We start from the raw sequence: 240,315 nt of genomic DNA, 5'->3' as shown, positions 1-240,315 counted from the left end.
CAGGAGTGAAAGCCCTCAGGAAACCACCAGATTTTGCAAGAATTGCCATAAAGTCGCAAGAGTTGGCAATGCTGCTGTTACGGAGACTGGACGCGGCATCGCCCGCTTTTCCATTGACACCCCCCGCCAGGGAGGCTCCAGCCCCAGTGAGTTATTACAGTAATTAATAGCTAGCATTTATACACATCCAGAATGCTTTGCAAACAATACCTAATCTCATTAACTTGCAAATTGACTTATTTTCATCCTGTCATGGAATTAAGATGCTTCCTTCGCATCCTTGGGAGATGGAGTCAGTAATTTGTTCCAGTACTGGGTAACCCTTTGCTGCCGTGCAATATATAGCCACCTGCTACCCATAGTGTGCCTGATGTTTAGCAGAGTTGCAGGCTGGTGGGAATACAAGTACTGGTATCCAAAGCATATTTGAGAGGCCCAGATTAAACGAGTACAGCAGGTTGGAAAGATGGTACCAGTTTTCAAAACTGTCACAAGTAAATAAGGCAGAAAAGTTTTGAGAAACTAGGCACGAGTTCGACAGTAAAGTAGAAAGGCATTATATTCAGGTACAGCGCTGTTTCCCCAATTTTAATAAAGCTTTGTGCCTAGAAAGAGAACATTCTTTCCTTTTTTTTTTTTTTTTACCACAATAATCTGGCATAATGTCAAACTCATTTTGAACCAGAATAAATGAAAGGAAAATCAAATACCAAATGCCATCTTTCTACAAGGTTTTCAGAAGGTGGGTCAGCAAATGGAAAGAATGTTTCATCAAATTTGGAACCACAACAACTTTTAATACAGAAATAAGAAAATATTATAGAAAGGAAAAAAAAAAAACAAAACAAAACAAAACACAAACAACAGAGGAAGTAAAGACACCTCATAAGAGGGAAGCAAAGGTAAATTTTTTGTAAGGTCTTCTCCTTCACTAAAGTGGAAGACAAACTACTTGTTCTCAGAAAACAAGCTTCTCAGCATTAGTTAAGTGGTGGATATGGGGGTTAAGTGACAAATTTCAAAAGAAATTTTACAATTCTCTCATTAAATGCTTCCAGAAAAACTACATAGTCGGTTGTGAGGAAGAAGCAATGCCATGGACCAAAACCTAAGGCAGATGAAACAGGAGAACGCATGGCCATTCGTAATCATGGTGAAAAGCCAAAAAGAGTAAGGTGTTTTTAAGATTTTATTGTAAATACCCTTTAAAATAATCTAGAAAAAAGGGCTGTACTGAAGGAGACAACACTTGCAGAGGACACAAAGTTACTCACAATTGCGGGGCAGATTGTGAACATGCTAGGAGTGACCCAGCTGTGCAGGAAGTGACAAATTCAGTATCGATAAATAGTCATTAATACAACACAGTACATATGGGAGGAAGGAAACCTGGTTATACATTGTAGAGGGCTCTAAACCAAAGGTTTAAGAAATACACAGGCATCCTAGTTAATAGTTCAGTAGAAACCTCTCCTCAGTATACGAACACAGACATGCATGTAACATGTAAAGATATGAAATGGAGAAAACCAGAAAATGTTGGATGTCTTGTTATCATTTCATCTCAAAAAAGAGTTTTAAAGAATAAGTGGGAAGGAGAATGCACACTAGACTGTGGAACCAAAATGCCCAGTCCCACTTAAGTGCTGAAATGCCACAGTTTTACACTAGAGGCCCATGTTTAGTTGCTTTTACCTTACGATTCAGAAATCTTTTCCAGGATACCACCTTCCAATATTCAGTTGCCTGCTCTGTGCATATAGCTGATGTTCCTTATTATTTTATAGGCACAGATCTTCCTCATTATACTAAATATTCCATTTAAAATTCATTATTAGTTAAATATTGCAGCTGTGCTGTTAAATATTCAAATTACAGGAAGCATCAAAAAGAGGGGAAATGACTAGATGAAAACGTGGCAAAACGGTTGGTTGCAATGAAGAAAGCTGCTGTCAAAAGTAACAGGAAACCGCTGCCACTTGTGACTGGCAGAGTGCGAGGGAATGGGCACAGAGGGCCAAACCTGAGCAAACATGGTTGTGCAAATGATTCCAAGTGGTTGTGGCTGGAAATTTCACAGCCCACAGGACATCACACTTGCCATCACCACTTTCAAATGAGAGAAGAAATCTAGAAATGGTTATGTGCCTATCCATCCTGCAGATAAGTACTCTTCTGAATAATTAACTACTGTGGATCTCAGAAGTTGTTTTTCAGACACCCTTGTCCCAGATTTTATTGGCAACGATTATTTATGTAATTCACTGCCCAACAAAGCAGCTACACTTTTCTGCAACAATGTAACTAGCTCCACTGTAAACAGAAACCCCTCAGACTACATAGGATACAATATTTCCTTTTGAAAGCGACAGCTTGCGTTTTCAACATTGTCTGCCAGCTGAGAGGATGGAAATTCATCCATATATTTCTAATTTCTCAGATCAAAAGCCTTTTTCCATTAGGCAACATAAAATACATATTCTTCCATGCACAAACTGTAGCATATTTGCAGGAGCAGCTCTAATGAAACGCTGAACTGCAATCCGAACACTTGCTGTTGTAAAATCTGTCTGTAAAAGTGTCAGCAGAGCACAGTCACTGTTTATTATACTTCCATTAACATAAGATAGCATATTTCAGATTAAAAATTTTATAATGTAAGTTCCTTGAATGTCATCAGCTCTGCTTGTATAGATTACAATACAAATTATTCTAAACATTTCAAGGAAAAAAGAGAAATAGTATTTGATTACGACTGAACGTATTGTGCTGCACGCAAAGCTCTGGGATTAAAAGTGTACATAAAATCAAATTAATTTTGTTGCCTTTCAGCCAAGCTTCCTGAATACTGCAGAAAAGAGACTTCTTAATTTTGTTTTGGTAACTAATGATTTGAAAGAGTATAGCTTACATTTTGGCACCTAGTTAGCACTTCATTAATTACTAATTACTTGGCACTAAGTAAAATTCTTCTAACATTGCCTGAATCTAGAAACAGTTATTATTATAAAAAGTCATTAGTTAAAATCAGTTTGATATGCGATGTCCCAACCAGATATAGTTCCCTGAGGGATGAGAATATAGCAGAAAATATTTTATTTGTACAGCCTGTAAGTGCTATTTGCTATTCTTACTCTTCGACTAAATTATTCCATGAGTCTTGCTGCAATTAATTCACACAGTACTTCATAAAGAAATGTAAAATGCTGCTAAATTTACTTCTCAGTTTATGAGAATAGAATTGTATTTTTTTTTTGAAACTGTGTAATCATATCTGAAGAGTGCATCACCGTGCTGAAGCACAGCTGCAGTAGCTGCCACCCTAACTGTGTTATTTTCTGATTTTGGAGTGTTTACCTATAGCAGTCTGACTTTATAAATGCAGTGCTTTACGTTGTGCAATTAATATCCAGGTTTACACCTATGTATTCCTACTCTTTTGATCCGTGATTTTCTCTGGGGTCCTTGCCTTTGTTACAGGTGAAATAGGAGTAATAACCAGACAAAAGTAGTGTTACTGTGACTATCACCATCTTCCTCTTTCCCTTTGGAGGATGTTTATGCTTAATACGTGACACACAATTATCTTTTATCCTTTAACAGAGACGTTGAGCTTCCTGCTTCAATCATAACAAAACGCAATTTATAGTTGGTTCAGTTAAACTTGAAACTAAGCATAAAAATATTCTAATGGATAAAAACATTTGTACCAGAGAAATCTGGTTCAGATAGACCCTTAGACACCCCACATATTTAGAGTTTACAGTTGGAGGAAGAAAGCATTACCAAGAATGCTGTACTGAAGAGTGGACGTGCTGCACAGCTGCTCCAGTTCAGTATGTTCAGTTGATGTGTTAATATTTGCTCCTAAAGGTCCTACACACACCTACTTGTTTCCCAGTTCGAGCAATAATGAAGGAATGAGTTGGAATTATAACAACATCATAGCAGTCCGAGCTGGTTCTGGGTTTTTCTTAATTAAAGTTTTTAAGATCACAGCTTTTTAAAGAATGTATTCAAGCAGCAGCTTCTGAAGTCAACCAAACATACATATGTATATATATATCTGTATATAAATAAATATACACACACTTCAAGAGGGCTTCCTCTTTACATCTGCAAAGCATTGTTTTCCCAAGGTCAACAAAGGTCTCAGCAGTGAGGAAGCTGCATGCAGATATCATCTTACTTCCTCGCTGTCTCTCACACAACCTACGGATTTTTCCACAGGAAGAGAATACTGCTCTTTACTGTCTTGCCTTCCTACGCTCCAGATGTAGGAAAGGCAGAAACTTGCTGTATGTTGGAGCCCTAAGAGGAGCCGTTTGCGACAGGGACAATGCTGGTAGTACCGGGGAGGGAGCTAGGGGCAAAGAACGGATTGGCAGTCCAGAGGCTGAATACAGATATCCTTCTTTTTCTGCTTTCCCAGTACCCCTGTGCCTCACAGGAGACAGTAGGTCATTAGAGACAGTACTTGTAAACTGCTTAATGGAAAGCAAACACAATTTCTTATGTTGCATAAATATCTATCTACACATTTTCCAGAAAGAATGGGGATGCTGGGATGCCTACGTGATTTATGCACAGAATGGAAGTAGCACAAACACAATGATTTACAACAGGTTTTAATGACCACCTGAAGGGGAAAGATCCCAGATATGGACAACAGCAACTGTTAATTGAAACTAGTAATATTTCATCTATGTAAACAAAGTAATGATCACGTCTGCCACAAGACTTGAGGAGATTTATCTTCCAAGCTCCCTAATATGGTTACATCTGTCCTCTGCTTAAATCCTATGTTCTTGCCATCTGCTCCAACACACTTTTTTCAAACTCAAGCACTGATTAAACAGCTATTTGGAGAAGAAAAAAGGTCTTTTTCAATTTTTGAGCAAAATGTTTAACGACTGGAAGAGTTGAAAAATCAGAACCACACCTCCCTCCCTTGGCTCTCCACTGTTTCTGTGGTAGGAAATGTTATTAGTGAGATGCTCAACTTCAGTTTCCAGGAATCTTTGCATTTGACCATACGACAGGAAACACTGCAGTCACAGATTCAATACAGTTTCATTATAGAGTGCAATAAATTAGGAGCAGATTAAATTAATACCCTTCAGTTAATCAGTCAAATTGTCATTAAAAGGGCAAATTGGAAGCGTTCTGCTTTAAAAAGAAGGAAACTTCCTAGAATTCTTTAGTTGCGCAGTGGGAAGCTTAGCCAGTCATACTCCTTTGAGATGTGCTGTGTACTTACCTCTCCCATGTCCGGACATGGAAGACAGGGAGGGACAGAGCCATAGCTCGCTCTCTTTTCCATATGAGGAGAACCAAAGAAGAGCAATGTGGCAGATCCTGTGCTCCTGCCTTCTGGGAAAGACTACAGTCTGCCTGGTCCTCATGTGGGTCACGTAAATCAGGGAAGCACTTTACTCCGCATCCATCACCCACTGTAGTCACAGAATGGTCAGTCACAATCCGTCCCTTAGTGCTTGTTAGGAGCCTTGAAGTCTTTGGAAGGTGTTACAGATGTACCTAGCATTTTGTTGCTTGTTCTGGTAGAGGTACAATGCAATGATAATACTGTCATAAACATACTGAACCTCATCCCTTCTCTAGGAGCTTCACAAAGTGTTTTTTTTTTTTAGACTGTTTCTTCCTCCTATATAGAAGAAATTATGATTTCACCTCATCATTCCCCTGAGCTTCACAGGAAGTAATTGAACTTGGTACCTGTGCTTTTTAAAAAGCCTTTGCTCTTTTGGCTGGTTTACTGTGCTTCCGCTACCCCCTGCCATTATAACTGCTACTGCTTGCAAAGATAGGAAAACAGAATTTTTGTACTGTTTGTAAAACTCCGTGAAGTATTTTCAGAAATAATGTGGAACAAAGCAAATTTATAATGTCCTTTTTTTATCCATAGTTAATAATCCTTGTCTGAAAATCCAAGAGTATAACGTCTGCTAGTACAAATAGGTGCAGCTCCGTTGAAGACCTTGCCATCTGTTACTGAAGAGCTTTGCTATGAAGGATGCAGATAGTCAGACGGTTCAGCTTTAGATTTAAAAAATACCATTGCTTAAATTGCTAAAATACATAAAATAGATTGGTCTATAGCCAGTATTTTCAGAACCATTTATATAAATGTCTTTGAATACTTTCAAGACAAGTGGGGCAGCAAGCCATCATCTTTTGTAGTCTATGTCTTGCTCTGTAAGTCTTATCTGCTGGTAGAGTCTTTGGTATCACACTACTGCATGTACAGTGGCTTGTTGGGAGCTGGAGTTAGATGGAGTAGGTACTCTGATGTTATTCTCCGTACCTGCTTAAGCAAAAATTAGGAAGTCAAGTTGTCACATAGTTTTAGTGACTCATTCTCAAGTGAACAATAAAGGTAGAGATAATGTCTCAGGTGCTGTGTTTTACAGGTGCTTCCTTTTTCCCTGTGTATATCTCAAGCAGTATGAGGATGATCGAGTTCAGTTACAGAGACAGGACAGCTAGAAAACGCTGAATGTTACGACTTAACAAATGCTATTCAAGATCATTTACACTAAACAGAAAAGGCAAAATATTCAGAAAAAACATTTACATAAGGTTTCAGTATCCTCTACTAAAGCTGAGAGACCCATGTATGAAATCAAGCCAAATTTCTAGATCCAAATTTTCTCTTAAGCTGTGAAACAGTTTTCATACCAACATAAGTACTACAGGGAATGCAGAGACTTTTCAAAATTTCACTTTAAACAGAAAATATAATCATGACATTTTTACAGCCCAATAATATCCATGCTGAAAAATCACTTTAGCTTTCATCAGAATAGCTTCTGCTAAATGAAAAAAAAACCCAAACAAACAAACAATAAATATATTTTTAAAGTAAAAAGAAGTCAGGCTATCAGAGAAATCATCTAACATGCTGGAAGGTCTGCTGTTTATAAATGTGTCTCAGCTGGAGACGGCTGTTGAGCTTCTGAAATTTTGAAGAGATTTTTCCTGTATACTCTGGAAAGGCTTCAAAGTACACTCAAAGCAAATTCCAAAAATACAATGAGTGTATTTCAGCCGGTGTTCTCCTAAACTTTTACTGCAGTCTAATTCATTCCGTGGCCAAATTTGACATCTATAAGCTAATTTCCATTCACATATCATCCTTCCCTACTGATACACTTAGGAAGTTGTCATTTAAATATTGAAATCTGACTCTAAAAATCTAAACCAGATACATGCTAAATATTTGAGAGGAAGAAATCTCTGTTTTCAGAGTTTATTTTTCAAAAGAGTAGCCACACATTAGGAGGACAAGGAACCCAATCCATGATGCTGTTGTATGAAGAGAGCTTCTGAGCGTTAGGATGAAGTTTGTAATTAATACTTTCTATAAATATGTAGTGGTAAATTCTAAAAAGGTAAAAGCATTGGAAGTAAACATTTGACCTTGCTAAAAATCTCAAAGTTTGTTGCTTTACAGTGTCCTCTCCCCTACTGCTATGTACCACATAATATCAGAAAAAACACATACCTTAGACTCCAAGGAGTATTACACCTTGAAAAATTACACATCCAGTATCAAGTATCCTTTGAGACTTGCATGAGAAAACACCTTGCCACCAATTATTCCAACGTAATATAGAATTGGAGTATTTTATTCTGTACTACAGTTTATGACATCGCTTTTGCCAACACACATCTGAACACTTCTCGACACATTACAAAAAGCAACTAAAATTGGACAGATTTATTGTCTTGTTCTCTCCTGAGAGGAGAACTGTAAATAAGCTACATTGGTTTGCTACGCTTTGTGTTTTAGATGTATCTACAGATACTTTTAGTTTCCACTAGAGAAGACAAAATTGAAGAGGTACACACTGAACTTGAGTCAGAAATTAGAGAATTTCCCAATGGTCTTTAATTCTTAGAGGAATCCTTTCTAAGGTCTCATCCTGGCCACTTCTGTCTTCTGCGTAGATGAAATGTACCCATATAGCAGAAAGCTCCTTTGTGGCTAATGAGTGAGCTTACATCACCAGGTAACCTCAGCTAAGGACTGACACTTGGAACATGACGTAATATTCTGCAGAAAGGCAATGCAGAGAAAGTTGGACGTGCTCCTCCTTGCTTACTTTGCCCATGTCACATCCCTTTCATAAAATAGCCAGCATTTAAGAGCCACTATTTATTACAGTGTTGCTTGTCATAAGTAAGAGGCCTCACTCTCTCAGCCTGATAATTTATGGCATAAGGTTCAAATCTCCCTTTCAGGAAGAAGGCTGCCAGAACTGAATGCACCTTATACTTGTGATTCCCAAATAGTTATACACACACAATTATTTGTGAACCTTGGATAGCTTTTGGATACCAATTAGCCAATGGGGCTAGAAACAGCTGGGTAAAGGGATGAGGTTTGGGACTGTCCATGCAGGTCAAGGTATGATGTTGAGGATAAAAAGAGGTACCAGAGAACAGCGCAAGAGCCAAGGCAGGGATACCACTCTAGTGAGTGTGCCTGTATAACGACAGGGGAATAGAGACGAAGGCACAGGAGATGCCTTTGCCTGCATGGAAATCACTACAGTTGTTCCTAGCAGGACAATCATGACTTCTACATACTATTCAAGCAAACTGAATTTGGGAACCTCTGTCCAAATCAACAGCAGGTTGGGTGGGTTTTATGGAAGTAAGAGAAACATGATGAAATGCAGAATTGGGGTGGGGGAGGATTTTTGAAGAATGACTTAAAATTAAGCATGTAGTGGACCTCAATTATGGGCGTATTCCAATAAAAGTGGAATAGGATACTAGCACTATAGAACTAAGCAAAACATATGGAAAACACAGAAAATTTGACAGTATTTTCAGCAATAGATCCTTAGTTTAAATACTGATTTGCGTTTTGGCTTCTGGCTTCAAAGAGAATTAGAGATAAATATCTTATCTGCATTATCATCATTGCCCAGTGATACCAGTAGGCCAATGCACTTGTGGATACACAACCATATAGTCAGGGACTGTGTCTACTCCAAAGATCAAGAAAAGCCCGATGTTTTCAACAGCACACAATACTAAAGATCTCCTGTAACAGCACAGTGGGCTTACTGACGACAGGCGACACCAAGGCCTTGGAGCAGAATTTACTCCCCAGCCTGGTACACCATTACAATTCCCTCAGTCAGGGCTGTTCTCCTGACTCCAGCTTCGCTCTATTCGCTGCGGGTGAGCATGGCAGCGCAGCTCCCAGCACAACCTCTGCTTCTGTGGCACCTTCCCAGCTTGACTCAAGCTGAGACCAGCAGTTGGATGGATATTTCTGTCCCACCTCTTGGGAAGAGAGAGGCCAGGCAGTGCGAGTCCTACAGAAACCTCTCTACATCTTGACACGGCAGGGAGGCTTAGTAGAAGCTGAGAAGCAAATGAAACACATCTTACACCTTGTCACATACCATGAGAAAGAGAGAACACCTTGTCAGATGAAGAGACAATAGAAGTTTGCATTAACTCTCTTTAGATGCATATTAATGTAATGTTTCACTTTGGCTCTGGAGCTCTGTGCTACAGAACAAATTGTTCAGCAAATGAAACAGAAAGCTTAGAAGATTTTTTTTTCTAAGGATTAGACATGTACATGTGTAATAAGAACACACTGACAAGCAGAAGAACTGCAATCATGAATGTTCGTGATGTTTCACAGCATAAACTGATCACCGACTAGAGACATTTCTCTCCCTTATGTATTTTGCATAAAGATTAAGTACATTATGCCTTCTGCTGTAGCATTTAATGTAGGCTTCTGTTGGAGGCAGAGGAGATCCTCAGACCTGGTTCTATTCTTTGGGGTTTTTACCACCAGTTATTTATAATATATTATTAAAAAGTCAGACTGTATCGATTTCATTTTGAAGCAGAGGGAAGCATGTGCATATGCGAGACATGTTACTGTGTATTTGGAAAAAGAACATTACAAAAGGGTCTTAAGAAAGAGGTCTTCTGTTTCTCCCTCGTATCTCCTAATCCCATTTGAGTAAAGTGCTTATGGTTTGGATTCATACAGGTAGGAAACATCTTTCAAGACTTTTCCATTTCAATTCAATCAATTTCTTCTGTTGGTTTCTTTCTGTTAAGTAACTGGATGTAGGTATTTAAACCAATTGCTGCACAATGAGCCGTAAGAGAAGGCAGCAGGTTGGATGGATGCTTACAAGGCAGGAGGCTTGCAGTATACTAACAAGATATTACTGAGTTTACAGCTCTTATCTGTCAAAAAGAGCAGAACAGAATGAGGGCAGTCAGATTTACTAGCTGGTCTACTGACCTGTAAGAATAAAGAGAATAAAAATGCCAGTGTGTGATAAAGCAGGCGACACTTGCAAAACAAGAACAGAATATGCATAATAGCTCAAGAAACATCCTTAGAAAAAAAAAAAAAACAAAAAACCTTTATAGTTCTGTTTTTATCAGGAAAAATATAAAGAGAGAGAATCACCAGCAGCTGTGTGGAACAGAGCTATCTTTTCAGGAAAATACGCTGGGCCAGATCTTGCCTCCTACTTCTTCGCATGTTTTCTGCTCTTCAGGCCCATGGAAATACGCCAGGAAAAAATTAATTGGCAGAAGAGCGTGTTATCTCTGCTGCATAGTTCCCATGTAGTGTCTCAGAGAAAGACCATGCAGCTAGGGAGCTGGCTGCCTGCCTGAGGAAAACTGTCCTTGACTCCCACAGATCCCAGAGGATATGCTGGGTTTCAGTGGGACTTTTCTTTCTTGCCGATCTGAGACGATGTGAAGAATTCTGTCACTGAGATCTCCTTCTCTAGATGAAAAGCAGGGGCTGCTTTGGGTGTCAGAGTTTTTAGGTACTGCGGAAGTTCTGGACAGAAAGACGAACGCTGATTCAACAACAGCTTTCTTAAACTGAGGAGTACTGATGGGCCACCGATTGAATGCTAGGTCATTCAGTCTGCAGCCGCCTGGGGAGCATTGTAGAACAGGATCTGATCTTGGAAAAAGCAAACGGGGACAGTATAAAGTCCTGGCTTGCTCCCACACAACCCACTTCGCCCCCTACCACTTACCCCTCCCCTACCTTTCATTTTAGGAGTTTCCAGGCTCTCGGTACCCAGGCAGGAGGAATGATGTCTTTAAAAGTAGCTGATCTCTTGCTTTAATATATTATGAACACAAAGCTATGATCCAGCCTGGTCATTTAGAGAAGAAATATCAAACAAACAACCTTCATTTCAGTTTCCCATTAAGTAATGTATACCCTTCTCCTTCTTGTCCACTGGAAAATCCCATGAAGTAGGAAAAAAACATCCTGGAGTTTGCATTGATAAATTACTTAAAGTGCCTCTGCAGTTGGGGTCTGCAAGGCATGTGGAAGGGTCATAGCCTGTGTGTCCTCAGCCCCTCAGGGGAATTTTGCATCACTTCCATCATTGGAGTCCTCTCCCCTCCTCCCTCATATCCTGCTCCCTTTGCTGTCTTTACCGCTCCCGCAGCACGGCTCGCCAAGAAACTGCTCTGCCGTTAGCTCCCTCCCATATGGCTGTGCACTAATCCCCCCTCCCACTCACGTTCGTGCAAAGAGGGGAGAAACTACAGATGCGGAAGAAATGCTTCGCTGAAGCATCCAGATTATGTCTGGCAATTAAAAGGTGCAAAAGAATCAGGGTAAACAGCATTACCACTTTCCTCCCCATTCCTTGCAACACCTCAGAGCACACAAGTATCCCGAATTTGCAAAGAAGGATTATTTTGGGGGGAGTCTTAGAATTGGGAGACAGCTTGCAATCACCTTTCCTCTCCACTTACAATCTCTAAGTGTTTTCCACAGGATTTCTAATTATTATTTTTGCTCCCTTGTCTGTCCTGTTTGGTCAAAAGAAAAATCAACCCTGGAATTTATTAAAGAGTGAAGGAAGTTAGAAAAATCAAAATCATCAAAATTGAATCAGATTTGGGGAACTGACTTTTGGAAAAAGCTCTGCCCCCATCTATTTACACTGAAGCTTTTTTGTTTCCATCCTAAGAAAGCACGTCAAGAAAGACACCATTGTCAGGTGCTTGCGCTAGTGGGCTGTCAGCTCACTGCCTAGCAACTCGCTGGCACCGCGCAGGGACATCCTGGTGTTACGGACACTGCCACGTCTCACTGTCTAATACCCGCCTCGATGCCCTCTCACTTGCTAACGGCGTGTTACGTCAGGCTCCTCGCTTGGGAAACACTGAGCTGCCCGTCTGTGTCGTCTGGCCCAGTGATCTCACCTAATGACACCAGTAGGAAAAGCAATATAATGGTTTATCTAGGCAGCAGATTTACTGTGCTACAGAAGTCACAACGTATTTACACAGAATTTTATGTTAAGCGTCGGTGTAGCGTGAACATCAGGCTCCTTGAAATGTCAATAGGGATTTATAGACTTATTTCTCAAAACTAGTTAGTGATTCCCCATGAAAGAAAGCTATAGTCTTTCAACTAGGAAAAACCCTATGCATACAAATAAAAACCTTTTGCTTTACCCACACAACAGCAGCTCGATTGTGTGATTTGGTGACTAAATGAAGTGAGTAACATTTAGACTCAAGAGCTCCTGGGTAGGAAATCTGGGGTGTCAGCCTCATCAGTGACAGCAAGTCACATAGGGCATTTGGGGCCTCAAATGACTGTCAGATGCTATTGATGGTCATCTTGCAGGTCATGGCTTCTCCCTCCCAGGGCATTCGGATCTCCAGAACTTCTGTTGTAATATGGTGGAATAGGAGGAACAAAACTGAGGATCAGAATCCTGTATTATTAAAAAAACCTTAAGAATGCATAAGAAAACCTTGACTTGAGCTCACTGAATATCAGCCAGATCTCAGAGGTCACAAGAATGCCAATTTCGCAGGTGAAGGTCTTCGAAAAACACACTGAGCTGTTTTCAACACAGCTGTGTTAGGGCCTTTTATTCCCAGAACACGAGCATCTCCGTGAGCTTTGTAACTGTGACAAACAGCTCATGCTTTTTCACTTAGGTCAAGAGTTTTGAACCACAGGCTTTAACATAACACTGAAGAGATGACTTCAGTAAAAAGTGTACCAAGTGAAATAGAGGTCTTCTCTCAACTGCCTCTTCCACTGAACATGAAAATCAAGAAATACACTTTAAGCTTGTGGATTTTATGTATTTATACAATTTGGAATTATAGCAAAGCATGTACATTTTTAATTGAGTACACATTCCTATACAACTGTAATGGGAAACAAATAAAAATACAGAGCCTTCTGAAAATGCAAGTCTTAATGCAGACAGTGTACCTAGGGGTGGTACTGCATATAAAAAAAGGGAAACCAAAATCTCCAGTTAAACGAGTGAGATGGAAAAAAGCACCACAGAGAGTTAAAAATGATAAATGATTATGGAGGTAGAGTAGTCCTGACAGGCAGGAGGTGAGTCCGTTCAGAGCAGAGGAGCGTAGCAATCCCTGAAACCTCTCTGCTTTTCACTCCGTCACAAGCACAGCGCTTTCGCTGTTAAGGTGCAACTGGCTCCACACACATACTAGACAAAAGAAGGAAACTGATTGATTTAATGCTCACGAAGTTCTATACAGGGCCCTCAGATGTGATCAACAACTCTTCATCAATAAAAAATTCAAAATCCTCCCAAAGAACACATGAAATTATCCTCAGTGATTTTTCTGCCAGTTTGTGCATCGGGAACAGTATCAGTAGCGATCAGGGCATAAAGTATCTCCGACCAAGAGACAAATCTTGTGCGTCAGAGCAGAAGACTGTCTGAAATACATTACTCCATTGTAGTTAACCTTCTGTATAGTGCTATGGGACGTGGAAAGCTAGATAAATTTTTAGGAAGCCAAAATCTGTAGAATCTCAATTAGAAAGAATCTTTCTCCCCATTAATTCTTTTAGAATTACCCAAATATGTGCATAAATTCTTATTTATTTTCTCAATAATATTTAATTTAATACAACTATTCTGATGAATGCCATGTGCACAAATAGATTTTTCATGGGAAAATTATGTTACTGATAATTATAACTTTGGGATTAATCAGTACAGTAAAGCAAATTAGTGAAGATGATTTAATCTAATCCATTTGATTTAAGTTTGTAACAAAGCAAGTGCATCTACTTGGCTAGTTATCGTGTCTCAGCTGAGGTTATGGTAACAGTTTAAAAAAATGACTATCAGGACGATTCTTGTGAGTATAACTCTGGAAATCAATATCCTAATTCTGTTAGAAAATGTACATAAATACCTTTGATCAGAAAGTAAAGCCAGATAATATAAGAATTTTCATTTTTAAGCAAAGAAGAAACTGTTTTTATCAGCATGACCCTTCATTGGCCTCAGAAAGGCAAATAAGAACGAAAACACTGTCAGAAATGCGTACCTTACAGTGCTTGGTGTACTAGGCACGTTAGCATCTCTAAACTAACTTCTGCCTGCTTATCCCAGATTATTTCCTGCATTTGAAGGGATGCAGGAAATTATTACAGTAAGTTTGATTCTTTGCTGAACTACATACTAAACATAGTAGCGCATGACTGATAGTCTTTGGAGTGTGCGGCATTTAATAATTCAGTTACCTGTTTTTTTTTATTGCAATACCTCTAGCTTTAGACAGAAACTAATGTTAATAATTACGTCTTTCAATGATTTATAAGTACATTCATATAAATGGCAGTGGTATGGGATGTGTTGTGGCACTTCTGGAAGATACACGAGGACATACACATCACTGCTTGCAGTTCACTCTGTAAGCCATCACCTAAGTGTTGGTTTTTTATCAGCTTTATTTTCAACTAAGGGTTCAGTGGTACAAATAAGGGAGGCAGACAGACTTGAAACACTCAGATAAAGGCTGAATAATTAGCCATGGAAATTTATAATCTTTTACCAGAAAATACATGTGGACGGTACTTGGACTCCAAACGACAAAGCTGTCTCACAGTTCATTCATCATTGTGCTGACCTAGTTAATTTTCCAATTCCGTAAAAGTTCATAGTTTTTGAGCTTGTTAGTTAAAGGGGCCATCAGAGTTGGTACATCTCAAATCTGACCCAGCAGCTGCATTTCAGCGGGCAGCCCGTCATGCTGTCCCTTCAGTCTCCCTCTCCTCTCTGCTCAGAGGAGCAGGCTGGCCATTGAGGAAGAATTTTCTGCCTCAGAACCCTTTGGCATCGCCGTGCCTTGCTGCTGAGCAAAATCAGAGCACAGCAAAGTCCCGTGGCAGCTCAGTGTGCTTGTCTAGACACCCCAGGCTCATCACCCAGACCCTGCCATGCCCAGTCTATCCTCACAGAGGGCAGATAGGCCTCTCAGCGATTACTTGATTCCTTGTGTCTCAGACAGCAGATGGGACCCAAGGAGCAAATTAAAGTTTCAGCTGCAGTGGCCCCAGGGGATCTGCAGAATGCAGCAGTGCTCCAGCCATGCCCTTTTCACTGCCTGCCCTTTCCTGTGTCGGAGGAGAAATGAGGGTAATTCCCAGCTGTCTACACAGCTGTACCCTTTCCAGGGCTCTCCTGATACCTGGGAAATCCTTCTACAGCCAACGGCTTTAAAACTCTTGGCTTTGTCCTGTAATACTAGAGGGTCTCAGGGCAGGATTACTCCTGCTGAGCTGCTCTTCCCACATCTCATTTTGGCATGGGGCTAGCTGCTAGCCTGGCTGGAGTGGAAGTTGAAAACATAGAATCATAGAATTGTCTGGTTGAAAGAGACCTTCAAGATCATCAAGTCCAACTGTTCACCTTGCACTGTCAGGGTCTCTAAACCATGTTGCTCAACACCAAATCCACACGGTTTTTAAACACCTCCAGAGATGGGGACTCCACCACCTCCCTGGGCAGCCTGTTCCAATACTTCGCAACCCTCTCTGGAAAGAAATTCTTCCTGATATCCAACCTGAATTTCCCCTGGCATAACTTGAGGCCATTCCCTCTCGTCCTGTCATTCATAACGTGGGAGAAGAGACCGACCCCCATTTCCGTACAACTTCTTTTCAGGTAACTGTAGAGAGCGCTAAGGTCCCCCCTGAGCCTCCTCCAGACTAAACAGTCCCAGCTCCCTCAGCTGCTCCTCATAGGAGAAGTTCTCTAAACCCTTCACTAGTTTCGTTGTTCTTCTCTGCACCCGCTCCAGCACCTCAATGTCCTTCTTGAAGTGAGGGGCCCAAAACTGGACACAGTACTCCAGGTGTGGACTCACCAGTGCTGAGCACAGGGGGACAATCACTTCTCTGCTCCTGCTGGCCACACTGAACATCTACACTTGCTGACAAAGAATCAAGACTGGGCTATCTGCTGCGCCCTGGACAGCAGTGTGACTCTACTCAGGCCTGACACGGGAACAACAGCCTGTGCTAAGATGCTGCACTAGCGTGTAAGAGACCAGACTAAGCTTTAATCCTGAGCACGAGCTAAGGTGTGAACACCAGGCTGTGGAGGCGAGTCTAGGCTTAAATGCAGGCCCAGGCTTGTGCTTGGCAGGGCGCAAACCCAGCGACGTGACTTCAGCAGGGTCAGGATATGGCCGTTAAGACCACAAGAGAAAGCTGTGGAAATACCTGGCAACCTCTGGCTTCTTGTTTTAATGTTACCGAAAAGAAAGAGGCCACGCACATCTTTGGCAGCTTTTGCAGCTTCTGTTTTGTGAAGCTATAAATTTTTCTGAGATTTCCACAAAATGGTATCAAGAAAGCGGAATGTGAATATCCTTAAGTCATGCATCAGTAAGGACTCACACTCCTTACAGTTTTACCAAGTAAGCTCATGTTTGAAGTCTAGTGCCCTTGCCTACTCCAATTGCTGACACAGCTAAGAGTTCAAATTTGGAAGGAACTCCCTATTCATTTTATCTTCCAATCTCTGAGTCCTCATATAGGTTACTATGCTTCATCTAGCACAGGTTTCAGAGATAATTGACTCAAAGATTTCCCAGGATCCATTCAGTTCTTGAAGAATTCACACAATTGGGACTACACCATGTTTAACTTAAAGGGAAGGGTACAGAGCAGATTTTATACTGTGTGGGTCCTCCTGTGAGTTTTCCAGTTTGGATTAACCCAGATTTCAATGATTGCTTGCTTATTATAGAGAAAAGTAAGTGCAATCATGAATGACAGTAACAAAAAGTTCCTTTATCTCATTTATCTTGTGTTTTTAAATCAAGATAAAAGCTTCACAAAGTTCGGATTCAAATAGCCAGAATATATAAAAGCAGAAAAATGTCAAAGCACCTCTAAAGCTGATCCAGAAGTGATCTTCCCTGGAGTTTTGTCCATGACTGCTTGGCTCAAAGTCACGACAAGTGGTGGATCTGATTGGCTTCTGACAGCAGATAATCTCTAACTCTAAGAAGCACAAGGATTTCTTAATGACATAAATCTTTTTTGAAAAGTAAACGATAAATGTTTTAAACAAAAGTTAGATGAAACAAAGCAATGAAGAAGGAAATACAGAACTATAACACAGCAAGATTAGGCCTTCAGATGATCTTAAAGCTGTATAGTAAGATGAGGGCTTAAACACAGCTGTATCTTATGAGCCTCTTTTTAAATTTGCTACACAATTGCAATTAAAAAATAGCTGTAGAAGATGTGCTGATGCTCAAGAAACAAACTGGATTTTTGACTGACAAAAAATGATATTTGTTTGGCTAGTTCTGTATTTGCCAGGCACTCTAATCTGGGCCCATTGCTTACAGGAGATAAAAATAATTTCAGATAAAAGTTGCATAACCCAAAAAAAGTCTGTGTTTGTGCAGAGGAATTACCAGTTCGCTAATGTGAAGTGAAATTAACAATTTGTCATTAATTATTTGCTGGATTTTTTACATTTTATAACACGTGAACAGAGCATACGTGTTTATCCAACCTGAGGTAACACCAGCAGTCACCTCCTCAATCTAAGAGGTCTGAACTGCTGGCTGCATGCCCTGTGTGTCACAGAGAGAAGTCTGACACCAGAAAAATACTGCAGGAGAGATGAACGAGGAATTTGAGAAGATGCCTTATCTAGAAGGAATAAGACTTTAAGATGGATAACACCTCAATACAATTTTCTCGATTATGGAAGCTGTTGTGCAATTTTAAAAGCATACATTTATGTTCCTCATACAGTCCTATCTCATAACTACTCACTTTTCCACCTTTCTTAATAAAAAGGGTTGAAGTCACCAGGGATGTTTAAGGTGCCACGTACAAGGGCACATTTCCTGTTGACTCAGATCCTGCCACATACAGACGTAAGGACAAACTGTCACTGTGACTGCAGGCTGGACACGGCTAAGAAGAAAGCACGTTTGGTGGCTGCAGCAATTTCATACCGAAGTATTTAATGACAACTAAGAGAACTAGAGCATTTCTGGTTGCAAACACACACCAAAGTATGAAGGCAGAATGCTAAGGTAGCTAAACAGAGGGAAAAAGTTTTATTTGCAATGGAAGTAAAAAAAAATCATAATAAATGGAAAGGGATCAGTACAAGGGATCAGTGTCACGCCTGCCAAAAGAAAGCAATTTGCAGTAATGCATTGCACTCAGTGCAAACTGGAAAGGAATTTAAGACCAAAACAAATGCATGAACATACAGTCAGAAAATGCCCTATTTGTGGTAGACAGCATTTTAAATTAGGTATCCTCAAATATTTACAAAGTAGAAGAGTAAAAAACCCCAACTTTATAACCATGTAAAGAAATGAACAGGAATGAACTGAAATACAGCTACTGTAATGGTACACAGAGTAATTATATCAAAAGGGTATAAAAATATTACTGGGGAGCCCACGTGAAAACAAAAGAAGCCCTAATTCTCTTTCAAATGAGCAAGCCACGCTCTTAAGAGCAGATGTACCTCCATGGGATTTGTAACAGCAGAACAAAAGGTCCCATATGTGCTCGGGTTAAAAAGCACTCCCCAGATAAAAATGATCAAACTAGCACACAAACCTGGCCACAGAAGAGGATGCAGAAGATAATCCTAAGGAATTTGATTAAGTGCTTAAGAGCCTCTAATGCATTCAGGAAGTAATATACCACATTATTACAGGTACCAGTGTATTTATGTGTTATGTAAACCCTGTTGGCACAGAAAGTTAGCCTAAGGGCTGAGGTTGACCAAACGCTCAAATGAGACTTTATTGAGAAAATACTGGTATTGAAAGGATGAAGTAACTGCTTGGTTCCTGCGATAAAGTGTATAAAAAATGTTAGTAGTCCCACTACAATAAAACCAGCCAGCACTGAGAGCTCCTTCATGGGGCCAGTTGAGAATACTTTATCTCTCTAGATAAAAAGTCAAAAGATAAAAAGTCATTCTGGTATATCTTTCTTGACAGAGAAGTTATAAAAGTTGCACTCAGAACGCCCTTTCTAGAAACTTAATAAAGGCGTCTTGGAATCACAAAATGCATACAACAGTACTGAAATAATGGTATGGTTTGAAAAATAAAAACAACCCTCAGATCTCTATCAATGGAAACACACACGTGTTGGGAGCCGTCCAGCAGGATTCCTGCCCACCAGTGTCTATGTAAAACTGAGATTTCTATAATGTAGAACACTTCCTACTGTTCGGAAGAACTGAGGGTGTAAAAGCATTTATCAGCTGTGAAATACAGGAGTTTCTAATGCTTTATACTTCCCTCTAGTAAAATCCAAAAGCTGCAGGAAAAGATGTTTTTTTAGAGATATGACTCAATACTATTATATCTTTCCGGAACACAAAGTGATATGACAAACTCAAATATTAAATATAAAATGACTCACGCTTATCAGAGCCTGGGAAAGTAATTCCTGATGCAGTTATGGATTGCACTGGTTTAGGTGACGGGGTAGAGGGAAAACCCTCCACGATGTGCTTTTTTACCCCAAGAAAAACGTCCCCTCCCCTGTCAGGGAAAGATGATAGGTGTTAGCCTACCTTCTTAACTTGGTCTGTCTCCACACTCCATTTGCATTTGAGATCTCCAGTTACAGTCATTGCGCCATCCTCTTTTTATTTAAAGAATAAAAACTTACTACTCTGCTACCACTCCCAACACCAGCCATTGTTTGGCTAAATATTCATTCTGCATGCACTAAAATACGTACCAACATCACATTGCTGGAATGCTTTGGGGTGAAAAAAATGTGACTTGTCAACCCCTGATGTTCATAAAAACTAATGCAGCTCACCAGAGATGAGTCTACTGTGTCCTGTAAGGTCCTCCCAACTACTTCTCCAGAAAGAGACATGCTGCTTTTGTTGTAGAGATGAATGCAGAGCAAGGAAGCCATGTGGCTTCTATTTTGGAAATAAGTGGTTTGGTAATATATGGTTTGACAGCATATTTTTCAGACCACAACAGCCCCTCACGCCACAAAGCCTGAAAGCAGTTGCAAAGGTCCTCAAGCTATCCAGGGAAAAAAAAAAAATCCCATAAGGCAGAGCATTAATTGGCTGCTATATACTGAAAAGTGAGTGAGCAGATTGATTTAAGAACATAAGTGTTTAGTTTTAAAAGTGGTATTTTCTTGGCTAGAATTGTAATAACATATTTTTACAAATAGAAGTTTTGCTTTTAACATTATTCCTGTTGAGAGATGCCAAACATGCACACCCTATGTCACAACCCTGCTTTTCAACTTGGCTTCAAATTTTAAATAGTATTCTTAAATGCAAACAACAATAATACTCTGTTGAAAGCAACTTTAAAGACCCATGATCCATATTGTCAGCCTAAGGGGAGATGGGGGAATTAAAAACTGAAAGAGAGAAATATTCCAGTAATAAAAGCTACAGCAGAATAGACAACACAAAGTGCAGCACTCCAACTCTTTTTAGAGCTGTCTGTCGTAGCCTGTTCAGCTGTAGATCAGCACAAACTTTCCATAGTGCTCATGTGCCCTCGTTGTCTCACAGACTATGAGAGTAGGTGTCTCACATATTTTCTTTTTCTTCAATACAAAAGCACAGAAAAAATCAATTTTGAAAACCACTGTTTTAAGATGCTTGCTCTGGAATATCGCTATCAAATCCTAAACAAATCTATGCCAGAACACAGCCCTGTGGAATTACAATACCTCTCAGCCAAGAGGAGAAAATAAAGACGACCTTTCAAACCACTGCCAGCACAGGTACTCACCAACCGGCTGACACTTCTGCAGAGCGTTTGTGGGGAGCATCAGTGATCCATCAGGCCTGGAGCAATCATGTGTAATAAAGCTCATCTGTTACGGGTACCTACTTGTGTTGCACAGCTAGGCAGAGAAAGCATTTTCTTCTTGCTAAAAATACTTCCTTCCCCTCTCTAACACGACAAAAGTCTAACTTTGCCTGACCTATTTTTCGTCCTTATTCGTTCTGTGGAAATCTTGAAAAATTGACACCTAATTTCCAGGTGCCGTTGCTTAGCTTTCTAAATTATTAACGAGTGTAATAATTATGCTTTTCATCATCACATGGGACAGGGAACAGATGCAAAGATTACAATCACATCACCACCCTCACATCCGAGTATGTTTACAATATTAGAAGATCCTTCTACCAGTTTCAATCACTAAGCTGTATTACAACATGTGTTTTATGCCATGGTCTACTGATACATTATGCCAGTCTACTCTAATTATATCAGTGGAAACCCAGGGTAGAGCAGAAAAAGTACAGGGGAAATATGGACCAAAATCAGGGATGTCTGACTCATTTACTGCATTCAAGAGTGGCGCCAGGCGGAGCCAGAAGCCTTCAGTGGCTGGGGTGCACTGTGTGTGCTGATTCTGACATGGGTTCGCAAAGAAAAGAAGAACTGAGAAGAGCAGAGAAGAGGTGAGACTGGGGATGGGGTGTGTCAGGGAACTTGTGAATAACAAGAAGACTTCAGACGTCTGGAAAATGTTCAGAATTATTTCAATAGTGAAAACAAGGGATATTTCCATGCCGCAGTGTCTTCACAGCTGTACTTGTACCAGCAAAGCTGCATCAGCAGGGCTTCCTATGAGCAACGCGGCCAACAGGAAGAGCTTTTCTGCCAAATTAGCTATCCCATTTCCCAAGGCCAATGACAGACATCCTTCTGGCTGAGTTGACTGAAGATGTTCTGCTTCACAGTTGTCCATCAGTATCTGCCGGCTGGGAGTTACTACCCTGCAGTTGGGCCCACAAAAGAAATCCTGTGAGCCTTATTCTCATGCTTTGGACAAAACTGGATGAGTTGGCACTAATCACTCTCATCAGCACTTTACATCACTCCGTGGACCTTGCCTGAAGTGGCCTAGGGCACAATCTCTTCTGCCTGTGCAGAATGAGGCCGCAGCCTCCAGAAGAGCAATAACAAGCCACAGGAGGAGAGTAGGGTCTTCCATGGTGACAGCTCTTTGCAACACGAATGTCTCTTCATGGCCTGAACAACGTGAATCGAGGTAACAAAAGCTCGTGCTGGTCAACAGCGGTACAACTACACCTGTAACTTTTTCTGGCACAGCTTTGTCAGCAGACCTTCGTAGTACCAGAGCTTGAAGCCACAGACCCCTGCTGAATTCAGCTGTACCTGCTGAAGATGTTTCTGCTCTCAGAGCTGTGAGGCATGGAGACATTCAGCCACCACAGCTAAACCCAAAAGAGATCATTAAATGGAGCCTCCTGAACACCAGGATTCCCGTCTCAGGAAGCTCAGCTCACCAGCCTTATAAGCTGCTTGTCTAGGTGGTGGTCTGTGGCATGCACAGAACAGAGACACAGACCGCATCGGCCACCCTCCAGGAGAGGGGCAGTGAGCACAGGTGGGCACAGAAAGCATGGCACAAACGGCCAGCCTTCAAGAGACTAGGCTGTGGTCTGCCCAGCTGTGGGAAAACACGGCAGTTAGCAAAACACTGAGAAGATAAATCAGAATGAGATAAGGGGCGTCTGGATGCAGGTAGAAAACAGGGAACTGGAGCCCAACTAAGTGGGATGGGACAAACAACAAGTAATGAGCACCAAGTGATCTGGACAACTGCTTTCACCCTCCCGCTGCCCTGCCCATCTGCTTGGAACTTGCTTTCAAAACAAGTCCCATGTTCCTTACGCTTGTCCTGATCCAAGCGCTCATCTTGTCCTTTATGGATCTGGTGCTGTCACTCAAAACCATTTAGAGCAGAAAAGACGGATTGAGAGACAAAGAAAACTTATTGTTCAACACACACATTCTTCACCCCGATAAGTTTCTTTCAGCTGTACTTTCCCTTCACTTATTCAGGTGGGAGTCTTCTGGCTGGTTTATTACAGGCATTTAAAGACAACAAGGATTTTATATGACTGTCTGACTGCCTTACAAATTCATCACAAGTCCCGGCTGCGGCTGACCTCTACATCCAAACAACTGCATGCTGCTGGAGAACCCCCACCCCCCATGAAACACATTCACTGACCTCCCCTTCCAGAAGAATGAGGTCATCAGTATAACGAGCTCTCCGAATCGATCTGTAAACAGCCTGATTCACAGTTTTTCTCTACGAAAGAGAAGTTACGAAAGGAGCAGTTGGAACAGAAAGGGCTTCAGCTCCACCCAGTGGTAATTTCCCAGCCAGTCCTCTGCCTATGCTCTGGGTGCCTACTACCCGGCAGATACACAACGCTATTTTTTGAAGCTGAGGCACTGGAGACCTCCGCTTGGACACGGCTGTGTTACAGCAGGAGCTGTTACAGGCCTGAACAGTGTTGTTTCCTTAGTAGACCGTGCCTTCAAAAGCTGGGGATGAACCGTTACTCTGAGGTTATGTACATCAGCCATCACCACCCTCTTTGATGTTTGCAAATTTCGAACTTTTCTTTTCACTAACTATCTTCCAAATAACCAGCTCGCTGGGCATAGCACTATGACCTCTCTCCGCAGTGATTTTGGGAGCGATTAGGGAGTAGAACTTCTCTTTTCCATCTCCTATGCCTGCCTTTTAACCAATTTTTTTTGTTTCTCTGATGAGGCACCCCTTTCTAACATGACTCTTGAAGCTCCTTTTAGCATTGGGGATGTTTTTAAGGAAGATTTTTCTTGCCTGAGTTGTCAAGAACAGAACAGCTCTCTAAATGAACTTCACAGTTTGAATGACAGGGACCTTAAGAAACTCACTGCCAGCTCCAGCTCTGTTGATTGGCCAACAATTAAATAGTGCACATGTGACCTAATTAACACTCAAATGCACATCAGCAGTTCTCAAGCTCTAAGAGATGAATTTGTGACAAGTGAGAATTAGGCAGATACCACTGCCTCACCCACCCCCAGAACCCCCCAGTATCACCATCAGCGAGATGCATTACACCTCTTGGGTAGCACTGAAACACCACTTTGTGACTCTCTGGGGAGCAGGTTCTGGATTAGATGGACTCGGGTTCTGTGTATAACTGTAAAATGTTAGAAACCTTTATTCTATTCCTCATCACTGTTCCTATCCTTCCTACCTGCCCCAGGTGCTCTTTCTTAACACTTTGGTAGGCAGGTCTCATTTTTACCTCTTAATTACCCCCATGTGAGTACCATTATTGTGGTTATATTTACATTTCAAAGGGTTGAGCCTGTAGCATTTGTCCATGGGTTTTGAGATCATAATTAGACACAGCGCCTAATTTTCACCTAAATAATCTAAAACATATGCAAACTCTGAAAGAGATTTTAAACCAATGTGTGCTGCCTGTAAGCAAAACTGGGTTTTCTTCCTGTTTGAAAAGCTTCCAAACCTATTCACTTCAAGCATTCCCTTGTGCGCCTTCTCTCTCACCTACGTACAGAGGCCCGTATTTATTTTCATTTTAATAACATTTTCCAGCACAAAACTGGTAGGGTTTTTTTAGCTATCAAACTGTATCATATTCATCAATTAAGGTTCGAAAATGATACACAAACAACATGAAAAACATTCAGCCAGCCATTCTTCTCCCACACAATCTCTAACTCGTAAAACCAGTATTTCACAACGTTTCATAGCAGCCATTTAATTTTTCAGCTCATCAGAGACAAAACCAGACAAAGACAGTTTTACACGCAATAACAATTTGTACAATGCACTGAGTAAAGCGCTAGTATGGTTTTACTTGCAGGAGCAGGGGAAGTAGCCAATTCAGGCAGGCTCTAGCAAACGTGTATGAACACCGTCAGTCTCAGAAGTGGCAGGAAGGTGGAGAAAAGGTGGGTTGTGCAGGACAGGTGAAATAGGGCTTCCTGAGGGAACCTAAAGGAGAAGGTTGTGCTCGGGCCGCAGCCACGGCCCCCCCATCTCCACGTTGCTTCTGCTGCCAGGAACGCTACAGGGCAGAGGCAGAACTGCCTTGACTTGAATTCAGCAGGCATCTTAACATCAAAATAACTCAAAATTTGACCCCTTGCTGGCACACACCTGTAATGCCAAGGGAGCCAATGACTCCCTTGGCTCAGTTGTCACAGAAATCTGTTTTCTCTGCCCAAGCAGCCCGACTTCTTCAGCTCTCACGCGTGCGCTCTGAGGCCCTGCTACGTGACACCGTGCTGTCAACAGGGCCTTCCAGCCTTGCGTAGCGAGGACATGTTGCTAGACAAGCTTTTTTCATTTCTAACAGCTATGTTCACACGTGCAATACAGCCAAGAGAACTACCTTACCTTAGGTGTACCTTTCCTGGGCAATTCGGTACATCTTCTGAACCTCTGCCCCGGCCGAATCTGATAACCAGCTCCTTGGGTGCGACTCCCAACACCTGACCAAACTGGGTAGCCGGGCAAGCGGCTGCTGGAATATTGCTTGGGGGAATTGAATGTGTTCCTTCTCACCGATCTCTTCCTTCCTCTGCACAATTTAGAGAGGCAGCATGCCTAACCCAAACCCTAACCTTCCAGTTGCCCATCGATTACGGAAGGTGGAGATAAAGGTGGATAAAGAAAAAATCAGATCTCTTTCTGCATGTTAATCAAATACCTCGAGCATACCGTAAGCAAAGCCAGCAGCACCTGTGGTGAAACGTAACCCTGCTCTCTCTCAGTTTGTGCCCATCTCCCTACCTTTTGAGTAGCGCTAGAGATGGCTTAGGAGATTCTTTGGAGTATTTTTATTAAAAGATTCAGAGTATTTTTATGGAAGGGTTTTTTTTCCCCACATTGTGTAGGGAAAACAAAACCTATAAGAGATACAGCAGGCAAATTTCTAAGAAAAAGGATTCTCTTCACAGCCAGAACAGTTATTATTTCAGTCTTGCCTTTTCTATGTCATATAGCAAAGCCAGAAGATAAATATTTTGGGTTTCACCCTTCTGTCACTAGCACAGGCCTCCTGTTTCTGGCCTTTGATTGAATCTTTAGCTGAATACAGCCTAATGACACAGTTCCAAATATTCTTTTAACAGTTAGGAGAATTTTTCAGGGAGAAAAAGACATTCACAGCCTCTTATCTTCCAAAGATGACCAAAACTTTTCGCTTAAATTCTATCAGATAGATTAAACCCTGGATAGAAACAAGCATCAGGCTGCCAAGCAGATTATTATCAGACCACAACAAACAAACAAGAAAAAAACCCAACCAAGGCTTTTACCAAAGTGAACAGTAAAGCTGAGGGGTAGAAACGCTTTGATATTTTCATGAAACATTAACTTTCAAATGTAATTACTACAAGCACTGAGATTACACCTGAAAGCTGCGCTGCTGGGGAGAATTGCTGTAAAACTGGCCTGCAGGGCGAGAAGGTGGCAGGTAAACAAAAGTAATGTCTGTGCAGAGATAATGGGATGCAGGTCAGCGCATAAAAAGCGTAGCTTTAGGGGAGGGAAGTGCTGGCACTGACAGGAGATTTTTGCCACTTTCCACGTACCAGCAGAGGTGACGGTGTCTTGTTTGACAGTGCCTGAACAGTAGTTTTTGAAAACAGACGCTACTGAAACATAACAAGCTGGACAGGGGAGCATCAAACCAATGTTGTTCTCACTAAAATGTAAACGGTTGAAACCATTTTAACATCTGAAAAAAAAACATAATTAAGCTAGACTTACTGTGAACAGGTAAACATCTACGTTCTACTTTGGGATCTGAGATAAAAGGAGCAGATGTCTCAGTCTTTGCAAGCCCTATTTTGCAGATCCATGAGTTTAGGAAGAGATAAGAGAGAGGCATCCCAAACCTTGTGTGGCTGTAGGCTCCCTATCTCCTGCCTGTATTATCTGGTATCTGTAAAATACAGAGACTGAGATTATGTGCTATTTCTACTGAAAACATGACATAGGGAGAAGATAGGACAATGGAAGCTAAAAATCAGCTTTGGGTGGCTCTGATTTCTGGATTATTATGGTATATTTGTATGTGTATCAGGTCAATATCTAGCCCAAAGCGATTTCTCCTTCTTCATGTGTCTGGGGTAGAGAGATCTATTTAAATTCCCTGCACTTCTCTGCTCAGCCTGACCTTTAAAATGACTCTATCAGCTCGAAAGTGTTCAGAAGGAGCATGCAAATATAAGAGATAAAATTGTTAAAGCTCACATTTCAGGGAATGCAAATACGAGAGAGGTGGAAGGGTGCCAGGTCTGTTTGGGGTGCGATTTGCAGAAGCGACTGATCTGGAAGATCCCAGTGTTGGCAGGCATAGGAGAAACGGTACAGAACAAGTTCTGAACTGCAGCAATTTCCACCAGAGCTCTTCTTGGCCTTCCAGCCTTTCTCAACCTGCGATAAGTTCTGGGGCGTGTGTCAGGGATTAAGGGCCCTGGTTTACACCACTTAACAGCACAACTTATTGAAAATTGGGTTCCTAAATCTTCTTAGTGAAAAATCACAACTTATGGTGCCCCATCTCTCTCCCAGTTTCTCCTATTATTTGAATCAGTTTTTAAACACAGGAAGGGAAGAAGCAGTAATTTAACCAGACCTGATGATTTCCAACCTGCTATGAAGAAAGATGCAGTGTGAGCTGAGCCTTCCCTCCCAACTGGCGGCAGCAGTCTCGCTATCCCATTAGGAATTTGCTGCTCTCCACACAGTCTTTACCCCCCCAAAGTAGAAACACACATCAGGGGTGCCAGGCTGTGAGCTTGCTGCACTCCATGTAGAGCAAGGAGAGCTGGGAGACACCTGAGCACCACCTCTAAAAATAAGCCTTGGGGCCGGGCCACAGGGTCTAACAGAGAGACTTTAGCTTGTCGATGGGATGTCAGAGGACACAGATGCAGCACTGGACAAATGAAAGTGTCTGGAAATACTGCCTTGCTGTGCCATCTTGAGCAGGTCACGTTGCCTCCTTGACTCAGTTTCAGCCACTGTAAACCAGAAGCAAAGTGTCAAGCTAAAGCTCCTTCCCAGATTACCCAGTGAATACATTGCTTTGGAACCAGGAGGACTATATGAGCACACAGAACTGCTTTTAGTGTTTCCAAAAACAGCTTTCTCCAATGCTCCATCGAACGAAACATACAGGATTTCTGCTCACGACAGTCAAAGCTGTGTGCTCAAGGCTGCAAGGATAGTGTCGCATCACTTTGGATTTGCTTCCATCATCTCAGAAATCCGCATGCTCTGATGACTATGACAAATTTGTGCTTTAAATCCACTAATGCTTCAGTCAGAGCTGAGCTCAGGGGATTTCATGGCGCTATTCTTGTCTGCCTTCAACCCTGCAGGGGACTCTTCTGGCTCCAGAGACCTGTGCTCAACACGAGAGGCACCAGCAGGAAGGGCTGCCACTCAGGATGGTGCAGACCTAATTTCGCACCTCTGCCATTTGCAGCGTGCCATCATGATCAAAATTTTGCTTCTGTGTCGATTTTCTGCTCCTGGCAAACTGGCTGCTTCAGGAGGGAGCGAATACACCAAATTCCCAAATGAATATCATGGGTAAAGTCAAGGTAAAGCCCACAAATCCTCTGCTGGAAGCATACTATTGAAATCCTCAGATGCAGACAAACTTCCAGCATTCAGGACTGTGTTTGTCCTGCTTGCCTAGCACACGTTTTGGGCTGAACTATAAAAGCCACTCTTTGCAGAATCCTGCCCTCTTTGAATAATGCACTCGATGTTCCCAGGGAAATTAGCACCCTCCAAAACGTTGCCGGAGGTGGCACAAAAGCCAAGTCTCATTTTAGCCTTGTTTCCAGTGAGCAAATAATCCAGCCCATGTGACTGCATAGTTCATTCTCCTCAGGATTTCTGTTGATGTGGAGCAGACAGGAGAAATTAAAACATCTGATATGGGTAACAGATTTCCGTCCCTGCAAAGGAGATGCAAATCACGTAGTGTTCCCACGGCTCCAGTACGGTTTGCATGGCTGCATGCAGATCAGCCCTGCAGTGCCTACCGTTTGGCTGGCTGATAGGCCAGGTGGGATTCCATCATGCATTTCTTCACAGGGAATCATTAATTAAAACATCCAAACCCCATCACAGTATTCTTACTGTATGCATTTTTAAGTTTCCTTCCTTTCGCTCCACCTGAACCCCTGTTCTTTTCATCCCAGCCCATTCTGTTAATTTTGCAAGATATTCTGCTCCTCCCATGTTTGAGGATGGCTCCCAAATTGGCATCCTAAGCAGTCTTGTTAGCACATTCCTGCTGTTTGTCCTGAGGTCAAAATAAATGCTGAACAAGATCTCGGAACTCCAGTTCATGGCAATTTACTACTCTCCTTTTCAGACAGATCCTTACCTTCCAGTCTGGTAGTAAGCTTTTGATCCCCATTTAAGCAACAGCTTCCCATGTATTTCCCAGTATTTGTCCAAAGCTCAGGTAGCTACTGCATATCCCTTATGGGGAAAGCCCCCAACTTCTGAACAAGAGGTAGCACCGCCCCTTATTCAGGGAAACACATGGCTCTTTACTCATAGTTTGCTCTTCACTTGTTTGTTGGGTTGGAAACTTGTCATAGGAAAGTAGGTTACATGGTGCAGAAGCTTCAGAAATATGGTGTGTGGAGGCTACAGACACAAACGTTATCACCACTTTACCTCTCCATTCTTGAAGATTTTTCCTGAGTTCCGGAGTGATGGCCCTAAGGGCCCAGTAGATGAGGGAGGCTTTCTCAAAGCAAAAGAGGAAGAATTTGGATTTATCGCTACTCTATTAATATGGATCCTTCACATGATTATCTTGGTCGCTGAGATGTGCAGTCTTGGCTTAGTCAGTCAAAGCAAGAAGCCAATGTAGGCCAAGAGTTAATTAAAAAAAAAAAGAAAAAGCAAATATATTTACAGGGCATTCTAGAAATGCAACACTACTGGTGTGCACTGAACAACAAACCCTGATGGTTTTTATTAGAGCCGTGTGAGGGTGGGAGGGGTGAAGGTGAGAGGGTCAGGCAAAGCAGGTGGCTGCATTGCACAACAACAACATGCTTTTGTGTGGAAAGCAGCAGTAGCCAACTTCCCAAACCTGTAGGATTTCAGCGGAATCTAGGCATACACCTTGGGAGGACAGTACGACATCTGCAGTAGCAGCAAGAAAGCAATGCACAAAGCAGCCGGAGTAAATGTGCTGTATCCCTGGGACAAACGCTGCTACACTCGTGGGTCAGCTCTCCAGCCCAGCAAACACACCCAGCAGGCACTGGATCATCCAGGAGATCATTTAAACAGAAATTTTCAAGCCCACTCAAAATTCCTCCCCAGTGACATGAGGCAGAGATTAAGATTGGTGCTATTTTCCCTGTGGCCTGCAGCAGTACGGTGTTCTATTGCACTTGGATTCTGGACTTGGGGATTGGGAAGATCTTCTTTCCCTCATCTCTCAACAGCAAGAAAATCTTTCTAATGTACCCACTCTGCGCAGTTGTTTTAGGGGATCTGGTAAAAAGTTTGTTGTTTGCGCAGAGGCACCACTGGGAAGCTCTGTTTACTTGGATCTTTTTCCCTAACGGTTTTACACAGGTCCTGTTCACGTTTTTCCATTTCTCCTTATTCTTAGGATATCTCCTCAAACATCACTAGAGAGCTGGAGAGTAGAAGTCAAGTGGGAGGAAAGGCATGAGAAAAGGGAGGGAAATTTGAATATCGAATATTCAAGCATATCCTTCTTGTGTTGGAGTCTCCAACACAAGAAGGACATGGAGCTGCTGGAGCGGGTCCAGAGGAGGGCCACAAAGATGATTCGAGGGCTGGAGCACCTCTGCTATGAAGACAGGCTGAGAGAGTTGGGGCTGTTCAGCCTGGAGAAGAGAAGGCTCCAGGGAGACCTTCTAGCAGCCTTCCGGTACTTAAAGGGGGCCTATAGGAAAGCTGGAGAGGGGCTTTTTACAAGGGCATGTAGTGATAGGACAAGGGGCAATGGATTTAAACTGAAAGAGGGGAGATTTAGATTAGAGATAAGGAAGAAATTTTCCACTCAGAGGGTGGTGAAACACTGGAACAGGTTGCCCAGAGAAGTTGTAGATGCCCCATCCCTAGAAGTGTTCAAGGCCAGGTTGGATGAGGCTTTGGGCAACCTGGTGTAGTGGAGGGTGTCCATGCCCATGGCAGGGGGGTTGGAACTAGATGATCTTTGAGGTCCCTTCCAACCTAAACCTTTCTGTGATTCTGTGATTCTATATTGACTCCTGAGCAGCCCAAGCGCAGAGTGACTGGAAATCACAGCGTTACGTGGCCGTTGTTCGACAGCCCAGGAGCAGTCAGTCCTTCACTGCAGGTCCTACTAGATGGGCTTCCCCTACACAAGGCCTACTGCTGCTGTGGGCGGTTTTGCTCTCTGCAAGAGCAAGGACTGAAGTGCCCTTTAATTCTCAGCACGATTTGTCCAACTCATCCACGCTGGCATAAAGCAAAGCCTGTTATTATTGCTGTGCCTGCACTCCTCGTTTGAAGCTGTTTATTTGCAACATCAGTGCATTATTGCATAGCTATTAATCATTAGCTGATATTTCCTAATAAATATCACTTCTGTAAGAGAGAAATATTTCAGACCAATCTGTCGGTGGGAAGGAGAGATTTGTTATTTAGCCGGTCGGCGTCTGCTTTGTCCTCCTTTTCATGATCCTAGTACTTCAGCAGGACATCAATTAGAGGGCAGCGTGTGTGGGAAGTCGCCATGGACTTTGTCACAGCAACAGATCTTGGTGTGGTCTCAGAGAGGACGGAGTGAGTTAGCAGCAGGGACGGTCTAAGGCTTCCAGGAAAGATGAGCGTTTGACTGGCAGCGATTGGAAGCGTATGGAATTGCAAATGTTACCCCTGGACGTTTGCTGATAAGGCTTGTAGCTCTCCCAGCATCTGCACAAGCGTATTTGCCCAAGACACTCAACATACTTGTTTTTCATGTCGATAAGGGAGCGGTGGTTGAAGAAACACTTGTAGCAATGAGTGCGTTCGTGTCACGCATGCACAGGACTCATTTATCACATTCATTCCAGACTTGCTCTAGCAGAGGCCCTTCTGACAGCTGTGGCCCTTGTAGGCCAAAAAGTGCAGAGAGAACCTGGAGAAATGAGGAGAGAAAGGCCACCGAGCCTGGTACCAGGGTAACATGTTCTCAGACAGCCACTTACACATGTATTAAAGACTAAAACGGAATTAAAAACTTACACGCAGACACTCAACAATGAAAATGCCAATCCACACGTGGAGGAACTACAGTTAGGTCAAAATAATAACTGCATGACTCCTGACTCACCCAATTTTCTCCATCCAGCCGCTGGGGTGACCTTTCCCAGGGGGAGGCTGGGAAACAAACTGGGCTGGGGCCAGTTCTAAGTTAAGCAGATTCCACACTACTGGACTCCTCCGTGTTCATAATGAGCTGACAGAAGATCTTTGGGCTGCCATTCTGACGAGTCCACCAGAATGGGCTCTTTATGACAACGCACATCCCATCTTTGACCAAAGTCAACTGCACACGCTGTGCTGGAAGGTGTACAGACTTAATCCTCAAACTAAATTTTCCAACTCTTTAACTGCATCCTGCTTTGTGTTTGCGGGGTCAGCAGCCAAAGCACTGATTGCTGATGCCCCGAAGACTGTGAGACAGTAAAAGCCCTTTTACCTCTGCCAAACAGCACAAAGAACATATCTGGAGCAAAAGCTGCTTTTATCCATTAGGATCAGCAAGAGGCACGGTTAGCATTTATTTCCCCAACCTGGAAGGACGTGTCTTGTTGGGGAGCACCACCATGACATATTTACCACAGGTCTGTCCCAGTTAGAGAACAAACCTGTATCAGCATAGTCTTGCATCTGGGTGAGCTGCAGGGAAAGGTGGGAACACAGGAAAGCCGTGCAGAGCAAAATCACCAAGGGAACATTCAGCCAAACCTTAGTCTACAGAACACTGATGTTTAAAACAGGCGAACACTCAGATCCTCGGGATACTTAAACCCATCTGAAATCAGATGCCTGAGCGGTTTTGAACCAAGGACCATCCAAGCTCCTTGGCAGCACAGATCTCAGCGGTTCTACCGGCACAGTCTCATTTCTGACCTTCTGTCTTTGAAAACAAGAGCTGCTGACTGGGGCAAGTGGACACCCTCAGTGTGAGGGGCCTGCCTGTAGCTGCTGGTGCAGGCAGCCTGAGGGTCCCCAGGTGATGGGCCACCCATGGTCCTGTCAGCTTATTTCTATTCTAGGCAGTCACGAGCTGCTCTTGCTTCTACACCCAGCTCTCCGACTCTCCTCTCAGCATCTCTGTGGCTGACTGCAGCTCCTTGCTGCAGACGTAAGCAGCCGAAGAACATGGCACTTGGGAGGAAGGCACCTGCCTTCCACCCCACTCTGCCCACGCAGCTCAGTCCTGACCCGCAGCACTGCAGCTGCTCCTCTCCCGGGCTGAGCAGGCAGAGATCAGCAGCTGTGGTGACACAACACAAACACCTCCGTAAGACAGGTCTGGCACTGCCACCCAGCTCCTTTTAGGAATGGCTGCAGCCTGCATGCAGGGTCCCAGCAGTCAGTGGCTAAGGAGATAATTTCGGTAGTTCTGCGTGGCACTGGAAAAGCCACTGTCAGCACTACAACCAGAATGGCTCCTTTCACTGAGGGTTTCTAATCCTGAGATAACTGATGCTCCCTTCTCACAGACTCCCCTGGTGCTCACACATCTGAGCGGCTGACACAAGTCCCTCCAGTTAAGACTCAGCCTCTGTCCCTAACCAGAGCAGGAAGTGCTTTGCATGCAGGTGGGCGCATTAACGCCTGCGATATCACACTCACTCTACAGAGGACAGTCATTACGGACAAAAAAGCCCAGTCTGGCCCTTCAGGAACGTTTCCGAGCAGCTGTCAGACGACCAACGCCTTGGCAGACGGCTCCTAAAAACATGTCAGCTGTGACTGAACAGAGCATTCCTGCGCATGCAATCGTGGACTGCGAGAGGGACCGAGCACGCCGCCTCCTCCATCTTTCCATCCTTCCCTTTTCGGCACACAGCTTATCCCAGCATCACAGTTGTCAAGTTAGCAGTTGGGGCAGATGAACTTTCCTTTTTAAGCTCCGTATTTTGCCAAAGCCACAATCTGGAATCTGCCCACAGGGACTGTATTTCTTTGAAGAAATGGGAAAAAAAAAACAACAACAACAAAAAACCCATGACAAAAAACTGTTATTGCAAAAAAAAAAAGGTTACTGAGGACCTAGCAACGTCTGTGTCCTTCGGCCACGCCCAGAGGAGACACTCTGTACTTTATAGGCTTTTTTTAGTGGGTGCTGCAACCATGACTTTCTGAATGCACCCAGCAGAGCACAGATCCTGGCACAGGGAGAAGACACCATTCACAGCTCCACAGTGATGGAGAAAACTGGCAGGCTGTGCTCCTCTTAACCCCCGTTATCAGAGCCTTCATCAGGTCTAGCTCTTCAGCGATTCCTGATCCTAAAAACCACCCAACGATATCAGGTAGAACTTTGCAGTGGCTGCTGGTGCTAACAGGGGCAGGGAAGTCAGTCTCCTCTTTCCTTGCCTTCCTGCCAGGGAAGTGCCGAGTCCTGAAGAGAGTCCTTCGAAAGTGCTGGAGGAACTAGTGCACACGAAGATATTACTGGAGAGCGAAGCTTCCAACAGTGACACACAGACTATGTAACGGGGAAAAGGGACACACGTTCCAGGTACGAGCTGAAGGGCAAAGCCCTGTGTCCAAAGGGGATGTACGCTGCCAAACACTTCAGTTAATTTGGAGGCTGAAGTTAATTCTCCATGACGAGAACTGAAACCCACCCAGCACCTTCTCAAGACCTTCACAAAGTAGGTTTCTACTGGATGTTCCTAGAGTCCCTAGCACGGACAATTCCTCCTTACAGAGACAATGCTGGCTCTGCAAAATGGTGTTCTGCACAGAAGTCAGGTGCTGAATGCGCATGGGGCACCAGCCAGGCGACCTGCCGGAGCCAGGGAGCATCCGTGGCTGTCAGGGGAGGTTTGCCCTCTGAGGAAGAAAGGGGAAAACAGCAGCCAGCACATTTCCCGCCCTCCAAATGCCAGGTTCCGTATGAAGAGAGGCCGACCCAAATGCCCAGCTGTGTCACTTCTCCACAGACCATCTCATGGAGACAAAACCAGCTTCTCTGGATGGAAACGGCTTCTGCAGCTGCTGCTTCCCGGGTAGGGAATCGTCAGTTGTCCTCCCCCATCTCACTCAGGACTCAGAGAAGTGTCTTACCCTTCAATGAGCTCTTGCCACTCCATTATCCACACTGTGCTCTTGTATATGGGGTCTTGTTCAACCTCCTCCTTTCTGTATCTCCCAAAGAGACGAACCTTTCCTTCTACCTCAACCAGCACGAAGAAGGGGTAGAACATCAGAAGGAGCACTGATGCTGAGCGTCCAGCCAGGAGTCTGCACAGCTGGCAGGCTGTTTCATAGAATCATAGAATCGTCTGGTTGGAAGAGACCTTCAAGATCGAGTCCAACCATTCACCCTGCACTGTCAGGGTCCCTAATCATGTTGCTCAACACCAAATCCACACGGTTTTTAAACACCTCCAGGGATGGGGACTCCACCACCTCCCTGGGCAGCCTGTTCCAATACTTCGCAACCCTCTCTGTCAGGAAATTCTTCCTGATATCTAACCTAAATTTCCCCTGGTGCAACTTGAGGCCATTCCCTCTCATCCTGTCATTCATAACATGGGAGAAGAGACCAACCCTCATCTCCCTACAACTTCACGGCAACCATCTCCCAGGCAGGTCTCTCCCACAGCTTGACTGTGGTCAGTTCCTTAGGTGGCGCCTATAAAGCCGAAGCCAACACTTTCACACAGATGGCCACCAGCGTGAGCCATCCAGCGCCGGCACTGCACGTACTCCCAGGTGGGACACAAGACGCCACGTGCCGTGTGTCACTCTGCATTCGCTGGGTTATGTTCGTTACTATTATTTGCTTGTAAACGTGCCCGGCCCGTAATTCTGAAAACAGATTTTCTCTGATGGGACTCTGAAGACCAAGAGACTGTAACACAGCAGTGAACTTTGGGAGTGAGACGGAGCTGCCGTCAAGAGAACGGCCACTCTTGCAGCAGTGATTCACACACGGGTGGTTTCAGGTAGGGTCCCTCACGGCGCCGGCCTGTTGTCTGACTGCACGTGAGCTAAAGGAAGGGAGGGAAGGAGAAAAAACGCAGCCTGCAGCTCAGCTGCAGCTCCTCCTACTTCACTGCACGCAGGGCTTCCTCCTTGCCAAGCAAAGCAGGAGCTGCTCCCAACACCTGTATGCTGCTGCAGGCAGAAGCCTGGACAGTGGAGAAAAGGGAGTGAGGAGCGTCATTCCTATCTGTGCAGACCACGGCTCGCTCCACACTAGTTTCTGTCATCACGGTATCATCCTTCGCTCCTGTTGTCGACACTAAGTATTAGTCCCTCCTGATCCCCCTCTCCCCAGCAGTAACGTGACTGTCCTTAGGGTCGTGACTGTCCTTAGGGTCGTGTTACAGCATGAAAGCTGGAAGAACCTGGAGGGCACGGGAACATCTGCCCTGAGTGCCCTGCTCCTGGCAGCCACCCCGAAGTCTGCAACATCAGTAAGAATTTCTACTTCAGCCTGGGCTGCTCAGCTGCTGCGCTGGGCCAAGCAGGACTACTGACAAGTGGGGTCAGGTTCACAGAGCTCACATTTCCAGTCGCATCAGCAGGATTACGCGTTCCCATGGAGCTGAGTAAGGAGAAGGTACTCACACTCGCTGTGTGAAGCACTGACAGGTAGCCAGCTTTCATGCCTACAACCTGATCTACCTCTCGCAGCAAAAAGCAGAATTCAACACATCTTCTGGAGACATGAGGATATTTAATCTGTGAGACCAGGAGGACGGTGAAGGACAGCAACGTGAGATGGGCACTCATAAGAGCAGGGACTTTTCTCAAAAGACTCGTACCTCAGCATAACCAAATCAGTGTTCCACCTGCTAACGGTTTTAAGCAGCAGCTACTACGCACCTAAAGCAGCAGCACACGTTCTTGCACAAGGGAAATCATTAAAGCTTTTACACTCGCATCCTTTAGGCAGGAGGACTCTTGGAGGGGAGATTCTCCAAAGGAATTTCCCAGCTGGAGTGGGGGAACTGCAAGAGCGACGAGGATGGGCTCCAGAGTCCTGTGTGTTTTGTCCAGAACGGCTAGAAATGGGAGAAGAATCTGCACGCTTGCATAGAGGCGTTTTACACAGAGGAAGTAAGGAGCGCATCCCAGGTAACATGGAATTGGACATCCTCAGCAGAACACTGGAGCATCAGCTGCTTTGGGACAGTCATGGAGAAGCCCAGACTTGTCAGCTTTAATTGTATTATCCCAGTGCTGTGCTAAGTGGCATCTGTGCAGCGCTCCTGCTCTACATCACTTTCCTCCCTCTCCTTCACTCAGCACACCCTTCGGCTGTCTCCTCCTTCCCCAACCCTGCTTTCCCCTGCCCATCCCTCTCCCATTTCGATTCTCGCTTCTCCCCTTCCCAAAACCATGACAGCAATCACAGTACCGAGATCACTTTGCCTGCTGGGTCTGCATCCCATCCCATCCCTCTTCTCCAGCCCCAGGCAGTGCTTAGCATGGCCACAGAGGAGCTGGTGACTGCCGGGCAAGCGCTGGGAACAGACAGGACACAGCACGGGTGTGGGAATTTGCAGATCCACCTCCTTCAGAGACGCTGTTTGTGCTGCCCTGGTGCCCAGCAGCATCAGGTACCTGCTGGTTTGGGTTCTGCAGGAGCACGCAGAGAGACAGCTCTTGGCATGAAAAACTTCCAGCCTAAGCAAGAACAAGGCCGAACACGCAGGGGACTCGAGCAGAACAAAGCGCAGGGCCAGGGCGGAGGCACACAGGAGCAACTAGGACTTTGCTGTGGGTATCTCGCAGGCTTCAAAGCTATGGAAAAAAATAATCAGGTGAAACGAAAATAAAAAGGCTTTTAGCAAAACATCCCCAAGTGCATATTTTACACTCGGTGAGTTGAACAGGAAAGGTTTTCCATCTCGTTCTGCACGAGATCTCATATACATACAAAAAATAAATATAAGTCCAGCATTTTATGTGAACCTGTAAACAAATACTCCTCTGTACATCCATGCCTCAAACATGGCAGCTTCGGGCTGGAGCGTGAGAACCTGTAAAATAAGAATTGACTCAACACGAGAACTGGGCTGATCATGTTCACTGGTCCGGCATGAGAGAGTTAAACCCAGTAACTAATACACGGTAACTCCCTCTTCACCATTTCAGATGTTATCATGATCTGAAAAATCCCAGCCTAGAAGCGGCAGAGAGCAATTCTCCGTGTCTCCACAGCTTGTCGCTCTCTCACTCCACTCCACCGGGTATTTCCCAGCAAGCGGAGAGCTCCAGAGCAGTCCCGGGGAGGCGGCTCCGGGTGCCGGCCCCAGGAACCTGAGACAGGATTAACTCCGCTGCTCTGCTCCGCCACGGACCCCGGTTCACCCGGGCAGCTCCCGCTGTCAAACGGGAGCTGCTCTGTCCCAGACATGAGGTTCCACCGCCGGAGCTCCCCTCCACCCTCCGAAGTTCCACAGAACCCGAGCACAACCTGGGAGCAGAAAGAGCAGAATTTTAAATCAGCACAGGTTTACTGAGTCCGAACTGTTTAAAGTTAAAGTTTATTTGTCTTCTTTGTAGGAATATCAATAAAAGACCTCAAATGTATCTGTATCTGTACATATTACAAGAACCTTCAAAAATTATTCACAGAACAAAAATAAATCTTCTTTAGAACAAACCCAGGCAATGAAATGCAGAAATGGATCTCAGAGACCAAACAGTCCAGTGCTACCAGCATAAAAATACAGCTTGAAAAACAAGTTTATTACTTTTAAGGTGTACTTTGTTGAAATAAAAAATAAATTATTTAGAGCTATTGTTGTAAAACAGTTCTGTGTAGGAACACTCTTATTAAGGCCCTTGAGACAGAAAAATCTATTTTTACAGGTAGGATTCCTGGCAGGCATGACCTGTAATGACACGCTTGCTCTCCAAGGAGTTAACTTTCTGTGGAGAAGGAAATGCCTGAAAGCATCAGCCTAAATTTAACCCCTTTTGCTCTGTCACACTCAGCTGGATACCTGTGGCTGACCACGCTCATCGCCAATGGAGACACATCTAATGGTTCAACCCAGACTGGAGTTATTCTCCAGGAAGGACACAAACGCTTTTTCAGAAGCCAGGCAGGATTCGCACGCACACGGTGACCCTTGCAGACCGGTATTGCTGACGCATTCCGCGGGTGCTGCTGCAGAAGTGACGGATTTCAACCACCGAGTTTTCAGATGGAGTTAGAAGCCGGTGAGTTCAAGCAAGCATTAAAACATGAACTTAATATATCGTGTTTAAAAAAAAAAAAGCCTAAGCCAACCCAAAGCAATCGCAAGAACATAAAATAAACCCCATTTTTCAGATGACTCATTAGATGGATACAGATTTATTACTGGATACACCTCATATTCTCTAACTAGAAAATACACACACTCCTCTCCACGCTCCTCTGGATGCCCTGCCTGCGCTACGCCCCTGGAGAGGGATGTTGCAAAATGTGTAGCTGTTACGGATCTGTGCTTTTATGCATAGCTGCCCATTTCTAAACCACCAGGGAAATAACAGTTGGTAATTCCTGGATGTGAACTCTGTCTGTTTCCCTTAAAATAAAAAGGTCTGACTTCCTAGAGCTGCAAAGAACGGGCACTTACAGGATGCCACTCCTAGGCTGTGCTCCCTCTCTTCTCCGTTAGTGCCTATCCCACGGGATTCTGGTCACCTCTGTTCTCCGCACGCTCTGCAGACACCACACGCAACATGGCAAGAGGCCACAGCACTACAAAGGGCTGCTCCGCGTCCCTGCGCCGCCACGCCGGCTCTGGGCTTCTACCGAGAACCTGGAAGCCTGGGTAGATTTGAGGTTTGGGAAGAATCATCCCAGAACAGCACCGAGTAACGTGACCAGCAAAGACTGAGACAGGATGGGGAAACGTCTCCGTTTCAGTCTTAGGAATACACAAGTACCACTCCTACAGGCTATGAAGTTTTTCCTGCACTACTCCAGCTGTTTCCAAACGACAGCAGCAGTTCTCGCAGCAGCGTTCAGCCCAGCCCCATGCCCTTGCTGGAAGTACGAACCAAACCTGAACGCCTCGAATGCTCATCATTTCCTGCTTCTCTCACTGCTGCAGAAACCCACTGGCTACGAGTCTTAAAACAAATGTGATCAAGGGCTGCTGCTCTGAAACAGACAGACCTTTTGGCTGCCACGTGGTTTAGTGCCACTGGAATTTTATCACGCTGGACAAAACAGAAGCTGGCATTTTCACATGCTGTCAGCTTGAAGCAGCTTAAAATTTCTCTAGAAAGCTGTCTGGTAACAAACTGGGAGAGACAGCTGCTTGCACAACTCCGGAGCGTAACGTTTTGTTCTGCAGCTCATCAATTTTAGTCTTGCAGCACTGAGTCTGCAATCTTCACCCCATTTTGGGTCAAGAGGCAGCTTCTCCGCTACAGCAGGAGTTACAGAAGGAGTAGACTTTGCTCCTCAGAGTAGAAACCGAAACAGCAGAGAACCAACCAGCCTAGCAACAAGCTGTGGGGACGATACTGATGGGTCAGACTCTCTTAGAACAGCAACTTTTTCCTACAAGCATTCTACAAGCTTTAAGAAACACACAGGAGAAGGGACGTTGTTAGAATGACACGTTACTGAAGACCTCACCAGAACACCTCAATCTTGGGGCAGGTATTACTGCCCCTCTGAAAATCAGGGCTGAAACGTTGCCCTTATTGCATGTCTCTGCAGAAACCAAAGTGGACACCTCGGAGTCTCCAGCGTGGAACCGTACAGCTCAGCCAGTGATCTTTGATAGGTTACCAAAAATCCGGAGAGCTCCGGTGAAACGCGTCTCCAAAACTAACGTTAGACTAACGCTACCAGAATGACCCAGCTGCTTCTGCCTCACTCTAGTCAACATATTGCTACCACCACTTGCTCTCACGTCGCAGTCACAGAACACCCATGCTACTTGCACCATGTAGTAAGCGGGAGATGCACGTGCCCATCCGAAAAGGCTACTTTTGGGAACAAGTTTCCCACAATGCATCTGTGTAATGCTGGTGCACAGCAAAGGGAGATGCAGACCACACAGAACAGCTCAACAACAAGGGGTCTGCAAAGCTTTCTGGCAAGAGAGAGCTGCGCACAGACAGACTAACACAAACTTGGCAGACTGCCGACGGCTGTGATGTACGGAGGAAGAGAGCAAGAAGGAGGAACTTAAAGGCACAGTTTGAGGAAGAAAATATCAGAGGTCAGCAGTGACCCAGAGCTGGAAGACGGTCTGGAAGTATCAAAAAGAAATCACTACTGAGCAGGTGCAGAGCACAACGCCAGGTGCACCAGACAGTGCTGACTGGGCTACGGACACACCAAGGACACGACACGGTGCTCTTTGGTCTCCAGTACCATGTCACATTCGAGCAGTCAGAGAAGCTTCGATCTGAAAGAACTAAGCATTCCATGTAAACCCCAGCTCGCTGCAGAGGAGTCTCCTCCAGATGGAAATGAACAGCCAAGGCCTTTCTAGGAGAGATTCATACATGTTTTTCTTATGCATCCTATGGTGCAGGAGATGTGGTCTCTGTATTTATGCATAGTTAGTCCATGTGACGTGCTTGTGTGATGACATTGAACCACGTGTCGTACCACAACAATCAGGCGGAACAGTTAACACACTGCGCTCAGGCACACGCTGCGCTGGCCCACAGAGGCGAGATCAGGTCATTTCCAAGGAACAAATGCACTTGACAACAGACACTTTGTGTCCTCAGTATTGCCAATCCTTCATGTTCAAGGCAACGTGAGTCACTTCCAGGAGGTCAAGAGGTTGGCTTAGGAACTCCTACATTTTTAACGTAGTGCAATTTTAGAGAGTCAGAAGCTAAGGCCAGACAGGATCATCGGCTTGTCAGCTCTGACCCCGACACCGCAGGCTGCACGACTGCAGCCAGGTACCCCCACAGCCACCTCATTCACTTACTCCTAGTTGCAGCCTGAACTGTTTGCCAAGCGCGTCTCGCACCGAGGCACCTTCTCAAAGTTTCGTCTCACTTTGAAGCCAACTCTTCCAATTTCTAATTCCCGAAACTACTTCGAACGGTTAATCACGCTCACTGTTATTAGTGCACTTCAGTAATTCAAAATTTCAGTCGCTCTTGCAATAGTTTTATTTACTTTGAGAGTCTGGGGCTGGAAATGCATACCGAGAAGTGACTCGATAACCTGAGATTCTAAAAAAACCTCTCAGACTTTAAGCATTGTGGCATTTGATGAAACCATGAGAATTGACAATACTGTGTCATTTATTGTTAATCTTTTACTGTTTGTGAATGTCATTATCTCCCACGAGAAGGTCACTTTATCATTATATACGCGTTCACATACAGCCTGTAAGTATGAAATGCCACTGAAAGCAATTGGAGATGAAACCTTACTCCAAACTCCTTAAGAAAAAACACGTGTACAGAACTTTGAAAAAATCCAACCCTTTAAAGTATCCAGAGAGGCAGATTTCAGTGGAAACGGAAGATCTTTAAACACAAACGTGCGGAAAGAATCTTTCATTGGAACTAGACTGGCTAAGCCAGCAGCTGAAATGGTGTGATTGAATGAGAGTTAAAAATCCTCCAGGAAAAAGGAGATTTTGCCTACGGAAGTCTCTGTTGCGGGGCGCGGGCACCCTTCGGTCAGCCCTTTCCTCAGAGCGTCAACCTGACTGTTCGTGATGGAGCGCGGAGAACGGATTCAGGGTGCTGCCGCGTGGCGCGTAAAGCAGGGATTGGATAGAAATTTAAACAAAAAAAGTATTTACAGGTCTGTAAATTCTCAAAACAGAAAATATAAAACTGCATCAGAACTGGGGTAAAAAAGAAAGAATCCTACCTTGAAAAACTGCAGATTCCCTCTCTCTGTTTGACAGGAAGCCTGGCTGTGTGCAAACGCAAGGGAACAAGCTTACTGCTCCAAGTTTTCAACCTTGTTCAAAAAGACTGACAATTTTTTGCCGGAGTCCTACCAAAAGTAGGATCCAGCAGGAGACAATTTTCTTGCTAAAACCTTTGCTAGAGCGCTTGCATTCAGTTAAAGAACAGCTGGAGAAGAGGGGAATAAAACCAGCAGGTGAGTTTTCTTACGGAATTCATTTCACTACTACCTCACTCCACTCGTGTCCCTGTATCAGTCAGCCTGGTACGTGCAGCCGCTGTCTAACGTAGCCCACTGCTCACCTCGCTCTCTCATCCACAACACACATGCACTCACACCCCCCTCTTCCGCCTCCAAGGACTGCAGTGCTTTCAACAGGAGAAAAAAAATAATAATAATAATAATAAAAATAGCAATAATTAAAAAAATCTACAGTATTCACTTCCTTTTGGTATATTACATCGGCATTTTCTGTACATGACCCGAGAGCTCCCTCTATTTACACAGTGATATGGAAGGACTTGTCCTCGGGAGCGCGGTTCTCCTGGCCTTGAGTGGGGAATGGATGCCCACCTTTCAGAGTTCGAGAAAGAACTTTTACATTTTATTAGCAGCATTATGTAAACCTATCACGGGAAGGAGGGGCTATTTTGAAGGTTTCTTGAGTCTGCTCCCTCTTGCCCTTCTCCTGGGGAGATGGCCGGCAGCATCTGCCCCGTTAGCAGCTGCTGTTTTTGAATTCACCATTCTCCGTGATGGAAAGCTTGGTGGGGTTGGTGGGCGAGATGCCATTGCGGACTTGCATGCTGTAGCGCTCCTTCACCTGCGTCAGGGCACTCATCAGCCGCGTGTTGGCCGAGTCCAGGGACACGATCCGCTTCTCCTGCAACAGACACCCCACAAAGTCAGAGCTTCTTCACAAACAAACCGCCTTTGCCCCACAAGTCTGCTCCACGAGGAACTTCCAGGATGTGGGCTGTGACAGCGCCTTCAGGTGGTTTCTAGGCAGAGGCAGCTTGACTAGCATTCTCTGGTAAGATGGGATGTCTGCCTCTTTCTGTTTTCTCGGGCTAACACGGCCCCTGCATGCCACGGGCTTTCCGCAGGTGGTCTGGCCCTCCTGGCATGATGGAAGGTGACAGTGAGTGGCTTTATCCAGACAGCCTCCAACAGAGGCAGATGGAAATGTGGGATTTTGCCACGGGACAGGGGGGGAAGGGTGTTGGTGTTAATAACAACAACAGCCAATTAATTATTCTTTTTTTAAAAAAAAATATGTTAGAAAAACAGAAACAGGCAGCAGAAAACAAAAGTGGTGGAGGTTTCATCTGGCAAAGAGCAAGTGGTATCTAGCGGCCATCGACTCTGTATTTTGGATGGTGTGTGCTCAGAACAAACTCATGGAATGCTCGAAATAAATAACAAAAAAGCGGATAACGGCAGCCTGCAGTCACCAGCAGGAGCGAGGGTGCAACAGCAACACAGAGGAGAAGCAGCCAGAAGCTAAGACTAAGGGTTATTTGAGGTGAAGGGGAGGAGGGCAGTGTGGGTGGAGGGGGAGATGCCATTGACAGAACACAAAGAACAAACACTGAACACACTGCTCCTAGACCCATTCCAGCTCAGAGGGGCTCCCGGGCTCTGCTGAATCCAGGGTTCCCACTTTCCAGTTTTGCTGGCACAGAAAGCGCTGGCCTCCCCTTTCAGCGGAGAGCTAAAGGATGTCTACTAAATCTATAAAAAATAAAAACCCCATCAAGAAAACCCAGCCTACTACCAGCTAGATTGTCTGCAGTGGGGAAAAGCACTGGAGGGTCAAGCCAAAGAGATGTTGGCACAATTAGAAATGACAATTTTTGTCTTCCCTCAAAAAAACCCCACAATGCAGCCACACAAAGCAGCAACAGAGACGGCAAAAGGTAAACGTGCTCTCCATGCCACCAGCTGATAGGCTTTTGCTTTTCTTTTTGAGAAGGAAAAATGTCTGATTTACTCAAATGAAAAAAGCTGCATGCAGGAACTCTTCCCAGTCCAGCCCATTGAGAAACAAAATGGAAGGAAAAATGATGCACAGAAGGCACAAACATTAAGGGATAGTTCAGACGAACTGCTCCGGAGACCCCCTAGGGATTTTGATCCCAGCACATCAACTGTGTGCTACACCAGTAAGCAAGTAACTTGTGCTTTCCTCAGTGGGCTTCCCCACAGGGGTAGGCGTTGGGGTGCAAAAACAAAGCAGGATTTAAGCACTGCTTGTGTTACAGCCCCGAGGAGACCAAGCTCCGCGTAGCAGAGCAAACAGAGGAGGAGGAGGAGGCACGAGAAACCAACAACCAGCGAGGCAGGCTGCAGCCTGCCCCAGCACTCGCCCTGATCCAGCCAACGTAAGCGAGGAGAATGGACCATGGAGGACTTAAAGGCCTTAAATAAACCCTGCAAAACACAGCTGCTTTAGCAGAAACGTGTTCTTCAGCAAGGGAAAGCTCCTCCTCCTCGGACAAAACGTCACCTAGAATACATAATTTAATTTCCATTTAAAATTAAGATTTCTTTCCAAAGAATATAGCTTCCAAAGAGTTAAAAGTGAAAGGCTGGTTATTTTCTGGCGCTGATGAGCGCTCGCTATGCCAGTTTGCAAAACAGCTGGAAATCCACACTTGGAAAATCAATCTTAAAAGCATGAGCTCGGTGAGTAGAGGCATCTTCTCCCTCAAAGGAAAATGCAGTCCAACAGACGTGTCTCCAGCACGCATGAATCGGGCACAGGGAGTGGGAGGAGCTGGAATGGGTAGGAGGTCAGTGCGCTGGGCCAGGACTGGGTACTGCTCAGCTAGAGAACTGATGGGGTTTACTTGCCTGTTGGAATAATCTCATCCCCATTTATGACCTGTAATTTAACACAGCGGAGATGTCACTTGCGGTAGCAACTGGGCCAGTACTCTTTGCAGCTCCGCTGCTCCCAGGAGAGAGTTTAGCCAGACCTACAGCCCCCGCTCTGTCAGGGATGCGTGGAGCCAGCCCCTGGAATGGCAGTGCTGCTCAGAGCCACTGCGAGCAGCGGGAACACAGGGAACACGGCTGTCCCCGTGCACCGGTGCAGTACTGGAGGCTGCACCTGACCACAGGCTGAACAGCAAATCCCCAAAGGCGTCTTGTGCCGATGTAACCGAGCACAGGAAGCCCAGGTCACTGCTGTTTCCTGGCAGCCATTTAACTCTCCGAATAGGTGTGGTAAGCCAGGTTCCAGCTCCACTCCATAAATCTCACATAAAGACCACCTTTTCTCTTCTTGCTACTGCTGTAACCCTTTGCTGAACGAATCACAGACCAAGAAAAATCTTCCAAGCGCAACTTAGAGGGGCTGCTACAGAGCCCAGCAAACAGCTGGGCTGCTCTGGTGTGTCTGTTCCCAATCTTTCATCAGCTTCCTCTTCTGCTCAGGTACCCCAGAAAGGGCAATGACAACTAAGCTTCCCCCAGGAAGCGGCTGACACTGGAGCAGTCGAGGTTTGCTGCTGACCTTGTTTGCCCAAGTAGCTAACAGCACAGGAGAAAAAGTGTCAGGTTAAAAGAAGAATCCATCAGTGCTACTGGTTTTTCAACAACTTCCGCTGCAGGGAACAAGCAATGCATCGCTTGATCCAGTGTGGTCAAGGACCACACCTTTCCAGCCCTGAGGGTCTGAGGCTTTCAGAGTCAGCAGCAGCCCCTTCTGACAGCTGGTGACGCTGACAGAGCAGACTGGTCTGCTCTCCGCCTCGCCAGCTCGTAACCCCATGCCGAGGCTGAGCAGGCGGACAAGTACCGAAGGGAAGGGCAAGACTCTTGTTCAGTCACAATCTCAAATCCTACTCTCCAAAAATCACTTGACACGAGTTTACTCGGTGCCCCTTTCACCTTCTTGAGGCAGATGAAAAAGGCATCACCTCCTTCAAAAACCAGGCTGCTGTTTGGATGAGCTGCCATTCCATCAGCGTGTAACAGCAAGATGCCCTGACCATGTCTGTCTCCAAAAAATGGCCCAGCACATTCCACTTCTACTCCACCTTCCAGTTGATCAGACTGGAGGCTGCTGTACTGTTCCCCCATCACCAAGAAATTAAAAATTCAGTGACTGACCACATTTCCACATTCATTCTCCAGCACTGCACTCTCCCACTTTGCATTTTGAGTGCAAGTCCTCACAGAAAGGATTTCATCTTGAGCTGCATCTAGAAAGGGTGACTACACTGGTGTCTCCACGTAGAGCATCTTGCACAATAGCCAGGAACTATGTCTGGTGTAACTCCAGTTGGATTTTCTTTTTATTCTGCACGGCTAGGTAACAGAAGTGCCATGGTAATGTACACCAGTGACTTATTCGGATTAGATGGATCCAAAAATCCAGCTTTCACGAACAGCCTTTCTGAAGAACTGTGGGAAGACGGGCTGAGGCGGCAGGAAAAACTGAACTTTCCCAATTATCGAAAAGAGATCTGCTATAAATATGCTCCTAGTGTTACCAGGCTTTTAGAAACACAGCTTTTTTCTACTTTATATTTTCCCCTCCAGTTCCACGTGAGCTCAAACATTTCTGTTACTGCTGGCCATCCAACCGGAAGAAAACCGCCAGGGTTTCCCCTTCCGTGCTCCCTGAGCCTGTGTTCTAACACACCAGCACCATCTTTAACAACACTCAGCTGAGGCTTTCCCCTCCCACCCCGCCAATCTCTGTGTGGGGAAACGACTTTCTGAAATAACTTGGGTCATTCCTGAAACAGGTCATCTTAGAATTCTCTCTTCAGGAAAGTTTACAGTCAGAACTACTGAAGAGCCCGGAAGTAGGAAAGATGTCCTCCAAATGCAAATATCACAAACAGAACACAGCAGGCAGGTGTCAAACCGGTCTCGGGTTGTGTTGTAGAAGCTTTGCTCTCTGGGATCAGCGCAGACAACAGGAGGAAAGCTGAAACGATCCCACAGGATACACCCACATGCATCGCCCACGAGGTCCCACTGTCCACAGCTGACGTGCCTGACTGTGGCAAAGCGGGCATTTCTCCAGGACTGACGCAGGCAGACGGGTGAAATGCCACACGTGACATCACACAGGGCAACGCTTCGTTGCGAGCATTCTCTTTTCTCGACCCAAACGTTCAAAGCCATGCTTTAGCTGGCACAGCTGAGACGCATGCACATGGCAAGTAAACTATGCTGGTATGAGGCACAGCTTTTCCAGAATTCCCAGGCCCACACTCGGAAAACCATCTGCACAATGTATCTCTATTCCTCTACCCCCCTGGGATCTCACAAAGTTTCGGTAAGTGATTAGTCCTGTGATTTGTTGTCAGGCTTTCTCAAAGCCCAGTGTTAGACAGTCCGGTCTTTATTAAACACCCAATTCTCCCCTCGAAGGCACTAAGTCACATGGGCAACACCACGGGCCAGTACTGGCTTGGGAGCAAGATAACAATGTTGGGGCAGGAGGACAGGGGAAAAGAATGGGTTCTACACACGGAACACTTGGTTCTCGGAGATCCTGAGCTCCTTACCTGTGCATCAATAATTTTCTGCTTCGCATCGATGACAGCTTGCATCTCGGCATGATCCTTCTTCAGCTCCTCTTCAACTGCCATGAGTCTGATGTGCAAAAAAGAGGTACAAATTAGGACAGTTTAATACTATTCCAGGGTGTTCCAGGTACTCTGACCTGTTGGTTTGACTCCTCCGATTGTCCTGGCTCTGCAAGAGAAAAATTCTGCTGCACTTGGAAAAGCTTATCTATCCATCTGACACTCCCAATTGCCTAACCTTGTTATTTTCAAAATGGACACTGCCAAAAACACAACTGCACCGAAAAACTACTGCCTTGAGTACAGATTCCAAGGAAAGCAAAAAGACCTGTTCTAAGTACAACAGAGACCACGGGTAAAAATTCCTCAATATTTTCCTTCACTCTCCTGGCAATCTGAGGCAAGTTTCCACACCTGCACCCTTGTTTCTTCATGTCTAAAGCAGGAGAGTATCAGCCTAGAGATGTCAAGAAGCCTATGCAACTTCCCTCTTTAGCGTCAAAGAGAACGGACGATACAGGGGAGCTGCTTGTCCTGCACAGTCCCAAACTTTCCCGAGCCTCACCTGCTGATGATACTTTTCATCTGGCTGTCCTTCTCCTCCTGTTGCCTGCGCAGTCTCTCCTCACTGTCTTCCAGCCTAGACTTGTACTCCATCAGCAGCTTCTGCATCTGCTGCTCTTGCACCAGGAGCCGCCGCTCATACTCCTCCAGACGGCGACTCGACACCTTCAGGCGCTCCTTCAGCTTCGCTATCTCCTGTTCATACTGCAGGTGGAAGGAAAGAGTCAGATGCAAAGGAAAAAGGAAGAGATCAGATCATTGTAAACTCTTCCTGCTGTTCAGAGAAGGACAGTGGGTTTTCTTCATGAAAAAGAAATTGTCAGAAGTAAAAGACATGCAAACAATTGTGGGCCACCAAAGACAAGGAGCACATAAGCTCTGACGGAGCGTTAAGCTATTCCCACACTGTAGGATGTCATTCTATAGCACCATTTAAGCACTCGGAGGGCTCTGACATCGCTCCTCAGTCCTGACTGATAATAACATCCCCAGTTACTCCAGGAGTTCCCAGACAGAAGGTGCTAATAGTGCTCAACTGTAAAAATGTGCTGGAGTGACCAAACTTACAAAACGGATCAGTGTGAGACCCAAATAGCTCATTCTTCAGGCATGAATCCCCGTGTGAAGGGAGAGCAAATCATTCCCTACAGAGTAGAGCCTGCAAGCTTACTTGGCCAAGGTTCTGTTCTCCTGCTTACTGTCCCTGTGGACAATCACTTCTGCGATAGTGCTGTGAATTTCAACATATTCCACTGCGGTTTGGGTCGTTTACCTTTCATAATAATCCTACGTTCCTGCTTCTTGTCCACCAAATGTTCTCTTCCTCCTCGCTCCCTGCCCTCTCAAAATACCAAACCTCTTACTAAATCTCATCACTGTAGCAGCATATAGATGTAACTGTATTTGGTAAAATGGTATCTACTCCTGAAAATAAATACTTTAAAAAAAAAAAATCAAAAAAATATCATGGACATTTCTATATAGCCCCGTACCACCTCGATGACAATCATTCGCGTCAGGTGAAACTCAAGAGACAAAATTTGAGTGCAGCTACTGATGAAGGCTGAGTTGCGTTTACAGAGCCTTGTACAATCACTTGGCATATCCTAAGCTATACTCAAGTTAACAATCGTGGTTGTTTTGTTTTTAACGGAGTTTAATGGTCACTAAAAAACTTGGCAAGTATAGAAAAATGGCGGTGTGCCGCAGCTATAGTGTTGTCATAAAAAATAAGGACTTGAGCAGGATCTTATACACTTAGGCAGCGTGACTCACCATGCAAGTAAGTGCCAAGTACCAGCCTACGGTGCACAAACCCTCAGCTATGCCAGTTTGCACTGGTTTGACATGCTGCAGCCTGCACGTGGGTTAATCCACAGCATGGGATACTGCGCTACAGGAATGTGTGACAGCACGTACAGCAGGAACACAGCCAACACAACCTGCGTTCGCAAGCGTGACTCCATCACAGCAGCACCTGAAAGCTGTTCTGAGCTTGGCTGTGGGGTGAACAGGACCATCCTGGCAGCCCTTGAATTGGCTGCACTCAGAGTAACATCTACCTTCTCGGCGTGCTTGACTTCATCCGGATTCTGCTCTGCGTCCTCCTCTACTTCTTCATACTGCCCGTTATTGAGAACCCAGGCAGCTGTCCTTTCCACCGGTGACATTGTGGCAGAGTCCACAGGTGACTGAACCTGGAGCAGAGATACCTGTAAGCATTTTTCAGAGAAACTACGCACACATCAGCTCTAAAGTCCAGTTTATTTGGAGGAGAAAAACGACCATGAATCTGTCAGCCTCAAAGGATCCCCAAAACCTCTCTTGCAGAGGTACTTGATCGTCCCTTGACTTTGCATCCACAGCACTTACTTAAGTCTCTCTAAAACCAACGCACTTGAGAAATTTTTCTTCCTCTCCAAGTGAGCTTCTCTCTAGAAAAGTTCTTGTTTCCAAATCCTGTTTGCACCCACCCTTCCTTTTGGCTAGATTTTCAGTGAGGCTTCCTCAACCTGGGATTTCTCTCACAAAATAAACAGAGGAACGAAGCTTCGCTTGCAGCCTGTTCAGGTGAGACAGATTGGTTTTTCTGGAGTGCTGAGGAGCTTAACTTGGGAGCAGGTTTCTGAGCCAGGCTGCAGACAGGCTTTGCAACGGAGCAATCTAGATGGTCTACTGTAGCATAAACACCCAGAGGAGGACATGAAAGGCAGTCAGGGCTAGCTGTGCTTAGGAGGAGAACTGTAAAACACTATCAGGGGCTATCCTCTTTAATGGAATCTGAAAAGGAAGCCAAGAAAAGAAACAAGAAACTCTCCGCCTGGCTGAGGAAAATACAGCTTGCTACAAATTCCAAGCAATTTTCATGGACAAAGACAAGTTTATAAGCACAGAAATTAACATAATTACCCCTGAAAGAGCAACACTGTCTTAGCTTTTTGAGAAATGCAAAAGATCAACTTCCCCTCCTCCAACCGTAGCTTCTTTTCATGCTCAAGCAGCTCTTCAGCTCACTGCCCTGTTTCAGCGTTCTACCAAAGTGAAACGTGCTCCATGGCAGGGGGACTTTGAAGCCTCAAGTTCCAGCAAGGAGCTCTTTATGGGGGAGTGAGTAACAGCTTCTTTACACGAGTCACAGGAGGCATCATGTCAACCTCCATTTCTGTTTCTCTTGCTCATGAGAAGAGGGCTGGCGAGCGCTGCATCTGGCTGCAACAGCTCAGCTGTCCTGAGCAGCGATGAAGACTCCAGCACCAGAAGAAGCCTCACCAAGGATGGGTATGAAGGTAAAGGAAAGGAGTAGGAATCGGGCAAAAATCCCTGGATTCAGGAAGAGGCTTTTTCACCAGAAGTAAGTCTTCACAGCAGAAAGGCTAACAGCCCCTTTCAAGTGCAGTGTGACAACCTGGCAAAGCTCCTTGGTTAGATGTTTTTGATGGCGTTTGCTGTGAGGCAGCCATGGCGAGGGAGACTATGAATGTGTGTGGCTCTGCCACCAACAGGCTCTTCTCGGAGGTAAATACCTTGGCTCTAGGAATTGCTGGAGGAAATCAGGATTAGCTATGGATGAACAGTGCCACCGTTCATTGGAGCTATGGAGGACTTAGATAGCAGAAGAGTGATCATAGACTTCATGACCAGCCTTGTAACGGACTGCTGATCACCAGCAAACCTTGCCAAACAACCTCGCAAGCTGTAGGACACAATATTTCCAGCAGCCAAACTCTGAAAGCCTACACAGTCCAAGTGGATGGCAAGCACGTCATATGCTCATGGGTTATGAGTTATACTCTAATAAAGGGGAAAAAAGAAAAAGCCTGCTAGGATTGTGTATTAATTCCTCTCTTTGCCTCTCTTCCAGAGAAACACACTGACATTTCTGTTCCCACCTACCTACTAAATGGAAATGGAAGGCAAAAACTGACCTCTCCCAGCAAACAAAGGGCCTAGCTCTATATTCAGAAACAAATGGGACTTGTGGAGAACAGAGTCTAATAATTATAACGCCCACAAAGCATGTCTAGAAAGAACATGCCCAGAAAGAACATGCCCAACTTCTCTTTTCTCTTTTAAATACAAACAGAATTCCACAACACAATTTGCAATTAAAAGGATGCAATGGAATTTGCCTGAAAAAAATTTTGGCCCCTCCATTTGGCACACTTCAAGACGTTTCTCAAGGGTGTGGGGAAGGAAGGAACAAATTGATTTCTCTGAATAAAGTAGCAGCAAGTGCTCTAATGAATCGAGTGAAAACAATTAGTATGGAAAGTAGAGTGGAAAACTTAGATGCACGCCACCTACAAGAGGGGGGAAAGAGACAGCCCTGAAGCCAGTCACAGCCACAGGCATCTACAAAGCCGCAGGTAAAAAGTAACAGGAGAAGAGGGAAGTCCGAGGCAGTCACTCGGATGCGAAACAAGCAAAGGTAACGGATTTACTGGGGGGCAGCGGGGTAACCAGCCATTTAAGGTGAGAAGAGCCGGGGGTGTGCAAACACCTAACTGAACCTTTCCTGTAGAGACGCAGAGGGCAGAAGCCACCGTGTAAGGTGCACGCACGGAGAGGAGACGCAACACCTGTGCTTTCTGCTCCTTGCCCTAACGCCTTCCGAGTAAAGCCTTCTTTGCGTGTCTGCGCAGGCACTTCCCGTGACAAGCCCTGAGGAAAGGCACCAGCTCCCTGGGATCCTGGCTAGGACACTGCACAGAGCCACGCAGTAAAGCTCAGCAGATCATACAACACAGCTTCACACTGGATGCCTGAGAACTGCAAAAGGAGTCTATCCTTCAAATTTTATCTTTTACTAGCCTAAAAGTTTCCTACCACCTCCACACCAGGCTTGGTTATATTCAATATACTTTACCTCTGCACCCAAGCGTAAAACACACACTCCAAAGGAGGACACAAACATACACACTTCAAATAACAAGCAATTACTTTTTTTAGTACTACTAACTTGGCACAACAGCCTCTGCTTTGTGATTCAGTGTTTCTGATCTCCTCGTACTTTAATGAACTTAAGGTATCAAAGTAGTTTTGAAGCCCTGATTGCTCCTGGGTTCCCAGGCATCATCCAGATTTTTCCTCCTTTCGACTGTAACATTCAGGAGTTTGCCAAGAAAGCTACACCAACAGGGATACCAGCAAAACCTCTGGCAGAGCAGGAGCTCACGCTTGGCAATGAAGTTCTTCTGCCAGCTTTACCTTACAAGCCAAAAGCTCTCCTCCTGCACAACCATGTCTTCATAGGGCTACGTCAGCAAGGAGGGTCGCAACCTCCTGCTCCTTGCGGAGGCAGCTTCACTGGCAGCATGGCACAGGCTCAACCTCAGAAGCTGCAGCTTTCTGGAGTGAAATCCCTCACTCGTGCCTGTGTGCAGAGCAGCATGCTTCCTGGAAGGCCTTGTGGAAAGCAGGAGCTTGACAAAATTTCCTCTATTCCCGGTAAGGTAGATCAAACATGACTGTGTTTACCCTCACGGTGACCACAGAAGAAAACACTTATCCTCAGGGAATAGTGCAGGTGTTGCCTTCAAGAGCCTCCCCCTGCCCAGCTGGGAAGTCTGTAGGCACTAACATGGCATTTTGAAAAACAGCCACCTTCCCTCTGACCCGCAGACTGAGACATGTTCTACCTTCGCTGTAGTGCCAAGCACCTAAATACCTAGTCCCTCTTTAACATTAAACTAATTTAGGAAAAGATTTTCACACAGAGCAAATCATAACAGGATTTTTTTTTTTCTTGAAGTAAAGGAATGTTGGCTTTTTGACAGGAAAATCTTGATTTACGGTCACCTATAAACAACTGATAAAGTGAACTATGAGTCACTACATAGAAGCCCTCCCTCCTTTCCAGAAGGTGTTTGCATTATTCACAGTTTGGGATGATTAATGAAGCAGCACTATTTATTTGGGGACCAGCAATAGATCGTTGCATCACGGGGAAATATAGATTTCTCCACACTTAGGACAACCTTACTTATTTATTATTTTGGTAGCAGTTTATTCTATGATATTTTATCCTTGCTTATTCCTCTGGTTTTTGGTAGCTATCCTTTTAAATTAGCACCACAGGGCAAATGCATTCTTGCGTGGCAATCTTAACTACAATTTGGAACTAAGCTGCTTCTATTTTTTTTTTAGTCATATCCATCTACATTTTTGGATATTATAAATATCCATCTACATTTTCCTGGGTTGGAGAAATCAGCTTATGCAAGTCACTGTGGAGTGGAAAGGAATTTCCATTTTTATTCAGGGAAATTTTCAAGTTTTTTTTTTCCTTTCAGCAGGCTTGCTGCTACCTTAGTAAACAGAAAACTTTTTTTTTTAAATTTAGTAGAAAAGCTTCAAAAAATAATAGGTAATAATAAGGGTAACAAGCACAATTAATTCCTTACACTTGCTACTGGCCACTTGTTTAAGTGCTCCTTCTTGATTCAACTCGACCCAACCAAAAGGTCAAAAAGCTCCGAAGGCCACTGCAGCAATCAGCCGAACGTGGAAGCAGAAAATGCCGGAAAAAGGGCTTTCCTTACCTGCTGCGTTTGTTGCCTCTGAATCGCCCTCACCTTGGGGACAGGGCTCTCTCTGGAGGACGAGGACTGCTGCCGGGACCGGCTCCCGTTCTGCACGGGCTCCGTCACCACGGCCCCCGACACCCCTGACACGCTGCCCGTGCTGCGCAGGGACGCGCTGTGCGGCAGGGACTGCGGCGCTTTGGCCCTGGCGCCCAGCCCGCCTTGGTCCATTTTGCGGATCTGCGCTTGGCTGCTGCTGTTCTGGCGGGGCAGCGCGACGGGCACGTGCTTGTCTGGGACCGTGTGGCGCCGGGAGAAGTCCTCGCTCTGCGTGCTGCGCTTGGTGAAGTCCTCCATGCTGCTGTTGCTGGGCCCGCTAAGTTTGAAGTCTTCACTGTTGCTTCGGCTCCGGGAGCTGGCAGTGCTCAGGTTCTCCAGGCTGGAGTCCACGGAGGCCTTCGGCATCGGTGGGGTTGGGTTGTTGAGATGGTAAACTGGGTTCTGGAAGGACAGAGGCTGGAGGCTGCCCTGTTGGTTCAAAGCTGGGTGCAGAGGCCTTCTCACCTGGGGAGCACTCTGGGGTGTGCTCTGAGTCTCCCACAGCTGTTTAATGTTTGCCACCTGCGTGACAGAGAGCTGGCTGCCGGCCAAGCGCAAAGGCACATCGTGCATAGTAGAAGTGTGGTCACTGTGAGCCGCGTGAGGATCCTGGAGGTCCATGAGAGAGATGCTACGTCCATTGGGCAAGATGCTTTCCCTTTCATCCTTATCGGAGTAAGTCATGCTCTGGGTGGATGCCTGCTGAACCAACAGTAAGGTCTTGCCCCTAAAATATCCATCTACATTTTCCTGGGTTGGAGATTTCAGCTTATGCAAGTCACTGTGGAGTGGAAAGGAATTTGGTTAATTTTTAAGCAGCCAAGACCCTGAGAGAGCTGTCCCAGGGAAGTCTTTCTACCTCATTTAACCTCCCCACCAACGGAAAGCTTCAAGGAACCAGATTTCCTTTTATGAGCTCTTAGTGTTCAAGTCAGAACACCCTCTTCCTTAATTATCACTTATCTTTGAGAATTATGTTTGATTCAAGAAGAGCTTCATGTTTATTTTCTCCACAGGTGAAATGCAAACCATTCCCACCGAATCCTCTCCGCTTAGACGTTTCTGTCAGATCCCACTTAACCCCTCACCAGCATTACGTTTTGCGGAGGTCTGAAAATTCAACGGGAGTTGCGTGAAGGCTCCTGTAGATCTGGATAGAAGCTCAGAGGGCAGACACTTCCACATGACGAAACTGGCCCTCACACCTGACAGCACGCTACTCTGAGACCACAATGTCCACGCTCTGTGGCAGTGCTGCCAGGTTGCAGCTTTTTGCTTCCCTTTAACAGCTATTACAGGTGAGAAACGCTGCGCTAAACAGAGGAGAGACTATTTTTGCTAATCCACTGGGAACAAGTTCCACCTACAGCCCAGCTTTTTCATCAGCAGTAAATAAGCAGCCTGATCACCAGAAGGAAACGTCATGGCTGACTACGCATCCGGACGCTCAGACTGGCAGTGAATTGCAGCACTGGTTTTCAGCAGCCGATGTCATTGACTCCCAAAGACACGTTTGAGTCCTGGTGAGTCAAAAGCTTTGGGTCTCCAGTGCCACCTTGTGCACCTCTTACTGGGACTGTGTATTCCCCTGTGACAGAGGCCCAAGCTCCCCGCTCCTACAGCTGGCCTGGGCAGACCGTTCAGGATCTTATCCCACATCTTCCCTTGAGCTCCAGCTGTTACATACCCGTCAGTGGGGTCCTCAAATATCTTCTGAAGCCCTGAGGAGAGGCTGCCACTGACGTTTGGACTAGAGCTGTGCTCAGTGAAACGCCTCAGCTGCTGTTGTATCGGCGTAGGGTTGGTCATTGATTTGGTGATATCAGCAAGAATTCGAGGAAGAGGTCCCAGTTTTGCCACGGTCGCCTGTAGGAAGGAATTTTCACCCTAATTGGACAACAAGCACCGCGACATCCGCCAGTTTTTTTGATAACGATGCACAGAGGCGGAAGGGTGGAGGTGGAAGGAAGGAGGGTGGGTGGTTGTGTGCGGGTGTGCCAGGACCGTAATGCAGTGTTACGGAGCAGCGTAACCACGGCGACGAGATGGATGGAGGAGACGAAACGGGGTGCAGCAGACATTGAGGAAAGAAAAGGAAATAGAAAAGAAATTAGGATTGACCCCCCAAAATTAAAATCATGCTCAATAAAACAAAACTATTGCCATTCCAATGCAAAACTATCATGCAAAGCAAACTAAGTCCAGGGTGGGTGAGGTCAAAGTGAAAACTACAGTATCTACTCATTAAGGGACATTCAAAGACTACAGATTCAGCTAGTGGCGGGAACTTTCCAGGCAAAGGGTGTCATGTGGTAAAGGAAATGCATGCCAACAGACAAGGGGATGCGGCATTCAGGGGGATCATGACAGAATTGCAAGGGTTGAGGGAGATGGGGAAAGGGAAGGTGTTCATTTCATAAGCCTTTCAGTTTTGGCATCCTACACTTCTGTAGCACCCTGTTATCAAAAATTAAGGCGTTCTTCCCTACCTAAAAGTGAAAAATAACTGCATGAAAACATCAATGATCCTCATCCCAACATTATCACATCAGCCCGGGATTAAACGTGTAGCTTCTTGTTCAATGACACGTTAGCTCAGTGTTGGCCAGGCCTAGGATAAGAGCAGTTGACCTTCCAGCAAGGAAGGCTGCTCCTTCAGGCTCCTTATCTTTCTCCCCACTTTGGGTCACTGCCGGTTATATTGTTTACAGGGCATCTTCAGGCTGTTGGGACTGCAGGAAGAAGGTGGAAGCACTGGAGGTTTATAAGAAAGTAAAACTCCTCTACAAAGACAATGCTCTTTTCAAAGATATCCTTATTTTTCCTGTAAGCAGGTACTCAGTCAGTTTGGCTCCAGAGAAAGCTCTCTGTACAGATGCCTTTGTACAGCACTTCTTCTGTGTCTGTTAAAATCTCCGAGGTGACTCCTCTCATCATTTCCCAGTCATTAGCCACAGTAAAGCAGTATTGCAATGTAACTTTACCCCTTCATTCTCTCTTTAGAAAACCACTAGAGCAGCTCCCAAGGGCCTGTTAGGATAGATCCATGCATCTAACCTACAGAAAGGGCAAAGCAGATCTGCTTTGATGGTTTATCCAGGTCTGTCTCCTCCCTTTCTTCACTGCCCAAGACATTTACGACCGGTGTATTCAGAGAGCAGCTCACAGGAACTAAGACCAAGTCCAAAGACCGGAGCTGCGTTTCTCCTGACCTGATGCCTGACCAGCTTGGAAGGACATGGCAGTGCTCCCTGCTCTGGTGGGTTTACGCCAATTTGTCGAAATGGAGGATCTGGCCTTTTGAGTGCTCCCTTTGCCTGTTTTCCTGAGGCTGATAAACTGTCTTTAGAGCTGACTTTGCTGCCTGCGACACTTTGAACGTGCACTGCGTGCATGTACGAGGGAAACGGAAAACCAGATCATAAATTGTTATCAAACTAAGATTAACTGAGATTAATATATATTGCCTTTTCGAGTCAAGGACATTTCAGCTTACTGTGATGCAACAAGCTCAGTTTTATGTTTTCTATTTTAAATAGTGTACTGTGAGAAAATAGGTATCTAATAAATAACTATTTTGGCAAACCTTAATGCAATAAAAATATTAAGAGTGCATTGCAATTCACCCCACCTCTCCAGTTTCAAAAGAAAGAATACTATAAATGGAATATGGACAAAATAATGCACCTCTAAAAGTTGAAACATGGATCAGTTCCAAGCACTTGCAAAAAAAAAAAAAAATTACTAACTCAGCTTTCCAGGGTCTTATCAACTACCTTTACTATGAAGGTTTTAATGATTTTTGGATCCTGCAAAGCCACACAGCTAAGGAAGAGCAAACTACTGCCTTTTCTCCTTTTCTAGCTAAATGGAAGCAATGCTTATTGATGTCTACTGTGATCAGCAGAACAGAACGTGGACAATGCATATGACTCCAGCACAGCAGAAAGCATCTTGCTTTTGTTACAAGATAAAACTGAGAGTGGATCCAGGTTTTTACATGCCATCCTCTTGTATACTGAAAACTAATCCAAAGACTACGGAAATGAGAACATCTCAGCAGGCTTTGGATCAGGTCTTTAATGAGAACAGTTCTGCCTGGCCAACACATTACCCCATCAGAGCTGGGCAGGACGGGGCCTGGTGTGCAGCAAAGCACCTCCATTAGCATCAAAAGGGGCACTGCAACATTTTCATTTTCTATCCAAACACCTCCAGCTCACTTATGAGAAAGGACTGGCTCCTCAGGGAATTCCAGGCCTACTCTTAAGTGCTGCCCTCTCCACCATTTAGCGCCCGTCCTTACTTAAGGCTCTGCAAAGTGTTTGCACTACTGCTGAAGCCCAACCACTTCGCATGCCCTGCTTTAGGCCCTGACCTGAAATCAGGGAAAGAACAGTTGTGAAATACCACTATCAAACATTCCTCTCAAAAGCTGTAGATTGAGTTCTCCCCAAAGCACGCTTCAGCTGCTCCCTTGATGTTTCCTAGTGTTTACTGTTGCTATGATACAAGATTCACCCTCCCAGGCCTCCAGCCTGCTTTACCTTATCAAGTTGGGACACAACCTCCCATAAGAGCGAGTGCAAAACGGAGAGCTCTCTGCCCAGGTCAATGTAGCCCTCAAATCCAGGCATGTTTGAAATGGTATCCGGATTAGAGATCTCCAGGAGAAAACGTTTCATTCCTCCCCACTCATGTTCCAAAAAGTCATTCATGAAGGCCATGTACTCTTCCTTATTACCAAACCTGCAAGAAAGGGGAGGGGATGGACGACCCAGTCAATAACTGCCACACGAAACGGAGTACAAGTGCTTACAGACAATTACTTAAATAATTAACTTTAGACCTGCCTTTCTGAAGATTTGGTCTGGGAACAAAAAAAAAAAAAATGGACAATTGAAGAGATTCACTGCTTTCCTGCACTTATTTACATACTAGTAATTCACTGTTCATATTATAATCAAGGGCTCAACACATCTCTCCCCACTCCCTCCCAGACACTCTTTCTCTTCTCCCCTTCTCTGCACCCCCTCCCCTGTAAGAGACATGCCATGCCCTTTGTATCACTTAGCTGGGAATTCTGGAGGAAGAAAGGAGGAAAATCATGATCCTTGGTGGGAACAGGCTTTTTTTTTCTTTTGAAATAGCATACACACTGACATGCTAATGCATGGCTCTTCTTGGTTTTATACTGTGTCCCCTCGACTGAATTCAACACAGCCCAAATCTGCATGTGAAAAGAATTTATCTAGCTCAACACTGAGATGTCTCAAGGGGAACAGCCCTCACATCTAAGTGAGAAGTTTCCTCCTTTTCTAAAGCTGACTTCAATTCGACAGAGAATCAGCTGCCTGCAAATACGACTACCAAGCAGGGCTCTCCTTGCTCCACCGTAAGCTGCAGTGACTTGCACCCCTGGAGGCAGAGATTTCGCTTTTATTGTCACCACCTACTTAGCAAAATTGGCGAGATTCTGAATGACTTTAGCAATAAGTGTGAGCGTGCGAGATGTCCGGTCGTCAGGATACTCCTGCATGAGGCTAAAGAGGCTGGGGGACATGATAGCGGGGCACAGGAAGCGCAGGAAGAGGGAGGCACTGATCAGGCGTTCACTGATGTCCTGCTTGCCCCTGCTCAGGCACTGCTGCTTCCAAGATGCAAACACTTCCTTCAGCTCACGAGGGAACACACTGAAAAACAATAAACCAGGAAGTAAAAATCGCATGGGCAACGAGATGCAATGAGTTGAACTGGGGACCAGTCATCTGAAATAATTATCTGTGAGGAAACATCATTGGCTCTCCCCCCAACCCTCTCTTCTCTCTCCAGACTCAGAAATGTCATTAGGTGTCTATTCTTAGATCCCCATTTAATCTGGTGACACTTAAGTAGTCTTTAAAGCATCCCTTGTTCATATATGTTAAGCGAAGCCATTTGCAGACACACTGATCTGCAAGCTAAGAACTACTTATCCATTGCTACCCTGGCGCAAACGGGGGTGTTAAAATATTCAAAACAATCTGAACCAAGCTGGACTCATCTCCACAACTGAAATTTTTATTTTGCTTATTAAGCTCTCTCAATATTTCTCATGTGCTTCGTCCTGAAGTGGAAAGAACCTTCCTTCATTACTACTCAGAAACAGAGATTAATAGACATCTCTCTGCCAACGTTTTCTCCCTGTGATTTCCTGTTCAATTCTACAGATCTAAAGGGTCTGAAAGTTTCCTATACACATCAAAACTTCCGGCTTTTTATTCCAAGTTCAAGCTAAGCTGTTATCTTCTCACTTTATTCCCTCTTTATTCAGCCACAGCTCAGTATGTGTTCCCTTGGCAAAGTATTTCAGCAGAAGCTGCTGTCAGGTACAGTGCGTGGGACTGGAACCCCTCAATCTGGGCACAAGTTCCACCTGCAATATGGTATCACACGGAGGAAAGTAGTGAGGAAAGGAAATGAAGGCAGGCTCAGATGGGTCTAAGATATTTCCCTACACAACTGCTGTTTTCGTATTTTCAGAGGAGAACTGGACACCCTCTAAGCAAATGACCTAATGGGAGGGAAGGGGAAGGGAGATGCCTCACCAGTAAGAATTGATAATCTTGCACAAGGCCAGCTCACAACACATTTTCAGGTTGCTCTGATGATCTGTTAATTCACTGGATGAACATTTGCTGGGATCCACTTCACAGTTTTCATCTGACTCATACAAAGCCTTGATAAACTCCCCTGGACAAAGGGAAGAGGATGACAAACCAGAGTAGTTACACGAAAAGCCTCTTTGACACACCTTTAAATCCCGCTTATGCCTTTCCTTGGCAACTGCCCCTTCTGCTCTCCGTGTCTGCAATGCAGCCTCCAGACACCAGATGTTGGGGACACGACTCCTCCCAGCTCTTTCAGAACAGAGCGCTTGCCGTGCCAGATCAGACGGCTGATGCTCCGACGCTTCAGCCTCCTGTGCCCTTGCTGCCCCCAGATCCTGGTGCAATAACAGGACAGCTTTGCTTATAGCCCCTGCAGACACTGCGCTTAAAGCCTGAAGAACAGGATTTGACTTTGTGTTCCAATTGCATTAGCAACTATAAAATTATCCACAGTCTTAGAAATGGAGCTGTACTATTTGTCTTCATAACTTCCCCAGGAAATACACTTGACAATGCTATTTATTTTGATTGTTTCTAAAGTTACCATTCTTTTTAATTTTAAAAAGTGTCACCTTGCTCTTGAGTAACAGTAACACCCGAGTGCTAGCTAGACACTCCCCATTTTCTCAGCCTCTTTTATCAACAGCTCACATTTTTACAGCCTGCACCTTCCAAAATCCTTTGCGTTTCTGTCATCCTTCTCTTACGTCATCATAACAGAAACTGAGCACATAAAAAAAACAGATGAAGTTTTCTTTGTTTGGCATATTGGAACAAACTACTCACTAGTTTTCCTCATATACATGCTAGCACACCAAGTGATTTTTAAACTGTTGTTCACTAGGAGAAACTCTTTATGACTTCATTTAATGATTCAATGTCTTTTAAGTTCATCTCCTCAGATGATCTTGCTGGCTCCGAGCTAAGGCCACAAGGCTTGTTTGTGCAAAAGCGTTTTTTTTTTGTCTTTGTTTTCATAAAACCCCTTAAACACCTCCCAGCTCCCTTCCTCAAATCTCAAGTCAGCAGTGTTCTTGCAAGCAAAGCAGGCAGCACATTTTCTTAAGTTTTGGGTTTTTTTTTTTTGTGTTGGAGTCCAAAACATTTCTGCTGAGGGCATCTAGATGGCTTATTTGCAAAACTCCCGGCATCGCTTCTGTTGAGCCAATTCTGTTTTAACTGTTGTTTACTGGGTAATACTTTTTTCCTTAAACACATTTGAATCTTACTCTTTGTGGTCCACAAGACCCTGCCTTAATCCTACATTAAGATGCTCTTACGGATGTATTAAATAGCTAACACTAGGAGTAATGCTGTTAATCCTTTCAAAGAACACGGCGTCTGAGCAAAATGACATTTAAAACTTGACAAAGAATTACATGGGTACATTGTTATGAGCAACCTTGCCCTCAGCTACAGATAGGCTGGATGACCTTAGGGGGATTTTCCATCTCTCATGTCTATGATTTACAATCATATCACTCAGCACCAATGCTCTAAATGATGTATTAGGAGTCATTAATTTAAAAATATTTTTTATGCAATTACTACACATTAAGGGGCGTGCAGTCAAATGTAATATGCTGGTTCCACAGCTGATGGTTCAGTCTGCTGGAAAGCACAGCACAAAGTAAAACGCTGCTCATTTCTCCAGCACAGCCGAGAGCCCAGGACTGCGACTTCTGCTCAGTGGTTCCACCCATGAGAATAAGACTACCAGAACAGGCTCATTACACTTAAGAAATGGTCAAAATCCATATAATCACAGACCTGACTCTATTGACCCTTGGAGCACTAATTTAGCCAACTATCTCCTTGATGACTTGCCAGCGCCTGGGATTGCTGAGGACAAGCGAGACTGCTGGGAAAGCAAGCTGCCTTTTTTTTTTCTTTTGTGAAAGGATGTGGTGTGGGACTTGGCTTTGGCCTGATCTTGTTTCTCTTCTATCAATTTTCAAAGCTTTCTTCATCCAAGAAACAACAGGGGGATGGGTGGCTCATTGTGCAATCTTGGGTAAGAAAGATTGCATGGAGTTGGTAAAAGCTAACTGTAGCGAGGCTGTGAGTTTCTTCAGAAGAGAGCACGCACATTTTTGGTCCTCTTTATTGCAATACTAGTTGTTTAGACAGTAATTCCCAAAGCAGTGGTTTATGACTAGAGCAGAACCTTTTGGTGGAGAGGGGATAATAGCACAGCTATCAGAATAGAGCCTGGCATGTAACCGTGGGCATTAAGACCCCGCGGGGGGAATGGAGTTGGACATCACGGGTTCGCCAGGCAGTTTTAACGAGACAGTGAATGAAGAGCACTTTGGATAAACACAGGCAGGAGGCTCCCTAGACAGTCTGCATCTTGATTTCCTGCCCTGTGCTGCTCGGTAGCCCTCCAGCCCCACTCCCGCCAGCCATGTTTGGCTAAGGACTTTTGTTGGAGCAAGGTACCAGTTTAAAAGGTTAACAGGAATGTTTATGAATTAATTGCTCCGTGGCAAAGGAATGCACCTGCATTCAACCCAAGCGCTAAGGTGGGTACTAGTTAATGCCATAGCTAACATTTGCTGTTAACTACAACAGTAAGTGAAAGAGACTGACTGGAGACCCCCCAGGAGAAAGCACTTGGGATGAGAACTTTGGTTGTCAACCAGAACGGTCTGAGTATATCTAACGCCCTGGGTGGTGGCACTTCAGCCTAAAGTGAGTGCAGGAGCTTCTTTAGCATAAAAGGAGATTAGGGAACTACGTGCTTCACATTTATAACCCTTTCTGAAGTCTCCACCTAATTGTACTGCGCATGATACGAGGTTCACTCCTAACACCACAACACATGGTATCAGTCTCAATTTCCGCTGCTAAACTACGTGTCGGAATCCCTTTCTAAAGCCTGTTTGTGTATCAGATAGAACAATCACCGTTGCCCACAAAGCAACTGCAGTGTTATATCTCTGCATCACTACTGGAGACACAAAAGGTTACCCAGAAGAACACAATATGGTGACACAAACTTTAAGAGGGACTCAGCTATATCAAATCAAGTCTGCCTTTCCTTGGGTGCTACTCTTGCAGGCACCAACGAGCATCTTCCTCTGCATGGAGGAAGGCTATCAAGAGTAGAGAGCATGTGTTTTGCTGTTTGGATACTAGACACCTGGGCTCAGTGCTGAGGCAGCTCCTTCCCATCCCACATTCCTAGATCCATGAGGTTTTGGTCACGTTGCAGATAGTGCAAGGCAAACAGCTAACAGGCAGGTGCTTTCTTACCTAGTGCATCGTGAAGGTACTTCTGCCCTACCAACTTTAGGTATTCCTCAATAGCTTTGGTAGCAAGTGTGTTCTCCCTGAAGATCAAGACATCATGTTCCCCACAACGATCTACCTCAGACATCACCAAATCCGTCAAGAAATCCTGAAGAAAAAGGTCAAACAGCAAGAAGTTATTTTAACCAAACTCAGTCATGTCAGGCTAACTGTAGAAGCCATGAGGGAAGGATAAATAGAGGAGCTGGAGGATTACTGAAATAATTGCCTAGTTTGGGACAAGGGGTGCAGGTGCTACGTGTGGTATGGGCCAAGGAAATAGCCAGGGCTCCTCTTGGGTTTGCTACACCTATAAAATGACAGAGATTACAAATTATATAGGGAGAAGCACAAATCTCTAAAGGAAAACCTTTACAGCCAAGTTTGTGTTTCAGTTTAGATCCTGAACAGAAACCCTCACCAGTTTTATCTATCAGTGGCTCTGTCTGCTGAAAGAAACTGTAATATATCGATCTTTTAATACTGAGTATTACATACAGACTTGGATTTAAAAATCCAAGATGGAAGTTAGGCGCAAGTTCTTACAGCTTGGTGAAATTTAAACAAGAAGAATGGCTTACATCAATGAAATTCACAAACCAGAAGTGGTTCACGACTTGGGAAAAAAGTTAACATACTTGCTGTAGATTTATATGGCTTAACTTGAACTGTATTCGAACACCCCGGCAGGAACAATCAGCAAGTCTTGATACAGCAAATAACCTCTTGATATAGGCTCTAATTCCACAGTAATACTTATTTCCTGAAGCGATAACTTTATGTGAGTCAAGGACACTCAGCATTTCACAAGAAATACTCAGTTATTTCACAAGATCCGATGTCAGCCACTGTAAAGTTCTCCAGGAGAAGAAGCATATTTCTCCCTTTTTTTAAAAAAAAAGCTATTCCAAAAAAAAAAAAAAAAAAGAATCTCTCAAAAAACAAAACCAAAACACCACCCTGAATGAGGGCTGAGTGATAACTGACTTGCTGGTCTGCTAGCATACGAATGTAAAATACACAGAACAAATGATGTATGATAAAAACAGAGAAAAAATACATTTAGTATTCAGTTTTCAATCAATTACTGCTGTTTCTTCTCAGCAAAATCTGAGAGAATTATTTTCACCTGGTGTGAACTGGGAACACCCAGCTGCATCACCACCACCACCATGTGACCTGGAAACACACCCTCTTTGCTGCTTTCGGTTATGGCAGCCTAATCTGCTCAATGGTTCCAGCAAACAGAGGTTCAAATGTTCAGGCAGTAGGGAGGCACAGTTATAACACTAATTTATCTACCTGTTGCAGCCAGCACTGCAGGAATCCAGAGCCTGCTTTCCAGCAGGATTTCAACACAACCTTACAGGAGCTATCCCAGCCACCAGCTTCTCTTGATCAAACAGCGTGGTAAGAAATTGATTCCTATCACACACTGTCACAGAGCACCAGCCTTTCTGAGACATATGTCCAGGGGAGAACAGCAGAGAATGGCATACAATTATGCAAACATAAAAGGACCCTTTTGGAGCAGTTAAATTAGGCTGTCCCTTGGATCTTGCTTTCTGCCATCCTTCCACATCTCTAACCCTCTAACTTGTGTCTGGTCGTGCTTAACTCGCTCTAGCTGGCATTACTGGAAGAAGCTGGCTACAGCTTGGCACTACTCACACGCCCACTTGGCGGGCGGCATACACATAAATCAATGGTTGTTAATGCTTCTCAAAATTTCCCCGAGACCTACAGGATATTCTCCCACAATCTCCTCGAAGAAACTGAGGCTCACTCCAATTGCTGCCTCACAGAGAACCATCAGCGTGCACCCAGAAGTCCTAATGGCATCCTTGGGGCTGGTGGGATCACCATTAACCACGTGGAGATGCTCCAAATGGCTGTTCAGACGCTGACTAAATCAATGTTAGCATTGATTAGCTGACTTAGCACTGAGCCAACAACGGCACCCTGCTGCTTATTGTATTGGAGACTTATTTACAGAAGTAGTTCTCCGGTTTACTAATCTCTTGCTTACTTATCTCTTATTCTGCATCATGATTTTCGAAATACAGAAAAGGATCCTCAACACTCTAATGCAGGCCCTCACTGTTCAGAATAACACAAAGTTTTGTGTTTAATGAAACACCTTTAATCTTTGTATCAACTCTTAATCATTGTTATCTATATGCCCTCCTGGTAGATGCAATTGCCCAAGTCTTTTCAAACACTTTTGAGACCCTTTTCCCAGCCTTGCCCCACCAGGCTGATGCTCATGGTCATTGGCTTCCTAGTTTCTAGCTGAAAAGGTGTCACTGAAGAGCAGCGAGGGGGATTCATTTTGACAGGAGCTGCCTGTTCTTACCTTAGCTCTCCCAGTGCTCTGAAGAATGTGCACCAAAGCACAAGCCATCTCCTCCTTGTTCCTTACGCTGATCACAGGTTCCAGCACAGAGCACAGCATAGTGTAGTTGCTGGTAACAAACTCTGCAAATTCTTTGTATTGCTCCATGGGTAAGATGGTGATAGTCTGATAACGGGACTTTATCCGAATGGAAGGTCCCCCTGTTTTCCCTTTGTTGGGTGTAGGTGTGCTGACTGGGTACCATTTTTCCACAAACTGGCGACCGGTTACACTGGTCATGGGAATGTTGACCAGGCCTACATAATTGTTCTTGTCCTTTTTCTTCTTCTTCTCCACATCCTTGTAGATGTGAACTGTGATGCTGTGAAGAGGTGGGAGACCGTAGAACTCAAAGTGCTCTCCCCAGAAAATGTTATCTGCTTTTGTTTTGCTGGTGGTGCGGGCAAAGAGGGTGTCATCAAGGCACAGCTCACAGAAGTATTTCTTCTTAGGGGCCAGGTCCTTTGCCTCAATGATCCAGAGACGGAGCACATTTTCAGCTCGACGGCAGTTATCCTGCACAGAAGAAAGAGCTCAGCTTTGATTCAAAATCCCTAAAAAGTGAGTATTTTGCCTTCTGAAGCAGCAGCAGAGGGCTGCTTTTTGTGTCCACGGTAGAGACAGAGTCAGAATTCAGAACCAGAATCTCTGGAAAACTGGAAATTTTTTAAAATAGAGTCAAAGGGCTGTCTTTTGTACGTCAAAAGTGGGGACTAGAACATTTTTCTTCTCAAAAAGCTATATTTGAAATGCTTTAGAAAACAAACACTCTGCAGAGGAGCGCCTCAAAAGCTGCTAGACTGGTATGGCGCGCTACACTGTTTACTCTTGTGAGTAACTCCAAGAGCTCTGCTAGCCTGTTCCTCCGAGGCAGTATGCCAGCTATGGAGGTGACTTGTCAGATATTTATCAACTGATCAATAACTTGACCCCTCTTCTCCCTCTGGCTCAAATTCCCTTCCCCCCCGAGACTGTGTCCCCCCAGTAAAACACGAAACCTATGAAGCCATGTCCCATCCTCCTGAGGTGCATGGTACCAGAAACCCAGTCTGAAACATCACAAGCAGGCACTGGGCCTGGGATCAGGAAACACGCCGACATGTATTTATTCATTAAAGGTTTGACCTACTGCACTCACTAGAACAGTACACAGCAGCTTTTGATACGCTAATGAGCCAACTTCTCCCCAGACTAAATTAATTGCACATGCATCTGTGGGAAGCCCTGGTACACAGGACTAAAATCCAATCATACCAACACTGGACTAAAATCCAATCATACCACCTCCATTCCCCTGGTAATCTTATTTCCACAGTTTCTGTTACCTTATTTGGCTGCACTGTTCTGCGTAGGTTTTCCATCCACTTGTCCCTCTCTGCTGCAGAGCAACAACTGAAGCATTTACTGCCACTGGAGTAGGTTACCTGGAACATATAAATGACAGGCTGAGTTCAGGCAAGCCTAGGAGACATGTAAGAGGCTGCAAAAAGCAAAGAAGAAGATAAGCAATGCTTGAGCAACAAAGTAAATGTGAAAAAGGCAGGAAAACAACATGGGAACCAAGAAGGCAGAGAGGTTAGAAGGCCCACAAAACGCAGAGACAAAAAAAGAAGTCACTTCAAATTAATATAAAACCAAAGAAACATATAAGGAGCACCAGAGGCTCCTTGTAAAGGCTTTTAAACAAGGCTTTAACCAACCAGTTAATTTATCTTTTTTTTTAAACACTTGTTAATTGATCCGTAGCTATTAAATGCTTGCAGTTTTCCATGTTAAGTCCCAGAGGCAGATGATTTGGTTACTAACAGTGTAAAACCAGACAGAACTAATAAAGTATTACTATAAGGCAAAACACACTGGAAACGGTGTCTTCAGCAAACATAAAACCTTTCCAAGGGTCCATGTATATACAGCAGCAGGGTAAAACAAATGGAAGGTGTTGCGTGCTCTGACTCTCGCTGCCATGCACAGCTGTGCTTTCACGCAGGAGGGAACCACCTTGGTTCCCTTCACTTTGATGCGGCCTGACAAGCTTCATTTACTCTTTCCATTCATTTGTGCACACAATTAAAAAGCAGTTTGAGGCAACAGGCTCAGAGCTCAGTTGTTGCCAGTTTTTCCACTCAAACCTAAGCAAGCTGGAAAGTGCCTCCAACCAGAAGAATGAGACTGAAGGGAACAGGAACAGTTCCTGGATACATCCCGAGGGAGAATGGCCTGATATGCTGGTTTTCTGCCAGAGCAGTTTTCCAGGTTGTAAACAGATCTTTGTTCCCTAAGTTTGGACACATCCGACTAATCCTGCCGAAGACAGACTGCCGCCCGCCCCTGCCGCGACAGATTACGATGGCCTTAGACACGTCCAAACAGCACGTTGGTCTGGCCAGGCAAGGATTGTGCTCGCACAAAGCACCCATTTCCGATGCCAGGCTATGAGCCCAGGGCGTTGTGCTGCAGCCTGTGCTGAAACAGCAAGAGGATCTTTGCATCCTGCACCACAGTGCTACAGACACGTCCGCGATTACTGAAGCTTCTCCTTTAGCAACCAGCAAACGGGCTGAGCTGACGCAAGGGTGCTCTGACTGGAAATCACATTTCTCAGTTATAGCCCACGTTCTAAATTTAATTTTACGTGAATTTGGAGAGGATGAACACACAGCTTACCAACAATAGTACGTCTGAACCATACATTTGCATGCAAACTACAAACGCTTAGATATTTATCAAATGAAAGAGATTTTGCAATTAGAAGACACAGTAATTGAAAAAGATTGCTCTCCGTTGAGTGATTGATGCCATTAGCCTCAAGGACTTCAAAATCGCAGGCTGGTTAGCCAGCCCCCACCCAAACCTTGGGATAGCAGCGGCTGCTGATCTGTTCTCCAATTACAAAGTCACAGAACAGCGTATCGGAAGGGTTCAGGCCGACCGACAGCGTATCATCGGCTGTGTGTTTGGGAAGCGTTCCTTACCTCAAAGCAGAAGTCTTGTCCAAGGATACTGCTGTGAAGTGGTTTGACAAAGACTTTTTCTTCTGACCCAAAGTCCAGGGCCTCCACGGCGCTGCCTGGGCTCAGTAAAGACTCATGGGAACGGGACTCTTTCAGCTTTGGCAATCCACGTGACCTGGAGGAGAACAAGGGGGAAAGGAAACCTTATTTTTCTCACAATTACCAAAAGAGCTGGCAAGATCTCAAAGAAGGCTGCAACTTGTTGGTGTTTATTCAGAACAACTTCTACAATTAGTCTGTAAACCTTATGAAAATAACATGAGGCCAGTAATCCCAGATTCCTGAGGTAACAGCCACATACACGAGCCCAAGAAGTCCATTCCCACTGACCTAGAAATTGCAGCTGCTGAGCCATCACTGAAAGAACAACAGCAAACCAAAAAGTTCAGAACTTAGCTGCTGGAATTTAAAGAAAACTCATAGACAGGTTTGGATATATTACTGGAAATATTAACCATCTAGATTGCTAGATAAAAGATGTGTATTAACAGCAAAAAGCACACCAACCTCTGCCTCTCTAAACCAATGCAGAACAACAGCTACTCTCCTCAGAGCAGACAAACCCCCACAACACACTTGACTTTTCTTAACATAAAAAGCTTTTAAACCACAGTCCAACATGCAAATTATTCCCCACTTTACAATGCTCAAATTAGTTACCTACGTTTAAATTATGCATTTTCTTCTTCAGCTGCTTCTTCCAGTTTTAACGGTTCCCAATTTTTTTGATATCTCCATTTTCTTTTAATTTCCCCTCACTGACACATACCGTTTCTCTTTTTCAGTTGACTGTCCTGTAAATCCCTGAGCTCTACCAGAGCCGGCATCTCCCAAATTCACAGTACCTTTTGATCAAGGCAATCTTCTCTTTGCCCCCATCAGTTCTCCAATACTTCTCAAAGACATATCCCTCCCTCCACTATGCCGTAGCTTTTTGCAACCAACAGCTACAGTATAAAATGTGCTCTAACACCTTCTGTATTCTCCCAATTCGATTTAATGTGACATTCATGCATAGTAGGGAGCTCTGCTGTCAAACAGCACAGTAAAACGTGCTCAGTTCATAGGTGACAGTACCTTCACCTGTGATCCTTCTCACTCCAAACTGACACCTGGACTATAAGCTTTTGCAATAAAGTCATATGATACTTTAGGCATAAATAGCATTTGTACTTCGCAAGATAAACACTATGTGCACACACATTTTTCCTCTAGTTGGAACTCGGTCAAAGCCTTCACGGATGACCAACAAGGAAGAAGAGCACCGAGTCTCAGCTTAGTGGAAAAGGAGCTGTTTACCTGGTAGGTCTAGATTTTGTTAAGATATTGACGCTCATGCTGGTCCCTACGCCTGTTCAGTGATCCATGAAAGCATGTCCGTAAACATGGCTGCACATCCAGCAAGTGTGACTGAGCACAAAGAACAGACGTGAACGCAGAAAGGCATCAGCTGTGTATACATTGCACAGAGAAGAGCAATGCTCTGAAGTGATGCTTCCTCACCTGTATTTGTTCTCTTTTAGTCAATTGCCAGTATCAAGGCTCAGTGTCAAATGGGAAATGTTTAAAAAAACGTTATTTATGGAGGAGTGAAAAGCACAGCTACCTCTAACAGCTTCCTTAATTTTGAAAAATAAGTAGTTTTTATATTCTTCCCTCATTCATCTTATACAAAAAACCCCTCTCACTTTGTAAACTTAGCAAACCCAAATTCCTCCTACCCTTGAGAAATCCTACGGGGAAACATAAAGGAAAAAAAAAGCATTTGGAAAAGGCGTCTTCAGTACTTCTAAGGCTGCTTAACAAAAACTTGGATACCACGAAGGATACATGTAAAGCAACAAGCAGAGTTCACCTGACTGCTCTTTTGCACAGAACGAAACGCTGACAGTATTCTAGCAGATTCACGTACGATAAGATTTATTAAACAGTAAGGGAGAACTTTGTTCCCATTTAATACATCGAATGGCCTAAGTGCAGGCAGCGAAAGCCTCTCATCAGAGGGATATTACAGAGACACCGATTTCAAATGCAAAACAGCAGCGCTGGTACAAACGCGTTGGCTGCACCGTGCACGCTTTGTTACAACAGGTTCCAGCAGCAGCTGTACCAGCACAAACCTAAAACCTCAGCCATGTATAATTGAGCACTTGCTGCAGTAAAGGTAGGGCAAGTCTAAAATAAACACACCACAATACACCACTTTAATATCATCTCTGCAAAATCCTCTCGAATTTCTCCTCTCAAGAAAGCGCTGCTGAGGTCACTTGGCTTCTGTCCCTATCCCAAACTCTCAGCAATTCCAGTCCTAACAAAGTACTTTGGTGTATGAAGCAGGGGAGCTGGCTGAGAGCCTACAGCCAACTCCCGCCTTCGCTCCTTGTCGGAGAAGTAAAGCATGGAGTGGTCACAAAGAGGGGGGAAAAGGAGGGAAAGAATTATAACTACCAAATGAAAGAGAAAGAAGATTTTACAAATCTCAGTTAAGCAGAGGCTGCACTTGGAGTAAGACAAATCAAACGCACCTACATGAAACAACTGTACAGCCACTTAGCAGCGCATCCCCAAATCATAGCGGTGCCACATGTCACAGCCCTTCCTTTCAATCTCCGTTACATCTCGGACAGTAAATCCTGCCAGGAGAGGAAGAAAGGCACAAAAATCCAGGAGGAGCTCTTCCTCAAGCCTTAGGTTACGAATTTCAGACGAGCATCATGTCAGGCAGATATGCTGGGGCAGGAAGAAAAGTCACAGCCGCATCGGTAAAGAAATCTCTCTCCTCATCGCCTGTGCTCCCACCTGGCCCCGCGGGTGACACAAGGAGGCTCCCGGGTGCGTGTTGCCATGGTGCGGCCTCCTGTAAGGAGATTAGGGGGGGCCGGCAGCCGGGAGAGGCAGCAGGCTCTGGAAAGGTGACCTTTCCAGAAAGGAAGAAGTCCCTCCTCTTCCTTTCCTGCAACAAGTTTAACGAGACCCGGACAGTTAAAGACCGTGGGAGAGAGTGAGGCATCTTCCAAGAACGTCTCCGAACAGCCTGTGGGGCCAGGGTGAGGGCAAAGGCAGGTACACACAGCAAATGTGCTCCATGCCTCCACATCCCATCTTGCAAGTGAAATCTTTCGGTAGCATCTATTCCGCTTCATTGCTCTTCTAACTAGTTAGCTTTGAACAGTTTGTTTAGTTGCAGAGCAGCTGGAGCATGGCTAGTTTCCTTGACTCAGGGTCTTGGGGCAGAGGAATGTATCTGTTCAAGCAATCCCTTGAAGCTACCATATTTAAAACATCTCAATAAACTGATTAAGTGGCTTAGAATTAGCACTTCATCTTCCATAAACAACACAGCGATGTCGTAAAGTTGTTGGTTAGATGCAACCACATGCATTTACAAACACAAGTGTACGCATTTGTAAGCACCACGGTATTTATTTCATCTATTGATAGAACTGCAAAGCAAATCATTGACTTGTACCTAAATCAGCAGCATCCCAATCAATATAGGCAATAATTATACAGAAATAATAGTTCTCTGCTGCTTTAAGCCCTCATTTGATATTCTGAAGCTGTAAGTAACAACAAAAGAAAATTGCTTGCTGGCTTCCCTTTTGCATAGATGCCTCTAACTTACTTCCCAATGTCCAGCAAAGGGGCTGGATTAACAAGCTCTATCCTGTATTAGGTAGGAAGCTCCTGGTAAAACGAGTATTGCTTAGAGTCTCTGCTAAGAGAGAAGTAATCCCAGAGAAGCAGATTACTGTAAACAGGAAGATCGCACATGCAAAAGGTGGGGGAAGGGTTGTTTGTACAAATCTGCTTCTGTTAAACAGCTCCATTATAACAACACAAATCCTGTTTGAAATTACAGTTAACATCCGATGATGAACTTTTTTTTCCTGCTGCTTCTTCGTTCCTATCATCTGCAACAAAAGATTGCGATGGAACGACACAGGAGTTCAGAGCAAATAGTTATCAACAGCACCAAATTCTTAACATAGGTATTCTCCGTAATTTCTTTCCAATAGGAAAAGCAGGTGGAGGAGGAGCATGTCGGGGAACATTTTAAACCTCTCACCTCTTTTCATATGCTTTGGAGTACTGGTCTTCAGAGCTGCGCAATTTCTTTCTAAATCAGAGCCCAGCCAATGCCTCAAACCACCGACCCGGCAGCAGCATGCGACTGCTACTGAAAAAGATCTCTTCACCACCACCATCTTGCTGGCCCAGCCCCAAGCTGGCCCTCTCTCCTTGCACGCCATATTTCAGTAATTTTCCACGACAGGAAGATCTCGGAAGCAGAAACCTCTGGCTTTCGGTGGCTGCCTATGGCACACAGCAGCCTATTAGTCCACTTCTATTATAGTCTACTGTCTATATGGCATGTAGGGTAAAGGGTTAAAATCCTAATTGCTCTGGTTATGAAGCTCTCCTGCTGATTTTGACCTATTTAAAAGCCAATCTGCAAAGCACAAAAGACTTTCAATTACTGAGCTTACCAGGGAGAGCCCTGTATCGCTTGGAAAACAAGCCTGTGGACGTCAACAACCCAAAAGATAAAAAATAAATGTATAGAAATGAACTACCAAGGAACAGAATACCATAATCTGTTTCCTTTACCAAACTGGTGTGATGCCAAAGAATTATGAGAAGGGTTTTTTTTGTTCAGCCCCAGCACCCAGCTAAAGCCACCGTCTCCACTGGTCTTACGCGAAGCTGTACGTCTGCATGCTTCAGATAATTCCAGCACAATCCCCGTGTGTTTAGAGACACTCCCCAAGATGAGAAAGTTGAATTCAATACTTAGCCACTCGCAAAGTCACAGGAGGGAGCTTGGACTGTAACGCAGCGACCTTTCTGCTCAGCGCTGCTATTCGAAATCCCAGCCCTGCTGAACTGGACCCTAACGTCGGCAACATCATCTGCGACACTGGTGCGCTCCACCAGCGCTGCAGCATCGCGTTTCCCCGGGCAAACATTCATTTTGTAGGCACCACACCCCGCTTCATTTTCCAACTGCCAATTAACAGAACATCCTAGTACTTGGTCAACGCTTCTACAAGTCTAACCAGTTTCATTACTATTATTTTTTAAATCAGAAACTTAGGGTAACTTATTTATTAACTGCAATTAAACCCTGGCTTTTTCTGAGCATATTCCTTTAGCTTTTCGTTGAGATTCTGGTATTTTCTTGCAAGGCCCTACCCAAAGCCTCATTGTTTGAATCCTGGATTTGCAAAGCCCTTCCCCGCCTGCCTGCTCTCCCTGCAGACCACAGCTTGTTTAACAGACACCTCATACGGAGCAGCCAAACAGGCTGCTGAATTTCGCAGGGGCAGCGTTCTCTTCACTCTACTGTAACTCGTGGTCTCTGCTATTAACGTCTCAAATTCTTTTGTTTTGCCGTACCAGAGGTGCTTAACTGATTCAGTTTCACTTCACTGCTAAGCAATTTGTAGGTGAAGGCTATATGGAGGAGCCTGGGGTTTGCAGAAAAGCATCAGCCATTAAGAAGCATGAGCTTGCAGGTGGGACAGAGCAGTTGAGCACCAAGGTGAAGGTTTGCAACAATAGGCTTAACATTGAGATCTTTTTCGGTTTTCACTGAAAAACAAACAATTGCACGAGGATCAAAAAAAACTGGCTGAAAGAAAGACGTTCAGCAAAACAGGAGCGAGATGCCTCTCTGGAAACAAACCACTCCTCCCCTTTCCCCATACTCCAGCACGCAGAGAGAACCAGATACGCTGAATGAATACAAGCTCTGAGTGAGCCAAGCCTTAATAACGCATTGCGTAACACAGATTTCTATCCTTACGTCTAAATCAGAAGAAAAATCACCCACCTTTTTTTTTTGAAAACTGGCATTAAATTAGAATGAACAAATACGAAAAATGCAGCAAGATTTGCTTCTATTATTTATATGATCCGTGCTATTTTCATACTGCAAAGAAGCCAGGAGGGAGGAGCGCGAACTTACCGAAAGTAGAAGAAGCTGTCGTTGGGGCAGCGATACCGCTTCACCACGAACCCCAGAGCCATGGCTACCCGCTACCCTGCAACCTGCCGGAGCCCATTCCAAACGAGCACGCGACGGATCCCGCGCTCCTCTACGACTATCTGATAATGCCATAAAATGACTTTTAGTAAAGCAGGAGGATTCCCACGTGGCAGTAAATCCCAGCAGGGCAAAACCCTCCCAGCTGTCTGCACAGCTTTATTGCAGTCACTGCGACCATATGCAGCCAGTCTCAACCGTCTTCGCTCCCTCGCCATAAACAAAACTGTGGCAAAAACTGTCGGTTCACTTGGAAATACTCCCTAATTCCTGTCTGCAAATTTAAAATATTAATTTGGTCTCTCCGTTCAAATGTAATTTTCCTCAAGCCTTGTTTCTCATGCTGTTGTACGTGTTCCTATATATTATTGACACTGAGAAAACGTTAGAGACAAAGGTGTGGGTTGAAGAGCTCAAAGAACGCAGTGGGAAAGGGGCTAGGAAAGCTGCGGAAGATGATACAGTAACGTGGTGCCAGACAGCCTCACAGTGAGGGCTGTTGATAACGTGATGAGATGTCGCACTGGCCACATGCCTGAAGAGCTTCACTGACATGTGGTGTGGGTGACGACCAAACAGATAGTCTAAGTGTTCTCACGGTAGTGCCTTGTGAAGACAAAACATAAGCATTCAAGTACAACGGACTGCCCAGCCAACAACCTGAACCTGGGGCAACAGAAGTGATGCAAATCACAGACCGAGAGGTTGTGGATTTCTACAGGACACTTGGATGCTGACCCATGGTGGGCTCATGCCTGGAGAGGCACCGCAGCTCTTGCCTCTCTCCATCCACTAACCCAGTCACACTGAAACGACGCTTAAAAGCCAGAAAAAGTAGGTTGGCCAATTGCTTTCTGCTGAAACAGAAAATCTGATTACGAAAAAAATCTGCAACTTATCTCTGTCACTCCTTCCTACAGCATTCCTGAAGCCTTTCTATTTTAGATCAACTCTGAACAGACAGCATCCATCCTCTGTCACCATCTGGAATGGCATGCAGTGTTACAGCATCCCAAATCTTGATGTGCACCAGGATAACTAATCTTCCTTACTCCAGAATTTTACAGGTATTTATCTATAAACATCTCCTGTTTCTTAGCAGGACCCAAACACCTCAAAAGCATGAGAAAAGCAACATGACAGCAGCCTCTATTTCCTTCTAATCCTTGCAGGGAATTAATTTATAAAGATATATAGTACTTTCTTTGAAGGCAGGGCTCTTGTATTTGTCAGAGCAAGAAAAGGTAGATGCTATCAGTCAACCTGGCCCTGAAAACTTGTATAACACCATGACTTCACCTAGCATCACCTGCTTAAAATGGGAAAGGGCTGACTCACCAGGGTAGGACAGGAAAGTTTTTACTGCAACTGATCGAGACTCATACAGAAAGCAGGGAGAGGAGAAGGTGAGAAAATGGCGATTCCCTCTCATGAATTAAGAGTCAGCTGCTGTGTGCTATGTGTTTTCTTCTTTCAGGCAGAAACAGTTGTCGCTGATTTGTCCCATTGGGAAAAATCCCAAACAGCAGCATAATTCTAAACACACATCAATCTTTTTAGCCTCCTCTTTCCTCCAGCCCATCTCCTCCCAGTATACTAATCTGTTCCTCATCTTCAATGCTCCATTCCCACATAGTTTCTGAGTTGTTTTTCCTGCTGTTCTACCCACCAATTGCATTTTTCAGGCAGCCTTAGATACACAGTGAAACATACAGGAGGGAAGGGAGAAGTTATTGGCAAGTTTCACTTTACAGAAGAACTGAGCTTCCTTTATGGTTTTATTTATAAAATACCATTAGAAAAGTAACATCTCTAACCATGAACTTTCGAAGCTAGCATATTCAATTGGTGCACTGATTAGACCACAACTGCAAGGAGAACTCTATCAAACCTTCAATCTTTTCAACAAAAGGTGACTACAAGGTTAAGTAGTGCTGTTAAATTCTTTTTGGAAAGAAAGCATATCAGTAATTTGTGACCTTCACCTGCAGCATGAGGCTTCAACCAGCTCATGGTGAGGCTCGTGCTTTTGAACAGCAGTACTCATTTGTGCAAAGATTTATCTCCAAATAAACTTCAGCTCAGCTTGCTTTCCACATAGCTTGGCTACTCTCAAACAATCTCCCTAGCCTCCAGACTGTGCCCTCTGTTCACTTCAGTACACATACTTCCGAAAGGAGGAAGATCACACAGACTGGTTATCAAAAATGCTTCGTTCCATTAATAGCAAGCAACCATATCGAGTCACAAAACCCCCAGAACGCTGTTCATCTCCTGCCCTACAAGCACAAGATGTGGTGTAGCAGGCCAAAAGGAGAAGGGTGACCGGATCAAAAGTAAAGAGCAACTGCTGGCTTGTCCCTGTCTAACATCAACATCCTGCACGTCCTTGGCTTGCCAGGGCTCTGTCCCGCAAACCTCTGCATGGACTCTGCCCCTGGAACTTTGCAGTTCATTCACTCCTGCATCCTTCTTTTTAAATCCATGTCAAGGAGACTTGAGAGCACTGACAGAACAGGCCAGCTATGCTTAATGCCATCACCATATGCGTGGGATTTTATGCTTTGCAAGCAATCAGAGAAAATCCACGTTCCATTCAGGCCTAGTTGACAATTCATGGCCACACTGGCAGGGAGCAGAGGGGGATCCGGTTTTAAAGAGAAGGTGGCTTTGCTGTGTATAATATCATACCTTAAACCAAAGTTATGAGGATTAATTATATCTAAATTTATCAGCTTTCCTAGAGTGATAGCATGCCCCCTGCACCGCAGTAAGTCCATATTCACCATAAGTACCAAGTTAAGAAAAGACAAATACATTATTTACGGCAAGGAGATTTCTGCATTACAAAATTTCAAGCAAAGCTGGTTTCAAACAACGGCAAAAATAACAGGTACTTTATCACATGGTGGCATTATTTAACATGCTTATGCTCACTGAGTTGCTTTTTATAGCCATGTTGCAACTCCCTGAAGATAGGGACTTATAACAAACCTCCACTCAAAACAGACTGGGTAGCCATTACTATGACCGTAGGAGAAACACCATCCACATCGTCAGTCATACTTGGTAAAGCAGCAGTCTTTTCTAACTCCTGAAGTTATCAAGACCTTTAACATCCAAAGCCTTGCTATCTCCATGATTTCATGATGCTACTTTTCAGATGGAGAAGGTAGTGCCATTGATGGAAGCAACACAGCATGACAGATACAATTAATGAATTCAACTCAACTTAAGGAGAAGGAAAAACACACTAAACAATGTAAAATCACAGAAGCCTGCCGTGGCCTTAAGTACAGGGCAACCTGTTTTTCACTCAGTCTAGTTCTCCTGCTGGGCTACTGTGGAATGTAACACACAGTAATGTTTAATGAAAACAATCAAGAGACTTTACAAACAGTTAGGAAAAACTGTGTGTATGAGCTTTTGCTTGCCTCACAAACAATCCGTTCCCAGCCTGAATTGCCAGTCAGAAACTAAACTAGCAAGAATACACTAAATGGAGCACTAAGATGGTCAGAAGTTACTGAGTTTTCTAGTTTTCTGAAAAACAGACCGTCTGTTCATTGTAGTAACACTGCAGTAACTGTACAATTGACTGACATTGGCAAGGATTCTTAATGTGCCTGTACTGCACCATACATCTGTGTGCTTTGCCAGTGCTAGATGAACTGATCTGCTTGCACCAGCATAACCCCGTGTATCACCCACAGATCAGTGCAGTGGCTAAGTATTGCATGCATCAAGGCAAGTTCCTCTAAACCTAATCGATGCGATGCTTTTGTATCACAAAATTTAAAGTCTGCAGCTTGCTTGAAACAGATGCAGAAAAAGGTATTTGAGTCTATATGCTTAACACGAACTTTTCATCAGCTGCTAAGAGCAGAAAAAGTTTTCAGTCCTGTGTCAGCAGTACATTGTACCCTAAATAACGTCCAACACACCAGTCAGCCCCAAACCCACCCATCTGCCAGTTTAACAATAAATCCCCTTCCTCGCTCTCATTCTGTGTGCGTGTACACATGCTGCACGTAGATTTTGTGAAGTGCCTCTGGATGAGGAGAGGTTGTTTTGGGAGGTGCGCTGCACCTTACCTGTCATCAGCATTGCGGAGAGATGGGAGACGGAAACTCGTATTCCTGTCCAGCTTTGACTGACTCTTTGTCCTCTTGATGGACCCTTTCAGACGTTTACTGAAGAAGCCCTAAAATGAGAAATTGCAGGAGTGAAACAGGGAAACCAAGGCCAGTAACAAATCAATCAATGCACTGTTACCGAGTCCAAAGTCAGCAGTGATTCCCACTGACAATGATTACAGAACGTGCTGTACTGGGATTCCTCTGAGCAGGAAGAAAGGCAGGGCTAGATTGTCAATGACAGCTCCAGTATGTGACAGCTTCAAACGCTGTAATTAGCACTACTCACTTTACAGGTGCACTTCAATGAATTCCAACTAGTACACAAGAGACCCCGAACCCTACAATTATCATTTAATAAAGAGTAGTCTTAGATATCAGTATTTGTTCCTACCTCCCCTTTAAACGGCATAATTTCAGTTCTTGGTCAGATTAATAGTACAAGATGTCTTCTATTATGAGCTTCTATTGCACCCACGTTGTCCTTTTAAATTTAGATATAGCAGGTAAGTCTTACAATAATTTGTAATTTCAATAGTCTCACTAGCCAGAACCAAAATTTCAAAAGATTTCATACACTAGTGACCTCAGAAACCAGTCCTGGTATTGCTTTGAAGCAAAACTCAATTCAAAAAATCTACCTGTGATCTAAAAATAGTAAATCTTCAAGTAATCTGTCTTCTGAACTACAATTGTTCACCAACAATCGCAGACCCAAGCCATGTTAGTTGGAGGGAGCCTCTGGGGCTCGTCTAGCCCGGCCGCTGCCCACTGCGGGTGTACTGCCAGCACCAGGTCAGCCTAACTCTGACTTTGTCTCACTAATCTCCAAAACCTCTGGTGATGGAGGTTTTACCACCTCTCTGGGCAACTCAGTCCAGTGCTGCATTATCCTTCCAGTGAGAGAAATTTTCCTTCTGTTCAACAAAAACCTCCCAAGCAGCAATCTGCAGCTGCTGTCTAATTATAGCATCTGCCATTACAGGGAAAAGTTTGGCTCCATCGTATTTGTAATTCCCCTCTCCATTGCAGTAGGCTGCCTTATAGCACCCCTTGGCCTTTTGCTTCCCAGATAAAGCAGCCCTCACGGTTCTCTCCTTGCAGATCCCACCAAGAGCTACTGCTGGATTACCAGTAGTGTAACACAAGTACATCTGAGCACGGACATACAAAGGGGTTTGGGCATCTGCACGTGTGGGGAAATCTCAGAAATATTTCGACACCTGCACGTTTGATTTTCTCCTGTAGCTCTTTAAATTACTTTTGAGCATAACGTGTTTTAAATACACCATTTTGTGTCAAAATATTTCCAGGGCTTACAGACATTCACGCACATACATTCTTTGGTATGATCAAAGCAAATTCAGAGGTTCTTAATCCAATGGGATTAAGCAATATTTTACTGGTCGATTCTATTCTGCTCCTTCACAGAACAGCTGCACTGAGCCACCGTTCCCTGTGCACTGCTGTCGGAAGATATACCCAAACACACGTGAGTGAAACCATGTTTGTTAAGAATATTGTAGGCTGGTTATAGGTTGGCAGAATTTGCTCAAAGTGAACGTTCTTTTGGCGTGGATTGAACCAGCAGATCTACAGCCTTACTTTAGTAAAGGTCTAGTGACAGTGACAGTCAGCCAGGGCCAGCCCTCTCTCCCATCATCCGTGTTTTGCTAGGACAGAAGTGGAGTACAGCTAATTTTGAGCACATTCACAAGGCAAGCCTCCACAAGCTGTGTTTGGGACAGGTGACAGATGTTGCCCACAGCTGCCTCCTGTAGTACCGAAATCAGCAAATTGGAAACAAACAAGGTCTTCTGTTCATTCCTATGCAGAACACTGACAAAGCAAGAGTGTCTTGTTGGCTCCAGGTGACTCAGCCAGGCTGAAATATGCAAATTGTTCATCTCTCAGACTCATAAGAATTAGTCCATCACAACAAAAGACTACTTTATCTGTAATCTTTTAGTCTGAAAAAATCTCTTTCACCTCTTCAGGAAGAAAATGAGGTTTACCTACAATTGGACAGGGTGCTACATAATTTCATGTAGGCTCCCTTTCCCACAAAAGGTGGGGCCAGGTGATCTTTCGAGGTCCCGTCCAACCTGCGCTGCTCTATGGTTCGACAGTATTCAAAGGAAAGGGCTGTCACCCTCTTCTCATCAGTGGATGTCAGGTTAATTGTTAGAAAAGAAGTTGCTTCCGAACAGCAAAGCCCACATTTGGTCAGGCTCAAGACACATATTGCAAGCATCTCTAAAACAATTTTCCAGTCTCATATTTGGCTTTATCTTCCCATAATTTCAGTGCTCCTTTTGAAACAACATGTATCCTCGTCTCTTTAAACAAGCACACCCTTCAATTCCCCTCTACCTTTCCTCATTCTGTTCTTCTTGGTCCCTCTTCTTCCACACAATTCACTCCTCCTTGAAACTGCACAACTCCCCTCACCGTACACGCTGGTAGGTGGGTTCTCCCTCTCCTCACACTTGTTCTCACTCTCCTTCTTTTGATGAATGACCACGTTGAGTCCTGCTCAGCTGTCAAGTGTAAAAAAATCCCATCAAATGCGCAGTTCCTCAGGCCCACACCCATGACATCTTCAGCAAACACAGCAAGATGGCCTGTCTCCTCTCTTCCATTGAGATATGGATGGTGATATGTTACTGAAAGCCTATCCATATCCACACCTGATGCTGCCTGTAAGATCTTTCCAGCACGTGCAGATTGTCCTCTCCCAAATACCTGTGTAGGAAACAACCTGCTCATACACACAAGAGTCTGACACGTGTTTGTCCACAGGCAGCACAGAGAAACTGGGATGCCCTGTCAGATGGTGCTGCAGGAGACAAAGAAGGAATCTGGTTTTTGCAATATTCTGAAGGGAATGCTACATTTAAGGCTGCCCTTCAGTTTCTGAGGCTTGCCAGCTGGCAGGCTCCTCAGGGGTGAAAGCTGCTATATTCTCCTGAAGTGGAAAATAAAGTGGAAAAGAAAAGGCTTGATATCTAGATATTGCAAAAAAAGAAAACCCACAAATCTGCATAGCGTGTTGAGGGAAAAGGTAATGTCAAAAAGGAAGAAGTGGTTTTAGCTGTGTGTGCCACTCAAACTCTACTCGTGCTCCTGCACTTTTCTTGGTCCTGGTATTGAAAAAGTGCCTTTGAAAAAACTCTGTAATCAATAGATGCTCTTCAGGCTTCTCTTGGGGCCATTGCTGGAACTCAAGTAGAGGATGTACAGCTCTTTCAAAGGCACTTTCATATATTCTGACCTCTCAGCATAAAAGGTAACAAACCCAACTACAGGGATTCAGATCTGGTGGACCCTGGCTTCATTCCAGTACCTCTCAGGCTACTCAAATTGCAAACACGCAGTAACATGTTTTTCTCCCCTTAAGGGCAAATAAGACAAAGCTGACCCAATTCTGCAGGGTTCTCAAAGTATTTATATTGAATCATTCTAATCTCACTCAGAGAGGGACCGTGAATATTCATTTTTGTGTGCATGCACAATTTTAAATTGGCATTGCTTTAACATTAGTGAAACATGTTCTTGGTTTAATTGAACATAATCTATTTCCTAATGAAATAAATATGCTATCTGAGGTTGAATAAGGCTGTCCAGAGTTGACTACATGCAAAAAAAAAAAAATTAGGTTAAGAACATACTCAAGGATAAAAATTACTTAAACAAAGTATGTACTTATTGGTCATTCTCAAAAGACTTGAAAATATTTGCAATATTTGCTTTCTGCACCTTGCTGGCAGTTCACACAGGGCCGGTGCCTACAGATGGACCACCTGGGAGCAGCATGAAAAATTCACACGTGCCAGAACTGAGCAGAGCTTCTTGACTTCAATTTGCCAAAGGAAGTGCTTTTAAATACTGAATGCAGATATAAAAAAGACATAGTGATGAAATATAAACTTCTATCTGCAACAATATTGCCTAACTGAAAGTTTTATTTCCTTTTCCTTCTATAGAGAGGAAATCCCTGCCAACGCTGATCACTGTACCTTGTACCATTAAAAAGACAAAAACACCCTTATTTCTTTTCTTATTGTCTAACTATTTCTCTTAAATACTTATTTCAACACAAAACACACTCCTGTTTGGTTCTTATACCTAAATGTAATGAAGTGTCTGAGCTTTAAGAATCATCATGGAACATTTTTAAAAACAGTAGGAATTCTACTGCTTAAACAAACACCCTCAGACAAAAAGATGTAAACTTATTACCCAAACTGCCAGAAATTATGGGACTATGTTCTTAAAAAAAAAGAAACTGAAAAAGATTTGGTAGAATAAATTAGCTAGGATGCAATTTGAAAAAATCAGGACCATGTAAATGCAATGTTTTAAGAGGAGTCCAGTGAGAGAATAAACGTAGAAGAATTGTGCCTTAATCCCTCAAGAGACAGGTTTGATGGTACACATCTAATGCGACAAAGCTCACTACAAATTCCCCTCAGAACCACAGGTTTAGGGGAACAGGGATGGAAAAGAGAGACAGGGGGAGAGAGAGAGTGAGAGCACAGAAGTACGCACTCAATCAGGCACGTGGAATAGGTTTGGAGCAGGTTCATCATCTCAGCCAAAAGCATCAAACATTGGGGTAAGAAATCCCAATGATACAACGTCTAAAAATACTTCCATCCCACTGAGAATTCTATTCATCTCATTTGGAACTTAAGCAACTCATCTCTCTCTCACTCTGCCAAGAAGAAATCGCCACAGGAGAAGTGATAAATCCAGCAGGTTTCTGTAACCTCCCCCCACAGCAGCGCAGGGAAGGTACAGAAACTCTGACCCCCAAGTATTTTAAACTCAGGGATGGTTGTCATTCAGGGCAGCTTCGCCATTAGCAAATGCTCACTCCGTGCCAAAGATGACAACTGTCTGTCTGTCCGTAGTCTCAGTAGAGCAGCACATGAACTGCCCAACAAATTCAAAACCAGCCCAAGTATGAACTACTCAACTCTTGACTCAGTTCAACTCTCCGACTATTGCTCACCACAGAGGCACTGATTGAAGAGAACAGCCCATGCATCATAAATAATGATGGTCTTTGTTGTTTGAAAGTGAAAGGTTAATTAATGATCTAATGAAACTATACTGGAGAGGGACTTTTTACAAGGGCATGTAGTGATAGGACAAGGGGCAATGGCTTTAAACTGAAAGAGGGGAGATTTTGATTAGATATAAGGAAGAAATTTTTCACTCAGAGGGTGGTGAGGCACTGGCACAGGTTGCCCAGAGAAGTTATAGATGCCCCATCCCTGGAAGTGTTCAAGGCCAGGCTGGATGAGGCTTTGGGCAACCTGGTGTGGTGGAGGGTGTCCCTGCCCATGGCAGGGGGGTTGGAACTAGATGATCTTTGAGGTCCCTTCCAACTCTAACCATTCTATGATTCTATACATAACAATAACAGAAATTATCCATCCATGAAATGCAATGGTACTAGTGGAAGTTTCCAAGCACAAAAACCAGGGTAAAATGAGTGATGACAAAGGTTCATCTTACATGCAGTGCTGTGGTTTGCAACGCCATTACCGACATTAAGTATTTCTGGAGACAAACACATCACCTTTTGGAGGCTTGCAACACATCTTGAACATTTCTAATTCTCCATGAGGAGCACTAATGCATGATTGATGACAGCAGGTGGGTAACTTCATTTACAGAGCAGTGAGACTTGTTCTCTCCGAGGGGAAGGACTGAACGGGTACAAAGATAACACTCAAGTGACTATGGACAACAGCAGAACTGCCTCCCAACTACTGCACGTTGCTAGTACATGGAGCGTTTTATTTCTTAAGTTGCTCACAAGCAGTTATCAAGGAAAAAAAACCAATAAACAACTGTAGCCAAGTGAAAACGCTCTCCTGTGCCAGTAACATTGTAGAGCTATGGGAAGCAAAGAAGCAGGGGAAGAAAGCCAGATCGTAAAATGGAAGGATAAAACTAGCAGGATATTCCAGGGATTAGGAGCAAACATAGTGAAGTTTACTATGCCTGTAGCGTAACAACATGCCAATATACCTAGCAAGAAGGTGAAGTTTGCTTACGAGCACAGTAACACTCACTATTAAAATATTAGTAATGACTACCTTTGAAAAGGCTCTCAGCTACTCACACAGTAGAAAAGCAGATGAAAAGAACTATACATATGTCTCAGTGGTATTATAAAGAACAAGACGGTGACTTACAACCGTCAAATTCCACCACCAACTCATCCAAAAAGCCTGGCACTATGTCACCGAAGTTTGCACACGGGCAGAGAACAACAAAAACCATGTTTGAATGTATGAACAAAGGATAAAGCACAATAAAAGTAAAGTGGTATTATGTAAATCTGCCTTGGCTTTCCTGCTAATGCACCACTCTCTTCTGATCTTCTCGTCTCAGCAAGAAAACCAGAACAAACCCCAACTCCAAAAGTATAAACTGATTAAAGGCAGACAAGAGGAGGGGATTTAGAAATGATACTTTTTAAAGACCGACTATTTTAGAAACAAAAGCAAGGAGGGATTATAGATGTATAAAACAAATAGAATGGAAAGTAACTAAGCTCCTCATGCACTCTGTTACATAAGAAAACCATAGGCAAATTAACATGAGAGGCAGCACATTTACCTGATTGTCAGGAGACCTTTTCTAGTGCTATCTATAAATCAGTCCCTAGAATCCTCTACCACAAGATATTATACAGACAATTTTTTTTTTTCAGCAAGATTAAAAAGAGATTATGTGTTTATATAAGGAAGAATAACATATGTAGCTGCATTAGTCAGGTTTAAAAATAACAAGAGTGAGCAATTCTCATGCTTCAGGACACAAGCTGATCAACAGCAAGGATCAGGAAGATATTTTTCCCCTGATGGGACAGCACTGCAGATTTGGCCAGAGAACAGTTTCAACTTTCCAATGAAAAATCATCTGTTGCCACAGGAGGGATGCAGAATAGGATGAACGAGTTTAAGAACAGTAAGAAGAAAACCAAGGAAATGGAGAGGATATCACAACAGGAATACATTGATAACACACCTGTTAATAAAACGTATCATAAGATTGCATAAACTCTGCATGATATTCAGTCAGAAGTACCGAAGGAATCAAATTTCCAAGTCACTGGGAATCATACTTAAAAATTCATGAAGAAACAAGAGCTAGCCGAATGCTCGGAGAGCTACATCGGCTTTTCAGATCCCAATTCAGCATGGATGCAACTGGGATCAGAGCCTGGCTGCCTTCACGGGAGCTGTCCCCGTCAGGCACTAGTGTAAGAAAAGAGCATCCTTAAAAGCCCCTATCCAGGAATTAAGGAATAAAGGTCAGAAGTCTGTCTAGAGAACAACAAAACAATGGTGATAAACAATAAATATTATAAGAAACAAGCGACCTGAGTCTATCAGAGTGCTTAATCAAACAACCGTTATCGGCTGTGGCTGACGAAGCGCATGGAGAAGTGATGGCTCCAGCCTACCTCATCACAATTCAAGCGGCTGCATTTTTGTCTTTCCCTCATGTCAGGAAGGAGGCAGCAATTTTCGTGACCCTGGCTCTTTAGTCCCCTGGCACACAGCCAGCAAGCAGCCCAACACTTCAGAATACCTTTAGATAATACAACAGACATACTAATTAGAAAAATTAAATGGAAATGAGCTTTATCAAAGCTCTAGTAACACAAACCTGAGAACCGGCTTCAGGAATATCTAAAAAGAGTAATTACGACAAGTGATAAGGTACCAAGGTAGAAGAAAGGGTCCAATGGGATGTGGTGGGATAGTGGCACGACTGCTCCTGTTTAACATCTTTGTTAATGATCTGGAAGAAAAGCTAAACAGCACATTAATTACACTGAGCTACATTAAATTAGGAGGTGAAGTGAGGGCCAGGGAGGACAGAGAAATGACACAAAGGGTTGTGAGCAATTAGAAACTGATAACACACATTCCTGTGAACTTTAGTACCAGAACTTGGAGAATCAATTGAGAGGAATTAAAAACACAAGAGCAAGAAAAGTGATAAAAGGGCCAGAAGGACTGATTTGCAGAGGATGCACTAATTAAACTCTGAATAACTTGACTAAGCCATGACTCGGAGGTGAAGAACAGAACGAGTCAGTGCACAGTTAAACCAAGGTCGGCTGGCATGTGACCAGTGTTTAAAGCTATATATATTCATAGCTTCCCTACATCAAGTGCAGGGGAACTAGATAAAGTCAAGTTTACACCAAATGTGAGGAATTCCTGCTGTTGAGGTCCACCAGACCGAGCCACAGACTAGACACACCCATCGTCTGACTCAAAGGTAACATCTGATGTAACGAACAGATCCACTTTGGCAGAAAGATATTGTGAAGGTTATAGAGCCTACCAACAGTGTTAGCCCAGAACGAAGATACAGATGAGAACAGGGTGAGCATTCTGGAGATAGTCAAGCACCCATTTATGCTCTACGATGCAAAATCTGCGGAATAATAGCCAGCATACCTAAGCCATCACATCACAGGCAAAAGATAAAAACTTAAAGCAAATTCAAACAAACGTGTTACGGTAAGAAAAGAGTGGAAAGTGGAAGGCAAAATGTTAATCTTACAAAAGCGGGGACAGATCTGAGCACAGACAGTTCTTCATGGAGGATGCCACGACGCCTCCCATTAATGTAAATCAACAATTCCATCTCTGCATTGGCACTGAGGCAGAATTAAAATATGTACTTGTATGCTGTCAGGTCACATGGCCAGAAAAGATCAGACTTGTCCTAACCCGGCAGCATGACGGTAGTGGAGCGGCGCTCTGGAGAAGCAACAATCTTGCTGACTGCATAAAAGATGAGGCTGGGCAGCAGTGAGATCTCATCAAGCTTTGACCTTCACTTAGGTTGGCTGCGTTGTCTTCTGTTCCATTTAGCAGTACTCTTAAAGAGCAAAGAGGCAGACAGGATTTCTATAGATCCAATTATACTCTCGACTAGAAACAAACCAAGGAAGGCAATCTGTAAGTATCAGTCTTCCCATCATATGCACACAAAGTTCCTATAAAAATCATTTTATTTACTTCAAAGATTGTGTTCTGGCTTCCTGTCTCATTTGCGCTTGCTTCTTTGCCTCTTCCTTGTCTTTTTTTTCTAATAGCCAGCAGACATGAATGAATCATATATCATTTGTAATAACAACTCACTAACAACCCTACCCCAAAGAAGGGAAAATTGGAGAGCACAATGTGAGACTTAGCAATTCCTTTCTATCCTGCCACTGCAGGAAGTGTGAAGATTTTGATAATCTCATATTTACCCCAGTCCCTCTTTTCCAATGGCAGAGCCATGAGAGATACAGCAGGCTGCCGCAGCGCTACCGGGGCTCCACAGTGCCACAGCAGGGAACGGGATGCACTGAGACCGAGACGCTCTGCCAGGACACTGTGCGTGGGAAGGGAAAAGCTGGTTTCTCGCCCACCTATGCGTCACGATGCCTACTTCTAGCCAGTTCCGTCTGCCTTCCTATTTGTTCAGTCAAATAATGTTCGTTATTGAAAATATGACTTTTCCTATATAGGCGTATCTATAAACAGCACACATCTGCCTCTATGTGAGAGGACACACTCACACACTCCTCATTCTTAATTTTCCTACCTTTCGTGCCCTTCCGTTCTCTCTCAGTATTCCTCCCAGATACGCTTGGAAATTGTCAAACGGCAATTAACACCACTGAACCCGGACGGAGACTAATGTTTTAACTGCAGACAGCAATATTTGGGGAAATGGGGAAGAAAAAGAAAGGACAAGCACCAAGAGCTCTTATCTCTGTATGTATGCCTTGTGCGGTGTGATGTCAGCATTAGCAGAATCCACTTTATTCCCCTTGGTGGGAGATAACCAGAACAAACACGTTGCACATTCTGGTCCATGCGGTGGTTAGTCCTGAGAAAGAGTATGTTTATAACTACTGAAATTCTACTTTTCACACATCAGTAAATTTAAACATTTCTTTTCCTCCAGTGCACATAGAGGAGGTAGGAAGGCAAATTTCCTGAACTTTACACGTCAGTCCCTTAAAATAAATCCTTCATCGACCACTGCCACTGAAGAGACTACTTAAAAAAATGTCTCGTCAAGGAAATGTTCCCTTAAAGGCCATTATGCCATTATGAATCAAAATTCCAGATGCTAAACAAATGCCAATTAGCAGTATTAAAAAAACAGATGCCTTGTTTTGAGTGAGTACCACTGCCTGGCGTTTGAAAGGAAAAAAAACCTGCACAGAACATGCTGGAAGCCACTGTCCTATTGAGAAGACAGCTTTTAAATAGCTTTTCTGAGAGGTAAACTTAAAAAGCTGTAAAAGCAACTTATTATGAAAGTCTCAGCATAATTTTCCATCAGTATGGAGGAAGGTTAAGCTGTCCCCTGCCTTAAGCTGCTTTCTGTTAGAAATCCAAGCAGCGAGTACAAGAGGCATGGCACAGAGTCAGGTCCGCGGGAAGAATAACTGAGACAGCACCACACTGCAGCTGCCTACCGCGCTCCGACCTATGCTGTAGGCACCGATGTTTGGGAAAACAAAAACGTGAGTTCTCTTATTATTCATCTCCTTTATATGTACAACAAATCCCTGTCAAATAAAGATGATCTCACACACGCACAGAAATTTAAAGCCATTATAGGCACCTCTTACATAGAATCATAGAATGGTTTGGGTTGGAAGGGACCTCAAAGATCATTGAGTTCCAACCCCTCTGCCGTGGGCAGGGAAACCCTCCACTACACCAGGTTGCCCATCCTTCACTTGAAGCTCTTCTCAGACCACTGATTTGAGACTTCCATGAGGCACCCAAGTCATCGTACCTACTTCTGAGAGCTGGGAAATTCTTAATATGAATCAAAGGAAGAAACATGATTCCTCTCCATCTTATCATCCACCCATTAGACGTGTGCCAATCCACAAAGTTAACAGGGCATTTTATTTTAGTAGTTTTGGCTTGAGCTCATCTGTGCTCTTAAGCAATCTGACTTCTGATTGCAGCTTGCACTTTTAAACAGATCACAAGTTGGCATGTTTTAAAACAAGGTGATCTCAGTCCCCACCTGCACCACAACCTGCTACAGAGTAACAGCATATAAATGGGTTATTCAGTGCAAAACCTACAAAGTCAGAAGCCTTGTCCCTACCAGAAAGACAGGAGGGTGCATTCTGCTCCTGGGTATACAGGTGGCCAGGCAGACAAAAAAGCATGATACCAGCTACATGTGGCACAATTAGCTTCTAGTTTTTTTGCTGGTTTATGCCCAAGAAAGGCAGCCACGTACTGCTTCCTGAGCCTATTTGCCAGAGTCCTAAAAGCCCAAATCACTGCCAGGCAAAATGAGAAACATTCTGCAAGGTTCTTGTTTTGAAAGGGAGCAGGAGCTAAGAAGTATTAGAGAACTATTAGAGAATAATTAGAGATACATTAAGACATTACTTAAAAGATAGGACCAACATTAAAATAATCGTACAAAAATGAGGAACAAAGGAAAAAGGAGGCATATAAAATAAACAATACAGATAGTAACCAAACGCTTCTGATATGTAGCTTGCAGTCGTTAGGCAAAGGCTACAACACTGCATATATATTTTCAAAGGCTGGGGCAGTTACTTATAGATGAAAACAAAGACAACAGAGAATTTTTTGTAAATGAAGATGAGAATAGCTAGGACTTTTAAAGGCTCTCAGACTTCAGAAATCCTCCTGGAACTGTGTGGACCATGGGCTCAGTATAAAAATCTCAGAACTTGACGTAACAGAATATTCTTGCGACAACTTCACATGCAACTAGACCAAGACCCATTTTTTCCCCAAGTACCATCCAGAAAACAGGTCACTGAAGTGATAGAAGATAGTTTGTAGAATCACAGAATAGCTGAGGTGAGAAGGCACTTTTGGAGATTGTCTAGTCCAGCCCCCCTGCTCAAAGCAGAGTAAACTAAAGCAAAATGCTTAGGACTGCGTGTCCAGTCTGGTTTTGAATGTATCTCCAAGAATGGAGACTCCACAACCTCCCCAGACAATCTGTTCCAGCGTTTGATCACCCTCCCAGTCAAAAAAGGATTTTTTGCTCACTGTCTCTTGTCCAAAGAGCCTGGCTCCGTCATCTTTCTTCCCTTCCATCAGGTATTTATAGACATTGCTAAGATTTCCCTCTGAGTTTTCTATTCTCAAGGCTAAGCAATATATTCTGCTGTAACTGCTACTTCCGATATTTTTTAAACTAGAGGAAAATGTGATCCATCGTCTCTCAATAGACATAAGACGTTCAAGTTTTGTTCTGACAAGAAAGCCCTTACAAAAGAAATATTCTTCACAATGAGGACGGTCAAACATCAGAAGAGGTTGTCCAGCAAGGCAGTGCAATCTGCATCCTTGGAGGTTTTCAGCACCCGACTGGAGAACGCCCCGAGCAACCTTATATAAGTTGGTCCAGCTTTGAAGAAGGAGATAGACCATCGAGACTTCCAGAGGTCTCTTCCATTCTATACTGTTCTATGGCTCTGAAAAGGCACCAAGTACGAATACTCGGTATGTTCACTGCTTCCTTGGTCCCTTTTTCAATTCCAATAAATCATGAGTTTACAGGTTGCTTTAAACACCATATATTCTATACACTCTGACCAACCTTAATCCTTTTATAATTTAAATAGCTCTCATTAAATCCTTTGTTGTTTTTTTTATTTTATTTTTAAAATGACCCAATGTAGGATTCAATCAAAACTCAAGTTTCACACACATTTGGATCTAAAGTGAGCTAGGAAATGTGCTTAAAAAGGACGAGTGCTATCTAAAGCAAAGCAAGAACGTATACATTAAGGTACAGAAATGACACTCATGTCCAAAGACAATATACATGAAAACCCCAATGTTCACTAGATAATTCTTCTCCTGTTTTTCCTCAGGTTTTAAAGTAGACAGATTACTTGCCAAAAATAAAGAGGGTTATAAAAATATTTGCAATATTCAAGTTTGATGTTTTAACACACAAACAAATATTGTTAAAAAATTACTCAGCACCTCATTTTCACTTGAAGCATTTGCCCTCAGCCTAATAATAGAAAGGCCTTTGTGCTCTTGGATACACTGACCAAAGACTGACACAGGCAAGAAAATCCAGACTCTAGCTGAAAAAGTCTCCTGCAGACTCACAGCCAACTGAACTCACGACAAAAAACGAAGAGCTAAAGAGCAATTAACGCACCTGCAGAAATTTCATCTGCTTCCAAATAAACTATAAAGCCATTCCAATTTTCTATCTACTTCGTTGGCATGAGGAAAAATAACACGCTATCGCCAACCTAAACGAACTTTTTTCTTAGTCAAAATTGAATATGTAATGCAATCCCTGGCAGCCACTTCAAAAGTATTTATATAGGTCGCTGCCCACATTAACACTGATGTTCCACTATCTGCAACTTTAGATCAAGGCAATGAAAATAAGCAAGTTACAGATCTACCAGAAATCTCATTGATAATACATGACAGTTGATAGCTCTTGGTCAAATGGAAATATTAACCAACTACTTCCCCCCCTCACCCAGCTTAGATGTGCACTGTGATATTTTAATCTCCTCCTCCTATTCAATGAGAAAAATTCCTCCTTTGCAGGAAAGGCATACTTACTGGCACTTTGAAAGGTGAAGTATTCGAAGCATCCATGGAGTTGGTTTTCTCAGAGGTGCTGGTCCCGGAGATGCTCCGTCTGCGAGGAGATCTCTCTGCTGGGACCTCTAAGGAAGAGAAGAAAAAGCAGGTGAATGGGTGCTGCGGGGTGGGGAATAGTCAGGTTTTATGCTCTGCAGGACAGACGCCTCAGCAAAGTTTCAAGTGCATTACTAAACTGCTGAATTACATTCACCTCTCTCTATATATCTTATTTACTTATTAAATTACAATGGCACTTCCACTGACAGACTCGAGGCTGTGAATCTGACTTGACTGTAGGCAACAGGCAATTAAAATAAAGAATGCTGGAAAAGATTAATACCCAAACATATTTAGTATTCTGTTACTGTTTGTGAGATAGTATTCAGAGAATTTTAAATTTTATTTTATTTTATTTTACATAAGCAACACAGTAACTAACAGATAAGTAAATCCAAGACACAGGGAAGCTCAATTTTAGGCAGAGCTGAGTACAATTTGACAAAGGTCAAAGTTCGGTCTTATATGATCACACTACTTGCTCAAACCATGCAACCAGCAGAAGACTCATAACTGCCCAGGTAATATGACATATGCGTCTCTGCAGATAAAAAAATAGGTCAACTTCTTCTCATTCTAGCAATATGACCTTACTAAGATACGACTTTGGCATCTTAAATCCATGCAGGCTGATCTGACGAGCACAAATATTCACAAAAGACACACTTATATCTTTTTCTTCTATAGATACTAAAATAATGGCATAATAAATTATACATGCTATTAAAAATATCTACATAACCACACATATATGCATTTTTTTTTTTATATAGCTAGATCCACACACATATACATACAGATACCTTTATCACAACTGCTGCCCATCTCCAGCTCAATTGCCAGGCTTAAAGGAATCCAGCTTCACAAAACATCCCCCAGCACGGGGAGGAAAAAAAACCCACTTCCTAGCAGAAAGTCCATTGTTATCTTCTGAGTCTTAAAGAAAAGGAGTAAGCCGTGACTCCAGGCAGTGACATTTTGACTCCTGCCGTTTTCCTTTCAAGAGACAGATGCAGCTTAAACTTCCATTTCTGGCCGCCTGGCCCTGGGGATCCGTGCTACTTCCACTTAAGAGAAAGCTGGGTCTCTGCGTTCCCCCTCCCTTCCCTCAGCTTGCAGAGAGCGAGCGAGCGAGTGAAGAAGAAACACAGAGGACTGCAGCTATTCAATCAATCGCTCCGACTGCACATCCTCATTAGTTACTTTCAGGCTATTAACAGACGCCCAACTGCCGGCGTCCCCCCGCTACAGAGAATTTCACTGTATCTCCTGATTCACAGCAGCAAAAGAGGTTTACAGAGAGAGACAGCCAGCTGGTGCCACGAGAGCAGTGTTTTCCTCCAAATAACCGAAGAAAAAACGAGACAAGCCTTCTTCAGGGATAACATTACTTGTGATGTCTTTGCATACCGGATTTTGATTTCACCAGAGTTGTAATACGTGTCTCCCACGGATGCTTGAGGAACGACAAAATGGAGCATCCTGAACGAGAGGCTAAGAAATCTGGACCCTGCAGTGTTAGTGTCTCACGCTGTAGATATTTATCTTTTGAAAAATCAAACCCGCTAACATTCAGCCTCTCAATCTGCTTCTAACCACCGACGGGGAAAGAGCTGCTAAGAGGGAGAACAGCCTCCTAAACCGGGCAAACGAAGTCCAGTTTTACACAGCGGGCAGGGCACGGCCGCTCGCTGTCGACCATGAGGATGATGCGTGCACCCCCTGCTCGCACCGACCGAGTAAATCACGGTGCATCAAAGCCCGCAATAGCTGCGACAGAGCGATACCACCTTCGGGGAGATTTCTCCTTCAGCTGATGAGCAGCATCGGGTACTTTCTTGTACAGCTGAGGAGGCACCGCCTGGTCCAGCGCTGGAGGGTAAGTCCCCGTCAGGGGCACCTTTAGAGAACAAAGTGGTTGGAGCAGGGCCAGTGAGAGATCGAGGTTTTCAAATAACGGTCAGTCCCACCATCTCAGGAGCCGTTGCAGAGGTTGCTAGTTTTATCTGAAGATGTGCTCTCTTTATACCGCCAGCCCCCTCCTCCTCCCGCCTCTACAAAGGGAAACTTATTTTTTGCAGCACCTGTAAGTACTGCTCTCCCAAAGAGAGCTGTGTTACGTAGGATTTAAGTGATTACTTCTGCTGTTCTCACTGTAAACGTAATGAAAGCAAGCAGGAGTGGTATATTCACGTGGAAGTGGGGACTAAAGCGAGCACCTTTTATTTTACGTCGAATAGTAATGTGTAACGTAAAAGGTTTGGCTTTCTCCACTTCTCATGCACAGGAAATCACATCAAAGCTGCTTCAGTAATTTAACACAGTCTGTTAACTTTGCTGAGTCAGAAATGAAAACGAGAGCCCCGAATTCCCCGCTATTTTCAACAATAGGTTCTTCAGGAGCAGCAGTTTAGGAAAAAGTTTAAACCAAAGGGAGCTGAAAAGCTACAACAAGGAACATGCCTGGCTCTCCTTGGCTCGCCTCTTCCCCCACATCCACCCAGCAGCAGTTCAAGTTCTCTACAAATAAAACACTGAGATTCCATCGGTAAAATGAGTTTCTTCCGTTCTCAGACCGTCACAGAAGTGTACCAAATGGGAAAGGGAAAATTAAACATTCACAAGGTGCCCGCAATGCAATAAAAACTGCTTTTCCCCCTCTTCTCCTTCCAAAAAAAACCAAGAGCAAATAAACAGTATGCTCAGTCTCCAGGAAAAAGACAACCCAGATATAGCAAAATTGTTGAGATATGTTAAGTGGAAATCAAAAGCTAAAGCAACCTGCTACGATGCCCGTAGAACAGTATTTTTGCTGAGTTGTGTAAAAAAAAAATCTATACTGTCACCACCAGGCAAAAAATTCCACAGCTCCCTCTCTTGCTCCACGAGTAATGCTAGAGGCTACTCTTACATAATCTTCACCTGCTGTAAAAATCAATGTACCTCTCGTCGGCTTCGTATTAAATTACAACTGCTTTCTGCATTGCTCACTCTCCGGGACTAAGACTACAGAAAAATCACACTGTACAATCTGAAACCCTTTTCATCCACTCTCAATTTCTGAAGGGAAAAAAAAAAAAAAAAGGTAGACAGATCTTCCCCTATTCAACCTTAAAAAAGTAATCCATCAAAAAATGAGCTGTAAACATCCCTATGGGACAATTTTAAGTTATCACCTCATATATTGGTGATGTAAATAAAATATTTATTCAAATAAATATTCACACACTACACAAAACAGTTACAAATGAGCTGAGCCAATTACTCAGCAATGGCAGGTGCCTCTGAAGAGGGAACTGCCCAAGGATACAAGGAAGGTAGGTCTCCTCACATCTTCATATTGTGCCACTCTCTACCCTCTGCAACACCAAAGCTTGTTTTGTTGGCCAGAAGGCAGCTTTGTGTAAGACAGATGCCACTTACTACTCTTGAGTAGTGGTGATGATTGCTGTCCTTTGAAGGCAACCTTCTTGGCCACAGCGGAGTAGCCTCCATGACCTCCAGTAAGGATGCAACTCTGTGACTCGATCTGAATTTCCTATTGGTGGGTGCTCTGGTCACTTGAAATATGAAACCTTGGTGTCGTGGGAATTTGTATTCTACTGTGAAGAGCTTTTTCTCAGCAGGAGAGAAGTAGAGATGAAACAAACGCCCCAGCTTTGCAGGACAGTGCTTGCTACTCTATCTCCATTTTTCTGAATTAGAAATGTATCGGAGAAGGGCAGGAAAACAATCAGGAAAGAAATATCCTCAGGGGTTAGAGTGAAAAGAATTAAGTTACTGAACTTGCAAATAAGGTCACAGAAACAAAGATTACAGGGGTGTCCCTGATTTTGCAAAGGGCAATGCAACGAAACGACTGCACGACTCAGTGGGACTTGCGTCAAGACTGCGGCATGTTCCAGACCAGGCTTGCATCCTCCCAGGACTGGCAAGAACATTTGCAGATCCGAGTTCCCACTTATGAAGTCCAGGAAGTGACTCTAAAGCAGTCCCAAAGACCTACCTGGAGATGCACTGGCAAGCATGGCTCTTGTCTGTTGTTACTCATAAGGGGCTCGTACTGGTCTCTGCCACAGTGAACAACTGATCAGACCATCTACTCCAGGTCCTACGTTCCTATACTAAAGTTCTCAGCCTGGTCACGTTCTGCACACCAGTCTTATCAGTTGTGACTTTTAGCAGTTCATAGTAATCAAGTGATCAAAGTCACAATCAATAATCAAAGTCACAATTTTATCAATAACAACACATGGCTTAGCACTGACCAATTACCTGCTACAAGATCCTTCGCTCTGATGTGCAAGAAAGATACGGATTTGTGAAAGGCTACGTTTACCATACCCTGAAAAAAAAAAAAATTGTAATACTGACAAAAAATTGGTATTTTTTTCCCAAAACATAGATTCTGTTGAGCAAAAAAAATAAATTAAAAGAAATCCATCCTCAAATTCATTCTCCGAATATCATTATTTGATATCTTTGTGTTGTCTTTACTTGGAAGGAGGCAGACTGCTCGTGTGTATTATCCACTGGTTCGGAAAATAAAAGAAAGATACAATAAGGTTTCAGGGACTGGGACTTCCTTTTGTTTTGTCTGCACACATCCTGATATGGTGGTACTTTAGCCTGCGACTAGAGGGGACAGAGAATATGATTCATAAAAAGAATCAATTCATTCTGCCTCTCAAGTCTAGCTTAATTGCAGGCATTTGAAAAATACAAAAACAGTTCAATACGACCAATTACCCCTCCAGAAGCAAGTGTTCCCAAAGACTGCCTCTCAGGTACACTGGAATTAAAATGTCCCCAGCTGAAACAAAACAAAACTCACCTAAATATTTTCACCCCCTTTATATAGCTACCTTGGCACTCCCCAGGAGAAAATGGTAATTGCTGCTGGTCGGAGCATTAGCTGAACAATCAAACAAGCCTGTAATTAGCCTCTTGCCTGAAGGAAGGATCAATAAGCTACACATACTGTGCCCCTTTTTTAAGTAAAAATTTGTTGTCGTTTTAAATGTTGTAGCACTCACGCAGCGATAGTTACCACAGTGGACAAACAATCTAAATATTTATTTATGCCACTTTAGAAATTCCTTTGCCTGGACAGGGTATCATACATTTCAAATATGGTAATAATAGCCTAGAGGGCTCTTACCAGGTGCAGGTACTAGACTGAGTACTGAACAGGCACCATTTCTGTCCCAAAGTGTTTATGGTCTTAACTTGAAATAGGGCAGTACTAATATGGGATAAACCCTACGCAGGAGGCAGGAGGGAAGAAGTACGTTAAGGAAATAAGACATGCAAATTAAGTAAGTCACCCTTTATAGGCCTCTAGGCAATTATTTATTTTTGAAATAAACTTATACTAAAATAATTATCCCTAGATAAAGAACTGAATCCTAGAGGGTGAAAACAAAAAGGGATCTTGAGGAAAGATTTGGAAAAAGAAAAAAATCTTTGTTATTGGAGATATGTAAGAATGGGATAGACCAGTGTTTCTCAAAGACACCAGGCAATGACAACAGACTAGAAGGGACTAAAGGATTTCAAGGCCTCCTTCAGCAATATTTTCTACTCTGTCAAAAGGCCAATTAGTCTTAGGGATTAACTACAAAAGAAATACAGGATAAAAACCCGCAGCACTTGACTTTCTGTGACTCAGTATTTCTTGCACAAACACACTTAAAAGAAATAATAGGCTCAATTCTAAGCTTGGAAGAGTTGGAGCACTTCTGGGTTTGCTGTTGGCAGCTAGTTTTTGAAGATGTTATTCGTAGATGTAACCACCAGTTGAGTGGTTTAGTACAGAGACAGACTCAATATTTGTTTCATGAACAACAGGAACTGCAGAGCTTGTTCCTTACTTTACAAAGACAGTACACAAAAACTTCTAGCTTGTAAGGCAGGAAAACAAACCAAAAGAGATACAGCCTTTCTACTCTGCTGCATTTCTATTAACTATTTTCATCGTGAGTTGTGGTAGGTGCTTGTTTGACCTTGATGGTTCGGTCTCCTCCTATATGCACATATTTAAAAAAAATTAAACCCCAACATACATATATATATCATTTAAAAATATATATTGCTTTATATGCATGAATGAATGTTCACCAAGTGGGAATATTCAGCTGGGCTGCTAATTCTAGTACTTTCATTCCAAATAAACTACCATGTTGAGCCTATCGAAAGTATCTAATTCACTTTTAGAGCCTTTTAAACATAAATAAGCATTTCAAGAATAACAAAAATTCAACATGCTCCAAGGCAGTTTATGTATCATTCAGTAACATCATGGCATTCACAACTTTGTTAAGACCAAAGAGACTATTTTTGTCTCATTGTCTCTTTAGGGTTGTTTCAGAGTGCTCATGTGACAGCACTAACAAGAAAAAGATCTCATTGGGTACAGTAAGTATTTATTTATGTTTTTTCTACACTGGTGAAAATACCAGCTGACAAAATTAGACATAGTAATAAAAAACAGAAAGATAGAAAGCATTAGGAGATATACAAGAAGGAACAAGGAGAAGAAATGTCTGAACAGCATCTTTCAGATGAGTATTAACTAATGAAATAGGAAGCCTCATATAAAAATGTTAATGTTTTACCTTGGAGCAAACATTCTCTCTTATTTTGTTCACTTGGGGAGAATTCAGACTTGGCCCAATTCACAGACTGTCATAAAAATTTAATTAAATGACTATTTAAGAAGCTCAGGGTAAAGGCAAACTCAAAAATCCCGATCTGTTTTAAGTCCTGAAGTCCAAGTTCAGGTTCTGACTAAAATACATCATGCAAATTCTACAACATATAACTTCAAGGAGAAAATTGAAATTTGCAGTGATAGCTTTTCCACATTTATCAAGACAACTAGAGAGGGGGGAAACCACAGAAGATACATCAGAGAGAATACAAGCAAGTCACAGTATACTAAATCTCACCAAAGCTACCAAGCCTGGAAAGGGAAATACAAAGGAAACTCTGTAAAGTCACTTGCTATAGAACTCCATCATCAAACAACTGCTAGACACCAATTATCATCAAAAACTCTCCCAGTCCATTAGCAGGGATTTTAAAAGATACTGTGCTTTACCAGGGATTGAGTCGATCAGACAAGTCTTGCAAGACGATCCAGGTAAACATCAAAGATTTTTAATTTACATACAGGTAACTCTGTTGGTGTTAGACACCTGCACTGCGCTGGCACACAAAAAAGAAGTGTATTTGAATTAGCGCCCAGCTCAGAAGGTGCACAGCAATCAACCTAAATAACAGTTTAAGTCACTTAAAAGACATTTAAGTCATTGATTCCTAAAGGAGTTTACAGTCTGAAAGACAAGACCTAACATGCAAACCAGATGAGTACACAGAGGAGGATGGAAGAAAAGGCAAGAATATCACAGGAGATAATTTTTGGCTTCCAAGTACTGACTCTCACAATTTCTTTTTGCAGAATGTTCTGAGGAAACTCTGTGGCATTTAGTGGCTACAACATCAGCTGCTATTAGTCTGATGCATTCACATCGAGTCAGAGGAACGAATCCTCCAGCTCTGCAAACGTGAGCCAGGAATGAAACAGATGCACGTCTCTAAGCTGTTCAACATATCCCCCTGCATGATGTACGTGGAATAGTACAAAATTCGGAATAGTTGCCCCTTTTTAACGTCCTCATGCATCAGACTCCAAAAACCTCCTTTAATGGTTGACTCTACGAACAGGAATATAAGTCTCCTGGACGACTGTGTGTCAACACAAAAGCAGACACAAGGAGCTACTGCACATGACCTGGAGATGCTGATGTCCTCGTTAGTTCCTAATGATCTTGGACTGCCCCTGCTAATTCAAATTACCTTGTGTTTGCTGCAGAGATTGCACACAGCCAATTAATGCAGATCAGCTGATGCATGGTAACTTCTTCCCGCACTGTAATTTGTTTAGAGGCTTAGACACATATTAGTGTGATATCAATATTTATTATCCCCATTATTAAACAACAGCCTTGAGCCATGGCTTGCAAAACCAATCTTTTTACTCTCTGCAAAAGGGCTGTGTATCCAGGTATCCTTGAAAAAGTGACCCTTTGCTGTCTGGTTATCGGGATATTCTCACGAGTGGCTGGATCTTGGACGCACCAAAGACGGACAGCTCTTCCCCGTTCCTCTCACTGGGCCAGAAGGCTGCTCTAAGCTTCAGTACCTCTTGCTCACTATAGCAGGATCATGCCTCTTAGTAATAACAATTATTGTTATGGATACACAAAAAGAAAAAAATCCCAGCTTACTGCAGATGTCCAGGGGATGTCACTGAACCTTAAATATGGCCCCAGAGTTATGACACCCTTTGGGAATGGGTATCTCTTTAAGATAAAAGAAAAAAAAGATAATTTAAGTACTTTGAGGCAAAAGATGCTACCTTAAATAGCTCAGCTTTGCGACACCCTTCAGACTTCAGGCTGAATAAATACTTCCTGGTGTTTCTGGAGTGAGATTTAGGAGACATCTTGAGGATTGCTTGCTTTGGAACAAAACGTGAACGCAGGCATACATGTAAGGCAGGAAAATGGGCAGTGTCTCGAAGAGCAGCCCATACATACTCTTGTTCCCGTCCACATCTGGTGTGATAGTCCCAAAGAAGGCCAGAGCACATAGTGAGGAAGCGTTAAGCAAATCAAAATAGACTCTGTGGGAGTCCCTTATTTTCCTCCCACATCTCCTGTACTGTTCTGGACCTGCTAAGTAAGAGAATTGCTTACCATAGAGAGACTGGTGTAAACTCTACCTGCTGAAAAAGAGCCCAGCCACATCACGTACCTGCCTGTGGTCCAGATGGATGACAGCAAAACTGGGGGAAAAAATAGGTGACAGCTAATTCAGATGCTACTTGACTGATAAGACAAAAATCCACAATGGTGACTACTGTATCTTGGGCGGGGGGGAGATATTAGAGCAGATATTATAATAACCATTATTTCAAATATTCCATGGAAAGGAAAAGGGGCACAGATATCAAGCAGCCCGTCTGAGTAACTCAATAACCTGGAAATTATCAAAATAGAAAGAAAACAGCCTGCATCCTGAGAACAACAGAAACCATTAAGGAGAGAGATGGAATGATCTGTGGAGATGGGATTAAAAGAACAAAACCAAATAACAACAGTTTGACATAGCAACAGCTTGAAGGGAAAGACAAAACAATAATCAGCTTCTATGTGTGAATTTTGTTTAAAACATTTTTAACCTCAAAAACTGGTATATGAACTATAAATAAAAGAACAGTTTCAATTTTCTACCTGAATGCAGTTAAACTACTGTGTAAGTATCCAGAAACAGAGCACAGGATTGTTTGATTGTGCTTCCTAGACTTTACTTCTAGGCTAGAGAAGTATCTGATCTCTTGGCTGATTTTTTTATTCTAAATGCATCTAAAGATTTCTCTTAGGAAGAAAAAGCTTCAGCAGTCTCCTCTGATTTCTCTTACTACCACCACACAGTTGAGGAGTTGTAGGCACGCTGACAGAAGTGAGCGGAAGCAGACCGAATACAGCCAGCAGGTAGTCAAATGGCACAGAGAAGAAAAACAGACCAGTAATATTTAGTCCAGAAATGATTTTCTCCACAGCACATGCCCATTTACAACTTGACCTTTGCCCAATGTGTTTGCAACTATTTCGAATGGATTGTAACCACGTTTAATTAACAATGGCACACCACTTCAAAGCTTTTAAAAAGAAATAACATCAGGTAACTGAAGGACTGAAGCAATCAAGCGCCAGTGAAAGCAGTAAAGGCTTCAGAGTACAGTGTTAAAAAAAAATAAACAATACAGTTAGTACCCTACCGTACCAAGAAACGAGAGAAGGCTTTTCTCATCTTCTGTGCTGCTATCCAGCCATTCGGCCACATCACCAGGAGAAAGAAGACTCATTCTCCAGCCAGAAAACTTTTCCATACAGAAACCAGTAAGTGAACGAAGCAGGGTAGGAAGGGTGGGGAGGAGCTGATGGTCTTGGGATTCCAGTACTCCAGTTTTTGTCTACACGGACAACATGAGAGTGCGATCCTGCCCTGCACTCTCAACCCTACATCTGACAGCCCATACTGACAAAGCAGGCACAAGTGGGAGCAGTAAGTGGCATCTGTACTGGTTGTCCCTTTGTGTCAGGTTTCAGTCCAAGCAGGAACAGCAAGAAAGCAAAAAAGGGGAGCAGGGGAAACCAAGGTTTTAAAATCCAAAAGAGGTAGCAGGTTATGATAGAATCAGTTTAAGTAAAAAGAAGAAATAGGTCTCAGTGCTGAAGAAACTCAAATAAGTCAGCACAACAGCTCATCAGCTAAGTGTAATATATCCCTATCATTCCTTTTAGTGTTGGCTTTGTTTGAAGGCTCAGGTACTATGCTTCATGCTAAAAGAAAAAACAGCAAGCTTAGAGGCAATATAAATACCCTCCCCATTACTGAAGAGCCTGCATTCCCCTGTTTACAAGCCTCTTCCTGCTCCAGCTATTATAACAGCATCCCAGCCTTTCTTACAATGAATTTGTTCATGCAATGGCAGGTTGATCAATCTGTGAATAGGAAGCTCCCACCCCTCTCTCTCCCCTCCTCCTGCATGGCGGCGGCATTGATCGGCAATAATGGAATCTGCTTCTGACTGCCAACAGCAGCATTAGAGAGAGGGGAACGGCTCCTCTTCATCAGCGCGAAGCAGCAGTCACAGCCCCGCTGGGCTTCAGCCTCGGCTGCAACGGGGCAAACGGGAAAGAGGTAAGGAGACAGCAGCGTTCTTGGGGGTTCAAAGAAGTCATCAACGCTAACGGTGGGTTATTTATTTAATAGAAAAAAAAAGAAAAAGATAAATGGGAAATAATTGTGCTCTGTCTAGACAGCCAGCTTGCTCTGCACAGCTTTGCGATGAAGACTTGTCATTGCGACTTCACGAAGGGTCACATTTAATTGTACAGGATTTATAGCATATGATTTATTCTACACAAAAGAGCATTTTACAGGTTTACACATGCACGAGCGGAGACAAATCCCGGTAAGTGAGGGACTCCTGGGCCCCACAAATCAAAATTGCCTTTGTCCTCAGGGGATGGAGCTGATGCTCTGATCAAACTGCACTCTTTAAAGAGACAGCCGCCTTTTGTTCACCATTTCCTGAACCTGTCTCTATTTTAAATAATTTATACCAGTTGCCAATTGCTATTACGAACTAGGACACTGGCTGACCACTGACTAAAAGCCAAGCCAAAACAGCAACAACAAAAAGCCATTAGATCAGCAAAGCGAAGAATTAGATACCAACCAGCAAATGAAGGAAAAAAAAGAGCTATCAAGTCTCAGCAGGGAAGAAAATTCCAATTACTAAGACAAACTGTAGCACGTATTGCTTGTGCAGGACAGATATTTTCATAAAACACCTGCCAAGCAGGGCAGATGCTATACAGAATTCACAATTAATGAGGGAATACTGGACAGACAGGTCAAGAGTGAGGTACCACAGCAGCATGGAAGACTTAGCCGAGCAGTCCTCCTGTTCACACTTACAAAGTATATGCCTTCCCCTCCAGTATAAGCAGAGGGATAAAAACTAGAAATATTTCCTACATAATATAAAATCCGAATATAGAAAGATATCAGATATATTTCCCATCTATGCAAAAAATAGCTGGTTTTGGGGGTTTTTTTTGTTGTTTTTTTACAAAATGAGCTTTTCCAACAAATTTTACTCTGTGTGTGGGAGGATCACGTTTTGTCCAACTTCTACAAGTAGAATCTTCTTTGAGTTAAGGCTTTGCAAACTGATGATGGAAGTCTACTTGCAATAAGAATAGAATTTAAAAAAAAAATAGAGAAAGGATTAGATAGCTATTTTCTTCTGTCTGGTGAATATGAAACAAAAATTTCACCTCCTTCCTTTTAGTTTTCTGTGAAACAAATACTGTGCCGAAAACCACCTGACTGTCCTTCTGTTAAAAACTCGTTTAATTTGCAATATTAACTATCAACTCCATAAATAATAGGTTCTAGAGAAAACAAAGTTAAGAGTATTGATTTCCCATGACTGCTTACCAATTCTGCATCCTCTCTAGGAGCACAGATTTGTGTACAGATCCTGTTTTCCTCCCTAGCTGCCTCATCTTGTATCGTAATTTAGCTTTATTCGTCCCTTCTAATGTTTTACAATGTTCATGATAACAGGGGAAGTATATTAAATATCAAATATGAAAGTGCCTCATTGGAGTATTTTAAAATATGAGAACATTCAAAACTTGGTAAAAAACAGAAGCAGAACTGGCAAAGACTTCAGTCAGGAGGATGTAACTAGGAACTCAAATGGCGTTAAAGTTTTTCATATGCAGACCTCTCCTACGCATTAACATTCCTGGGGCAACACACAGAGGGGAAAAAAACCTGTGTAAATACACATCTCTACTACTTATCTCCTTTTTGTGTGCTTTAACAGGACACAATATCATGCAGGAAACCTGTCTGCAATGGACTGTCAGAAGGTGGAGGTACGCATCAGAACAAAAGCATGAACTGAAAATTCCTTGTAAGAAAGTAAGTCTCAAGCACACTTCCATGAGACATTCAGGAAATATAAAGCAATAGATAGAGGTAGAAGAACCACTGACATATAGAAACACCAAATCCATCAAATTTAGTAGAAATAATGATTACAATCATCTAACCTGACTTGAAACACCTTTAGAACATCACCCAGTGACTCTCATCCATTCATTGCACTATTTCTAGTTGAACAAAGACACATCTTCCAGAAAAACGGGCATCCAATTGTGAACAGACACCACAAGGACATAAAGAGCCGGTCTGTTTCCTTGGTTCCAACAGTGAACTCCATTTGTGCTTAGCAATTTGCTTCTCAGTTCCAAGAATGAATTTATCCAGCCTTATCTGAGAGAGAAGGGCTGGACACTGGTTGACATTTATATGCTTTGATACTCTCCATTATCAAACTCTGCTATCAGAAGTGTCCTGCCAGTTTACATCCTTTGAATACCTAGTTTCAAACAATCACTTCAAAAATATCTTGAAACTCCTCTGTAGCATTGATTTTAATTTTTAAATCTTTTGCTGTGCAAGAAAACCAGAGAATAAACCTGCTGCACAACTGCGGGAGAGATGTAGTACTGTTTCCTGCTAAAGCTTGCTACAGGCAGAAGAAACACTGTGAATAACTTCTGAAATTCATCTTTCTCCATCTTAAAGCAGGTCTTGTGCTCTAGAGCCTACCAAAAGCTTTCAAAAAATCTTGTCCAATCTTTCCAGGACAGCCAGATTTTGAGATAAGCTGCAAATAAGCATGAGAGGAATATTCAAAGCATGACTAACTCATTTTCATGCTATGAGACCTACCTACACTGGAAAAATGTTTGTTGAACCAATGCAAACACAGATACAAATTGCTCTGCTGACCAGAGTGTAAGTGTGCAAAATTTGAAAATGTCCTGTAATGGAAAGATACAGAAAGGTGAGAGAGATCAGCAAAGCAGTAATAAAAAAACCCCCGAAAACCAGGAGTAAGAAGCAGCTAATCTGTGCCTTGAGAGACTGCTGTTTTCCAAAATTAGCACCAGTAATCACACAGAATAGCAAGTGAAAACATGAGAAAACTCCTTCAAAGTGTTGGGGTTCATTTCCCTCACCCCTGAGTTCCAGAAGCAGAGGAGTCCACACGGCTGAAAACTAAACCAAGCCCTTATGTTGTGGAACATCTTCTATAAACTAATTGCTTAAAACTTGTCTACATCCCCAACTGGTAATTCTTTGCATTACCATCAGTGACTGAGCTTCTGCTCCTTTCTGCAGTTGTCAGAAGTGTCACCCACCTACAGTTACGATTTTGAAACCTCTGAAGCAGCTTTGCCATCCCGTGGATTTAAAAATTAGCATTCTGGGTAAGTAAAACTACACAGAAGCATGAGTGCTCAGATTTTCTACAGGAAATTTGGTAGATGATAATTCATAACATATGCAAATAATAGAGCACAGACGCCTTCTGATGCAGATGCTTTGTAAGCACAAAGCCGTGGTAGTATTATAAATCATAATGTATTAATGTTCTCTGCATGAGGCACTTACAAGATCAGGAAAAATGGATCTTACTTGCACTAGGGACAGACTCTGACGGACTGATTGATGGATATTGCTACAGTCAGTAGATGATGTCTTCACAGCAATATACATGAGACATTGTACATCCAAGTCGTTCTTATTAAAATGTTTTACAGTTAATTTAGGAGTGAGTAAAGACAGGATATTTGCACACTTGAAAAATGAAATACTCCCTTCAGAACAAGGGCATAGTAAGTAGGGAGAGGGCAAATTTTTTCCACAAAAAGCAGGCAGGCAGAGACATAAAATAGCTTGCCGAGGTTGCAGCACTAGTTAATCCACAAGAAACGATAAACATCCGCTTCTCCAACTCCTGGATCAATGTTGTATGTACCAGACAACACTACTCACCTCTACACTTGTCCATTAGGAAATAGGAAAAAATATTTGAGTCATTTTGCTCCAGAAAAACGGCAAGCAGTAAAACTTTCCAATCCTATTCAATGCCACAGCACAGAATGAGCAAGCTAGCTTGAAAATAAGTTTTCCAGATATCTAGAAATGTCAATTCTATATGCAAAAGGCTCTGTTTCCTTCATTAAATCATTTTAAATGCCTACCTATAATGAAAGTCATCTTGCTTTGAGAAGTGGTATTAAAACATAACAGCCTTCTAACCACGCTGTAACTAGTTCAAGAGCATCTGGATGGACAAGGCCAAGTAACTCATTGTGTATTCTGGAACCATGGTGAAAGAATTCACAATTGTTTTGTGACATGGACAACTTTTTGGCTTAAGCTACATAAGCAAACCAGTATGTAATACCGTGACACAATCCTACGAACAGGCTATGAGCAGCTGAACAGAATAATTCTATTGCAATGTAAATCAGTAGCAGATTTACGTCAGACAAGAGAAGATGTGGATAGCCCTGTTGGAGCACAGCGAAGTACACAGAAAGCCCTTTTTCTCCAAAAAAAAAAAAAAAAAAAAAAAGATGGGCACTCAGGTGTCTCTTCAAGCCAGTCCATTCTGCTGTGGAAAGGGAAACTGTGCGGATGAAGTACCAGCCCACACATGCACATTATCGTCTAGTATTTTATCCTTTCAGATTGAAGTGATTTTAGTACTCACTCTCAACAGCTCTCATCCAGCTGAAGATGACAACCTCTACAGGCCACAGCACTGATGCAATATTATCTTTTACCAGGGTAATAGTTCCCCTTACTTTCCAGAGTGAGCATCACTATCCTTCCAAACCCAGCTGAGATCAGAGATGTTAACCTAGTGGTTACTCGAGAGGGAGGCAGAGCAAGAATTTCCAAAATAACAATTGCTGGAGCAGCAAGGAACCCAGGGGCAGCGAGAGCTGCGCCTGCTGACAGCCTGTAAAGATAAATAGGGACAGAAAGGCTCAAAATGAAGGTGGGAAAAACAACAAACCTTGAAGTTCTCCAGCATATAATGATACAGGCAAGAGCTGCCTTGTACAAGTGACATTTTAAATAACATCAGGAAGCTATTTCCACACTTAGTTTTGACAGGGCGTTGGAGACAAACAGGTCAGCAACTGAAATGAAAATTTAAACTAAACCCAAAGGGGCTAGAATTTATAAAGCTCTTCCCTGCCCACTGATCCTCCCCAGCAAAACCATCTGGCCCCTTGGCTGGCTATTCATACTTCACCTTTCTGGAAACCGAGTAGCAAGTCCCTACTAAGCTCATAAGTTGAATCATGGGGCTCAGACAAAATTCACTTAAGTCAGTTTTCTTGGACACAAAGAACAATGCTTACCAGCACAGAAGTTTGCTTAGTCTAACTGCCTATATGAATTTAGGCAATGTTTCCAAATCTTTTCCATAATAGCAAGGTACGTCTTAGGAGACCTCCCATTACCTTGTGTCTCCTTGGTACATATGAACTATTTTGAACATACACAATACCTTAGAATTATAGACGTGCTTTTCAGGTTAAAGAAAAAAAGTTGTCAGAAGACTATGAAGTTACTTGCGAAGGAGCTGAATTTTAACTACTTTTAAAACACTTCTTCCATTTTTCCATAATATTTTCCTCCTGAATATTCTAACACATCATAAACAAGGTGGCCTTTTTTAGCAGGATGTCTGCCCCAGTTCCCTCTCTAGATCACAGTATTGCGTTTTCCTGGCAAAACTGATGCAAGACTGTAATGCTGTAGGGGGCTGGAGATGAATCCTTCATGCTGCTGACTGCACCTGCCCATAAAACAAAGTTTTGCCGAGTTTAAGACTATACACTCCTATATTTTTTTCCTCCAGATGTTTTAATAAAGAGATGTTCGAGGAGAGCAGGAAGACTGGGAGTCAAAGCATCAGTTGAAGATCAACAGAGCGAGTGAGACGTCTACGTGTACCCACACCACAGAGAACGTCCAGCATTGCACAGGGAAAGAATCTTGGCTCTATCTGGACGCCAAGGAGATAAGCACAGCAGGAACCACCATACAGCAAGAAAGATGCAGTCTTAAATGATCTTTAAAAACTTACTGTAATTAAAGAAGAGGCAAGTCACTGTGATTTTGATTCTTGGGCATGTTAACCCTAAGTAAGCCAGTTCTAAAAATCAGAACAACTAGCATTAGGAAAGTTTCACTACTATAGGTCGAACTGTCCTGTTACTGTTGTCCACTTTTGCATGGAAAAATACTTTTCCCATGTTACAAAACAGTGACCTAACCAGAAGCACTCAGAGCTCTGACACAAGCATTTCTGCTGGGGAGAACTGCTGCATTTTCAGAACTTCACTGATGAAGCAACCATGTTGGGTTTTTTTCCCACATTTCCACACCAACTTAATTACATTTTTCTGCTCAATCCAACTTCAGGTATTCTCGGCATAGCCGAGGGATTCAGCTAAGTTATGCTGCTAGCAGTATGGTAGTTTGGAAGTGTCTATTAATGACTGCTCAAAAAACACTAAGCTAATTTAATTCCAAATTAGGGCCAAGACATTATTTACAGAGTCATCCATTCTGGAGTGCCTTTCCAAACTGTGAGCCATATGCCTTATGTAAACAGACATCTTGTATGAAAGTATGGATACAACCAGCTATATACTTAACGAGTGGTATGTAAAGACTATTTCATTTCTGATGCTGGTACTTATGCGATGACTTTTTTCCCAAGAATGCTTTCACTAAGAATACCTTCTAGATTCTTTCCCTCTGACCAAAAACATGGGGTGTTCAAAACAAAGAGCAGACTGAAAATGTCCTGAAAACATGGAGCTGCAAAAACAAAACAAACTCCACACTTCCCCAGATTTGCCAAGCACAAAGATTGATATGGAAACCCTTGCTCAGTAATGCTGTGAAAGTGACCGCTTGACATGAATTGAGTCTCAAGCACTTCAATTTAAAAAAGGATTTCTGAGCGAGCATCTTTGCTAGAAACATTATGTTAGTTCTAAAGTTATTTAGCATTAGAAATGTTACTTTAACGCTAAGACTGAAAGAAAAATTAAGAAGTCCCAAGAGGTGCCAAACCTTCAAGAACGGATGAAGAACGTGAAAAAGATCAACATTCAGGGTCTGACCCCCTGCCCACTGAGCCCAGTTATATCATCTGCTTCACACATCTGAAGATCCAGCCCAGAAATCCAAGAGCTCTTCCATCTTTTAAGTAGTACAAAAGAGGAACGAGGAGTGATTTTCTGTGCTTTGATACTGTGAGGACTGAAATCACCAGTATCTCAAGTGGTATCAGCATCACAGTTTTTCTGAACAAGAGTTTCCAAGAAATGCAAACTTCAAATATAAGTACAGCTTAAACATGACCAAGACAAAAGTTAACTAGAATGAACACTATTTTTGCAGAGCTACTGGAAGGAAAATAACAAAAATCAAATACAAATATTTGCTAGCCAAAAAAAAAAAAAAAAAAAAAAAAAAAGGCACAGCTTCCTTTCTTCTATCCCCTAGTCTTGCATCACCTTGTAGTTGTCCTAGAAAAATCAACCTTTCCAAGCAAGGAAGCTTTGCTGGCTGTACTTCCAAGTCTCCCAGGTATTAAGAAGAAGAAAAAAAAAAAAAGAAACTGCCCAGAAACCACACTTATTAGAAAGACAGACAAGGAGAAGCACTTAACATATGATGGATTTATCGGAAATTATATTGGAACACCATGGAAAAAGGATCTTTTAGATAACTCTTCCTAGTGCTTGTAATGTAACAGGTATGGTACAAAGGGTTGGCAATCTGACAGGGTATTACTATCCTCCAGGACTCAACTGCTCACTCCTTTGCACTTGGAGATGCTGACGTGCTGTGAATTGTCGGAAAAGAGAAAAGAAGCAGGCAGGTTTGTGGGGAAAGGGGACACCTTGCACTAAGCAGTCTCCCAAGTTGCTACTGGGACAGCGAAGCACTTCCCCAGCAATGCTGCTGTCAGGAATAGAAAAGCAAACACAATTTTTCTTGCTCACTCTGCAGGCCACATAGTTTGCACAACTCACACCTTCACAAGTGCTGAGTTTTGCCCAAATTCAGAAAAAAAAAAGCAAGTGAAAATAGTTGATTAAGGCAGTTTTGTTGGAATCTGACCATCATTCATGTTGGTCTCTGATATTACTTCCCGACTCTCAACCAGAGCAGGGAAAGAGCCAGGAATTATTTTTCTTATTTAGACTAAGTTACTGGGATGACATCTCCAACAAGCAAACAAATGGAAGAACAACTCAGCAAGGGCTGGGGTTTGGGTGGTGGCTGGTTTGGGATTTTTTTTTTTTTGCATTCTATGACTAGACATGATCACGTAGATAATAGAGAATTACAATTTTGAAAAAAAATCATTTCAGATGAGAGAGAACTAAACGTCTTATCATTCAGTCTGCAACATTCTGGCACCATCAGAATACCCACACAGAAGGCTTCAAAGTATTTTGGGAAGCAATTCAACACAACCAATATATGACATTCTACTGACCATATGAATTCTTAAGGTTCCGGTCAGATCACGTAGGAATCGCTGCCACACCATCCCATCAACTTAAACATTATTTACTCTCTTCCTACAAGGTTTAGTACAGGGTAAAGTTTTATGTAGCACTCCCACAACGAGTTCCACTTGCCTGTTTTCTGCACAAACTAAATACCAGTGATTCTTGCAGAGCAGGGTTGAGGGTGCTGTGCCAATAGGGAGCTTCGCTCCACCCTGAGGTCACTGCCTGCTCCCTTTACATGTCAAGAAACCACAGCTTTGCCAACACCATCAGGTGGGAGTTGAACTCTCCTTGATTGGCATAAAGAAAAAAAAAACACAAACCCAAAGAGACTGATTCACAATAACCTGCACTTCTAACACCAGATAATGAGGCAGAGAAGCACCAACAAAAAACTCTCAGTGTCTAGCAGCCTGAAAGCGTGCGGCTTGCACTTACCAGGTATGCAGCAGAAAAGCAGGAACATTCTGGAGAACGAGTGGTTATGACCTGCAATTTGATTTCTTACCCTTGCCTAGGAATCATGTGGTCTCCCCTCCCTCTTACCACTCAGTTCCACCTGTGTTTATAGGAATACTACGTTAATCTCTATGTAAGCATCAAAATAAGGCAACTGCCAAAGCCCAAGGCCTTTCCAAACACTAGAGATTACATGAAGGGTTTTTTTAATCTGTTTCCAAATTAGGGACCAAATTTAGTGGTGAAACAAGGAAATGCTGCAAGGTAAGAGACTGGAAAGTTTAGAGAATTTTTACAAGGACATAGCAAGTCCTCCATCTTGTGGACATGGACTTAATTTCTGACTGACGCAGTATCTTAAAGATTCTTCTTGGACACTCTGGAAGAGTTCCCCTGGAGAATATAGCTGACATTTTAAAGTGACCTTAGGACATACCAGGACAGGGCTTTAAGAGCATGAATGCTGTGAAAGCTGGCAGTAGAACTATGCTGTATTTTGCACATTTGACATTTTTCCTGCAGCCCTTATCCCTGGAATCAAACAAACGTGGAGACAATTACAGCCTCTATTCTAGAAAAAGGACCTGGCCTTCACAGTTTGAATGTGACTGAGCTTGAAAATCTGATTGAAGTCTACTTCAAAAAGGATCAAAACAAGCAGGAAAATGAATTAAAAATAAAATATTTCCAATCTCTTCTAAGCCAGACTTGCATTTTTGAATGCTTGTGGTTGGCACCACTTTCGAAGGTTGCCCAGAGGCCTACTCTAAGCGAACGTGTCAGCAGAGCTGTTTCACTTCTCTGGCAGGTGTCCACATCGCAACGTTGCCCTCCTAAAGCCCCTGCTGAGCACGCTGCAGGTGCAGAAGAAAAATGCAATGTTGTGTGTCATCACAGCAGATCCACTGTCTGACTAAGGAGCAGCACTGTTCAGCTACGGAAGGAAACCTTCTCCAGACCCACCACAGCTATTCGTAGCTGCCATCGTTTGCTCAGATAACCAGCTACTACACAGCTCCAGAACTCAATTTTTGCAGTTATGTTTACCACGACAATTTCAGCACCGTTTCCCATTAAATCCATAACATACATAGTGGAAGTCTGTTGACCATTTAACATTTGGAGATGATACTCTTGAAACTGTAAGCACTGACTACAGTGGCATCATTTGCTGACTTCTTGTGCAGACTTCCCTCTGCCTTACTAGAAGCAGTCACCCATGTATACAGAAAATTAAATGGAAGAGGATCATTAGGTTTCCCTTCTGCCATTGGCCCTGTTTCAAATCAGACCATTATTAGATCTCCTAAAAAACATTGGTGCTGTCTGATGCCAATTAGCCAAGAAATCTAGATAAAAGGAAGTATTCCCTTTGTGGAGAATTAAAGCTTTGAAAAGGTACGTACCTCTACAGGCTGGAAAATGAATCTGTCTCCTGATGCCAACAAGCCATTTACAAATGCCATCCATACCCTGTATTTTGCTGCATCACATAACTCTCTGGCTTCCAATATTACACAGCTGGTGAAATCCTCACTCCCAGATAGGAGAAAACAGCAAGGAGCAGCTCAAGCCTCAGTACACCAGAATGCTCCTTCCTCCTGCTTATACACAAACGAAGCTGATTTGCTCCCATGAGCTTTAAAGAACCATGACAGATCTTTCTGACAGAAGTCACCTCGAGTATTCGTTACAATTACACCATTTTCCCCTCCCCGCAGATTTTAGAGAAAGAGCGAGGGCACTCACAGAGTAGCAGATAAAGCTCGGCACAACATGAAGAATTTGCAGGAATGTAGTGTAGTTGCTGCTCACGTCTGCCTTCCAGAACTCCCCAGTATTGTATTTTTAATTCACTACCCCATTAACATGTTAATCATATGAAAGAGCCCCCAAAAGAGACAGGAAATTCTAAAGGGTACCTCCTGGTAACAACCTCCAAATCACCTAAATGAAACTTGGAAGGGACAGGGATTGTGTTGCCTCAAGCTTTTCTGAGTAGTTTGCCAAAAGTTTGCTTGTTTTTGAAAGAAACACGTTTGTCCAAGAAAAGCTAAGGCAGAAGGTTTTCATTTTCTGATCATGTAATTCAAAAGCAGCTGCAGAACAACCTCATTGGTTCAGCATAACAAAAACAGCCTCTCCAAGTTGGCAAATTAGTATTCTCCCTGGTCTACAGATGAGGAGGAAAATGACTAAGGAGGACTTCATAATCAGTACCTATTAAAGGCTGTTGCCAAGGTAGAAAAAAATTTAACTCGGGAGTTTCTGTTCCTAGTTTCCTCAGACAACATTTATTGCTTTTGTAGCTACTGAAAAACATCCTACTATATCAGAAGGCATGAAATTTAAATGCCTTCCAGGTTGCTATCACTTAACAATACATTTTAAGACAAAAGCTGCTAGAAAAGCAAGCAGCATTACTAAGGCAATGTTCTTTTTACTGAAAAGAAAACAAATCCTCTTGTTTTTATGAGCAACCTGTAGGATTTCCTGAACTGCTTTGATTTACCATCACTTGCTGGAGGACAGGAAGCAAGGTTGGCAATATCATATGCTGAAAACATCACGCAATGCCAGCTTCAAGTAAACACTGAAAAATATTCCCACAGTGTGCCCTGGAAGAACGATGTCTGGCCTTATTCAGAAATCCAATGTCATATAAAAATGTACTGACTTATGTTAGGTAACAAAAGGCTTTCCGGGATAGGGAGAAAAGTAAATCTAATTATTTAAGTAGCAATAAACTATATTTTCAACTTTGAAAGCTATTACAAGAACTTGTTTCTCATCTTTGCATCTACATGACATTTGAATATTAACACATAATTTCTGTACTAGCGAGCAGAAAGTACCAATAATCCACTTTTCCATTCATCATATTAAATCCATGTAAATATCTCTAAAAACCTGTGTATAAAACTGAAATAATGAAGAAAAGAGTTGATATATACATGCAACACAGGAAAAAAAACCCTTAAAGTTTCTAGTTGCTTTAAGTCTAGTCACTTTACATTTCCAGCAAAATACCTGCATGCCTCCTACCCAGTCCCGCCTCACTGGAAATATTGCAGCAACACAGTCCCCTATTTGCATGGACCATGCCAGGAGGGATCTCTCTCACCTGTGAACTGCATCCTGCGGTAATCCTAATACCTCTACCATGGTCCTGCCACCATGCCAAGCAGAAAGCCTCTGCACGCTTCTCTCCCGCGTTCTGTTTTCTCTGCCTCAGACAGTTTGGAATGCAGAAAAGCCAGAGGCGAAGCCCGTCGAGCGCCAGCCTCTCTGTTCAGCGTCTTGGCTCCAGCTGAACAATAGCTGCCCTTCGGCCGCTCGCCTTCCCTCTCGGCGTGTGGGATGCACGCCGTCCTCCCTGCAAACGGCGACATAGCCTACCCGGGATGGGTAGACACTTCATTTTTCCTGTCCCAAGGGAGGGTGGGCCGGGAGCTGAGAGGCAACGCAAACGCCCGGGGTGGGGTAGACGGGGGTGTGGGCAGGAGGAGACTCCTGTTAAGCAAAAACACATCTGATGCTGAGAAAGTTCAGGGATTTCAAGCAGCTGACTCCAAGTCTAAAATCAGCAACAGGGAAACTTAAGAGGCTGGTATCGCTGCATACGCTGCCTGGACTACAAGAAGCCAGTCAAGATGAAAAGATGGCTTTGTCAGCTGAACAAGGAACTACGTCTGAATATGTCTGACAAAAGTGCACTTTATTTGAAGATGTTTCCCCACTTCAAATGTTTCTACAGCTTAGAAAATACACAGTACCAAAAAAGCCCTGGAGAGTCACTTAAACAAACAATTAACTATTTTCCCCCCTTTGTCTCCTGCACTGCCTTTTTTTGTTGTTTTGTTTTCCCCCTTTAAATTCAATCTAAGATCTATGGCTTTGAAAGTGAAATGGTGAAGTCTGATACGAAAAGTCTTTTCCTGAGCTCTGTTCTTTTTTATTTTACAAGTGCTGAGGGCTGAACTTCCAGGTATAGCACTGCTCTAAATTAAAAAGACAAAAGCTGCTCTTTAAGGCACAGACGCAAAATCCTACACAGTTTGGTTACTGCTGCCGTCATAATGTCCCTTACACGGTATAACGCCCCTGCCGAGAACAGCGTGCCAAGTTGGATCAGTTTAAAAGCCCACGGTTTCACTCCCAGCAGATCCCACCTGCCAGTGGGGGACCAGAGCAGACAAGCACACACACAAGAGGAATGCAAAGTTGTTCAGCCTGTTGCTAAACAGGCTAAAATTGCTCACGAAGAGCTAAGAGGCAGCACACTCTCTCCTACCTTCTTCAGTACTTGGGAGTGTGTGTGTGGGGGGGGGGGGGGGGTCGAACATACCTATTTTACTCTAATTTTGCCACTTGTTTTTAACACAATATTCCTCTCTGATTCAGCCTTTTTTTCCTCAAACGCTGCTCATTTCCTTCTTTCTTTCTGGATCACTTAAGATGATCTTCTGTATGTTCCCTTGGGCAACAACCTCACACACCCTCACAGTGTTTTCCCTGGAAGAAACAGTAGCTTCGGTCACCCTACCCCATGCCAAGGCTCACGTGAGAAACCTGTGTGAAAAGCACAGCATAACCCTTGGGAAAGAAACTTGTTGAATGGGCGCTTAAACAATACTGACTGCAAAATAAGTAATAGAAAATTATAATTGCTCCCTTGCTCTCTAAAGCCAATCACTAAACTACACCCAGGGATCTCACACCAAGATTAGCACTGGAACAGAAGAGCAGCTCAAAAGACAGACATTCCCCCCAAAAAACCCTGTCACTAACAGCAATATTAAAAAATAAACAGTCCCTCTAAAAGACAAATTGGTTTGACCTGCTGCTTAGAAATGCCTAATTACCGGAAAGAGTAGGGCAAAATGGTCTCATGATCTCAGTCGGGCCAGATTCTGCAAAAAAGCAGTAACAGCTTGTAAGCGATTGCAGTCTCCTCTCTCTCACCACCCTTGCTCCACAAAAAAACCAAATACTATGGTAATTACATAGAACACTTCATTCCAGAGCACTGTACCAATTACATTTGCAGCACCACAGAAAAGCATCTCTCTCGAGGGTGGAGCGACATCAGACAATTCATGTATACCACAGGGCATGATAGAAAAGATGGAAAAAATAAGGACTGAAACATTAAAGTTAGTCTGTAGGTCTCTTCAAAGAGTTCTAATGCTTTTATGGGCAAATCCTGGCTTTTTTCTTGCCTTTTTTTTTTTTAAAGTTTGTCTGATTACATTTCTGGGTTTTGTTTCCATGTTTAGCTTTTTCATTTCACATCATTTAGGAATCCCCTGTTTTTAAATCAAGTTCAAACAGAAGGGGTGAAACTTTGGATCCAGCTCTGACATAAGGCCATAACCTGCCTGTTTCTTCCAAAGAAGCCATTTTTAGTGACTTGGGAAGGTTCAAGTCCTGGTATCTATTTTTGTCAACCCTAAAACTTGCTGTACTGACCTCAAAATAAGATTTCTGAAATGCTGAAGGAGCTGTCCGGCTCAAGCAAATACACCTGCTGAAGACTTAGCAAGTGACAGTGAATTAGGAAGATATTACAAAAAGAAAAAAAAATTGAGGGGAGTGGGAAGCCAAACCATACAAGTACTTTGAAGTATTCTAGAAATCCACCCAGTTTCGGGAATGTGAAATGCAATTTGCAAAGTCTAAGAACAAAAGTTGTTTCCAAAACACTGTGACACTGAATAAAAATTGTCAAAAAAAAAAGCCTTGATAATATTATCTGTGCCTCACCACACAACTTCTGTTCAAATAACCAATCTTCCGACAAATTAAGATTCTGCTTCTTGCAGAAAAAGGCCTGTTGAGTTGGAAGGACAGGAGGTGGCCACCCAAGAGCTCAAGGAAAATGTCAGTGCAATGAATTAACTAGTTCCTGGCCAGCTCTGCTGCCTCTCGTCAGACCAGGCTTCTGTCTCTGGGGGCGGCTGCTGGAGAAATGTGTTAGTGGAGCAGAGGCACTAAATCAGGATAGATAAAAAGAAAATAAATGGGAGTTGGACCTTTTTTTTAAATCTAAATTTTAAATATAAATCCATTTCTTTTAGTATAAATCATTTACGACTAAAGGCAAGATGTCGAGCTAAGGTCTATCTTTCTATGATCTATCTGGACTACTTAAAATTAGAGATATGTATGGGAACACTTAGCGAGCAGAAGATTTTTAAAAGCCAAATTATGCAGGGAGAGAAGCTACTAGAGAAATGGTTTCATAAACACTCTCTTTGTATATCCAGCATATTCCACATTAATTTATCTAAAAAAACAGTTGTCTGTATTCAGCAAAGTTTCCATTACTTAGTCTGACACAAAGGACTCAAATTGATTAAAAAAATAAGAAACATCATTAGGTTTTCTAACATCTCAGAGCACTGATAATCTGAATAAACTTTATGATTGTGATATGTGTTGAGTACAGCGTCTTTCTGAGGAAAAACCACCGAATTCAGGCCAAACGCCCACACGGATCACGTTACCACAAACGGCGGGAGGGAGACGCGACGCGGCACGAGGACAGTACCTCCGTGCGGATCCTCTTTTTCCCCACAAACACCCGGACGGAAGGCAGCGCAGAGGAAAGCGGTGCTTTCCCTACGTGCCCACATATCCCGAGCCGCCACAGCGAGCCCAGCCGCCTCTGAGGTGCCTGGCGGGAAAGCGCCGGCAGCCACAGGCTCGCTGTGAGGAGAGGCAGCGCCTCTCGCGCCGGTTCCCGCCGGTTCCCGCCAGTGCCAATGGGCTCCAGTGCGGGGCGGTCAAAGGGTTGGGGAATGAAGGCGCGAAGTGGGAAAAAGCGTGGGGGAAGGTGGTGTTTTAAAATAAGTTTGGAGGAACAAAACTTAATAGGCAATAAATTAAATTAATTTTCATAGAATGGTTTGGGTTGGAAGGGACCTCAAAGACCATCTAGTTCCAACCCCCCTGCCATGGGCAGGGACACCTTCCACTACACCAGGTTGCTCAAAGCCTCATCCAACCTGGCCTTGAACACTTCCAGGGATGGGGCAGCCACAGCTTCTCTGGGCAACCTGTTCCAGTGCCTCACTACCTTCATTGTAAAAAGTTTCTTCCTTAGATCTAATCAAACTCCCCCCTCTTCCAGTTTAAAGCCATTGCCCCTTGTCCTATCACTATATACTCTTGCCAAAATTCCCCAAGTCCAGGCTGGTTTGCCCGTGACTGACTGGTGAGTGATTTCCCAGTCGTTCTCTTGACCCACGGAGCTTATTCAGCTGATTTTCTCGCCGTGTCCTGTTGAGGAGGGAGGTGAGAAGGGCTGGGTGGCACCACCACATGCTGCACCAGGAGCAGGGATAAAACATCTCTTCCAAAATTCAGAGTCTCTGAAATCCATCAAAAAACATTCCTTAAATCCTTTCTGTTTACTCCTGAGTGGAACGGGCAACACCTTTCCCTCACCGTCAATGCAAGACCACAGCCCCAATCCAACAGGGATCAAAAGCAACCAGCCTCTGGAGGCTCTGTTAAGGTTTCTCAGCCTCTTAGACCCTCAATCTCCAACATCATCTACAGCCAAAGGGTAATGGAGTTGACTGCAAAAGCAAAGCATGTGTTATTGGCATGACTGTGGTATCTTTGGGGTCAACGAGATGGGTGCTCCAGACTCTCCTGCTACCATTTTAGCTCAGACATGCCACAACAGTGGGAAAAGACCATTGGTGAGGTACAAGTGAGGTGACTGGAGTTTTTAATGGTCAGATTATCACCTAAAATACGTTCAACTCGCTGAAAAAAACAGGTTGCTAGTCAAGCAAATATTTGCAGTTCCACCCAAGATTAAAAAAAAAAAAAAAAGGAAAAAAGGCAGAAAATCCTTCAATTCTTCACTGAGTAATGCACAAGACAAAGCAGTCTCAAATATGCATTGCATAAAGAATTATTAGCTTGATATTAGCTTGTAACCAAAAGCACTTTACTGGACACCAAGTTGAATCTTAATGGCCAGTAATCACTGCTAGAACATACAGTCCTCTCCATCTCCAAGGCTTCTTTTGGGAATCGGGGATTTGCTTGCGACACAGAGGTGCCTGTTAGAAGAGTTTCTGATGAACTCCAGCAGAGTTCAATAGCCCACTTTTCCTCTGTGGCTTTATTATTTTTCTTTTAAGTAAATTATCTCTCTGCTGCCGAAACATTTTTGTCTGTTTTGCAGACAAAAATCATGGTTATAATACTTCTCTCCCCTTGTGCTATGAAAGAGCGATCACTCTACAAAAGGGGTAGCAGGTTAGGAAAATATCCAGTACATGCTTGAATAGGTCTAATTTAATACCCAAGCCACCTCATATATTATGAGTCTTTTTATTTATGCATCGATAAAAAGTAGTTCACCCACAGGAGGTGTGTCACTGCCTCAGCGAAGTGTAAATATCACAAGATGTCACAGGAAATACCGCAAACTGCACTTCTTCTGTTTATTTTTTAAAAACTCTACTTGTCTGCTTCCCAAAGGTATCGTGGAGATTAATTAGCTCATGTTCATAGACTATTTTGAAGATGTTACTGTTTGTGAAGATATTACTGCCTGACGGAAAACAAATCTCCTGAGGTCTTGCATGGAAAAACCCAATATATAACTGACAATGGATTTCTTGCCCCATTAGAGCTTTCTTAGCAAGTGCTGCCATCCTCAACCAGAACTAGTTATAGGGACGAAAATCCCTCAAAACTTTGGATCCCAGGGCAGCAATGACAAAAAGTTCTTCAACACTTTTTCTGCAGATGTACAGAAGCCTTTCACCAAATACTTTCAGAGACACTTCAGCCCAGGCAGCTCAGATGCGCAGATGGAAACCTGCCAAAGGGCACAACACCAAGCAAAAATACAGGGATTTGCAGGTTTTCAGCACTCTAGAGATAAGATACAGGGCAGCTCACTGATTATTGTAGCACAATACCAGTCAACCCTCCTTGTCCATACTCGCTTGGTATGAGAATGTCCAACATACAACGACATGGAGAAAGTACGCTGAGGAAAGGGGGAGGTATAAGCGAAGAAAAGACTGGTTCAAACTTCCTAGAAATGACACATGACCAAGGGAGGTGTGGGGGGGGAAGCAGAAGTGGCAGTCCCATTTTCCAAGCTTCATTAAAATAAAAAATGTGATGGTTTTAATACTCAGCATAGTGTACTAATTTAAAACAAACTTATTTCTTTAACGTTTCTGGAAACATGACTCGAGTGGTCCTCCAGAAGGACTTCATGCTTTTTTCCACTGTTTGTGCAGGCCTGTCCATCAAATACTGTGTGCGTTTTTTTTTCATTTTGAAGTTTGGACTATAAAAAAGATTACAGAAACACATGAATGCTACAGAAGCGGATGAACTTGTAACACAACGTACGCATAGCTAGCATCAGATAGGGAACTCAAGGCTGTGCCTAGGACAGAAAATCGTGCAACCCCAGTGAAACAGTTTGCAAAAGTGAGGCATGAGCCCTAACTGCAACGCACAAAGACATACCAGAAGTAGTCTGAGTAACAGCAGCCGTAAGAATGTGGGAGCACAGACTTCAGATGTGGCAGAAGTGGGTAGTAACATAATCTCTTCTGAAAAATCTTGCACAGCCCTTGTTCAAATCTCTGCTGCCTTGGCTCCGCTCTTACTGTAAGTGCACTGGCTAGATCAAAGCTAACGCAGAGAGCAGCTTCATATTACACTCCAGCCACTCTTAACTCCAGGAGCGAGCACAGAAGTGGCAATGTTTTGGCTCTCCCACTGTCCTTAAGCAGCACATTCCCATCATCTCCTTTGTGTCAGAGACACCACATGGCTGCAGGGTTATTTGGAACATCTTCCAGATCAGACTCAAAGCTAACCCATCAACACAACACGTATGTGGACACGATTTTGCTGTGTGAAGGCGAATCGATTCACCTGGCAAGCACGTGATAGAACATGCACCAAAGGAGGGTGGTGAAGAAGAGACACAAAAGCATGCACTCCCCTGCCCAGTGGAGAGAACTTTGTATATTAAATTTCATACAAACTAGATGTACTTAATCCAATTCCATAAATATTTGCATTGCCGACTATCAATTTATGTTCAAGCAATAAACTGCTCAGCAACTACTTCTGTAACTAATACCAAAGTCTGAATGAGGTTTAATTACATCAACATTTTAAAATGTAGTTCAACAGTTCAAATTAACTCTAGACAAGACTTAAGATAAGGAAATTCAGGCTGTAGGAAGGCAGGCTAATTTTCCATTAAGTGTTAAGCCAGTTGTTACTGAAGGAAAAAAGGCAAGTATACATGGTTGGGTGAAGTGTAATTACTTTTTGCCACAAGATCAAACAACTATAAAAGAGAACTTAGATAATTTAACAATCTACAGCAAATTCACGCATGATTTAAGGTAGATTTCTCTAAAGAATTTCATAAATAACTTTCTATTGTTGTTGTTGAGAAAACTAAGGATAATGATAGCTTCCTTCATAACAAACTGCGGTTTGGTTAGAAAACAGTCAAGAAATCTGCCCCAGATGGTCCGAGAGCTACCAGTTCTTAGCAAATACTACATTGCACAACATGCTCTACTCATAAAGTGTTCTTCGTGCTCATGTAACAAAGTTTTAAAATCTCTAAAGTGATTTTTTGTGTATGCTGGAAGAGCAAGCAGGGATGTGATAATACATTTCCAAGGGAAAAAAAAAAAGCCCTAATGGATTATGTCCCAATACTAGAAGGTTGAGATTATGTCTTCATGCCTCTGTTAATCTCTGCTCTAAAAGGGTTTAAGATCTAAACAGATAAAATTTGCTTCATGACAAAACTTGGCTTTCAGCACAGATGATCTGTGTGCAAGGGGATAAAGTTTCAGCAGCATTTAGGACAAAACAAAATCCTTTGGCTTCGCTTGCGTTACAGAAGAAGAAAAAGATAGCAGCCTGGCAATTTTCTGTATACAAATAACTCCAATTGCCCAGGGGGAATGTCACTGAGATCCCAGCGTCCTGTTTGTTACATCTAGCCTCCCTGGAGTCAGTTTTAATTTCAAGCAGAGTTGTCTGAATTCTTCATCCTTCCAGGGCAGGCAAATTGCACTGTACGTTGTCCAAATTTCAGATTACTTCAGGGCTTTTCCCAAAGTTTCCTAACTTCTTTTGTGGATGCAGAAGAGAGCAGGACATTTTTCACACTGTAGGTGTTTCCCTATGTAGCCCCTAACAATGCCCAAAAGCAGCTGTGTTTCACAGGAGATTTTTAAAAATGCAACTCACAGTTTGCATGTATTCACATTTTGGAATAGAACATGATGGGTAAACAATGTCATCTAAAGGTAGTTAGAAAGTTTTAGAATTTCAATTGATCTTTCGCGCAGCTACAATCCCTACTACTCATACCCAACCATCACAGCACGAGGAGATCGTGACCCAACGGAGCAGGCAAAAGACAAAGTCTTTAGCAAACCCTCGCTGGTGCTATCACATGAGGCAAAGGCTTCAGGTGTCAGCTCACGGAAGGCTCACGTGCATGGCTTCTGGCACTGCTGCCAGGTCAGGGCTGCAGCGCAGTGAAGAACAGGGCACGGCACCCACCTGCTCTTCGGCCACCGCGCCGCGCAGCGTCAAGCCACGCAACCGCGGAACGGTGCTTTCCGTCCTGATCTCACTGGAGTATCACCTTTTGGCAGCTGGGGAACTTTCAGCTTCGATTTTTTGGTACAAAGGACTTAAAGGTCAAAAAGAAAAAAAATATTCCCAAACCACTCCTGGAGGGTTGCTAATTTAAATGAAAAAGGCAACGGGCAGTAACGTATCTGATCCTTTAGACTCCTGGGTACGCATAAAGGAGGACGTGAATCTCTCTCACGTGTATATTTGTGCATGTATATACAAACACGCTCGTGCAAGCCCAAATCAGGCAAACCCAACGAGCCGCAAACAAGTCAGCACATCTGAATCCATCCTCCTGCCAGAAATTCTGCTACACAACACACCCCTCAATTTGAGGGCTAAACCCAAAGCCGTGTTTTGCATCCCTGCCATGCATAGCAGTTGACAGGAGATGGATATTTTGCACATAGCAACACAGTGAAAAAGTAGACAGTGCTATAGGGAAAATTATTTCAGCAAGAAACATCATAAATCCCTACAGCTGAGATACCAGGAGCTGCAAACTGCATTTTTTTATCCTCCCTTTCTAAAAGATATTCTTTGTAGGCAAAGTTGAGCCGTGGAAGGTGAAGGGACAGCCCTCTTTTCAGCACACAGTTTTGTCAGAAGTTACACCAAGTCCATAATTTTAAATTCCTGCATTTTCCCTAAGTAAATCTTCACTGAATATGTAAATATTGGTGCATTGCAGATTCTTTCATTGACCAGGTCACAAACAATCCCTCTCCTTCCAAAACAGACTGTCTCCCTCTCCCCCCCAACCCCTAAAGCAGTAACCCTTTTCAGGTGTTCCTCCTAAACCTTAGTGCACAAGGATTGCAATTATGTGGTGAGCACAGAGTAAATCTATTTACTCTTTCATCACCAACTGGATGCCAACTGGAACATATAGAAAGCAAGGCTCAGCTTTGATTGTTTTAATTGCAAACAACCTTGTCTTAGAAACAGCAGTTATTGAAATAACCGTAGAAATCTTTTTAGCTAACGTCTGTTCTCTCCAGCCAAGTTTTTACCTGAAGGAAGAGCACGGGCTGTGTGTTTTCCTGGTGCAATCATCCCCACGTAGGAGGGCTGAGCAGCAGCTTGCAGGAACTGTTGTAAGAGGTACATACCAGGCAGCAATGAAACCAGACGTCACTGAACTAATCTTCTGTTGCTCACTCCATTTCCAAGCCTCTGGACACAACCTTTTTTAAAAGAGTAGGGAGGCAGGATTTCTGCACAGCTAACTGGTCACCTGATAGCAGTGCAGTATGGATCTGGCACCAAAAGAGACCGGTGCTTCGTTTTTATCACTTCTTCCCTTGGTTTGCGTGATCAGAGAATTTTCTGAATTCAGTGGAATTTTTACTGAAAAGATGAGCTTGAAGGAACGCAAAGGGGATGATCACTAAGATGAAAATCTTTCCTGTGCAACTAAGCCAGAGGATCAGAAAGTTAAAAGTAAAATTTGCAGCTCAAAATCCCATCTTCACCAAATTTCAAAACTGTACATGCAGTTCACCACAGTACGGAAAGTATATTTTATTTATGAGTTCCAAACTACACTCCTGAAGTTGTTTAGAGATTTAAAATAAATTTTAGCAGCCTCAGTCTTTCTGAAAAAGGTAACAATAGCTGCACTTGCCTTGAAACTCAGTCCTCTCACTTATGCGCTTAGGTTGGATTTTTTTCAAATCTGAATTCCTTCAACTTGGGTGATTTACCACCAAGCTAGAATTCCAGATTAGGCGCCCACATATAAGAGTTGTGTGGTCAGGAAAGTAAGGGTGCCTAGTCTCCTATCTATTTGGATTTTAGTGCTGATCTTCCAACAGGACCACACATTGCAACACTGTTTTCATCAGAAGCTGTCCAATCTCTTTCCCATATGATCACTAGGCCATGTATTTTAATGAAAGTTGTTGGAACTCAGTACCTCTCAGACCTGTATCTCTCAAATTGAGTATTTGTTGGCCAGGAGACACAAAGCACTGGAGAAAGGGGGACACACTGATACAGCATCAGTTTTACTTCATTCAAAAAACAGGCTGAAAACAATCAGAGAAGCCTCTGCACGAGACAAGCTACAGTTGCTTTACGACAACAGGCAGATACACACATGCTAGGAAGTCAAAAAGGGACAGAAAGTAAAACAGAGCCAGTGAAACACTCATTGTAAAGAATCCCTGGAGATTATCTAGTCCTGTTTTTCACCTGGAGCAGGGCCTTGCCAACACCCGATAAGGTCAGCTGTGGCTTTGTCCAGCTGAGCCACGAAAGCCTTGAAGGATGAAGCTTCTACAGCCTTGCTGGGCAACAACCTGTTTTAGTGCTGCACTACCCTCCTGGTGCCAAAGTTTCCCTTAATCTCTCAATCTAAATCTCCCAAAGTGCCATTTGTGGCCATTTCCCCTTGTTTTATCATCTACCACTATAGAAAAGGGTTTGGCTCCATTACCGCTAACTCTCTTTCAAGTAGCCATAGACTATCAGATCAACCTCTTAGTCTCTTTTTTTTGCCAGCCTAAACAAGCCCAGCTCTTTTCATGGGTCACATACTCCTGAACAAAATGACCTTGGTAGATCTCTGCTGGACCATCTCCAGATTCTTAACATCCTTCCTCAAGTGATGGGCCCAGCACTGGACCCAGTATTCCCAGCATGTCAGCAGAGCTGAGTACAGGGCATCGGCATGACTGTTCTTCCACTGCCACATTAGTGGCCACAAAGGCAATCTTCAGAAACACTCAAGAGAACAGTAACTCATCAGGGCACACGAGATTCCCCTCCCAAGGAGGAAGAATAGATGATAAGGTGGACGGAACTGTACCAAAGGATGGAGAGAAGAGCTGCAGAGCTGAGAGGGGAATCAACGGCTGAGTAACAGCTATTAATGCTCTACAGGGGAGGGCTAAGGCACTAAAGGCCTGTTGGTTCCCTGATAAAGTCAAGATGACTCCAGCACAGAAGTTTGGAAGATAAGCTAGAGAGCTGTGCAAGGGTAAACAGACATTGACATGCAGTAGACACTATATATGCAGAGATGACTAAGTAGAAGCTCCTAAAAGGTGTAAGGCTTGCTTGCCCAGATTGTCCTCAGTCTTGGTAGCTACTCTCTTGAGAGGAGGGAGAGGAGGGAGAGGAGGGAGAGGAGGGAGAGGAGGGAGAGGAGGGAGAGGAGGGAGAGGAGGGAGAGGAGGGAGAGGAGGGAGAGGAGGGAGAGGAGGGAGAGGAGGGAGAGGAGGGAGAGGAGGGAGAGGAGGGAGAGGAGGGAGAGGAGGGAGAGGAAGCTACTAGCATTTAGTGTGGATTAAGGGTACAAACTACATTTTCTTATTGACTAGACCAAGTAACTGGATGCAAAACAAAATCTCAGTGCTAGTGACTAGGCGCGGACAAAAAAAATTGTGAAGAGCATCATCACCACTGACCTGCTTTCAGCAATCTTTTCTCAAGAGCCTTAATATGCAGAGGCCATAGATGCAACAGAAAAAGCAGGGTTAATTTGTTTCAACAAGTGAAACAGCCTTAATTTTCTTCTCAGATGACTTCATCTCCAAATAGAAAAAGAAAATCCATTTGCATCAACACAAGCCTTTCTAAGCATCAGAGAATCTCAAAAAGCTCTCTCCCTGATGATGCTCTTTCCTAATAATTTAAAAATAAATTAAAAAACCAAAACCAACGCCATTTCCTCACTTTCAATCCCTCCTGATATTTTCACATATGCAGGAAAAAAAAAATCTCTTATTAATGCCACAAAGATGCACTCAGATGCCAGAATCAAAACTTTCGCTACGTATTCTCCTTAACAGCTCTCATTTAGTGTAAGCAGGTGGTGAGAAGGAAGCAGAGTAAGAGAGAAGAGGAGTATTTTGGGAAAGGAAGCAATAACGGTTACTAGCTTGTCAAACAGTATGAATGGTGAAAATCTGAATCATCCTTTTACTGGATGAATGGTTAATTCCAGTATGCTATTAGAAAAAATGGTCCTTTACAAAGGATGTAATCTCCCTAACAGGAAAAAATACACCTGTTAGAAAAAGAGCAGAATCTGAGGCAAGCACAGGAGATGGACCAGCTTGAGTTTTCTTCTTCTTACCTGTTCCTATAAGATTTAGGTGCTGGTCTCCAGGGCCTATGTCACACTTCATAACAGAATTAGCCCAGTGAAAGTAATGCTTGAAAGAAGGAAAGAGGCTGTCAAGCAGGAGTTAGGGAGAAATTACAGCTACATTTTTAGCTTCCCTGAATGAGTGCTGCCAAGATGAAATCCCAGCAAGTAAATGACACATTTAGAGTGTGCCTATTCACTCACAGAGAGGTATTACTACAACGATACAGATTATGAACCAAGGAAATTTCATAGCATACATTTAATGGATGGCTTGCTGGCACAACTCTGAGTACATTGTACCTTCCAGATAGGAATTGAGAAATCCAACATTAGCAACAACCTTTCCACTGTCTACAAGCAGAGGGCAAGCTCCTAAGCTAGCAGTAGATGGTGAGCGTCCTCTGGAATTACAGATTTTCAATGATCTTATTAGTTTTCACTGTTTAAACAAGTCACTTTCTATCCTGTGTTTTATCTTTGTGTCCACCCCTCCGGCTCTCATTCGAGGGTGACTAGTGGTTTCTGCCTGCACGGAAGGGATGGCTCAGCTGCTCTCCTAGCAGCTGCTGAACCATCACAAATTATAGCTTACTGTACTGAAGTATGTGGAAATTGGTGTCTATCTTAGTACATGGGACCGTAAACCATGGTGGCTCAGCAGCTGCCTCACGAACAGCTGAGCCAACCCTGCCGCAAGGGTAAAAATGAAAAGAGACGGCGAGAACGACTGTAACAACCCTTGGGTAAAGCGCACTTGACTTAATGTTGACCTTTGGGGAGTTACACATCTCTTGCTTCAATTTCTCAGCTGCAGCGTGGGTAGTTTCTCTCCCCCACACTTCCTAGGAATGGTGCTACAAGGATGCGTGCACAATGCTATAAAGAACGCCACAAAAATTTGCAGAATGGGTACTACTGCTGATTATGTAAAGCCCCTGAAGTACACGTACCATTCCAGTTGCTCCAGTAACAAAAAAACTGACTTCACACGATACTCTTGACATTTCATACAAGGTGTAACTGTAGTGCTACAGAAGAAAAAGAGTTCTATCGCCTGGTTTCCCCCCCTTTTTTTTTGTTTTTTTAATACATAAAGAAAACAATAACTCACAAGAGAGGTAAGGCAGCCTTACTTAGCGAAAAAAGCCAATGCCATTGCTATGCCTTAACCTCTGCACTATGGCCAGCACTACGGAGCTCATCTGCACGTAGTAATTTCAGATATCACTGTAAGATGCAACGCCTGCTGTTGCCATGTTATGCACATGCTTCCCTAGGACAAGCCAGATATTCTTATCAGCTCTGCATAGCAATTTCTCTACTAGATATTTTAGCTGCCTCTGCTACACTTTCCAGCTTTTGGTGTCCATTCCAAAGCTATTTTAGTCCAGTTGTTATCTGTACTGCTGGTGATACATTCTGGTTGCCACCACCAGTTTCTTTCTCTTTATAAAGATGATGTTCAATGGTTTCCTTTGCTGGTTTGTCCTCTGGCTCAACATCTTGACACAAAGCTATTCCCGCTATCAACCCAATTTTTTTCCATTAGCAGGAATTCTGCAGTCATGATAAGAGAATTTTCTAACCAGAATGTGAAAACAAGGGAACTACCAAGGGTGCTGCAATCAGAGATTACATATAACCTTCCCTCCCACCTACCCTCAATCCTTCCTTACAGTATGGGCATTGCTCAATTTTTCCCCAACTCATGCCGTTCGTCCTCCCCTCCCACCGCATGCCTACTTCCCTTAGCGACACACTTTGACGTCTACATTCACTACAGTTGCGGCTCTCATATGGAGACGATCATGCAGATAAGACTTTCTCTTGTACTTTTAATATATTCTTGTCAAGCAAACATCAAGTGGCACGCTACAAGATGCCACATGCATCTAAAATCGTAGCAAAATACACAGTAAGGCATAGACCCAAATAGCACAGTCATCTATTCTGCAGGGCAATTCAAGAGAAATGAAGAAGGTTACAAGGTTACGTTTAAAAACATAACACTGGGACTTCCAGCTATTCAGATGCTCAGGGGAGTCTAGAAACTCCTCTAAGCTTTTTTTTTTGGCTCACAGTATAGAAAAATAGGGCATTTAAATCCTAGATTTTAAAGGTCTTTCTAGCTTGCAAAGCTGCACATGATATTCCTTGCATAGTGCAGACTGGCTGCAATATGGTTCTCCATTCATGTCACTAGCCACACACCTGGAGTAAGTACTTTACCTGTTACACTGTGTAAACATGTTTAATACTGGTTTTAGCTTCAAACAAGAATGAGTACTTGTTCATGTGGCAAAACAAAATGATCATTTAGAGCTGCCTTTGAAATGCCACGAACAAAGCCAATAGGGGTTCTGTTTACATCACTCATTCCCAAGTGTTTTGCAGTTTTCCTTCCTAAATGCCCAACCTGTCCCATTTCTTTTCAGACTTTTAATCCAGGAATCAAACAAATCCAAAAAAAAGAACCCTATCTGCCTTCCTCAAATACGGAAGAGTTAAGTAGTGCTATTGGCAAGGACAAATAAATAAGTACTACAGTTGCAGTACGTTAATTAACTATGTAGAGGAGTGGGATTTTAATGACTTGTGTGCAACACACTCACTGAATAAAATTCTTTGTCATAAAAAACAGCTGAGCCTGTGAAATGACAATACCTCACCTTTGACAACATTATCAAAGCTGCATTACTGTTTAGAGATGCATGTTACTTTTTTCCTCACAGTTCAGTCTCTCCCAGGATCAGTATTTGTCACAGCTGAACTAAGGAAGAATTGCTCCTAGATCCCATCAGCCTATGCCAAGGAAAGCTTCTTGCACAGGTTGGGAATAGAAAGAAGAGTCCACTTGTGTGTGTGGTTGCTGTCTCACTTCACTCTTCCTTTCATCTGGAAAGAGTTGCAATGATGTTCTTTATGCAACCACAGGTGGGGTGGAATAAAGAGGGAGAACTGGGCCAAATCTGGACTTGGGAAACTACTGCAACAGAGCTTTTGTCTGTCATTTTTAATACCTGCCTTTTCTTTTGCTTTCCCTAGGTTTCAACACGTATAATTACAGCCAACAGCAGCAGGCAGTTGGCTGGGTCTTTTAGGAACTGCACCCTGAACAGATAATGAAGTTAAGTTATAGAAAAACCTGTTATCCAGTACTTGTTATGAAAATATGAAGCAAAGGAAATTCCAGAGAGACTCAAAGTGAGGTAAAACACAACCACGTAACAGTTCTAAAAACCAGTGGGAACCACTTAGAGCTATCTGCAAAAGCTACATTCCTATTGACCTGCATTCAGCAGCTCTCACTTGTAAATCCCAAGGCTGCCTAGTAATTTTACAAACACAGCTACAAACCTTCTCATCTGCAGCAACAGCCCAGCTCCTCTGGTACCCTGTAATAACCTCACTGACGTTTGGATAAATCCTGGTGTTTGGATGTCATTTTGCTGGCCGGTATTTAAAAACGCCGCCGCGGTCGTGCGACCTCCACCACCACCTCCCTATGAAAGTACCCGCCTCACCAGGCTCCTTTGCAAGGATGCTGCCCGGGAAGCAGTGCCGTCTGACACAGCGTGCAGCTATAAATTAAAACCAATTTGTTGCAGCCAAGGCTTTGCCTTACCCAGTTTGGCGGCCCCCTCTGGTGGGTACTCGGGGAATTGGCCCTCGGAGGGGACGCTCACCGTCCGGCGCAGGCAGCGGCCTTTGGTAGCATCTGCCTGTGGCTCCTGGATCCCATCGATAGGCACCTGTACAAAAAAAAAAAAAAAAAAAATATATATATATATCTCCACAGCTGTTAATTTGCCACTGGGCCACGCTGTTAATAGGCCATCTTGGTAAGAACTTAATTTTCTACTCATCTGATGATAACTTTCAGGTATAGTTTGGTATGCCTGGCCTTACCACAAAATTCCTGAGGCTCTCCGGGAAAGCGTTGCAGCAGCGCGGAGCGTTAGTGCACAGGCAGCCCGGAGAGGGCTGCACGCAAGTGTGCAACAACCTGCGCTCCAGAGGTATCAAGTCACAACAGAACCGTCCCATCTGACTAACGAAGCAGGCCTGCCTTTCGAAACTGGTTCTCCAAAGCCGGACCTGTTGCCACCCAGCTTTGCCCACTTCCACGCTAGGAAAGTCAGGCAGAGGCTGCTGGTCAGATGGCTACACGCAAAACTTTGAGATTACAAAAGCATTTTTGCTGTCTCAGCATGTATTCAGCGGATATCTTCTATGATTAAGTCAAACTCATCCTAAAAGCAGGACCTCAGAAGGCTCTAAGAAAGGTTTGGGGTCCTCACTATTTCATAGTAATAAAATTCTGTACACTAATTCTCTTTAAAAGTACTGAACGCATAAAGATCTTGTTTCTCTTCCGAAGTTTTGGTAGAACTTCACCCCCCAAGGTCTGCTCCCCCCAGCCTTGCCTTTAAACACCTGCCTGGATGCCTACATTTTGCTAGAGAGGTGCTTATACTGGAAAAAAGTGGTAAATTATGCAACCTATGGCTACAGCTGCAGGGCATTTAGACAACAGCCAAGGGCTCTAAAAGAGCCTAAGTGATCCAGTTTGTTTGTCCAACAGCACTACAAGGAAGGAGTCTGATGTACTCCTAATCCAATCCCAAAAGACGTACAAAGGGATTCGGAGAAGGAAAAGGACCCGACTACTTTATGAATTTCTGCAGAGCCTGTTGTGCATCCCGATTTTGTTTACATGATCAGCACGGGATTAATTCAAGCATCAGTTACTTCACATGTAGAAAGGCAGACAGACAAAAACTTCAGACAACTACCTCTTCGCCAGAGGTGCAATCCAGGTCACGCACACCCGCAGAAAATATCCTTCGCAGAGATGGAAGACATCACTTCCAGCCCCAGCAAGACATCCTTCACTCTACCTTTCAGAAGAACATATTGTTTTGAAGAAATTCAGAAGACAAAAGACAGCAAAGATCCTTCAAGCTGGTGAAAGGCTGGTCACCAAAGGTGGAGACTGTATCATAGTTACCTAGGTTCTTGGATCCATGGTAACCACCATTTCCTTGACTGAGTCCACCAATGGGTGGGCTCCTGGGGCCAGTACTGCCTTCTACAGTATTCTTGGGCCCCATGTGCCTCAAAGATCTGGTACAGAGTGGGGCCAAAGGTGGGATGTGATGGTTGATTAACAAGTCCAGATTGTGCTTCCACATCTCAACAAGAAGACAACCTAATGGAGGAACTGGGAATTCCCTGAGCCTGCTGGCTGGTCCGAGTTGCTTGTCTGAGGAAGCCATGCCCTGCTTCCTGCTGGCCTGCATGATAATCATGGCCAGGACCATGGTTTTGCAGGTCTTTGAACGCTCATATATTAAGATTAATTCAGTATTGGTGAATCACTGGATTTGCTGTCATTTCGACCTGGATAATCGTGATACTGAGCTACTGTTTTTCATGTTGTAACAACCCACATAATCGTACCCCTGATCTGTATTTGCTACCGCAACATCATTTAGAGACAAACTGTTTATCCCTAAAGCTGTTGGTCTGGTGTCTTTCACCATATCCGGGAACCTTAAGTCCATATATTCAACAGTTGGAAGAAGCCCCGGGGATGAGGGAGAGATGCAGCACCCAGGGGCTGGAGGCAGGCACAACCCCTCAGTCCCCAGAACATCTCAGTGGGCTTTTGATGAGGACATTGACTTCGACAGTACAACTGCAATACGTGCAATATGGTGATTTATCTTCATATAGCTACATAAAAGACAGCTTGCAGCTAAAGAAATAGAGGCTCCTACCATATTTCCTGTGCTGCTTATCCTTCCATATCTTCAACCATCTCTGAGAATCAAGTATTAATAGCAAACAAAAAGATATTATTCATTTGGACTGAAGGTTGTAAAAGATGTACAAGATACTGTACTATTTTAAAACCAGGCTGCACTACAATGGCTCTCACAAACCAGTTCTGGTATTTCCTGACTTTTAGGCACTTAGCATTCTCTTAAGGTCATTTTTTAATGCTATTTATTACTACGCTCGTCTACTTGTCTCCTTCAAACAGTGCTCATTTTTCAAAACAAGTTTCCCAAATCCCTAGTGGTTATTCTGTTAAGGCTACTTTCTTTGCTGGTAAATTTTTACAGCAGTTCCTTTGCTGAACGACCTCAGTGCGAGACCACATGAGGAAGTTAAACAGAGAGTAATTTTGTTAGTTTATGCCACATTCATTCAATCAAGACCCCATATTAGATTTTCAGCCTTCATCTGGAGGCTCCATTTACTCTTATTCCCTTCTAAACACTCCACCACCTCTTCTGCCTCTCCTAATTTCCTTCAGAGCATTTCTTGATGGGATGCTGCAAGCTCAATTTCCAAAACAGCTATTACCAGTCATACCACACAGCTGCTTCAACACACCTTAAGCGCATCCAGCTACCACCCTGTGATCCTCCTTCCTCAGTGAACTTGTTGCACCTACATCTAACTGCTAGCTCTACACCAATACAGCTCCTGCAGGGTAGATTTCTCCACAATTAGACCTTTTCACCTGAAAAATGAGTATATTCCCTTTTCTTTCAAGTATACCTCTTCGGTATCTGTGTGTGCTTTCGGACATGGGATGACAGAAACATTCTTTTAATCCACTGACATGGAGAAAAGCACTACTACCACCCCGAGAACAGCGTATATAAGAACAGCGATGACAGCCAAGAGGATGCTACGGATTGTACTGACTTGCTGCCGAGGGCAAGGACGAGAATGGTGATTGAGGCCACGCTGTCCTTTGTGTCCTTGGGAAAAGCAAACAGGCTGCAGCACACCGGAGTCGGTGTCAAAAACAAATCTACTTCTGCATACCAGAGATAGGATTTATCTTCAAAGAGGAACTGAGCCATTAACAGGAAGACTGAGAGCTCAGGTCCTAATTCTGGGTCACTTAGCCTTTTGTCCAGACTAGAAAAACATGGTTAGGCTGCACAATAAGAAAAAATTAAAAAAAAAAAGAAAAAGGTTCATCGGTGTAGCTACGTTCATCTAGTGCAGTACAATCCACACCAGCAAGAGACTGCTTTTGTTAGTGTATTTATAGTGGCTTGAGAAAACCCTGATGCTGTTTATTTCACTCAATAATTCTAGAAACTGTATAAGGAACAACATTTTAATGCTACATAGCTTGATCTACACCAGAGAATATACAAACATCCCACAATTTCACAGACAAGATGAAAGTAGCAAAAGATCTAAAAAAGATCCCTCCTTAAGCCTGATTTGAAAGTGCTGTGTTATTTTAAGTAACACTGCTCCTAAACCATAGTCTCAGTCTATATCGACAAAAAAAAAAAAAACTAACTCCAAGGCTGCAGGACCAGTATTTATTGCTTATCACAAGATCAGCCTGCTCTTAAAAATACAGCTTCATGAAGATGCAAAAACCAGCTCGGTCAGCAGCTCCACATCCCTCTGGGCTGGACATGTTACTAAACAGGGATATAAACTGCTCTCTCATAGGTCACACGGATTCCCAGGTCGGGTGGCACCGAAACAAACGCACCCCCAAATACCATGTGAACACCAAGCCAGACACCTGCAACCTCCCCGACCCTCCTCCAGCCCCTGCCGCTCCAGGAAGCAGTTTGGCAAAGGGTGGAAGAGAACGACAAAGTCTTGCAGGATCAGGACTCTAATGGTAATTTAAGCTTTCAGCTCCCCCCCCTCCCCCCTATCCAGCTTTGTTATCCTGTTCTTTGCCCTGCTGAGACTTCACCAACCTGGGAATTGTCCATCCCTGAGCCAACGTGGACTCTGAGCAGTGTAACTCTGGGACAAGGAGGTATGTAGGGACAGTCCAAATGCTGATAATTTTGGCAATCTTGACAATTTTGATCATAGGCCACGATTCACTGGCAAATTCCACAGTTTAACAAGGCCGGGTTCAGAGTTTGGATGCTAAACTAACAGCATCACAGCTCATCTGCCACTGAACATGCTTTTTAAGTATAAAAAGCCTGTATTTGGGATTTCTAGTAGTTTGGTGATGATGAGATTTCAGAAGAAGCAGCAACAAGAGCTTTACAAGTATTTAATGTCTGTTAAAGGCAAACTGAGCTAGCTCTTTAAAAAAAAAAAAAAAGTAGGGAAAAAGTTTCTTCATTGCAGACTGATTTTCAAGATTGGGAAGACTGATTCCAGACAAAAACTTGAGAACATGCAACCTCTTCTGAACTAATAGTCAGGAAGTTTGGAATCATGTCAACAAAACAGTTCAATAATTCATTTTAATGTCTACCTTCCTCAAGAAAGTTAGAAGCTGGCTAAAATTTCGACATAAAAATCCACTTTAAAAATGTTGCCAAACATTTCTTTTGTGTTTGTGGAAAATAAATAATCAAATTCATCTGGGAATTGAAGCAAATCTTTTCTTATGATTTGGTTCAGCTTTGACAAACTCCTATTTACAGTTAAAACATATTTGGTGTAAAATATCAACATGACAAGTCTTTTGAGAATGGCAGTGTGTGTTTCTGAAGAACCTCCCCTGGGGCCCCATGCATCCGTGTTTGCTCTTGCCATTTTCCCTTGGGATCACTGCTGTCGCTCCGCTGCTGGTGTCAGTCACAGGAGATGGAAGAGTAGGAAAATACATCTGAGATGTCCTGCTGCTGGCCTTTGTCACCAGCACCAGTAAGTAGCAGATCTCGTCACAGCGAATGTAGGTCTTTACTACTCTTTGCTCCCGATTAAAAACACCTCTAAGTCCAAGAAGAAAGTTGAGGTTTCGGGTGCAGGGAGGAAAAAGGAAGAGTTTAACACAGTGACGGGTGTTCTTCATCTTGATTTCCAGCTGAACACAAAATTAAAAGATTCTGCAGGACAGCAGCCAAGTTACAGACAACGACTGACTAAAAAGCAGCTCGAAACCAGATGCAGCCGTTTGTCACATCCCTCACGAGAAGTGCTGTGCAATGGATTATCTATCCGAAACCACTCTCCAGAACCACTAACTCATTCCCTTTCCCTGTTTGAATGACGCTGATTTTGCAGATATTCTTACTGTGCCCTCACAGCTCTTGCCCTATGGAACAGGCTCCACAAAGACGAAAATATCTACACCTTCCTGACAGTGGGAAACTGCTTTCCACATAGAAAAAAAGCCCTCTGATTTGTAAGTGAATCAATCTAAACCTGTCCTCCTAGTCTTGGAAGCTGCTGCTGGATATTACCACACCGTGGTATGTCGTAGTAATTGCCCATCTCCTGTCACTCATGACTCCTAAGTTGTCTCTCACGTCCCTACAGGGATTCATTTTCTTTCTTGTTACTTTTTGGGCATCGCTCTCTTCCCTTCGTTAATAACGTTCATTCTTCAGTCTCACCTATTTTCATTTTACAAAGCTGACAAGGTGTCAAGCAATTAATATTTTTCTACACCACAATTAATATTTTTCTACACTGGGTGACACCAGGCTATTTTTGTCTAAGTAATTACAGATATTTCTGGATCAAGTTGTACCTTGAAATTTCTCCGATTTCCAACCTACTCTTGTGCTTTCACAGCGCAAAATCTCTCTTGCACATATTCTATCCAAACTGCCTTGACAATAAATCTGTACTGGTGGGATGTTACAAGAAAAAAAGTTTTCTCACTACTATATTTATTTCCACACTGTTCCCTCAGTCTTAAAAATCTGTGCAATTCATAACACTGTATTTTAACAGCATTAACTGAAAGAGACTAAACTTAGCATTATACCTGAAACCATTAAGACATCTTTCATTTACCCGTTTGCATTTTGTGATGTTTCCCTGCTCTTCGGCTTTGACATACATATTTGCAGAATGATTCTACAAAGCATTATAAACATCAAACATTTCTGTTCCCTTTCAGTTTCACACAGGCTAAGCTTCTTGGACTTTTATTCCACGAAGTAACAAAGCAGATGCACAGAGGATGAAATGAGATGCTTCAGACTTACAGATTTCACATTACACCAGCCTTGAGGTGATGCAAGGGCTGGCTCTCGGCTGCAAGGGCACGCTGCTGCTAACATCTCTTCCTTCTTCCCCCACACCCACCCCCTTACTGATGGGTATCATTCTGTCCCTCACGTTGTTTTTCAGATCCTCTTCAGCAGTCCAAAGAAATTCTGACCTTCCCACTCTATCAGCAGTTTCCATCTTCAGAGCGGGAACCCGTCCTTCTTCAGCAACCTGTTCTCTATCTCACCTCCTTTTGGGTTAACAAAAAAACTCCTCCAGCATCACCTTTCCAGTAATTTGACTCTAAACATAAGCTTCAATTCTCCTCTTTAAGTAACCTCCCTCTTCCTCATTGACGTGGTCTTTTCCTTGGGCTCCCCGTAACTGTGGTCCCACTCATGGGCTTTTTTCAGTTCCCCTCCTACATACTTTTCAATCACTATGCTCTTCCCAAACATCTCTCCCCGTGGCTGCCTAAGGCCTTTCTTTGTTCACTCTTACTTCTAGATCACATTTCATAGAGGCTCTTTCAACTCTGAACGACTTGCCAAGTAAAATTTAACTGAGTCGCCTCCCCTTTCCTTTTTCATGAAAGCTAGTAAGGATACTTCTAGTTCAGAAAGATTAGAAGAAGCTGCAAATCCAGAGTATCAGCTCTGTGCATCTCTCTTAACTCGCAGTTCTACTCTTTGTAAGGGCTCCTATGTACCCTGCCATGTGCACAGACTCAAGCTAGATGAAAACAACCTTTTATTTTCCTACAAGGTACTCATGACTCTGTAAGGAGTTCCCTCTTTCCTTTCACTTACAGTAGTCCCAAATTACTTGCAAATCAGAATGGCAAATCTGACTCCAGCTACCAGCTTCTGAACCAAATCGCGCTGTCAGCATGCGGAGTCACACCTGCACCAAAGGCACGTCTGCTTGGCCCATCTGCATCCAGCATTTCCCAAAACAAGCTACTTCTCATCGTGATAATGCGGGTAAGCTCCTTTAAGAGCACGCTGCAAAGACTTACTCTACTGCTCGATTTTTGTGGGGTAACTGCTATACTTAAAACCCAGGCTTTGTATAGCCTGATAAAGAATTTCTCCAGCTTCTGACAAAAAACAGAGTGTATTTATTTAAACACAGTATATAATGACTTAATACATCAGTGATACATCAGCCTTCCCATATTTACTCCTCAGGATCTAAGCAAAAGACTCATCTTATTCCCAGTAAAATGCTTTTAACTGTACGTGGTAGGAGAAATTAAGAATCTGTAAGTGCATGATTACCACCTTCAGGTAATCATTTGTGATATGAGCCAGTGTTGTTCACAATTACATTTCTTTAATGAGACGCATCCTTTTAGCCCAGCTGTGCTGGTATAGTAAAGTTTTAGGAATAATTCTCACATGTTCTTAAGTTTCTTCACTATATACTTTAACTCCTTAGGTGACAGTCCTGTCAGACTAGAAAAAGAATTACAGAGTAAACAAACACTGTGATACAGGCCTTCCATTTTCCCTGCGTGCGATCACCTCTCCTACACATTAGCATCGAGGTTGTTCCCTTCCAATAACTCAAGTCCTTCTCTAAACCATTTCCTCCTGCTCCCTAGGCAAGGAAATATTTCAGGCCTTGTAAATAAACCTGGTCATAGCTGAAGATGAGTAACACTTAGTGCTATGCCAGAAACAGGTCTCACACTCTTAGCCTGTACACAATCATACACAGAAGCTTCAAAAGAATCCAGAAAAAAAGTAAAAATTCAGGTAATCTCTAAATGTAGTAAACCACAGTATTAGACTCAAATTTACAGGCATTTATATGGAATAAAATCTATTTCAGTAATTTGAAAACATTACTATTTTATAGCTCCTCCCATTTGTTTGTTTTTTTTTTAGACAGGGTAAATTTCTAGCAGAATAATTAATCAAACAAACAAACCAGCACCATTATCCAACACTTCTATAGCTCATGTATTTGTGACAGTCTGTAGACACCAAGTATCACAAGTAAAAACATATCATGGCGTAGTCCAGGATAAGAGACTTATCAGCATTTGTTTGTTCAGTGTTTCAATCAACCAAGCCATGTCTATTCTTTAACTATATTGACATTACCTTCACGGCAAGGCACAATGCCAAGTGCTATATATACACACACACACACAGAGTAATTTTATAATTAAAGCAAAGATGGTTGCAATAGCTTTCAGCATCCATGCCAAGGGTCACCCAATCTTCCTTGCTGCATTTAGCAAGAGAGAGGGCAAACCTTTGCCTCAATTGATTTACCTTGTGACTGCAGGAAGGATGACTGTACAGTGTGAAGGTTGCACACACCTTCTCTGCCCAGCACTCCAATAGAGATACAAACAAACCCATTCTTCCCTACCTTTACTGCACTTTCTCTTCCCTTCATGTCTGCACTGATGTGAAGAGGTAGGTTTACATAGCTGTGGTGGCTTTAACTACCATTAAAAACAGCAATAACATAGGAAGATGTAGTGGCAGACTTAAACGCAGTCTATAAACCTCCAGGAGGGAATTTTAGATGCACACAGTTTGCTGTCACCTCTTCCATGCAATCAGCATCTAGGCCAGCTGGATTACAACTGTGCACACCATGCTGTCCATAGGCAGGATAGGTTAGTTCCCCGTTTCCCCCCTTTCACTGGACTTGTGAACAAAATAAAGGCGAGATGAAAAAAGTTGCCTTCCCATTTTACCAGTAAAGGCCAAGAAGTAAATCTTGAGTGGCCAACGTGAGTCTCTCTCACCTCTTTCTCCCTGTTGAGCAGCACCAGCTGGCTGTCGGTCAGGATGCAGTATTTCCTCTCCCATGTTGTCGTTTCAGTGTAGGGGGACTGGCCACAGGACAGCCGGTGCGTAGGTGGTCCTTTCACATCTGCAAACAGAAAACCACATCACCAGAATCATTAGCACGTGTCACTAACCACCGTCTTCGCTTCTGCTGCTCTGCAGCTAGAAGCAAACCAAAATTGCAATCCGTACTCAGCGGTGCCTGTTTCGGCATATTAAAAGACAAAACGCCAATCCTGGGGGGCACCCATGTGGAACACTACGTAAGGCACACTGTGAATACTTATTTATCCATAGCGTGACTTAGAAAAATGGCAACACCTGAGATGAATATAAACGTCTTTGTCAAAGACTGAAACATAATCAAAAGAAAATACCGAGAGCTCTTATGCAAACTTCATCTTCCCTCCACTCCCTTCTCAAAAATGTGGTTAAATGGGTAGGACTCTGGAAGTACCCTAAATCTTAATAAATGACATTATTTGAGACTAAGGATAGAGAGTCATAGGAAGGAAGATGCAGATCAAGGAAGGCAGGCTTAAAGAAGGGAGGAAAAAATTCAAAGGGATGGGCATTTAATAGAGAAGGGCTTACTAGCATCTTTTCGTAGGGAAGCTATTTGATTAAACTGTGACAGGTAAGAGTCTTCCAGCATTTCCATTTAGCCACAGCCATTATATTAACAAAACCAAAGAAAAACCAGAATCCTCCTCCCCAAAAAACAAACCAAACCAAAATCCAACTTGTCTGGCTCTCAGTGCTGATCTTTTAAAATTTACTTTAAATTCAATTTCCCTTAAGTCTCACAGGCTTGAGCTACATATCACATGGTGCCTCTCCCTACTGAGAAGTTTTCTCCCAGACTGGGAAAGGAAAGCACATGAAGAAATGCAGCAGACAGTCAGATTCCACTGCCAAGCAGCCAAGTTCAAAAGGAGAGGAAGCCAGGGAGCAGCAAGGTACGCCACCAGTGCTACGAGCAGACTGGGTGCAAAGAAGGCTGCCCTAGGAATTCAAGTGTGCAGTCAACTTATTTAAAAAAAAAAAAAAAAATCTTTACAGAGCTTGCTTTTAGCAGGCATGCTAACCCAGTGCTCGCACGGAGCTCAGCTCAGATGCTCCGTCTAGCTCCCACCCAGCTTCACCACTAGAGGCCAGTGGATCCTCAAGCACCCAGCACCTTCCCAGCTGCAACGAAGAGTTCGAGTTCAAACACAAGCAGTAAAGGTTGAGTAAGGAATCCTTCCGACTGACTCCACTCCCTTGCAGACCCTGTGTATGCCAAATCCCACCTAATCCTTAAAAAGCTGCAACATCTTCACGCTCTTTTCCTGCGTATCATAGCAACTTTGCCTCCATACTGAAAGGAACGTGTCAACTTTCTAAAGTTGGAGAATTAACTCGAAAGACGGCTTTCAGTACCTAGTTCAACCTCGTGTTGCATTGGGATTTTTGTGATCATTCAGAAGAATGCTTGAAACAGGCAATCTGATACCTTTAAGCAAGAAAACGAAGAGGATCTCATGGCTCTGACTGCTCTGAATAACCAAGAAATGCACCTTTGCTCCCTTAATTTCAGTTGAGAGAATTCAGGGAAGAAGCCGAGGTTCACAATCAGGCCCCACACCGTCACCTTTCCTACCAAAGCTCAGCTTCCAATAGCGACAAGCAACGCTGTGTCTCTTGATATTGCCCAAAACCCAGGTGTAAGCATAATTAAGGGAAACCACCACAATCTCTGTGAAGCAAAAGTGCATTTGTGCCAACTCCGGGAGCCCAACAGACTTCCTCACAAGTTACGTATTTGTCCATCTTACAGACATTAACCCTCCAGGTAGATATGTGGCACAACTTCAACTCACATTTACCGTGGTGTCCAACCAAAAACCTAATCAGATGCCAAATAAAACCACTGTTTCTCCTGCTTAGACCTTGGTTTCCCAAACAGTGGCACATGAACCCTACCCACATCTAAGCAAGACAAACCTATGAGCAATGGGCTGACAGAAGGAAGATAAGCGTGAAGGATGAAGGCGTGGGCTCCTAGCACAAGTGAGCAACAGAAATGTGAAGACCAGAGTTCTGGGCATCTAGTTTCTCAGGTAATGAAAGCACATGACAAATCACCAAGGGGAAGAAAGGATGAAGGGGTGTTCATGTAGGTGGGCTAGCAGTGAGAGAGTGCCTCCAGCTGCTACGTTGAGCCATCACTAAGTAAACCCTATTTTGAACTGCTGGTAGACTTCCTCATGGTAAAAGAAAACCCTTCTTGGACAACGAGCTCCAACACACAATCTACAGTCACGACTCGCCCAGCCCCAAAAGACTTTTGCATTATAATTTCTACTAACTACAGACCTTGGCAGGATACCATCCAACTGATCTACAGGCTGCACAAAGGAATTAAAAGAACAGAACGACTTCTTCCACTGCAATAACAACTCCAGGACTTAACTGAGTCATCAGGCGCTGCAGGCCAGCCACGGCTCTGCTGCCAAGTGGGTTGGCTACGTCAGAACAGCTTTCCACAAGGCTGCTGGCAAAGTAACATGCCATCTCCATGTCTGGAGCTGTCAATCACCACTAGAGAACATCACAGCATTAATATTTTGCGTTTGTATTGGTATCCTTTTGAACACACGTCGGGACGCAGCCCCACCAGCCCCACAGGCTGACCAAGCACTCTCTTCAAAGAGGGGCAGTTGTGAGCTGGTCTTCTGGTGTATCGTATCCCGTTAATTCCAGCCCTCTCCCCAAGGCTGACGCTCCAAGCCCACCTCGCAAACCAGATGTTACAAGAAAACTCACTGCAACAAACACCGCAGTGTCGCCTTGGTGCGTTTGTCCCACCTATTTGAATTATTTCTCAGCAAGCCCTTCTGCGTGGCCAACCTCTTCAGAGCCTCTCACCAACAGCTGTAACTTCAAAACTTATTCTGAAGTATGTTACCAGTTTAGACTGAAGAATCTCTGGGACTTTACACAGTATCACATATACACTCGGTCGCTTCACAAACCCTGTTCTGCTTTCCAGTATTCTTCATCTTCAGTTTTCATTTTACATTCTTGGCTCCAACTTTTCACGTGAATGTAATAAAACCCACCGACCGCTTCCACTAATGCCCCATAAGACTAATTTACCACCACTGTTTGAATTGCTATGGAAATGAATGGGAAAGAAGTCCATGTGTAACTAGGACCACTTAAACTTTTGGGAAAGACCAAAAGTCAAGATTGTCCTTTCTCGCTTTGGGGCTACTATCTACCAGCTCGTACAGGAAGGCTTGTGCTTGGGACGGTGGCTGATGCATGTAATTTGGGACAGGAGTTGGAGGAGAGATCAGGGAGATGCATCTGAAAGCTCCGAGTTTGCAGATGTGACGTGTGGGATGGGCTCACGCAGCCACACACCTAAACATGCAAGTTCTGGCGACAGAAGATTTCTTTCTCTGGTCTGATGCAATCCTTTCCATTCTGCATCATTACAATGAGGCATTCAAGAAAGCAGATCAGTTAGTCTACACAGAGGATTAAAGGTCATGCCTTATGTGGCTTCAAATGCTAATATCAGTTAAGTAACAGCTTGGAAAAAATCCCTTTCTCAGTACATCCTCCCCTGCTGAACTGAGAAGAGCATCACTGCCCGCCTGCCACATCCGACAGAGCTGAAGATTGGAAACTGCGTTGTTTTTCCTCAGGGCTCTGAAATGCCATTAGGCCTGTTATAAATATCCACGAAGCTCCCTTTCTCTTGGCCAAGTGACAACTTGTACCTTATTATTCTTTAAGTACAGAGCTTGTTTTTAAAAAAAAAAGGAGGGAAAAAAGAAAAGGAACAGTTATGCCATAACCACATAATAAAAAAAGTGTTGACTGGTGCAGGGCGAGGGAACAGGGAAAGAAGCAGGTGGTGCCAAGTTGATCCCCACAGAAAAGGTAAGATGTTTTATGAAAACTGATGGCAGTTTATTAGTATTTAGGGAGCAGTACTAGTGCTATCGAATGGGAACATTTCTGAATCTTCCATTGCAAGTACGTAACAATTTTTTTATTTTTTTTTAAATTCCAAATGTATTCACAAGTGGAGAATACTTTCCAAAAAGCAGGCAATGGGCAGAATCAGAAAATTATTTCTAAGAGATGACAGGCGTTGCAGTGTCATTTAGTCCCCAACAGCTGTTCTACAACCAGAAGAGAAGCATCTTCTCTTCAGAGCTAGTGAAGAGGACAAAAGTAGCAGAAATCAGGCCAACAAAATTACATTAAAGGTAAATTCATGCGTTCAGCCTCTTTGCCAGAAAGTACTCTCTACCTACCATCAATAAAAGCAAAGAAATAAACCTCCGTCCCAGTGATGACAAGAGCACCCCTGGCATGTGTCAAAGCTCCTTTTTTGAACCACACTCTTCCTATGGTGAAATCAAGGGCTTACTGAAGTTCTTGCCAAATTTTCATCAACTTTATTAGGGTTCATATTCTGTTCCTAGTATTTCCAATAAAGGGCTGCCAAGCAGCTGAGTAACTAATGTAGCGGCCAAGTTTGTACGGAGGGGGGATTTTTTTTTCCCCTGAAGAGAGATTAGTAGGAGTCCTAACACCTTTTGACAACAGGTCTGCTTGCCCAGTGTCAATGTTTCCATGGTGTTTTATGTACTTACCATAGAGACAGGACTCAGAGAACTCTAGGTAAGTGCTGTTGTCTGAGAGCTTGTCAGTACCCCAACCTACCCAGCTGTGCACGAGCATGCAGTCCAATTCAAATAACATCAGTTTGAACCTTTATCAAGCCGTTGAACAGAAGGTGAAACAAGCCTTACTATTGACATGGAGCTTCAAAGACAAAGAGCAATTAAAATTCCTTTAGTAGACTTACACGGTCTTCAAAAGCTGATGAAGCTCATGATTCAAGGGAAAGATAAAGCAGGAAGGGAAATACACAGAGTCTCAACATGTTTCGTTCCCTTAAACCTGTGTCTTGTAACAAGGCAGGATTTCCGCTGAAGAGGTCACTAATGGGAGTGAAAATAAACAGCAATAGCACAGTTATGGGACATACAGCTGTGTGTGTATGTATGCAACTATTTCAGACAGCTGTGTGACGCTCAGATGAAGATCTGCTGGATCTGGAATTAAAACAGAAGAGAATTCAAGCGCCGCTGCCCGGAGAGCAGGCACAGGCATTGGAGCAGCCCTGGCTCAGATAGAAGAGGGACAATCTCTCAACAGTGACACAGAGCAGATGACGACAGAGGTCAGTTACTGAGGGTCTGCTAGGAAAAGCACAATCAAGACGACTTCCACTTTCTCTCATGCCGATATATATAGCTTTTGTTTACATTTCTTACTTCTCAAAGCAACTCCCAGCCATACACAATGGTTTCTGACCCAAGCAGGACTGCAGAAAGGCACTACCAGAAACAACCGCTCGAAGAAAACCTATCGCGATGCACAAATTCCCTTGGGAGAAGGAAGGAATGCTCAACATCCAAGGTTGTACAGACAGCCACCACAACGTCCCGGCACAGAACATACAACGCTCATGACTAACCATATAATACGATAACGAAAATCCATCGCATAGTGTGTGTGGCAACTCAGACTCACATGCTATAGAGAAAAGACGACGCTTTTAGGGTTGATTAATTCTTCTCTGAATCACAACACACTTCGAGATATGAACAGTACACATTATATAAAAAAAACCATTAATCTGCCATTTAATTTGAAATCACAACACGGGCAATAGTTGTAGGTTTTCTAGGAAGCTTCGTGCAGCTACTGTGAGATACAGCACTACTCACTTGCCCTTCTAAATCCCAGTATGGCACAGCTCCATTCCAGTTAAGAGGCACCTACATTTTCATGGTCAGCAACAGATCTCTCTGGTGAAGCAGATGTTATTTTAAGTGTAGAAAGCATGAGCAGATCCTTTGAGATGAGAGGCATGCTATTTATGTAGGATGTTATTACAGAGGTAAGTATCTAGTGTGAATTCTTCCTGTTATATTTAATAGCCACACTCAACAACCTTCATTACGCGTGCAACGACTAGCCCTCGATTTGGCCGAATCCAGTTGCTCTCGTCCGGCAGCTGCATGCAATGATAACCGGATTCTTCTATGGAAACCTAATATTGTGGGTAGGAGGTGAAGAAAGCTCAATCAAACCATCAGATTTCAGTGATCTCAAAAGCTCTCACACCAACTGGTTACAGGCAAAACGCTACCTGGAAAATCCATTCTACACAGAATAAAGCCAAAAAAGTTTTAAGTAGGTGAAAATGGTATTTTAGAAGCTGGCAGAAGCCATGACCAGTGCCATGACTTTCTCGGATTCCAACACATTTGGCACTACAACACAAATTCTTCACAAGATCTTTGAATTTTCTAGTATGGACCAATCTTGCCAATTTAACCAATTAACTCTCCACTACTCTTTTACTGAGCAGAAGTGATCACGCACTGTCTAAAAACTAGTTTTCCATTATCCCAGTGGAGAACCTCATACGCCACAGACAGATTCAAGTAAAAACTTCAGTCAGGTGCAGTTTTCGTCCCCTCTACTCTCACAGAAACATCACTTTGGCAATTTTTACACTTACTGAGTCTGCTTCCATTTCCCTAGCATCAGTATGCCAACTCTGGGTGAAGGAATCTCTTAAAATTTAGAGATGAGAAGTCCGAAGGTATCTGCTGCTCATTATTTAAGGATAAGGTTTTGAGGATTTTTTTCCTTCTCTGAACAAGGACTGTGCCTGTCTTCAGCAAACAGATAAAGGCATAACTTTTTTCCACCAGCTGCTGGAAAGCTTTGATGAGATCTGTGACGGGGTGGGTGAAGAGTCACCTTTCCGCTCAGCAGTCTCGTCTCAACACGGAGGAAAGCAAGACTAACCTTTAAAGTTGGAAGAGCAGGCATCAATGTTTTGTCCACTAGGCCAGAGCTACGAGCCAGATTCTTGAATTTCCTACAGATTATCTGCATAAAAAGTGTAAGGAGCGATTTTTATGTGGGAAGGGCTAAGCCATCAGATGAATGAACACCTAATAGCCAGCCACGGGCTGACTCCTTTGCGACCAGCAGGAGACAAAATACAGAACGCTAGTGTTCAACCAACCTGGCATCTCCCAGAAGGATGAGCGCTTGCTGCCTCTCCTCTCCGTCGCTGACATCACTCCCACCCCTTCATTCCTTCCCTAGGAGAGATTTGACTTGTTTGTACAAGAGACGGCCAGCAGCGAGGAAGGTACAGCAGGCTCGCTCCCCCAGCTGGGCTCCCAGACGGCTCTGCCAATTTAACTTGGTCCCGAGTCAGTACATCCGCCCTACGCTTGCGACGTCACTTCGCCTATCGAAAGCGCAGCAGTTTCCACACCAAGGCTGAGACTACGGTAGAGATCGCCAAGACTCCTCCTCTCATTTCCCCGTAACACATGAAATTCAAAAACCAAACCTTTCCCAAGACCTGTGCTAACGCATCTACCCACCTCAGCCCCCAATATTTGCTAAAAGGGTTCACTGTTCCCCGGTACCCAAACCCCCTGCGGAAGCTCGAGAGCACAAATTCAGTTAGGCCACAACCATGCGAGCAGTTTCACCGAGGTTTTCTTTTCAAAAAGGGAAAATCATGGAGTCGGTCCAAAAAAGAAACCGCAAGTCTTAAAATCTTACGAGTAGCTTAGCGAGCAGATGCTGAGCGTGCCAACGGTCTCAAGCTTTCTCGCAAAGTCCTAAAAAACGAGAGCTAAGGAGCTAGCAGCAGAAGCAAAAATTAGGCATATAGCCTAAATCAGCCTGGCAGGGTAATTCTGATTAGAAAGCAGAAAGTTGCACTGGCTCGCTGTCACCGTGCAGCTTCTTTGAGCAAAAGGTGTGGGAGGTCTTAATAGCAGTTTAAAGCTGCCAATTAGCTTCGACACCGCTGAGCTCCTCTAAGCTTCTTACGCCCCGCACAGCCGACTGCTAAACTCACACGGGGTAACCGATCCTCGCTTCCCTCCGCTGCGCCTCTCTCCCCATCCCTGTTCCCATGGTCCGTACCCAGCCAGGTTCACGAGAGACGGCGTGAAAGACGCGTCTCTCAGGAGACATCAGCACCTTCTCGAAGGGATTGGTGCCAGCGACCTCAAATCACGCCATCGCCTGCACGCTCCGTGGCTCCAACGAGTGGAACCAGAAAACACGACCTGATCAAGGTGGGGACCTTCCCAAAAAGGCAGGTGTGCTCCGCGCACAGCCCAGCCTCCCGCCGGTGAACAAGCAGCTCTTTGTGCCGCCTAGTAAATCTCATGACATCACCGCGACAGAAGCTGCTATCTGTGTCAAAACCAATGTGGTTCCCAGGATATCTAGGATTTCAAATAACAAAGCCAGTGCTGTGACCCTTCCTACAACACTAAGCAGGTTTTCCTTCCTTCTTATGCCGTCCTCGTTGCCTGCCCAGGACCACTCGTCTTTGCTCCGGAATATTAAGTACATTTTTTCTCTCTCAGTTAAATTCTCCCACTTGGCCTACGAAACGCTTTGGAATCTCAAAACAGAACTGGTTATTACAAACCTGTAGAGAGGATTATAAAAGATTACATGCCCCTATTACACAGCTGCCAAGTTCTGAGAAGATTCTCAAGTGACACTTCTCCCCAAAGCAAGGAGAGGCTTTCGTGAAAGGTTTAGGAAGTGGAAAATGGAGAACAGCAGAAAAGTTAATTATTTGTGGGAGAAAAAAATCCGCAGGTTTTTCCTCTTAAATTATGCATGGGCCTTTTCTTACCCAGCTCTGTACCCTTCCTCCTGTTCTTTCCTCTGTAATGCTTGCTCTCACCAATCCCTAATCTCCATCTTACAGCCTCTTCAGCACTGAGCATCCAGACTGGGCTGTTCCCTCTTAATTCTTTATTCCTTGCAGCAGTGCAGGAAGAAGCCTAGAGGAAAAGTATCCCGAACTTAAAATGGACCTTGGCCTAGGGCAGCTGTGAAAGAACCCCAAAACAACCAATGATTTAAAAGCAAACTCTGCTCAGTTCCTGCAGATGTTTTGGGTGCACAAAAATGTACTTAGTGTACTTGTGGTCAAGACTAAACCTACGTGTACCACAAGCAGCGCACGGATCTCGGCACAAGCACCGTTACCAAAGGTTCTGTCCCCACAGACAGCCTTACCCCCTGCCCTTGCCAAGGAGGCACCATCCAGTGACATCCGTCACAGACCAGTTTCAAAAGGGCAAGACCTTTTTGCCTTCTTCTGCCAAGGAGGGAAGTATGAGAAGAGCACAGGCAGAGAAGCATTTCTGTGGAGACAAGAACGAGCCACAGGAACAGACAAGGTGATGAGATGGTGACCACAAGTTCAAGATGAACAACTGAAAAACAAAACCACCGTTTTTCAGGCTTTCACGTGCAGTTTGAATGACACTGTGCAGGTTGTTTCTTTTAGGAACTTCCATCTTTGGCTTCCCTTCAAGAAAATGGATATATTCACCGTCACTGATCTGAACAATCTCAGCCCATAAACTCAGTTTCTCAGAGCAATGGCAGGATTGCTGAATTCCCCTTCCCTTAAACCTACACCTCTACAGAAACACAGCCTCTGTGGTCTCAAAAAACAACCCTCCTCGTGTGTGGTGGTTTTCATGATGAGAGAGGAGAATAAAGGGAAAACAAAGAACAAAAAAGAAAAAAGTCACAAAGCTTTACGTGATGCTCTCCCATCCCTCAGAGTTTCAAATGCTCGGTCACCCTGCCGTCACTGCACAGCCTGCTGCTGCTGGACTCTTTCAGCTGTTTCCAACCTGAACGTTTCTTGAAACCTGAAAATACACGTAAGTAATTAGGTGCTTCTTTGGGGTTTAGGGTTTTTTTTGTCTCAGACTTTTGGGAAAAGAGAATATAGAAGTTGTGACCATCACTGATGTCTCAGATGAGTTCATTTCCCTTGTTGAAGGGAGAGTTCACAGGACACTAAAATCTACTACAATGACGTGCTTGTTTTTTACATATTATCCAGGTCATTCAGGCACACAGGCTAAACTTAGCTTTCTTATTTTAACCACTTAAAACAAATGACTTAGTAAGGGACCACCTCAAGGGATTCAAATATAATGTAAAAGAAGCCCTCCAGTATTCCCCATGCTATTTAAAAAGACCCACTCTGCTTCCTTCTGGCATCTTCAAAATGTTTTCAGAAGAACCTGGAACCAGCTATTACACACTGATTCGTTGATTTGACCTACTTAAAAACAAAACTCCACACAAAAGCACCAGAATGCTCTTCATTCCTTTTTTTCTCCCCAACGTCCAAAAAGTCTTTGTGCGTTTCAGGAATGCAATGCTACTATACAAAGGACTGGACTTTTTTCATCCTTTAAAGATGGTTCAAACACAGAACTTTAAAGGAAGGAGACTGGATCTTACATAAATGCAATGGGGATTCTGAGCCATATTCAGATTTATGCAAAAAGATATCTTATTGCAAATAATCTGAATCCCATATCTAATCCAGTACAGTGAGGTAACGACCTGTAATACCTCTTTTATCAGCTCTACCCTTTAACCTTTAGTTAAAGGCTGTATGAGGTCGTTTCCCTTTGTAATTTAACCCAGCTATCGTACCTGTTTATAGGGAGGGAAAGTTGGCTTCAGGAGAAAAATCCACTTTGGTTAAGCATAAAGAGGACATCAGCAATTTGATCAAGGCAGGACACTGAGCTGCTGGCTCAGATGAAGGCTCAGGAGCCTTCTGACTCAGAGCACTTCGGTCTCCTTATTGCCACATGATCTAAATATTTGCAAATGAAAGCTCAATTCTGTTCTTAAATTTCAGAATATAGAAGGTGATTTCTTTCTTCTATATGATGTTCAACGAAAATAAGTGGGAAAGGAAGAGGCAACATGGGAAGAAATAACAGTGCCTGGGCAGAGAAATTGCAAATGCTGAGCAAACATTGTGTCACGGGAAATTCATTCTTGTAGGTCAGCTCCGTTTGGACATCTTAGCCATGCTGAGATCAAGGCTCCCGAGATACCACCAAAACAGGTGGAGCAGGTTTACTGTGCTTTTGGAAAACCTAAATAAGCATGATTAATGTATCCTTTGATGATGGGCTAGCTAATTAAAAGGATCTGTAGCTAGGGTGCAGTATTTCAGGTATTCTTCAACTGGGTTTTCCCTCTACTTAATATGCTTCCTTCTCTCTCCAGTAAGCTCAGCTATGAAAAATAAAGGCAAGCCCACATCCTCACCTCAAACACCCTCCACCCCAGAGCCCACAACTACTTAGTTTTTCCTCCTTACTCCTCCTACGTTCCCCAACACCTGTAAAATCGAAAGCTTGTGAGGAGTAAACCTTTCATTATTTGCTACACTGTTTGTCTTTTTAAAACGTGATTTATCTGATGCTTAGTGGCAATGCCACAAATCCCCTAAGCGCAAACACGCACGTGTTCCCAAATGTTTTCCTTACCATATGTTTTGCAAAACAACACCACAAAGCCCCCACAGCCCCCAAACCCCCCTTCTATTGGAAGGGTAAAGCCACAGGTGCTCCTCTCCAAAATCCTAGAAGGAGAACAAATGAACCCAATAAGGATAAATAGCCGCTGGAGAGAAAATGTCTCTCCTACAGCAACGCTAAACAGAAATTTATAGGTCACAACCTTGCAGAAACAGGCCTGATAACATCTAATTAGTAGTCCCGCTGCACAACTGCATTTTGTAACAGTAAATCCAACCAGACTGAGAGGAAAGGGAGAGGAAAATCTTTACATAAATATAATAATTTTCATCCCGTTTGAAGAGATTTGTTTTAACATTGCTATTTTGTGGGGTTCCTCTCCCAGTAGGAATAATCAAGCCACAGAAGTGATTTTATGAGTTATTACTGAAATTCATTTCACTCCTGTTGGGACACACTTTACAGAGGCAGCCCAGATTTTTATTAATTTATTTCTAAATCAAAATACTAAGAATTCTGTTTGCTGCCAGAAGATGGGTGGAGAAGGCAAGGAAAGTTCACATACCCAAGAGACTACTAACTAGAACCAACTTGGACAATACATTTGAGAAGCATTTCCTTCCAGCTACTGTAGATAGCTGTCCTTAACATGCCTTTACTGAAGCAGCCAATTTTCCACCACCGAGTACAATGAGATTTCAAAGCACACACGAAATCAGAGTATAAACAGTCACAAACATCCACTTAGTGATATAACAAAAGAAAATATGGGGCAAAAAACTTGAGCTTCTCTGTTTTCTGCCCATTATAAAATATCTTGGCATTTTAAACATCCTCCACGCTACCTTCTCCCCCTTCCCCTCTATTTTTAAGTGACAGTATTATCACAAAATATCCTTCTTGGCTGTCTTTGCAATGGTGTTCTTGAACAAAAATTCTTTCTGCGGGTTGAGGGATCAATTCTACCCCAATGTTATCGCACAGGGAATCGAGATCCAGATGAAACAAGCAGCAGCTGATAGATAAAGCGTGAATGATGCGGCAGCGAGCGGTGGATCTGGCAGAGCTACTCCACGCCAGCAGTACAAAGCAAGAACATTTAAAATATGCATGAAGGACTTGTCACAGGCAGCAGAAATGACAAACAGATGAGAGGCAGCACCAAAGAGTGAAAGATTAAGGAACAACTCCCTTTTTTCAAGAGTTTGAGTTTGTTAAAGACAGCCGGTGCTGCTTCCGCATTGTTAGAGCTGGGTGGTACCCTACCCCCAACCAACCCCTCACGGATGTCAAACTTATTTTTGTAAATCTCTGGCGATAAAAACCATGCATGGCATCTTGTTCATTTCCTCCTTACTACTTTGCCAAAAACTTTAAGCTCTGCTTTCCTTGCCACACTACAGACCAGTACTATCTGTTCCGCTCTCGGTGACTAATGATGATCGTGTGCATCCCTTGTCTTCGTAAAAGCCTCTTAACAACAGGATGAGAACTGACAATGATGTCTTGGTACCTGGGACCAGTTTTGCTAGCCCTGAAGCAATCAGACACGATGATGAAAAAAAAAAAAAATATAAAAAATTAATCTATTTTTATTTTCCCAAAGTCTCAAGTGATTAAAACCCATTAAAATGCAAACAGGCTTGAATTTTATTTTATCCATCAGTGACCACACTTCACTGTCCCTGGGCTACGACTGCCTCTTTGTGAATTCTCTGCACGTAAGAGGAGTCAAGCTCTAGGTTTAGGAGCAATCAATCCAGTAAACCTTGCTAAATACATATGTGTGTGTACATTTTATAATGATCTCCATTTTTCACGCTGATTTACACTGATCATTGAAAGGTACATTCAGCTTCGTGTTTGCTCGTCTCTGAACAAACAAAGCGAAGGCTGTTGGGTATCCAAAGACAAATGAGACATTACAGATGTAGACAAAACCTATCATCACCCTGAAAGCATTTCTCTTGGAAATTATATAGCCATGCAGAAGTTAATCAGAGTGCAGATTGCTATATGTGTTTTCAATTCAGCCTGGGCCTGTTGGGAGCAGGGAGGGAGTCTGAGGAGGCTTTTTTCCCCTCCACATACTTGACGATTCAGAAACATAGGACTCAGTAAGGATGTTTTTCTTCCCCTTGCATTCTACAGTTTCCATTTCTCAGGATAGGTCTCCTTAGGTTCATATGTCTCCGTTCACAAACAGCATGCCCTACTGGGAGCTTAGCCATTAAAATAAATGTATCTACATCCATTTGAACGTGTGATTCCCCATCAAGCACAACCATGTAAATCAAATACAGTCAGTGCACCAGCTGGGTTCATACTGCACAGGGCTATTTCTTCCTCATCTGCAAACTTTGTCCCCTTTTGCCTCAGGGAAAAAAAACACAAAAACAAAAACAAAAAAAACACACAACAAAACCTGTTTCGGGGACGTTCGGGTCTGGAGTTAGAAATTATAGTTTCCACAGTAACAGCAGGAAGGTGTCAGAAGTCTGGGCACATACGCTGCACTGCTCAGCCAGGCTGTTGTAGAGCAGCATCCCCCAAATTCAAGACACGACACACGCACACAATAAATCGTTTTGGTTGCTGCACAAACAAATTTCTTAATTAGGACATTTGAGCCATTCATGTCTTTTGTTCCAAGTAACTCAAACCTCCTGCTCTACACATACAATTCCCCTCTGACAAACCCAATGGCATTTTACAATTACATTTAAGGGCCTTCTACTTCTGTTTATAGACATGTAGCATTCACAGAAGGCTCAGAAGAAACTCCACAATGAAGAAGGAAAAGCGTATCTCCTGGAAAGAAGTTTCCCCTTTCTGCAGCCATTAGAGTGTATCTAAGCAGGAGCTAACAACCCATCATTATAAGGAGCTCCTCGGGCAGGTTTTGTAGCAACCCACCCTGAGCTCCCGGCTGCTGCCGATAAGGCAGCTAAAAACTACCTTGTTAGCACAGTTAAAATAGTGGCTGCAGCAGTCACGTATCTGGATGAGGAGCAGAAAAAAAATAAAATCAATCATTAGCAGCATATGGATAGACCAGCCAGCCAGCCCAGCCTGGCAGCAGCACCGGGCAGTGCCCAAGCAGAGATGCCTGGTTATCGGCAGCGCAGGGCTGCCTGTCTCAACTCCCTCCCAGCTGCCCAATCCTGACTTGTGCTTGAGGGCACCCGCCTGATTTTGGACACGTACAGGATTTGCCTCTGCAAGACCAAGATAAAGAAAATTTTGCACAGTCTTTTACTGCCATATGCAGGTTTGCTCTTACCTTATTATCAATGATGTACACTGCTATCCCACTGACTTTTCTGAGGAACCCAGGCAACTAGCTCAGCCATTTCCTTGAGATTATGTATTAACAGTAAAAGATATATAAGCCTCTTCACAATGCTTAACCCCACAAGGGCCTCACCTCCTACCCTGCCACAGCATTCAACACCTTCCTAGGTGTTCCATGCTTTCTACAAGTCTTCTGGATAAAAAGGCTTTTACTGACACCAGTCTTCTCTAACATTGAGACACAGTAAACAAGAGTCAAATCTTCACATGACAGTGACACATGCAAGTGGGGGTGGAAGTCACGGTCAGAAACCATGAAAACCAACATGGAGAGAAACGATTCAGCTCCGTCGCAGCAGACTCTGAACAATTATCCCTTCCTCTCCCATTCCTTTTCAAAACTCCATCCTATTTCAGATAAGAAAAAGTGTCAGTATCATTACATACAACCTCAATAAAGGAAAGGACTGTCATTTCAAGACATCAGTGGCTTGAACCATACCATTTTATCACGCTACAGGAGGGCTGACAGGAAACCTACCGCCAACCACCCTGCAGCCAGAAGCCTGCCCTTGCTAAGCACCACGCACTCAGCAAGCCCAGCCTGAAAACACGAGCGTCTTGGTGTATTTATTAACCGTGCAAGTCTTCATTGCTTAATAAAGCTCACAGAGGAACTGGTGACTAAGACAGGCCATTTACACAGGACACAGCCGATATACTTGATCAGTAATGTAGAAGAAGCGTTGCTTGAGTAGAGATGACTGTAGGCAACTGGGAGCCATTCAGATCTATGTATTTAACCTCCTTCCCCTCACATGCAGCTCATTCAGTGGCTCTACCTGGAGCCATGTCGCTGACAAAGCCTCTTCTCACGTGCCAGTGCAGCCAGAGCTCATAGGAGTGATAAGGTAGACGGAGACACACTGCAAGAATTTCAAGTTTGGCGGAATTTTCTGTAGTAATTTGTCAAAACTGCTTGCCAAAGCACCTGTGTCACATGACTGCTAGAGGAAAATTGCTCTTAAGCATGACTACATTAAAAGGGCTTTTATTTTTTCTATGAACATGCATTGTAAACTCAGACGTAAGCAGAAGAAAACGTACAGCAACTCAGCTTGGGATGAGTGAGATACAACTAGAAGTCTGACCATACCATCATCACAGAAGTATGCAATAATCTCAGAAGATTTTAAGATTTCACTCAGGAGTAGTCAGACTTTGGGGATGCAGGAAAGCACTTCAGTTATTATAAAACACGCAAAAGCAGCTAAAGTCAGACGTAAAATGAATAAGTCGGTCTGCTTACAACTTGCCACTGGACTTGGCAGTGTACTTTCCTGCATTTCACTTTCCAGAAAGAGGGATTTGTCTGTGATGAGGGGAGAGGGAGGACGAGGAGAATTGGAGAACTTTGTAAAATAAATCTCAAGAACTAGAATTCAAACCTCACACAAAGACAAGAAACTATTAAAGCAACAAGTAACTCTGATCCCCCAGGTCTCAAACCCGTAGACAGCAACAACAGTGATGTGCGGTGATAGTTGACAGAAATACGTGCGTTTGAGCTGGAAATCTGTGTTTGCTCACTACCTGTTCTCACACACCACTGTCAATAATCTGGCTCCTCTCTCCACCTTTTCAGACAAGTGGTTTTCGAGACGGATGCTCCTACCCCAAATGCACACATTAAAATGACCAGTATATTCCCCATGAGGAATAACGACCGAGAACGCCTGCTCTCTCCAAAACATGAGCTTCTTTGAGAAACTAGCTATTTCAGTATTTTTTTTTTTCACCCTCTCTGTACAAAGTATTTTTTAACTTCACTTGAACAAGCGGACCCGTAACTTGTAAAAAGCGCTCTCGCCCACAGAAGACCAGATGTCTAGCTTCAGCTTTCCTCACAGTAAGAACAAAACCACTCAGAGGACAGTTGGTTTCAATGCTAACATGTCAAGAGTTTCATGCATTAGCCTGTTGTTTATATAAACAGCTTCCTTTAAACAAGCAATGTTTTACAGGATTATCAAGTATTTATTTCAGAAGAGTTTAAAGAGTCTCTTAAGTAACTACCAGGGAGAAAGCATCACCACAGAAAGCATAAAGCTAAATGATAATACAAGTTAATTAGTTAAAGCAAGCCATCAAGTAACTCCATAGTACAGCAATGGTACAAATAAGGGCACAGGGATAATCTTGTGCCTGTTTGTTTACTTCCAAAATGCCATTGCTTTGAGTTCTAAATCACACACTGTTAGCATTACAAATCTACACCATTCATTATTTGGAAAGAAAACAAAGACCTAAAACCCAAATACTTTCCTTTGGGTTTGTTATTTTAAGGAAAAAAGGGTCAACGTGCCTAGGAAGCACTGGTTGTGTAAGCACGCAGGCAATTTTCATCTCGCGCCAAGTTCCATTACGGGCAGCATTTGTGGAAATGCAAACCAGGGAGCTTTGCCTGAAGAAAATTTTACCACGGCAGAACTTACCCTCTCGCTACAGGCTCTAAACGTACACGTCTACAAGAGTTAAGGTTCCCATTTCCAGTGTCGAATAAGCTTAGCAGGGATTGAGTCTTCCAGGATAGCTGAACCACTGGGTACAGTTCCCCTTTCTGCACACTCCGACAGCTGCGCTTTAGGTCTATCTTTAAGAAGAACACAGAATTTTGAGAAAAGTCTAACACAGTTTCTTTCATATTTCCTAAACCTGGGCTCGCTTGCCCCTCAAGGGAGACGGCAAGAACCAGCTGCCCTCCTGGGCTGCGTGGTAGGTGCCATCGTGCCGCAGACACCCCATGGACCATGAGCATCTCCCACTGCCCTTCCAGGGATCCTGCCCTGTTGGGTCTCGCAGCTGAAATTTCTCCTTCGGGAGACTCAACAGTCGAAACGTGAAGCTTTGCCAAGACTCCAAATCCAACTGCTCCAGACATAGCTCCTCCTCTGGAAAGCAAAGACTATTTTTCTTCCTCCAGCCGCTTCTTTTCGACCCTGTCTGGCCTGTTATCAAAGGAGAAGTTTCTCCCACCAAACTCCCAAATCTTTACTTCACCAGAAGCCCTTTCTCCTAATCCCCACGCTTTCACTTTCTGGCTGCTTCTAAGAAAGCTGCATCTCTTCAAACCCCTATCTCCCTACAAAGAAAATACAGGAGATGAGACGTCTCTAGGACACAATTACCCTTTCCTTAGATAATTCCCATGCAATAATTTCTCATGATCAAGGTAATCACAGATAATATTCTTGCAAGCACCAGCTGTCTGCCTCCTCTGCACAAGCAGCGTAAAGTACAACATCCTAACAGTCCCACAGATACAGACCACAAAACCAAGAAAAAGCAACCTGGAATGCAAGAGACTGCCATTCGCTGGCCGTGATTTCATGAGTCAGAAAATAGCACTTACAAAAATATAAATGTCCTCATTCATCCTGCCGGATGCTAATTTTTTTGATTCAGACAAAATGGTCCAGGGATTAAAGAAATGAGAATCAACAGGCAACACTGAAATGAGCACAACCACCTGCTCAGAGACACCATTCGTTAAGTGTAATTAAAACCAGATAAACATAACTTTATTACCGTCAGATATTATGGCTAATTATTTTGTGTTGTGTTCATAAACATTCAGCTGAATAGCATCAGTCTATCACCCACACTGAACACTAACAATGCTTGGGACAAACCAAGCGTGGCTCACCTGCAAAAGGAAATACTTGGAGGTGCAAGGAGGGGGGTGTGGGACACGTATTTAAGAGATATTCAAAGCTGTCAAATGCCAAAAACGCTCCCCTGAGCATCCCATCCCCTTGGAATATTCAATATACCAAGTAACACAATAGTTACTGCCACAAAGCCACACTACAGCTTAAAAAAGACAGACCGATACTTGACTGCGATGCATTCTTTCCATAGTTATAAATCCACAAAAAACTACGGTCGTTCTGATGCAACGTAGGGCTCAGGTATAAACAGCTATCTTGAATCTGTTCTGACAGTTAGAGGTGAATGAGTTTTAACATTAAGACTACACCTTGCAACGAACCAGGGGATCGTAGCAGAAGGCACACAAACTGCATTTAAGTGCTGTGCAAATGTAACACACAAGTCACAGAATAAGCTCAATTGTGCAGAAGTTCCCTAATAAAAACCCCACCAAAAATAAACTACTTAAGAGCAAAAGAGATTTGGGAGTGGAGGAACATGAGTCAGTAGAAGGACTTCTAAAATGAGAAAGAGGTTTTAAAAACATGAAAATAGAAAAGCTGCTCCAATGAGTAATAAATACTAAATTCCCATCTCAGACAGGAAGAAATAGTTTTGTATTTTGGGAATCGCTGAAAGAAATGGAATGTGAAACTGCCCCAGCTCTGGTTTCAGTTATAAATGTGAAAATACAAATCTCTAAATAAGTTTATATGGAAAGATATAAGAAATAGAATTTATCTAGACTGTAGAGCTATTACAAAGAGCATAGGGTTTGAATAACTTCAGTGAATTATAAAAAAAACCAAAACCAATTCCAGAAAAGCAAGGATATAAAATATTCTCTCTCACTCTAGGCACAAAAAAAAAAACCCTCTATAAAATGAATTAAAGCATGAAATCAAAATTAAAAGACTGAAAAAACATATCTTTTTCCAGGTAAAAAAGAGAAGGAAATGATTCTAAAGAAGTGTCTTCATAAAAATTGTAACAAGAGAGTGACTGTGAAAGCTAAACACACACCAAATAAAAGAAATCAGTGTTTACCCTCTCCCCCCGCCCTCTAAATCAGAACAGAGATACCCAGAGAAGATACAGGTAATTGATTCCACTGAGGAATTATTTTGTCATTCATCTACAATTAAACTCGCACTGCCTTGAGATCTGGATAAGAAGGAACAGTGAAATAAACGTTATCTGAGAACTCTCTCACAAACCCATTCTCAACAGTGACAAAGGGTCACTGGTGACAGGCAGAAATAAAAAAAAAGGGTGCAGCCGCTCACCCACAGCCCTGGGATCCAAGGCTTTGTCTGCAGAGCTCCTTCCTTATCTTGTTTCTACTGAAATCGTGGTGTGTTCGCAATCAACCAGTTTATCGGAATGACACCGCTTCTTCCTCAAGCTGATACATTTACTAGAAATTAAAATGTGATAAATAATACTGAGCATAGATCCTTTTATCGTCAGGCTTTGCATAACCCCACTTAAACACTGGTTCAAAACGCCTGGCTCTAGAATTGGTGAGAAACCAGCACACGTGCACCAAAGGCGCCTCATTCCCACCCAAACCTGGCCCAGGCTTCTCCTGCGAAGACCCCTGCAGCACACTGGGAAAGAACTCTGCTCTTCCCACCGGCCGGCCACTCCGTCTGTCCTCTCCCTCCTCCAACCCGCAGATTCAACAGCCAAGAACCAATGAAGCAGTGTCTGAACACGCTTCCTAGACTGTGAGACCAACTGGAAAATATTTATCCAGATTATTTTATTTTTTTCCCCCTTTTCTTTTTTAAATCCCTCTTCCCTCTTCAACTTGCTGAAAAAAACAACTGATCCTCTTTTGGGAGGTAACCATTTCTTGACAAAGGGAACTGCTCTTCCCTTGGCTTATAAAGATCAGTAGCTACCCAACCCCATACATACACAAACCCACACAGACCACCCAGCCTCTGATTCTGGTGCAGAGGTGAAGCAAAACACAAGAGGTCAAGCAAGTGTTGGAAGGAAGATAATCTTTTGGTATTAGTAGATAATCTGCAAGTATTTCAGAAGAAAGTGGAAATACTTTTAACGAAGTGAGCTGGTGGAAGTGAAGGGCTTGGCTCCTTGGACAGAAGAGAGACAGAATGCATGTCTCCAGGTTCCCTTGGTTGAACTCCAAAGCACGTCTCTCCCACAGTGTATTTAACAACACAGAAAAGGTCCTCTTGGGTTTGGGTCACAGTGATGAGAATTTCTGTCCAGCCGTTTCCTGGGAGACGTTTGATCAAGCTTTTCCAAGTTAAACTGTTTGCATACTTAGGAGAAACTCCAGGCCTCACACCATCTCTTGGCTAGTAAAGTGCCTGAGAGCTTTTACCACAGACTTCAGTTGCCTGAGGATTCCCAACTTCTGCCTCTCTTGGAGAGGAAAACACAATCCATTTTCTTGGATTGTTCCTTGAACAATAGACAGGACTGTAGGCATGGGAAGATACCTTCTGCCCACTCAAGCACCAAAGCTGTCAGCGGACAATTCAGTGACCCACCCACAGAACTAAACTCGTGGTATTTGGAAGGAGAACAAAAGATTTGATCGCTTCTGAGCATCTAGGCTGTTGTTGAAGAACACGACGGACTAGGTATATTTCTCTCGCCCCTTTTGTCTTCAAGTTACCTCCCTCAGACCTGAAATCTAAACCCCAGGAACTCACAAGTTTTGCCAGCGCTCTGTCAGGTCTCAGCCTACAGCGCCGTATGGGGCAGGAGACTGCTCAGCAGCTCCAGCTAACTCTGGCTTCTGGCAAGAGCAGCTCTGATTTAAGGAGAAATAAAACCAGTGGTAAGCAATTAGTTGTCCTATGGCTATATATCCCATAGAGCAGTATGTCTTACAGGATGAACTAGTTCTCTTAAACCTAAGCTGCTGGAGAAGAGAGGCTGTGATACCGTCCTCGTTGTTGGATAACAGTGAACCTTTGAGAAGGCAAAGGCTGAAAAGAAACTCCACGGAGGTGCCCATTCTCCAAAAGCTCTGTGGTTCCACAGCAGCAGCCCAAGCAGGACCTGGCGGTTTCAGGCGACTTTGTGGGTAACTGCATCAACTTTGTTTCCCCAAACACCTTCCCAGCTATGACTTCCTCCCCCTCCCTCGAGAGAGTTTGACTTTTAACTCTGACTCTCAGTTCCTGAACTGTGACTCTCTGCAAAACCAGTTTTGGCAGGTTCAGATGGAGGTTTATCTGACCCCAAAGAGCCAAAAGGCTCTATTGTTGTCTCGTAACCGACACAAAGTATCTACCACGTGGTGGCTTCTCACAAATAATCCTTTTCCTCTGTTTACTTTTCACGCTACTAAAAAGCAAAGCATCCCAATAACCCAGTCGAGTGATAGTACTTATGTGTTATGAGAAAACCGTTTGGTATCAAAGTACACCAGAAAAGAAAGAGGGGAAAAGAAACTAGAGCATGCTCTGCCCTTCACATATTGCAAGATTTTGATTCAAAATGCTTATAACACACAGAATATCTTCCCGATAGAGCTTGCTGACGTATATTGTGGGCAAACAGAAAAAGCGTCCCAAGCAGAAGTCTTCAACGGGAAAAAAAAAATTAAAAATTGGTCTTATCCCTTTGTTTTTTCCACATATTCCATGCAATTTAACAAGCATCATCAGCCAAATTTCAATTGAGAAACGTCTCAGAGGAACACAGATCAGTGACCGTACAGAACTAGGGTTGAACAAAGGATATGGTCCTTCCCAGTTATTTCTTCTTTTTGACCGTTTGTTGTTGCTTTAAAGCAATGTGACTGCTTCCAGTAGCAAACACAAGGCTGTAAGGGACATTCCAGTGTGACTGAGAGACTGGATAACCCCTGTAGAGAGAGTCTATTCTTCTTTCACTACCACTACTCAGCTGACTTTTTTGAACTAAGCTGACTTGTCCAGCAGTCTCAATGGGATCCAGATGTTATCAGGCTTTTAATACGATTATCTAGAAGACTCTGAAAAGTCTTGAGGTTTTGGGGAGAAGGAAGGTTTATTTTTGTTTTTATTTTTAATTTTTTTGTGTGTGTGTTTTTCAGAGGATCAGTTAGTTGGTCCCACCAGAAAGTTATAGGAAAGCCCGAGAGAACAGAAGGCAAATTTCTCCCTTTTTTTCCTTTTTTTTTTTTACCCCCCACTTTGCGAGCGTTGTTCTCAGCAGGGCAGATTTAAATGAAATCTCAGACTGGCATCTTGCCGACCTCAATCCCAGCTGGCTAAACCTTTGCAACGCTGCTGTCCTTGGCATCTACCAGTGAGCAGACATCAATTTAGCTGGTTGATTACAAAACTGTGAAGCTGGTATGAGGAACTAGATCCATCCTACTGTCTTGAACACTGTTTAGAAGACAGCTTTATTTCTCTCTCCCCCTAGTACTTCATTTACAGTAGCAAGCCTGATACCTCAATCAGTGCACTACATGCTGCAGAGGCTACCATGCCTGCAGGACTGCATACACCATGCACACAGGGTGCTATTTGAGAGCAAAATGCTGCTGCTTTCACCAGAAGATGCTTGTTTTAAAGGGATCTCCAAGTTTTTAAGCACACACCAAAACATCTCACACCACTTCCTTATCAGGAAAGGCCCTTTTTCAGTTGCGTTTTTAAAATTAAGATAGAGTATCAGCGAGTTGCCAATGCCATGTTAATAAAACTAAGTTAAAAAACAATTTAAGCAACCATTGTACATCCCAAAGAATGTCTCACTACACTCACCTGAACCTGTTACACAAACAGAAGCAGAACAAAACAAAATTGAGTTTGTTACCTGTACTCAAATCAATTCCATTATCATCTGTCTTCCCTTCATTTCCTGACTCACTGCCAGGCTCTCCTTTTCGACTCATTATCTTTGAAAAGCCACTTGAGAGAGAGGAGAAAATGCCACGGATGAAGTAGCCCTGCTGTTCAGAGTCCACCGAACGCACGGCTTGCAGAAACGGCTTTGCACTCCTGTTTCCAACGTGTGGCCCGGGTTCAGACAGAGAGCGGTTGAAGGGAACCCGAAATGGTCTAGTCCTTGCCTGGAAAAGCGTCTCTGTTGGGTCTTCGTGGAGATCATCAGCACTGATAGTATCCATGCTGGCAGAACTCTTGGCAAGACCTGGCTCACTGCATTCCCCTTTTGGGCTGCACGAGCCCTGTCTTTTGCTTATCCTCCAGGGAAGCCAAGGATGCATCTGCCACCGGTACGCTCCGAGCGGTTTCTCTGGGTCAGAACTCATTTGTTTATTCATCTTCTTGCTTTTCATTTGGTGGTACCAATGGTAGTCCTTCAAGGCAGCAGTGCCAGCATCTTGTTCTGACAACGATCTTCTGAAGGTCCTGGGAGAGAGGCTATAGTGCTTTTTGAAAGCGCTCATTTTCCAGTCTTTGAATTTCAGCTTTTAACTTACATTCCTTGTCGCTTAAGAATCACAGAGCTGCAGTTCCTCACTCACCATTTTAACGCCCCAGTCATTTCATTCACCACTGTGACTGCAAGACAGCAGAGGTTCTTCCTGAAGAGCTTGAGCATCAATCCCAGAACCAGATAGTTCTACATCTCAGGAAGAAGGACGTGTCTTCACCTCTAGCAAGCCGACTTCTAACTGCACACGAAGCCCTGCTAAGCTCGCTGCCGCTTCCTGCGCTGTCACATTTCTGCACCGAGCTCTCAGGAAATGACTAAAAGAGCCCAGCCATGAAAACCCACAGTGGTGTTCTGCGCCAATCACACTTCGCTTTTTTCAGTCTACATTAAAGATTTGGTGAAAAAAAAAAAAAAAAAGGCAAAAGTACTTCACTCTAGAGTCACGGAAAAGTCTCAGCAAAGCGTTAAAAAATTGCGGTATTTTACGCTGCGTTCTTCAGTTAAGTAGTAAAGTACATCAAATAAACAGAGTAAAACACAACATAAAGACGCTTCCTATAGTTTATATTTACCACAGGTCGTATCACTTAGTATCTCAGAGCTGCCTTTTAGAGAGAGGTAAAATAGGCAGATTCATCAGAATTGAGTGCTGGAACTCCCAGGGAGGAAGGCAAAGGGGAGGAATGGAGTAAGGAGAAGAAATACTGCAATTTAATGTAGTGAGAGTGTAAATACACTTCAGGGAAATAAGTAAAGGGGAGGAGAAAAGGGACAGAGAGGGTGGGTGGGACTTCATCAAACACAGACCGAAGCAAAGGGAAGGTTTTGAGGCATGATCCTCTGATAAACAGAATGGGACAGCAGGCAGATTTGCCTTTTTCTTTTGTTTCCCCCCTTCCCCTGTTTTCGGCTGCTTTTTTTTTTTTAAAAACATCAGAATAGGCTTTATAAATCTCATTGGAATAAGTAGGATGGAAAAAATAGTCCTATCTGTTTAACCAAGAGAAAAAAAAAATCGCCTTCTCTACAATTTAAGAAACAGCTGACTATTTTAAAATCTCATAAAGAAAATATCCGCTGGCAAACTCAGATCGTGCTTGCCAAGTTTTAGACCAGAACACTTAAATCTCAAGTCTACTCAAATCCCTGAAAATAGGGGGTTTACAATGGAAACGCTGACAGACCCTTGGCAATCAAGTGACAATGAAAACTACCTCTCTGGTAAAATAAAATGATAATCTGGTCTGGCAGACCAATAAAGCTTAACTGACCCGCTATAGGATCTCGCCTTTAAGCTAGGCTGTATTCATCAGCCAAAGGACATTCCTGACAGTTACAGATGCAAAAACTTCCTTAACTTAAGTGTATAGATGGAAGAGGGTATCACTGCTCCCTAGAACAGAGATGGAGTTACCAAAGACCCCCAATCACGTCGAGAAATAACTTCCTTATTCAGTAGCAAGTTACATTCTTCAATTAGAAGCAATAGAAGCGACTACCTAAAGTTGCTGCGTTCAAGAAGTTACAACAAATAACCTCAGACGCAAGAACAGCTCAGACACTGCAATGCAAACTCTGCATCAAAAATACTGATGCTGACTCTCATGCTTTGTAGGAAGTCATGCTACCCAGAGCATGAGTCTTCAACAACAAAACGTATCTAAACAAGAACTCTGCTACAATTTCCATCCAGAACAATGATCTCAAAGGAGGCATGAGGAGCAATGAATACGTGTGGAGACACAAGTACTCCCATTCTGAAAACTACAGAATTCACTAGGAAAGAGTTAGCTGGCTCTTCTTGCCTTCTGTTTCTCGATCACAGGGGTTGCTGATCACCTCTTGATGCAGCCCATCGTGTCCCAAGGACTTGCATGGGTTGAGTTCTTATAAGCGATTCCTGACCTGACTCTCATCCACTGCTGGCAGATTTTTTTCCTTCTTGATCCCTTTCACTATGCACGGGGGCCTCAGAGTCCTCGTCTCTGAAGGCTGAGGCAAACACAGCATTGAGGACCCCAACTTCAACTGGGCCTGCTGTTACTAGATCACCCACCCCTTTCAGCAATGAGTCCTCGTTTTCCTTGTTGAGCCTTTTACTACTAACGTGGCAGTAGCACTTTCAACAAATGCTTTGAATTAGGCAGTCTGGTAAAGCAGGCGTTATGGAACTTCAGAAATAAGTACAGATAAACACAACAGACGACGATGTGGTTCACTCCAATGGCACAAGCCATAATCAGCAGAGTAAACCGAGAATGTGAGGTAGGTTTCTGGTCAGCTCTGCAAGCCTCGCTTGTACAAGTTTCCGCTAGCACATCTACATCTACTTCTACTTCTGGCTTGGGAGCACAGAAGGGCAGGAGAGGACAGAAAACAGAGACAGACAGCGCAGTAGTTGAAGTCCTCCTGGGATTTGCTTGCTGTAGGTTTCTAGTAAGCTTTCTAACTCCTTTTGTAAAGTAACGACCAAGCTGAGCACTCATACAAAACATCTTTTGAAACAGCATTTTGAAAGCACTTATCTGCCGCATCGGAGGACTCGGTATGACCAACAGGAATGACTCCACTCAGACAATACGACACCAGCTGCGTCAACGTTATTCTGAAGCAGGGATTTGGCACAACAGCACTTTGGACAGAACAAAACTTTAGGCGAGACATTGGTCTTTGCAGGAGGACAGAGATGATCACCAGGATTGCTCTCATCCTAGTTTTCTCTTTTCCTGCAGGCACCTGACTGTATGGAAAGATCATTTCATCCCAACTTGCGTTACATCCATCACCAGCTTACACAGACCACCCATTTCAGCAAGGGAACACACAGAAAGATTAACCATGTATCAAGTTACAGCACAAAGCAACGTGCAAAACCAGTTATGGGTTTACTTCTACTTTAAAATATTTTTATTGGTGTGGCCAGGGGTTGGACCACAGTGCTGTAGAGAACTAACACAACAGAAAAAGACAGGCTTCAATAAGCACTCAACACGAAGCCCAGGAACATCAAAGTCACATTTGTTTAAGTTTGAACAATGTTAAGAAGGGTCTTTACTTTTGACTTTTGATTTCACTTTTGATTTCATGTTACCACTGCTCAGATGAATGCACTTTGTGATCAGAGAAAACAGTTACCCAGCTGCCTTCACTTAGCTGAGATTTCAGTGTACTCTATAGAGGGTAAAATGGTCTTTCTCAAAGTGCTTCCAAAAATGGCCTACAAGGCTTGCATGTTTACTGACAGAAAACCACTGATAAACAAGTTTGCTTAGTCTAAAAATAAGACAATTGTTTTAAATCGCTAGCTCAGAAATTTTAGCCTGGGCTTTGAGTCAAATTGGACTCTCTCTTTCTCATACGCATCATCAATAGCAAAGATGATGTCCAAAAAAAACCCTTCGTCTGCACTAATCCAATGCCACCGAGTTAAAAATTGGTCTCACTTGGCTCCAGCATTTCTTGTGTACATATAACATGCAAGAAAGGGATTTGCGTGGCAGAACCTTCTCTTTGATCTGCAGTCCAGTTACTCTTCAGGTGAAAACTCAGGTCCTCTCAGAGCAGCAGTTTATCTTGGGAAGTGTTTACAAAGTCTCACTATCACAAAAAAATCTTACAGCAGTGACTGCTAACATATTGGTTATGTGAGATCCCCAACCGTGCGGAGCCACCCACTCAGCTGTCAGCAGGTAAAGCAATTTCAGTGGAAGAAAGGAGCTTGTCAATTAACTTGAGAAAAATCTGGAATATTTTCACTTATACCTCCGGTTTTTAATACCTACTGCATAAAAACGTGATCCTCAGCTAGCAAATTTTCCTCAAAGAAGGTTTTTTTGGTAATGTTTGCAGTTCATTGTGCCAAATAATTCATTTAGCTTTTTCAGAAAATTACTATTTTCTTCCTAACAATCCAATCATTTAATCATCCTACTTGACATGTTTAACAGCTTATATTTCATGACTCCTCAATATTTAAGTAATTTATGCACAAAAGGCAGATTTGCTACATTGGAATATGACTGTATTTCAATTTTAGGATTATATTGGGAAAACAATCTTCCTTAACTTAATAACAACATCTCACAGAAAATGTACACAAGCAGTATTACATTTTCACCAAGCATACGAAGATAACTCTCTGGCAACAGCCTCCTGCGTGGGCAGTCTGCTCTCCACCGTTCAGCTTTCCAAAAAAACCATCCAGCTCTGCTGCGCAAAGCTTCAGAAATTCCTCAGAGTATCTGTCGTTTAATAAAAACTACCAGCCAATTAAAACAAAAAAAAAGCAACACCATAAAAAAATTGAAATGCATCATTGCCAAGCAGCTGGAGGGAGAACCTGTCTCTGATGATAAAAATTAATGTTTAATGCTCGCTCGCTCTCTGAAAGCTGTCTAGTGCTTGAGTAAAGGCACTACAACGTGTAAAACTTTAGTTGATCTTTAGCATATGTTGAGAAAAAGAAGAATTGAAACCTCCCATGACTGAACTGCTCAATTTTAAATTAGTTTTGGACCAAGCACAAACTTATCAGCTTCTCATTTTCTAAAACATTTGCCAAGGTATGGGGGGGAGGGTAGAGAGAGTTTAAAAAAAAAAAAGACAACCAACCCCAAACCCCACACAACCACCAAAACCCACGACATACCCTGAACATTTAATCACCACACTTGGATTTTTGACCAATCCTCTCTTCTAAATCAGAAGGTCAGCAGTTAAGAAAACACCACTTCTGAGAAGATCTCAGATTAAGTCCCAAACTACCGGCCATCAATTAAGTTCTTCAACACATAGAAAAGCAAAACAAACTGCACCCTGCATCTTGCTCAGACAAACCAGAAGGGATGCAGTCAGGCAGGAATCCTCAATTTTGTGGTCTAGCTCCTCTTAGCTCTTTTCCCCTTCCAAACTAGTCCAATGCTCACTGCACCAGAATGTTTCATGGAGGAGTAATCAATATATACAGCAGAAATCATCACAGAAGTCTTCCATCGACCCAACTCGACACGTAGCTAAATAGCATAGAAGATGAAAGATTTTTCCTTCCCTTTAAATTAGAGACTTTTCAAAATATTAAGTTTTGTTTATGCAAGGCTAAGTAATTAATGACCTAACATCCCCTTCCCATCTCCTATCACTGAGACGCATCTGTTTCCCCCTGCAACATTTCCTGCAGGTGGATGTCCCTTCTCCTCGGCTCAGCGCAGAGCAGTGCACCTGACTGACTTGACTGCTTAATGTTTAGTGCACGAAGTTATGGAGAGGACAAATGAAACGGCATCTTGAAAATTGTTGCATTTGGGATTAAGAGCAACTGGAAGAGCAAGGCTTGCTGGAGTTTGGAATCGGCGCGGCTGGAACGCAGATAACTTACCGAGCCCACATTAGAGTTCCTGAGAAAGCTGCCACGTGTTTATCTCACAAGCTTTGAGCTGGCAACGTGTATCAGTGACCACAGAGTAAGCTCACCTGTCCCAGATAAATCAACAAGGTATATTGTTTTCACCATCACTATGCTGGGAATGAAACGCATCTATCAACGAGCTAAACGGTGATACCAGCACATTTAAATGCCAGAGAGCACCTCATTTTCCTGATCTGAAATTTCCATGCCGAGGAAAGGCATGCTGTAACTGTTGTCCCATCACTGCCCTGCTCTCCAAGCCCTTCACCCTTTCCTACAGGCAAAGCCACGGCAATGCAGACCGACTCAGCTCTGCATTTGTGGTGGTCTAGTTTCTGAAGGCAGGTACTGCAAGACTCTTCAAGACTTCTGTCCTCTAATACTTCCTGTATTTCTCTGCTGATACAAACTCCCCACTTGAAAGGCTCCCGGCTTCATTTTTCCATGCCGTTCCCGTGATCTGTATGAGAGGCTGCTACAGCCCTGTCAACGGAGCAGAGCAGAGAGAGAGATAATATGAATTTATGAGATGCCGGGTTCTGGACGGACGCCAGGAAAAGTTAGCAAGAAAATCCCATTTCCATACGTCGCGAATAAACCCGTAGAACGGCGATGCCAGGTTTTAATTTCACTAGCAGTCCTCTGCTGTTGTCGCCGACGACAAAACACAGCTCGTGCCAAGTTTCGAGGGCCATAAAACCGCGCGTTTAGAAGCCGGCCGAGCGAGCCCACACGCAGCTGCGAGCAACGCCGCCCCGGGCCCGCCAGCTACTTCAGCAACAGGCACTGGTGCAAGCAAACAAACGTAGGACCTGAAGGCAAACACTCTGGCAACTACTTTGTAGCACGGGAAGTCCTAACGGCAGAAAGACCCGTTTGTAGCGAGCCACGGCACTTGCCTCAGAAATTTGTGGAGATTTTACAGGTTTCTGGCAGGCAGGGAAGCCCTCAGCCCTGCGGCACAGCTGCTCCCGCAGGTCTGGCTCCTCCGTGGGCTCACCACCGTGCCGAGCTGGGAAGCCGCCGACATGTACAGGGGGCTCAAGCTGGGAGGAAACCCTCTGGAGCCACAGATCCTCAACTTCAGTCCCCAAAAGAAGACAAGCACACTGACCCACCTCACCAACAACTTTCACAAGAACGTCCTTCGACTGCGTAAATTACAAAAGTGCTCATCCCCACTCTGACATGAATTTCTTCGTGATTACAGGTTAGGCTTGGTACCATCTGAAATATCGTACACAGGCTACTGATTTAGGTTTTTAATGGTGGTGTTTTTCAGCAGGCAAAATTACCTTCCTGTCTCCCCATTCCTTTTCCAATTGAAGTGTTCTGGATTTTTGCAGAGAGATGGTAAAAAAGAAAAAAAAAAAGCATTACTCCTGCAATCTTAAAGCAGAGCTTTATCAGCAGAACACAGTTTTACTGCCAAATGTGATTCCTGCATGCATCACACCAACTGCAGGTTAAACATTACTAATGGAGGAAAAATAGTCATAGTATATAGGCATGTTAATGGATAAACACCTCAAAAATGGTTTCGGTAGCTATGCCCAAATAGCAGGCCTATATTCTCAAAATTTCCACCCTTTATTTTTATGTAACTGTAAAGGAGCACATCATCCTCAGTGCAGACTGTTGCAAAAATAAGACTTAACAACTCTAGTGTCCACCAAGGACATCAGGGATTTAGTTTATAATTTCATTCTATACTTATTGAAAAAAATTAATTGCTATAACTCCGTTGGTCTTATTTTGTCCTGCTCTTCCCTATGACAGAGTGAATAAACTAAATTATTTCACCAAATCCTTCACGCAACACTAGCTTTATAAATATATTCTAAAACATAGCTTCTCAAACACTGGAAATCCTGCAGTAAAGCCAGCCAGCAGCAAAAGATAACCACCAGCTAACCAGCAATACTGTCCAATATCGTGTATCAGTGCACTATTATGGAGTGAGTAAGAAACAAACTTCAGCAGCATCCATAAGTATAATTCTTCCATTTACCATATAAACACCACAAATCTTTAATAGGAATGCTCTGTCTCAGCTCCCACCCCACGTTGCTGTTAAGTAGCAAGACTTTGGGGTAGCTCAGGTGGTGAGATGGGTAGAGCAAGAGGGCATCATCAGAGATATTTTTCCAGTACCCTGTGCCAAGCACTTACCCGTTCAGGAGCCTGGTTTACTGCTAGAAAAAGCCAACAGGCAGACTTGGGGGTTTCCAAACCAGCAAGACTTTTAAAAGTTCAGTCAGTAACAAGAAAGTGAACAATGAGCTCACGCAAACCGAAACATACTTCTGAAACATCTAACGCCCAAGATGTTCAGCACCTACGGAATCTGCGTGTGATCTGAAGGAATGTGACCTAATTTAATTTCTGAAATCAAAGACACATTTGAGATTCTGGTTAGTTTTACACTCAGTTCGCACAGGGGTTCATGACAGCTTTGTATCCAGGGGTGCTTCTGCCTGCTAGACCAGATGACAAGCAGCAATGGTTTGAGAACCTGCTATGTGAGACAGTTACAGCACCAGCTGCGGAGACAGGCACTGGGACTGGACAGACAACCAACCTGGAGGAAGAATTTATAAATCCAGAATTACTTTAGGCTCTGAATTTAGCCAGTGAAATTCCTTGTGCTGCATGAGAACTAGCCTAACACCCACCTCATAGCCCCTGCAGGATGTTGTATTAATATCAGCAAATTAAAGTGCAACAACTGACAATAAACCAGTGATGTACAGGAGTTTAATATTAAGCCTTAATCTAAATGGAGAAATGGGTTACAGGGAGGATACATGCCAGTATCTCAAAATGCCAAAAGTTTGGAATTAAAACATTTAATACCAGCTTGGGAAGAGGGTCTGTGTAAAATTCCAGATGCTGTAGCACTAATTACTACATACCATATGAAGAAAGGAGTAAAAGAAGCAACCTAAAGGGAAGGAAAAAGAGAAGGAGGGCAGGAAAAGGAGCAGTTATTAAATTTAAATGACCTTCTAACCAGAAGAGTTCTTTCTCCATAGGTTGTCTGTCTGGAACAGTCTTGAATCAGTGCAAAACCCAGAAGACAGGGACAGTGATGAAGTGCTGAAATGAAGATGCACCTTCTGCCAGGCAGCCCGAGCCAGCTGTGAGCCTGGTGCCAGGGCTGGAGGAGATTTCACAACTGGCAAGAGCGTGCAGAGCCAAAAGATGAAGCAAGGTGACCTGCAGGCACCGAAACAGCCCAAGACTGGAGGAAAGAAAGGAGCACACCCTCTTTGACTAAATCTGAGTCTGTGTTTGTAATTTAAAGAATGCTTAAAGACGTCCAGTACAGGACACTGCTTGCGATAACGCCATGTGATCCCTGGGAGCTGAACCTGTACATCCTATCACTGAGTCTGAACCAAGAATTTAAATGAAACACCTTAAAAATGGATATTAAAACATGTCTGATGGTAACATAGACATGTACAAGAGAGGCTCTCCCAAACCCAGAAAAATACAGAATAATTTCAACCTTTGAAGAGAGAGGAAGGAGGGAGGAAGGAAAGGAACAGAATTTCTCTTTCAGAGACTATTTAGGGAACAAGTTTGTGACACATGCATACACCTTCTCACTACAGAACAAAAAAAAAAGAAAAAAATGGACATGGAAAAGGATTTGCGCAAAGCACAAGCCGTCACATCCCAGGCAGGGCCATTAAAACTGTCCTTCTGAGGATGGCTGTCCTGGTCAACAGTGAGCCATGCCCACGACACAAGCACTTCATTTCTTCTGTGTCTTTTCGTCCATTATTACTGTAGGAGAGACTACTTCTCTTTCAAGTTCCAAAATGACTTTGTTTTTGTTCCGTTAGGTGTGAATGTTGCATTACTAGATGACAAAAGCGCCCGTTTCTGAGGTCAATCCTTTCCAAATGGAGCGTGCGAAGTTCCGTCCCTCAGTCTGTGCAAGCAGCGCTTCCAGCTGACAGCCACCGTTCAGCAAGCTCTTTAAAACAATATTCCCAATTACTTCCACTGCAAAACCAGACATTTTAACCAAAAAGTTTAACACGACTTGGGGGGGGCGGGGGGAAGAGAACAACAACAACAAAACCTCTGCACTGCATGCTCTTGCTTAGAGCAAAATCCGCACCAGTTGGTATTTCTTAAATGTTTTTTATTTAAAACCTCAGATAGTGTTGCACAAGCTTCTTTAGGGTGCTGCTATGACAGCCATGACGCCGACAAAGAAACCAGCTTGCAGAAAGAAGTCACTAATTGTCCACAAAACAAATTACTACCAGCACTATGAAACGACCTGCCGATATCCAGCTGCGACCGAGGTCATGGGAGACAGCAGTTTCAGCCAAGATACTTTTGTCCAACCCATTCTTCACGTGCAACTATTGTCGAAAAAGTTACTTGATTAAAACATTCCTCCTTTAACTACTTTGTGAGCTTATTTCAAAGCTTTCGTGTTTATTCACTTCATCAGTAAAGGGAAAACGAGCTGCTGTTTGCTATTTTTACCTTGGCCACCCTGGCACTGTGAGCAAACCGTGCTCCGTCCTCACCAAGCGGGACAGAACTCCTGTGAACAATAAAGTCTGACTTTGAAACTGTATCTTGAAGTTTCAAGCCAACCTGCCAACAAGGCCAGAAGTGTTTGCTCTAAATACAAAACACAAAGCCAGTTGGGTTCTGTAAACACATAAGTAACCACCGAAGCCAGACTAAATTAATGATCATGTGTACTCCAATTCCAATACAGCATTCGTACGGCTTCACTTAGAAACTTATTACAACCTATGCCTTATAAAAAGGTTTTTACACATATGAAACACTCATATACCAGTGAGACATAAAATCAGGATGTAATCAAATCTCCACAGTTTTATGTACAAACCTCTCAGGACTTGGAGCTGCAAAACGGAATGTGAATAATTGCATCTATTTTCTAATAAAGACCATGTGCCCTGGGAGTCGAGTATGCAAGTTTGCAAGAGGCCTGCATAATATTTTTGGAGGTATTTCTACTTCAAATAAGCAACCCAGTTAAGCAGAGATAAACAGGCACACACATCAGTGACCTTGTTTAAACAATGCACCAATTATTGTGATAAGTCTGGCTGCCAAATCTAAATATAGACTTTTAGGAAAAACAATGGAGTTTGAGTAGGAGACAGACTTCTCGTATTTACTGTTTACCTAATTATCCAAATGAATGTGCAATTTGGCCTCTCTCCCCTTTTTCAGGCTGCATGACCACTTTCCCACTCGGAGCCAAGAGAACCCTGGCTGCTAGTGGGAACGCAGCGTGATCCGGCACATTTGATGCTCCGAGTGCACTTGGTGCAATTTCAAAGCTTGCATCACGGCTGGGGTATGCGTGTGCTCTGCTTCCCCCAGACAGCCCCATGCCTGACACAAGGCAGATAGGCACCGCAGGACTGAGTCACAGCTACAGGAACAGGGAGTTTTTTATTAATTTTTTTTTTTTAAATGACGGCATGGGGGAAAGAAAAAAAAAATCCCATTCAAAACCCATTCTAAGTTTCCGACTTCGGATGCCCAAGCAGGAAACGAGGGGAGGAGGGGGAATAAGAAAAAAAAGAGGAGAAAGTTCTTTTATTCAGGGTTATATTTTTAGACTATTACGAGTTTTGTTTTGTCATTGCGCTACAGAAATTAGAACTCTGTAAATTAATGCAGCATTATCCTTTCTAATTTTTGCTAAGTCCATGCCGCAGTATTAACCTAATCTTCTTATACTGGACACGGCAGGGCATTTGCTCCCCCCCGTCCTGCTGTGGCTGATGTTTTTCCACCACAGATACTCCTGGCTGTAGCATACCTCCAGCCATACATTCCCTCTTTCCCCAAGCCACATAGGAACCAGCAGAAATTAGTCCTTTTGTGTGCAGAAACCAAATCTGCATACTGAGGACACTGAACCCGAAATCTTGATTTGTTTTGAAGCGTACCAAGGTAATGCGATTTATAACCGTAACGTATGGGAAGGGACACAGCTGAAATGCTTTTCCTTCTTGCTAAAAATACTCACGACTTAAAAGTGCCTTTGCCCTTCTTGATCCATTGATTATATAAAAGTAAAGCTCGATTTTGCTGGGCAGGCTGAGGCTAGAGGAGAGGAATCTGTGCCTGCCATTCCCCGCTCTGTTTCAGTTCATAACAGTTAGGTAGCACATTTATTCTTATTGTTTCAAAACAGGTTAAAACTAACTTGTATTTTTTTTTAAACAAGTTTCTCTCCCCAGCTGTCATCGCTAGGGTTCTTCTCAGACTATTTTTTTTATTTCCTTTTTCCACGGTTGCACTATTTGCACCTTTCCCTCCCTAGATGCAAGTTGCCATGCACAGATCAATTATGCACAAATATAATGACTTAGAGTAAAGAAATCATTGCGGGGGGGGGGGGAGGGGGGAACATATGGAGTCCAACTTATTTATAAATATCTTCAAAAAGAAACCTGGAAACATTCCACCCGAGGCTGGCAATGCACGAGGCAGAAGTGGTGGCGAGTGGCAAGGGAAGAGGTGGACAGAACAAGGATTATTTTTTTTTTTTTGTCTTAAAAGTTTTGTCATCTTCTTTCTAAAGAAACAAGAAAGGCCAGGAAATCCTCCCAGTTCAGCATTCCCAACACCACCACGTTAGATGAAATACGAGGCCTTTGCTTCCTGCTCCCTCCTCACTTTGCAGCAAGTGAGGATGGAACAGGACAATGCCCACATCAGATCTCACTGGAATGCTACAAACAGAGAAAAAGCCCCGTAGGTCAACTCTGCCCCAGCTTGGGGTTATACTGTTTGTGAGGCAACGTACAACTTCTTATCCCATACTAATGCATCCATTTTTTTAACTATGAAAACCTAGACCAGGTCTTAGGGTCAGTAAAGCTCCTCCTACACTTCTCTTCTGAAAAACAAAGATTAACTGGTCGGGCCTCCTGCAAAAGCCAACCAGACTCTCCTCTTACCATCACCAGCCGGAAGAATTTTGAGGTGGAGATGGTTGAAAGGGAAGGAATGACAGAAGGAGAAGACCCCAAAGCTCAGAACAACTCTCTCCCCATTTGCAGCCCCACTGTAGGAGTGGTGAGTGGGACAGGGACCCAGCTAGCTCTGCTCCTGCTCACACCAAACGTGGAAAAGTAAGGAAGGTGGTGGAGCACACTTAAAAGTCTCCTTTCCAACCCGTAACTTGGGCTCCCGCTTCAGAGTGGCTGTGCCTTTCTGCATCCCAAGGGCAGAGTGAGGCACAAATAGCTCCACACTAAAAGGTGCTGGTGGCACAGGATTAACACATGATTTTGAGACTTGGGGAGAAGTAGGATGGTTTTACCATCATGCAGTTGACATGATTTTCAGCAACAGAGGCCAAAACCCACCTCCCTGTATAACCATACACATAGGGACTTGAGGACAACTCAAACCAAAACAAAACCAAAGTTCTCCTCTCTGAAATGCTGTTGAGTCCTTTTTTATCCTGTTGACTGTCTAAAAAACCGACAGAAGAAAACTGAGTATTACTCTGGAATAAACTGAACAGAGGGGGGGGGGGGGGGAAAGAGGGATAAATCAGAGCTTATCTTCTTAAAATATAAACCCCTCAAGGAATATCATTGCTGCAATTAAATATAAAAAGAGAATCCTCAAGTTAATCCTTAACAAATCACCTTAAGAGTTTAAGAAGTTGTGGTTTGGGGGATTTTTTTAACGCACATATTAGTGTTTTAAACCGACCTGTCAAACCTACTTCTGAACTTCTCACAACTGATGAACACAGGAGCCAGAACAGAAAGCGAGCAAGACAGGTGAATTTCTAAGACCACTGAGATAAAGATTCTCTCCATTGAAAGAGCTCACTCTTAAACTAGCAAGAAGTCTCAGGTCTCACCTTGTATCATTCACAACTCCACTGAACTTCTGCAGAGCGTCACATATTAATCTACCAGACACAGCGACGTCACCATGGAAAGCTGAGTATCCCACCATCTGACTTTTTGACTCAGGCTCTCGCAGATCAACATGAAATTCTTGGTACCAAGGTGCTTGAAAAGAGTCAATAACGCTATAGATAACTACTGTCCCACAGTAAATATACCATTGCTTTTACACTTAAGACGGGTTTAATTGTCGGTATTTAAAATAACCCTTATACACTCTTTAGATATAAAAAGTTATTTTAACAAGCTCTCTTTTGAATTTCCTTGTCTTTCCTTTCTAGGTCACTGAAGTTTAGATACGGGCTCTATTTCCCATGCACAGAAGGCATGAGTTCTTTTTTCTGTATTTTCTTACTTGCTTTGCTCCATACACAGCAAGATGTTCCCCAACCAGCTGAGAAATAGAACGCTCTGTTCTCAGAGAAGATATCATGATTCACTGTCTATTCACAAGACAGAGTATAAGATCTCCCCTACTTTCCCCCTAAATCCCAACCATTTTGCAAACTTTCAGTGTGCCCAAATTAAGCGTTTTTTTGTCAAGTGAACAAAAAAAAAATAAAAATCACACGTCCTGCCAAACCACTAAACCACATTCAGGTCTTAGAACGTGCACCCAATTCAGCACGTCCTTGCGGTTTGCGTGGAAATTCAGGTACGCATGTTTTAAGAGATGGAGCTTGCAGAGCTGCAACGGTCAGCTTGACAGAAGGAGGACTGTTAAGACCGTCAAGTCCAGAGAGAATCAACTCTGTATTTATTTGCGCATCCCGGATGGCAAAAGCACAAGCAAATCCAAAACTCATTGCTCACAGCAGACTGGTGTTGCACCCTGCAGAAGCTCTGGCTATGAAGTCATCTCGTGGGAGCGTTACGTTGTTCTGAGCTGTTTAAAACCTTTCCCTTCAGTGATCGTGGGTTTACAAGCCCACAGTTTAAGGTGGCACATCCAAGTAACCTGTCGCAAAAGAGGTAGAACACAGACAAATACTTCTGAAACTGAATTCGTTACTAAAAAAGTCAGTCTACAGTGGAATTTCAAGTCTACAAAAGGTTTTCCAGAAATAGCGCAAGATTTATTCAGAGATGATTGCACATCAATTCCTTATTCAGAATCTTTTTGTCACATTCACTGGAAAAAAAAGTGGGTTTTATTTCTGTCCTTCATTCTTTTACTGATTCTTCTGTTACTTTTTCCTCTCTCTCCTCTGCTCTCCCCATGTAACAACTATCAAACACAACCAATGGGCGGATTAAATCACACAACCTTTCCTGTTGTATTCACTGTATTTTTCACAGCTGAACAGTCCATATAAATTCCATTCGAATCCATAGGGATTTTAAGAGATCACATATCACTGAAGTCAACAGGAGTTTGCTCACCTGCACCTCTGCTTTCAGTCCATTTGTAAGAGTCCTTCTTATACTCACAACTCCAGACTACCAAATGAATTGCAGTTCAATAGATTTAACAAAGCAAAAAAATATATATTCCAATACTCATTTAAATTTTCTCTTTTAAATACTTTCTAAAGTTGGCAACGAGAGGAATATTAAGATGAGAGTTACAGCTCCTTAACCATTAAGATATCTAAATTTTGCACTAGGTAGTTAAGGGAATTTCTGAGTGAACCAGAAGGTGGCAATTCCTGGATAATCCCACCAAAGCGGAGGGGAAATCACTGCGCTCTCATTCTTTTTCTATTATTAAATGCAAGAACTCCTACTAAAATAACTGCGGCCAATCACCACAAACTACTCCACTGGGAAAATTAAGCTGAATGAAAACCAATGCATCAATACAAAAGAGATTAGTGACACACAATTTCTCAATAAAAAAAAAAAAAAAGGAGGAATAAATGTGTATTTAAAGCTCTAGAAATTAGAGCCATAAATGAAAGGGGAAACACGACATGGAGAGGAAGGGGAAGGGAAGAGAAGGAAGAAACATGTATTATCTCAAGATCTTAACTTCAGGGATGCCAGGAGGAGTACAGAAGCAGCAAAGAAATTCCACTGCAAATTCTTCTGACATAGACAAGTCTAATGCTGCCATTACCCGGCCACACGAATTTGACGACTGATGCAGAGCCCTTGAAATCTGACAGCTAGAAAGCTGTAATTTAGCCAGAGTAGTTATTTTTGAGCACTTACTCAGGAAAAAGCTGAATTTAGCTCAGAGAAGAACTAGCCACTGCCCATGATTGTCCCAGAAAGTAACTGGTGATGTCAAAAGATTCACACAGGGACTTTTAAAGCTTTAAAATTTACAGACACAAGCAGGAAATTAATGCTTGCACTTTTTCTGACGAGCTTAATTACAATTTTCAGCCCCAAAGCAACTTTCAGTATTAACTGAACTCAAAGTTTGAATTCACTCTTCCTTCTACCTAGACTATCATCTAATTTGTTATCTCCTCTTAGGCCCTACTAAGACTGGAAATCGCATTTTCAAAACTAATTCTCTCCCTTCCTGTTATCTGATAACAACCCTCAGGATTGCAAATTTAATCGCGATAATGGCAGAAAATACTGACAAGCAAACTCTCCAACACTTTAAGTGTTTACACTTTCAGCAATAATTGGTGTTTATTTACATAGTGGTAGTAGTAGAGAGCTGGTTAGAGGAAGGCAAAATGGCTTCATATCACAGCTAGTATTATGACCACCCTCTAAGAACTTTAGGTAGATAAACGTAGGGATGTTAAAAAAACTGATTATATTCAGCAATTAAGATAATTTAACATGGATAATAAAAAACATTTAAAAAAAAACCCACACCTTCCCCGTTCAGAATTACAGTGGCTTTCCTCCGGTATGGCTTAATTAAGTTTGGAATTAATTCTTTGGAAAAATTCTATCGATCACCAAAAAAAACCTGTCCCAAAACAGTTGAGATATCTACAACGTGCGATGGAGGGGAACACACAGATCTCCAAAACTCAAAAACACCCTTGACAGAGCACCCTTTCTATTGAACTCTCAAAGCAAAACCACAGAGGATACTAAAGAGTATTACTAGTCCGGTTTTTGAAGCTGGAAAGACTACAACTTAATTATCTTGTGGTGAATCTAAGCCTGAATCTATCGCAGAGCTAAAAGGAAAGCCTGGTCCGTAGAATTATCACAGAACACGGGTTGCACTCTGGGAATAAAGAAATATCCTATTTTGTCATGTCAGAAAGGGACTGCAAATTTACTTCTACAAAAAAAAAAAAACAACTATGGAACAATACAAGTGGCCTTGTTACAGTCCCCTGGTTATTTGTAGTGAAGAGGAGAAAGAGATATAAAGGACAGAAAAAAGTTTACTTTTAATAATAGGTATCTTCAGAGATAATATTAAATGATTTATTACTAAAGATAACTTCACTTTTTAGAGGCTACAATATTTTCATTGTTCCAAGACATTAAAAAGAAAAGATACATTAAGTTCCCAGTAAACAGAAATAGGAACTTAAACACATTATTTAAGATTTTGTATTTTACACTGCTCAACTTCCTCTCCCTACTGCAGTTATCTGTGCAGAGGAAATAACACACAATATTCCGTGCTTAGCTAGAAGGTTTATAAGAACAATGAATACGCAAGGTAATGCCACATTGCACATGATTTTTAAAACTTTTTTTTTAAAAAAAAAAGACCATTGAAAGACTTTCTGAAGACAGGGTTCTGATGGCTACATGACTGAAGAATACAGCACTACTAAATGCAAATATGAGTATTCCCGACACCCTTACTGCAAGATTTTCATGAAGCCAGGCGCTTTCGTTAGTAAATACGTTCTATAGCACACTGACTTGAACCAGCAGCATGAATGTCACTGCACTCAGGTGATTAAATTAACACTGAAGCTCCCTTAGCCTGTGGTGTTCTGATATAACAGCTTAGTGCCTACTACCTTTAAAAATCTACACTATTTTACACACAGCCATTTACTCTTAAGGTGCCCAATGTATCATCCTCAGCAGTCTCAGATATAAGATATTCCTCATGCTTAAAAAAAAAAAAAAAAAAATCCTCAGAGGTACCAGATTCCTGTTAGATTACCATTGCCTACCTGCCAAATGAAAACTAATGTTAAGATGGTGCGACCATTAAGGCTGTTTCTTTTCTTCCACTTGAAAGCTTTGATGTGACACCTTTTAACTTTCATTTAACAGCTTCTTGCCTCCAACATCATCTTGCACAACCTTCAGGTGATACGGCAGCACCATTTGTGGCCATGCAGCTGAAATAATGGGTGTCATTTCAAACATTAACTAAAAGAAAATGCAGCATACAGTTAGAAAACAAAGGATACTGCTTAGCTAAGTCATTCTTCCTAAGTTTTTCCTACTTTGCTGTTCCTTAATGCGATCAGTTTTCCACACTGTTTGTATTTTTATGTTTTATAAAGCAAACAATGATGTTAAAGAACAACCCATTTCAGTTGACTTAAATGTCTCTTCAGCTAGGGCACAGCTCAAGCTAATTTCAGTTTACCTCAAATCCAAAAAACATTTTGCATTTTCTCCTGCAGTTGTAGACCCACAGACAGACAAATTACACAGCATTTTAAAAGTAACAAGGATCTCAGGAGAGAAGGGATAAATACAATACCGTTTATTAAGCTGGCAAAAATGCCACTTGCCTACTTTGACCTTGACTTTTTATAACCTTTTTGTTTTACATAAAAATCAAAACCTTAGGATGTTCAGCTTCATCACCACTTCATGAAGCATTCACAAGTTCTCTACCATAATCAACCTTAAAACCCTGTTTATCCAGAGGGGTCATTAAAAAAACCACCTGTCTCAAAGTAAGTAGAATATAACTCCTGCTGAAATAGCCTCTGCCCATGTCTATTCCTATACAGAAGTCACCACTTAGAATTCCCTTCTAAAGACTGATGTTCTTCCATTTAGCTCATTAATCCTGAAATCTCTGAAAGCTGCCGTGAGTTGTTGGTTGCCAAGCAAACACATAAATTTGGAACACGGAAAAACAAGATCACTTTCAGATATCCTGCAAGTAAATCTCTCACTAGGAACTAAGAATGAAATAAAAGGTTTGTTTTTTTTAATGGCATGAGAAGAGTTAAATAAAGAGGAGTGGTAATCACACACAGACCCTACACAGTAAAGACAAAATGCTCATCAGCCTAATTTACTGCAGACTTTCTTCTGCCAGAATGACATGTGATAATACAGAATAAAGTGTAGATCTATATTCTTGCTGCTCCCCATACTTTAAACACCAGAAAATAAAAACTGTAGGTGTCCTTTATGCTTCTTTGTAACATTTCCTTCCTGTGCCATTTCTTTTTCCATCCAACCACTCACTGCACTGTTCCTTTCATCCACACACTAGTATGAAGATTTGGACAGCAGGCTGGGATTATAGAACTGAGGTCTCAGCATCCAGCCTCCCCAGATGAAGAAACCAAACTGCCTTCAAGAACAGACTTTCCGAGGGGCAAAATGAGTGCTTGTATTTATACACTCTACCCAAATAGTGTTCCAGTGGGTATGAATGACTCCTCTGGGGTCATCCTCCCACCAGCTGCATTTCATACCAGTCTCCTAGCATCCTGGACTTCCTAACATCCTGCAGATATTTAAAAAAAAAAAAAAAAAAGCATTTAACACACATCCCCACAGTGTAAATAATGAGATTTAAGTCTACAAAAAAAACCCCAAGCTCTCCAGAGATTCTGAAATCACATCAAGCCAATGCTTATTACATGTTTCCCTATTGGCTATGTTTCCCTCGAAGAACTGTGTTTTCAAACATTGATGGGCTAAAACTCCTCTGAAGAAATCTATGCAAGGTAAACATATGCTCTAGTCATTTAATATCTGCTAGATTTCTCCACAAAAAAAAACAACCTCTACTTTAATTCTCAGACTGCCTTTTTTCCAAGTGAAATTTCAACTTCAATCACTCCAATCTCCTTATCTCTGAAGCAAGGAAATATATATATATAAATATTTATTTTCACTCAGTCTCTTTTTGTAAAGACTGGTTAATGTACCCAAAGCTCCAAGTTATTTACAGAGAGATCAGGGAGATCTCTTCTTCAGTTTCCTATATTTGTCACGCCATGTCTGTCAAGACGTAATCAAGGAGATTACGCTGTTATCAAGTGATATCTCCTAGAGGCAGAAATTCATGGTTTCTGAGAAGTCTTGAGTGAGCGAAGAGAGACTAGTAAGTTCGGGCTAGAAGGCAACAGCGTTTGCCAACAAGATCTCTTTCCCAGCAAAGGCCAAAGCAATGCTTTGCACATCCAGCCCATAATTTCTGTGCAAGAGACACTGCTTACATCTGTGTGTCAACTGCCCCCTCCACAAACACCGGCTCGGTTGCAGCCTCGGGAGAGATTAGCAGCAGCCAGTAACTCACAACAAGAGTGCCGTTTTCCAAGCACAACCTTTCATTAAAGGTTATGCATCGATAAAATTGGCACTTGCCCAGACCTTACCAACACACGGCCCACGTTGTGCCCTCCTGGCCTTACCAAAGCCCTGAGCAGAGAGAAGCTGCTCTGCTTGGGGAGGGCTGTTTCAGTCTCAGATAACTCACCCAATCAGCCCTAATTAGCTCGAGTTACTGAAGAGCCTGCTGCCCTATTAAAGATTGATTCGCTCAGATACGCCGCTGCAAAAATTGTTTCCTGCTGTGGCAGTTTATGATGTTTGCTTTGCAGAACAGCAGCGTGAAGAAAGGAGGCTCGCACCAGAAAGACACAAGGCTAATAAAATAAATTCCTGAAATTTGAGCCGGCCTCTTAAAAAAAAACCACTCACTAGGTACGCATATAATCACACTCCATAATTATTCTAATTTGCACAATTAAGAGCTGAATAAACACCATAAATTTAAATGAAGAACCCCAGGCACAGGCTGGTGCTGCTACTGGAATATTTTAAAATCCAAAATACACAACACTGCTGATGATAATTTCTGTAACCATTGCAACACGAGAGCACCTTACGGAAACACAGTTAGGTACCGACCACCAAGTCAACAGAATAATAATAAAGCAATAAAATTTTTTCTCCTACAGCTTATTAGCACTGTTTTCTTCTCAATCCCATCTTTTAGTCCAGTCACAACCGACAACAGTTTACATGCTCCCGAGATGCCCATCTCCTGCAAACTTCCCACTCCTCCCAAAACCTCCTAAATTAAAAGCCATCCTACTTATAGGGACTGTTGCTGTTATTTCGCCAAGCTAAGGCAGAAATCTCAGGGCAGGCTAAGGAACAGACTTTAAAAGTGACCATGACCCCTAACTAGCACACTCCTCTGGATAACCGTCTTCTCCATGGACAAAGTTTTGGCATTTCCAGGTAACCATCTCACACTGGAAATAGAAGACAAAAAGAACAACAATACCCAACAGCTCTCTGCCCCCTACTGTGTTTCTCCTCCGAGGCACCTAAACCCACACTTTCTGATCAGTTATCTTTCCCATCGGGCAAGATATTTCTCGTACTCACCACTCAATGGCTTTGTCTGCACTAGCACCTTCCTCACCAGGCTTGCCATACTGGAATTTTCACCCGCGTTGTCTAAACCTGCTCAGGACCAAACCAGGTGGAAGAGTTAAAAAGCAAAACCAACGCCTGCATCTAGTCCCTGTGTCTCCGCCGGCCCCTTGGCTTTTTCTCCCGAGGCTGCGCAGCGTCTGGATGAAGGAGGCTGAAAACACACACACACACACACACACGCGTGCACGCACACGCACAGGAAGCTTGGAACCGAATCAGTATTAAACGTACCGACTTCCTTCTTCATGCTCCAGTATCTCTGCTGTAAACAAGCACTGCATATTAGCTAAACGAAGCCGAAAAGTCCAGCAGAGAAGGACAAAAGAAGGGAGTGGCTCCAGCAAGGAATAACTATTTTAAATACACAAACATCTTCCCATCAGATTAAAACTAGCTTTTAAATTAGGCAAATTCTGAAGCCATTGTTGTGACAGAACAGCTCTAGACAAACAGGAGACGCTGCTTCCTCCTCTGGAGAGGTCTCCTGGATTTCCAGTACGAAGTGTTCCTTAAGCTTTCCGAGTGCCTGGATGAAAGACTTGAGAAGTGTTCGTGTCGCTCCAGGGACGGAAGGCAAAGAAGGCAGATGCAGAAACAAGACCCAGAAGAGGCACCACCAGCTCCAACTGCTGCACCTCGCAGTGTAGGTGCCATGAACAAGCAAGGGAGAGATGCTTAGCCCTTGTCTGGGTCAGACCACATGGCTACCAGCCCTGCCCCACAAGCCAGACACCAGATCTGGAAGGCCAGCCTGACAGGCGTGCATGTGTATGCAGGGATTAGGCAAGAGTCAACTGCATCGTCTCTGATGGTGTTTCATAAACAGCCTGCTTGTGTTTTGAGAGATCTCCACCTCATCTCACACAGCTTCAGGCTCCTTTAGTTTTCAACAGGTTTTCTCCAACGTTTTCAGGCTACTACTCACAGTAGCTCCACCTCTGAGCAAACCGGAGAATGCACCACCGACGTGCATCAGACATGCCACCAAACCCTTCTGCACAGACCCAGAGGGCTCTAACATTTGCCCTGCTGCTGGCAGACAAACTGTCATGATGGGTAAAGAGAGTGGGCAGGTCAAGCTCTCCTGATCCAAAATTCTCCAAAGGAAGATGACAATGATGGCTTTGACCACTCCACTGGATCCCCGCACGCCCACATGCTTGGCAGGCAGGATGAGCAAGGGCAAGCGGAGCCCATGAGAGAGATGGCAGCAGTCACTTCTGCCTACTGCTGCCCTCACACATGTTCTGCTGCACTGTGCCAAGCTGGATGACTCTGGAGAGTGTCCTACCTGGTCTGTGAAGGGAGTGAGCCAGACACAGACCACTGCTCATCCTTTCCTGTTGAACAGGCTGCAGCAGCAGCCCTTCAAACCTGCTGCATCCAGGCATTCTTGGAAGACGCTAAAGGGAGGATGGACAGAGCAGCTTTGGTCCATCACCAAGGAGAAGCCAAACAGTGACCATCCTCACCCTTGGCTGGGACACAGCCGTAGCAGCCTTTCTGCCTGCAGCAGCCCAGCTGCTGGAAAACACAAGTCTGGTGGACTTCTCTCCAACCGCCTACGGCGGGAAAGGCTGAGCTGCACACAGATTCACAGCACTAGAAGCTTTTTCTTGTCTCTGAAAGTACACCAAAGCTATAGCAGTTCGTGATCTGGGATCTTCAGCAGCTGGTATCTTTATTGATAGCACTAATGAAATAGTGTCTGACCACTGTGTGGTTTCTCAAAGAAGGTCACGCAGTGGCCAGCACAACAGGCTGAGTGAAGAGAAGCTGGCAGCTTGGCAATACTTAGCCCCAAGAAGATAAGAAGTGCTTGTCTGAAAAAGATGCCATCTTATGCCTTTGCAGACAGATGCATGTTATTTATCTTTCTATCAAAGACCACTTATCTCATAAAAGAGCTTTATTACATCTAAGCTGAAACACTGAAAGATCTGCAACTATTCAACAAATGTCCTTTGTATTACCACCTTGCAAAGTTGGCTACTAAAAGATCACCCATTTTTTCTTAGTCTCAACAGCAGATTCCACAGTCTACTTCTTTCCCTCCTCTTCCCACTCTGTCTTTTAAGACAAACTAAATTCTCATAAAAGTAAAGTAAAATTAAACTGCTGCTATTCCTTAAAGCATGTAACTGCATGTGATAGTTTGATGTGGGGGGGGGTGTTCTGGTGGCAGGGGAGGGGATTTGCTCCCTGTGCCACCAGACCTGAGTCCCATCCCCCCCGGGGGAGGTTGAGCCAAGGCGGCGCCTCTGCGAATTGCCCTATTTAAGTTGGGACAAAGGGGCGGGAAAGGGCTTTTTGCTCAGGAGCGAGGAGAGAGCAGGAGGGCGCTGCCCTCGCTCCCGGCTCCCGGCCGAGCGGCCGCTCGGGCCCGGGCCCGGGCCGGCGCCATGTGCTCAAGATGGCGCCGGGGAGCCGCATGGGGGACTCGGTAAGCGCCCCGCTCCCGGGGTGCCCGCCGGGCCGAGCTCCCCCAGAGAGGATTAATATCTAAGAGAAGACAACCACAACGACCGGGTCAGCAAAGATGGAGCAGGAGGAGGTGTACTGGAGCTGAGGCTTCCCTTGCAATCGGTGTGAGATGGCAGGCGGCCCCCCTGCAGCCAGGGTGTACTCGGCGGAGCAGCGGCCCACTCGTGGCCTGTGGAGAAACCCACGTCGGGAAGGAGATGCCTGAGCCCAGGAGAGGTCGTGGAGCAGGGGATGCGCGACCAGGTACTGTTGATAATGGGGCATGGAATGCACGACGAGGTCGTGGAGGCATCTGGAGACCGTGGGACGACCCACGCCGACGCGAGTGGCAGCAGCTCCCTAAGAGGCCGAGACTGGTAAAGCCCGAACTGGTGCGATCCATGGGGAGGATTGCAATCCTGCGGGCAGGACTTACTTTGGAAAAGTTTGGGGACTTTTTCTTTGTGAGTAGGGGATCCACTGAAGCAAGGGAAAAATGGTGTAAAGACTCCTCCTCCTTTAAGAAAGAGGCGGCAGTGAACAACATGGATGAACTGACCTGTACTCCCCCATTCCCTGTCTCCCTGCGCCGCTGGGGGGAAGACAGAGCCAGGAACGAAAGGAAAATAGGGGGTGGGGAGGTGTTGTTTTAAGATCGGGCCTTGTTTTCTCTTTTCTCCTCTCAAGTAACCGGTTTCGTTCCCTTTTGTCTTTTGTTAAGTAACTGTTAATAAATTGTTTTGTTTTTATGAAGAAAGCCTGAGTCATGTTTTGCCCGAGACCATGGTTAGTGGGTGCTCCCTTTTTCGGTTCTTGTCTCGACCCTCAGTCCAAAAAAAAAAAAAACCACGACACTGCAAGATCAAGGGGTTGGGGACAAACAAGAGATAGGGCTGCTCTTAAAATCAGAGACTTCGCATGAATCTTCCTAGGGTACATGGGATGAGTTTCACAACAACCCTCCACATAAGAGAGAGAAGTTCAATTACAGAGAAGCAGGGGTGCACAGGGCAAGCAGGGTGCAAGCCCATGTCTTGAGCCAAAGGCCTGCTGCTTCTTGTTCTACTGTCCAAGCTTGAAAAGTAACACTTCATTATGGAAGAACTCAACACAGTTTCAAACCTTCATCACCATTTAACCAGAAATAACATGCTAGCACCTAATTTGACTGAGAAAGCACTCCTCTTGTGCTTGCACCCCTTCCCTTGACCAACAGCAGCCGGCCCATGCCCTGCCAAAAATCTTCATCCAGACGTTGGATAACCTCTCAGTCTTCTCTCCTGACAGCTCCTGAAATACTAGGCAGGGAATTGGTCATGCAAATTCTTCCCTGCTAGTCTTTCAAGAGGGCCCTGTGATCAACCTCTAACATAATGATTCAAAAAAAAACCAAAACCAAAACCACCACCAAACAAACAAACAGACACGAAAACAACCTCCATTAACCATCTCCAACAACAAAATATGAGTCTCTATCAATTGGAATTAAGACCGCCTGGCTACATAGACATATGCCACACCGCAGGACTGTACCTGGATGCACATGTCCATATACATGAGCACATCCAGGGACAGTGCAGGACCATTCTCAATCTCTTGGGTAGTCCTTAGTAGGTCAGGAAGCTCACCTCGTGACTAGCACCACCACCATGCAAGTACCTTTTGGGAAACTGATCCGTAGACAAGATAACGTGAGGTTCATGTAGTCCCACATGCCAGCTCACTGCCTTAGTACAAGTGTTTATGTGCACATCTACTGAAAGACATCCAGAATTTCATTGTTCAAGTGTAATGAAATCACTGCTACAGTACAAAACACAAATCACTTCTTTACTACGCGTCAGCCAAAGAAGGCTTCACATTAACGCCCTCGTCCCTGCCAAGTACTGAAACAATTACTGCATGAATATTAACAGGGGTTCCTCGGCAGGATGATGTGATTATCATGGGGAATCTCAGGAGACACTGCAAGACTCTGCACGATGCCTCAAATTTCTATCAACTCAAAGAGCGATTACTTCAAGCAGCAAAGGCTCCTCAGCCTGATTATGGAGGGGGTTCCACCTAACAAAAATAACAAGCCCCGGGATGAGACCGCTTGGGAGCGAGGGAAAACATTGCTGCTTCCACCAACTGCACTCTGTGGAGTCACAGCCCTTCATATTTTCAGAAAGGCAAAAACACAACAGCAGGTCTGCTGCTTCTCTCACCCCATAAGGAGAAGAAAAATTGTCTTGACAATCCTATTTAAGGTCACATAAAAAGAGGAGCCTGGCCAGTTAACCCCATGAAGAGGTTCTCGGTGATGAACCAACACTGGAACATACAGAGACAGCAATGCAGAGAATGAAGAGCAGCATGCAGGCTTCAGACCAGCAAAACTGTGCTCAAACTCTTCCACTTGCTTTGATTTTAAACCTCGCTTCCCTGAGCTGAGCCTGCTCAGGTTTATTACTCTTTTGGCATTTGGGACTTTCAAAACATCTTGAAAGGTTTAAATCTTTAGTCTAAAGCTTCAAAAGCAGCACTTTGAACCTGGGCATCTCCTCTGTGTTTGCCGTATGATTATGGAAAGATATAGTAAAAGCTTGCTGCTAACAAAAATCTTAAGATCATTCATATTTTTTATATATATACGCACACACAAGACCAGCACTTAGAATTTTTACTTCAATTACAAATACACTCAAAACCAGAGAAATTATAACTTTGGGTAGCTAGGATCCCAGGATATACTTTAACTTTGGGATTTCATGTATTTACGTGATTTTGGATCAAGACATAAAGAGAGTGTTGTGATTTCAGGTCACATTTGTACTAAGGATCCACTAGCACCTCCAACTTCACAGGCTTTACAAAAAAGGAAGGACATCCTCTCCCCACCCTCGAATACCTCTCCTTCTACAGACTCTCAAAAAAAAAAAAAGTTGACACCCAGCACATTGACCTGATGTTTTCCATGCGTTTGCCCTCTGATAAGCACACAAATGCCTTCTGCTGGGCGTTTTCCCTGTTAACCTTCCTGACCAAAAACATTAATGCTCAGAAGAAAACGGAACCTAGTGCAGTAGGTAATGATGCTAAATATAAGCAATGAGTCAAATCACTTTGTTTCTCAGGCACTCAACTCAACAAGTAGTTTCAGAAGTTCAAAAACACCGTCCCTGTGCAGACGCTAGAACAGATGATCATTTCTCATTTTTATGTTTTGTTAGGCTTTTTTGTTTGGTGGTTTTTTTTTTTTTAAAGTGAAATGTATTCTTAAAATCAGAATTATTACAGAACTCTGTGAAACAGATGTGGTACAGGCAATTTTTTATAGCAGCTGTTGTTATTAAAAAAAACCTCATCACCAGTGACCATCTAACAAAACATTATTACAACTGGTGTAAGCAGAGAGAAAGGCGGTAGAGAAAAAAAAAAACACATAGGACAGGGAGTATCCAGGAGACCGCTGCGATTCCTTTCAGACAGCTCCTGCAATGGGTTTGGCAACGAAGCCACGGGATCACAGATTGCACTGTTCAGGCAAGACAGATTAAATTGGCTCAGGTGGCCACAGCCAGAGGCACAAAGCTGAGCGTGCAATGGGGGACTCTGCTCCCCAACTCCACCAACTCCAGCAGAAGGAAAGGAGAAGTCCAAAGCTTTCAACCGTCCTTGAAAGCAAAGTCTCAAGGCTGGCGAAGCAACAGAGAGCCAGCGGGAGATGCTTCCCACTATGCAAAGGACAGTGGGAGGCTGCTTTTGAAACAGAAAAATACACACTTTTTAAAAGAAAAGATTAAATATCTAATGACAAGTCAATGGAGGAAATCAATGATGCATTAATAGTTTTGATCATTCTCAAAGTATTTACACAGTCTGCATTCAAAGACTTTCTTTTTCGAAAAAAAGAAAAACCAACAGATGAAAGACTGCTATATTATTTTTAAAAAAAAGATTCACATCTTCATTTTTTAAAAAGTTTATCTCTACAGATAGTCATCAATTCCCCTCCTCCCATCCCTGCAAATTGCATTCAATCAGAAAAAAGTCATCTAATCAAAAAATTCAACTTTTTAAGCCTCTTCAGTACCACATCTCTGCTCATTAACTAAGAATTCAAGATAGGGAAAAGAGCACTGAGACTCCATGGGAGATCGCTATAAATTTGTCTCCAGAGATGGTCTTTATTTGGGAGCAGAAATATATTTCTTTTCTGCTTCTAAATGGCAATAGCAGCTCTGTGTCTCTGGTTTGCTTTAGCAAAATTTGAAACACAGGGAAATTACCAGTAACTGCAGGCATTATTAATGCTGCTGTGACTGATAAAACAATAGCGCTTTACAAGACATCTACAGCAAGAGGGGGTGTGTGGGGGGGAGAAGCTTATACGCTTCCAGAAATGTGCTGATAAAATGACATATTGTCTTCTTGAATCCAAGATGTCAAAACCAAGTGTCTCTAATAACTCTCGACAGGACAAAAAAACACTGTAAAAAAAAGTTGTAAGTCACTCTTTCCTGCATGCAGCACGAATTCTCTAAAACAGAGCCTGTTATTTTATCTACGTTTTACTGCCTGTGAAATCAAACTTTCCACCAGCAGCTCAGCAAGTTCTCAGAACGGGGCTGAGGCTCATCCTCCCTTCAATAATCATGTTCACCATGGCTGTGGAGGTCTGAACATGTGTGGTACAGTCCTCATTAAGGTTTCTAAGAGCTGTCTTTTCTCCATTTTTTCAAACCCCAGGGTTCCTCCCCCAAATAGGTCTCCCTTTCTTCCCCAGCAACCTACCTCCTCTGGAAGAAGTGCCCTTCTCCCTGCAGCTTCTCTTACCCATGTTTGCATGCTTCACAGTAGAAAAGAGAAGGAAAAAAAAAAAAAAAGAAGAGGGCAGGAAGACAAGGTCAGGTCCTCTGATAGAGAGATGTGAAGGTCAACTACGGGGAGTCTAGAAGAGGAGATCTCATGTCTGTCCTTAGAGAAGCAGTTGTTGGGATCTGCTGGGCAATCTCAGCAGCTACAGGTGATTACAAAACAAAATCAGCAGTCTGCTACCACATGTAATTGCCTGTTCTGCCCACACACAAAACCTGCAAGGATAAGGTAAAAAATTCCCCACAAAATACAAGCTTCACTGTGACAAGTGCTTCTCACCTCTAGCACAGCATCCTTGATGAATAAATTAGCTTTGCTGAAGTTTGTCCAGCATTTTAAGGCACACTAAACAAAAAATCTATAAAGAGGAGTGAGGTTTTAAATTCTGTCAATGAAAGGTTTTGATAAGGGAGAATTTGCAGATTGTCCTCTCCTATCCCACTGCCCTCCCTCCCCCAGAAGACAGACAAATTTCTGCATAAAAGTGCAAGGAAAGACACGCTCAAGATCGCTTTTGAGCTGCTGTTTGAGCCAGACAAAGGAAAAAAAAAAAAGAAAAAGACAAGAAACTAAATTCAGAAGATGGGAAATCTGAAATGAAAGATGAAAAAGAACTGCACAAATTATGCCACTGCCAGTAAAGGGGGAAAGCCTTTGTGGCTGACACACAGCCGTGTATGCCAGCCTGGCAGATCTCAGCAGCAAGGAGTTTTCAGCGGCTTAATTGCCTCTGTTAACTGTTGAGTGAAAAACGCAGAATCCAGACAAACAGGAAACTTATTGGAAACTGAACAAGAAACAGCCAGTGGTTCATTCTGCAGGTTAAGGTGCTTTTAAATTAAACTAACAACAAAGAGATCACAGTTTCCCAATCAAACCACACATTTGAAAGATGCAAGGGAGGAAAGAAGGGAAGGGGGAAGTCAGGGAGACTGAGGATGGGAAGCTAAAAGAAAAGATCAGATATCTACAACAGATTAAATTGGGAGAAAATAGAAGAAATATGCACTTAGGTTTTGTCTTTACATACTCTCCTGGTCCTCACACAGGACTTCACTCAGTGTAAACAGAGGTACATAAGCTGGAAATAGACATGGCATCTTTCTAGAAAAATAATTTCAGGGTGCATATAGGAGACAGAAGCGTATTTCTTTAACCCTGTGTTCAGCACAGGGAGGAAATGCTGTTTGCACCTGCAGAACATCCATCCCCCTTCTCATCGCTGTTACCACAGGACTGTTCCCAGTTCTTGCCACTGGCTCCGCTGGGAGGTGAGATTAACAATTTTGTTGTCAGCACCAGTGCAAAATAAAATGTGTCAGACCTCATCTCGCCTTACCCTGCACCCCTTGTTTCAGAGGAGGGTCTCCAACCAAAGGATGCTGAAAAGACAAAAGAACAAGGGCCTCCTCACATACCTTACTTATGGGTGCTCCACATAAAGAGTACGTAATTCACTAGTATGGTAATAAATTACCTATTTTACTGTAGGATATTGTCAAGTTAAAATAACAAAATAGTGCTATTACTGTGTTAGTAAACTACCTTACCTTTATAAATAACAAAACATGCAGGTATGAAAGTAACTGACAGTAATTGGAGCTTTGTTTCCTCTGCAAGGTAGAGGAGGCTCAAAGGTATCCATCTCCTTCACTGTCAGTCACTCCCCAGTGATCAAACTTCTTCATTCACAGCTTTATCACTAACTCTTGAAGTCTGGAATATAGGTTTATTGCAGGTGTCCATATCTGAAGAGAGGGATGCAGATATTAATCTTTAACATAAAGATTTTCTTTACCAAGAAAGTCAGCCAACCGAAACAACCATTTTTTAAAAAAAACCTTTCTCCACAGATGACAATTTGTCTCCCTCTCACTTGTTTAAAATAATTCTCCTGGCTCTTAAAATACTCCCCTGAGTCTTAATGTTAAGTTCTAAAAACGCAAGAAGTATAAGCCCTTTGCCTCCCCCAGCTCCCATGCATGTCACCTTTCCAGGCAACTGCTTCTTTGAGGCAGCTTGCTCCCACCAAACAGCTTGCCTTCTCCAAAAGGAAAGAGTCCTACATTCCGTGTATCCCACCAGCTGACTCAAATCGCTCCTCCGTACCGGAGCATCCATCCCTAAACCTTCAATAAAAGGGACTACTGAGTACCAGAGAGAGTATGAGAGGGAGAAAAATCCTGGCTGCAGTGAGCTGTGATACTGGTTTAGGTATACTATGAACAACAACCAGAACCGTGCTCAGGATGTGGTCCCCAAAAGGGACTGTGCAGGAGAGGACAGTGCGGAGCCATCCTCCACCAGGAGCGATCATCCCGGCAGGGATTCGGCAGCGTTGAGACAGGCCAGGCTGGGGTCCTCCTCCAGGACAGCAGAAGAAACTGGCTGGTCTCTGCCATTCTTCCCCTAGTATCTCCCTCTTCCTCCACTGCAGACCAGACGTTTTTAATTGCTGTGACTACATACGAAAGCTTTTGCAGTTGGCAGACAGCTGCCAGAAACCCACTCTTAATCCCTAAATTTGAGCACATTTGTAAGGAAAACAGAAAAGTTCAGAACTGCATGAGAATCTTGTAATTTGCTCTCTGAAACAACCCTAAAAGCCCATGGCGATCCACGTGCAAAGGAATGTATTTTTCCTCACAAAACCCCAAACGAGCGTTTCAGTCTCATATCATCATGGGAATCAAAACTGCCACTTTTGAAAAAAACATGGATTAATACATTGGCTGTGTGACAGTCCAAACGTATAGTTTAATGAAGCAATTGTTTTTCCTTTACTGGAACAGAAAGGCAGTTGGTTTCAATTGTTTTTTTGCACAACTCCTCCTCATCTGCTTTCCCAAAGAGATCTTCACATGAGCCTCTGCCACAGGACAGGCACTTGCATTTTAGAATAGGTGAGAGAAAAAAAGATAAAAGATATTGTAGCCCCAAAAAAGGAAATCACATCTTCACACCAGATTCCAGCTGTGATACTAAATGAAAATTAGTGAGTTTTCTCCTCCTATGTGCTTGTAGTCTTGGGCTTTTGTTTGAACTACCTACCAAAAAGAGAACCCACTGACCTTCCTCTCTTTCCTCTTCAAAAGTTTGTCTGGAGAGGGTGAAAGCATGAAGCCAGTATAGTATTTATGAAAAAGATGCTCACTTCACTGAAGGAATTAGGAATATCTTTACACATGAGCAACAGTTGCCTTGTTAACTGAAGCAGAGTTGACTCGACCACTTATTGCTTTTTTCTGAGTGTAACTGAGAGTCAACAGTCGGCTGAAAAACTCTGGGGTGTTGCTGAGTGTGATGCCGAAGTTGCCCAAGTTTTTCTAAGAGGGGGTAAGTCAGATGTTTGACAGGCTCTTGGACCGCAATCAGTGGAAGCAATACGCAGCCAAAAATTTACTTGCTGAGCGAGAAGCCTTCCCCACAAGTGTAAAACAGCTCTGAGATGCCATTTTTGTGAAAGGTAAAAGGAGCTTTGGACCCCCAAATGCTTGGACTTCAAATGCTAATTCACCACCGACGTCAATAACCAGCTAGAATCATTTGTGCAAAATGGTTTTATGTAAATTGATTGTTTTAAGGGAACAGGGACAGAGTAAATGAAAACCACAAATGCTCTTGTGTAGTTATTTTCCTGAATAAAATACAAACTTGGAGACTGAGTGGGGGGACAGTTGAGATTGTCCCTTGGCACAAAGAGAAGAGAAGCCTTGGCCTCTAAGTGGCAGCTGCTGGAAACCTTTCTAATTCTCCCATGGACTGAAAAAGAGCACAGGTAAAAGACATCCCACAGACGATCATCATCAAAAGGATATCAGTTCTGGTAGAAAGTCAGCAAGATGGCACACTGTTCCTCGCGGGGCAGCGGTAAGGAAGGGAAGCACACAGAAAAAAGAGACAGGATGAGATATACACCACGAACTATACAAGGAGGAAATGAGAGAGGAGGAAGAAGAGAAAGAACAAGTTGAATGGTTGAAGAATAGGGATGGCTGTTTTGGGGGCTGGGAGAAGAGACAAAATACAGGAAGTGTAATAAGTGAAGTGTATATAACTGTTTCTGCCCAATAAAACCATATGGGACAAGATCATACAGGAATTTTTCACCTCAGCTAAAATCATATATCCTCAGGCTAGTAAGTGCCAGGTATGTTTTTCCAAGGACTTGAGGAAATACTTATATTAAAATTAAAAATAAAAGGGAATGCTCACTTAATCTGCTATGCAATCTGAATCCCCACTTCCAAATGTCAGGGACTGGAGACGATGCGAAATTGCTAGATTACACAGTCCTCTGCAATGCAGTTAGCAACAGCTGAGGGGTAAAGTTGGAAAAACACCAACAGACTTAAGAATGCCAAATTAAGTTTGCTGGCACAGTTGCTGCTAATAAAGACCACAAAGCCTTTCTCTCGGTCCCCGCACTGCCGCATCCATACTGCTCCATAATACCAAAAGAGAACTAAAATAATAGAAAAAGCCTCAGAAAAAATCCTGTCTCCAACATCACTGCTCCTCCCTGCAGTCGAGTGATCAGAGCGGCTGCAAAGCCGGGTACAGCTTCGCGTATGATCCTTCTCCGAAGGTTTTTGGTGAAGCCCGTTCCCGACACAGGCGGGAGTTAACTTGTTACTCCCAGTGCCAAAGACAGCAACTCACGCGTCCCAGCAGGAGAAGTGCTTCGGCTTACAGCAAAGCATGTCATTTCAAGCCAATGAAGTCATGACATAGAATCAGACAGGAAAATATTTTCCCACTATCTCATGGATAAACGGAACTTGCTAAATCTTATTAAAACGTCTATTGGGAGCTACAAAACGGTTTCTTCGTTTTCTAGAGCCGTAAACTCCTTGCCGAGCATGAAAGGTCGTCCTGTGATTCAAAGAGAGCAAATGTAAAGTGATAATGTGCACTGAGCTACAGAAGCTGCTCTGTCAGAGCTCGGTAATTACATGAACGAACTGATCTATTAACAGCAAGTCTAAATACAGCCCCCCAAGGGGCTACAACTCAATCAAGGGTATATCGAGAGGAAACGTTGCTGTTGCAAGGGAACTGCGATGGCAGAAGGGAAGACCAGACATGTGGTTATCAGCAACCAGAAATTACCTACTTAAGGAATAATAAATCGTGCTATTTAAAAACAAAAATTACACGACAAAGAACTTCATTTCACACAGTCTGCATTTAGAAGTACATCAGTTAATTCTAATTTGCCTTCTTACAGCAGATTAGAGACAGAAATTCTCAGCTTGCATCTAAATCAAAGGGTTTCCCAACTGCATTAGCAAAGTAAAAATCACAGTGCTGCACTTCTCAACAGTTTTATTGTTGTGAAAACGATTCTGACTTCAGAAGGCAGCTTCTCCCTAGTAAGGAAGATGTGTCAGTGAATTACTCAGACCAACAGCCCTTCAACAGTTAACCCTACCAGCCAATCCTCCTGCGCAGGGAGAATTACTACTGGAGCGCAAGGCATTTTGTAGAGCAAACTAATCCCAAGAGTCCCCTAATAAAATTCTGTTGTAGCCTAAAGAGTCATCCTTCAAACAAATGGATGATCCTGACTGTTTTCTTGTGTAACCGACACTGTAAAACAGATATTTGCCTTCTCAGGACACGCTTACCAAAATTAGTCACATAAACTATTTCCATGTGTCCTACAACTTCAGATTAATTCAATTTTATCTTGGCCCTACACTTAAAGACCATAATTCTGGAGAACAGAAAATATTGGGAGAAATATTTAACTCTTTTAAAAGAGTATAATAATTTCTTCTTTTTTGTGACTACTCTTCTTTATGAGTAGCCAGTACATAGACATCACCAAATCCATGCACAGCTTTCATCCCTGTTTAAACACTATGGCACAACATACTGATGTTTCACAAGTAACAGTCCTACTTGCATCCTGGACATGTTATGGATTGCCCTGTTTTTCTAAGAGTGGTTAGAAAAAAGGAAACACTTCTCCATTACTCACCTCTCCCCATTACAATAGGGAGAAAGAAAAAAAAGCACCTATCGGGAGCTGCTGTATCTGTATTACATGCAATTGGACACACAGGAAAAGCCCTTTAAAAAGGAGGAGGATTATTTGCATGTAGCAGAGGCCAAGAAGTCAAAGAGCAAACATGAGGGAGGCTGCACAGTCAGAGATGTGACGCTGCATTCCTTGGAAATACCACCACTTTATTACCCCACTCTTCGAGGAACCAGGCAAAGCTGCAGCGCTCGCAAAGAAGACGAACAAAAGGAAAAAAAGGGGTAAAGAAATGAAGGTGTGGCAAACAATAGTCAAAACCAAGATTATTCACAAAGAAACTCTCATAAATAAACACGCTTTGCTGCCTGCTTCTTATTTTGCATGTCACATACCTCTTTGCTTATATTTGTGCATATGTTTGTTTTTTCTTTATAAAAAAAAGAAAACTGCACACAGCTTGGACTGCGTCTGTGAGAGCGTAATACTGTATGAGCAGCGAACAGTCACAGGCCAACAGTCAGCAACTTCCAACCCAGCTGGCATTAGGGATTCCACAGACTATGGCCCTTTTGTTACCAGAGCTGAAGGACATGAAATATTTCTCTCATTTGACTAGCACATGTTGCTCTAGCGTACTTACATTTTATGCAGTCTAAGCTTTCAGTCTGAAACAGAGAGGAAGTTTGTAAAATTTGTATTTTTATATTTCCAAAGGAGATTGAGGATCAAATGTTAGTCCACCGTGGTAAACGACCTGCAACGATTGCTCGGATAAGATGTTAAACTCTCTAAAACTTTTATCAGCAGATTTGTGGTGGAGCAGGATACTTGAATTCTCAATCGTTTCTGGTTGTGGGTTTTGTTTGGGTTTGTTTGTTTTTTTTTTTTCAATGAACCATTTTTATCAGATTTGCTTCAAAAGAAAAACACAGAGAAGACAGAAAAGCCGCATAAGAACATGTCTGAAAGATCAGATGTGAAAGGAGTAACAACAGGTCTTAAAGGGAAACCTTTTTGTTTCCCACATTGAGCAATGCTGATTGTAAATAAAACCAAAAGTTTAAAGAGGAAAAATGTTGCTATTCAGTGTTGAGCGTTACTTTATGCCAACTGCCATGAGTAAGAGATCTGCTGAAGTGCCAAACACTGTGCTCATACATCCCAACGCACCATGGAAGTAGGTGCTTGCAAAGGAAGAAGCCAGTGCTCCTCTCCTTCATGTTTTCAGGGGAAAACACACCTGAAAATAACTTCCTTTCAAACACTCAGTCTCAACTAGTGTTTTGAGTAAACAAAACTACAAACACAAAGACCACTCCTTAAGTTATTGAGGATGACCATCTCCACACGTAGTTATTTGGCACAAGGAAGCCTCAATCATAAATTAACACTTCTATTACGCGTGATTTTCCTTTTATCTCTAGTTACACTGCACCACCACCCAGGGTTCTTTGGAAGACTCACGCTCCGAGATCCAAAGGACTATTTTACAGCCCATAAGGCTTTTCTCCTGCATGACACAAATCCTCAAGCTTTCAGCTAGTTATCCTTGTGCCAAGTCCAGCTACTTTGTGCAGTACACAGCATCTGCTCCAAGAAGAACATACGTAATATGCTTACACCAGATACACTTTAGATCCCATACATGGGTAAAAGTGTTAAAACAGGACATGGGCATGCATGAGCATCTAGTCATAAGAATAGTTTTATTCAGCAGGGAAAATTAAATCAGGTATCCAGGAGACCTTGTCTTGTTTGCTGTTTAGGCACTAAGTCTAGACTGTGCTTAATGTACAAGACTGAATCCTGCAGAACATTGCGTTCACAAAGTGCATAAGGAAAATCCTGGCTTGAAAATTAAAAGTTAAATTCAAGATAGTTGTAAGCGTGAGTGCAAAACAATGAGGATGAGGAAGAGAAAGGGATGCGAACGTTCCTCTGAGGCTAAATATCGAGGCAACTGTCGAGGGAGTTTCTGCTTCGGTGAAATCCCTCCTCAGTGCAGAGGAACACTTCAAAGCTAAGCTACCACTGGCTGAAATTCTTCAATTAAATCGGAGCAGATACTTCCAAAGGAGCTTCAAATTATAGAAATTGGCCCTGAAGGCTCCTTGTAGAATTACTTTATTTAGATAATCAACAAAATAATAAGACTGGAGAAAAAGCAGCAAGAGCAGCACAAATACCCTACTTTAAAAAAACCCACCCAAGCCCACACTTTAGCCTTCAGAAGTCATCTTTCTGCCTGCCGTGAAACAATAGGACTCTGTTCTCTTTGTATTCCTGACATGTTTTATTTCAGCCACCACACCCAGTTCTGGGAAGGGCACTATGATAGCCGCTGATTTGTTTGCAAGATGGTGCAAGGTGAAGTCAAAGTTAATGATTCCATATCCTGCTTCATTTATTAATTTTATTATTTTTTTATTTCACACTAGTAAGCATAGAGACAAAATTCACTCGTATGTGTGCTAAAAGAGTGAAAGGGGTGAAAAGTTATCCTATACTAGCCACTGATTAAAAACCAAAATAACACCAAAAAAGAGTGTGACAGAGCTGCTGAATAGCGACGAGCAGCTGCAGGCAAAGGAGACAGAGCAGAGTCCCTTGGGATCCGTGTGCTCTCCGAGTCAACAGGGCTCAGGCTACGGCAGCCCATGGAAACACCGCAGCAGAGCTTTCACCACGCTGTCTCACCACCGCATTCTCAGCCTTAATTGGCACGAGCTTCAAAGCAAGGCAAAATTCTTTCCTCCACACATTCGAGCCCCAACCTTTGCAAAATCTACAATTGACATGTTCCCTACTGAAGAAAAGTTGTAAGTCAAGGAACAGATTTTCCTTACATAAGCTCTGAGGGTTGTTTGGTGTAATACCCTGAGCTTATTTCCATCAATGACCTAGATATGATAGACAAATTATACTGATGCAAATCCAGACTAAATCAAAATAAAACAGTGTATGCATTGCGGAGGGGAGTCTATAATACATCCTTTAAGTTGCACATCACAAAGTACATCAGGTCCTTTACCTAGACTGAGGGTCTGAAGAGGACAAGCAGGTAACTTTTTTAAAAAGTCCATTGTGTGTTATGATCACCAAGCTGGCCACTCAGCTAGAACAATAAAAGGATTTCAGCCAAATGAGCATTACTTCCTCCTGACTGTCTTTTAAAAATTAAACTCCATAAAGATAACAACAGTCATGCTCAGAGCTAATTATAGCAGAAACATTACAGTGGCTAAAAATGCTAAAAAGAGGTGGTGGGAAAGGAAGGAAGATAACTTAGAGGAAAAAAAGATAAAAAAAAAACCAAACAGGGAATGGCAAACCTGTCATGTGTCTGTGACGCTTAGCCTTCATACAACACTCGCAGTGAGATGGAAGGTGGGAAGCGCATAAGAGCTGTGGACAACAAAAGTCCCAAATCCTGAGAAAGAGTCAAAGTCAGACTGAAGCCCCACAAACACTGCGACATGCTGGAAATCAAGAAGTCTGAGTAATGTGCAAATTAAGTGGCAAAATTGCAGAAAGCTTCTCCCCTTGCTTTTTATCCCAGCCAAGAGTGCAAGGGAAGAACTATCCTGCTCCCACACTTGCACCTGACTCCTCAAAGCCCAGCCTGGACAGAGGACAGGTACTAGGCCATTTTATTTCAGGCTAAAGGAGAAAGCTGCCTTCGACAGCGGTTTTAGCAACAGAAGCAAGTAAATTCTAAACCTGAAGAAACCCCAGAGCCAGCGAGCCCCATGAGGAGCAGAAGACCGTGCTGCCAGGCTCCCAAAGTCACTGGCATATGAAGCAGCTGAGGAAGAACCTCATTTTCACATGTAATCTGCACTTGTGTTTTACTTGTCTTATGATTTTCCTTCTAACCCTGTAATCAAGCATTTAGCTGCTACTTTGACAGTACACATACTACTTTTTCCTTCTATTCCTAAACTTTGGCTGGTAAACAGATGATCCAACAAGGACAGACTACTCATTTCCCTCAGAGCGGCAAATCAACGAACAGAGTATAATCCACAACACCCTTTGCCCAGCACTAAACCCGGGGTTAGTACCTTTCCTCCTAGCATGACTGGCTGTGACTCAGGAGGTATCTCTGGGGATCCACCTCCTAGGACCGGCAAGTGACGGAAGGGATGGATGCGGGAGCAGTCCCGGACTCGGGAAGCACCCCTTCGCAGCAGCTGCCTACAGCATGAACGTCTGCGTGCCTGCGTACGGCTCCATCTCACTGTCCAGAGAAAAATACGAGAAGGCTCTAATTAATTAAGCTTTCCAATGCAGCAGAGCACGTGCATAAACGCTGATGTACAACAGTGACCTGCAATCTTCTCAAACCGACCAGAGCATCCCAACACTGTGCTGTTCAGGATGACAGTGCTGGCCCATACCTGGAGGATGCGGAGGAATCCGAAGCGTGAAACAACCGTGGAAATGACTGATGACTCGGAGGGAGGATAAGCTATTTTTTCCTGCACATGCAAGTGGCTGTACTTTAATAACTTCTCAAACCCCCGCACACTAAGAACTGTCCTTATTTAAAAGATTCTTCACAGTTGCTACAAGCCAGCAATAAAGTAGATATAAAAGTATTACAAAAAAATCACTGTAACAAGAAAAACTGTCAGCAGAAAAGATACTGGTAAGCTGCAGAAAAGGTTTCATGCTTATTCGTGCTCGTTACATTGTAGAATGATTTTTCCCCTAATATTTGTAAGACCAGCTTGTAAAATTGGAAAATAAAGTTCACCATCTGTGAAATCAGCACAAATATCAAGGACTCTTTAACGTTTCCCAAGCTGAAATGAAGCTCAGGTCCATGCTAGCTAGGTTAAAAAAGCAGGTTTGGTTCATCAAGGATGCCTAATCAAATGGTACAGCATTCAAACAAATACATGTCCCCAAGCTGAATCACGTTATCATTTCTTATTGCTCATGAGGGGGAAAAAAAAATGCTCAAGAAAAGTGGGGAAAAGGAGTCAGGATAAGCATTTGATCACAAAAATAAAACTAAAAATTGAAACAGACAACTCGCATTAAGAAAAAAATCATTTATAAACATGTCCTTTGAGAGAGAGCAGTGCTGGCCCTCCTCTGAGCCCGTAAGTCAACTCGCTCGTTGGTTCCCTGCGCTTTATCTCAAACAGCAGGTGCAGCCAGGTGGACTATTGGTACGAGTCCGTGATAAAATGCCATTTATCTTTGCAAATACTAATATTCATCAATTCCTCCTGCAGATAAAACAATAAATGTTTGCTTCCACAGATGGAGAGAGCGTTATTTAAACCATGATACTATTCTAGTAAATCCGAGACAGATGGGCCCGGATTCAGGGACAACTGAAGTTGCTGTGTTTATGATAAGGGTATTAGAGTGACAGAAAGCCTCTTGCTGGGAAATGTGGGATCTGGTAGATTTGCATTTGCTTCGTAAAGAAGGTGAATGCTCTACAAATACACTATTCAAGGTCAGTGAGCCAGAACAGTTTGGAGGTAGCGGGTCAATCCTAAAAGAGGGCACCCAGATTTCCAGGTAATTGTTCTGCAAAGCACCATCCACAGAGTCCAGCAGGTCAATGCAAGCAAACCTGAAATAAGTTTTTTACGTATCTTGTTTATCTCTCAGTGCCTAGAAACAATGAGAGTCTGGGGAAAAGGAGGGAAGGGAGAGAAAAAAAAAAAAAACCAAAAAACTTTCAGCTCACAAGAGAGGAAAAAAGTATCCCAAGTTAAATTTGAAGACGATTTGTCTTTAGCATATCTTAATAGCGATACAGTGTGTTTGTGACTCACCTATACCAAGCAGACACAGAGCAATTAAAACTTTTCCATCTCCTATAATCAAAAGTGTTCACATGCAGACAGGATTAAACCATATATCTCTGTCTCTTAACTTAGCTACAGGTTACTATAGACTATTTTTTTTTTTTTTTTTTTTTTTTTAGCCAGCAAAGAAAGAATCAAAGGTGTTAACAGAAAAGTGGACCTGGCCCCCTATGACCAAGGAAGCAAAATTTATCCACTTCAGCAAATGTTGACAGGGCCATTACTCAGGCAAGGCTTCAGTTAAGTCACTACTAAAGTCTTGAGCCCCAGGAGTGAACTGCAGGGATCCCTGCTCTTGGTTCAGCTACACAGCTGATAATACACTGGGAGGGGAAGAAAATCAAAAAAAGGGCACGCTCGCATACACTGTTACTACAGAAAGTAGATGCACACAGGCTATATTAAGAAGACATTAATAAAACTGGCATTATTCTAATGAGCCTGCGTAGTTTAATGATGCTATCTGAAAGAATGGACAGATTAACGAGGCTGCAGGGCAAAAACGAAGACATGAAGAAACCAATCATATGTATATTAAGGCGGCTGCCAAAACTTACTTAAAATGTGTGACTGGACAAGTAAAACTATGGTAAAATTTAACCTAAGTAACCAAGTTTATTGAACAGAATCTGTATTATTTCAGGCATGGCAGCAGGTGCTCTGCATCTTATCTCCATCAGTCTGCTCTCTAATTATGTTTCTTTAAAAGGAGACCTGGGGAATCATATGCTTACTGAACTTCCAACAGGGCATTTTCTTTTCCAACTTGAGAAAAAGCTTCAAGCAAGATAAAGTAATTCCTTTACACTGATTATTTCTTGCTTCTCACTTAAGCATCACTCTTTGAACTTCAGCCTGGTGATAATAATAGCATCAGCGTTACTAAACGCTTACGCCTTGCAGGAGGAAAGAGAAATCATTTTTCATATGTAGATGTACTTGGAGTAAATGGGGAGGAAGCTGAGATATTACAAGTTGAAACTGCGAGGACAGAAAAAGCATGGAATGAATATGTGTTGCACAGCTTAAAAAAAGCAAAAAATGTTGCTTTTGGGTGGTCATTTTCAAATCCAAGCAGCTTTTTTGGCCACTGGTGCTTCTCCACATCAGATGAAAAAAGGATATCTCATTCCAACAGGAAATGAAAGTCGAAAACACTGAAAGCAACGACTTAATATTTGAGGTTGGGGAAAAAAAACAATTATTATTGGTATTGCAAAAAGCAACTTAAAGCACATTCTTTGACTCCACATGACAGCCACCAAGGCACATACCACCACCCAGATTCCTGCACCAATCGTTAGGAAACAGGGAAAGTATTTATGCCCTCATTGATTGTATATGACAAAATTACAACTGAAATAAAATGGAAAAACAACGACAGCTCAAGTTTAGCAAAACAATCTTCTGAACCCACTTTCATCACATCTCCTGACTCTTCCTGGTTGGTGTGACATGCCAGAAGTAAACAAGCTTCTTCATGTAATTGTTGTGTCTCCTACTGCTTTATCTTTGTCTTCCTCATAAACACTTTCAAAAAAAAAACCATAACACTGCTCAAAATGCAAGTGCAAGAAGCATTTAATCTCTACAGCAAAACCTGTTTCTTCTGGTCTTATCAGCATTTTCATTAGAGGTGTATTTAGCTCCTCTCTTCCATCTTTACTGCTTGTATCCACATTGATGTTGAAACGCTTTTCAAGTGCGTATCAGGTCACGGGCTTCAGCGTTGCTATTTTTCTTCCTATTTTTCAAAAGTTTCTTAGAAACAATTTCTTCCTGCAGCAATGAACCTGTTCCTCTTTGCATCAAACTGGAATTCCAAAGCCTTTTTGTTTACTTCCTCATTTGCACACAATCCTCCACCCCACCCACCCCCCCTTTTTAAAATAGCGCCAGTTCTGGGAATACATAATTTCTTAACAAGCTGCCACTGAAAAGCCTGAAGATAGCAGTACTACTGTCACTTACCAGCAGCCAAGTAGAAGCTTCAAAATGGAAAAAGAAAAAAGAAAATAAATCAAAAGCGTATCTAGATTTTGCTGTCTATCCTCAGTACTAAGGGATGTAATCACTGTAAAAATGTCATCCATTTTATCAATGCTTTTTTTCTATTACAGAGGTTTTGATAGGAGATTTTGACAATTGCTAAATTCTTCTTCTGCAGTTTTCTTAGATCCATAAATTCAGATACTGAACTTAACGTGTCTCATTTTAAGAAAAGTGTGCCCCTTGCAGCAGGCAACAAAGGCCAAACAAAGGATGGGAGGTGAGAAAAATCAGTTTACATACTAGAATTCATGATTAAGCCAATATTTTGCTGGGAGATTTTAATTTGATGTCGAATGTTCACGTAGCCTTCCCACACACGGCTTTCTAGATCTCTGACTGGAGTGCCGCATCTCTTCTCCTTGCTGACAACCAGCTTGGCAGAGCACGAGACACAAAAGAGATACTCGAGGCAAGATGACAAATATCCGAAGCTACTGATAGGAAAGAAATTCCAGAAGGATGTGTGCTGAAAAAGATGGGTCATCATGGCCTACATACCAAACATGAGGTGGTTGTGGAAAATGGAGTCAGTAACTCAGACAGGTTTTGGATGCAAATGAAGGATCCCAATGGAATCCGTACATTGTGACCATGCCTAGATCAGTACGATATTTTTTGGGACATTTCTAGAGAGTTGCTCATGAACTGGGAGCGAAGAAAAGCAACAGCAGAACACTGAGCTGCAAGACTAAACCTAAGCGGCGTAACAATCTGAAACTTCACTGGCTTCTAAAAAGCTGGAAGTCGTTTTGGGTTCTCAGCAGATCCCTAATCCCTATCAGTTTCTGCTCTTTAACAGTGTCCTACTCCTCCTTTCTAGATTCCCCCAACCTTTCAGTTACAGCAGTCAGCAAAACGTGAGGCTTTACTTATTGTTGTAGGCAAATAATGAACATACCAAACAAAACCCTACACAGTGCAAGCCTTGTTTTCCGAGGTGTTGGATGCTACAGCAAGTTATTTTTCAGACACTTGAAAGATTTAAACAGAATGAGAAGTGGATTTTTTTTGTTTTTTGCATTTACTATCAAATAAAATTCGAAATTAAACGAAAAAAGTCTCAGTATTCCCCAAGTATTTTGTGGAAACATCCCAAATGCCAGCATAAATACACTGAGAGAAACTGCTGAAGCAGCATAACCTAGAACATTAAATTAAACTGGAAATACCTACAAGCATTCTTGTAAACAGTTCACGCATGGATGACAGGGATAAAGGCTGCTACAAAAGACCAGATAATTTACTGAAATATTCAGCTGCTGAGGATATGAGGGAAGGAAAGGATATTATTAAAATATTTATTATGGTAATACATAGAAATTAATTTGAAAAAAATCAGCTCCCACTACACAAGTCTTATAATGAGCTTATAGCCTAAACACTGATGCTTTGTCAGATTAAGTATACTTTTGCTTCCTTTGTATTTTATGATGTGATGTAGCTACATGCTGGGGTTTTTTTTTTTCTCTAAAAGACATCTCCTTCAATATTCTAATACCAGAGAAACAGGGCTAAGAGACAGAAGTGTCAGCCTTTGAAAGGCAACAGGATTTAAAAATGAACTGAGGGGGAAAAACGTCCAGTTATCTGTTAATACTAGACTTTTTTTTTTTTTCCAAGAAAGTTAATGTCATTTTACAGTTCAGAACTTGCTAGCATTGAGTTACAGAGATAACAGGATTTACATGATCATGACAATTTTTAAAATACCCCATCACTATTACTAAATTTTACTTGTCCTGCAGACAAGTCAAAGCAATTTTCTACTTGTCAAAGATGGTAAATCAGTTGTCTGGTGACACTGACAGGTGGATTTGTCAAATCCCCCCTTGAAGTACTTCGGTATCTGCTTTCAGGCTGCCTGTGAACTCCTCACAGTGTAGTAACACAACAGAATAAGGGGGGGGATTAGGAAAAGTTTAGATTTTTAAAGCTGCTGCCCATTTCCCCAGCTTGCTTGGTATTTTTCTTTCTGCTTTACCATTAAAGTGGGTGTACAGCATCCAGCTGCTGGGTTTTATTCCAGCACTTCACCCACAGAATTCCAGTTAAAAAACAAAACAAAACAAAACCAACCCCCACATACTGCATTTGAAAATACATTATTGTCCTTATAAATACCAACTTCTCTTTTCTTCAAGACAAGCACACCTTAGGAAAGATGAAATTAAATCCCATTTCTTCTACCCACTCTGTTTGCCACTACAAAAGAAACGACTGGTATTTGAAGTGAGGGGAAAAAGAACAATGGCGGAGCTATGTGAATGGAAGTACATGCCAGCCAGAAAAATGTCCATTTACTTACAATAAAGGTGGAAACATTCCAGTGAAATACTTTAAGTACTGATGTTAAATAAGGTCGACAAGACATCTAACACAAATTGCTCCCTTTTTAGCCCTTCCTTCACAAAATAAAATTAGAATGCTGTTAATATGCTGTTTGACCTGTACTTCTAAAACAGATGAAAATTGTGCTTAAGAGCCCATGCAGGTGTACTTCAGACAAAGACTAATTTGGAAAAATAAGTAGCTACAGATAAAATATTCGAGAAATTAGAAAATACAGAATAGAAAATGGTTTTCCCTACCACCCTCAGAACTAACACCACTTTGGGCACAGTGCTTCTCCAGCGGCGGTTCTCCAGCACTCTGCAGTGAGCTTGCAATGCTCTGGATCCAAAGACCAGACAAACGCCAACAGCAGCTCACATTTAACCAGCAGATATGAAAAGATGAGAAGCCTCAAAATGAAGCCCAGAAACACTGTTTCAAATTGAATCCTCCTGAGCAAGCAAGCCTGTTGGTGAGGCCTCTCCAAGCACTAGGCAGTGAAGAAATTCTTCACTCTGAGGGTGATGAGGCACTGGAAGAGGTTGCCCAGAGAAGCTGTGGCTGCCCCATCCCTGGAAGTGTTCAAGGCCAGGCTGGACGAGGCTTTGGGCAACCTGGTGTAGTGGGAGGTGTCCCTGCCCATGGCAGGGGGTTGGAACTAGATGGTCTTGAAGGTCCCTTCCAACCCAAACTGTTCTACGATTCCATAAGCACCATCTCCTCCAGACCTTTCATACAGACTTTGGAGTAGCAATGTGGATCCTGTAGTTGAGTTTGGCCTCCAAGGCTTGCTCTGCTCCATCTCCAGGACACTGAAGGTATGGTTTCCCTGGGTCTGGCAGGTACCTCGATTTCTATAAAACTCAAAGAATTAGGAGAAGTAGCAACAAACTGTTTTGCATCTTGCCATACAAAACATGAGCTACTTCACAACAAATAAAAGGCAACTGCCTACTCACAAGTCTGTTTTTCACTGGAAAATTCGTATTTTATTTTCTCTCTTCTCAAGGAACACCGAAGAGCTTGCAGGTTAGAGATGGAGGATTAGCATTGGTTTTGCTGTGTCTTAAGATAACATTTGTACCATTCCTCTAAATTTCCACATTAAATTCTCAAGCTAGAAACACAGCATGAGGACATTTTTACATCATTTGGCCAGCAAGGTATTTTATACTTATTTCTGAGCAGTTTGAGAGCATGTCCTTACTCCTGCCTATTACGCTCAACACACAAGAAATAGAGAAAAAGATATTTCTGGCCGCTGACAAAGCCTGAAGAAATCACCTGGCAGCAGCAGGCAATTCACTGTATCCCCATTTATCCAGAGGGCTGAGTCAGAGCTGTCTTTCCCCACTGTAAGCAGGCAGGGTGGAAAAAATGACAATCCGTTTTAGAGGCTACAAGATGAACTAAGACATTTGGTATTAGTGTATCGCAGACACAATTCTAATTCTAATAAAGTCATTTATTGGAGCTGCTAAGTGCAGCTGTTCTTCCCCTGTCTTGCCACCCACACCGTACTGCGAGCAGCAAGACCGAAACTGAGGGGTGAGGCAAAGAAACCAAGTGGGAAAATGAAATAAATCATTTGGAAAACAGCTGGATGGTAAAAATGGTCTGCCCTTAGGCTGGAGAGCTACTCTAAATCCTGCTGTTTTACATTACCATTAACTTGATTCTAATTGCTGTCTGGGTAATCAAGCTACATTTAAAAAACACATGTAAATTAATCTGCAGTTACTTTGAAAGATAAGCTGGCACTGGAATAATACTCTTGCCAGAGAATCCAGAGAAGAGTTGCTCCAAGTCTTTAGAAGGAAAAAGTTATTTTCCCTGGAAGTGCTGCGATTTCTTAAGAAAAGTTTATTGGCTATTTCTTCCTGGCACAAATAATTTATGTGCCTTTATACTCTTAATATTAGAGAGACACAATTAGGAACAGAACAGGAGATAACTCTTCAGTTTTCAAGTTGCTTTTAATTCAGGCTGCATTTGAAGTATCAAAGGGTTTGGGGGAACGGGGCAGGGAGGGAGAAGAATCATACTATCTACTCTCTCCCCCTCTGTTGTCAAAGGAAAATCGAGCAAAGCACAGAGCCAGCCAGTATCTCTTTCAATCCTAAGCCAACAGCATTCATATTGCAACAAGGGTTTGAAGAATACAAAAGGGGAAAAAAGGCAGAGGAATAATACCCACGATGGCTTGTCGGAATATTAAGGAGACTGCAGATTGTCAGAGCTCTGGAATCAGATGCTGATAATTCATGAGAGCTCCTGCTCAGCTTCCAAGCAACAAAATGCATCCGCACGTGTTGGGGAATAGATTTGCATTCGTTGTTTCCTATCTGCTGTAAAGGGTAAGATAAAAAAAAACACCTAAATGTATAAAACTTAGTAGTTTTCCCCTCATGGGTGCCAATGTTTCACCTGCCTTGATGGATATTTCAACCAGAGAAAAAGAAACACCCTAAAAAAAACAAACTGTAAACCACTAAAATCTTTCACCTGCCATGCCAGCCTCCATACCCAGCCTGCTTCTAACAAAACCAGCACCACTCCCCTTTCCCCCAATACCCTGCTGGCAAGAAATGAGGAGAACTAGCTGGTCTATCCAGCAATCTACTGGGGAACGCAGCTTGCCACCAGGCTGCAGCTGGCATTCACGTTTGCTGAATTCTTCATTTTCTCACCAATCACGTGCAGTTCATTTAACCCCAGCATTCTGGCAATGCTCAGATGCCCTGGGCTTGCCTTTTGAGACAAGAGACTCAAACACAGCCATTTCTAACTGTATTTTTAGCCCCTCAGACTCTTTCAGCACTTCCTTTTACAAGCATACCTCCACCTCGTGTTTATACCAGCACACATGCCCATGTCCTGTTAAACATGATACAAGGCAACAAGGAAAGGAGTGAGGATTATTATTTATAACAGTGGGCTATAAGAAGAACTTTCTCCTCCAACGCCTTGCTACCTGCACCACCAGTAAACATCTCTTGATAGTTTTACGTTCTTCATCTTCTGCTAAAGGTTTTCCTAAGAGGGTTAGAGGCACTGCACACCCAACACCAGTGGAGTGAAGACAAGTTCATCTCCAGATCCTAATGGGAGCTGGATGTCACCTTTGTTGATATTCCTTTGACATTTACGCACACACAAAAAGTATTTCCCTCGTGGTTTTCTCTGCTGTTCCAAGCAAAAACTAGGCAGTTATAAAATGAGCATGCTATTAATTGTAATGGAAACACACACACAAAAAGATCTGGCTACTTCGCTGGCAACCAGAAAGCCATCAAGGTTCCAGGAAAAGAACTGGTGTGGATTTATTCTTTAGGGTAACCAGTGTTTATACCAATGCAACATCCAAGTAAAATGACGTGGGAGGAGAAAGGAACAAGTCTTATGAGATGATGATTACAAATGCTAAGCTACATCCACTTTGTGAAATTACAGAAGTGAATTATTCTTTTCCAATGATATGTAATACCTTGAGGTATTAATCCCCCCATAAGAGGTAGCTAAATGCTACATATCTGCTGAAAATTGCATATCTGCATCACATTAACTGGTTTTTAAGTATCCCCACAAAGAAGTAAGCATATACCTCATGCCCCAGAAATAAAAGCAAAGGCACCACTAATTGAAGAGATACAGCTAAGCCTTGAACTGAATCACTGCTAGTGGAAATTACAGAAAAAACCCACAAGGAGCAATGCAAAGGAAGAATACCTCAGAAGGAGTAAATAGAGTAAGAACTGGGATGTTCCTTCCTCCAGCTGTGCAAGTGCTTAAGTAATAAGCACATGACACACTGCTGGCCTCTTGCAAGGACAAGAGGCAAATGCAGTGCCCTTGGAGTCACAGGGCTAACCAGTTCAGTCATGAGTAATGAGAGCTCCAAGAAAACACAGGCATTTCCTTCCCTGATTCTCCAAACACCCACCTCCAGGGTCTCATAATGATTAGCAACAGAGCTTAGTAAGGAAAGTACCTAAGAGTCAGTCACAGCATCTATCCTGGCTGTAAGCAGAAGGCCACTCAAACAGTCAGGTTCAAGTTTCCATCTACCAGTATTAAAAACTGGCTAGTGAGCTTCCAACATTTCTCATGGAAGGCACTTGCTTTTGGAAGGGAATGAAAAAAAGCAACCTTAAAGTGGTGAACACAAAGTAGGTCACCAAGAAGCCACATCAATAAAGTTTGGAAACAAAACAGGGAGGGATACTGTGTCAGCTACAGAATCAAGTGGTTAATATAAACGGACATCAAAAGTACAGCTAGAACATTTCAACTGGTAAATCATTTCATGGATGAAATATAAGCACACAGGAAGTGATACACTATAGCTTTTCCTTTGTAAATCTCCTGCAAAGCTACTGTAGTTTTAAATATAATTGCATGCTTTTTAGACCTAACCCACAATAACCCTTCTGAACTCCACCACCAACAACAGCAATCTTGACAGCAAAGATTTATGCTATTGGATATCAACCCCCCAGCACTCCTCTCTCACCACAGTTTTAATCTGAGATTCATCCCAAAGTTATCTTAGACCCATCCAGGTACAGATTGATCTCTAAACAGATGTGGTGCTCACATTATACAACTGGATGGATGTGTCAGCCAAGAGATCTCATGGCCTGGACAGCAGGCTGGTGGATACCTCAGCTAATCCTGCAGAGCTGACAAGCCTGCTATTCAAGGTTGTTAGCCTGAACGTACGGAAAACTAGGGTCCACTCTCACCTTTTTTTTTTTCCTAAAAGGTTAGTGAAACTTCATAGCAAGTAGTTTCTCAGCAAGGAAGAAGTAGGTCAATTTAATTCTTGGCACCTGTTTATAAGAACACCTACCTACTCCTATGGGAAACTACCTTAACTCTCGTTATAGCACCTGCTGTGTCCTGGGCTGATCTGGTTTCAAACCCATTCTGAGAAGAGAGTCAGATCAGTGCAAGGAAAACAGTTACTATCTCCTGATAGTAACAGCTATTGCACTTCAGATTCTTCATGTACACAGGTCTTAAAATATATTTTTTTTAAAAAAAGTTTAAGTCAGAATATAGGACTAAAAAGATGACCTCCTAGTTACTTATGGATAATTCACAGTTGCTTAATGGCTCATATATGAAAAATTATATATGACTGGCTGCCTCCTCCTTCCGAGTGCCAGGGTAAAGGTGCTGAGAGCACTATTAAACTCAAATCACCTGAAATGTACAACCTGAGATCAATGAAGCCAGGATCCAGACAACTTTGAGACACCAGGCTTCAGGTAAATGCTGCGCTTACACTAAATGTATGTTTACCATACATAGCCGCACTGCATTTTCAGAGAGTTTTCCATTTTCTCCATTTTCTACTTCTTAACATAGAAAAAGCAGTGTGTTCTGACAAAGAAACAGCAGAAAGCAAGTTCTGCCAGTATAGGGAAGATTAATGCCTTTTCATACCATTAGCTGTTTAGCTATTATTACTACATTCCTCTCAAGTTTTTTTTCCACTAAAGTTGCAGACACATTTTCATTTTTTACAGCATGCAAACTCCCCCTTTCCAGCACTGGGCTGGAACAAAAAGTATTTGCTTCCTTCTTATCATCCTTCCTTTCTCCTACATGCTCATCATTTCGGCAAACAGACGCTATTGACTTCACATTCCTGACTTCCCTATTAGTAAGTCCACAAAAAAAAAAAAAAAATTAGAGCAGAAAATGCTTCACTTCCGTCTATAAAGCTTGTCTAGGCTGACAAAAAAAGAGGCTTTCTTCCTTAATTTGATTTAATGGTTATAATGATTTAATGGTTATAAATTGAGAAATTAGCAACCACTGGAATCAAAATGAGGATAGTTGAGTTTGCAATGGCCTCGGTTCACAGTACTCTGCCACTACTTACAGATCTTGATGTGAAGAACGACTGGTGCTTCTTTGAGCAGAGGAATCACCAGCTGAGGGCACGTGAAAGAAAGCCAACATGAATATTTATAGCAAGACCATAAAACTTTTTTTGCTACCCTACTATATGGGATATAAACTCATTACCTTCGAAGAGCTTAGGCTATTTGAAAACTTCATTGAGCAAGGCCTAAGCTAACGGAAGGAGTTAAGGAGGAACCCCATGAAATCCATTCAACGGCTTAATCAATCACCCCATACCTCACTGACATCCTACACAAGTACTGCCAGAGAGTAAGAGAGAAAGAGATCCCATAAGCCTATGCCATCTAGAAGATAAATCTTCTCGAATTAGGTTTAAAAGAATGTTGATTTTTTTTATTATTATTATTATTTTTTAAACACCATAACCTTTTGCCATAGCGCTGTTTTGGTGATACCACTCTATTTTTCCTGATTTCTTATTTTCCAAGAGACCTATCAACTACTCACCATGCTGAACAAAAAAGATGAAAAGTAATTACAGAAACGTGCCTCAAAAGAGCGAACACTCAGTATTATTTGATGAGGAAGTCTAATGATTTCCTAGTAAGCACGAGCACATTGTGCTTTTGATGCGTGATATATGTGTTCCAGTATACTCCAGCAAGCTAGGAAACCCAGCAAAGGCAGCAGCTTGGCTGTACAGCCTAAGGTATAACCTCATCACGTAAATAAACATCTTTTCAGGAAGCTTTTGTCTCCTCTTCTTTCATAGTGCCTGTTCTGCACCGTACTCCTGCACATCAAGATAAAACACCTAACTAATACGGAAAACTACTACAGATCAGTCAGCAGTTGGCAAAGCCAACAAAATATAAAGGTGTTAACCAGTGGCACAGGGTCTCAAAAGCCATGGAAAGGATGCTAGTTTCAGGTGGTTTAATCATTGCTCTATGGTTTTCCAATCTCAATCTGTGATATATTTTCCTCTCACAGTCTACAATGAAGAGTTACCTACTCAGAAATAATGATTTAGTCAAATATCTGGCCCTGTCCACAAATTAAGAGAAGTTAATCAGTGCCAACTATCCAAACTCCTTCATACCAGCAGTCCAGCCTGCTGTCACTGCAAGGAGATAAGTTTCGTACAATTTGAAGGTCAACAAAACTTTAGTTTTCTTTGTTGGGGGGGGGGGGGGGGGGGGGGGCGGGTCAAGAAAAGAGAGCAAGCAGACAAAACCACCTGAATGAAAGAGTTTCCCCTCTGAGAGCATCTTGCCCCACTGACCTACAGATCTGACAGCTAATAAGGTATTTGAGAAGATTATTAATAGCCACAAGAGGATCCAAGTAAAGTAGCATGCTTAAAGGTATCCCAAACAGGGAGCAGTGCAACGTGAAGTATGCAAGCAAAGCACTGTAGAGGTCTCAGGAGATCTGACTTCTGTTGCCAAGTTTCTTGTATGTCCTTGGGCAAGTTATCTGACCTACTTGTGCCTCCCATTTCTTCACCTTCCCAGCTCACAGCAGGGCTCTCAAAACCGTTAACACTTTGGATGCGCTCACATAGCAAGGCAATGAATGGTCCGAGTAAGCGACACTGATCCTTCTTTTACCCCAACAGGCAGTGCAGGAATTGTTAATAAAGCGGTCACCATTTGCCATGACAAAATGCTACACAAAACTGAAGCAAAGTGATCATTTAATTCCTTAGAGAGATTCAAAGACTGGATTGGGTCCTCCCAGCCACTGCTACTTTCCATACGTTTCCTCAGACCTGAAATCCCTCCTATTACACAGGGCGCTGACTAGTGCAGCATCTGCACCCTGTTTTGTTGAGACGGGTATCAGTACTCTAAGAGTCAGCTAAATGAGGGTGTGAATTACCTCTGCTTATCTCAAGCCAATCCACTGACTCAGGTAATGAGAAACTGAAGACAGCAAGCAGGTTTTTAACTCTATCTGCTATTCCAGTATGGAAAAGAAGTCTCTCCAGAAGCGCCAATCTCATCCGTATTTTCTCCGAACCCTCACTGGCAAAAGGAGGTGTGTTTGCTAAGAGGAAAAATGCAGTTATATTACACTGTTACACTCCATGTAGTCAGTTTAAGTTCCTCTGTGAAGGACATCCCCAGAAGTGGATAGGAAGCAAATTTCTAGGCTTTCCAACTTATTCAGCCTAAACATAAACACTACTAATCTAGAGCTGGGGAACATCAGTCTTCTCGCAAGAGAGCTTGAAGCAGTTAAGGGCTCAAGTTGGCTCGCTGCCACCCAGCAACAGCTCACAGCCCCGCAGAACCCCGCTGCCTACTAAGAGGGTTTCCTCCCTCTCCTCCTCACTTCCAGCCACTAAGTACCTTGCGACTGACAATACAACAAAGCCAGAGGTGCTGCATGCAGGCAACGCTGACCACGTCTCATCTGGTGAGATAATGCTCCTGCCGGTGCTGGCCAACCTAAAAGTGCTCTGCTGGCTACCAGGCCTCTGCAAAACTGTCGCCAGCAGAAGACAGGGCAGCACAGCTCCAGACCTGCATTCCTCAAGCATTAAGCTTTGTCTAGAATACTGCTAAACTGTCTTTTGTTCCTTCATGCCAAAAAAAACCCAACAAAACCAACCCTAAAAACAGTCCTGACACAAAACCTCTTCTCCTGAAGCCCTGGATAGTGGTGGTGGGCATCCAACGTTTGTCATACATGGATGAAATCTACACAAAATGTTGTTTCCTAATTAGTTTCTCTCCTTGTCTGAAACTTCACATTGAAATCCAAGTTCTCAACATCTTTTCCAATATTTTGCCTCCCAGTACCTTGCTTAAATTCCCTGCTACCCAGGGCATGGAAAGCTCTCTCAGAATTAATGTTACAGTATCTATGGTCTACTCCAAAAAACTTAAGTCGAAGAGATGGGTGATTGTTTTTAGTCACAGGTTCCTAAAGACTTCTTTTTGCAACAGTACTCTTTTCCATTCCCACACCTCCTTGGAAGCAAGGACTGAATACATACAATCCCCTCCCATCTCATGATACTCTACCATGTAATCCTCCATCCACTTCCAAACGCATTTGCCATTTTTCATCTTTGCTATTTCCTTTCTTCTCTGGTCCAGGCTACAAATTCCAAAAGGCAAGCAAAGCAGCCTCTGTCTGTAAAACACCAAGTGCATCTACAGTGCAGTACTGTGTAAATGAAATGAATTATCTTAACACGGAAGAAAACGGGGCATTTTCAATTAAACCACTAATGTCCAGGAACACAGACACTGTGCTACAGGAAGAGAAAAAGTGCCTGCAAGTTTTAATCAAGCCAGAAACTAACAGAGAAGCATATGCATTCTTATGCAAATCTACACCAGAAGCATTGCACATCTGCTGAAATGGGTGTCGTTTTCCCACAGTTTGCAGAATTAATGTGTTTAACTAAGTGTCTGCCAGTGCTTGCAGTATAAGAGCTAATTTTTAATGGGGTATTTCCAGTAGTAAAAAAAAAAAAAAATCCCTTTAGATAATAAGGGATCTAAATCCAGGACTTGGTTTTACATTTACTTAAGTGCAAAAACCCCCTTCACCTCCAAGAGCTCATTACTTGCATTACTCCAACTTGCTTTGTAATTAAAAATAATCCCGATTCTTGGAGAAGAGCCCTTCTACAGTTTTGTGACCTTTTGAAACTCCATTAAAGAGAATTAACAAATGTTATTCCCTCCTGATCACTTTACAAAGGCTTTCTGAGATAGAGGGGTGTCAAAACACACAAAGGACTTCCTGAGAAGTTTACAAACCAAAATGCAGTAATTTTTCTTTTCACTTGGTTGCTCTCCTTACAGACACAAATTGTATTTCCATGATTACTATGCGCCTTTACAGAGGATTTTGAAAGAATTCATATGAGAACTTAACTTCACGACCTTGGGGCTAAGAAGGCGTGTATATGCCAGAAAATGCTGAAATCTCAGCTATTTTTTACAAAAATCTATAAATATGAGTTGAAAGGAGCCCATGATCTCATAATAAGTCAATGGGTCACAGCTAGGCTACTCTTAACTTCTCTTTTTTTCCTATTGTTTAAAAATAGGAAACAGCACCACATGAAAATGTTCGGCCAGAGATAAATCGTGTGACTGAAATACGGGAGCCAGGAAACTGGTGTTTTAAAATAATGTCATCCTCATTTTCCCCAACACGCTCTGGTATTGTTGATGCCTCCAAATATTTAAGTGAGTTAATAAATCAGTAACCTAGGCAACGTTTGCAACAACACAGTCAGCTTAAAGAGCCCAGATAAAGACTCCTAAAAAAAAAAAAAAATACATAAAGGCCATTTATGTATAAATTAACGTCAGTGTTCCTTAAAAAGAGGAAGGGCAATCAGTTTTAACGTCAAAGGGCCAATTCTGCAATAAAGTTTGGGAGTAAAGCAACAGAGAAGAAAATAAGCTAAATCCAGCCCTCAGCGGCACTCCAAACCCCCACTGCAAATACTCAAGAAAGTCAGCAGAGATTCAATAGCTGCGGTGGCACAGAGGACCCATAATTCACCCCCTACGCACTTGTAAGAATTCCCTGCAGTCCAAAAGAGCTATCAGAGGAGCTGCCATACAGCAGGAATGAGCAGATCACCTGTAAGAGCACTTCACTCGCATCTTTTGATATTCCCCACTGCCACCTGACAAGGGAAAGCGGTACCTGTGCCCACAGAACACTTGCCCATTTTTCCATCTGTAGCAGACGCAGTCCCTTACAACCTTCGTTTTGATTAAACTCTATCTTTTACAACGAGGCACCAACTGGAAATCATTGTCGTTTATCATTTGAACAAAATGAAAAAAAAAAAAAGCTTTATGCCTTCATAATTTAATGCTTGTAACTAATACGCCGCAGCGGTACCTGAAGACCATGATAAGGTCAGGTATCACTACAGTAGGCATTGTCCAAATACGCAGGAAATTACATTTCCTGGCCCAACAAGGTTTATCTTCTTTTGCACCAACTTTCTAAAGGAGTTAAAAATAAGCCTATTGATCAGACGGGAAAGAAACGCTCACCAACGCTGACCTTCTCTACTTTCCGGCAGAAGACTGCTTGCACAGACGTGCCGTGCAGCTCTCCAGCTCCCTTCCAGCTTTCCAAGAGTCTCATCTGCACCTTCAGCTTATCGCACGGTAAGTCCTTCATAATGCCAAATGATCTCCCGCAAGGAATCACAGCTCCTTCCACGCTCATAAACACAGTAGTATGGAAAACCTCACCCAACTGCACTATCCACAGACATCTCAAGGAGAAGAAAACACTCTATAGCTGTAACAGTCGTCCCTCAACTATCAGATTGCCTCACCGCTTCAATTTGTTATGAGGGTTTTTTGGGGGTTTTGCATTAAAATACGCCCTTCCTAACTATCCCTTTTTATACAGTCTCCAGATTACTTTTTAATTGAGCCTCCGGAGATGAGGGATAACATTTAGAAGTGGAGAGGATACTATCCCCCAGCCTGTTTCAGGCAGCTTCGGGCGTCCATCAGAGCAGCTCCTGCACCACCGCAATGAAGATGCCGCCACCTGGTGGGATCTCCACTGGCTTGGGTGGAGGTCTGGAGGACAGGCTGGACCCCGGGGAGGGGAGACTGTCCCCCTGGGGAGGGTCGTGGCTCACACTCACCATCCTCGCATGGACATCTCGGAAAAAGTTGGCTGGCAGCACGAGCAGGGCTGAAAGGAGAAGATCTGCTGACAATGACAAGATGCTATTCATTACCAAAGCCTGTTGGTGCTCATCCAAAGAGAGATGGTTTGGAAATGGATAATGGATAATCTTTGCATTTTTAGGTACCACTGCAAGCAATGGAAGAAGAGAAGGAGTGAAAAAAAAAAGGAAGAGAAAAGGAAAAGAGAAAAAAGGCAAGTATCAAGCTACCTAAAAAGCCATAGTGAGGCAGGCTGTAAAGAACCAGAAAACCCTGAGAACAGAGTTGGAGTCATTGACATCAGAGTTAAGCAAGGTAGACAATGGATTGCTGAAATGGGTAACTCACACAAATTGGGCTTTTTGGACTGAATTTCCAGCAGATGCTTCTGCTCCGTACTTGAGCCACAGCTGTTTTTTAATCTCCACATGACACTATATGCACTACCGTGGCTTCAGCCCCGAGCATGAGCCCAGTATTTTCTGAAGGCCAAGACTTGAAAGTCCGGAACTCAAGTTTGAGGCAGCCAAGAGACATTTCTGTCTGGCTGCATGGGGTCGAGGGCTTTTTCTGGATTTGGAGCCAGAGAAGCTCTGTCTGTAGATCAATATCCATGAAAAAGCACAGAGCCCTTCAAGCCTGTGTTTGAAGAGCCTTCTCTTTCTGCCAGGAGAAGGGGGGTGAGGAGGCTTATTCTGGCAGTGAGGAATGTCTCCCGGCTGCTCGCAGGATTAGAGGACAAGGTGATGAAAACGTCCACGTCCGATCTGTGCTAGAGTTTGTACAACTACTATCGTCTTTTAGCACCACTGCTAAAAGAGGAATATGTTTCCTAGTCCAGATAAGGCCCCACAGCAGCAATGTCCATTCACAGGATGAACATTCAAGAAAGAACAGCTTCCTCCCGTGCTATTTTCTACATATTTCAGCAGCTCCTGTTTTGAAATTAATTATTTTATTGCAGGAGCATTTGCAGTGAGCTTAGAGCAGGCACATTAGAAATGAATTTGACAACCGCCATCACAGAAGTTTACAACCTGTTTAGACATAGACTGTAAGTCAGACAAAAATCCGATTCTGCCCCCATCACATGCAACATTTAACACCAATGCAGCGATGCTGGCTTTGTAATTCATTGCTACAAAATCCATGGATGTTCAGTCAGCCACACCAGGCAATATAATTGCTCTGTTTCCACAGTTAGCACTAAGGACGCTGTAAATTCAGTTATTTCTCTGCCCTCTCCCCCCAAAATCTGTTTCAAAGAGCGGAGAAAAAGACCTTGAAACACTGGTGGATGCTTTCAAAGGCCAGTTATCCTTTTTACAGAGGGGGAAAAAAAAAAAGTCATAGTACTAATCCAAGCAAGACAACCTCTTCCCTCCTACCCATTACACACATGCCACGAGCCTGAAAGGAAGCCATCATCCAGAACACATGTTGATACATATTTTACAGAAATATTAGTTGTATGTCAAAACTAGTTCTTGGAAACATCATCTAACAACACTCACATGATTCGTGTTTCATGAGCAATTAAACCTATCACTCCAACAAGCAGATTTGCTGTTCCCAGTCATTATTCAAACATCAGGTCAGAAGAAACCGCTTACGTTACAAACTCTGTCCTACAGTAACAAAATTGCATTTCCATGGTTTGATAACGCCCTTGCTAATTCACTTAACCAGAAGCTGCCGAACTTCCAGAACGCAGAATGAAAAAGCTACACTTTTGGACTACTGCAGCTAACGCAGGAAATGCAAAAATAGTCAGACTATGATTTAGATCTCATAGTGAAGTCAGACGAGACCTCAGTGTCACACTGAAATCACATCCAAGACGTTGTGAAGTCCTACTGTATTCCCATCACTGTCATACTGCTGGCAAGCCACAGAGACCAGTAATGATGGTACTTCACTACTGAATTCTTTTCTCTGTGCTTACAGACAAAGTTTTACAGGCTCTGCAACCAGACCGGCTCCTGTCATGCCAGTAATTACCTCCTTGGATAGAGACGAAGTGGATGGCACACTACTGCAGATCAGAGATGTACAGAAATAAACAGTTGGCTTTAAGCAGCTACCAAACTGCTTTGCTTTAAAATAAGTGTTTCCACTACTTGAGCCACTTGTCAGACAGCCACCTTTCATTTGGCACAACTCCCCAGCGCAGCAGTCCACGTTTGTAAAGACACTTGGAAAAGAAACACTGTGACATAAAAAAAAGCTGCATTTCTTGCCATGCTAAAAAACACTTCTCCACTTCTCATACTCTAGATATTCCTTCCCTCCCCCAGCCATTCATGGTGAAATAATTAGTGTTAGTGTTCTCATTGTTTATCAGACAATACAGACAATAAGGCTAAGCTTTCTGCTCCCGTTTTCTTTTGCTGTGCTGCTGTGGTTCCTCAAACAACTGTGCAAGGCTTTACTCTTAATCCTATAAATAACACTTGTCACTCATAGGTTTGTAACCCATATTTAGTTGTGCACAAACACGGCACAGCTTCAGCTTGATTCATTGTCTGCAAACTTCTCCAGATGTGTTCATGCAAGAAAAAAAAGGCTAATAAGCAGCGGGGAACAAACAAATACTAGCTAATCCGATCACAATTTCATAGAGAAGGAGAGAAGACACTACCACATCAGACTCCTTATGAGGGAGAGAGATAATGAGGTGTTTTTAAACACAGACTAGGAATAATTAGTTATTGTCCTTGGGCTACAAGATGTATTTTTACATGCTTGAAGTATATGCTGATTTTTATAGCCTGTGAGCTAGCTGCTCTGTCACAGAGAATTTTTTTCCCATTTATCTGCACGTTAGTGTCAGACTACAAACACATCTCAACATATGATGTGACTTTATCAACAAGCAATGTTTTTCGCTGTGGCTAATTTTGAAACCACATTCCTGCTTCCACTCATACAAGATATAACCTTGGGTAAGGATCAGATAGGCTGGTGCCAGACATGCTCTTCTTAAGTACATTCTCATTTTACCTTTGGAAAGTATTTTAAACAAACAAACAATTTGAAGGCAATCTGCTTTCTTTGGAGCTCCCCCTGACAACAGCAGAGAGATTTTTTTAGAAGGCTGCATTTTATGGTCTCAGCATTAGGCTGAGAGTAACAAAAGCAAGCCACACAACAAGCAGTAAGCTAGGCACAGTGGAAACTACTAAAAATACCAATCTTCTATTAGAATTAATTGTGCTAAGTATAACTCTGCTCATTGATGCACCAGACAGAAAGCAGACAGACAACCTCGTCCCACTACACCAGCTTTTCAAGCTTCCAAAATAAACACAAAGGTCTTTGAACAGACCGTGCTCTCCAGAAAACCTGCAGCCTAATCTTCCTCATTTGATATGTGCAAAGGCTGACGCTGGTGGTACTCACAATAATTAGCTGCCACCAGCCAAGAAATCCAGCAGAGTTCTGGTAGATAACTTATTTATGTCATCTTTGTGTTTCAGGAATAACGCAACCAGTAACAGACCAACGATACGGGTAACAGAGAGCACTTGCTTCTAGTTTTACAGGCCAGGGAAGACCTGGAGAATCTCTTTGGGATTCAGGGCAGGGGGGGGAAGACAACAGGGAACAACTAGCAGCGTGACATGAACTAATGTGAAAAAGTACCAATAAAAGAAAGTGTTTTTACAGGTTCTCCATAACACTAGGCAATGGTAACATAGTAACTGCACGTGCAAACACCACAACCACCGCCTTTTCAAGGATGGACCATCAAATTTGTTACAGGAGGGAAAACACGGTACTGCCTGCAGTGATCTTCACTCTGAAACATGGGAGTAATTATCGTTAGATTACCAAGACAAACAAGAGGGCAAGACAAGGACCAGATAAAACAGAATTTCCACTATTTAGGTGCTGATCGAGAGATTAAGCCTGACTGCATTTCAGTTGGGAGCCTGAACAAACCAGAGCCCGGTCACATAAATCAAGCTAATTTTAAAAGGTTACATACCAGGGAGAGTCGGAGAAAGAAGGGGAAACAAACACCAGGTCCTGTACGCTGGCCAGACCGCTAAAGACTTTAACGTCCTTTCCATAAATAATGAAGATGCCAATTTAACACACACCAGTAAGTCTGGGGCGACGGGACCCACCGTATCAGCACCTCCCAGGCCTTCAGTACCTCATTAACACTAATCAGAGCCGGCGCTGGCGGGCGGCGAGAGCTCAGCCCTGCGCGCACTCGCATCCTGTGCTTGACTCCCGGCGACACAAAAGGTTCAGGAGCGGATCCCCGCCCGACAACACCGCGACATCCCCCCGCGGCTGCCGGCTCCGGCACCGCTCCACGCGGGGCATCCTGCATCCCGGCCGGGGGGCACCGGCGGGGAAGCAGCTGCCAAGACGCGGGGGGCGGTCGAACCTGGGGCTTCAGTGGCCGGGAATGGGCGGGGAGCGTTCAGGAGATCTGGGGAATTGGGAGCTTCAGCAGCAGGGCGGGGGGAAGGAAAAAGAAAAAGTTAGGAAGTTTTCCGGCGCTCCCCGCTTCCAACCTGCCGCCGCAGCCGGCAACGGGGCCCGGCGCAGCCCGGCCCGCCCTGCCCCGGCGCTGCGCGGGGCCCGGGCCCGCCCCCCCGGCGCCCCCTTACCGTAGACGCGGACCCAGCCCTGCTGCTGGCACACCGACTCCAGCAGGACGCGGTCCAGCGCGCCGCCCGCCGCCTCCAGCTCCTCCGAGCCCAGCTCCGGCTCCGCGAACGCCTCCGCCGCCCAGGCCGCCGGCTCGCCTGCCACCGCGGGGGGCGCGTCCATGCTGAGGCGGATGGCGCGGGGGGGGGGGGGAGCACGGGACGGGACGAGGCACTGCCGCCCGCCCGCGCTGCGCCCCGGCCGCGCCGCGCCTCGCTTCGCCTCAGTACGCGCCGCGGCGCGGCTCCATCCTTCCCTCCCCTCCCTTCCCCGCCCCTCGGTCCCGCCGCCCCCTGCGTCAGCGCGGGAGGAGGCGGCGGCCGCTGCCTGCCCGCTCCAGCGCCCGGCGGCGGCGGCGGCGGCCCCGCCGCGCCCTCAGAGCCGGCGGCATCGCGGGCGAACAGGCGGGAGCAGTGGCGGGCCGAGCGCCGCGCGCACGGGGCAGGCAGTGGACGGCGGGGCTCGGCCAGGCCAGAGTAATCGCCCGCCGAGGCAACGAGCCGGGACCCCTCCCCACCTCCCCACGGCTGCCCTGAGGGAGAGGGGCGCGGCGGGAGATGGCGGGCCGGCCGCAGCCGTTCCTCCCCCTCGGTGGCGCGGGTAGGGCCCTTCCCCGGCCCCCGCATCCCCGCCCGGCACCCGCCTTCTGGTCAGAATCGCTTCACTGCGCGATGCTGCTCGTCGCGGCCCCGAGGGGGTTCATCACGGCCCCTCGAGGGGCTTCAAAATGGCCCCCGAGAGGTTTCCCCGCCGGCCCCGCGAAGAAAGCCCGCGGCAGGGGCGGGAAAGGGGCTGGAAGGGGAGTTTGTGGCTTGGTGGAAGCATCCCAAAGCAGTAAAAATCAGGGGATAAGCCCGCGGTGGGGGTTTGCTGGGGGGTGTATGCCACATGCATCTCACAGCGTCCCTTTCCCTGACCTGCCGGTAACATCACAGGAATCTGGAAATGATGGGTTTAGGCTGAAAAAGCAGTATGAGGTGGGGTTCCCCGGGTTTCTGGGGCACAGACCTTTTGTCAACATTCGCATTATGCTTCAGGAACTTGCCTAGCCGAGACCCTTAAATCTTTCATGCGCTGCACAGTCCCTTTCTTTCAGGTGCGTGGGAAGGAGATGTGCTGGAGAGGAAGGAAGACGACTGGCTTGATTAAGTTTATTCATTTAGGGGATTTGTGGGTTTGTTTTCTGAATGCCTATTTACTGATCTCCCTGATTACACCAAGTTTTAATTTTCCCATTGAAGTCCCATTGCTTAAGATGCATGTCCTTAAATATCCAGAATAAAATACCTGTGAATACAGCACGTGTCCCACAGTGTCTTTTAAAATACAGTATTGTAACTTGAATTTCCAGGGAGGGTGGGCAAAGGGGTTCAGCTTGCTTTGGGTCCCTTCCCTGTAATCTCTGACAGTCTGAGTTCATGCCTATCCGTGATCAATACAGACTGGGTAAATTCATCCAGACGCGTAGATTCAGTGATTATCTCCATGGTGCATAGAGGATTTAGCAAATCAGCCATCTCCTCAACATTTCGCACTGGAGTTGGAAGCTTAGCACGGGCTGTATCTGTACACAACTTCTGCATTAATATAAAGGTGCTAACAATTTTTTTCTTTATTGAAATAGCTGTTGAGTTAGCATGGACCTACAGCAGTTATACTGCCATAAAGCTGCTTTTGAAGTAGGTACAGCTCCCCCACTTTCTAATCATGCTCCGTGTCACCTTGTTTTACTTTGTGCTACAACAGAGCAAGAGGGTTCACGCAGCGAGTTACTGCAGCTCTGTGGAAGGGCAGTAACTCCCCTCTGAAAGGGCCGTAACTCTCTAAACTCTGCAGCTTGGCAGGTTGTGATCAGCTGCCCAAACCTGAAGGTTTGTCTTAGGAGTTCCCAAAAGTTCCTCTTGGGAGATGAGGATTTGCAAAGTGGCAGTGAACGAACAATGTCCTCCTGATCCAACTGCGTTGGAGTACCCTTACACAGGTATAGTTGCATCCACGATGGCAGATGTATTAACTATTCCAGTACAGAAAAAAAGAAGTCCTGCCAGCCCTATGATTAATTGATGAAACCTCATTTCCTGTGGGTTTCTGTCTCATGCTTGACTGAGTTCTTGACCTGAATCTTGCCCTACAACTGAGTCATTCTCTACCGGGTCGGGAGCCCTGTTTTCTGAAACGGGATGAGTTCCCGTTGCAGTTTTTCCATTGTACGGTGGGAATATATGCGCTGCTGGGATTTCCAAGCTGAGTTTGAAAACAAGGAAACCTCGTTCTTCAAAACGTTTGGTTACTTCGTTATTAGCAGAACTGGCATAGCCCAGTTTCCTACACATCCATGCCTCGGCGTAGATCGCCTGGTATCTAGCAGAGAGTGGACACCCTCAGTGGAGAGGCTTGCGGGATCACCCTGCTTTACCTTGCTGCCAGTTTTCATTATTCCTGCAGGGATTGAATTAGCTCTTGGACCTTTATCCCTCTGTTTGTTTTGTTTGAAACAGACCAGTGAGTTCAACACTTCTTGAGGTTGGAGGAGGTGACATGCAGGATCAGGGGAAAAGAGAGACCCTGTGAGCTTGATGGTGTCAGCCTCAGTTCTCTGAGAAATAAGGATTTTTAAATTACCCTTATAACCAAGAGGAGTTAAACCAGGCTGAAATCTGGTGAAGATTCGTCCCTCCATCACCGGGATAGGCATGGGGCAATTCTGCAGAGTTCTGCATAGAAGCAGCACAGCCAGTACACCCACTAACCTCTCCTGGCTCCTTCCCACCCCAAAACATGCTCTGTATCGTGGTTTCCAAAGGACTGGGAGCTGAGGGCATGCGGGCTACTCCTTCCAGAGCAGCCATCTGCATAAATCGCCATAATAATACCGTAAAGCAGTAGGAAAACCAATTTTTCCCTCCTACATTCTCTCTACCCCTGCTCATTCCCACTGCTGCTGATAACATAACAACGTACATATTCTCCAAGCTTATAATTTAGTGGCTGCAATCCAATAAACTCTTCAAGGTTTTCCCCTCCTACTCTCCCCGCAGCCCCCTTCTTGCCGTCACCCTCCCAGGGACTTCTCTGGCCCCTTCACACGAGTCTGGGGTCTTTACCTGCTGCGGCTGCAGGGGAAGAAGGGGCTGAAGCTGCGCTGAGAAAGAGAAGAGGAGCTGGCGTGTGGGAAGGAAGTGGCTGCTGAGCTACTGCCAAAAGGGGAATAGTGGAGTTTTAAAAAGCTGCCACTCAGTCCTGGGACGCCAATTATGCAGGAGCGGCGCAAGACACCGGCAACAGGTTTCCATCAAGTGAGGACCGGTTCTATCTGCAAGTATGATCAAGCGAGGTCTGGAACGACTGGATAGTGAGGTTTCTGAAATTCACACGGTAGCAGAAAACAAAATCCATTCTCCTGCCTTCGTTTGCGGGGTTTGGTGCAACATAAACAATAGTAAAGGGCAGGGATGACTAAAATAGGAAGGCTGGTTTTGCAGGCATGACAGTAGCAAAAATAGACATATTTTATAAATAAAGATGTTCTGGAAATTAGAGACTCCCCAGCTTCGTGCTCATCAGCTCAGCTGTTCTGGCTGGGGGTCTTCTCCTCCAGCAGCGCACAGGGGATTCGTGCAGGCATAGATAAGCAGTAATATAAACACATGCACAAAATTCCCCGCGTGTAAAAGAGCCCCATTAGTTGATCTACTCATGGCCATCACGTTAACCCTCAAGCTCTCCTTAAATTAGGGCTGGAGGTTTACTCAGAATGGGTTAAATCAAAGTGTTTGAAGAGAGCTGCATATGTATTTCCATTAAGCCAGCCTGCATATGTTGTAGAAGAAATTGAACTACATCAGTCTGACTCAAGAAAATAAAGTTTTTGAGCTGACCTTCTTCCAGGAGAACAAATTTGCATCTTCAGGAGTGAGCAAGTCTCACTTCAGTGATCTTATCTCAAAAAAAGGTGATAATATAATGAGAAGAGACACAGAGGAGGGTGGTAAGGGACAGTGGAAGTGATGGGATAGATACCATATGAGGAAAGACTAGAAAAATGAAAAGACTCCAGTTTGGAAGAACAAAACCTGGGGACAAGTGAAGACAGAAAAGTCTGAAGAGCTCAGAGAGGTCTGGTATAGACCTGGAATTATTTTTCCCTGTTCTAAGCAACACGAGAGCGAAGGAACACGGAGAAAAATGTTCAGGAGCCAGGTCTAAAGCAGACAAAAGGAAGTACTTTTTCACACAACACATAATTACATTGTGGAACTTATTGCCACAGGATGTCATGGAGGCCAAAAGTATAAATGAATTCAAAAAAAAAGGATTAGACAGATGCATGCAACCTCCGGCTCAGGAAGTCTCTCAACTGGTGATTACCGGGAGCTGGGAGGGTATGCCGGAGGAAGGATCACTTTATACTCTCCCTCTTCCGATATCCCTTCCCAAGCATCTGCAGCTGGCCACGGCCAGGCGCTGGTTGTTGCCCAAGGTGAACATTTATTCTGAGCCAGCCTGGGAATACTTATATCCGCCTGGTAACTCCCTATGGATGGAGCCTTAGGGACCAAAGGCATCTCTTGGCCAGACACAGGACCGACCCTTAATTTTGTTACCTCCAGCCTGATGTTGTCCCAGCAAAGTCCGTCGTGGCTACTCTTTGCTGATTTAGACTGGTGTAATTGAGGCCAGATTGAGCCCTGAAACCTTCAGAGAGACTCTTCCGCTTTCCCTGCCCCTGGGATTAAGCGCTGAAATCTCCGTGCTAAAACCCTCTTTGAACGGGGATGGCAGATAATGCGCAAACTGATTAAAAAAACCCCAGCGCTGGGGAAAGTTAAATATTAAAGAGCCAAGGCCCGGTTTTAACTGCTGCTGCTGCCCTCCCTCCTTCATCTCATGCCAGCTGCCTCCAGGATACGTATGCTGACACTGAATTTCTACCTCACAAAAGCGGCCGCAGCATCGGCTTTAAACTCAGGCCGTTAATGCCGAGATAGGAAGCAGAAAAACAGAACAAAGGCAGCGAGGGGCTCCTCCGGCTCGCACCCGCTCCGACTGTACCCCATCCATCCCTGCAGCATCGCAGGGTGGCAACCCCCTGGCATCCCCCTGCCCCAGCGAGGCATTTTGCTCCTCCTTTGACTTCCCAACATTAGTAGGTCTAAAATATTTCGCTGCCTGCTTAGCCCCATTGTAACGAAACCGTGATTTATAAGAGGGATTTCGGAGGAACATCTGGTCTCGTTTCGTCAGGGTAACAGCTCCGTCTCTATTTATACACACGCCGGGATCGTCGTAGCTCTCAGCTGTTCTTCACTCCGCAGCCCCTCTCGAGCCACCGTGTCCCGCTCCGTCGGGGCGGGCAGCAGGTCGAGGCCAGCCTGCTGCCACAGGAAACAGAAAACCAGCTCTAAAAACGGGGACTTGTGAGAACTTGTCCTCTCAACACTTGGCGCTCGCTGTCTGCCAAGTTGGTGACAATATGTGCCTCCATGGACGTGGTTGCTCCTGTCCTTCCATCCTGGTGGAAAGAAAATGAGGAAGGCCCATCCGACAGGGAAAATAATAGCAATTTGCTCAGTAATCCCAGAGATTTTGCTGGTCGGGGATCAGCCCTGCAATGGACCTGACCTCATCGGTCTGAACAAGCCGACCTCAATAGTCTGAATTTTCCTCTGAAATCACAATGTGGATTTTGGAGGAAAATTCAGACCTTCAAGAAGAGATTGGCTGGCCCCAGCATTTCTCTGCAAGGTGTTAACAAATAAGCTGTGACCCTGCAGAGACACAGGAGGGTCGGAGACTCCGCTTGGGAAGGCGGCATGTCCTACTTAATTCACCATGGTGGGAAAAATCCACTCTGCTGCCTCCACTCCAGCGCTCACAAGACATCACATCTCATTCGGCACATTTAAAAACCCTCAAGTCAAACGGCCAAGTACCTGGAAAATTACCCGAACGCAGGTTCAGCAGCACGAGTTGCTGTAGAAAACGAACATTCATCTCCTGAGTGATGGTGGTGTGTAGGTCGGCATTAATCATCTCGAGAAAGCCTACCCCCCTGCCTTGCTCTTGCATCGAACGGGCTGTTCCTCTCCTCCCATCCCAATCCCCTTCCAGCCCTGCGTGCCTCCGAAACAGCTATTTTAACATCGCTCCTTCTCGTTTCAGGCAATCTGCACTGTTTATTAATTATTTTCTGATACACAGCTACAAAAAGAGGAGCTGCTCAGAGAAGCAGATTTTTGTAACCCAAACGAGACCGGTGTTTTCAGATGCGACTATCGATCGTACTGAGGTTGCAAACTCCCTGGAACGGGATTGAATTTCACCCGGTGTTTGTACCATCTGATGGGATCCTGCCCCTTCGACATACTCCTGCAAAATACTATTCTCAGCAGTGACCCGAGGTTGGGTGGATCAATATTTGTTTACTCAGCTCGGGTCTAATTTTCATATGCGCTCCATAATCCGAGTCCACCTGGATGCAACAGAAAGGGCAAATCCTGCAGAGTGCTTGAAGGGAGCAGAAACGTGCACCCTTCCCAAGCAACTCTTGAGGAAGAGTTGACTCATTCTTGGGAGAACGTAGTCCAAATATAAACCCTGGTGACTCTGTGGATGCTTTGAGGTGGAGAGGTGACCGTCTGAGCCCTTGTGAGCTCTTCACTTCCAGGTGTAGGCACCCCATAGGCTTGTCCAGGACTCTTCTGTTTGGGAAACATTTATTTTTTTTTCTCCTCATTTAAGTCAGCCTCTTTGCAGCACGTTGAGTACCTTTGCAAAACGTGGCAGAAGTGCACCAAAGCGGCCAATTTCTGCCTAATTGCTGAGAAACGTTCTCTTGCCCCAAACAGAACTACCCAAAAGAGACTAAAAGAGCAGCCTGAGAAAACAGCACCTTATCCTGCCAAGGGGATGCTCTTACGGGAAAATCCGTCTTCATCCCGTCCCCTTATCAAAAGCCAACATGAAGGCAAGCACAGCACCGATCTTTTCCTCCTCCTGTGGCATGTAGGGAGGAGCAGGATGGATAACTGAAGTTCTGATTTTGGCTATCTTTTCTTTGGGCCCCAGAGCGTGAGGTTTGGATGCAAAGCTCTCGGAATAGGCCGGAGGAGTAGCTGGATGTGGCCTTGCTGGGGGACCTGAAGTCTGATCAAAGACACTCACGAGTTGATGCAGGGCCCGTGTTAAAGAAGGTGGAGAGTCTCCTCAAGTCCTCTGCTCCTTGCAAGTCAGGAATATCCAGATAGAACAAATCCTTCGGTTTGTCAAAAGCAATTAGCTGGCTTTAAAGCCCAAACAACTCACTTTTTTATTTTGCTTCTTTTTTAATTTCTCTTTTTATTTTATTTATATTTTTAAAATATAAATTAAAAAAAAAATTAAAAAAATATTTTTTTTTATATTCTCTTTTTAATAGTGGCTGCCTGTCTGGAAGAACACTGCTGCCTCTACTTTGAAAACAAAATTCCCAGCCTCCAGCAACCTTCAGAACAGATCTGTAAAACTCTCCAGCTGACTCTAACAAGCAAAGGCAAGGCTGCGACAGACCCGCCGGCTTTCCCTTCCTGCACTGGAGCATCTTCAAGGAACAAAGGACTGGCATTTAAAAACGTAGCCTTTGAACTGGTTGGGTTTTTTTTTGTGATGAAGCTGGTCGCTGGGCCATTGGGGAGGTGACGCCAGCAGAAACTGTGATGAGTCAGTACAGAGGAGGCTGTGGGACAGGCCGGGGGGGTCAGCAAAAGGGTACATTTTCTGGGCTGTGCTCTGCCAAAAAGGTTTGGGTATTATCTTTGGGCAAAAAACAAGGCCAGCAAGGAAGGAACAATTTATTTGTCCCCATTTTTCTTATCAAGCTCCAAGTCAGATGACTTGGCTGGAACTTTGAGAAAAGAATAATCACTGTATTGATCTGCATCTCTAGGAGCACAGGCTTCTTTTTCTGGGCTGCCTATACTATTAATTTATCCAGCTTCTCTCTGGTGTATTTTTGCTCAGTGATGCCCCAACAGATGAGTTCCTTTCCTTTGCTATGGTGAGCAGAGACAGATACAAATAAAAATAGGCACTTGTGCTCTGTTGTGTGGTTACCTAGAGAGGCCATTTTTTGCAAACAAAGGCTGTACCAGGACACAAATTGCCTCCTTTCATGTAGCCTGGAGATGCACTTGATTAAAAATACCGCCATGGGGTCCCCCACACTGCTCTTCAATGTTCGCTGTTGGAGCGAGCGCGACAGCAGCATCCACCAAAGCAGAACCAATAGAGATGTTGACATTTCAAAAGAAAGGAGGAGCTCTCCTCCTCTCCCCCCCCAATTCTCCAGCTTCTTGTTCCATTAGATGCTTGATTTAAGGAAAAAACACTGCTCTGAAGCCCAAGGCAGCCATTTCATAAGAACTCATGTACATGCAAAGACAAGGTCCAGCTTTCTCCTGTCCTGTGAGCAGACCCAGACAGTCAATACCACCTGACCCTACTCCACAAACAGTAGCTTCTTGTGGTTTTACAGGGGCTGGATGCCAGTTTGGGGAGCTTCCTCATGGACCACATGGAGGTGGTGACTGTAGCTGCCAGCTCTCCCAGCCCTGCCTCCCCCAGGGAAGGCACCCAGGAAGATGCTGGGATGGAGACGCATGCCCAGCTGGCACCTCCAAACATCCTGGGAGCAGAACCTGCCCCGTAGGGTTGATGGCCAAGGTGGGTCCTGGTCCAGGACTAGGCATCATGGTGACACAAATAAGATAGCAGCTGTTGTGGACACAGTCCCTGTTAAAAACACAGATCATTAAAGCTACATACCCATGTTTGTACCGGTTCAAGCCCTGTTTAAAATGAAACATAGGAATCACAGAGTTGGGTGGGACAGAAGAAAACCAAGTCTCAGAGCACGAATTGTCTTGCAGTGGGAAATGGCTGTATGGTTCTGGTCCCAGCAGCCCTTCACCCAAAGAGCGTGACCAGGATTTAGGGTTGCAAGAAGGAGATTCAGGACACTGGAGCAGTACAGAGGCAGTTTGAAAACCACAAAAACATCTCAGCCACTTCAGAAGAAACACCCAAACAGAAATACATCCACTGAACAACAAGATTATAAACAAATTACAGTATTAATAATTTTTTGCAAGAATGTGTAATGACAGGACAAGGGGCAACAGATTTAAATTGAAAGAGGATTTTGATTAGATCCAAGGAAGAAATTTTTTACAATGAGGGTGGTGAGGCCCTGGAACAGGTTGCCCAGAGAAGCTGTGGCTGGCCCATCCCTGGAAGTGTTCAAAGCCAGGTTGGATGAGGTTTTGAGCAACCTTGTGTAGTGGAAGGTGTCCCTGCCCATGGCAGGGGGGTTGGAGTTCGATGATGGAATGTCTCTTCCAACCCAAACCATTCTGCGATTCTAGGATAATAACAGCCACAACCAGAGCACTGATGTAGCTTTGCATTTTTGAGCAGCATTCTCTCTAGGGTAGAACATCTGGGCTTCCTCAGTTACCATGTGAGCCTCAGGTCTCAATGTCTGTTTGTTTTGCCTGCCAGAATCTCTGCAAGGATTTCTGTGCTCTCTTCCACCAGGTGTTAGTACTTGGGTATTTATTTTAAGAGATGGGCAGCAGCATCCCTCCAGGAGCCATACCTGCTGCCTGTGCTGTGTCTGCATGGCATTTAGGGCATCAGATCTTCTACCTCAGTCAATTAAAAGTGCTCCAGGATAAAAATACTGCCATTTCCTTTCTGCTTCACCAGGAATTAAGAGTGTTTGAAGTGCAGATGGCAGCGGTACTGTCCGTACAGGAGGGGAGAGACTCCTGAAGGGGTTGAGCAGACAGGAGCAACACTCAGCGGCTGCAACACAAGGAGCAGGCGAGCAGCGTGGGACAGTACCATTTTTACAGTCCCTCTTCTACCCTTAATTACGAGCTTAAGTGACAGCTAATAAAGATGATCCAAAACAAATAAATTGAGCCGCTGCTCTAATTAAGTGGCTCTTGCTGCATGCAATGAGCCAGACCCATCTGTGTCATAGTTCAGCAGAAGCCAGGAAGGTTCCACAAGGGATTCATTTGAATTGCATCTGAACTGCGTCAAGGAGGGAAACGCAGCGCTGACCATCTTGTTTCCTATACTGCTAGCCAAGAAACACCAGTCCGTTCCCCAGGCGGTCATCCTGCGCAGGGGCACAGTCGTTCACGTACATTCCATGTCTTTGCATCTGCCTTTATGGCAAGAACATCAACGTGAGACCTTCCGTCGCTTATGAGAGGGAAGGTTGAAGCTCTTGGAAAGCGGCAATTGTTGTAGCATTATCTGGCCAGAAACACAATAACCCTTCATGGCGGTGCTCCTGGTTTACAACCAGCCCCGTAGAGCCAAGACAAGAAGTGGTTACTACCAGACGTGCTTATTTGACAGATGAAGTGAGCTGACGGTCCTCTTGGCAAATGGCAGCAACAGGCTTGGCAAGTTGTCTGCTTCATCTCACAGGTAGGGGCAGGTACAGTCCAAAGCACTTGACACTCCCTATGCACAAGTGCAAATTTTTCTGAGAAGTACTAAGCGTCTGTGAGATACATAGGATATTTTTCCTCCCTCTATTTTCCATGGAGGAATGTAGTTTCAGCACCATATCTTCTGTGACCATAGCTGATATTTTAAAATCCACTTGCCCTGGAGAAGAGCCTGTACGTGATCCTTTTGCAGGACTCCAATCCAGGTTGCATACGACATCTTGTAACAGCATGCCCCAACATATCTGAAAATGATGCCAGCATTCCTCTTAAGCCTACTCCCTTCTCCTTCAAGTCACCATAATGCACCAGGGCTAGTGGTCATGACCCTGGTAAGAAAGGCACTGTTCTCCTTAAGATATTAAAATACCACTTATTGGCACAAATCCTAGAAGGAAAAAACGGGATGATATAGAAAATCTCACATCCCTTCAGATGCTGGGCACTCTGAGTTCTGCAGCACAATCTGGATCTCCGATCAGGGCATGGCACCTGCACAGATCCCATCCGTCTGTCCCATCACCGACGCTTTGGTCTTTAGAGCTCTTGCAGAATTTTTTTAGAAGAAACCAACTCTGTTCCTCATCCTGAGTGCCAGGTGAAAGCATGTCCTGTGTGAACGTGCTATTTCACTTGAAGATAAAGACAATGATGCTCAGGCAGTGTGATTGCTGGTGCCAAGTGGGAGCAGACTCCAATACAATTAGCCAGGAAAGTTTATCCCATGCCAAGGGATATGCATGGCAAGACGCAGGCTGAATGGCCGGGGTGTATATGTAGCACAGCATCTTCACAAGGTAACTGGCTACATGGACCAGTCACTGCTCAATGTACCATCTTCCTCTTAGGATCACTACGGTGACAAACAGCCACACTGATTTCTTCAGCCTCAAATTTGTTGACTCATACTCCCTCCCCTATATGCATTCCCATCGGCCTTCTGGACAGAGTTATAAGAGGTTTCAGCCCAAGAAGCACATTATTTTCTCTGAAAATTATGTGCAAACAGCAATGCAGCTTCAGATCTGGAGATCCCCTGAGGGGAAAGGATGAGCTTGTGGTTAAACCATGGGACAGGGAGTCAGCAGATTGGGGTTTCTCATCCCCTGGCTCTGTGAGCTTTGACTCACCCCATGGCCCCTCCACAGTTCATGCCTGTTCGCTTTCCCCATCTGGAAAACCAGAGCAATGACATGCCGTGATGGCAGCAGGCAACCATTTACAGCTGCTGGGAACCACCGTGTGCTCCTGCAAAGACACTCTCTCTCACTGCAAAAATTGGATCTTGGGGATGCCAACAGCTCCTCCGCAAAGTTTTCTGCCAGTATGGTTCACTGGAGCTGCAAAGATCTACTTTGATATTTACATATTTACCCAGCATTTAAATATTTACCCACTATTGAAAGCATCAGTCAGCACTCAAAGCCCGGTTACCTGGGGTGCACAGCCACATGGGCAGCTGTGCCCAACAGCAGCAACTCTGCTGCCTCCCCAACTTGGGATGGGGCACAGGGGGGCCTGGAAAGCCCTGAGGCACCCTTTTTTTTTTGCCTCTCCTGTCTCCTTGCCTTTTCCAATCACTTTTCCCCTCTCCCTGTCTCCTTTCACCCTATTCCCTTTCTTTTCCCCATCATCTCTCTCCCCTCTTCAGCACCCATCTGCCTAAGCCTGCCTGCAGCTCAGCCCCAGGGCAGGGCTTCCCTTTCTTTCCCCCAAGCCCAGTGCTGAAGATCTTTTCTCCCACACGGCTTTCCTAGAGCATCCCTGAGATCCTCCTTGGCTTTAGCAGGGAAGGGTTTATGAGACACTGCCCCAGCAAGAGGATGGTACAGTTTACCTGCTGAAGGCATCCATGTTTCAGGATGGATGTTCTGGGACAAGCCTCCTGGGGAAGGAGGTGCTTGGCACTCCTGAGCTGGAAAAGTCCCTGGTTCCTCTCTTCTGCAGCCCCACCAGGTACACTGATCACTGCAATGGCTTGTGACATTTGCTGAATCACCAAGAATAATCTAACACCCTTATACTGGGGAAGTAAATCAAGTTGTGTTCCTCAGGGAAACCTGTTCCTGCCCTGCCTGGTCTTCTCTCGTCTCCAGGATCTGTTGTCCTCTGCTCTCCTCTTTCAGCTCCAATCATCTCTTGCTTCAGCACCCTCTTTTCTTTAGATCTCTCCTGCTGTCCTCCTCCCCTCTGCAAATGCTACTGTCATTGCCAGGGGGTCATTGTGAGCACAAGGGCCACCAGCCCTCTGCAACTTTCAAGGTGAAAGCCCTGCTCCAGGAATTTGACAGGACCTCCAGCCCCCTCTCCAATTGCTTTGCCCTGTTCATTTACCCTGAAACTGTCCACAACATAAGAGGCTGCTTCTTTTTTAGTAGTGGGTCAACACCT

At 43.5% G+C, this 240,315-nt stretch overlaps 1 protein-coding gene across 4 annotated transcripts; it reads right to left on the bottom strand.

Annotated features, from left to right (window-relative positions):
• Positions 1-44,058: 44,058 nt before the first annotated feature.
• On the bottom strand, positions 44,059-166,776 carry RASAL2 (RAS protein activator like 2). Of its 4 annotated transcripts, XM_086617151.1 has the most exons (19): positions 166,182-166,776; positions 142,887-143,014; positions 133,776-133,902; positions 94,772-94,878; positions 81,072-81,181; positions 70,890-71,043; positions 69,243-69,341; positions 67,879-68,433; positions 65,487-65,631; positions 62,166-62,310; positions 61,035-61,271; positions 60,126-60,327; positions 57,266-57,465; positions 55,498-56,359; positions 51,019-51,153; positions 49,458-49,660; positions 48,872-48,959; positions 46,197-46,227; positions 44,081-44,223 (listed from the first exon to the last, which is right to left on the bottom strand). In XM_086617151.1, exons 1-19 carry the CDS (start codon positions 166,774-166,776, stop codon positions 44,081-44,083), a joined length of 4,266 nt encoding a protein of 1,421 aa, XP_086473277.1. The 4 variants fall into 4 exon arrangements, with proteins under 4 accessions (XP_086473279.1, XP_009976760.2, XP_086473277.1 ...); XM_086617153.1 differs by lacking the exons at positions 46,197-46,227; positions 133,776-133,902; positions 142,887-143,014; positions 166,182-166,776 and having other exon boundaries at positions 44,059-44,223; positions 55,498-55,935; positions 56,044-56,359; positions 57,266-57,444; positions 94,772-94,822; XM_086617152.1 differs by lacking the exons at positions 133,776-133,902; positions 142,887-143,014; positions 166,182-166,776 and having other exon boundaries at positions 57,266-57,444; positions 94,772-94,822.
• Positions 166,777-240,315: the final 73,539 nt, after the last annotated feature.

This window comes from Tauraco erythrolophus, chromosome 10 (genome assembly GCF_009769465.1).
Source record: "Tauraco erythrolophus isolate bTauEry1 chromosome 10, bTauEry1.pri, whole genome shotgun sequence".
In the NCBI taxonomy this organism is placed as follows: domain Eukaryota; kingdom Metazoa; phylum Chordata; class Aves; order Musophagiformes; family Musophagidae; genus Tauraco; species Tauraco erythrolophus.
The sequence above is the reverse complement of the archived record's forward strand: the minus strand, read 5'-3'. Positions and strand labels throughout refer to the sequence as shown.

Excerpts from the sequence above, each read along its gene's own strand:
- RASAL2 (XM_086617151.1), bottom strand. The coding sequence starts at position 166,776 with ATGAGCGCTTTCAAAAAGCACTATAGCCTCTCTCCCAGGACCTTCAGA. Across the intron at positions 57,466-60,125 it reads TTGTGTCCCAACTTGATAAG|GGTGAAAATTCCTTCCTACA; the intron begins GTAAAGCAGGCT and ends TTGTCCAATTAG. Across the intron at positions 56,360-57,265 it reads TTTGAGGACCCCACTGACGG|TGACTTGCATAAGCTGAAAT; the intron begins GTATGTAACAGC and ends TCCACTCCACAG.